This window comes from Martes martes, assembly GCF_963455335.1.
Source record: "Martes martes genome assembly, chromosome: 9".
Classification (NCBI taxonomy): Eukaryota; Metazoa; Chordata; class Mammalia; order Carnivora; family Mustelidae; genus Martes; species Martes martes.
Window position 1 is genome coordinate 17986468 of NC_137896.1, and position 211309 is coordinate 18197776.

Consider the following 211309-nt stretch of genomic DNA (forward strand, 5'->3'; position numbering starts at 1 on the left):
AGGAAACGAAGGTGAAACTGATCTGTGCCTCTGCATGACTAAGGGTTGTCATGTTTTCTGCCAGGATGAAAGATCAGACATTGGCCATGAAAGGCAAAGGCAGTGTCGCAGGGGAAGGTGGGTGGGTGGCAGGGGACAGGCATGCCTCGGGTCTGTGAAGCCACTGCAAGGACTTCAGAGCTGTTACTCCCCAAGTCACACTCTAGAAAGATACTTGTTCGGTAAATGAACATGTTCTGATTAAAATAAAAATGGTCAGTACCAACAAGCCAAGCCAAGCCTGTCCTGTGATGACAGACCAGCATGGAACCTCTTTCTTCACAGATTAAAGCTCTCTCCTGGCCACAAGAACCTGGAGTGGGAAAACATAGCTCGGGGAAGTCCAGGTTAACTCCCACCCACCACCTTGTCTGTGAGAAAAGGACCATCCTGAGTAGGCCAGAGCAGCTCTAAAAGCAAGCCAGGGGGCCACCAAGAGCCTGAGCAGTAGGAGCCCTGATACTGATTGTCGAACCTTCTCAGTGGGCAAGAAATATTCTAAACTGATCCCAGTTCTCCAAGTGGGTGGTTCTCGGTAGGACCTACAGTGAACCAGGACTGGCCCCCAATCTGTGAGCTTGGGAACTGTTAGGTCTTTGTGGTCTGATTTGTCAGACAGCAAAGGGATGCTTGGAATCTCTAACTCTTCATCAGCCTTGGACTTGGCTTAAAAATCTTGGTATCTCCACACTTTGTGTGGTATGTGAATTACCACACCGGGGTATGCTAATGTCCATTTTAAGAAACAACTAATTATACTTACTTGCATCTTTTCAGTGACAGATCTGTTCAGGCTCCCTGGGCTGACTTTTTATGCCCGTCACCACCTATCCACCAGGCAGGCAACCGTACACCGGCACAGACCACGGGGAAGGAAAGGCCATGGCTGTTTCAGCCAGGTCTGGGCACAGAGACTGGGTTGCAAGCCAAAGAGGTTTCTCACCCAAGGTCTGAGCGCTGCGTTGTTTTGAAAAGAGAGGCTTCTGTGGGCTGGGAGGGGACTTGGGTTGCTTCCCACTCACCACCACAGCTGGCAGGCCCCAGAAAGCTGGGCTAGCCCACAGGTGGGCTAGTGGCCACACTTGACTCCGACATACCGTCTGCAGTCAAGCAGGAGGAGAGGTTGGCCTCACCCCACCTCCTAGCCCAGAGGAGGGGAGATCTGCTTGACCTGGAAGTTGCCGAAAACCTCCCCCCACCTCCACTGCCAAATAACCACCCAGCAAATGGTCCACAGGTAACCAGTCTCCAGACAAGTGGCTCTCCTGAGCTCCCCCGGAGGAGCCCGCACAGGCAGCCGGGGATGGCTTAGCCGGCAGTCAGATCTCAAGGCGCCAACATGGCCAGCAAGTGGCTGAGCCTGAGCCCAGAGGTAGGCGGCGGGCTTGCGTGTGCTGGCTGTGCCGTGGGGCGCCTCTGTGCCCACAGGCCGGGACCCCAGCCTCTGTCCTTCAGTGGGGCTGCTTTCCCAACCTTTTCCATCTCCTTTCTGGGACCTTTGCACCAGCTAGACAGAAGCAGCCAGAGGCAAAGCAGCTGCCCCCACACCTACCCAAAGAGCAGGCAACGCCTTAACCCTCTTTCATTCCTAAGGAAAGCACACTCGGTCTCTTTGCCTTCAAACCAACCAACCACCTGACCATCTGGATAGTCTTTGCTATTTCTTCTCCTCCCATCCCTACCTACCCAATTCCTAATAGCCTTATCGTCTGCAGTCCAGTTGTCCCCACAGGACATGGCAGGTCACAGCCAGCCTGTCTCCTCCCCTCTCCCGGGCTCTGCCCCAAGGATACCTCCACAGGTGAGGAGCAGGAGTAAGGAATTAAGCAACTAGCCTACTGAGAAGAAAAATACTGTTGTTTTTTAGGTCCTTTTAAAGCTTTTCCAGTAAAACAAGATTTTTGTTAATATTTAAATTATAAACCAAATGCTGGCAACCATATATAGATGTCTGCTATGGGCAAGATTGGGATATCATACTTGCAGAGACAACTTCAGAATTAGTTTAAATAAACCAATACGTTTTCTCAGAAATTAGTATAATTTCCTTCGGGTTATAATCCATGATATGGAAAGTTTAATAGAATGTTAAATAATTTACCTTCTACCCTAAAAGTAAGCTATAGAAAATGGAATCACTATTAGGATCGAATAATAACAAGGCTTTAACGGCTCAGTGGTTTTTCTTAAGAGTATATAAATATATAAATCTTGAAAAGATAACACTGTTAGTTGAGCTGTAAAATCCATAAAAATAACAGTTCTGCCACAGTGCACAGACATGTTCGTTCATTTGGCTCCCCAACCCTCCAAGCAGCTTTCCGGTTAGAAGCGGAAGACCTAGAAAACCATAGACCTACGTGAAATAATGAAGATAGTGAGAAACGGGTGTGCAAAAAATAACCTTTAAAATTCCATCTCCAGCATCACAGATGCCCAGTAACAGGACTTTCAACTGGTTTAGTGAACACCCAGGTCTGTCTCAGCATCCTTGTGCTGTGCTGGTTGCAGGCTCCGATCCCAAGTCTGCTGCTGCAACGGGGAGAGTGGTCTTCAGTCTGAACTAGGATTGGGGGGGGGGGTCCCCCTCGGTGGCCCGCTGAAGGGGCCCTGAAGGAGGCAGGTCCGTGTGTGCAGGAGTTTCCTGAATGTACTGGGCAAGATCCCCGCCACTTCCTCCTCCATCCTGGCACCCGTGTCCAACCAAGGCCTCCAGTCAGTCTTACCATCAGACCTTCCGCTTGTCGGTGGCACCTGTCCGTGGCCTCTGCGTGTGAGGCACGCCCTCACCGACCACGTGGCAGGAGTGGCTGCGCGGCTCAGCCAGCACATCCACAAATCCTGGCCCCCAGGGAGCAGGTCTGCGTACTCCAGGTTCGCCTCCAGACCATCCACCTTGGACGGCCCTGGCTTCCGGCAGCAGGCAGACGTGTGGCCCGCGGTGCCGCAGGCCGACCAGGTCCTCCTCCTCCTCCTGAGGTCCTGAGGTGCTGCTATTCCTCCTCCAGGCGGCGCCCTGGGGCTCTGCCTCCTCACTCAGGCCCTTCACACAGTGGCCCGAAGGGTAAGCCTCCACGGCCCAAGGCAGCCCGGGCCACCCACTGCTGCTATTTCTAACACGATCCCCTGTATCTTACGGGCTGGGTAGTGTCCCCCGCCGCGGGCAGCGCGCCCTTGTGCTGTGTCCTCTTCCTCGAGCAGGCAGAGCCCCTCTGCGGGCAGGTCCTGTGCTCCTCCGCCCTGGCTCGGGGCCAACCACCCCCACCCCTGCCCAGCTGCGGTTTTAAAGCTCCAGGACAATGTAAACTTGGGTTTGTTTCCCTGGCCCAGCGAGGCTGCTGCTCTCTCAGGAAGGTCCGGGGTTCCTCAGAGCCTCCCGTGCCGCGGGCTGAGGCAGCCTCTCTCCAAGGGGCTACAGCCATGGTCCTGGCCCCACAGATGGAAGGCTCCGTCTCCAGAAGTCAGGACCAGATGTGTGTGCTTAATTAATTCGAGACACAGTACAGTTTTTGCCTTCACCCAGAGCTGAGGGCATGGAGGCCCCAAACGGTAATACATATCGTTAATGGCTTGGTTTTGTCTAGCAGTCACTGCTGGAATCCAGGCTCCAGGCCTTGGGGCCAGGATGGCCACCACGACAGGCCACTTCCCAAGAACCCAGCTCACGGCACTCCATGAGGCACGCGGCACCTGCTGCTCTCAACGAGGCTGGCGCACAACTAGAGGCGGTTGTCTCCGTTGACCCGAGTCCTTCGGGGGGCCCTGGACAGAAGGAGGGAGTGTCCTTACCGACAGTGGGGCCTCGCAGCCCCGTGGAACAGCCCAAGCCAAGGAAAGCCAGACAAGGAAAACCTCTACCCAGGAGCAAGAGAAGGACCCAGAAGGGGCCGCAAGTCTTCCTTCCCATCTCTCTGGTACGCTACCCATCCTTCATCCCCTCACCTCCGTTCCCGACTGTCAAAATGGTCTGCCAGATGCTCCTGGGAGATACGAAAGTCCTCAAACGGCTGCTGATAGCGGGCTTCAAAGGAACCTTCCCGGGCCCGGCCGTGGAACAGCTGGCCCGAGGCATCGGAGCCCCGCTCCCGCAGAGACATCCCGAAGGGACTGAGGTCCCCGTTCTCCTGCTTCAACAGGGAATGCACGTGGGGTCAGTGGCTCCCTGGGGCCTCGTGAGGATGCAGCCCGCCGGCCCCCCAGCCACGCTGCGGTTACCTTGGCAGGGAAAACCTCGATCTTGACGAGCAGGGAGGCCAGCTCCAGGTCCTCGCTGTAGTTGTTCTTCAAAGGCACGGCTCTGTACCCTGGAGGAGGAAGGCCTGGCCCTCAGCCTGGGAGGGAGCCCGGCAGCGGGCCTGCCCCCCGCACTCCTCACACCCCGAGGTAGGTCCCAGGTACTGTCCTACGAAGGGTCCTCACCTGTCTTCAGGCCCTTCACCGGGAAGGTAGCCTGAGCTAGGAAGTTCTGGTCACTGAACATGTCTTCCTCATACACCACAAAGCGCAGAAAGGCGAATTCCGGGTTACTGATCTGGAAGTGGAAGGGCTTGGCAGGCCACACAGGGTTCAGTCCATTGTCCACTGCGGAAGTCAGGGCAAAAGGCCTCAGGCCACCGGCTCGAGAGGACAGAGCTGCTAGCGTGGAGGGGCCTTCAGGGCATGGCGAATGGGGAAGGCAGACCTACCCACGAACTCTGTCTTCTGCTTGACGCTGTCATACTCCGCTCCAGCCACCTCAATCTCCACAAAAGGACACACGATGCCTCGGCCGTTCTTTGGCAGGTGCCGGGCCCCCAGCACCTGGAAGGCAGACCAAGATGTGCCGGGGACTGTCCTTTCTGCTCCTCCCCAGGCCTCACTCTGCAGTGGAGGCAGTGCGCCCTCTGCTGGGCCCCAAGGAGGCGGCCCGCTAAATGTCTCCCAGCATCAAGGCCGAAAGAGTGGTGGCGCCAGAAATCTTTGCTTTAGCCGAGGCTTTCAATGGAGTTTCTGCATCTACCTTATTAAATCCACGTCTGTTCTAACACGGACATCTCTTAAAGGACTCCCCCACAGGGAAAGAAAACAGAAATCTCTTCTCAGGGGCGGAGCACATCCTTCCTATGCTCTCCCCAGCCCTCCTTCCAGACTGCTCAGCCCCACCCACCCCGAAGCCGGCAGGTGGCACCAGCTCGGTGGCTCAGGGCCAGGTCTCCAACAGAGCTGGGGGCAGGGGTCACTCTCACTCAACCCCATTCTCGCTGGCCCCTGCGGGTGGCTCACCACTGGCACTAGCTCCCTGTCCTGCCGGGCGGCGGCTACCCATGGCTGGGCCTCACTAGACAGCCTGGCTCTTCAGGGCTGAGAACCGGCCCCAGTGAGCCCACCTGCCTTGGGCCTTTATCACTCTGGGCCCAGCCCCACAGTGGAGGCTGCCGGTTGCCTCCCACCTCAGAGGGTGGTCAAGCCTTCCTCAAGCTCAGAAACCATCCCATGCCCCCCTCCCCACCCCAGTCAAGAGCCCCAGCAGAGTGACCCCCGCCACCCTGAAGGCCCTAGGCGAGCAGCACGCACCTCAATGCAGACAGCATATGGCTCCAGGCCCCGGAGGCTGCTCTTGTCGAAGGGATCGAAGGCCTCATCCCGCATGGTACTCGGCTGCAGCACGTAGCCGCAGCGGCCGCCGGCCATGAAGAGGGCCTGGTTCATCTGCATCGGCTTGTCTGGAAGAGCCAGGTTACAGCGGACTCCCGCCCAACAGCCCACAGGGCCCCTCCCCACCCCACAGGGCAGGGCCTCACCTGGGGTCTGGAAGTTGAGGGCCACGAGCTGACTGCCACAGATCCACATGGGCAAGGGGTCGTAATTGGAGGAGTCCAGCCGCTGGCCCTTGGGGTAGATGCGGGAGAGCTGCAGCCGGTTGTACTGGAGGAATTTCTTGCCTTTGGCCTTGTTCACGTATTTCTCAGCCTTGGTTTCCGGAAAGGACGACATGTCCCGGTAGCAGGCACGTTCTGTGCCAATCTCTGGGCCAAACAGGGAGAATGCTGACAGAGCCCACCCACCTAAGCAGCTCCCCCAACCCCCATATAAAGGGACGGAATGCTCCTCCCACTTCCTCCTGCCAGCGAGGGCACCCAAACCCATCCCGCTGGGGCCTCGGCCCTTACTCTCTTCGTCGAAGGGAACAGGCCGACAGTAGACAACCAGCTCGGAGAGCTCCAGGGCGATCTTCTTCCTGCGCTCCATCATCTTCCCCTCTGTGAGCTGGTGACACACACAGCCTGCAGCCCCCGCCCAGCAGAAGGGTGCACCCACAGCACAGGTGTTCTCCAAGCCCTTCCCTGTCCCCTGCCTCTTTTAGACCCCACTGGACAGTAAACAAGGGCCCTCTGTCCTCAAGCCCCACCTCAGAACCCATCCTTCCTCTTCTCTGCCTTAAAGGGCACACCTGCCCTCCGAGACTCTCAGAAGGTGGGATCCTCACCACCACCCATGCCTCCGGACAGCTCAGGGTCCTGGGGCAGGCTGTGCTCTCCAGCGATGCTGCGTAAGCCTCAGGTACCCCGCCTCCCTTAAGGCAAAAAGGTAGCCTCCTCTGACTTCCATGGGGATGCAGGCCTCTGGCTCAGTCTCTGGTGCCCAGAGGATACTCCCCCTACCTCCCATTTGTAAGAACCTCACCACATCAGCTCCCCCAACCCCAGTGCAGCCACCTATGCAACACGGCCACTCGCAAATGCGCGTTATCCTGTCCTCACCTACCCCCCCATCCAGAGGCCCACTTTCTTCCATCAGGGGCTCCTACATTCATAGTCTTACTTCCTCTTTCAGCCCAGACCCCAGAATCCATCCCCCTAACCAGCATGTCTGCCAGTAAAATCTCAGCACCCTCCATTCACTGTGGGACTCAGGGGTCCCCGTTCTCCAAAGCAGCCACAGACCTGTGGCCTTCTAGCCTTCTCTCCTACACCAACCACTGGGGGAACGGCCATCCCCTTAACCCTGACCAATACTTTTCTCTCCATCGCCCCAGGCTCAGAAGAGGCCTCCTCCTCCCCGCTGGCTCCTCCAGCAGTCAGCATGCGAGCCTGCCATGGCTCCGGCCCCGTGGAGACGCACTCCCTTTGCCACCCCACTGCCCACGGCCCCCCAACCCTGGCCACCACACTGCCACGGTTCCTTGTCATTGCACTAGGGCCGTCTGCTGCTGCCAAAACCAAGGGGCACTCTCAGGTTCTTATCGTGCCTGTTGGTACCTCCACAGCCCCCAAGACATCGGACTCCACCCACCCCGGCCGGCTGCATCTAGCTTCTCCTGCCTGCCCCTCCTGGCTGCTCCCCCTGCCAGCGAAGCCCTCTCCCCATATCCCACCGCCCATTCTTCCTGCCTCCAGCCCAGGACCTCTCTGGCCTCCGCGCTAGCTTGTGCAAGTGCCCACCAGGCAGACCCAAGGAGTGTCCTACAGCCATCTCCAGCTCCGCACTGACAGCCGCAGGGCTGGCTCCGTGTGTCTCCCACGGCTCCAGGCCTAGAGCAGGGCCCGATGCCACAGGCCTCACCCCCCAAGAGGCTCGCAGGCTGCCAACGCACCCCCTGCACCCCCCCAGACGCGCCTCACCCTGGCATCTGCCGTCTGGGCCACTTCTCGGATCTTCTTCACCCAGTCCTGCAGCTCCTCCTGCGAGTCGGCAGCGACATCCAAGGACCAGTGCGCCACCGAAGCCATGCTGATGGAGAAGACGAAGAGCCGGTTGTTCTTGCCTTCAGGACGGATGGCTGGGAGAGCGAGAGAACAGAGCTGGCAAGATGTTTCTGTGTCCCCCGCACCACAGCCCAGGCACTGGGCTCCCTAGGCTCTGAGTCCCCTCACCACCTGTCCTCCTCCCCAGACACCATGAGGCGGATAAGGCTGCTGGGCCAGGCTCGTGTGACAGCAGAGGACGTCAGGGATCTGAGCAAAGTCCCTGCCGGTAGAGGTGGGCTGGGGCTCAAACCCCAGTATGTTCCCCCTGGGTCCCCTGCCCCACCCCAGCACCCTGCCTGTGAGGAGAGTGGAGGTCCACGAGCTGTCTGCGTCTCCCATAGTGCCTGGCTCCGGCGAGCACGCAGGGCTCAAAGCTGGAGGTGAAGACAGGAGCCCAGGGCATCAAGGGAGACTCCAAGCACAGGGAGAGCTCAGAGGGAGGGAGGCCTCTGGCTTCTTCCCTTGGCATGTGCCAACAACCACAAAGGAGAGCCTGACCCTAAGAAACGGTGGGCTAGAAAATGGGATAGGGGCTCACCAATCTGACAAGCCGGCACATCCAAGACCCCCCGGAGCAAGTCCCCCAGGGGGCTGTTCTCGTCCAAGTGCTGTGGAAAGCAAAGCCCACAGGTGCGTCAGCACGTCCGCTGTACACATGCATGGATGGGGGGGTCCTGTGTGCATGCAACAAGCACACCCATGACAACACAAAAAGCACGTGTGTCCTGGAAACTGCGGCCCCTCAGGGGTGTGAGTGGACTGCAAGTGACAGTGGCTGTTGTCACTGTGTGTGACTGGCGTGTCCCCTCAGCATGGCTCTGCACTCACCTCCCTCTCGGGCTCTAGGGCTGCCGGGCTGACCATCTCCTCCACATAGTTCGACGGGAACCACAGCTGCTTCTTCCCCCCGTAGTCCCCCCGCCACCTGTGGGAGCAACATGGCACGGACCTCAGCAACCACCCCCGACTTCCACAGGAGGGGAACCCTTGCCAAGGCCCCCCATGGGAGCCAGCTACAGCCAACCTGCAGGCACGTGTGCCCCACCCCCCACCCCCGGCCCCTCGGCTGTGGCTCTGGGCACCAGGCTCACCAGCCGCCGTCCTGCTTCTCCACGTTCTGGATGATGGCATTCTTCGTGAACGTCAGCTCATCCTCCCTCTGGGCCTTGTAGTCAAAGAGGGCCTTGACGGCGCACTGCAGGGGGGCAGCGGTGAGAGCAGGCAGTCCTCACCCACCTCCTGACCCGGAGCCACCTGCCCAGCTCCAGTCCTCACCACTGGACCTACAGGAGACTCCAGGACAGATGTGACGGAGGACAGTCCCAGGGCCTCTGCCACGGAGACTCCTGAAGTCCAGGTGGACCCCTGCAAGCCCCACAACCTGGACCCCAGGGAGAACCTTCCATCTGTGCCCGGGAATCAGGGCTGGCAGGCTAGGAGGAGAGTGTGTGTGGGTGCCTCGAGTGCCTCTCCTGGGACCTGAAAGCCTATGGGCATGGCTGGGACCCCATCAATCCTCATCTGGAAAATAGAAGAAAAGAACCTCCTTCCCAGGCTCCCTGGCTGCTGAAGGAAGGGGCTGAGAAACAGGGCACAACTCCTTTACCCCTTAGAGAAAAAAGCAGAAAGAGGAAGATCCTCCCTGACAGAGCTTCATGAGGTGAGGGACTGAGGAGCAAAGAAAAAGTTTTCTGGCCAGTGTGGCCTGCCCCTGCCCTGCTGCCACCCAGGAAGAAACGGGAGTTACCCTGGGGAACAATATGGAAGGGTCAGTACGGAACCCCAGGGACAAGGTCTGGGAGGGGGTCAGCCCAGGGAGAGCTGTGGTCATACACAAACCACACATCTCACAACCTCTCAGGCCTCGGAAAACCACAAGCACCACTTCTCCGCAACGACCACAGATGGGCCCCTGAGCACAGAAATGCAAGCCCTCAGCCGCTGGGGACCCCCCACCTCTGCGCTTCCTGTGCCAGAGGCCTGATGCTGTACCTTGAAGGTTGGCATAGGATTCGCCTCCACGTAGAAGCCAGGGTTGCGTCCCTCGTACAGGGCTCCATAGTCAGGCTCCTGCAAACGGGACCGAATGGGATAGGTTAACACCCAGAGAGAACAGTGGTTACCGGCTGCCCCAGGCCGCTCGATCAGTGCAGCAGGCCCACGTGTCCTGCTGCACAAGGCCAAGTCTGCCCCTTCCCTGGCGTCGGGTCCACCAGCATCTCAGACCTCAATGGGTGTGCCCTGGCCCTCCCTACTCTCTACTTTCTTACCCTTGAAACCCTCCCCATGATTCTGAAACCTCCCTGTTCCTGAAGGCCCAAATTGCTGCTGAGCTGTCTGCAGCGGGCCCCGCAGGTGCCATGCACTCAACTTTCTAGCCCAGTGGCTCCCTCCCTCCCTCCTGGTGTCCCCTCCCCAGTCCCGCCAATCTACCAGTCCAGCCCCAGGCCCCAGTGGGTGCAGCCCCTTCCCTGGACATCCGTGCCCACTGATGACAAGTCTCAAGGGGATCTCCTGTCCTAGATGCCTTCCTTCTGTCCAACGCCATGGTTCCAGTACTGAGCCCTTCCTGGCCCCTATGCCATCTCTGTAGCCTTCTACCTCACTCGTCTTACCCCCGTGCCTCTTCCCTCCACAGCCGCCCTTCTGTAGTCTACTCTCCCCTCTGCCCTGGCGACAGTCTAGTCCAAGCCCAGCCAGCGACGCCTCAGGCCTTGGGCCTACTGCTCCCTGTGTGAGCTCCAGGACCTCCTCACCCCAGAACTCAGCTCGCAGCCCCTAAACTCTTCCCCTAACACATGCCCTTCCTGGCAGACACACCCTCGCAGATGACACACCCCCCAGGACACTGTCCTGGCACCTATGCCATGGCCCCCAGCTGAGCAGAGGGACTTGTCCGGGAGCTCCCACAGCCAGACTGTCCCATGAGCTCCCAGCAGCTAGCCCAGGGTCCCTGCCTGCCACGATGTCCCCAGACCCAGGCCCTCACAGCAGTGCCGATCTTCTCCAGTGCCTCCTCATTGATGGGGTAGCGCAATTTCATTTTGCGGTAGAGTGGATGCTTCTCGTAGTAGCTGATCAGGTCCACAAGGCTGTCAAACTCTGAGTTGCCCAGCATCACTGTCTGGCCTTCCTGCTGGACACGGCAATGCTTGATCTTGCCCTCGGCCCTGAACAGAGCGGTCACATGGGGTCAGGGAAGCCCAGATCTGGGTGTGGCCCCACACCACCTAGAGCACCCAGGCCACGCCCCTCACCGGAAGGAGATGGCGTAGGAGTTGGGTTCGTTCCGTTTTCTCACCAGGAAGGCCCCGTCCCGGGGGACACGCATCAGCATGTGCTCGGCCTGAGCTCTGGTCAGGCTGGCATGGTACCACCTGAGGACAGGCCCGAGTCAATCCCTGGCCTCCCCGACTCTGGTCCCCCCACCAGCCCTCAGCCACCAGCCCCTCCCTCACTCTTTGCTCTCGTGGGCATTGGTCTGCGGGACAGGCTCTGAGAGGCGCATCTCAAATTCATTGCAGCGCAGGGGCACCTGCTGGTAGTGCGTGATGAGGTCATAGAGTGAGTCAAAGACCAAGTTGTCTGTCAAGAAGAACTTGGGGGCCCCAGCGTCCTGGCGGGAGTGGATCCGGCAGTGCTGGACTTTCCCGTTCCTCCTGCGGGAAGACAGGGAGGCGGTGAGAAGCAGGTGTGGCCCAGAACGCCATGCTCCAGCCCAAGCGAGGCGCCCGAGGTGCTCAGGAGCTGGACAGACCCGCAGGGGGGCTTCAAAGCACCCAGAAGAGTATGCGTGTGCATGCATGTGAGGAGACCTGTAACAGAGACCAACACCAGACAGCGGCGGTCTCGGCGGGGGAGGGCACAACAGAGTGCAGCACACACGCTGGGACTGGGTTACCAGAAGGAGAGGGTATAGTCGCCCACGAAGGTCTCGCTCTCTCGCACAAGGAAAGAGCCGTCAGGGGCCCCGGTCTCGATGCAGTACTCAGTGAGTAGGCGCTCGGCAATGTGCCGTCCATCCCGTCCTGCCCCAAGCTTCCCGTGGAACCACTTCTCACTGGAGTGCAGCTCTGTGCTGCCACTGGCCTGCAGGGGGAGGGCAACGGCAAAGACACTCGGTGACTCTGACCCCGGCCCGGCCCCCAGCCCTGGGCTGGCCCCTCACCTCCTTGGGCTCCTCCTCATCCTCATTGCCCTGGTCACTGCTGGTCTCCTCGGAGTAGTAGATTTTGCTGCTGGTCAGAACGAAGTAGTGCGGGTACCACTCCTGGGAGAGAGCGAAGTGGGGCCCATGAATGGAGGCCTCCTCCCACCAGGCCCCCGTGCTCAGCCCAGCCCGGCCCTCACGTGGTTCACGGGGTCTTCCAGGTAGAGGATGCCGTTCTTGATGGAGTTGCTGATGTCGTTCTCGGAGTACATCACCGACGTAGGCACCTCTTCATAGGCGCTGCCCTCTGCCAGCTTCTTGTGCTGTGGGAGCAGGCAGGACATGCAGCGCCAGCCCAGTCCGAGCCCCCACCTCCTCACCCAGGCTGAGACCGCCAGCTAGAGCCACGGCCTGGGAGAGGCGCGCGGAAGGGTAGGGCGCCCCCACCGCTACCTTGATGAGGATCTTCCTCTTGAGCTGGTTGGGTGAGGGGAGCCCGTCTGCAGCGATGTCCACGGGCTTGGTAAGAAGTGTGTCCCCAAGCACCTTCTTGAAGTACTGTGCCATGTTTCTCTGCTGGGCAATGCTGCAGTGGTCCTCAATGGACAGGATGACTGGGTACCTGCAGGGTAGGGGACCAGTGCAGTGACAGAGACCTTACAATTCTGAGGGGTCAACACCCAGTCCAAACAGCTGCTCAGAAAAGGTGTTAGGAAGCAAGGCCCTGGGGGCCATGTCTAGAGGGCAGCTAGCCAGAGAAGAACTTCGTTCCTCCCTAGCCGCTGGAAGGAAGCACGTGGTGAGGACGCGTAGAGCTTTAGTTTGTGTCACAGGCTAGAGAAGAACCCATGAAGATGGGAGCCGAGGATGCAGGAGACAGGCAGGGGCTTGGGAAGGATGGCTCAAGCAAGTGGCAAAAAAGGAGGGGAGGCCAAGAAGGACAAAGATAAAAAACGGGGAGTGGGGACAGAGCACTGGAGGGGACCCTTTGTCATAGGAGAGAGCTGGAGCCAAGCTGACCCCCACCCCCACTCACTCTGAGGCCACGAAGGCGTGCTCCTTGATGGTGTGTAGGACGTCTGAGAACTTAATCTTGGTGGTAAGGGTGTGTCCATGGTAAATGACTGGCATCCCATCTGGGCCATCCCAGCAGTCCACTGCGCAGGAACACGACCACGGTCAAGAGGGTAGGTCCCCCCAACCTACTCCTCCACCCCGGCCCCCACGCACACTCAATGCAGCGACAGCCCATTCGGAGGCAGCGGGCGTAGGCTTCCAGGGAGGACTCGCTGGAGAACTGGTCCCCCGTCAGGTAACTGCACAGGGAAGGAAAGGCAAGGGTGGTTGGGTGAGTGCCTCCCTCCGAAGCCCGGGCTGGGGGGGTGCGGGGGGGGGCGGTGCCGACGGAGCCACTCACGTGTTGTGGGAGGAGGAGATCCAATAGTGGGAGAGAGGGTTGTTCATGGTGTCCGGGCACACGGCATCCAGCTGCGAGTTCCACACACTGTTCTCTTTGGAGAACAGGAAGGTGACAAACTGTCCAGGAACAGGAGGGAAAGACAAGAGTGAGCCACTACCCCAGACCACTGGCTTGGCTGTGGTGGGAAGGAGAGGACGCTCAGTGTCTGTCACTGAGGTGGACAAGGTGGACAGCGGAGAGGAACAAAGTGGCAGTCCTAAGGAGAATCTGGCTCCTGGGACCCAGGTGGGGTTCCAGTCAGTGCCCCTCATTCTGATGTATGGGGTGTGAGAGGTAGGGCTCACCTCGTCCAGGAAGAAGTATGGCTCTTCAATTTCCCGCAAGGGGTCTCGAAGGAAGCTGAGCATGAACTCCTGCACCTGAAGCCGGTCAACAGCCCACAGCTCCTGGTGGGATGGGGGGGTACATGAGAGGCTACCAGCGACGAGCCCAGCCCCCCGCAGCCAGGAACCCTGGCCCAGCCCAACCCAGCCGTACCCCCTGGTACTCGAGGAGGAACTGCTGGAACTCAGGAAGGGATACTCGACAGAGCTCTGGCCGCTCCCCTGCCCTGTGGGAGAGAAGGGAAGCACCTGGCAGCCAGGTGGCTGGGGCAGCCCACAGACAATGAGGGCCCCCTGGAAAGCAGAGCCCAGCTCCCAGCCAGCACAGATGACCAAAAGGGTACAGCATGGCTCACCCCTTCCACTGCCTCCCACCTGTACCAGGAGTCGCCAGGGGAGAGAGGAAGGAGGCCCCGGGGAGAACCCCACCGCCCCACTGCAAACCAAACCTCAGGGCACTGGCTTCCAAGAAGGGGAGGTCCATCTGCAGGAGACAGAAGCTGGTCAGAGCGAGAGCCCCTGGGAGGCCACACGGGAAAAGGGCTTTCAGGAAGAAAGGCTGGGGCAACAGACAGGGGTGGGTGGGCCTCAAGAGGAGAAGAGCTGGAAAAATGGCACCCGAAAGCCCTCCAGCAGGGCGGCAGGGCTGAGGCAAGCAGGGCTGGGGCCGGGGTGGGAGAGCAGGGGCAGGGGCCACGGGAGGGCAGGTGGCTCATGCACCGTCTTCTGGGCGCTGTACATGAGGCTGCGGTACAGCTGAGCAAACTGCCCGTAGGTGATGTCACTGCTGCGCTGCTCCAGGTCCTACGTGGCACAGGGCGGGACTCCGGTCAGGCCTACGGCCAGGGGCTCCCAGGCTCCCTCACTGCCAGCGGATGGCCCAGGATGTGCTTACCGTCAGACGCTCTCGGAGGAAGCGCATGTTGGGGACCCGGTAGTTGACCTGGGACAGCATGTTCTTCAGGTCCTTGGCTGATATACTGAGGAAACAGGAACATTCCCAGTGGCCTCACCCAACCTCTCATGACCTCTGACTTGTCGGCTGAGTCCATCTGGGACTCAGTCCATCTGGGCTGTACAGCTAAGCACTACTCCTGGCACCTGGAGTCCTGAGGGGGCTAAATCAGAACCCTTGGGGTGACCAAAGGAAGTCCCCTCCTTTCTCTAGGGCTCAGTTTCCTCATCTGGGCAAAGAAAAAGGCCATGATTCTGGCAAGAAAGGAGTGAACAGGCTCAGTGAAGTGGGTCAGGCATGGGGGAGGGGAGCCAATCTTTAGGTCTCAGTGGTCAAGCCTATACCTCTGGCCCCCCAGCAATCCTAGGGGCTGTTGGCTCACCCAGACACAGGAGGCAGCCTTCCCCTGTGAGCCTCCAGGCCCCACACAGCTCACTCACATACTCCCTGGGGGCAGCTCCACAGGGAGTCCTGACCCGCTACCCTGGAATGCTGGGAGTTTGTGTCTCAGTACCCAGCACGGGGTAGGGGTTGGAGGGGGGTGGTAGCCAGAGGGGATCCTGCTTGACAAAATATCACTGCTGGCAACTGGGCACTCCCCCGGAGTCTGACAGGGAAGTGTCCCTGCCCTCGAGGGGTGCCCTGCCCAGGATGTGGGACTAAGGGACACTGCCTGGCAAAAGGATGGAAAAGATGGGGGAAAGGGAAGCCTTCTCTCCTGGAGGCTGGTGTCAGGGAGGGGAGGGTTGGCATCCCTCTTCCTCCTGCCCAAGAGCCTGGCAGACAGCACCAACACTCCCTTCCAGAATTCAGTCTTGTACCACATGGCCCTGGCCGCTACTGGCAAGTATGCTTCAGCAGGTACTGCTTCTGCCCGTGCCAGCTCATCTGACCCCCAGGTGCCCAGAAGCAAGGCGCTCAGGGTCCTTGCTCTCCAGGTTAGGAAATGCTGCATCACCAAACTCTCTCTCAACTCTCTGCCATCAGCACTACAAGCAAGCTATTATCCGTTCCACCAAAACACCTGTCTTGACCCTGCTGACCTCTCTAGCGACCACTCCCTTCTCTGCTCTCCTGCACAGCAGCACCCTGAAGGAACCATCCATGCTCCCTTTCCTTCCCTGAACACCGCTCTCTCTCCTCAAGGTCACCAAAACCTCTGTGCTGTCAAGTCCATACCTGGTGAGGCCTGGCACAGCTCACCACCCCCTCCTCTCCAAGCTTCCAAAACTCCACCCTCCAAGTTTTTCTCTTACCTCACAAGCTGCTCCTTCCCCTGGCTAGCTCCTCCTCACCTCCCTGATCCCCAGTGTCCGAGTGGCCTGGGGTCATGGCCCTCTTCCCTTTGCTTGCTACATTTATCAGGTGATCTCCAGCCTCATGGCTTATGGAAGGAACATCTTTATGTTCCCGTGGTAACATCTCCTGCCCCAACTTCTCCCTTAAACTCATTCTTCCCACGTGCCAATGCAACATCTCTACCTGGACGTCTAAGGGTATCATAAAACTGAATATGGCCCAAATGTATCCCTAAGCTCCCCCAGATATGCTTTTCCCATGGCCTTCCCCATCTTCGTCAATGGCAACTCCACCCTTCCAGATTCTCCAACCAAAAAGCTTAACTGTTACCTTGGACTCCTCTCTTTGTCTTGCACACTAAAATCAATGTTCGGAAGTTTTGCTGGACTCTTACCTTCAAAACACAGTAGAGTCCAAATCTGACCACGTACTACCGCCCTCCACCCCAAGCCACGCCCTCTCATCTCGCATCCAGACGCTGAAGCAGCTCCCTGACCAAGCTGGCCGGCTCTGCCCCACCCTGGACTCTCCAGCCGCAGCCGACAGTCTGGTGCAACTGAAGTCCGGTCACGGGATGCTTCCTTCAAAACCCTCCGTGGTTTTCTAGCTCTTTCACGGCAACAGTCAGAAGTCCTCACCATGAACTGATCTTTGTCCCCCATCTCTCCCTGGCCCCCCTGGCTGTCATACAGTGGCCTCAAAGCTGTGAGCTTCAAGGCATCCCCTCACACACTAAGGCCACCATCGCCTGCTCTGCAGGATGCTCGGAACCAGTCTGCACCAAGGCCCTCAGAGGACTTTCTGCAGGAAGTTACCTGTGCCAAAACTGCTTGCCTGCCCCTCAGCCCTCCTAGACACAGGCCCCCTGAGTCCTCTGGTTCTCCAGATAGCTGCTCAGGGCATGGCTACTGTTCTGGCTGCCACAACCCACCGGCTGGGCTAGAGCCACACCCTGGTACCTACCGATCCTCACGATTCCGATCCACCGAGTAGAACTGCTTCCGCAGCCACCTGGAGGGAGAGGAGCCTAAAGTGAGAGCCACTTCTCCAGCCAGACTAGGTCCAGGGAGGTCAGCAGGCGGTGTCTGCGCACACAAAGGCCTGTGTCCCTGCCGCTGCTCCCTAGAACCTTTTCTCTTACCTCACAAGCTGCTCCTTCCCCTGGCTAGCTCATGGGGAGCTATGCTGGGGGGTGGGGGTGCGGGGTCCTTACCTCTCGATCTGCAGAGGCGTGGCCGCCTGTAGTGTGTCCTCCATCAGCCACGTTAAACCCTTGATCCACATGTTCACTTCATCCTCAGATGTAGCTGCGATCAAGGGGCAGGGAGGTGAGCTGGGGACATGCACTCCACGCTGAGCCTGGAGCCAGTGCCTATCTGCCCCGAACTAGCCCTGACCCCCTCCAGCCCCGTGACGCCTACCTTGCAGGCTCAGGGTCTTCAGGCGGAACTCCATCCCGTACAGGATGACAAAGCAGTGTGACTGGTCTGGTCGGAAAGCAGGGTCCTCTTGGTAGCGATCAAAATCCCGTGACGTCTTCCCTGGGCGAATCTCCTTGATTTCCCGAATGTCAACTAGGAAGGTAAAGAGACCAAGGTCAGGCTGGGGTCTCTGAGTCAGTGTTGAAATGAAGGCAGCCTGGTTTCCTCACTCCCCCTTAGGGAGGGACCACAGAGAGAGACACCTCATCGAGGGGCAGAGCCAAGAGTACTCACAGTCCTACTGGGTGACACAAGAGAGTGAGTCTGAGTCTGAGGACAGACCTCTGCTAGAAGCAGAGCTGTCTGGGGGAGCAGGGAGCCCCAGCCTCTGTACCTTCCCTTGCTGAGAATGTAGGCAGGTCACTCTGACCTGGAGAAAAGCTGGAGTCTAGAGAGAGAACTGGGGAGGGCTGAAGGCTCTTCTGTGAGGACCATTTCCATACACAAACCAAATTGTAAAATCCCAGGGTAGGGGGAGGCAGACCCAAGTGTGTCTCAGGATCCGTGGGAAGAATGAGGGGTCAAGCTCGGAGAACTGACACATCCCTGAATGGCCCACCACCCCAAAGACACCCCCGAGCAAGTCTCAGCAAGAGGCCTGGTCTCCCAAGGCAGCGGCTATCCAAAGGGATGTTTCCCACCCTGGCTGTCCAAGGGCCTGCATGTGCTCCCCTGCCTTCACACAGCACGGATCGGGGAAGCACACAGGACTGAATGGCAGACGACCTGCCTTGGCCACTAACATGGGAGATGACACTGAGTGACTCATTTAACTTCTAGTCTCACTTTTACCAAATATAAAGTCAAGGGCTTGACTAAATTTCTCTAGAAGGCAGGGTGGTAGAGAAGACATGCGTGGACTCTGGGACCAGAATGCCTGAAGCAGAATCCCAGCTCTACCTTCCGTTAGCTGTGTGACCTCAGCACAGTGACTGCTCTGATCCCACTCCTTCATGTGTGAATGCCGGTAAAAGTAACAGTGAGGGTGCTGGTAAGATCCAAAGTCCTAAAAGCCAAAAGTACCCAGCCCCATATATGGCACATGGGAGCTCATTCAATGCAGGTTCCCTCCCTCTGCTCCCTCCCCAAAGTCCACCAAGGGCACAGGTTCTGACCCCAGGCCAGGAGAGGGCCCCGGCAGTGCAGTGCACAGCACGGGGAAGGGCTTACACCAGCCACACATCCACATGATCCCCCCATGCTGGGTGGGATCCTTGATGGGGGAGGGGGGAACGACAGACTTTCCAAGTCAGATAATGAGACAGATTTAGGGAGGAGCTCTTCAAACAGAAGAATCCTGGCTGAGTAACCAGAGAGGACTCTCCCTGAGCACTCCCTTGGCACTGGAGCCCCTTCTAATGCTCTCAACCCAGACTGGCCCGGAAGATCTGGAGCCAGGAGCAGCCCCAGCATGTTGCCAGCTAGTGTCTGTCCCAGAGCCCTCCTAGTCCAAACTGTGCACCACCCAGGCCATATTGTCCCAAAGGGCCCAAATCCCCAGGCTCTCTTCCTACCCCTTCCAAGCCACAGCTGCACCCCATCTGTCCCACCTCAAACAGAGGCACTGCTTCTAGCCCCAACCCCAGCTCTCCACCACAGCATTACTGGTTTTAACTGGACCCTGCTCTCCCTGCTCCCGTGCGACTTCATCAAACCCTCAGGCCTGGTCCTCTCACTGAAAAAGCCCTGCCTTCCCTGCCAGCAGCCCTGCCCCCACCCTCCTCACCAATGAGCCCCTCTTCTTAAGTTTTCAGAATCCTTCTAACACTGTTCTGATTCCTCCTGCTCACTACGGAGAACGTGTTCCTTCTGTGGCCTTTTCAAGACCCTTCCTGATGAGGCTCAGTGATCTACATTCCCAGCTTCTTCCCTCACATCTTCTCTGCTCCATCTAAACTAACTGGAGGGGCACCTGGGTGGCTCAGTGGGTTGAGCCTCTGCTTTCGGCTCAGGTCATGATCCCAGGGTCCTGGGATCGAGCCCCACACCGGGCTCTTTGCTCAGCGGGGAGACTGCTTCCCCCTCTCTCTCTGTCTGCCTCTCTGCCTACTTGTGATCTCTCTGTGTCAAATAAATAAATAAAACCTTTAAAATAAATAAATAAATAAATAAACTAAGCCGGACCAAGAGCAAGAACAGTCAGTGCTTCCTGTCCCCCCCATTTCATCCCGGCCCCTAGGGTGGACTGTCTACCTCCCAGGCTCCATTCTCTCCCACCAAAGACCCAACTCAGAAGCAGCCTCCTGCGGTAATCATGCCCTTGACTCATGACACCACGTGAGACTCGTCATCTCCGCCCAGGCCAGGCAGAGCCCATGTAATACTTGCTGGAGGACTGAAGGAGCAAACGAGAAAAGGAGGCACACAGGTGGGGGGAGGGGCCACAAAAGGGCAGTGGCGTTTTTAAAATGAGTTACACTCAGGTAGAAACGGGGAGGGTCGGGGGAACTGACTCACAAAAACCTAGCCTGAGAAGATAGTTTCCAAGGATGGAAGGAGGAGCTGAACAGGGGAAATGCCCAGATCAGAAACTGCAGAATAACCACAAACCCTGCCCTTGAAAACAGAAACCCGTATGCTTTTCCGGTGCAGAGCTGCTGTCATCCCCTCCCACACCTCTCACACAGGCACACCACCTCACAAACATAAATGCATGTAGGCCAGGGTCTGAGTGCTCAGCTGCCCGCCCATCGTGAGAAGCAGCCCATGACGTGGCTACTGCTTGGCAGGCAGCTGGAGGGTCAGTTCAAAGCCTGAGGCCGGACACATGTAGCCCCCCGCCCCCCCCCCCACCACACCACCAGCAAGACCCAGGAGAACCTCTGGCCTGCCCTGTACTCCTGGGCACATTCCCACGGAGACAAGGCTGGAGGCTGACTGGGCTCCTGCCCAACACAGGAACCACACAGACACAGAGCAGCTCCAGGCCAGGCGTCCAAGCTTCCCAAGCTCTGGCTTGGCCACACCTGGTCCCTTGTACCCCACACCGCCATAAGGAAGTGCCAGCCTTGTGCTGATGCCCTCCAAGTGCATCAAGCCAACAGGAGGCTGAAAGGACAGGACCCCAGGGTGAGATGCCCTACCACGTTCTTAGAAATCATTTCCTATGCCACCTCCCAACCCCACTTCCCATCCTCCTTGCCCGGGAGGCAAACACAGAAGGGTCCTTTTTTCTGAGAGAGCCAGGGCTGATCCCCCAGGGACTGCCATCAGGGGAGGAGACTCCCTGGGACAGGCATGGCCTCTGCCCTAGCTGGGGGGAGGGGGAGGCCGAGCCACCCCAGCTGTCTGGGTCAGAACTGCAGTGGGACAGGAAGGGCAGGGACAGACACCCTTGTAGGACCTGGGAGCTTCAGGAGGAGAGGAGAACTGCTTAGAAGAGCAGGAGACTAGCACCCCGTTCCCAGAGACCCATGACCCAGCACCCATCCCCCACTCAGACCATGGGAAAACAACATTCAAGGAACACTGGGGAAAAGAAAAGCCAGGGTACTGAGAGTTCCTTGCTAGGCTGGAGACACACAAGTGGGACAGGGGAACTCTCTGAGGGAAAGGCCAGGGTCCCATAGCCAGGGGGCCAGGCCAGCCTCCTGTGTAGCAGAAGAGTGCAGGCCTTCACCTATGACAAAGGTCCATCTTCAAGCTCGCTCCAACCTGAGAGGGCCTGGGGTTCCAGCAGCACGACCTGGCCAACTTAGCCCATCCAGAAGCATGGTATGTTCATTCCTCCAAGGACCGGGTCCCCAAGGCCCATGCTTCAGGAATGGCATGTGTACCACCACACCAAACACGGCTGTAGTAGACAGTGACAAGATAAGGTGCCTGGGCATTTAATCACTCACATACTCTCATGAAGATACAGAAACCACCAGTCCTCCTCGAGAGGCTTTGGGGTAATGAGGGACTACCCATGCTGGGTCAGGGACGGCATCACAGGCCAGCTCTGAGAGCTGAGGACTTTCTGATGGCCAGATTGCCTGGTGCCCTGGGCAGAAGTCTGGGGGTTCTAATGGCAACCTGCGCTCTCTTGCTCCTTCAGGAAGCCTGCCCTGACCATCCCCCTTCCTAAAGGCTGCCCATGCCTAGCAGAGGAGAACCACACAGGTCTTAAACCCTAGCTGTGCAGTCCTAGGCAGGCCCTCACTCTTTCGGCCTCTGTTTCCCCATTAGTACAGTAAGGTCCTTGTCAGGAACCAATGATCCCACTGATATATGAAGGAGACTGACCCCTGGCCTGTGTGCCTAGTGCATCAGCTCGAGGCCCAAAGAAGCCAGCAGCAGGGGAGAGAACTGGAGCCAACTGCCAGGGCTTTGCTGGGGTTGGGCCCAAACCTAGGAGAGGTAAAGCTAGGCCATAGCTGTCTCGGCCCAAGGGAAAGAATCCAAGCAGCCATTTCCCTGGCTCAAAAAGGGGTCTTGCAGGGATGGGGCACCATGAAGGCGTGGGGCTTCTGAGGCCAGAGCTCAGATCAGTGCCTGCAGCTGTGCTCTAAGCCAGAGGCGGCTTCCTGAGCCTACAGCACCCAACCTGCACACTCACCAGGAGTTGGCGGCATGTGCACCCCACCACCTCACACAGGATGCGTATCAGAACGGGAGACCAACAGACTGAAGTCACCAAGATCAATTCTCAAATCCTGTTTCCAAGCATATAGATGGGCCTCGCTGGCAGGTGAGGGAAAAGCGAAGGTTTTCATTAGGGGTGGGACAGCCATTTACCATTCACATGTGAACAGCCAACTACATAAAAACATTCACATGCGAGAGTCAAGCCTGGCCTGCCTTGACCACCCCCAACCCTGGACTGGTTTCTGTTTTGACTTTTATGCAGAAGAAAACACGCGCGTTGCCTGGTGGCAGCGGCCGGCCCTAAGCATTGAGGCAGAATGCCACAAGACTGAATCTGCAAAACCAGAGCCTGCAGGACCAGGCAAGGAAACCCTCCCTTGTCTCCTGTCTTGGCACAGGGACAGATTCCTTGCCAGAGACCATGAGACTAGAGATCAGCACTTACTCAAAGCAGAGTGCCCGGGTCAGTCAGGCCTGGAAAGCAACTGCCTTCAGGGTGTATGAGCAGTGGTGGCTGCTTTCCCTTTAAGAGCCTCAGTTTCCTTATCTGAGTCACACAACTCATCCCAAGCATTTTGGGAGGCCGGGAGCTGGACAGCAGCAAAAAGTAGTGTTGCTGCTCACAGGGCCAGATCAGAAGTTGCCTTTGCAGGAAAGTAGGTCCCCAAGCCAGGGACAACACCTACTCCCCTGGGTGAGGAGAGGGTGCCATGAAAGGGACAAGCTCAATGACAGGCAGCCAGCCTACAGTCTGGGAAGGGACTGAAGTCCTGACCCTAGAGAACTTGTCTGTGCAAGGTCCTTCTGAGGGTAGGGCTGCTTCTGGTCTTAGAATCCTGCCCCACACCCGCTCCCAGACATCAAGCTGAGCCACAAGTGCCCCACCAGTCATCCCCCTGCCCAGTGCATCCATTAGGACAGCCGCGGCAGGGAGGTCACGAGACCATGACCTGAGCCTTTAAGGCAGAGGCTTTAACCCACTGAGCCACCCAGGTGCCCCTGAACTATTTTTCATAAGAAGAGCATTCTTCCTCGGGTCATGATCTCGGAGTCCTGGGATCAAGCCCCACATTGGGCTCTCTGCTCAGCGGGGAACCTGCTTCCCCCTCTGCCTCTCTGCCTACTTGTGATCTGTCTGTCGAATGAATAAATAAAATCTTAAAAAAAAAATAAAAGAAGAGCATTCTTCCTTTTACAAAGTACATAAACTAACTGATGTAAACTGTAGAAGTTACACAAAGAGAAATACATGCACCTACATTTGCAACTTTAAAAAATTTCAACTCATGGTAAACATGAAGAGTTTTGTTTTATAATCTAGAGAGCTTGAAAGAGGTAAGTGAATGTTACCTGGCCTGCACAGGTCCTTCCCCTCTGGAGGTTTTCATTACCCCAAACTCATGGGATGTGAACCCCCAGATCCCCTCCAGGACCGGCTGTCCAGCCCTGCAAGGGCTCTGGGGGAAGGTGGGGGGAAGCCCAGCCTTCCTCAGAAGGCCAAGTCCAAGCAAGGCTATGAGCTGCAAGGACCCCAGGACATCAGCTCTCAGCCCATGCCCCTCCCTCCAAGCCTCTGCACGTGCCAGGCTGGTGGCGTAGCCAGTGCTCCACACTGTTGTCACATTCTAGTACTTCCAGGGATCTAGGTCACTGGCCTGTGAGCTAGCTCCTGAAGGAAGAAGCTACGTTCAACTCTTCTATCCATTCCCTAAATTCAGGTCCTAGGAAGGCCTCCAAATGTATACAGAGTGCTAAAGAGCAGGAATGAACACACAAGTTAGATTCCAGAGTTCAATATCTAACAAAGATAGCAAAGGCCACAGATGCTCAAAGATGGTATCAGGGATGGCTTCCTGGAAGAGGTGCTGCAGTCGACAAAGGCTGAGGAGCTACAACAAATATGCAAATACAGAAGTTGGTGAGGTTTACTAAGGGGACAGAAAAAAGAAGGACCAGTTATGGCTGCAGCATGGGGGTGGGGGCATGGCCTCTGGGGGTCGGGGCAATCTGGGAACACTGGGAAGTCCCTGCACAAAGGTTCCTGCAGCTGGTGAGAACCATGGGAAGTTAATGGAACTTTGAGGAGTAGAAAAGGCAGGGCTCCCTGAGCACCCTGCCCTGCTTGGCTCTAAGCCAAGGCCACCAGGACATTCAGAAAGCGAGTCCCAGGGATCAAGAGAGGTGTGCAAATCTTCCCCCAAATGGGGCACTTGGCTCATTTGGTAGAGCATGTGACTCCTGATTTGGGGGTTATGAGTTTGAGCCCCATGTTGGGTATAGGGATTACTTAAAAATAAAATCTTACTAAAAAACAAAAACAAAAACCCCCCCAAAACCCCACAAACTTCCCCCCAAATGCTCTCTCATTATAACCCGCTCCAAGCACAGTGTGGAATAAATGGGCCATTCCCGGCTGCCCCCACCCCTCAAGTCAGCCCCCTTTCATCACCCTCCAAAGACTACACACCCAGGGCAAGGGAGCACGAATGGAGCTGAGCCTTCTCCCTCAAAGGATGCCGACACAGAGAAAGGAAGCCACAAGGGAAACGCTCTGTGGCCAATTCCTGGCCCTTTCCCCCTGCCACCCTTACACAGGTTCCTGCACGATGCCCCAAGGGTAGAGTAGGCACTGCACCCAAGAGCCCCCTTCAGAGGGAGCCAAAGACAAAGGGGCTCTGCCCCCAGAGTAGCTGTACCGACTAGAAAACACAGCTTTTAAAAAGAGTCGTCAGACCTCTGAAGGGAAAGATGGAGGTGACCCAAGGAGAGGAAAGGACAGAACCTGGGCACAAGTGGGAAAAGAACCTAACACAGCTGGAATGAGGGGCACTGGACCGGCCAGCGGTTTCCATGCTGCGCAAGGGCTCTGGAAGGAGTGAGAGACCCCTCCTCCCCCGCCTTCCATTCCCCTCTCTATTCTGAGACTATGAACTCCCCCCTCCTATCCTCCAACAGAAGCCATCAGAAGCAGCTCCCAGATCTCACCAGAGAGGAAGTCAAAAGCAGAGGGGTGGGGAGCTATCTACCTCCATTTTATAGACGAGGTTGGAGGCTGGGAGACCTGGGGTCAGAGGGCCATGCAACAAAGAAAAGGTGAGAATGGGGCTTTTCTCCTTCCCATGCCTGTGTAGCAGCAGGGGAGAGAGGCCACAGCCCCTTCCCAGGGTCCTGGCTGAATCCTGGGAGTCCAGGGTGTACCAGGGCAGAGCTCAGCATCCGCTTCTGGCTGGGGTTTCATCAGTCACTGCTCCCTGAACACCTGACCGAGAAGAGCACCCAGGCCTGACTGGGCATCTGGCCCTCTCCCACCTTGATAAACAGGAAAAGGCCATTCAGACAGCTGCATGGAGGTCTGCGGGGTCCTCCTACACAGGACCTTGAACCCGTATGTACTAACTGCTTCAGGTTACAGCTGTAAAGGATTGTTGCCAGCACATGAATCATCTAGATTCTAGATGACTCTCCTCTTTGGAGCAATGAGAAAATGGAGGCTCCAGAGGGTTTTGTCAGGATCACACAGTTGTTCATGGCAGAACTGGGACCCTCTGCATGGCCCCAGAGCCTTCAAACCACCCAGGCAGGCAGTCCTCCTGCCTAGGACACTAGACTAACCCCACCCATTTCAGAGGTAGGAAGAGCATGCTCAGGCCCCAAAGGAAGGAAGGGAAAGAGGCCCCACCCAAAGAACTCAAAGCTGGGAGAGAGCTGAGCAGTTGCCCCTTACCGCTAGTTCATTCATTCCATCATCTAATCAAACACGTTTAAGTCACCTATCTCCTCAGTGTCGGGCCCTGGGTTGAGTCCTGGGTAAACAGAGATCAATAAGGCACTTGAGTTCCTGCCCTTCAGAAAAGCCCCGGGCTGGTGGAGGAAACAGATGGGGAAGCAGATAACCATGAGGTCGTGCAAAGGTGGAACAACAGGGAGATGTCTGTGGTGCTGGGAGCACAGAGAAAGTGAGCAGTGCTCCTTGGGATTTCTCAGACTGCTCTGCAGAAGGCAGGTCTGGAGGGTCATGTCAGGCAGAGGGGATCGTGGAAGCCAAGGCACCAATGGAGCAGTTTTATTGTTGGCGGGGGAGGCATTCAGTTTCACAGTAGAGGGGTAAGGACGCTGGGCCCACAGCGGGCCTTTCCCACAACGGTGCATTATGGACAAGGGCTTGCCCCAACTCTGCTGCCCAGGCCAAAATAACTCCTCAGGTAGTTCACGGGTCAGCCCCCAGGGCATAGGTCCTTTGCACTCTGCCTCCACTGAAGGCTAATGCTGTCCAAGTTTTTTCTAGATGTCTTGTGTCTGCCCCTCCCCCACCCCAATATATTCAGGCTCCCTGGAGAACAAGAACACGGAGTGTAAGTCACTTTTCCATCCTCCTCTTTCCCAACCTTCAGAGCAATAAACATGGTTGACCATGCCCTCCCTCCTGCTTGAAGCTCTGCCCTTGGCTTCTCCCTCATGACTTCTGGTTTCCTCCTCCTTCTTGGGCTTCAGGCCTATCCACATTACACATTGGCTTTTGTCAAGGCCGAGGCCAAGGTCCTCTCTTCCCCTAATGCTCCACCTCCTCTCAGTCAGTCATCGATGCCACAGATTCCATGGCCTCCTCTTACAGACAACGCAGTCCCCACCTCTAAGCTTCACGTCCTTTGGTCCAATTGCCTACTTGCCACCTCCACCTGCTCGCCTCAAAAACACCTCAAAGTCAACCCCTCAAACCAAACACATTCCCTCAAACACACTCTTCAACACGTCTTTCACCAAAACCCAGGTCTCTTGCCACACCTCTTGGGTCAGCTAACAGCATCACCTCCCAACAGGTACAGAAACTAGAAACTTTAAAACCATCCTTAACACCTCTCTCTCACCATCCCTAACCTAATCCTTGGACAAGCCCTAATACTGGCTTTATTTGTCACAACCATATTTACTGAGCACTTAAATGAGTGGGAACCCTACGAGCATTTTAAGGGTATCTGACAATCTTCTCAATGGAATACGAGCTCCTTGAGGCCATGGACCATACCTGTCAGTTTTAAGGCCCCAGGGCTAGCAGGAAATGGAATGCATTAGAAGACAGGAAAATCTGCCCCCCTCCAAGGAAAACAGTAGGAACCTCTGGCTAGAGATCTAAGGGATGGGCTGAATTGGGAAGTCAGGTGGAGAGAGACAGCAGAGGCCTCCTATACAGAGCTCCTTATGGAGCCCCATGCCTCACCTGGCTCCCCACCTCTTTGGTTTCCATGTTACCCCCACCACACATCCTGCTCATTCTTGGAGGCATGGGGTGGGAAGAAGGTGTGGGGCCAGCCCTTAAACCACCAGCAGAGTCAACACTGACCAGGAGGTTGGAGACATGCTAAGCAATGAAGAAGCCATGAAGGCAAGATCTGTTGGCCCAGACACCCTCTTTTGTGCACCCCACTAGGCCTCTCGCGTTCTAGAACTGCAGAGCTCAGCCACTCCTCAGCATCTGGCCATACTCCCTCTGGGTCACACCAACCCATGCCAAGACACTTTCCTTGTCCTCCTTTTGCTTCCTGGGGAGGCAAGGCCCTGATGCATGATCTAGCCTCTGATCCCACTCCAAGGTCATCAGGAACTCACTGACTCCCCCAGAAACTCATCTAGGATTCTTGGAGGTCGCCTCCCCTGTCAAGAGGAATGCCTGCCTTGGGACTTCCCACTCCTGATTTTAATTTCCTATTTCTATACTCTTAAGACAACTTCTGGCCTCACCTCCCCTAAAAGGCTTCTTGCTGCCTCTCCCTCCAGCCTGTAGAGCTTCACCCTTCCAGTGTGGGCCAATTCTCAGGTCAGGGACCAGGACATCCTTGTGGAAATGGTCCAGGCACCAGGCATCCCACTGTCATTAGAAGGGATGTTCTCTGTATTTCACTGCTAGCCTCAAGAGGCCCTGGGTAAAATCCTTGACAAAGTGACATATGCTACCCTTTTTAACCTCCTCGGTGGGTATGCTAAGAGTTCCCAAGAAAGGCCACAGGCACATTATACTCAATTCCTACTTCAGGTAGAGTGACTAGGGTAGAAGAGGAGAGCTACCTCCCAACAGAGGAGGGCCATCAGGTGGAATGGGGTGGAGGGGAGAGGGGTCTGCAGAGCCCCTGCACCCACCCCATCACTGCCCAACCTCCCAGCTGACCTTCTGCCCCCAAGTAGGCTAAAGGCCTTTGGGACCTGTGGCCCACTCCTCTCCTTCCCAGGGTTAGTCACTCTATGAACTCAGCCCGTACTCTTGGGGACTGAGACTGATGTCATTCAGTCCCGCGGGGTGAGAATTCACCCACCACACACCCACAGCTTCACAGCCAGAGGTCCAGTGTGGTCAGTGCCCTACTCCCCCCACAGACAAGGCCAAGCCAAGGACACTGTGACCTGGGGGCACCCCTTAAAGAACTACTTCCCTCAGGACATTTCAGCTCAGCCATATCCCCAGGTGTCCAAGAAAACAGGAAGCCAACCCCAAAGTGAACGGCCCACCCTTATTGAGTTAGAATTAGATCTCACACAAACAAGTGGTCAGACTTGCTGTGGCCCAGCCCCTCACCAGTCTAGTCAGTGTTCACTGCCAAGGCTTGGAGCTTCCGTCAGACCACCCACTCCTCACTGTGCCCACGCCTTGCTCCCAGGCACCTCACAGCCTTTGTAAAGATTCTCTAACCAATGCTGGCTTCCCAGCCAGCAGGGGGAGGAACTCCATAAGGGCAGGATGGGCTGCAACAGAGAGAAAGCTGATTGTGTCTGGACCCTTGGGTTCAGCCTACGGTACTTCAGGCACAACTGTCTCCTGCTGGCTCTGGGCTTTCATGCTTTTCTGCATGTTCTAGATTGCAAGCTTCCCAGGATGGAAGATCGAGCCACCTCCTTTTCTTGCTTGCTAACCCAGCCTCCTCTGTGCCAGGCATGGGCACAGAAAAGGAGATGCCAGTCTTCTGCAGGAGAAAGTCCCGCCCATTTATTCTGCATCCTGAGTCCTGCTGAAGCCAGGGCCACCCGCCAACACCGGGAAGGGCCCGGAAGGAAGCAGCAGAGCCTATACACAAAGCCTACATGTGGCTATAAAAAGGAGCCCTCCCTGCTTCCCCCAGGATGGGCCCGGTTCCTAGGAGGTGATGAGTGGGGGAGAGAGCTAGTACTTGTGCCTGGGCACACAGCCACCATAGCCTCTCCAAGGCTAGCCAAGCACCACCTCAAAAGAAACCAGTGTTACAAGGAGAGGAGGGAGAATGTTAAGAGCTGAGTGAGGACAGCAAGCAGAGCCTCTCAAGCCCCATCTCCTGGGACCACAGACTCCCTGAAAGCAACAAACTCTCTGTCCCCAGTGCCTCTTCCCCCAAACCAAGTATTCACAGAAGACCCCTCTCCCACACTTCTCTCCCCGAGGGCTCCCTGTGGAGGTACCAGCATATCCAGCCAAAGAACTCTGGAAGCAGCAATGAGGAGGCAATGAGAGGCTTTACCTCGGGGGTGACAGCAAGAAAGCCACTGTAGCAACAGACAAGGCTTATGGGCAGCTCAAGGAGGGGCTCAGCAGGAGAGGACAATGAAGCAGGGGCACGGACAGCATACTTCAAGTGCTAACACAAAGGTACCTGTTGCAGAGCACAGCCACGCGGGCAGCAGTCCATGTGCCACCACAGCAGAGCCAGCCGCACCACTGCCCACACCAAGCCGCGGAAAAGAATCCCGCCCCCCAGCCTCTGTCGTCCAAAGCCCTCTCCAACCTAGTCTGCCCAGCGTTCCTGCACCAGGAGGCCGACCCAGAGCTACTGAGGCCATTCTCCAGAAACAAGTGGAGTGGCTTGTCATGGTCACACACGTGTAGCAGAAGTGAAAAATGAGCCTCAGCTGTTGTCTGCAACTGAGCGATATGGATCGTTCATTGTCAGAGCACCCTCACCTCTCCCGACTGCCAGACCAGCCTCCGGTTTGTTTCTTCCACAGCACACCCCAGGCCCTGTAATTATTTTTTCTGTCCGGTTGCTGGTGTCCTTTCTGGCTATACCTATCTTAACCTTTACATTTTTACCAGACTCCATGGTGCCTGGCATGTCGGCAAATGCTGGAGTCCAAAGCCAAGGTAGGACAGTGGGGTCCTGCTTGTTCGGTGTGCCACAAAAGGTCCAAGAAGGTTGGGGTTTGGGGGCTTTTCCTTGTTGTTTTAAGGAGAAAAAAAGTAGCTATGGTGATAAAGCACACCAGGGCAGAGACCTACTACCACTGGAACAAGCCAGAGCTTGCAGTTCTCACATCCAGCTTAGCAGACCTAACATACAGCAGCATACCCACAGCAAACACGGGCAAATGCAGGAACACACTGGATGAATGCATGCACCTGAGCTTGTCATCAGGGGTCCTGGAGAGGCCCTTTGCGGGGCACCTGGAGCACAGAGCCAGGTCCCCACCTCCCTGAGCAGAGGCTCAGGTGTTGTTGTTATCATGAGCCCATCACAACAGGTCAGAGCAGGGCTCTTCTGTCCCCCTATCTCAGATCACCTGCTATCTTCACCCCCAGCAAAAGTGTGGGAAAGCATCTTGATGGGGTTGCCACAGGAAGATGAAGGCAGCAGATAATCTAAATGGAGGGTCGAGGTCCAATTTGTCCATGGACAGAAGCCTGGGCTGGTCAAACAGCACATCTGGCCAGAGGGCAGAGTGGAGATCAGATCACTCTGTCCATTAAAAAAACAAAAACAAAAACAAAAACAAACAAACAAACCCACACTGGTTCTACAGAACAATCTATCTTCTTGTCATTTTCTCAAGAGTAGAAAAATAACTGAATATTGTAGTGGGAATCAGAGATCCTAGGCTCTGATCCTGGCATTGCCATGAACTTGCTGTGTGACCTTACCCTTGGGGCCTTGGTTTCTCATCTCTAAGAGAGGGCTAACCATTCTTACCCTCCCTCAGTTCACGGAGCCGTGGCGGCACTCAAACAATACAGTGGATGAGAATATGCTCCATGAACTCTACTGCACTAGGACAAATACCAATTTTCCTCATGCCCCAGTCCTCTGTGTACAGACTCAGGGAGGGAACAAAGAAGCGAAGCAGGAAACAGACTTCTAGCCCAGGCTGTCAGAGCAGCCACCAGTGGCCACACTTGGGGGAAAGAGCTGGAGCTCTGTAGTTAGCTAAGGTGAAAGCAAACGAATACTTATTAAGTGCCCACAAGTGCCAAATGCTATGCAGAGCATTTTCACATAAAATCTCTTACTCTCATACACAACCTCACTTGACCATTTTAATATACAGCTCTGTGAGGAAGAAATTCCTCTTATAGCTGAAAATCAGTTTCAGGTAAGTTAAGATTACTTGTCCAAAGTCACGGGAAGAGCTGAGACTCAAACCCAAATCTGATTCTAATCACAAATGTTCAGTCATATGGAGCCCAATTATCAACGGCCACTCGAAGCCATTCATCATTACCTTGGCTCTGCCTACTCTGGTCATCTGTTACCATGTTGCTCTCAGCTCCTTCCAGGGAAGCACAGGCCCCACGCCTCTCTGAACAAAGCACTCTGCATGGAGCACCAGCACAGTCCCCTCCTCCTACCCCCACCTCCATTTCCCCCACAACTTTCCTCAAAGCCCCCTGACTTCTCCAGCTCTATGGGAATAGAGGGGGGGGAAGTCTCCTACCCCCTAGTATCAGGCCTTTGTGATATTAGGCCTCACTTCCTCGGTCTCACTTATCCAACTCTGACCTCTTTGAAGCCTTATCAGAGGAAAGAGTACAGAATGGGAAGAGATGCCATGAGTTAATGAAGACTGACAGGAATGGTGACAGAAGACGCAGAGACGGGCCCTATCATACTGAGGGGGTAGCATTAAAGCACTTCCTAGAAGAGAGGGGTCTCCAATCAGTGTGCTCAGACAGCATTCACTGGGGCAAGACTCATAGAAATAGGCCAGTATGACACCACAGCAGCTGCTTTCAGCCAGCTGCTCGGTCACCTTGTAAAAGTCGGCAGCAGGAGAGAGCCCCGACAACAGCGGGGCTGCTGAGAGCCTGGAGCAAGAGAATGGGTGGGCCTCCTCATCTCCTAGTCAAAGGGCTTGGTGGCCAGGCTCCAGCCCCTCAACAGGACAGGTCCATGGGCTCCCTTCTGCTACTGGGTCCTCCCGGGGAACTTAATCCTCCTCCTCATCGTCAGAGACCCCGCCTCACCGCACTCCATATGAACCACTCTATGAAGATCTTCCTCAAACCTCCACAAAACCCTTATGAGACAAATGCAGTTTGTTACTATATCCCCCTTCTGTAAACAAAGAGCCTAGAGGGAAAGGCACACACTCAAGGTCACAGAGCAAGTAAGTGGCACAACCGAGGCAGTCTGAGTTCCCAACCCAAATACTAACCTACTGTGCTCCACCGGCTCACCCCTCCAGACCCAGCCCCGACCCTCCACAGCCGCTGCGTCCTGCCGGCCTCTAGAGGAAGTCTTGCCCCTGCTCATTAGTTCTCTCCTGCAAACTGCAGTAGCTTTATTGGTTTCCCTCAACCTCTCTGAGGTAAAATGCAAGACAGCCCCACTTCAGCCACGGAGCAAAAAACCCAAGAGCATGGCACCCTGAGGCCCTCCCTAAACTGCTCCCAACCAGCCCCAGCCTTATCTCTACCACACTAAATACACACCTGAGCCCTGCACAGGGATGTCCTGTGCTTAGCCTGGGCACAGGTAACTTCTTCAGTCAGTCAAGCACTGCTCACAGGTCACTCCCCCTTCCCCCACCCCAAAGCCCGCCCTGGCTCTCTCCCGCAAGCCCAGCTCACTAAGCAGAGCTTGCTACTCTGCACTCACAGAGACCTCAGGATAGACCTTTATTATGGTACACAGCACACACGGTTATAATCAAACGCTCCCAATTCTGTCTTTTCCAAGAATGTGGGAGTTCCTCAGTGGCACAGTCCATGTCTTAGTCACCCTTAGTGCCTAGCACTGGGCAAACAGGAGGTGTTCAAACAGTATTTATTGAATAAATGCCCCTCATTCCACAAGGCTACACAAAACAAGGTTAGTGGCCAAGATCTCTGGCCACTGACTCAAGACTATGCATCTATGTGTGTGTACACACAGACACATGTATATACACACACGCACACACAGTGTCTTGAACCCAAATTGGACTAAGTCTAAAGCCACAAATCTCCAGTTACTGTGGTCAATTACCAACCACTGCTCACAGCCATTCCTTATCCCTGGCTCTGCCTAGAATCTTTGTCACCTGTTACTACACTGTTCTCAAAGACACCCCCCCCCAAACAAGGAGGCATGCTTCCCTGAACAAAGCAGTCTATAACGTGCACAAGAACCCAGCCCTCCTCCAACAGTACCCCCCTCCTTCTCCTAGGACTCTCCTCAGCTGTAGGTATGTATGGAGGGAGGGCAATGTTGGGAGTGCTCAGCTTCTCCAGTCATCTGTGAAACAGGTCCCTTTCCTAGGTTCACAGGAAATAGAGCCCCAGCTGGACAGGGGCGCCTGGCAGAGCTGGTTTGGAAACCTACACATCAGGGCAAGCGTCGGGTGTTGAGGAAACACTAAGAGGTCTGACTTCCCCTGGAAAAACTATAGTCAGACAGGAAACACATAGGCAGGGATGGCTAGCTCTGGAGATCCGGACACGTGTTCTTGCTCCTTTCCCACTGGGAGTAATCAACCAGTACAAAGAAAACCCCCATGACACCCGGCCTGCCTACCTCAGACACCTCGGGCCCAGTTGGAGGAGCAAGCCTCATGGACTGTCTCCTCACCAGCCTGACAGCCACAGAGGTCAAGCCCCAGACAACTGGTCCCAATATCACCTCCTCTATGAGCCTGACTGCCTTGTCTGAGCGGTTTGCTCTCTTCTGCCACCACTCCTTCCCCACCCCATCAAAGGTACAACTAGGAATTATCACTGTCTGTTTCCCTGAGGGCAAGGACCTCTTTTCATTCACCACCTAAGAAGGCCTGGCATCTAGAAGAGTGGAGAAGAATCCAAGTGGAAAGCGTTAGGCTCCAAAAGTCCCCAGAGATGAGCATGACTGTCATTCAGAGCCCTCTGTGGAGCTTCCACAGAGGCCATGATGCCCACAATGATCCTTGACTGAACCCCAGAAAGGTATCAGAAGGACAAGTGTGGAGCCAGAACCTAGAGGGGCTGAGGATCTGTAATGCAGGGCTACACACAAAAATTTCTCCTTAGAGGAGCAGCAGAGACCAGTGGGTATGGGGCCTGGGGCAGCACAACCCTGAGGCTGAGAGTCCTTTCGGGATGGCCAGCCAGTCAGTGCCTGGAGAGCTGGGTCCAGGTGAGACTGTCACATAGTAGCACTATCACCCCATGGCACAATTCACTCCCCATATTTCCATTTCCTCATCTATAAAATGGGGTGGGACTCCAGACATGGCCCCATCCCCCCCAAGGGCCCTTGTGAAGATTAGCCAAGAAAATATGATGAAAAGTTTTTGTAGCACTCAGCAGGAAGTCTGTAATTGCTTTGTATTCATTTATGTCAGTATCTGCAACATAAAAAGCCAAACATCAACCTGGTTCCTGTCGCATCACCATGACAACTAGTACCAAAGCACTTTCCCACCCCTCTTTTGAGCCAAACTATCACCCTAGAAATGAGCACGTGGCAGCCCCATTTCACAAGTAGCAAAGTGAGAAGGCACGGAGTTAGGTCAGAATGAGGTCTGTTGCATGGGTGCTATGCATTTTCATTGAACCACAGTATCCCTCCTTCAGGTCCAGACACCTTGGGGGTAGCAGAAGTGCCTCTCTCCTTGGCCAGGCTACAAGCACTACATGGAACCCTGGCAGAGTCAGCAGGAAAAGGCCAGATGGCAGCGGACACAGCTGGCTGGCTACCCACCTTCTTCAGAGCCTGCAGAGGGTGCTGCAGGGACCAGCACTCATGAGCAAGGTACACCAAAAACGGGCAGAAGTCGAGCAGCTTTAGCGGGAGGCTCCATTTACAAGGTGTGAACTCTATACAAGCATCTACTAGCATTTTTACTCAGACTCCTTCAATCTGGGCCTCCGAAATCAAAGGGCCAAGACTCTGACATTCTTTGCCTATACTCCCAGATGATGAGATCCCTGAATCTGTACTTCTCTAGCTGACCTACCACTGGCGGCTGGGACCATCAGGTCCTCTGCATTCCTGTCACCATCTCCTGAAGACCTGACACACCATGGACTAGACTCTTCCCTCTCCACACCCCCCTCCTGTTCAGGCCCCAACTTACAAATAAGATAGCCACACCCAGGAGTCAGATGAGCAAATCTCCATAGATTTACTCCATAAATTTTACTCTGTCATGTACTGTTCTATATATGATAGGTGGGTGGGTGAGGAGATGGGTTGAAGCAAAACAAAACCATTTCCTCCCTTTTTCTGGGTAGTGATCTAAGTGAAATGTGAACTTGGTTCCCATCCTCCTCCCTTCCTATACCCTCAGGCTCTCCGAGAGCCACACACACTCTCTCTCTCTCTCTACATTCACAGTCCAGGATGGAGAAGTCATAGTCTATTATTTCTATTGTTATTAAAAACAGCTTAGGTTTATTAAATGCTTACAACGTATCAGGCAGTGTGCTAGAGGTTTTACAACAATTCTCATTTAGTCTCCAGAGCAACCATATATAGTGTATGTATTACTACTCCTGCTTTACAGATAAAGAAACTAAGCTCAGAAAAAAATAAGTAACTGGCTAGATATGTAACTGGCCCACAACTAATATATGGGCTTCAAATCCAGGCTTGCCTTCAACCACAGTACTGCCCTTACTGCCTGCTGATCCCATGCATGGTTTGAAGTGTAACCTGTTAGTTATCCAGGAAATTTCTAGCAGGGAACCTCTGGCCAGTGCCACCAACTGAGCAGAGCACAGGGAGCACCATAAAACCAAGGAAGGGACTGTGCCTGGAGTCTAGATGCCTGGGTGATGTCCCCAGGACTATCTGGTTCCCTGTGGTGTCTGTCCTTCCACAGCTTTGGAATCCAGGCTCTCAAATCACTAAAATGTTCTCTCCATAGCTGACAGGGCTATTGGAGGCACAGAGGAAGGCAGCTGCCATTTCTAAGTTCAGCAGTGGTATCAGATCTGGAGTTTGTAGTTGAGGATGGCTGCCTCACCACAAGACTTTCCTTCCTCCCAATCTCCTCAACTCATCTACACACATGTACACCATACCCAAGGAGGTCTGTAGGACCCTCCCCTTGGGGGGGGTGTCACTTCCTGATGCCCCTCCTCCACAAGGACCTGGTTCTGACCCTGGCTCTAACACCTGTCTTCTAGGGGAGTCCTTGCAGGAAGCAACCCACAACTTAGGGTTGCAGACACACTACCTTTCACACCTAATGTGGAGGAATGGAGGGCAGAGCTGGGTGCCCACCCAGCCACAGCACAAGCATGCACTAAGTGGCATAACACTTTAAGATCTGGGGTTTTTCAAAATCCCCCAACTCCCTCCTCCCAACTGAGACCTGTCCCAAAGCAGCCAAGCTCAGGCCTGAGAAGGCAAAGAGGCATGAAACCAAAAGTAGCTACTCCCGGCTCCCTGCAGCCATGGAACACAGAGCGCAGGACATAAAGGGCTAGACGGGGACCCCAAACTGACTGCACACTCTTGAAAAAAGTACCTGACTCTAAGGCACTGAAGCTGGCTCTTCTGGGCCAAGCTCTTGGGAATGTGCTTCCAAGGGCAAGGGGAGCCTGGCCCCTTCACCAAGAGTCCCTGTTCTGGCTCTGAGTGTCTGCCCACCCACGCAGACCTCTAAAATTCAGCTTCAAGACAAAAGCAGCGGGAAGAAGCCACTGCCTTTTCTCGGGCTTTTCCAAACCAAACAGGACCACCTTCCACTCACTCCCCAAGAGACAGATGAGTAGGCTGGCTCTGATCCAAAACCAACCCTACCCCAACATCTAAGTTCTACTCAGGGAACCCAAAGGTTCCTTTACAAATGGAAACCAACCCGGGGGGCCCAGAAAGTTTCACGATGGGAAAAAAGGTGATCACGGGCGGTGACCGTCTGGGCCGGCCCCTGATTCTGGGGCTGGGTGGGTTGACCTGCCTGGGCTTCCCTGGCCTCCGTCAACACCACTCCCAGGGCAGGGGAGACCCGATGCCCGCCCCGCCGGTCTCCAACCGGCTAGGATTTTTAGGCCTCTGGGCAAAGCTCCTGGAACGCTCCCCCGCTCCCAGGCTGGGGGAGGGGGTGTCCTGTCAGGTGACTGAGGACCCGGATGCCCCCCGCCCCCGGTGACCACCGGGGCAGAGGCGGGGGCGGGGCCGGAGGCTGCGGGGGAGGGCCCGAAAGTTCACCCAAGTCACTCCAGCAGCGGCCGGGGCGCACGGGAACCCGGCGCGGAGTCCCGCGGCCCCCGCGCGCAGCGGGCCCGGGGAAGAGGGCGCACTTACTGGCCCCCTCGATCTTGTCGGCGCCACGGCTCCACGTGATCTGCCGCGTTTCCAGCTTGACCTGGAAGGTCTTCCGCTCCGGCCGCTGCGACTTCTTGGAGTAGAACAAAGTCATGACGGTGCCCACCTCGAGGCTGCGGCAGAGGTGCAGCACCTCGGCGTCCGAGGGCGCGCCGGGCCCGCAGCCATTGGCGCAGGGGGACGCGGCGCCCGCCATGGCTTCTGCACTGGGGGTGGAGGTGGAGGAGAAGGTGGCAGCAGGCGGCGGCTCCGCGGCGCAGGCCCGGCCGGCGAGAGCAAGCGGCGGCGGCTGAGGCGGCCGGCGAGCGGGCCGGCGGCGGCTCCTGCGGGCGGAGACGGGGCGGGGCCTGAGCGGGGGGCGGGGCGGCTCTGCAAGCCCCGCCCCGGCCCGCGCGCCGGGAACAAAGGCGCCCGCGCGCCCGTGGAGAGGACCCCCGCCCGCCGCGCCTGCGCCCCGCGACCCCCGGACAGGCCCCGGGCGGGGGCGCGGGGCGCAATGGCGGCGGGAGCGCGCGCGCCGCTCGCGGTCAACGAGCCCGTCCCTCCGTCCCGTAAGCTTCAGCTCACGCTGCCCCGGCTGGCCCCGTCACGCGCGGCAGCCCCGCGCCGGCCCGTCAGTCAGTCGCACACGCACAGGCGGCCGCTCAGCCCACTGTCCCGCACAGGCCCCGCCGCAGCCGTTTCCTCAACCCCGCTCCCCGCGCGGCGTCCGGGAGAAGAGGCGAGTGTGCAGAGCGCCCCCAGGCCCGCCGGTCAAACCCGGTTACCTGGGCGGGCTGCCCGGCGGAGGGAGCCAGCCAGGCCAGGCCGGGCCGCCTCACACCCGCGGCGGCGGCAGCGGCGGCGGCGGCGGCGGCAGCGGCGGGTCCTCTGCGCGCCCTCCTCGGGAGGGGCGGGGGCGGAGCAGCCTGCGGATTGGCCGGCGGGCTCTGATGGACAGCAAGCCTGTCCCGCCCCTCCCTTTTGGCCGCGCAGGGCTGGCCCTCAGGCCGCTCCTGCGACGGCCGGACCCAAGTCTGTCCTGCCCCGGTGGCCAGTGTGACCTTCGACGGACCCGCCATTCGGAGAAGCCCCCAGACCTGAGCCTCCCCTGGAGGGCCTTTAGACCTGTGGCCCCCGGTGGCCTCCATCTCTGCTTCTCATCAGCCACTGCCCGCCCCACCTCACGCTCCGCCTCCACGCGCCCCTCTTGCAAACGCTTTCCGGAGCTTTGGTTTTCGTGGCCTAAGTCCCCGTGTTTTTCTCCTGCCTCTCAGGCCGCTGCCTTTGGGTCCCAGAAGTTTTTCTTCCTCTGGGCTGGGTCCTGAGCCAGTTCCTAAGGCGACTTTCCCATGGCTTCGTCCGTAGCACCAAATCTGTATTCCCTGCTTCCCGCTGCTCCACGCCCCCATTTAACACGAGCCTCTCCCCTCCCTCCTCAGACCGCTCTTCCCACAGTCCTCCCTTTCTCGGAACGTGGCATTAAGTCTTCTAAGGCGCCTGGGCCAAGACCCTCGGAGGTATCCTTGATTCCCCTCCACCACCCAGCAATCTAGCAAGGCCTTTTAGCTCTGCCGTTGGCTACCTCCACTCCACCCACAAGCCTGACGTCCATCTTTTCTCATCCAGACTATTTATTCTCCCTGATCTTAACAGCATCTATTCTTTATGCTTTAATCTTTAAAAAGAAATTAAATCGTGATCCCCTACCTTCGGCCTCAAACCCTCCATGACTTCCCACCGCACTTAAAATCCACAGGCCCTCCTGTCCCAGCTGGTCCTGTATGCTCGGGCCCCTTTCTCTCTCTCCCACTTTGTCTCTCACCACCTCCCCTTCACTCTCCATGCTGCAGCCACAAGGCCTTTTAGTGGTTATTTGAATAATTCATACTCTGTCTTCCTGAAGCCATTCCCTAGACTTGCACCTGAAGCGTAGCCGCCCCCATCACAGACAAACTGAAGACACCCGTGGTCACAGGGGAGCTGGTCTGACAGATGTTGAGTCAGGCAAAGCAGGACAGCTTGAGAGCCCAGAGGCCCGGCAGATCACCCAGCTGATGCCAGAGAAAGATCCAGGTTTCAGCAATTCGTGAGTATACGCATGTGTGCTTAGACCCCTTACCCAGCTGGGTGGTGACTCGTGTCCAGGGCTGCCTCTGACTTTGTCTTGCTGCAGTGGTAACGTGTGGGGTTGTATTTGGAGTCCCTCAAGTGTGGCCCCTAGGAAGCTGAGCCTTTTGTTGGCTTCAACCACCTGGGGGAGGTGGAGTGATCCGAGCTGGACTGCCACCTAGTGCCCACCCTTTAAAGTGGGAGGGAGGGCACTAAAGCCGACCCAGTGCCTGGCCTAGCACAACAAGGCTTACAGGTGTGGTCCCACCTGATCCTCATAATTACCATCTAATGAGGGATTATTGTCCCCAGTTTACTGATGAGGAACCTGAGATTCAGATAATTTCTGCAGCTTGCCCCAAGACCACATAAGTAACAAGTGGGAATTTGAACCCAGTCTGTCTTGAGTCCATGCATTTTTTTTTGCTTCACAAGAGAGTCTTAAATAGGTCCTGGTGGTCAGCAGTCATCGGGCACAGAGGCTAGCTCGCTAGTCAGTACCAGTGAGGGGAGACCCCGGGCATGGCTGGCTCTAGGCACAGGGAATGCTTGTAGAGTATGGCTTGGACTGTCCCTGAGCTGCCCTGTGCTGGGCCATAGTGTCCTGGGTTGGAAGAAAGAGAAATCCAGCACTAACCATCCAGGAATTCAGGCATTAAACAGATAAACAGTGTTATGTAGGGATGGTTGTGATGGCAGGTAGGGAGGAAGAACACAGAGGGCTACGAGATAAAACATGAGGGACACCTATTTTAGCTCTCTCAGTAGAAAAGAAGGCCTCCCTAGAACTCAGCAGAGGTCTACAGGATGTGAGTAGCTGGTCAGGTGAATTGTTAGAGGTGGGCTGGACGAAGGTACCTTCCAGGCAGAGGTAACAACATGTACAAAGGCCAGAGAGAGCTTAATGAGTGTAGGAATGAAAAGGCTGGAGTTATACTAAGTGAGGGGGAGCACAGCAGATGATGAAGCCAGGGATAGGTGGGGACAGAATGGAGCCACTCTTGGCTTATCTGTTCTCGTCCATTTGTCCTTGACATCCCCTCCTAAGTGCTATAGTCCTCGTCGAGCTTCTTGTGTTGACTTGGGTAGCTGTGATACACTTTTAAAATCTCTTTCTCCATTTTCTGAGAGCTTCCTAGCACTCAAACCATGCTTTCTTGCTTTTGCCTCCAGGGCCAGGCAGGCCCCCAGGGGCTCCAGAAATCTCTGTCAACAGGAGCTCATGTTTTCATTCTGGTGCCAGGCCCTTCATCAGAAAAAAGGCCCCGTTTCCTTCTGGGATTTCTGAGCTAGCTTCTCAGGCCTCAGGTGCCTCCCTCCACCAAAAGAGATTCAGGAAAAGCAGGCCATGCAGAGGGGTGTGGCTGGTTTGGGCTTCCCCCAGCTCAGCATATATATGGGTACGTGGGTGTTCCTGGCAATGCGTGCAGCTGTGCTGGCTTGGAGGGAGCAGCCCAGAACCCACACAAGACACACGCCCTGACATCACCCAGGCTAGCCCTGCTTGGGCCTATTTCTGTCAGCACTCGTGCTTCAACATGCCCCAGCCCACACCTGGGTGTGCCTGTGTTCTGGGTAAGGGTCCCAGCTCAGATGCCGCTTTGGCCTCATAGGGCCTGACCTCCTAGGTGTTTATTTATCGAACACTTAGAACAGCACTCGGCATATAGTAAGTCCTATATAACTGCTTTACCCACATTGGCTCATTTACTTATGAAAGCATTCTAAGTTCTCTTATTATTCCCAACCTATAGATGAAAAAACTGAGGCACAGAGAGATTGAGAGACGTGTTTATGGACACACAGCTGAGAGATGGCAGAGGTGGGATTCAAACCCAGGCAGCCTGGCTCCAGTGTCAATGCTAACGTTGCCTCCTGTGTAGGTATGAACTATTTCGCTGTGTGTTCTCACCCCCTTCCATAATACCCCTACCTGATGTGTTTTCTATTTTTAGTTACAGCTCTTCCTTGCCTTATAATGGGGTTACATCCCAATAAACCCGTCATAATTTGAAAATACGGTAAGTTGAAAAGCACTTACTGTGCCTAGCCTACCTTAAATGTACTCAGAACACTAACATTAGCCTCTGGTTGGATAAAAGTCACCTAACACAAAGCCTGTTCTATAATAAGGTGTTGAATGTCTCATGAAATTTCCTGAACACTGTAGTAAAAGTGAAAAACAGAGTTGTTGTATGGGTGCAGGGTGGTTGTAAGCGTAGGGGTTATTTACCTTCTTGATTACACAGCTGACTGGGAGTCATGGCTGCTGCCCAGCATCGCAAGAGAGGCTCATGCTGCATATGGCTAGCCGGGAAAAGATCAAAATCCAAAGTACAGTTTCTACTGAGTGCATATCACTTTTGCACGATCATTAAGCTGAAAAATTGTGAGTCAAACTGTCATAAATCGGGGACCATCTGTATTTGGTTAAATGTCACAGATTAGGCTCTTTGGAAGCAGACTCTGGGTGGCAGAGGCTAGCATGCAGAACCTTTGATAGAGAGGGCTCTTGGGATCAACACTGTGAGAGAGAGGAGGAAAGAGGAGGGAGCACAGGGAGAAGTTAAGCTGTGGCACAGGCCTGGTGACAGCCTCAGCCAACGTCCAGGGATCTCTTTTGTCTAGTGCTGACTTGAAATGGCTGGGCCTTCATAGTCCCGCTTCAGTCAGCCCTGGGAAGAGCGCAGCCTCAGTCACATGGCTGTCTGGAACCGAGATGATCTTTGAGGGCTGACGGGTCTCCCAACAGTGGGGGCAACAAGCGCTTCCTTAAAGGAGAATCTCAGTGGCACATGGCTGTGCCCACCTCAAATATATTCCTTTCCAGTCCTTTAGAAACGTTTAGAGCATTTAATCCAAAGAACAAAAATATTGCACTGTAGAATTGGAATAGGCTATATAAGGAGGAGGAATAGAATATAGTTCGTATGGGTTAACACGACTGCTGTTACTGAGAATCAGATGTAACTGAGCTTCCTGGTAGCCAAAGCAAAACCTTTTTATTCTGTTAACTGATTCCCCGGGGGAGAAACATTTTCCTGTAGTGAAATTATAAAAGAAGTTTCTCATATGGACACTTATTTGATTGAGATAGTGGAGAATGTTCCCAACAGATATGCAGTTTTCATTGATTCCTTGTAATGACCTTGCATAAATATAGAAGGGATAATATAAAAGTGTAGCTCAATGAAGCCCCTTCCACAATTGAAAGTAGGCAGTTATAGACTTACAGTCTTGTTTCCTCACATGAAACTTTATCCTTTTTCTTTAAAGCTGTTCTTTAAAATTTCTGCTTGGTAGTTTCTTATTTTAGGTGTCTGACCAGCTCATCTCTGAGTTTGAGCCTGCTAACCTGTACCTCTGTATACAGCTGGTACTTAATACTCACCTCAGTGCACCTTGAGCTCCATCCCACAACCTGCAGTTCAGATTCTTGACCTCTGGCCCCAATATCTATCTATGGCTCCTACTTAGTTGTTGGATCTCATGTTTCTTGTTCTTCTTCTTCTTCTTTTTTTTTTTTTTTTTAAGATTTCACTTATTTATTTGAAAGAGAGAGAGAAAGAGAGAGTGAGCATGAGCATGGGGAGGGGCAGAGGGAGAGGGAGAAGCAGGCTTTCTGCTGAGCAGGGAGCCCGATGTGGGGCTCGATCCCAGGACCCTGGGATCATGACCTGAGCTGAAGGTAGCCGCTTAACCAACTGAGCCACCCCAGGCACCCCTTTCTCTTCCTTTCTTCCAACAAACTCTCCTGATGCTCCTCTATAGTGGTAACAGTGGAGATGAATCAGACCAAGCTCTCACTCCACTTGTGGGTAAAGAAATGCCAACAGAAATTCGTCAACAGATGACAACTGGCTGTGATAAGGGTCCCTGGAGCATTGAGAAGAGACATGTGTTGGTAGCTGTTGAGGGTAGAGCTAAGCGAGAGAGAATGTATATGCCTAGAGATATGGAAACTCCCACCCGGTATAAGGTGATCACTCGTTTTTGCAGTAAGGGCACTCCAGATGTTTTGTGGCTTCTTTGCAACTAAAATAGAAACATTCTTAGAGACACATGATTCAAATGGCCAGTATGACAGCTTATTTAGTTACGTGAACATATTCTAAATCACATATTTAAAGCAGCATATTAATTTATGAATATGTATTTTTCCCACTCTCACCTTTGCAGTAATAAACTTATGGTCAAACTCTCTACAAATCTTTGATTTCTGTGTAGTTATCCCCAGGAGAACTACTTTGAGTCATCTAATATAAATTTCTGAAAGCACATCACCTTCAGTGCTTTCTAAGTTGTTTTGAGAGTACTTTTGAAAAATCAGCTTGATTGAGGAATAACTTACATACATACAAAAAATAAAAGTGGACCCCTTTTTAAGTGTAAAGTTTGGTGAGCTTTGATGAATGTAATACCCTTGTGTAACCTCCATGCAATCAAGGTACAGAACACTTCCATCACCCTGAAGTTTCTCGGTGCCCCTTTATAGTCAGTCTCCCCTGCTCTCCCGTCCAGCAATCACTAACATACTTTCTGTCACTACAGAGTAGTTTTTGCCTATTCTAGAATTTCACATAAAATGGAACCAAGGAGTATGTAACTGTGGTCCTCGTTCAGCATGTTTTTGAGACTCCTCCGTGTTGTTGAAGAGAGAATACTTACCGAGTCAGTATCTGATGCCAAATTTTAATCTAAGCAGAATGACCTTCTGTGTAATGTTAAAACAGCTTTCTTTTCATTTCTCCCATAGTTATATATTAATGATCTGCATAATAACTACTTACTGTATTGCGCTAAAAATTTTATGGAGAATTTCAAATATATATAAGTGTAAACAGGATAGTATAGTGAACTTCCTCGTACCCATCGGCCAGCTTCAATTTTGAGCTGATGGCCACTCTGGCTTCATGTCAGACTCCACCAACACCTTCCATATTTTGACACAATACTTAAGTCTGTAGTAAGTGTGTTTTTCTGAAACTGTTAAAATATACACACATACACACACACACGTGTGTGTGTGTGTGTGTATCTATATGTAGCTTGCAAGCCTTAAAAAAAAAATCAATGTTGTTTTGCTATTAAAGTGACCTTTAAGAGATTTGTTTATATGTAATACTTGGGATTGTGAGAAATAATTACTAAGTCTGTGGTAAATTTCTTTGCCTCCTTGTTTACACATTTTGTCAGGGGACTACTTATAATCGTCCAAAACTAGCTTGAGAGGTCATTTCAGGGTAATGTCTTTTCTCCAAAAAGTGCTTTTTGGTTCAAAACAAGTTGAGAGAGTATCCCATTATATGAGGGATTTTGTAAAGACCAAAATATAAGTAAACTCTTTCCTGAGTAAAAAAAAAAAAAAAAAAAAAAAAAAAATTTATAAAGCTTTTTGTGGGAGAAATACCTGTATTTGGTGTATGTGGCATTTAGGAGGTGATTTCAGAGTTGCTAATTTACTGGATGTGGAAGTAAGAGAAAGAAAGGAGTGAAGGCTGGTGGTGGCCCTAGACTCTGGTTGAGGGGCAGAGTGGACGGTGGTGGCCTCTCTCTGAGATGTGAAACAGCCCAGTGGCCATGGAGTAGTTGGTACTGAGCTCAGTTCCAGAGATTGGAGATTGAGTAGCTTGGGGACCTCCCTTCCAGCTCCAGCATGGGTCTGGAGCTCAGGAAAGCGGTCTAGGCTGGAGATGGGAGGTCTGGGAGTTGTTGCCCTCCATGCAAATGAAATCCACTAGGCCCATTTCTTCTGCTGAGGAGGAGAGAGCCACAGCAGCCAGGACCCGAGAGGGGAGATGACCAAGATGAAGCAGCCTGAGACAGGAGTAGAACCAGGAGAGGATGCCATCGTGGAAGCTAGAGAGAAGTGCTCTTGTTTTCCATAGAGCTGTTAAATGGAAGAGCGGTTAAGTGTCCAGTGCCACAAAGAAGATACACAATGCAGAGCCCATTTATGGGTTTGGTCACTCATTCGTTGGCGACTGTGGTCAGAGTGGAGGGTGGATTCGGGGTCAAGGTGGGACAGAAGCTGGTTGCAGTGGGTGGAGGAATGACCCGGCAGAGTGGATGACTCACTCCAGGCACTTGTATGTGAAGTGGGAGACAGAGGGTGGTGGCTGGAAACAGCTGGGAGTAGCAAGACTTTTTTTTTTTTTTTTCATTTTTTTACTGTGACGTAGGCCCAAGGTGGACTTGACAAGAGACTGGACAAGAGCTGCTGAGCAGATGCAGGGGGTAAGGAAAAGAGGAGCCAAGCAAGCACGAAGGTACTTGGCATGCGGAAGCCATCCCACTTTGCCCAGAGCTGGACTCGAGCATCACAGAAGAGCCTGTTAGGAGGGAGTTTTTCAGACTCTGCACATCAGGCTTCTGCTTCTGGACAAGGCTGGAAGTGTGAGGAAGGAAGCAACCTACTGGAGGAATAAGCGAGGGGGTGGGTCTTCTCCCAACTCCGGACTCAAGCATTTTTCAGGGCCTGTCCCACCTGGCCCTCATCTACATGTCCAACCTCTTCCCTCATCCCCACTGGCCAGGTCAGCTTCCATCCTCTGGTTTGCTCTGCCAAGCTTGCTACCACCAAGGGTGCCCTTGACAATTGTTCTTGACCAGGATCTAGTTGCTGTGCACCTGCCCTCAGAGGACTTGTAGGACAATCCCTACTGGGAAAGGTAGGCACGAGTTTATCCTCATCAGTAAAATTTTATGCGTGCAAGGCCTCCTGTCCCTAATTTCTAGTTCTGGACCAAGGTTTGTCCCCTGATTGTGGACAGTCCTGCTCAAGTCCCAAACCCAGGTCCAAATTCTTATCGCCCACCCCTCAACCATGAAGTGTATCAATTATTTCAAGAGCCTCTGTGTTGCCATTCTTTATGTTCAGTGGTTTAGCTACCTCAACACCACAGAATTTACAAAACTTGGCTGTAATCAGCTCCAAAGCATTGGTGGCCACATAACCTCCTTTTTTCCCTGGCGTGAATGCTCCCTCCCTCACTGGCCAGTGAAATGCAGACTGCCAAGAAGGATCTTCCAGAGTTCTCTTCAGTGGGCCAACACCAGCCCAGCCCTTGGTCCCAGGGAGTTGAGACTGTCAAGGAGATGGCTCTCCTCCCAGAATATACCTGGTACATGCTAACAAGCCAGAGGGCGTAGGGCTAAGTGACGAATTCCGACCGCTGGCCTTCCTGCTCCCTGCTGTTTGGCCAGGATTAATTCATCCTTCTTCCTGAACCATTTTTATAGGGACCCTACCAACATGGGGACAGGAGCTCTGGAGAGTAATTAACCAATCAACACAGGGAGTCTACATTTGGGCCTCTGGGATCCACTGAGTACTGGATTGAAACTGGCTTGGTACCCTTAATTCCTGCCATCCTGACTGCAAGCTTAACCACATAAGCAAACCCAGACAAGGTCTGTGATGCTTGTGGCCAGCACACACAGAAAGCAGCAGGTCTGCCTCCCAAATACATTCATTACATCGTCGTCAATACACATTACCTACCCTAGGCTCCAAACAGTTGTTGTACCCCACCCGTTCTTATAGATTTTCTATACCATCTCTCATTTTCTGGGCTTGCTTTTATTGAAGGATGTGGACTTGGGCTCCCCTCCCCACATCCACAGGACAGGACAGGTGCAGCCCCTTCCAGGCCCAGCCTAGCCCCAGCTCCCGGGGAGGGAGGGAGCCACTCTTACTGAGCTGAGCAGTGAGACCACATCCCACATGGAGTCCCAGTCCTGTAGCCCCACCCAGTCAAGCCGGGTACCTGGGTAACAAAGAGGCAGACACTAGGTTTCCGTTAAGTTGTAGGAATTTATTTTAAATAACCTACAGTTGATTAAAAGGGAATTCATGATAAAAATAGAAGATACTTGAGGAAAGATGTGGGAAATGGACTCTGCACACACACTAAACTAACAATGCCTCTAAAACTAATGATTATAGCAAAAAATGTCTTCACATTAAAATTCTGCTTTTTATGTTTTTTTCCCCCATTTTTTACACAATTACAAAAGAAAAAAATAAAAGCCCTAAATTCTTGATTATTTTTCCTTTTTTGGACCAAATACTCATTTTCCTCTAAATTATTGACTTGTGGAACTTTTTACACAATAAAATCTTTCAAGTGAAAGACTGGGTTTAAAATGAAAAAGATGGGTATCTGAAGGGTACAGAGAATGCTCAGAACAAAGGATGATGGGAAAATGGTTTCAGTCACTGATTATTTCATTATCCTTAGACTCACTCAACCCCCTCATCCCTCCCCAACCCCAATCTACACGATCTTTAAGATCAAGAAAAAGGTTTAAATATTTTAAAATAATTAAAAAGAAATAAAAATTCACATTTAAAAAGGAACACTCAAGTCAGGAAATATTTTCCCATCATGCTTTTCTGTGAACAGGTGTCTGAACCAAAACACTGCCGATGTCACGACTGCTTCAAGTTTAATGAAAATTGATTCCCATGACAATAGATAGTGACAATTCTCACTAACAGGTGCGCTGGGTTTTTGTTCTACTTAATTTTAAATTCCTGAAATGGGGGAAAGGGGAGGGAGTTTAGGAATTCATTTCTATTAAAATATAGAAGTTATTGCAAAACCCTAACTGTAAAAACGCACCAATATAATCGGACTTCGTATACAGTAGCTAAGAGAATCCAAATGCTTCAGTGAAACAGTGAATTTGCCTGGCGGAACTCTGACAAATTCCCATCCACTTGCTCTCTTGAAAATAAAAACAAAATTCAAAACAAATCATACAGCTAGAATTTTGATATCTGAAATATTTTTAAATAAGTTGTCCATAGGACAACTGGCTCAGCTCTCCCTTATAATATCTCCAGGTTTATCTTTTCTCAAAGATGTTGGTTTGTTAAGACTTGCTGCCTCTCTCCCTCAGGTGTGAGGGTAAGCAAGGCTCACAGTTTATCCATCTTCCCCAAACCACGCTGTTCCTTTTCACAGAACTCTGCCCCTCAAGACTGGCTAGAACTCGTAGTCCTCATCAGCCATGTCGATAGCCCAAGCAAACTTCTCCCGCTGGGTTTTGTTGTAAATTTTCTCAATTGGGACCCCCCACTTCTTGCACCTGCACACAAAGGAGAAAGAGAGGGATTAGTGTCTCAGTGAGCAACAGCCCAGACCCAGGGTAGGGGTTTGAATATACCTCCTTCTTCATGCCCATCTGGTGAGAATGAATTCTAAGAAGTGTGCCGGACATGTTCTAAGAGCATCATGAACTCATTTAAATCATGACAGTGACCTCTACGGTAGATGCTACTTGCTACTACAGATGTACTAATCAAAAAGGTACATAGGAAAAAACTAAGAAAGGGCGCCTGGGTGGCTCAGTCGGTTAAATAGCTGCCATCGGCTCAGGTCATGATCTCAGGGTCCCGGGATCGAGTCCCGCATCGGGCTCCTTGCTCAGCAGGGAGTCTGCTTCTCCCTCTCCCTGCTGCTCCCCCTGCTTGTACTCTCTGTCAAAGAAAGAAAGAGAGAAAAAGAGAGAGAGAAAGAGAGAGAGACAGAGAGAGAGAAGGAGAAAGAAAAGAGAGAGAGAAAGAAAAAAAGAAAAGAAAAAAACCGAGAGAGATAATTCAGTAATTTGCTTACATTCTCATCCAGCTAGAGAGCATGGAGCTGTAAACTGAACCCAAGCTGTCTGGCTTGAGTCCATGCTCTTAACCACTGCACATACTGTCCCTCAAGCTAACCGAACCTCTAATATCCAACAGGGCAAAAAGAGCAAAAAGGGTGCAACAGCTGGGTGGAACCCCTGGCCCAGAGGAGCACAGAGATGGATTCTTCCACCTAAGCTTAGAACAATTCAATAAGCATCTTTAAAAAAATAAAAGCCAGTTATTCTGGATGTCATTTTATGACTGTGTGGGACAAGAAGGGACACAAATAATAGAGAATTTATCTGCCTTTGTTATAAGCTTCCTCTAACTCTTTCTGTAGGTTGCTGAGATCTATATTCTTTTTTTTCTGCTGTTCCTTTCTGCCTTCACTTGTAAAAAAAAAATTTTATTGAAAAGTTTTGTTCAAGTGTAGACAGACTGGCTCTTTTATAGTTTTCCTTTAATAAAGACTAAGAATTCCCATTCTTGTCCTAAAGTTCCATAAAGGTAGGGGCTGCAACTGCCTTTAAATACAGACATAAATACATTCCAAGGCAGTATAGCAATATTATTGACCACTTAGGGCCATTAGGATGTTCCAGTGTATTTGTAGTATGCACAGTCGAAAGGCAGGGGTTTCCCAAAGTACTTAAAGTGTGAAGTGCAGGAATGGCATGTGAAGGCCTACAGTGCTCTTGAAACCCCCAACCCCCCCTTCCTCTCCCTCCACCACCCCAATACCCTTTTCAAGCCAGCAGCAGGAACTCAGGAAGGGCTCAGTACTTACCAAGCCACTGTGATCCTCGGATCCAGATAATTGAGTTTGGAGGTTCCCAAAGCAATTTGTTTATTCTCTTCTCGGTCTGTGGCCTGAACTTCAAGCTTCATTAACTGCTCCTCCAGTCTCTGCACAGCCTTCTTCTTTGACTCTACCACCCTGAAAGAATGGAAGTCATTCAACAATGACCAGGCCTAGCCTCTGGAGAAGACCACTACAACCCTACCCTGCCATTCAGGGGCAGCAAAAGCAGGAAAGCTGTAAATACAGAGATTTCCAAAAGATACCACTCAGAAACCCTAGAAAGGCTGGGGCCCTGGGGGCCCGATACTGTCCCCACCTTTCTCTTGACCAAGCCCCAGCTCTGCACAATACCAGGTACATACTTCTTGGTCTTTGCATCCTTCAGGACCTTGGCATCAGCCTTAGCACTTTTCAAGTCTCTCCGGGCATCTGCTAACTGTTCCTTCTTGGCATCAATCTAGGTAAGGAAGAACATGAAGGTTTAAGAAAATCAGCCCAAAAAGAAAAAAGACAGGTTCCACCAGAGATGAAACCTAAAAGTTGTCTCCACTAGGTAGGCAGACTGTCAATGGTGTGCCAGGTAAAAACCCCCAGCAGTGATTTCTTGAGGCACAGAGTATATGTACAGTGACTGCTGAATTCAACTGCTTTTTAGCCATTTATGTTCTTCACTGACCTTTCAAGAAGTGAAGTGAAGAAGTAAGTATAGGCAGTGACCTAGGCCCTCCTTAATCCAGAAACTCAGGTTAAGGAACATGCCAAGACTGGGAATGTGCTAATCTTTCCGTCCTAGGACACTTTGGCTTTAGACACCTGGGAGGACAACATCCTGTGCTAGGATGTAGCCTCCATTCTAAGAATACTACAGGAGATAACTCTTTTTGAAGCGGAAACAGGATCCTCGCACCTGCTGAACCCAGCTCATTCCTCAGATTCTGCCAGTATTCTGGTAAGGAGCTGCAAGCTTCTCAAGAAAAAAGGATGCACTGAAGGGAATACCCAAGGGACTTGTAAGTAGCAACTGAAATACCCAGGAAGCAAATAGCTCAGCCAGTCTGTTCAAACCTATACATGGCATGGCTTGGCTTTGGCATTCTGTTTTTAAAAGAAGAGCCGAGATGGCAAGGAAACTGTAGTTATCACTCAAAAACAGAGGTCTGAAAACATTTTTAGCTATGGAGCACTTTCTATAACGGAAGAAAACAAGGACAATTCCAGTCTTTCTTGCTTATAGAACCCTTGAAATACCTCTGGAAAACCCAAGTTCTCGGTTCCTTCTTAAGGACAGCAGTAGACAACACCACAAAACCAGAGCCCGAACTACTCAGCTCATGCTGCTGGGGGCAGACCCTCAGACGTGCTATTGCCTTGCTAACCTGCGAGGTCAAGGGAACCTCTGAAGAGTAAATAAATACTTGCCTGATTCAACACACATTGGGCTGTTACTCTCAGCCTAGAATTGTCTGTTAGGTATACACAGACAGCCTAAGACTAGAAACAGAGGCCACCATTGTGAGAGAATCATTAAATGCATTTTACTATAAATGGCTTACTTCCAACATCTATGTTGTCCAAAGTCAAGCTTAAGGAACTGATTCTGTACACAAAAGCATCACAGACACCACTAGCCAGATTCTTCTCAGGCTAGAAATGTAACAAACCACAATCTTTTAACCATTTCTGTGGATGCTAAATTGGCAGGCTGTTTCAAATTCTCTCAAAGCATCAAAGACTCCATTGATTCACTTGGCAAACAGGGGCGTGTGTTTGCTTTGTGGGCACATAGGAGAGGGTTCCTGGGCTTGGAGGGCTCGTCTGGCAGGCAGCCTGGGCTGCCCAAACAGTGGTTCCAGAGTAAGATCGACAAAATAACTCCTCATGCTCTAGGGAGGGGTAGCCTGAATTGGGTAAACAGCACCTGAATATTCATGCTTTAAATTTCTGGGCTTGGAATAATAACGCGGGGAGAGTAAATGATACCAGATGATCATTTAACAGAGTGGCAGCAAATGGGAGCTGCTAGGAAGGGTGGTCTATAGGGTTCCTGGCCTGCCAACCACATGGTCGAAGGCTCTGAGAGGTCTAGGGATGTAAATTCATTTACTCTGCACATATGCATCCCTTCAGGAAAACCAGATGGCTCCTGTAGCATCAACTGCAGGTTGTGGATATTTTCTGATCCAGATGTACTACTATTGGGTATTTATCTTAGAAGAAATTTCAGTAGAAGGAAAATATGGCGGACCTGGAAATGTGTATGTAGCCTCACTGTATAGTAGCCATTTTTAACTCCATTTGTCCTTGTACAGAATTCTGTGAACGTGGACAGAAAAGAATTACATCTCTAAGTTCACTAACCTCTATCTGAAATTCACCATTTCTTCTTCAATTATCAGTGTGGGCAACAAACCACAGTAACACCAGTAATACCTAGGACTTCACCACCAACATATGTACGGTTATCTCCCTGTCACTGTAACTGCGGCAGAAACCTTGAAGTATCATTTACACATTCATTACTACGCTTGAAATTTAAAGTCATTATCAGACCCACCTTAAGATCTTACTTAATAAGGAAGCACATCACAGACATTGAAATTTATTTGGTAAGTTTATTTCAAGATAATTGGTCCTTTGTAACCCTGTGTGTCTGCTCTAGAGTGAAATATTGCAAATTCTATTGCGAGTTAGTGCACTAGAATAGGTTAGTTATGTAGCCATTGCTAACACAGAAATGCCAACCACCCAAATGTTTAGTGCCTTGTGGCTTACAAGCACAGTACCAGGCAGAATCATAGGGAGGAGAGGCACACGAAGGAGGAACAGCATCTACTTGTTTGCATGTCAGTCTCTCCCTCTAGGGCAGCAAGTATGGCACAAAGCCAGTATTCAACAGATGTTTGATGATGAGCTACATAAAAATATGATTCATGTGGAATGTGTAAAAATAAAAATAGTTGTGCTAGGATAAGGGGGCAATTAAAGACCACTGTTTCATCATCTTTTCAATTTGAAACAATCTAATTTGGAAATAGTTGTTTTTCTGGGCCACGGCAAGGAAGTGTAAAGACTCTCTGTATATCCGTTACCTTCATTTATAGTAAGGACAATAATCAAAGGTACATCAAACTTAGGTTTTCAAAACAGGAAGTGGCCATTGCAGGATTTGTTTGCAGAATGGAGACTTCCTAAACTGGGTACCTGATACTCAGTATCTTGTAATTCCTAGTTTATTTCCATTTGTTTATCCTTGGCATGGACCTCTTTCAGAACAGACCTAGAACTGGCCTCATATCCCAGCCCAGAAGGCCTCCTGTTTGCAGACTATCTATCCTATCTATCCACAACAGATGGGGTTCCCGTAATTTTGCTACCCCTCCATCCAGATCTGTAGTACCTTAGACTGCAAGTTCATCATAGATTTCTCAAAAGTTTTGGGTGGTGCCCTCTGATGGTTACAAAGAATTGCAACAGCTCGGTTGGCACGGTTGTACGACAGGATCTTTGCTGGGATGTTCTCATCGGCTGTGAAGAAAGAAACAGGAGGGTAAAAGAGTCAGTATGCATACACGAGAACACACAACATGCTTCCCCAGCTCTTCTTCCTCATGACTTTGCCAGCCCTCATCTCACTCTCCTGATCAAGTTCTCCCAAGACACAAAGTCAAAACCCAAGAGTCAAGAGTCATCTTCCATTTGTCTCAAAGGCTGCCTCCCCCACCTAACCACCCAATGTAGCCTGAAGAAAACGTGGACAGAAAAGGGACAGAAATTGGGACAGAAAAGGTCTGTAGAGGATGGTAAGACAAAAGGATCACAAACTTTACATTTTAAAACCACAAAGCAGTTACCTATTTTACAAAGAAAACTTAAAAGCATGAGGAATATTTTTACTTAATGTCACATGGCATCCTTTCTCCCACCCTAAAATACCAGCCCTCAAAGTATCTTTGGATTTTCCAACTCATATTCTAAGGCCATTTGACATACTTAGAGAAGACAGGGGAATTTAGCAGTGACTGGGCTCTAGGAAAGAAAGCTTATGGATCTTGGTTGTGTCTTCTGCACCTAGTTTTTAGGAGAATACTGCCTGCTATCTTAAGGGGGAAAATGACAGTAAGCTCAGGGGAAGGATGTGCTATTTTACTTTTTAAAATTTTTTTAAAAAGCTTTTATTTATTTGACAGAGATCACAAGTAGGCAGAAAGGCAGGCAGAGAGAGGGGGGGGGAAGCAGGCTCCCCGCTAAGCAAAGAGCCCAATACGGGGCTCAATCCCAGGACCCTAAGACCCTGACCTGAGCCGAAGGCAGAGGCTTATTAACCCAGTGAGCCACCCAGGCACCCCATGGATGTGCTATTTTATTTTATTTATTTATTTTTAAGATTTTATGTATTTATTTGACAGTCAGAGATCACAAGTAGGCAGAGAGGCAGTCGGGGGGAGGGGGTGCAGGCTCCCTGCTGAACAGAGTGCCCGATGCGGAGCTCAATCCCAGGACCCTGGGATCATGACCTGAGCTGAAGGCAGAAGCTTTAACCCACTGAGCCACCCAGGCGCCCCGGATGTGCTATTTTAAAAAAATAGCCATGATAACCTCATTCTCTCCAATTTAATCAAACATCACAGCACCCTGTGAGTTTTCAAATAACATACATATAAAATATCAAATGCAGGCATTTTCAGAGCAGACAGAAAGCACCTGTCAGCATTCCATGAGAATTAATCTTGAAGCTGGGGTAGGAAGGGGAAAACTGCACTGATTTTATGTTTATACAACTAAGCCTTGGCTCGCTATTACAGCTATAGAAGGAAAAGTTTCTAGTCATAAAGTTAAGGAGAAAAAGCAGAATGGATCTAGGACTTAGCTGAGCAAGGGCAACAGACCTACCAGGAAGGGTGCAGGCCCATCTGGCCAAGCAGTACTTACGAGCTGTGAGTTCTTTTAGCTGCTGCTGTAGTGTGATGGAGGCATTGTATGTACGGAATACCTTGGCTGTCAAGCCCTCCATGAGATCCTGAAGATGCTTATTTAGAATACCAGTCTGGAGGAGACAAAGCACGAAGAGGATATTGGGATTTACACAAAAGCCATACCACTCTGCCCCTTCTGGCAAGCTCTAGGACATTTATGCCAGTGTAATCTCAATTTTGCTAAGTTTATGGCCCTGCCAGTGGGAAGTCATGAGAGAGAGAGAAAGAGAATTCCAAAATATAGGTTTGCATGATACCTCCCTATGAAGTATTTTAATCTTAAGCAGGCCAATAAAGCAAAGTTATCCTTCCCTATTAAGATTTTCCCTGATAAGATATCAGAGATAGACCTTCAGTCTCCACCAGAGATGGCTGAACATCCAGCCAAGAGAAGACTGCAAGAGCCAGAAGAGAATAGAAGGCAGGGTTTGTCCACCTATCTCAGGGCTTTGCTCATGGATTCACTGTGTGCCTACAGGAGGAAGAGTGTATAGGATGCCACAGGACAGACTGAAGGTAGAGTCCATGTCACCCCCAGGCAAACCTCTCCTTTAGGAGCTTGTAATGAGGTTCTGGCTGGGCCCCTCCTTTAACCCACTGCACTCTGTCCACTCACATTGAGTCTATCAAAAAGATCATCCTCAGGCTGTTTGTTCTCCATAAATAGCTGTAAGTTCTTAAAAACCTAAAAGAAATAAGTAGGACCTGTTATTTAAAAAGCCTTTACTTTGGAAATAATTGCAAGCTCACAAAAACTTGGAAAATAAAAAAGCCCAAGGCACACCCACATCCTTTACCAGATTCACCAACCATTAACGTTTTACACATCATTCACCATTTGCACAGTACATGTTTGCCTCACTTCTCTCTACATGTGTGTGTATACACCTAACTATTTGTCTCAAACCATTTATGGGTACTTGTAGTATATATAGCCCTTTACCCCTCAACAGCTCCACGTATTTCCTAAAAATTTCTAAGGCTAGAGATACTCCCTTACATGGGCACAGTATATATCAGCTTCATCAATTTACATGCATATACACTTTAATCTACTGTTTGTATTCCAATTCCTCTACCTCCCCAGGATGGAACCCAATCTAAGGTGAGGTATTACATTTAGTTGTCACGTCTCTTCAACCTTGTTTAGTATGGCCACTGCCACAGCCAGCAGAGCCTAATGACTGATTAAACATCAGACTGTTAAAGGGCTGGATTATAGAGGCCCAGCAACCTGCTGGTCTCTGGTTCAAGTCCAATACTCGGGGGAAAACATGGAGCTGCAGCGCCCTCTTTGGCCCTGGGCTCAGAGATTTGGGGACTAAAGGGCTACTGTTCTGCTCAGTCAAGAGGTGGGGAGGGGTTGAAGTAAAGCTACAAACATGACAGATGTGCAACCTGACCAGGGGGTACTGAAACGTGGCTGCATCATTACAATAAGGTGAGTTAAATCTTAAACTGAAGTTTGCCATGAGGGCCAACTCTCTACAGCATGCTCTGTTGAATATTACTATAGAATATGGCCCCCCATCCCCAGGAAGGTATAGCACAGGGGGGTAGTGAGGGAGAGGAACTAAAAAGAGGTACCACAGACACCCACCAACACCTCTCCCCTCTCAAACCATTTTCCTAGTGGCCAGTGAAGAGCATACAAAAAGCACTCAATAAATGCTTCCTGAATGAATGAATGGAAGGAAAAAAAGGCCAGAGAGCAAAGGCCACAGTAACTTACTCGTTTCTCAACAGGGACTTTGTTGTAATATCTGATTGAATCCTTTCCAAGGAAGTCAAACTCTACCACGTATTCCTGACCATCCAACTCTGGGTGCAGATTGATATGCTCCACACGAAGCGAGCAGCAACCCACAGTGTCCGCTGTTTCTCCTTCCTCCTTCTCATTGCCTGCTCTCAGAGCAAGCTGTCCAGGGTGAGAGGGAAAAATTAGAACAAATGAAAAAACTTGTATCTCTTGGGTCTCTAGGAAACCCAAATCAGAAGTCTCCTAGCTGTCTTTGGAGAAAGAGCAACAGTCTGCAAGGCATGGGAATTCTGGATTCTACACTGTTGCTTCTTCCTCTATAAGAAGAAATATGGAGATACATAGTGATATTATTCTTTCTCAGAAAATCAAGTTTCTCTTTACTCTGTTCTCTCCAATGGGGATGGAGGAAAGGAAGGTTTTTTTGTTTTGTTTTTTTGTTTTGTTTTGTTTTAAATAAAGCAGCACATGAAGGAGTATTCCTATTCTGGGTAATCAAACTCAAGAGTCTCTTTGTGCTCGGCAGAGCAAAACTGGGAAAAAACCCAAATCTTCAAAAAAGGTACTGACAAACTGATCTCCACTACAGAATGGTCCTTCAAACTGTAGTTGTGATACATTAATGCATTGTTTAACCAATTTTAAGGGTTATAACCATCCTTTATAAAAAAACAATAAACAGAATTTAAAATGTTAGAATTCACCACTCATAGAAAGGCTAAACATTGTTTTGTGCAACTTTTGTTTCAGTTACACACAAATACAAATATATTTATGTGTGTTGGGTCATAATGTAAAGAACAGAATTTTTTTGGTGGCTTATAGTCAAAAAGAGTTTGAAAATGTCTAACACAAGGCCTGGACGAGTGAACAACCCCCGCATCTTTGACAAGCTGAACATATCAGGTAATTGGACAGGAGGACGCTCACCTTGTCGATGAAGTACAGAGCTACAGCTCTCTGCCGGACTTTCATCTCTTTGGACTTCCAGTCTTCTCGATACTGGTTCCGGATCTTGTCCACACACTTCTTTAGTCGCCGAGCAGTCTCATATTTCTGCCAGTCTTTCTCACCCTGCAAAGACCCAACCCCAAATGTGGATTGCTTAGGGATGACAGAGGAAAAATAGACTTTGACTATCCAAGTTCAGAGCTCTGAACCAAAGAGAAGGAACCTGAGCTGAAGCAAGGCAGAAAAAGAAAGTACTGAAGAGAAACTGTAGAGCATCTAACCTGCTGAGAACTCAGGCTGTCCCATTTCACTGTCAAGCCCAGCTGGCTCCTAACTGCTAGGAAAGCTTCTAGCTTTCATTCTGTAAAATGTTTATGTTCTTGGGAAAAGCCCCCATGGCATGTCCCAAAAACTGACTTCTGTCAATACAAAGGGTAGAAACATCCCCATTCCCACATCAGTATCACCACTCTGCTGCAGAGTCTGAGACCCAACAGCAGTTTGCTGCTAGGACTGAATTTCATTAAATCCAACACAACCATTTAGTCTGATGGACTGTCAAGGAAAGCTGAACCGAAGATGACAACACGTAATTACTAAGGAACACAAAGACTTTCAGGAACCGTGGTAATTATTCACCATTTTCTAACTTTTGCATTTAAGTATTCTTGATTAGACTGAGTGGAAGTTTTTTTTTTTAAACATTAGTGTTTTTGGTACAAGGTTTAAAAATTGACTCTAATGCCGATGAAGTGTTTTTAGAAGGGTGTGAAAAGACTGAATCTAATCAACAGTGACAGAAGATTATTTCTGCTACCATGTTGAATGGAAACATTCATAAGCAAGGACTGATAATGTCAAGTGTGAAAGATAAGAAAGGAAAATAAACAAAAAACCCCAAAAACTTGGGGTGCTTGGGTGGTACAGTTGTTAAGCATATGCCTTTGGCTTGGGTCATGATCCCAGCGTCCTAGGACTGAGCCCTACATGGGGCTCCCTGCTCAGCAGGGAGTCTGCTTCTCCCTCTCCCACTCCTCCTGCTTGTGTTCCCTCTCTTGCTGTGTCTCGCTCTGTCAAATAAATAAATACAATATTCAAAAACCAAAAACAGAGCAAAAAACCAAAACATTAAATCCCAAGAGGGGCAGAGAGTATTCTAAGGCCTGAAACAGATTATATGACATGAATAGAGGGATGGAATTTAAGAACCCAAGAATCTCAGGTCTTAATATCCCTAACCACAACAAGAAAAAGGGGTAGTGATTTCTAATGACAAATGCCTAGTTCCCACCTGACATGGGACATGTGGTTCTTGAAGCGTAAGAACTGTGGTCAAGGTATCTAGCCTTCTGGGCATGCAGAAAAGTGGGCTATGTGACAGCAAAAAATATCTTCTACTTCTAGCTCTAACAACACTCAGAAATGCAAGCTTACCCAGGTGTGCTAAGGATTCATCAGCACTCTCCCACAACTGTGTGTGGCCAAGTCGTATGTACTTGTTTGGCTACAAAACAAGAGGTTCAGTAACTACTTGTTGTGAGTGGGCGATTTAGCAGTTGGTGATACAACATCTAAGAAGAAATATCTAACTTCTATTTCCTGACAATGGAAAGCTGAAAATTTCTCACTGATTTTTCTAAGTACGTACTGACATTTAAGAGGGTGAAGAAAAAGGTGTGATACCAGCTGTCCTCATGTGTAAGTCAATAATAAATTTCCATGACAATCATGTCTCTCTCTCTCTCTCTCTCTCACACACACACACACACACACAAGTAGACAAGAACTAATCTTTAATAGTACAGTCTTCAGCTCAGGAGTGGGCTCTTGGCCATCACTCTAAAGCACACAGGGCTACCAAAACCTGACTCAAAGTCTTCTAAGTCCTGTAGGTTCACATTTGCACAATTCCTTAGTCATGCCACTGGAACAAGTTTTAGGAAAACCCAACAAGTAAGTCATTCACAGAGGATACCACAAGACCAACTTTTCTTTATAGGCTGGCTGGGCTCTTGACACAAGGATCCAGGATTCTCTCAAATAAGGACACAGAGAAGAGGGTAGGGGCAGAAGCCACCTCATCTAGGTCTAGGGGAAGTCTGGCCTCCAGGAAGCATACCTATCCCTGCTGCCTTCACAGTTTCTCGAAACAGAATCCAGACAGTTAAATGCACCTGAACAAGTTTTCTTAGACTACTAGATATAAATACCCATTCCGGTCTTCCAGACAAGGCTGTCATCAAAACCATCTCAGTAATAACAAGGAGACTACTATGGGGGGACTGCCTTTAAGCCCCCCTGCCATCCTCCCCTAGCCAGTCAAACTTCTGTTTGGATAAGAATCTAATTTGATTTAGTTATACAGGACATTCTCTGGGTGATTTTTTTTTTTTCTTTCAACTGGTAGGCTTATCATATTTTCTGTTTCCAATGTAACTGCTTACTCATTAAGCACAGTGGGTAAATGCAGTGAGGATCTGGATTCAGGATACAAAGTGGGAGATGAGCTAAATCCCATTCTCTAACCCTCTCTCAGAGATTTGTCTTGGGGAATGACGACATTTGCCAATATTCTTAAGTCGCTCTTATTTTCTTTTATTAAGACTTTTTTTTTTTTTTAAAGTAATCTCTACACCTAATGCTGGGCTCGAACTTACAACCCTGAGATCAAGTCACATGCTCCACTGACTGGAGTCAGTCAGCTGCCCCTTAAGTGGTTCTTTTCACGTAGTTGGTGATCCCTATGAGTTTGCCATTCTGTAGAACACCAAAGAAGGGTGACTGGCATTCTGAACTCCAAACATCTATCACTTAAACAAAAGACTCAACAAACTGGCCGTATATATTAATACCATGTTCAAAGAGAAAATCCAACCAGCTTTTCATACATGCCCATTTAAAAAAAGTTTGTCTTTTTATTGCTGATATACAGAGGTATTTAAATTCTTTTCCAGATATAAGCAGATCATTTTATTCCACTATTCCATTCTGAATAAATCTTTTAAGAAAAGATTACGTCATACAGATTTAAGTGTATAGTTTGATCAGTTTTGACAATTTATAACCCATGTAACCCACACCCCATCAAGACAGAGTATTTTCTATCATTCGATAAGTTCCCTCATGCCCCTTCCCAGTTAATCACCAACTAAACAACCACTGGTCCTTTAATCTGATTTCTACCACCATGGATTGGTTTTGCCTAATTTAGAGTATTATATAAATGGAATCATACAGTACAAACTCGTGTGTCTGGGCTTCTCAACATGTTTTTAGATTCATCCATGTTGGGGTGCCTGGGTGGCTCAGTTAGTTGGGTGTCCGACTCTTGATGTAGGCTCAGGTCATGATCTCATGGTTGTTGAGACTGAGCCCTATGTCAGGCTCCATACTCAGTGCAGAGTCTGCTTGAGATTCTTGCTCTCCCTCACCCACTGCCCCTCCCTCAGCACACTCTCAAATAAAATCTTAAAAAAAAAAAAAAAAAGTCATCCATGTTGTTGCATTTATCAATATTCAATGCTTTCAACTGCTGGTATATATGGTGTAATCTGTAACTAACCCTAAAGTCTCTGACAAGACCATGTGTTTTTTCTGTTGATGGACCCCTATAATGTCCCAGTTTGAGACATGCACAAATACAGTACTGCTATAAGCATTCTTGTACATGTCTTTTTGTGGGCCTAAATTTTCAATTTGATTTGGGGCAAAAATACCTAGAACTGGAATTAGTATCTCATTGTGGTTTAATTCTGCATTCCACTGATAATTTATGATATTGAGAACTCCTTCACGTGCTTAATTTATTGGCCATTCCTTTATCTTGTAAATATCTATTCAAATCTTTTGCTTTTTTATAAGGGATACTTGTCTTTTATTATTGAGTTACAGAATTCTTTGTGTATTCTGGATATAAATTTTCTGTCAAATATATATGCTGCCAATATTCTATCCCAGTCTGTGTTTAACAGTGTCCTCTGTTAAACCCATTTTTAATTTTAATGAAGTCCACTCTGTCAAAATTTTTTTTATCATTAGTGTTTATTTTGTGTCCTAGAAAATCTACACCAAGGTCTTAAAATGTTCTACCCATGACATCATCTAGAAGTTCTAGTATTTTACTTCTTATACTTTAGAATTTTACAAAAGGAGTCAGTTAGGATTTTTAAAAAATAAGCATATCTCTTATTTTCTCTAATAAAACACCAAAATCAAGAGCTTCCTAAGCATATAAAGTTTTATAAGGACATTTTCCTCATTCTAGCCCTTCAACACCCCGATGGTTAACAAAAGGTTGTAGGTATATACATCTCGGAAACCTCACAGAATTATAAGCTCTAAAGAGAGAAAAGGCAGAAATGGGTATTTTGCCCTAAGAATATTTTAATAGGATTGAATGCAGTATAATATCAACAACTGATTCTGAAGTTTGGTGTACTTCATTTGAAGAAAAAAATGACAAATTTTGTTTGTAAATTTAAGACTGGTTGAAGATCCTCACTTTTACTAAGGATTACTTTACAGGTTATTATAAGACTAGGTAATGTTTCCAACCTTGGCAGTGGGTTGGACTGAGTACCTTTAACAAGCAGTCCTTTTGTAACCTCTAGATCTATGGTTTATCTGGAATCAGAGAGCTTTGCTGAAACTACTGGTTTCAAGAGGCTGACTCTGCCATTTTCCTGCAATTTCAGATTCTGTGGGTACCAGCACAGAGTGGAAAAGGAAGGGAATGGAAATACCTGCAAGATGTCTGAACAAAGCAGAACAATTCAGGATGAGCACAGAAAAATGTGAATGAGCTCATTCAGGATAGTCTTCATCTGGAGCACACGTTCCTATGGCTCTCAAAAGTCCTGATCCTGGGGCGCCTGGGTGGCTCAGTGGGTTAAAGCCTCTGCTTTCGGCTCAGGTCATGATCCCAGGGTCCTGGGATCGAGCCCCACACGGGGCTCTCTGCTCAGCGGGAAGCCTGTCTCCCCCTCTCTCTCTGCCTGCCTCTCTGCCTACTTGTGATCTCTGTCTGTCAAATAAATAAATAAAATCTTAAAAAAAAAAAAAAAAAAAGTCCTGATCCTTTCAATGATCTATGAGGCTATTTGTACTATAACCCCAGCTCCAACTGCAAGTAGACCAATCCACGTTGCCAAAAAGGGGGATATTAAAGGGACACACTTCAGCTGTGCTTTTTTTTTTTTTTAAAAACCCCTGACTACCCAATTTTTTTAAGTTGTCAAAAATCTCTAAGTCACATCATGCTTGAGTTAAATTTCTTAATGGAGGAAAGATGGGGTGCAAGGGTACAATAACATTACATGGGGGAAGTGAGTAAGTAAAATATAGACAGAAAAGCAAGCAAAGAATCTTAGAACAGGAGAAGTCTCTGGAGGCTGAGCGGAAAGGTACAGAACAAAGCCCCATGACGGTTGTCTCCCATGTTTTGGACCTAAAGTTCACCGGGAAGTAAAGCCACCAATTACTACCCTTTACTCTCTACAAGAAAAACTTATCTTTGTAGACTTTTGGGTCAGATCAGGCAAGTGAAATCATGCTTTAACCCTTAAGTTGTTCCAAACATATAGCAATGAAAGTGCTCCAAGCAAGATGGGGAGAGCTAAAGTCAGGGTGCCTGTGTCAGCTTGGGCTGAGCTGAGCTAGAAGACTCCTAGGAGAAGGAGCAGAGAAGTGGAGAGCAAAGAGTAAAACGGAATGATACATGGACAAAAGCTACCTCCCAGTCAAAAGTTTGCAGGTTAAAATACATTAGTTATCTCGCTCATAGTCTAAATATCTATACAAATATATCCACATTGAGATACAGAATAATAAAGATACACTTAAAAAAAAAAAGACTTTATTTATTGATTTGACAGAGAGATCACAAGTAGGTAGAGAGGCAGGCAGAGAGAGAGTGAAGCAGGCTCCCTGCTGAGCAGAGAGCCCTACGTGGGCCTCGATCCCAGGATCCTGATCTGACCTGAGGATCATGACCTGAGCTGAAGGCAGAGGCTTAACCCACTGAGCTACCCAGGTGCCCAAAGATACACTCTTTATTGGAGAAAAGATACATTTTGAGGATGAAATGAATTTTTCAGTGAAACAAAGGGAATTTGGTACCTACAGATCCTCACTAAACAGTGAACAGTGTTATTTCAGTAAGAAAAGTAACAGAAATTAACCAAATATCTCATTCTGACAACTGCTAACTTGGAGAGAGGATTAGGGTTTTAAGGATGACTGTGGGTTTAAAATAAAAAGTAACACTTTAAGCAAAAGAAGTATGAGATAGAGACACCTGGGTGGCTCAGTTGGTTGAGCATCCAATTCCTGATTTCAGCTCAGGTCATGATGTCAGATTCCTGAGACTGGGCCCTTTGTCAGGCTCTTTGCTCAGTGAGGAGACTCCTTGAGATTTTTCTCTCTCTCTCTTCCTCTGCCCATCTTCCCACCTATCTCTTTCCCTCCCTTTAAAAAAAAAAAAAGTATGAGGTATAAGTACTAGAAATGATTTATAGGTAACTTACTCGTCTATGTGGAAAATCCAAAAGACAGGGACACTTCTAGAATAAGAGTTCAGCAATGTTGTCAGATACAAAATATTAAAATATTAAATAATCAACAGCATAATATTTTAAAATATTAAAAAATCAACAGCATTACCACAGCATTACCACTCTAGTAGTAACAGAAATGTAGTAGAAAAAAAGTCACATTCAATATAAACCTAAAAACAATTAAGGGTTCTAAGAAAAAAAGGTTTTAAGAATATGTAAAACTGGGGTGCCTGGGCGACTCAGTGGGTTAAAGCCTCTGCCTTCGGCTCAGGTCATGATTCCGGGGTCCTGGAATTCAGCCCCACATCGGGCTCTCTGCTCAGCAGGGAGTCGGCTTCCCCCTCTCTCTCTCTGCCTGCCTCTCTGCCTGCTTGTGATCTGTCAAATAAATAAAATCTTAAAAAAAAAATATCTAACGAAGAATCCTTAAGGCAAATTTTCATCCATATATGTAAGGAAGATGTATTTATTCCAGCACCTGTTTATAACAAAATATTATATACAACCCTAAATGTCTTTTTTTTTTTTAAAGATTTTATTTATTTGACAGAGAGACAGTGAGAGAGGGAATACAAGCAGAGAGAGTGCGAGAGGGAGAAGGAGGCTTCCCGTGGAGCAGGGAACCCAAATGTGGGACTTCATCCCAGGACCCTGGGATCATGACCTGAGCTGAAGACAGAGGCTTAACGACTAAGCCACCCAGGCACCCCCCAACCCTAAATGTCTCTTGAAAAGAGTTATTTTTTATAAAATAGAACATCATCTAGCAAATAAAATGGATAAATTAGAAGTATATGTCAAGGTAAAAATACCAAAACCAAAGCCAAGTGAAGTAAGTAAGCTACAGAATGATCTCAGTAACATACCTAATTTAAAATTATACCTTGTAAAAACAATGGTACATATTGTTTACCCACAGAGAAATATATTGTAAAAATACAAAAATATATACAAGAATGAAAACATTAAGTTGGTTATAGTAATCTCCAGAGAAGGAGGTAAACAGTACACAGGGGACTTCAGCTCTGTTTATCAGAATGTTCTTACAAAACGAAGTAATTGAATAAATAGGACATGATGTTAAAGTTTGACACAGCCAGATGGTTGGCATGGGCTTTCACCGTACTGTTATCTATTCTTGTATATTTGAAATATTTCATAAAAAATAAAACCCCTAATGCTTCCAGCTCCCTATTTTTATTGAGAGAATGCTTCTCCTGCTGGCAGTGCATTTAAAGACTATTCAAAGCGCTGTCAAATCCCGACCTCTAAAGTTCTTACTGCTCTGCTGAGTGGGAAACAGCCAACAACTACTGGTAAAAGCTGAAGAAATCACATCTCTTTTTCTCTTAGCAGGAAGTATGACTTCCCAAGCCTTTAACCATCTTCACTGACTCTTGGATCCCAACTGAACCGAGCAGGTTCTCTGTCTTGGGTATAAAATTCTAGGCAGGGCTACATGTGGATGACTTCTAGACTCAATACCATAACCATCATTCGGAAACCTGCACAAATCCCTACAGTATATGGTGGTGATCTAGATATTGTCAGAAATAAACTGGTGGCTCTCAGCCCTGGAGGTCCTCCAACTAGTCTATCAACAACAAAGATGTCAAACTTTGGAGGCTGTCCTACAGTCAGGCTGAATCCCAGGTTTAAGAGGATGCAGTATACATGTATTTGGAATCTGTTCACCTCTCTCCACTCACACCGGCATCATCCTGTCCAAGCCATCACCATTCATTGCCTGGAGGATGACAGCAGCATCCTATTGGTATCCCTACTTCTGGTATGTGTCCAAGCCAATCTCCACAGAGTTTTAAAACTCAGAATGATCAGTTATGTCACAGGTTTCTAAAACACAAACCTGGTATTGTTGCCCTTATTAGAACCCAGTACCTTCCTACTGGATTTAGGATAATATAAACAACAATTTTAAGGAACAGTCTGAAGACCTGGCCTGCATCCCCCTCTAAACCTCTTCCTCATGTCCCTTTCTTGTTCACTGTACCTCAACTAGCCTGCCCTTCTTTCAGTCCAAGACCACCAAACTCATTCTCACCTCAGGGATTTCAAAAGGCTATTTTCTTTGGAACACCCATTCTCCTCTCCTTTCCATGCATAAATCCTATTCGTCTTGTAAGTCTTATCTTAAATGTTTTTTCCTCAGAAAGGCCTTCCTTGAACCCAAGGCCAAATCAGATGCCCTGGTATACTCTCAGATGGTACCCTGCACTTTTCCTTTGCATCAATTACAAGAGTCTATGTTTACTGGTATGACTGCATATGAAGTCTGTGAATTCTGCTTAAGTGGGGTTATGTTTAAGACACTCCTCTGTTAAAGCCCTGCAACAGTTCGCCACCAGATGCAGAATATGGGCCAGTCTCTTTAGCAAGACGCTTAAGGCTGGCCACAATTTGGCAATAGGGTATCACACGAAGGCATAAGGAGGCTAAAGATCTAAGTCAGCGTTACTAACTACTGGATTGTGGGCAAGTTTTCTGGCTTCCCAGAGACCAAATTTTTCTGTAAAACAGTGGCAACAGTACATGTGATATGGTTGCTAAGATAATCTAATGTCAACTTATGTGAAAACACTTAAAAGTAATCTAATATCCATTACTTTGGGGTTTTTTTGTGTGTAAAATACACGTAAAAGTTACCATTAGTGACATTTATTGCACATTCACAGTGCTGTGCAAACATCACCACTTGCTACTTCTTTTTGTTACTTCTTTTTACACTTCTCCCTCTCTGTCCATAATGACACAATGCTGTTTGGAATACCTCTCTTTTTAAGACCTAACTGTAATCTAATTCCCTTCACAAATTTATTCCTGGTCTGTAAGCACTGGAAATAATTGTTATTTACCTAAAAACACTTAATGCTTACCTTTCTTCTAATGCACTTGAATTCTTACCCAATTTGCCCATTAGCCTACGAGTTCCTTGAGAGCTAAAACCATTGTTCATTACCTTTGTTTATTTCTGAAGAAGAGAACATTTCTTTAGATGATTTCTGTTTGTAAAGGTTTTCTTTCTGATTCTATACTTTAAACCAGAAAAAGTGACATTTCTGAATGAATGGCAGAAAATACAGAGATGGTCTTTTTCATACTGGAACAAAGAACTCTAAGAGCGTTGTAGTGTCAACAAGACAGCCTTTTGAGGTACGGCTTTCACGTCTAAAGAGATGTTTAATAACCTATAAACCATGATTAAGCAGGTCTTTACATCCCAGTCTCCTGCATGTTAACAGTCATAGCCTACAAAGAACTAGCTTGTTGGCTCTTTTCTTTTGAACTCATTTCTCTTTTAGGTTGCTATGCACATTTCCATAGTACATCGGAAGTAAGAAGTTCATGGGACTCTCCTAAGCAGGATATGCCTAGCAGGCTAATAAGAATGTGACTGCCCTTGCAAGACAGCCTTCCCCTTTCAATAATAGTATTAACAAATAACAACACATGGGTATACAATGGTTTACAATATGCTTTCACATACATGATCCCATTTAGTCCTAGAACCTACCCAGATGAAACCCTAGGAAGCCAGAAATATGTTAAGACTCTAGATCTAACAACTTCTTTCTGGATTCAGAGCAATCATGTTCCCTTCCTCAGAGCCAAGAAAGGTGAGGAAGAAAGCCACAGAAGCCAATTTACATTTACTGCATTCTTTTCTTTAAAAAAAAAAAAAAAAAGGAATTTATTTCAGAGGGAGAGGGTCCCAAGCAGATTCCACGCAGAGCTGGACACAGGGCTCCACCAGGACCCCGAGAACACAAACCAAGCTGAAACCAAGAGCTGGACACTCAACTGTGCCACCCAGGTGCCCCACATTTATTGTACTCTTTATTACATTTCAACCACCAGCCAGTAAGCAACATGAAGGCAGGGACTGCATCTGTTTTGTTCACCGACACAATTCCTAACATCATGCATTCACTGTGCAAGGCACATACTAGAATCTCAGTAAATATTTGTGAATTAATAAATGAATCAGATTATAATATGATGCAGAAAATGGGTATTTTTTAGGAAGGTCACCAGGTAATGCTAAGCACAAAGATACCTGCCTTATTTTGTGGAGAGTTTGCAATTTGTCACAGTGATTCTGGAGACCAAGAACACTACATTTCAACAAAAAAGATCAGCCCCACTAACTGGTGTAGCTCCTAGCTACCCCTTACCTTGATTCGTGAACTGGGGTTTAACATGATGTATTTAATGGAACCTTGAATGTTCTCTGTCCAGGAGACCAGCCAGGTAACCTTGTTATCATGTCGGACCTCTTTCCATTTATGTCCTGTAGGAGGAGAAGGAACCTTGGCATCTCTGTGGAAATAACAAAGCGGGAGGGATGTGAAATGAGGAGAAGCAAGGGACAGTCTGACCTTTCGTAACCTAAAGTGGACAATTCTGCTGAGCATCTACTTCCGTGTTTCCTCCGCATCACCAGTCAGTAACTGCGAAGTACTTGGAGATCCGTACGTGGAGATACCATTTTGTTCCCAACAGTTCTGTGTAGCCTGGGAAAAAATCCCAGCAAAGTATTCCCAAGAACAAAGGACCCCCTCACCTTGATTTCTGGCCCAAACAATGAACTGCACTCACTTGCTACAATTGATGATGATATCTTCTGGCATGATCCGTCTCTTCAGCATGCCCATCTTGGGGTGGTTGCCACGGCCACGGAAAAGCCCAGGAGGTTCTATCTTGAAGTTGGCAATCCTCTCTCTGTGGTTATCCATAATACAGAAGCCATATTCTTTCAGTAATTTTTCATTCTCCTCTTTGATTTTCTGGAACACAGCAAGGAAGTAATCAAAATGGGCTCAAATTGCTGTTCCCTATTCATATTTTATCTCTTATTCGAGAATAGTTTGAGGTAGAGAACGTCTAAAAATCACTAACAAATAAATGCAAACATGGGTGCCTGGCTGACTCATCGGAAGAGCATATATGACTCTTTATCCCAGGGTCATGAGTTTGAGCCCCACACTGGGTGCAGAGATTAAACAAAAATTTTTTTAAAACAATTTTTAAAAAGTGATATGAATGCAAATAAGGATAAACTCTAATATAGTTTTCAAACTTTTAAGTACAGTAAAATTCCCCCAAATATCTACCTTTGAGGACTGATTCCAACTACAGATTCAGAAGAGATTTCTTTTTTAAATTTTTTTTTTAAGATTTTATTTATTTAACAAAGAAAGACACAGTGAGAGAGGGAACACAAGCAGCGGGAGCAGGAGAGGGAGAAGCAGGCTCCCCACCAGGCAGGGACCCCGACGCTGGGTTCAATTCCAGGACCCTGGGGTCATGACCTGAGCAGAAGGCAGATGCCTAACGACTGAGCTACCCAGGCGCCCCTAAAACTGATTCTCTTATTTTTTTTTTTTTTAATATTTTATTTATTTATTTGACAGACAGAGATCACAAGCAGGCAGAGAGGCAGGCAGAGAGAGAGGAGGAAGCAGGCACCCTGCTGAGCAGAGAGCCCGATGCGGGGCTCGATCCCAGGACCCTGAGATCATGACCTGAGCTGAAAGCAGAGGCTTTAACCCACTGAGCCACCCAGGCGCCCCCTGATTCTCTTATTTTAAAGGATTTGTGTGTGAGAACATGTTACCTAGGTATTTTTAAATATAACTTTAAAAGCTAACATCATTTTGTTGAACAGTGTCAAAATGGCAGATCGGGAAGAGTCTATGATAGATATACCTCATAAAGAACATTTCCATGTTTTCTAATAGGTTCCAGACACATTTAGTTGAACAGCATTTCAGAAGGTTTTTCAGGCTCACACTTACCTGTCACAGATTTTTTCCTAGGTATATGGGGACATACATTGTATACTTTACGATCCTTGCTCCAAAAAAGGAGTGTGAGAGTGGAACATGGAGCCTCTGAACCCTCTGCTGACTCTATCTTCATATTATACTTAGAAATTCAACTTACTAAGTCCTGCTGCCTTGTGGGTGGGAACAGATTCAGAACTTGCTGGCAGCAGGTGTCCTTGGCCAGGGCTCTGACAAGGTGATACTTGTGAAACCTCCCTATCTTTGGATCGCTATTTGCAAGAACAAAGCTCCAAAGCAGTTTTAAGTTTTAAAACACCCCTGAAGTAAAGAATAAACCAAGTTTCACTAATCTGGAATACTGAGAAGACTAAACAGACTGAAAAGTCTGAAGCAATTATCATTCTTACAGTAATTCATAGTTTTTAAACTAAAGGTCAAATAGGCACTATCAAACAATGAATTAGATAATAAATGCAAATGCCTATGGGTGCCTGGGTGGCTCAATGGGTTAAAGCCTCTGCCTTAGACTCAGGTCATGATCTCAGGGTCCTGGATGGAGCCCCACATCAGGCTCTCTGCTCGGCAGGGAGCCTGCTTCCCTCTGTCTCTGCCTGCCTCTCTGTGTGCTTGTGATCTCTCTGTCAAATAAATAAATAAAATCTTTAAAGAAAAAATAAAAAAAAAATACAAATGCCTACACTGTATAAATGTGCAAGTCCCTTAAAATACTGAAACCATAAAGTTTTGAAATTCCTTAAAATCGGTAATTTCTGGACCTCCAGCTTGGGAAGAAATGGCAGACAAGACAAAGAAACTCTAGCCTGGATTTCTCTAGATCAAGGGTTGGCAAACCTTTCCTCAACAGAAAAAGAAAACCTTTCTCAACAGAAAAATGTGAAGGCTATACAGTCTCTTTTTGAAACTACTCAACTCTGCCACTGTCACATGAAAGCAGCCATAGATCATATGTAAACAAGCAGATGTGGTCGTGTTCCAATAAAACTTTTTAATAAAAATAGGCAGCCTATACAGTTTGCCTACAGGTACTCTAGAAAAGATCCTTCTGGGATGGAGATGGATGAGCATGGCTAGATTCCAGGGTAAAACAGATCAAGAACAGGAAGGTACACAGGCAGTATTACTGTAGCTGTCTTAAAACCCTAAAATTCAGGAGTCACTGTGCAGGTCTGCCCATCCTTAAATACAGTATTACTGGAGTTAACTGAGTGGATTTTAGGTCACAAAAGCACCAGGTTCTTACATTGAGCCATTAAATAAAGTGCCTATTATTCACAACTTTCAGTCTATGTAAAACCCTTAAGAAAATTTAAACATTTATTAGGCTAAGCGTCCTAAAGCTTTAGTAAAGAGCCATCTGAAATTACTAAAGTCATATCTGTATTTTAAGAACCAAGAAGAAAATTAGATGAACTAAACATTATTCCAAAGTTCTCCAGAGGTTTAAGAAATTCTGTAGTACCAGTTTCTCTTCCTTGCTCATCTGTTTCCGAGCTTCTGACTGGGCTTTGAAATACTGGCTCATCTGGGTAAAATCACATTTGCTTAGGTTGGTGATAATATTCTTCTCTTCATTAGTCATTTCCTAGTCAAAAAAAAAAAAAAAAGGTGGGGAAGACAGAAGCAGAAGGTAAATACACCATTTACCCCATAGGTTTCTTTGTGATTACAGCAAAGCACCATTTTTTTCAGCTGAAAGTATCTAGAGAGGTAGTCTAATTTCATGAGTTTTGAAAAAAAGAAACATAACCTTATTACTTTGTTCTATTCTATTAAACAGAAAGATGCTGTACGTGATTTTTCCCTTGAAGAAGGTTACAGAACTCTTATGTAATTTCTTGGGCTCCTTATACCCTGCTATGTCTGCAAGCATATGTATCCCAGTTGGAGAAACATGAATACATATCATTTGCTTTAGTAACGAGAGAAATATTTCCAAACTCATTCTCTCTTAGAAACATTATCCCTGCTCTACTCACTTATTAAATGTTATTTCCAGAGCTATTCAGAAGGTAAGCTTCAGCTCAGCCCCTGTCCACATAATCCAAATTGAGAATGAGATTGTTTAAAATCACCTAGACAGATGTAGGAAATGTGATATCAAGAGCAGAAAGTACCAAAAAGAAGTAAGAAAAAATCAAAAGGGAATGGAACATCACATTAACATTTTTCTTTGCAATAGCAGAGGACAGGCAGTCCTGCAGAGATAAACTTTCTTTTGAGGTTTTTTTGTTTGGCCTAATAAACTCCCTCCTACAGCCATATGAGTATGAGAGGAAAGAAATATTAAGTATTCTTGTTGGATAGAAACCCTATATAATGAATGAATAGGGAAAAAAGAAAATATTTAAATACAATAGAATTCATAAAGCTCAAATTTTATACCACACAATTTTCTGTAAAGTTACAGTTATGTAGTACTTAATATTTCTACAAGGTGCTAGGATATTAATACATGGGCTACAATACCTTTCTCCAGTCTTTAAAGAAATTTTTCCTAAATATTTCCTTAGTAGTATATTCATGGTCGAGCATTTTTGCAAAGAAGGTAGCTACTTCTTCTGCTTTGGGGCTCAGCTTCATGACTTTACCTAGAGGAAAAAGCAGTTCCAAAACTTGAGGTGTATAATTCATGTTTTATGTATAAATACTGAACTCTGAAGAAGTCTTCTAACTGATGGTTTACCTTCCCAAGGTATACAAAGGTCTGGTGACACATGGTAACAACAACAACAACGACAATACACTGATTTATATCTAGTTGTATAAATTCTCCTTCTCTTTAGCAGATATTTACCTGGGTCATTCTCTGGAGACTATGCCAGTAAACTGTTCCCAGGTGCCTGCTCAGGACAGGGATGAGCTGGGGGAGGCCCAGCCACTCTTCCTTTTCCTTTCAGCAAGCAGGGTCCTTTACACCTCTTCAATGGTTTTTAAAAATCAAATCCTCAGAGGGACTCCTGCCACTGCTAAGCTAAGCAGCCTCTGTTCAAGAAGGGGAGGAAGGGATAGGGCAGGGAGTGGAAGAAAGGAATTGTGGGGAAAAGAAATAGGCATCTTTCTTCTTTAAAGTTAGGTGGGTGGAATATGAATAAAATAATATATATCCATAGCAGGCAAGCCCAGATATCCCACATAAGAAAATCTAAGTAAGACCTTCCTCTAAAACTTTTGTATTCAAAGTGTGGTTCACAGACCAGCAGCACTGGCATCACGTGGGAGTTCTGTTAGAAATGCGAGACTCTGGAGCACCTGAGTACTGCATTTGATTCTGTTTCAGCTCAGGTGGTGATCTCAGGGTCATGAGATCGAGTCCTGCCTTGGGCTCCACGCTCAGTGGGAAGTCTGCTTAAGACTTGCCACTGCCCCTCCCCACCATGCTCTCAGTCTCTCAAATAAATAAATAAACAAATAAATCTTAAAAAATAAAAAAAGGAAAAAAGAAATGCAGACTCTTAGGCCCCACCCCAGATCTACAGATTCAGCAAGTGCATTTTAAGAGAACTCCAGGTGGCCCGGGTGCATAGTAGAGTTTGAGATGATCGCTCTGGAACATAGGAACTATGAGGTTGCCTCTTTCAGGGAAGTAAGACTTATTCAGAGCATAATGGATGACTGGGGTTCTTAGTAGTGTGGACGTGTTAGTAAAAGCTGTTCTAAAGGAATCCTGATGTTACACAATAAAAACTGCTAACTTGTAAAATAAATCTGGAGACCTAGGGGTTTTGTGTATACCTAATAAGTAATAAAGCAATAAAGGAAAGTACTTGGGGAGTTTAATCTACTTTTCAAATACAGTATTTTTAACAAATACTCTTAGGGCCAATTTCCATTTTTTTTCTTGACTCTCCAACTTTGCAACACCATATGGAACTAATCCATGGCACAATAATTTGTTCCTAAAATGAGGTTAAACACCATTCCACTGCCTATTACATAGGTACTAATAATTCACCAAGGGTTTTCACTTTCATTATAGAAAACTAAAACTTAACCAGAAATCCATTCATTTCCAAACTCAGAAGACACCTCATTTCATGATGGTTGGGAAGGTATCATCCCTAATTGCAGGGATGAAAGGAACTGTGGCACAAAACTGAAACTGTCAGGACAGACAAGAACCTGCTTGAAATCCGTAACCCAAATGGCCAACAGGTGGCGCCACTTTCCCCTTTCAAACCACCCCACAAGCTCCTGTCTTTCCAAGAAGACACTTGCAGGAGGGATAGGGTTATTAGCTTTCAAGGGCTTCCTGCACTTCTTTGGATCTCCTCAACTCAGGTCTGGACTAAAGTTGCCAGTAAAGTTGTAAAATGCTTCTAATATAAAGGAAAACATTTAAATGACTAAAAATAAATGAAATAAAAGGCAAGAAAGAATTTAACTGTTCTTGGGTCTGTTTTGCATAAACTGGTATCCACACATATTTGAAAAACAAAAAAATGGGAGACTCTTTGGGCAATTTTACTGAATTCTATACCGACAGAGGAAGAAACTTTGATGCCAGTTTTAGATGAGCCTTCAAAAGAGGAAATGACAGCTCCCCCAGCAGCAGAGTGGTGGGAGGATGACTTGAAGGTTCCTGGCAGTTGGAGCACTTTGTGGAAAAGGCTGAGCTCCAGGAAGAAGAAACTGCTGAGTCAGAGCTGAAAACTGGAGGTTCTCAGCAAAGGCAAGTCACTGCTTCAGCCAGCCTATGCCCTACCTCCCTGGCAGGTCCAAAGGAGTCTGAGAACTCTCTTCCCTAGAGAATAGGCAGGACTACAGTATTGATTCGGAGTAATAATTCTAATACAACATCCTGACTTACTACAGGGTGGAAGTTTACACAATCAAAGGGAAGAAATCCCAGCCAGAAATCCAAATGAGAAAATGATACAGCTGGAGTTCCTATAATGGAGGACTGGGCAGGAATGGAGGAAGGGACCATAGTGACCAGTGATGCCTGGTTCAGGCCTTGGCTTCTCATCTTGAAAAGAGAAACCCGGGGACACCTGGGTGGCTCAGTTGGTTAGGTGTCCGACTCTTGGTTTCAGCCCAGATCCTGGTCTCAGAGTCATGAGAATTGAGCCTTGCATCAGGCTCTGCAGTCAGTGTGAAGTCTGCCAGGGACTCTTTGCCCCTTCCCTCTTCTCTCACTCTAAAACAAATAAAAATCTTAAAAAAAAAAACAAAAAAACAAAAAACAGAGAAAGGGGGAGAGAGAGAGAGAACCCAGAGACTACAGAATCTAGCTTTCTTTCAACTCACTCTGAATCTCAAAGTGGGGCTTTACTAGTTGAGCTTTCTAAAGCTCTTGGTAAGACCAGACTTGAGCTACAGAATACACCGACTTTAAGGATTGTCTTCTTCAAGGTTCCAGGCTCTTTTTCCTCATCGGAGTTTGGCTGTGGTGTCATATTTGAGCATCTCCAGGAATGACCAACTATAAGAGCTAATAGATTTCCGTCCTGTGTGCTCTGGTAAACATTAGTCAGAATGTTTATCTGATGTAAGCATTTGTCACTGAGGACACATGATCAGGGATTAGTCAATATTGTCCACTGCTGGGTCTTAATGTCTAACACAGGGACACTGAATAAACTGTGTTTTAAAAAATGAATTCCAGCTTGGCAAGTCTGACATGTCCTCTTGCAAGACCCAGCCTTCCAGTATAAACTACTACCTTTATCTGTAAGTTATCTGTGGCCCTAAGGTCCCTGCTAGTGGAAGAGATGCACCAGAACTCTCAACTGTTCACCACTGATGCCTCTCAGCAGTTTTCCTGCCCAGTATTTCTCAAAGTTTGGTTAGCAGACCACTTGGTTTAAAAGCACCCAATACTATTATTCTACATCTATTAAATGAGCCCAGATCCACCTGGTGAATCTTAAGCACATAGGGGTTGGAGGGAAAAATGTTCTAGCCCTTTCTGGATAGAACTCTTGGAATGAGAGAAGTCAGTTGAGCATTCCCATCTGCATAGTGCTACACTGCAAACAGAAGGAGTGTCAAAGACAGACTCTTCCCCCCCCCCCCCCAAAGACAGACTCTTAAATTCTTCTACTCAAGGACAGAAATACAAATGGTAGTTAATGGACAATTCTGAGTGTTCTAAGAGAACCAGGCAGGGCACTTCTTCACAGCAGCCCATAAAATCTGACTGCACATAAAGACACAGTGTTGCGCTACATATATAGTTAATGACAGACACTTACCAGCCCTACCTAGAGGCCGATGGCTAATTAACCTTCAACCAAATACTAGTACTATTCGGTCATCATGAAGAGCTTGTCAGCTTACACTGTATCACTAAAGTAAAATACTACCATACAAGTAAGGCTTTTCTAATAAGTCTTACAAAGAGTAGCTCCTCACAAATGAAGTTCAGATAAAAACATTTAACTTTGGGGATCAAGTGCTGTGACCTATGTAGATGGACATTTTGGGGACCATGTAGTTGAGACATTAACAGCCTCTTTCTCAAGGCACTTCTTCATCACCAAATGGGCCTTTAGGATTTAAATAAGACCCTTCCCCCAAACCACACAAGGACAATAAAACAAAATGAAATAAATAAAAAGGATTATATATAGCACAAGGTCCTTCTCATTTTCTATTCCTAAATAGAAGCAGACTCTTTTCTTGGCCAAGAATTAGACAACCTTCGAACTCACCATCATAGTAAAACTTGACACTCTCTGGAAGAGGCTCATATGGTGGAGCAAATACAGGGCCTTTATGTTCCAGGAATTTCCACTTGATTCCTTCAGGGTAGCGCTCTTCTTCCCACCTTTAAACGACAGAGCATAACCTCATTTAGTGATCACCTAATACAGAAATTATCACCTAAAAAATGCCCAAATAATTAATCTGCTCAACTGATTGATGCTCGAGGATAACCTTGGGCCCCACAGTCAAGGCCTGGATCAAAATAACCATTATTCTTCACTTTGAAAAAGCCAACACTCACAATAAATACAGTGAAATACTCAGGTGAACACAGGAAAACACAGTTCAACAGTTCATTTTTAAGACTGAGTACAAGGGATCCCCACTCAAGGAGCTTGGCAACAACTGGAGGATATGGAAATGCAAACAGTTGTTTTACCACAGTGGTACACACAGCAGAGGTATTATTTAGCTATTGATACACAGAAAAAGGCCTCCTGGGAAGGAGGTGGCAGGTGAAGGCAGAGGGAAAAACACCTCTGTAAGAAAGTACATAATACAACAGAAGACTGGGAAATAATAGTTTGGTTGGGGTATACTGAGGTCAAGGTATTTATGGGTTAGCTAGAGCTGTGTAGGAGACCCTGATAAGTGAATGTAAAGTTTAGTGGAAACAGCTTTTAAAAAACCTTTTTACTAAAAAACTAAAAAATAAGACAAAATAAAAAGCCTTTTTACTTTAAAAATGGTTAGACATACAGAAAAACAAACATAAAAAGAATACCATATACCCATCATTTATATTCAACAACTGTTAATATTATGCTAAGTTTCCTATTTTCTGCTGAACCATTTTCAGCAATATACTTTGCAGATATGACACCTCACCTCTATATAGTTCAGCAAACATCTCCATAAAAATAAGTCTGTCACAAAACCACAATACTATTATCACATCTAACAAAATTAGCATCTAATACCTAGACCATACTAAAAACTTCCCAATTATATTCAAAATGTGTCTTTTTAGAAAAGATTTTATTTATTTATTTGTCAGAGAGAGAGAAAGCGCGCATGCACGTCCGTGCACAAGCAGGCACAGTAGCAAGCAGAGGTGGAGAGAGAAGCAGGCTCCCCGCTGAGCAAGGAGCCCTATCCAGGACTCGATCCCAGGACCCTGGATCATGACCTGAGCCGAAGGCAGCGGCTTAACTGACTGAGCCACCCAGGCATCCCCAAAATGTGTTTTATAGGCCAGGATGCAATTAAGGATCATGCACTGCAATTGGTTGATGTCTCCAAGTCTGTCCTTTTTTGAAATTAGACATAGCTTCTCACCATCACCACCATTTTGTTTGAGTCAGTCAGCTGTCTTAACAGATGGAATATTTTAAAACTTCACAGATTCTGGGGGTGTCTGGGTGGCTCAGTGGGCTACAGCCTCTGCCTTCGGCTCAGGTCATGATCCCAGGGTCCTGGGATCGAGCCCTACATTGGGTTCTCTGCTTAGCACGGAGCCTGCTTCCTCCTCTTTCTCTGTCTGCCTCTCTGCCTACTTGTGATCTCTTATATAAATTCTTTAAAATAAATAAATTATTAAATTCTTTAATAAATAAATTCTTTAAAAACAAACAAAAAACTTCACAGATTTTAATCTTCACTATTTCTACTTTAAAATTAAAAGCCCTAAAGTTCTACAGAATCCTTGTAAAGGCTAATTATGCATATTCTATTACTTCTCATCATCTTTTAACTCCAGTATTTTTTTCTAGCTCCAATGTTTTAAACAAAGTTTAGAAACATTAAATAAAAATTATACATATCAAACTGCTATAATAAGAGCATCACTATAAAATCAAAGTCAACACAGACGGTCAAATGATTTTTGACAAGGGTGCCAAGACCATTCAATGGAGCAAGGAAATCTCTTCAACAAATGGTGTTGGGAAAACTAGATGAATGAAGAAGAAACTGGCAGAAGAATGAAGTTGGCTCCTTACCTTATACTATATAAAAAAAATAAACTCAAAATGGATCAGAGACCCACACACAAAGGTTAAAACTATAAAACTCTTAAAAGAAAACACAGAGCAAAAGCTTCATGACTTTGCATTCAGCAGTGATTTCTTAGATAAGACACCAAAAGCACAGGCAACAAAAGATCAATTGGACTACAAAGTTAAAAACTGTACATCAAAGGACACAAGAGTGATGAGGCAACCCACAAATGAGAGAAAAGATTTGCAAAGCATATATCTGATAAAGGATTGACATCTAGAATAAAGAATAAAACTCAGCCACAAAACCACCACCAAGCCAATTTGAAAAACTGGCAAAGGACTCGAATACATTTCTCCAAAGATATACAAATGGCCAGTTAGCATCTGAAAAAAAATGTTCAACATCGCCAATTATTAGGAAATATAAATCAAAGCTAGGAGATACCACTCACACCTATTAGGATGACTATAATAAAAACAAGGACAAACCAGGAAATAAAAATTGTTGACGACAATGTGGAGGAATAAGAACCTTTATGCACCTCTAGTGAGAATGCAAACCATTCAGCCACTGTGGAAATCAGTACACAATTGTGTACTGTGAACGACTGCTCGAAAGTGCAACACAGAACTACCATATGATCTAGCAATTTCACTCCTAGGAATACAACCAAACAACTGAAAGCAGGTATTAAATACTTGTTCTCCAATGTTCACAGTAGCACTATTCACAATTGCCAAAAGGTTGAAACAACCTAAGTGTCCATCAGTAGATGAACAGATAAACAAAATGTGGTCTCTCCATACAATGAAATATTAATCAGCCTTAGAAAAGGAGGAAATTCTGACACAAGCCACAACATGGATGAACCTGGAAGACATTTTCGTAAGTGAAATATAAGCCAGTCACAAAAGGCCACATATTGTGTATTTCCACTTACATGAGGTACATAAAGTAATAAAATTCACAGACACAAAAAGCAGCAGGATAGTGACCAGGGTCCAGGGGAAAGGGGGAATGAGAGAGTGTTTCAGTTTTATAGGATGAAGAGAATTCTGAAGATGGATGGTAGTGGTAAGGGTTACACAACAATGCGAATGTACTTAATACACTTTACACACTTAAAGATGGCTAATATGGTAAATTTTATGTTTTTGTTTTACAACGATTAGAAATAATTTTTAAAAATCTCCAAGTCAAGATTTAACAAAATCTTAAACCTAGAAGGAGCACTATTCTCAGTAACCAACCTGCCACTCTACACATGAAACTGGCAGATCTCCCAACTAGACACTGGCATAGAAAGGCCTGAGTGCAGGGACCCGCTCACCCAAATCTCAGAGTCTATTACTCTCCAAATAAGAGAAAATTCACATGTATGTATAAATGATGTATGCAGGTATGTATATATGATGTATGCAGGCATGTATGTGCTCCAGGAAGTCTACATGAAGCAGTCACTGAGTAACTGTGAGAAGATGCTGAGAACCCTGACTTCCCTTATACTAGGACTTGGTTCCATTCTTCTCATCAACTCCAGGGGTTTTTAATTAAGACTCCAGACTTTTTATAATTCTTCCTCATTCCAACATGTTCATCCCGAGGACCCACAGTAACTTACCATTTAAGCAAAATAACCGATTCAGTCACTCATTCAACACTAAACCTCAGTTTAAACAAAGTATCCATCAGGAGGCTAATACCACTGGACCAACAATTATTACTACACAAATAAAAACAGCAGGCCTGTACCATCGGCTCACCAACAAAATTAAGAAAAACAAGCACTTAGACATCAAAATGACTCCTCTACGACAGGCTTATGAATTCAAGGCAGTTATACATTTGACAGTAAAACAGACTTGAAAAGGGGAAGGTGGAATCAAGGACAGTTTCTCTGGCTTGAGAAGAGGATCAATCCATATCCCATAAATATCTTATCACTATAAGTGACTATGTTTGCGAGTCCTGGTCTTTCAACACTAATTCCTTACATTATAACCTTAACTCCTTATAGCATTTTGCCTTTGCTGAAAAAAACTGAAACCTCTATTTAAAAGTCACCTAACACCAGCAAGGAATTCCCCAATTTCTAGGTCTTTTTTGTGAAGAACAAATATGGGACTTCTAACAGGTCAGCCCTGATAAAGTATATTTAACTCATGGCACACCTACAATGGGTAACCCTTAAATACAGGGGGATCTCAGTTAATTAAATTTTCCCACAAGCCTGAGGATATCAGCACCACTTATAACATTGTCTCTATGGGGAAAATGTGATACAATAAAGAAACCCAGAGGGGATCTGAACCATTTTCCCTTCTTCACAATTACCAAAGAGGAGATAAAGATCAAAGTTTTGCTGGTTTCTTTTTGGCAACATTAACAAATCTGCAGACTTTGGAGGAAAGCAAAAAGTCTGCATGTTTGCCAAACTGATGAAGTATGTCTTTCAGTGGGAGAGCAAGAGGAATAATGAAAAAAAGCCGGCATCTGCTCAGTGGCAGTCACTGAGAACTGGACCACTGACTTCAGAGTACAGCAGGCAGCCTACCATGATGGGAAGAAAGGGCAAGCTATCAGCTAAGAGGCTGATAATTTTTGTTTTCTACTTACAAAAACTTACAGTGTGCCATCAAGCAATGTGCTTAAGGAAAGCACAAAATTTAACAATCAGACTTAAGGATGGCATGCACTGGAGGCTGTAGAAAAGACTGCTTACCCCCAAACCAATCATCTTTAGTTGAAGACTAACCAATCCCACTTAAACCAAAATAAAATAAAAATCAAAGGTTAAGGTCTCTCAGAATTAATTTGTGGCAACACTGATAAGGATTTCAACCACAGAAGCAAAATTAGGTTATTAGGCCCTTTCAGGGTATCTAATTCCATACAGGGCAAGACCAGGATAAGAGTGTATCTGCTACAGAATCCAAGGAGAGCCAAGGCTCCAAAGGAAGGAGGAAGACAGTAGGGAGATAGTGATGATAAGGAAATGATCTTGTTCATTCAATGAACACTTACTGAACACCCACAATAGAACTCTGACAGACATAAAAGACTAATGATTTACTAACCCACCATTCTCGTAACTCCTAATAACCCTAATTTACACAATTGTTTCATTTTCTCTTAGGGTGGGCAGGTGGCTCAGTCAGTTAAGCATCTTGATTTTGGCTTAAGGTCAGGATCTCAGGGTCATGAGATGGAGCCCCATGACAGGCTCCTTGCTGGGCATGGAACCTGCTTAAGATTCTCTCTCGCCTTCTGGTTTTGCTCTTCCCCTCTTTATTTCTCAAAAAAAGGGGGGCGCCTGGGTGGCTCAGTGGGTTAAAACCTCTGCCTTTGGCTCAGGTCAAGATCCCAGGGTCCTGGGATCGAGCCCCACATTGGGCTCTCTGCTCAGCGGGAGCATGCTTCCTCCTCTCTCTCTGCCTGCCTCTGTCTACTTGTGATCTGTCAAATAAATAAATAAAATCTTAAAAAAAAAAAAAAAAAGGTCGGGGGGGGGTATTTCATTTTATCATCAAAAACTGTTTTAGGAGTGCCTGTGTGGCTCAGTTGGTTGAGCATGTGACTTCTTGATTTCAGTTTAGGTCATGATCTCAGGGTTGTGAGATCAGGCCTTGTCTCAGGCTCTGCTCAGTGGGGGCCTGCTTGAGATTCTCTCTCTCCCTCCCCACTGGCTCTCTCTTCTACAAATAAAAAATTTTTTAAAAATAAAAATGTTTTTAAAGATTTTATTTATTTGAGAGAGAGAGACCGACCATGAGAGAGGAGAAGGTCAGAGGGAGAAGCAGACTCCCCGAGGAGCCAGGAGCCTGATGTGGGACTCGATCCCAGGACTTCTGGGATCATGACCTGAGCCAAAGGCAGCGGCTTAACCAACTGAGCCACCCAGGCACCCTAAAAATTGTTTTTATTAAAGGTGAATATTCGGGATGCCTGGGTGGCTCAGTTGGTTAAGTGGCTGCCTTTGGCTCAGTCATGATCCCAGCATCCTGTGATCGAGTCTTGCATTGGGCTCCTTGCTCCACAGGGAGCCTGCTTCTCCCTCTGCCTCTCCTTGCCACTCTGCCTGCCTGTACTCTGTCTCTCTGACAAATAAATAAATAAAATCTTAAAAAAATAATAATAAAGGTGAATATCTATCTCTGAGAAACTCTGATTAGTTCCAAAAAGAAAAATGAGAGGGAAAAAAAGAATTTAAAAAACCACATATATCCTTTTGTTTCTTGGTTCTGGCTTTGGAAAGGCCCAGAATTCCTTTGCTCTGTGATTTTCCTTTTCCACACTTTCATTTTAACCACATATGTGTTCACACCAACAATGCCAATTACACAGCTGTGTGGGCATTTCTGCCACTATAGCTCTGCTGCTCTCTGACACCTCCCTGGTCACTGATCTCTCCCTTTTCCTTAGGCGTGCTATACTAGGGAGATTACTATTCTAAATTGCAAGAGTCATAGAGTAAACACATACAAATGGGTCTGGAATGCTACGTAACAAACTATGAAAAGTGGTTACCTCAAAGCTGAAAAAGGAAAAATGGGAATCAGGGAAAGAAATTATTTTTTTCTAACTTACACATCTCTGGATCATTTGACTCTTTTCAACACAACTACAAATCATGTATAATTGGTACAGTAGTTAAATCATATAAAGTTTTAAGAAGTACCAGTATTAAAAATACTTAATTTCACAATTCCAAACATCAAAATTTGTTAAATAAAAAATAAAATTTCCCACCTAAACACACATCTCAAAAGTAACCTGCTATTGCTATTCTCCTCTAAAAAAGACTGAATCTTTACTCCCAGTGAGGACACCTGTTTTCTCAGACACAATCCTAGATATTCTGATATTCATTAATGTTTCCTAATTTGAGAGACATTACACAAAAAGATTCATCATTCATCATTTTCTTGGAATTTTTCTTTCCCATATTTTAAGATGTTTACTGATCACTTTTCTAAGACTGTTCCCTTCATTTTTAAAAGACCTTTTTCACATTAAGAATCTTAGCCCTGGGGCGCCTGGGTGGCTCAGTGGGTTGAAGCCTCTGCCTTCAGCTCAGGTCACGATCCTAGGGTCCTGGGATTGAGCCCCACGTCAGGCTCTCTGCTCAGCGGGGGGCCTGCTTCCTCCTCTCTCTCTCTGCCTGCCTCTCTGCCTACTTGTGATCTTTGTCAAATAAATAAATGAAATCTTTAAAAAAAAAAAAAAAGAATCTTAGCCCTTTGTAGTGCAAATATTTCCCCTTTTAATGGCATGAGTTTGTTTGCCATATACAACATTTAAATTTTTTTATTTTTTATGACATTTTAATTTTGATTTACCAATGTTGTACACCTTTTCCTTATGGCTCTGGTCGTATGTCCTTCCTCAAAACATCTTCATTACTCTACAATTTAAAAATATTTATCGAGATCTTCTTGTGGAGGCTTTTTTTAATGAATAGGTAGTTTCCTGAACATGATTTATAAAATAATCCATCTTTTCCCTATCATTTTAAAAATTTTGTCCCTCCCACTTTATTTTTTTATTAACATATAATGTATTATTTGCTTCAGGGGTCCAGGTCGATGAATTAGCAGTCTTACACAATTCATAGCACTCACCACAGCACATGCCCTCCGCCCCTTCCCTCCCACCCCCAAGCAACCCTCAGTGTGTTTCCTGAGATTAAGAGTCTCTTATGGTTTGTCTCTCTCCCTGGTCCCATCTTGTTTCATTCTCTCCCTCCCTACCCACCTAGACCCCCTGCCCTGCCTCTCAAATTCCTCATATCAGAACAATCATATGAAAATTGTCTTTCTCTGAATGACTTATTTTGCTTAGCAAACTACCATCTAGTTCCATCCACATCGTTGCAAATGGCAGGATTGGGGGGTGGAGTTTGTTGGCTGCCTAGTATTCCATCACACACACACCCCACCCCTTCTTTATCCATTCATCCGTTGATGGACATCTAGGTTCTTTCCATAGTTTGGCTACTGTTGTCTCTATCATTTTAAATGCAACTTTCTTCTTATGCCAAATCCCTACACATGGTCTACTTTCATAGTTCATTCTGTTCAACAGGGTAGAACCTAGTTTTTAGATTCAATAGGCTGAAAGCTAGTTAGCCTTCTCACTAGGATCTGGAAAACTTATTTCAGAATGTTGATATTCTGGAGAGTTTTTTTAAGTACTTCCCTCCTCCTCCAAACATCAGGCTATTAAATTTTAATAACACTCTTGCTTAATTAGGCTGTGGAATCCGAGAGCTGACATTGTAACCCAGTGCTGCGATGTTACCATTTCCACTTCTGCTCCTCTTCTTTCTTCGGCTTCTTTTTCTTGCTATCTGGTTCAGCAACTTTTTTATCTTTATCTTTCTCTTTATTCTTGGGTTTTTTCAATTTACCATCCTACAAAGAAACATGGTAAGAAAGCACTTAAGTAAGCACCAACCACATTTTAAAAGCAGTTTTGAAGAACCATTAGGAAGTAAAACTGGAATCACAGAATATTAAAACTGGAGTTCTTAAAATCTAATGCTCTCAAATTTAATAGAGTGAAAATTTATTGGTCTCTTTCTCTAGGGCAGTATTTCCCCAAACTCCCTGACAAATGATTACCTGAGAAAGTAGTTAAAAACACTCATTTTGCATGGCAAGAGCCTGGGAAATTATATATATTTTTTACACTCAGAGGAATGTTTGGGAAAGCGCTGCTACGGAGAGTCATCCCAGTGTATTAACCCCATCTGTTTTCAAATTCTACTCATCTTCAAACATCTTCAAAATCCTCTTCAAACACCATCCAATAATGGGAATAGGAGACATTGTATTTAAATAATATGTAATCTGAAAGGAAATTCCTGATTGAATCTGAGAGGGGCTGTGGGAGAACGCCTCCTTATCACTGTTGCTTGCATACACAAAGTCAGGAAGCAGTAAACAAGTGTTGAGGAGTTCTAAAATAATAACCAGTTCCTATGACAGTATTTCTCTATGGCTCTTCTTTGAACTATGACCCCACATGAGCTGTCACTGAGGCACAAATATAAACAAATATAATTTGGTAACAACAGGAAATAAGTCTCAAAACACAAACATCCAGACAAAAATGTACAATTTGACAAATGGGGTCCGGCTCCACAGGATCTAAACTCTTTAAAAGAATATTTTCCTTTGTCTTAACTATCTAAGATCTTTATTCAACAAGTTTTATATAGCTATGAAAAGCAGTTTTGAGTCACCTTAAAATCAACTACAGAATGGCAGAGCCTGAAAGACCTTTACAGACCATTTGACTTGACATACCCAGTTATAATCAAGGAAAACTCTGGAATGGAAGTTTGTTCACCTGTTCAAGGTCATGCTACTGACCATGATGAGAGCCCAGGTTTACCAGAAAAATCACAGCGTGCCTCATGGGAACGACTGGAATATAAAAACATTCTAGGACTACATGATAGGATAGCAATCAAGATAAACTTCGGATTTTAAAGCAAATGATCTTTAAGACAGAAGGAAGGGAAAGACCACAAACACTAGACATATTTTAAAATAGGAATAGAGAATTACAGTATGTAAGTATTTTGGGGAGAAGTACTAGAGGATCATATTAATTCAGATAATGCTTACTATTTTGCCTGAAACACAGCACAGGAAAGGGAAATGATTTTCAGTTAAAGACATTCTCTGAACAGCTTCTGAACAGGCATACAGATGGTCCCATCAGGAAACTACTGGCTACATTGTATGTTTTCAAGCCTCAAAACGGGATAATCAGTCACTGAGAAACTTCAGAACAATTCCCAGAAATGAAAAAAACCACAGCCAATGAGTGAGTTTTCAGGACTGTTCCTGCCATCTGGGGTCCCAGCCATAAGAAGACTGTGTATTTATTCTAAGTCTTTCAGCCTGCATTTTTTCCCCCTGCAGGGAGAAGGCTACTGAAAAGATTAAAAAAAAAAAAAAAAAAAAAAGCCAAGTGTCCTTTTTTCCAAATGGTTTAAAATAGTTATTACTAACTCCTTCCAAATTCACAGAAAGATTATTATTCAACAACTCAACAAAGGCCTAAAGGCAATATAGAAAGCATGGAAAACTAAAATTTTACATTTCTTCACCAACTAGTCTATACTGATCATCTACATAAAAGTGGAGTGACTGCCATAATCCCTCAACATTTTACTCTTCACTCCTTGAGTTGGTGCTCATAAACCTGATGGCCAAAAACCGACCTGTTGTTAGAAAAACCACAGTTCTCTAAACCTAGCACCTGATCATCTCTCTATGGCTCACCTACTCATTAATATTTTTTTTAAGATTTTATTTATTTAATAGAGTGAGAAAGCACAAGCAGGGGGAGCAGCAGAGAGAGAAGGAGAAGCAGGCTCCCTGCTCAGCAGGGAGCCCAACATAGGGCTTGATCACAGGACCCTGGGGTCATCATAACCTGAGCCGAAGGCAGACACTCAACTGACTGAGCCACCCAGGTGCCCCTTTGTTAATATTCTTTTTTTTTTTTTTAAGATTTTATTTATTTGACAGACAGAGATCACAAGTAGGCAGAGAGGCAGGCAGAGAGAGAGGAGAAAGCAGGTTCTCCACGGAGCAGAGAGCCCGATGCGGGGCTCGATCCCAGGACCCTGGGATCATGACCTGAGCCAAAGGCAGAGGCTTTTTTTTTTTTTTTTTTTAAATTTTATTTATTTGCTTGGCAGAGAGATCACAAGTAGGCAGAGAGTCAGGCAGAGAGAGAGGGGGAAGCAGGCTCTCTGCTCAGCAGGGATGCTGAGGCAGATGCGGGGCTCGATCCCAGGACCCTGAGATCATGACCCGAGCCAAAGGCAGCGGCTTAATCCACTGAGCCACCCAGGCACCCTGAAGGCAGAGGCTTTAACCCACTGAGCCACCCAGGCGCCCCCTTTGTTAATATTCTTAATGTGATTCCATTAAAGGCCCTTCTTAATTCCTGTGGCTTTAAAGAACCAGCAAAGTCACACAGGAGACAGAATAACATGGTGGTTAGTGCACTGGTTCTGGAATCAGACTGCATGGGATCAAATCCTGACTTAACTACTTAGTAGTTGTGTGACTTCAGGCAAATGATCTCAGCCTCTATACCTCAGTTTCTGCATCTGTAAAATGCAGAGAGTAGCTAGTAGCAATATTTACCTCGTAATGGCTATTGTAAAGATTAAACTGAAATGATTCATATAAAGCATTAATAGTGTTTGGCTCATGGTAAGCATCTATTACATTTTATTTTTATTTTTATTATCATTCTTACTACTACAATAGATTACACTCTTAAAACTCACTGCTCCCTACTATCACTATCCTTTTACTGCTCATACTTCCATAAGCTACTGACTTAATACTTGTGAATCCGTTCTGCCCATGACCGTGGCTAACCACAAATGCAGTGTAAGAGCTAAGAACTCACTCAACCCCTTCTCTTAGGAGAGTGTAAGATTAAGACTCCTGTGAACTTCTGACATCCCTCTCTTGAATTACTTGCTAACAACTCTTTAGTACAAGAAACAAGAAGTGTCAAAAGGAACCATATTAACGTATTTTTAAATTGGCCACAAGCCTAAGTAATTAAGTTGAGCTGAGATTTTAAGGAAGGTGATAAGGCAGGAGAAGGAGGGAGGAAGAGCATGTGTGTTCCAGACAGGGAACAGCATGTGCTACATCAAGCTCTGAAGCACAAAAGAATCCAGTGTGGAAAAGAAACAAAGGAGGCCAGTGTGGCTGGAACCAGCTAAATTAGAGAAGAGGCAAAAAAGATGAAGGCAGGCACCAGATGCAGGGGTCAGATTGGGAGGACTGTGGTAAAGAGCTTGGGTTTCATCATATGTCCAAGGGGCACCCAATTAAAGGCCTTTCAACACACAGAGTTACCCAAAGTGAGTGATGAGCAAGGTTAGATATGAGAGTGCTAAAAAACAATCTTAAGGAAAACTCTTTGAGATCGAAAGCCAAAGTATGATTTAACACTCTCTCTGCATGTATGAAGATAGTGCAGTTTCTCCAAAAATATCAGCTGGCAGCAGCACTATGGGTAGACACCTTGAAAGGCTAAGAGAGATCTTAAAACTCACAGTACCACGGCCACCATTACACATATATGAGTTTTTCTCAGTGTTTCCTCTACCACAGACCAATACATTCCCTAAAATTCATCTGCCTTCAAAAGTTGTTTTATGGAAAACTCCCTACTCCAAACCCAAGCCTCCAAGGGCCACAGTCTCTTTTACTAACCTCTTCTTCCTCCAGTTTTCGTTTCTTCTCCTTCTTGGTATCTTCTGTTTTAATTTTCTTAGGTTTATAATCAGCACTACAAAGGGGAACATGAATATGCAATTAACACAACTTTGACATAGTAGTTCTCACCAACAGCATCAGGACCTCCAAACTCCTCTTGGAGGCTTTCAATGCAGGTATTAACTATTCTTAGCTGGACATTCTACAGTCAGAACAGGAATGAAGAAAGAAGGTCTGACCAAGGACCAACAGTTACAGTCCTACACAAAACAAAACAATTTATACTCCACATAGGCTTGAAAGAGAAGGGAGTGGAGGGCTACCTATGGAAACAGACACCAAATGCCCAGGGCAACAATGGCTACCACAAGGCAGTATCTGGCTGGAAAGGAGAGGAAAGAAATACTATATACATTCTAAAGGAATACAAATGAGTTCACCAAGTATTTCTCTCCTCCCTTTCTGTCCACTTTGTATCACAAATCCTCTGTAGATTCCTGAAGCATAATAAGCTATAAAAGACTGAACATAAGGAATAGAACTTAACCTCACAGAATCTAAGAAAGAGGTACACATAAGCCTCAAATAACTGTTTTAAGAGCAATTTTATTAACTCTATACACTGAAACATCACTTAGAATTCACTGACAGGTACAGATCCTAGGGAAAATTGCTTTAACAGTGAAAAATTATCTGTGGCAGGTAATAATAAATTAAAGGCAACTTAAATAATTTAAATATTCTTTATCAATTCTGTATTATTTGAAATTCACATACTAAACAAGCACTACCTTTTTAATATGAAAAAATAATAAAAATATGCATTTTCCATAGATACACTACTTATTTGCTTAGCAAATCCTGCATCTCATAATTCAAAGATAAATAAGTTGCCTAGTCCATTAATCACAAATTCCAAATGACTAAAGTCAATTAACAGTTTTTCTGTGACTGGAGAGACCTATATCACATTTCTCCTTTAAACAAATCCTTTTTTTTTTTTTTTTTAAATTATTTATTTGACAGAGAGAGAGATCACAAGCAGGCAGAGCAGCAGGCAGAGAGAGAGGGGGAAGCAGGCTCCCCGCCCAGCAGAGAGCCTGATGCGGGGCTCAATCCCAGGACCCTGAGATCATGACCTGAGCAGAAGGCAGAGGCTTAACCCACTGAGCCACCCAGGCGCCCCTAAACAAATCCTTTTTGTTTTCAAAAAATAAAGAATAAGAAAATACTCACTCATCCTCTTCTCGAGGTCTCTTTAATGGCTTTATATCCTCTTTAGGAGGAGCAAAATAGCCATCATCTTCAGGTTCATCTTTAATCCGTGGTGGACTAAAGAAAAAAAAAACAAACTAGTAAGTCTGAGAATGTCTACATTATGCTAAATAATCAGTAGGAAGGAATCATCTCACTGAAAAGTAGCTAATATAAGGATTAATAACATGCATTTGTGTATGTTGTAAAGGTTTCCTGTAAGCACTTCTTTTCACTTAGTATCTCACTACAACCCTGTGAAGTAGATAGCACTGTCCTCACTTTACAGATGAACAGGCAATATCAAGTTCTGGGATCAGAATCTAAGTCAGTATTCTTTTCTATTGCATCTTAGCTGCCTTTACCAGCATGACCCAAACCACAACAGAAACAAACTTAAATTGTTCCCTCACCTTGCAGGAGGGATCTACTATGTATCTAAATCCTGCAATGATCCAAACTGATTATTCTAGTACTCCAAAAGCTGAATATAGCTTTTACAAGGAAGGGAATAAAATTTTATTTCCCAAACTTGAACCTTAAAGTTCTAATGGAAACTAATCTTAGTTACATGGGAAAATAACTAAGCTGACATTACAACAAAAGGGCATGTGCTAAATGAGAGAAGAGGCTATGAACAAACTAAAGCCATTCCAAACCAAATCTAGTCATTGTTCAACTTCCTCCCTTGGTTTACTTACTTTATACACAGAAGAGTGCCTTGTCCTATTTTTGTTAAGACTTTTTGCCTTCTGAATGTAAAAAGATGATTCTGTTAGACAACTATTTTGAACCAGAAAGAGGAAGGAACAATTTGGGGGAGGGGGGAGGACAAAAACAAAAATCTATGGGGCCAGCAATCACCACAGCCTTGAGATGTTCCCTGGCCCAACACATCTAGGCAGAACCTCACTGTTGATGGCCAGAAGCATATATGAAGCTAAATAACTCAGTACAGAGACCACCACCCAACAAACCATCCATCTCTAAGGGGTCCAAGGGATAAACATCCAGATTCAGCTGCCAAGGTCAAGATATTCGTGGGGTTTCAATGCTACCACCCCGCAAACTCCCCAAGCACACTGGATCCCTCTGCTTGACAGAATCTGAATGTTTAAAGAGATTATCTTTTCTTCCTTATTTCTGCACATTCCTCAAATGCCAATCTCTATAGCTGCTTCCCCTCACCATGGAAATCACTAACAGAGTCAAGAGTCATTTCCAAACACTGCACCAGAAGAAGAGAAAACTGCTACTGACCCAAGTAGTTAAGTAAATGCCAGATCCTAGTACTGTCATGGGTGAAGTTAACAACATGTGGGAAGGGTTACTAGGCCTGAAGCGAGAACTTCTAAAAACTATTTATCAGAAAACTGTGCTCCACCCAGTAAAGCATCTGGATTGTCTACAAAGACAAACATGCAAGCTAGCAAGTAGTCCACCAAGGTGAACACAGAGACCACGGCCTGGAAGACAGTGTTCCTGATCTTCTAACATGGGAAGTATGAAACTGAATCTTGAACTACACACCAAGTCCAGAGAGTCTAGTCACACCTGAGTGTTAGTTTATAAAATTCCTAGGTGGTCTTTGGCAGAAAATAGCCACCCTCTACTCACTTTATCTAAGAAATCAGAACACCTAGGGTAGTTTTCAGTTCTAATGCTTCTTGAATTGTATTATTCCACATTCCTAGAACAGTTACAAAACATGCCTGAAGAGGGCACCTACTTCTCCCAGTCAAGGGACTCAGAGTAGATGGCAGAATTTTCAATAATGTTCCCAGATGAAACTGAAAGGTCAGAGTTTCAAGGAAGCAAACTCCCCAACACTTTGTTCTAGTCAATATGCAAACCCTTCCAACAACTCCTAGAAAATCCATTCTGTCATTCAATGGAGCAAGTAAGAATATATGACCATAAACTTCTTATTTTTTGAAGCTAGAGATATTTTTTTTTTAGGGAGTGGAGGCAGATGAGGAAAACAATCAAAATGGCAAAAACAGTACAGAAAAACCAACCTCAGATTGTATGCATTTTCCTCTTCTTGAAAAGAAATAATATATTTCTACTCAACTCTACACCTATCCTTAAAATTACTCCTATACATACCTGCTTATGGTAAAGTTTAATTTACAAATCAGGCACAGCAAGAGATTAATAATAAAAACAGAACAATTATAATACACTATAATAAAATTCATGAGAACATGATCTCTTTCTCACTCAAAGTATCTTATTATACTGTACTAATCCTTCTTGTGATGATATATAATAAATGCCTATGTCGTAAGATGAAGTGAGGCGAATGACACATGCAATGTGGCATAGCATTAGGGTACTAATGACCTTCTGATGATGTCAGAATGAGGATCACCTACTTCCTGACAGTGGCTGACCATTGCTAAATGAAACCAAAGAAAGCAAAACTGTGGATTAAGGTCGGGGGCAAAGGGTGGAGGAGGACTACTGTATTACTAAGGAGGAATTCAGAGTAGGGTTTTTCAGGAAACTCCATAATTACTACTGACTGAATATGATGTTTCCTTTGGTGGAGATGAAAATGTTCTGAAATTAAGATAGTGTGGTAGGGGGAGGTTGTACAACCTTGTGAATTCACTAAAAACCAATAAACTGTATACTTTTAGAGGGTGAAATTTCTGGTATGTAAATTGTATCTGAATTTTTAGAAATTTCTTCCTGTTAATCTTCTCCACTCAAAACAGCCTTCCGGAAAATGTGGTCAATTTCACTAAATGACACTTCAGAGAGCTCAAATTAGCTTACACCAAGTCCTCTCACTGTCAATCTCCTTGGAAACCTAGAGGTGGCCAGCTCAGTACATTTTAGGTAAGTTCAGACAACACTACAACATGAAGAGCTGGCCAAGAGAGCAGCCAAGGTACCAGAAAAGTCTTACCTAGAGAAGCCATTTTCTTTCTCCTTTTTTATTTTTGCATCCCCAGAGGCTCTAACCTGAAAATAATAGTAACTGATTAGTACCTTGAAGAGACTAAATTTGAAAAAGCCTCTTTCTTATTTGAGAACATTTGGCCTCAATTCTTGAAGCATCTTGGATTGCAGACTCACTCTTATTATTAGCAAAACTGAACAGGTGAAGCAAAGGTCTTGACATTTTCCCAAGACTGTTTTTTTATAGTTCAGGGTGAATTACCCAATTTACTGAGAAATGTTTCCCCTCAAAATGGCAGCGGTCCCCCTTCCTCAATAAATATACTCTTTCTCAAGGATTTGCCCTTGGCAGTGCAGAGAAAATAAAAAACAGAACAAAACAAAATGCAAGTCTGTTTCCTGCCTTCTCTGATTTAGGCAAAGTATATTCACATTCCCCCTCCTTTTCCAGACACACTTGATCTTTCAAAAATCTTCAGACATACAAAAGGATACACACACATATGTATGCACACATGCGCACACACAAATATGGTATCTCTGGAAGAATTAAAAAAAAAAAAAAAGTATAGTAGCTGCCTCCAGAAAGAGAAAGATAAAGGACAATGAGCAAGGGGTGAAAGAAAGGTGTAATTCTTTTTTCTTTTCTTTTTTTAACTCACAACCCTGAGATCAAGACCTGCGCTGAGATCAAGACCTGCACTGAGATCAAGAGTCAGATGCTTACCCGAGCCACCCACGTGCCCCAAGAAAGGTGTCATTTTCATTACATTCCCTATTTCATATTGCCCGAATTTTCCAAGTACCAAAACTACTTTTTTCCAAACAGAAACTAAAATACAAACATTTTATTTTTTTTACTTAAAATTAAAAATTTTTTTAAGTTTTTTTATTGGGGCTCCTGGGTGGCTCACTTGGTTAAGCCTCTGCTTTCGGCTCAGATCAGGATCTCAGAGTCCTGGGATCGAGCCCCGCATCGGGTTCTCTGCTCAGCAAGGAGCCTGCTCCCCCCACCCCCGCACCTACCTCTCTACCTACTTATGATCGCTTGCTCTCTGTCAAATAAATAAAAATAAAATCTTAAAAAAAAAAAAAAAGTTTTTTTTATTTATGTAAGCAATCTCCACACCCAACAGGGGGCTCAAACTCATGACCCTAGATCAAGAATCACACAGGCCTGGGACGCCTGGGTGGCTCAGTCAGTTAAGGCGCTGCCTTCAGCTCGGGTCATGATCTCAGGGTCCTGGGATCGAGTCCCGCATCAGACTCCTTGCTCAGTGGGGAGCCTGCTTCTCTCTCTGCCTCTGCCTGCCACTTTGCCTGCTTGTGCTCTCTGTCTCTCTCTGACAAATAAATAAAATCTTAAAAAAAAAAAAAAAATCACACAAGTTCTTCTGACTGAGCCAGCCAGGTGCCCCAAAACAATTTTTTTAAAAAGTCTATACACTATAACCCTTATTTGCAGCCAGATGAGCCTAGAGATTCTGAGAAGCTTATGCTAGTTATGATGGAACCAAAAGCCACAAAAGCATCACTGTTTTCACTCAGGAAGGACCACATTCAACAGAAGACAACATGGCCCTAGACCTTCTCCCAAAACCAGAATTTTCCCCATGAAAGAACACAGGCATTTCCAGAAACCCTACATTCTTAATTTATTCGTTTGCCATTTAAAGTAAGATAATGATGTGGATCGATCTGGTCCTGTGAAATTCAGTGGTAAAGGGCTTTGGTTTTCGTTGTTTAAGACTGAGACTGATGCTTAAATCTCCTGACAAGAGACTTTTCATTCAAAGGCCGTGGGATCTTACTGTGCAGTGAAGGTACTTTCATTACCTGCTTTTAAAGATAAAGAAAATGAAAAGTACAACCCCCAGCTCTTCCTTCCCCACTGGAAAGTTCTGTACCTTTTCCTCCTTTCGTTTTTCCTTGTCTCTGTCTTTGTGTTTGTCTTTATGCTTTTCTGAACTTCCATCTTTGTGTTTGGTTTTCTCCTTCTCTTTGTGTTTCTTTTCAGAATCTTTATGTTCACTGTAAAAAAAAAAAAAAGAAAGAAAGAAAAAAAAAAAGGAAAGAAAAGAAAAGAAAAAAAAGACACACAGGATTAGCCCAGAGTAGGGACCACAAGGGTTTATTTCACAAGATCAACTCACAAGATAGCCTGAGATAACATGAAACCATGGAAACTTATGATGCCTTAAATAAACAGTCCTGACAGAAAGTTCAAGTAGACGCTCTTGGCAACTGGACTTTCTCTTGTTGGATGTTTTTATTTTTTCGAAGGAGCAAAGGAACCAAATAGAGAAATGTAGTCATTCTAAACATATCAGGACTTTTTTTTTTTAAGTGACTGAGAATGTACAGCAAGCCTGCTGTTTCTACAACATTCTACGAGCAAAAACTACGACAGATGAGTGCTCCAAACTGAGCATTCAAATCTGATGTGAGAAGGTAAAAACAATTCACCAAAAAAGAGAAAAAAAGGAAAAAAAAAAAAAAGAAAAGAAAAGCATTTGGTGGCTCTGTGCAGTGAACAGCCCCAAAACACAGTAGATGCTTGCTGCTAGCTTTAACTAGGAAAAGCTAGTCACTTCTACATGGGGCTTAAAAACCCTGCTTGGTCCTTCCTTCACAGTAAGAAAAGATCTAGCTAAAAACAAAGACATGTCCTGCACTAAACATTTAAAAGCCTCTCTTTTAAAGGGGTTTGTGGACATACTGGTAAGCACTGTAAAGACACTGCTCCTCTAGAGAATGAAATATGACATAGAGAGCAAGAGCCATTGAAAGGGTTCATACCCTAGGATCTAGCTCCTGGAAATTTCTCTTTGGAAAATAACATTATAAATGATGTTCGACGTTTTCCATAACAAACCAATGAAAACCAACAAGAAAGAAGATACAACTGTGGTAAGGAACAAAAGGGGGAACCTGTGATGTATCAAATTACACAGCTCTTACACTGTAGTTTGTGAGTCCTATGAATATAGATAGACAATGTTTATGGCCACACATGGAGAACAGGAATATCTCAAGGGACTGCACCTATATAAAAACACTGCATGAGGCAATAAGCAACACTTACAAACTATGATTTAGGGTGGCAGAACACTGGAGGACTGTTTTCTTCTGTGCACTGGGCAGGCAGTTTAGGAACCCTGTTTACTGCACCAACCGATATAATCCAGAAGTTAACAAAAGGGACTTGAATTCAAGTACTATGAACTGGGGAGCCCACCCCAGACGCAGGACAGCTGGCAGCAACCCCAGCTGACAGAGACAGGCCTATAGTAAGCACTGGTTCCTGCCTTTCCCACCACCAGAGACTGAATTTCCCATCTGTCACATTTAGCCTTTAGCCCAGAAAAAGTAGGTATTACCAGCAATGAGCTCATAAGACTCTGTCTATCCCATGGAGTTTGTTCTAAAGAGATTTCGCCAGAACACTTGGGTACATCGAAGGCCAAAAAGGGAGAATAAAATGATGGCAACCAGTTAGGTGAGAGCCACAGAACCTAGATCAGAAAAGCATCTTGTGACACACATCTTTGCACGCAAAGAGCCTCAACTCAAAATCGGCATTTGGGTAATAAATAACCAGAAGCAGGAAGACATCCCTTCGAATGGGCTAACAATAATGTATAATAATAATAACGTATGTGAAAACACCAAGCACAATGCTTTCTTATTAAAGTGGGAGTTTTTCTTACTTTTTGTGTGGAGAGGTGTGTATCCATAAGTACTGTGGATATAATTGTTACAAATTGTGTAGATGAACATTAATTCCTCTTACAATTAATGTTTAAAAAGCTCTAAAACTACAGTGCTTGTACAATGGAATAGGAAGCTCACACACTTTGCTGGTAATAGGATTTCATACATGTAAGCTATGATCTCATATGTGTAAACTCCTGAAGAATCCATTGCAATCTTGGTAACTTTGCTGTTTCACCAGCCACTCTGAAGCTGAAGAGCTTAATAAGAACTGGAAGTAGAGTGCTAACAAGTTGGGAGCCATTTCTGTACAAAGTACAGGATTTTTTGGTAAAACATTGCATTTCGGTAAAAACAGACTACAAGAACGCACAGAGTGGAGAGTGACATGGTGGGAAACTTGGTGACCATGTCGCTTCCATGTACACTGGAACTAGGCATAGCCCTCATGAGTTAAAAGTCTGCTCATGGAAAAACTTGTTGCTTCACTGTGTGGCACATCTAAATAACAACCTGATGACAGCAACACAGAGGGAGGAGTACATAAACAAGAGAAAGTGGTCATTGTTTTCTTTCCATCTGACAAGTTCCTGGATCTTCCTAAACCTGTAGTCCTGTTTCTTCTAGTCCCCTTGTCCTCCTTGCTTGGAGCTTTCACATACATTATTCCATTCAATCCTCACAACACTCCTGTGAGGAAGACTTTATTGTCCCCTTAGACTGATTTAGAAACAGTGGTTCAGGGGCGCCTGGGTGGCTCAGTGGGTTAGGGCCTCTGCCTTTGGCTCAGGTAATGATCCCGGGGACCTGGGACTGGGCCCCGCATTGGGCTCTCTGCTCAGTGGGGGGCCTGCTTCCCCCACGCCCCCGCCTGCCTCTCTGCCTACTTGTGATCTGTCAAATAAATAAATAAAATATTTAAAAAAAAAAAAAAGAAACTGTGGTTCAAGGTCTAATTCAAAGTTATAATGTTAGAAAGAAGGTTAGTTGAGATTTGGATTTAACTCGGTACTTCCACCTCTTAAGTTCAGAGTACTTTCTGCTAAATCAGTATCATCACATGTCCGTGAAATTGATACCTACCACTTAAAGTAGACTGGTGTTAGAGACAAATGCATGGCCAGTGTGAGACTTGATATATAAGGTCAAAACTTTATTTTACCATTTAGAAACTTTCTAGAATAGAGATCTTGGATATCTGAAGTGATAAAACCTTTGGGATAGCTGCTCCTTATTTTGTCTTCCCATGAAACTATACATAGTTGATTCAGGAATCTAAGTTTAGGAATGCTCGCTCTTCCTCTATGTTCTACCTTCCCCCACTCTCTTTCTCAATGAAAGCAATTCCTAGGGACAATTCGTAGAAAGAACATTAGTCTGCTTCACTAGCAACTGGCTTTCTGGCCTTCCGGGGCACCCACCTGTAAGTGTATACACGGCTCTCCAGTTCTCAGTTTTGCTGTTCATTATCACACCGAACAGAGATTGGGAGAAGTCAGCAAACGACAAACCTATGAGACGGTACCCAGGCCACCCCCAGGAAAATGCAAAAAGTCAATGATACTTCCTCTGCCTACTAACCAGAGAGAAATCTATTCAGGAAATTCAAAGTTCCTGCTAGAGTAGTAACCTTTTTATAGGTCATAATTAATCAAAGACCAGAATGAGATGGAACTATCAACGTGTCTTTCCAAAGGAAACCACTCTCCTCTATTCCCAACTGTTTAGATATAAGAGAGCAGGTATGAATTCTAAATACTAAGTGAGCTCAGACAATTCAAGACTGAGGACATCTTGCGGCACAAGGCATCCCATTATAGACTTAAAAATTTGGGTTTATGGAGTCCTGAACATGGTACTAACACGTCTACTTGTCAAATACGTTCCTGTCCCTGCCTCCAGAAACAGATCACAGAGTACTGCGAGTCCTACCCCCTCATCCATAATTCCCACTGTGGCAGGAGGGCTGGCAAAGAGCAAGAACCAGCATCAGTCTTTCCTAGGAAATCTACCTGAAGTAAGTAGCAAATGCATTTGGGGGACAAAGTCCTGTGATAGCGAAGCATGTCTAAGGCTGTGCACCACTGGAAGGTTAGAGGCAGGATTTGGCCAGTGGTAGAAAATAAAGCCAACCTGGGATCAGTTAGACTGACTAATCATCATTCAGGATTTCCTAACACGTATCTCTTTTTCCAAAAGGCTTAAAACTAGTTTTGACTTTCATGGTGGCTTAAAGAACACCTTATCGTTTCCACTGATAATGAGTTGACAGAAAGTCTGACCAATGTAGAAGAGGAGTTAGCATGTTGACTGTTTTAAGAGATGTTACTCTCTTCCTTATATTGATCCTGCTACTTTTCCATACATAATAGACACAGTATGTCAAAGTCATAAAGTAAGCTTCAGTACAAATGAAGGCTACAATACTGGCCAGTTCAGAGGCAGTGCAGAGATCACTGAAGCACTAGAAAAACTTCAGTGGGGCGACAGGAGACAATAAACCAAAAGAAAGGCTTACTACTGACCACAGTAAGAAACCCAAATATCTGAAAAAAAAAGTACATTTTGGGGTGCCTGGATGGCTCAGTTGGTTAAGCCTCTGCCTTCAGCTCAGGTTATGATCTCAGAGTCCTGGGATCAAGCCCAGCATCACGCTCCCTGGGCTCTGCGGGGAATTGGCTTCTCCCTCTCCCCTCCTCTACTCTCTCACTCATGCTCAAATAAAATCTTAAAATAAAAAAAAAGAAGAAATACATTTTAAGAATAAGTGTAGTCTGGGATACAATGAAGGCCAAAATACACATAGTAGCTAGCATTCCTAGAACCTCTGTAATGGTCACATTTTTGGATGAAATATAAATTTCACTGGTAGAACTCGGGGAGAGAAAATACCAATTGTTGGCCAGGTTCAGAAGCTGACTCCTTGGCTCAAGACTCATGTCTCTCTGGGAATAAGATCCACCACACTAGCAAAACCTGGACAAGGAAAAGTCAATGCCAAAGAGAACAAATGGAAAGATTCAAAGCCACATCTTCAGAGTGTTCATGCTTGTCTTATGTTTCAATTAGCTAAATTCCACTAAGGAAAAATGTAACCTACACTATTTTTAAAATGATAGGTTTAGTGAAACCTCTGGTCTGTAACTTCTGCTGAGGTTGAGCAAACAAAAAAGGCTGATCAGGGTTCCTGTAAAACACTGAGACAGAAGTGTAGAAGTAGGGAGATGGCAGTAGGAAGCTAGGAGGAAAAAGTATTTTCCCTTTGGCCCAGGAAGGCACCTGCTACCCCTCTAGGGGAACAACAACAACATACCTGTGTCTCATTCTGGGAAGCTACGAGTTTTGGCTGTGGGAAACCATTTATATCTATTTAAGAAAACAAAAAAAGTCTGTCCTCTATCACCAATAAAAATATTTAACAGATATCTGAAGAGGATTAAGGGCCACACACTCTTCTAAACAGTTTAAATCCCCATGACAAAACTCTTAGTACTCAATTTTACAGATGTAGAAACTGAGATAGAAAGGTTAAGTAACTCATCCAAGGAAACACCTCTAATGAGAGGTAACAAGGATTTAAACTCAGGCAACCCAGTTCCAGAATCATGCACTTGACCATTCTGTTACATGACTTCTCAACAAAACAAAAAAGAAACACTGCCAGAGAGATAGGAGATGGCTTCCTATCTTCTGAGAAAAAGACTTAGCCACTAACTCCTAAGAGAATAAACACATCCTGCTACAGGCCCACTCCTAAGGGCAGCAGAGCCCAGCGGGGTGCAAACCCATGGAATCACAGGGAATTCCTATGGAAGAGCCTCAAGAGCTTCCAGGCTATGGAGGGAGGAGATATTCACAGCCCTTTCAAGGAAACCAGGCAGTTACGGCTTAAGTAACATTTTGCTAAATTAAAAATTCTAGGGGAGGTGAACCATGAGAGACTATGGACTCTGAAAAACAACCTGAGGGTTTTGAAGGGGCGGGGTGGGAGGGTGGGGGAACCAGGTGGTGGGTATTAGGGAGGGCACAGATTGCATGGAGCACTGGGTGTGGTGAAAAAACAATGAATACTGTTACGCTGAAAATAAATTAAAAAAAAAAAATAGAGCTACCCTATGACCCTGCAATTGCGCTACTGGGTAGTTCCCCCAAAGATACAGATGTAGTGAAAAGAAGGGCCATCTGTACCCCAATGTTCATAGCAGCAATGGCCACAATTGCCAAACTGTGGAAAGAGCCAAGATGCCCTTCAACAGATGAATGGTAAAGAAGATATGATGCATATATACAATGGAATATTACTCAGCCATCAGAAAGGATGAATACCCAACTTTTGTATCAACATGGACGGGACTGGAGGAGATTATGCTGAGTGAAATAAGTCAAGGAGAGAAAGTCAATTATCATATGGTTTTACTTACATGTGGAGCATAAGGAATAACATGGAGGGCATTAGGAGTTGGAGAGGAGAAGTGAGTTGAGGGAAATTGGAGGGGGAGATGAACCATGAGAGACTGTGGACTCTGAGAAACAAACTGATGGTTTTGGAGGGGAGTGGGGTGAAGAGTGGGTGAGCCTGGTGGTACGTATTAAGGAGGGCACATATTGCATGGAGCACTGCACTGGGTGTGGTGCATAAACAATGTATCTTGGAACACTGAAAAATAAAATAAAATTTTTTAAAAAAGAAAAAAAAAAATTCTAGGTAAATTCTAAAGTTGTCTCTGGGAAGCAGCAGTCAGTTCCTGAAAGGCTCTAAGAAATGAAGATTTCCTAATGCACATCATCAATTACAAGTTACTAAATAAAATCACAAGAATTATGAAAACTTTGAGTGGAATGGAATTTTAGAAATTATTTATAGACCCCTCATGCATTTGGTGGCTAAGTCTTCTATCTCCCTTTCTCAATTATTTTTTTAAAGATTTTATTTATTTGAGAGAAAGAGACTGAGAAAGAGCATGAGAGAAGAGAAGGTCTGAGGGAGAAGCAGACTCCTCTCGGAGCTGGGAGCCCGATGTGGGACTTGATCCTGGGACTCCAGGATCATAACCTGAGCTGAAGGCAGTGGCTTAAGCAACTGAGCCATCTAGGCACCCTCCCTTTCTCAATTATTTTCAATGGCTTCTTGCTCCCTTCAGATTCAAGTCCCAACTTTGTGAAATAACACTTAATAGTTCTGCCTCAAGCTGCTTTTTTGGGCCCTATTTTCTATCCCACCTTCTGTTAACCCGGGTTCCACCTAACTGGATTCTTCCCAGAACAAAGTAGATTACGGAGTGTCCATGTTTTTGTAATGGTTTCCCACTGTCTGGATGCCATCTTTCTAGCCATCACCTTCCCTTGTCAAGATCTTTTTAAAACACATATATATATATATATATATATATATATATATATATATATATTTGACAGGGAGAGATCACAAGTAGGCAGAGGCAGGCAGAGAGAGGGGGAAGCAGGCTTACCACTGAGCAGAAAGCCTGATGCGGGGCTCTATCCCAGGACCCTGAGATCATGACCTGAGCTAAAGGCAGAGGGCCCAAACCCACTGAGCCACCCAGCACCACCCCCCCACCGCCTTGTCAAGATCTTAACTATTTTTCAGTGGCTAGCTCAAATACCCTTTCTACCATGAACTTAAAAAACAAAAAATTATAGTTCATTATAATACAGCTAGATATCATTGAAAACTAGGGCTCCAAACTGGATGTTATCAATAATTAACTACTAAATTAGATTCCAAGATTACCAAAATTATCTGGATGATACTCTACCAGGATTTATGGTAATCACCACCACACCATCATGTCAATTATTTAGTATGTTACTGTTTCCAAAGAGCTTTCATCTGCAGAATTCCATTGAATTCTCCCCAACAAACTTAAAAGCTTGACCAGACCAATACCGCTATCAACACTTGACCAAAAACGGAAAACAAAACCCAGAAGTTAAAACAGCTTCAATTAGGACACACAACTAGTAAAATGTAGGACACCATTAGTAAATGATAGAACCTGGCCTCTCGACTTCTATTTTTGTGTGCCTTTCACTGTATCATACTGGGTCCCCCGTGAATGGTGATGGTACTTCAGTTTCCTTCTTTCTTAACCACCAAACTTCTCTACCTACTCAGGTTAACTGTCCACTTCTCCCCCCAGACACGTTGATATAGGGATATGCAGATAAATGAAGGGCTTTGGCAAACAGTTCACTGATTAGGGAGCAAAAATGTCTTTTAAATTTGATTCTGTTAAGAAAAACTTCCCCTGAGAACTGGTTGCTTAATTCCAGTGCCTAGGATCTTACATTCTCTCAATTCTAATTCAGGTAGAATTTGGAGCTCAGGGAAAGCAGAAACCAAAAGCATCCTTATCCTCAGATGTTTCTCACATTTACTGTACAGATTAGCACTGCCAACATGGCTGGAAAAGCACTTCCCTTACTATTTCACAGCAGTGCTTTTCTGTCTTCCCTGGCTTTCCACACATTTGTCACTCCAGCCTGAGTGCCAGGCTTACAATTGGCAAGAGACACACAGTCAAAAACTAGCAGGAGGGGTGGGGGTGGGGGGACCTAGCAGGAAGAACCTTTTCACATATGAAGTCCTTTATTTCTAAAACCATCCCCCCCCACAACTGCTTTTAATAATGTTGTTTATATAAGGTCTAGTATTGAAGATAATTTATGACTAAAGATGCAACTTTCAACAAAAGTATCTGGTGTGATCCTACAAGCAGCGATTCTTAAGCATCTAGAAAGAATATTCCTTTTGTTTCTTTTGGGAGGATTTATATATTTTTTAAAGGGACCTGAAGTGCTAAATGTTAATGCTACCAGAAAGAAGCAACATCAGAGACAAATAATAGAAGAAATTATTTTTATTTAACTTTGGCATAAACTCTTCCTGCAATATTATAGGCCAAAAAGGCAATAGCTGGAGATGGGGTTTTCGCAGGGTCATAACTTAATGACATTAATACCTTTATTGACAAAATCTTCAGGGACTTGGGGCCCAAAGAGAAAGAGGCAGTGCCTGAAAGGATCCGGCGCTTTAAAATGTGAGATGCCAACTACGTGCATATGAGAAGGAGGTGCTTGTATTTACACAGTCTAGCTACACAACAGACCCTCCTTAGGAAAGATCTTTTTCTTTTACTGAAAGGAATAATGCAGTGGAGAAAAAAAAAACACAGAGGCCCTGGTCACTCATCCTCGCTCTGCTAATACACCATCATGTGACTTTGGGCATGTCACCTCAGACTCCTGACCACACACAGAGATAAGATGGAATGATCTTTTAATAACCTCTCCCTTATTTTGTACCTTAAGAACAATATAGGAGAAAGTATATGAATAAGATGGGATCTCTTGAGGGATCTGGGTCCTAAATGAGAAATGATTGATGCTAATATCTAGCAGAAGAGGAAAGACACAAACACATTAGTATAAAACCTGTTTTCTTGTAATAGCAACAAAATCATGCCAAATTTATTAGCAAATACTGGAATAAAATGGATTTAATAAAATGGAATAAAATGAAGCTTTTTTTTTTTTTAAAGATTTTATTTGAGAGAGAGGGAGAGGGTGTTCATGAGTGTGGGGAGAAGCAGAGGGAGATGCAGAAGCAGACTCCCTCTGAGCAGGGAGCCGGGCACAGTGCTTAATTCTGGTACTCTGGCATCACACCCTGAGTCAATGGCAGATGCTTAACTGACTGAGCTAACCAGGTGCCCCTAAAATTAAGCATTTTTGAAGAGAACACGTTAAACCTTAAAAATTCTGGGCTCCTCAGAGGTGATCTAAACAATCACCCAAGTTTCTTTAATCTGCTACAGAAGGAAAATGAAGAAGCCCAAAACTACTAGAAAGATCAGAAGTCACCTAAAAAAGGAACACAGTGTACAGGATTGTACTGAAATATAGATATGTAACCAATACACTAGCTTTGTTGCAAAGAGGTAGTGTGTCAGCAGAGATCAAAACAGGAAGTATTTAAAAGTCTGTTTACGACGCATCATCTGGTTAAACTGTCTTAAACTTACATGTGAATTAAGATTCAGGGCTAGACTTAGTTATGTGTAAACAGCAACCCAGGCCAGGTTTTTCCAATGCCTCTTTGCAAACAGACTATTATTTCTTAAGTATCTTGATTAGAAATGAAGAAATATTAAAAGGCACAAAATTGTGTTAGAACAAATTCCTCAATCTGCCTATGCCATCATTTTAGGGAAGTATGCTTGATAGGTACAAAATACCACCTCCTCCTATTTGTGAAACAGTTCAAAGTTAAAGAGCTTTTGTATTTCCTGACACCCCTAGATCCCCCCTGAAGCATGTATTAATATGCGGGACCTGAAAAGGTAAGTTGAGAAAGGTCAGGTAACCTAATCAAAGTCATGTGGACCCTAAGCTGAGCACCAGGATGAGGCTTTCTTCTAGACAAAGGTGATTAAACTACAATGGACTTTCCAAGAAAAATGACACCAAAACCATATCCTTTTTTTCTTTTTAAAGATTTTATTTATTTGTCAGAGAGAGAGAGAGAGAGAGAGTGAGAGCACAGGCACACACACACACAAGCAGGCAGAGTGGCAGGCAGAGGCGGAGAAAGAAGCAGGCTCCCTGCCGAGCAAGGAGCCTGATGTGGGACTTGATCCCAGGACTCTGGGATCATGACTTGAGCCAAAGGCAGCGGCTTAACCGACTGAGCCACCCAGGCGTCCCATATAGTCTTTATTTTTTAAAAAAGGAGATTTTGGTAAAGCAGAGAGGGCCAAACTGATGTACCAAAGCCTTTTATGCCACTTCTACTTAATCTTTTCTCCCACAATGATAAATTTTGGTTGGTGAAATCAGATGTGGCAGAGAAAAAGGGATCAATCTTTAAAAGTTGATGTTTTAAATATTAACCTGTATCTTTTAAAAGTTTTTTTGGGATGGATTCATGGTAACACAGAAATCAGCATTTCTTTATATTAGCATTTTCCTCAGGTGATGAAGTTCTTCATTGTCAAAGGGTGCCTCATTTTTTTGGTACTTCACATCAGCCAGCACAGGATAAACATAGCAGACAGAATAAAAATACTTGTTTGACATGATCCAACAATTCCACTCCAAAGTATTTATCCAAAGAATCGAAAGCAGGGACTCAAATACTTGTACACCCATGTTCACAGCAGCGTTATTCATGATAGTCAAAAGATGGAAACAACCTACGCATCCGTCAACACGGGAAGATATTTTTAACTGAGGTGTAGACACACAATGGGAGTATTATTCAGCCATAAAAGAGGAATGGAATCCTGATATGAGACAATTATGGATAAACCTTGAAAATGTTAGATTAAGGGAAATAAGCCAGACACAAAAAGGATAAATATTTTGTGATTCCACTTATATGAGGTACTAGGATAGATAAATTCATAGAGACAGAAGATAGACTAGAAGGTGCCAAGGGATGGGGGCGTGAGAAGAGAACGGGAAGGTATCATTTAATGGGTTCGGAGACTATTTGGGATGATGAAAAATTTCTGGAAATGGACACTGGTGATGGTTGTACAATACTGTGAATATACTTAAAAGTCATTTCAAAATGGCAAAACAAAACAACAAAACAACAAAACCCCTGGCAAAACACGTTATACATATTTTACCAAAAAGTAAAAACTTGTTTGAAAAATGAGATGGCCAAGGGGAACAATCCTGTAGAAGACTAAGACTATGTGAAAAGAAGAGAGAAGATGGTAACTGATGTACCCATCGGTCATGCACTCACTGATTTAATACATATAGATGAGTTAAGTGCCAGCTATCTGCCAGATACTATACTAAGCCTTGAGAATGTAAAACGAATGAAACAGACATCAACTCTGCTCTCAGAGACCTTAAAAGTCTAATGAGGAATATAGAGAAGTAAAGAGACAATCACAACACCAATGCAACTTGGCAATTACTATGATAAGAACATATTCAAGGTACCAGAGAACACACAGAAGTGGCACTCCATATGAAGGGGTGGGCTGAAAGGATGCCTGAAAGAAGAGCAGTCTAAGCTTCAACAAAAAGGATAGTAAGTGGGCAACACAGTACCCCAGAACCAGCATGTTTAAAGGCCTACAGGTGTCAGAAACATGTGTTTGAGGAACTGAGAAGTTCCACCAGACTGGATATGGAACATGAGAGAAGGGGCAAATGGCAAGAGAGGTAGCAGAGACAGCCAAAGACAGAGAACTGCTATATGCACCGGAAGGAGGCGATGAGAAAGGCGGCCAGAAAGGTGGAAAAGGACAGAGGCATGAAAGGCAAGGGAAGTGGTCTTAAAGGAGGGCTGGACTCAGAATATGGAGTATGTAGGCAAATGTGCCATGTGCCAAAGATCTGTATTCTGCTGTTGTTGCATGGAATACTCTATCAATTTCAACCAAATCAAGTTAGTTGGTGATGTTCAAGTCTTCTACCTCGTAATGATTTTCTCTCTTATACTATCAACTGAGAAAGAGGCAGTATTATTTGACTATAAATATAAGTGGTCTATTTCTCTTTGTAGTTCTGTCAGTTTTTACTTCATGTATTTTAAGGCTCTGATATTTGTATATAAACCTGCATAATTGTTATGTCCTTCCAACTGGTTCTTTTTTATCTTTATGAAATGAACTTCTTTATTCTTGGCAATATTCGTTGCTCTCAAATCTACTTTGGTCGATATCAATATGGGCTAAACAACTATAAACGGGAGAGGGTACATGGGAACTGAGACTGAAATCATCAACTACTGGCATTAAATTCACCAGAGTAACGAAAATGGAAACTAGATGATCAAGTGGTAAGAAATGAGTGAGCGGTGAGGGAAAAAAGACCACAGGAGTGGTAGATGATACATAATGTCCCCACTAGAGAAAATCTGGTTATTTTAATGATTCACAAAGACTTATTCATAAAAAGAATTCATTAGAAATATCTTAAAGTTTTTAATGGTCCATTAAAAAAAACCAGACTTAGAAAGCAATTCTCACTTTTTTTAACTTGTCTGGAGACAGTAAGCCGAGCTAATAAAGCAGTTCCAAAAGACTCAAGGCTGGACACACTTGTTCCAATGCACAGCGGTCTTTACATTCCTGCCCCCCGCTTTTTTTTTAAGATTTTATTTATTTATTTGACTGACAGAGATCACAAGTAGGCAGAGAGGCAGGCAGAGAGGGGGAAGCAGGTTCCCTGCTGGGCAGAGAGCCCGATGCGGGGCTCGATCCCAGGACCCCGAGATCATGACCTAAGCCAAAGGCAGAGGCTTAACCCACTGAGCCACCCAGGCACCCCTACATTCCCTTTTAACAAAACTTAGGCCACTCTGGGAGTATCAGATAGCATTCTCCCCAACTGCCTTTAACTCAAAATGGAAGCGTAAGTCCTTATTTTCAACAAGCGGACACATATGCAAAGATACCCTAAGTCTTTGGGTTTAACCACTTGTTTCCTACACCCCAAAACGGGAGCAAAACAAAAAGAAAACATCTTTCTGAGGCTTGAATCCAAAGGCACCATTACTGAGTTACATTTATATTGGTGGTCACTGGCTTGTATGAGAACTAAATGCTTGATAATCTGATGAAACTAAGAATGCTCTCTTCAGGAAAATCTCATATACCCAACCTTTTGCATATGATTTTAGGGACTCACATACCACAGAAGCCAAGGTAAGAATTTTTGATTTATACCCGTTAAAGTACAGAAAGAATAAAAATATATATACATAATGCCGATCCAGTCACCTTTTATCAAGGCAGGTTCTCTGGATATCATGCGTTACAATCAATCCATAGCTTACTTATTTTTTGGTGAGGGGGAGGGGCAGAGAGAGGAGAGTGAGAATCTTAAGCAGGCTCCATGCCCAGCACAGAGCCCAATGCAGGGCTCGAACACACAATCCTGAGATCATGACCTGAGCCAAAATCAAGTGTCAGACCATCAACCAAATGAGCCACCCAGGTGCCCCCCAAATTTTATCTTTTTAAAAAATGTTATTTATTTATTTGAGAGACAGAGAGCAAGAGAGTGAGTGAGCATGAGTAGGGAGAGAAGGAGAGGGAGAGGGAAAAGCAGATTCCCCTCTGGGCAGGGAGCCTGATGCTGGGCTTGATCCCAGGACCCCAAGATCATGATCTGAGCCAAAGGTAGATGCTTAACCAACTGAGCCACTCAGGTGCCTCCCCCTCCAATTTTATTTTTAATGAACTATATATTGAAAGAAAATGGTACATCTTGATCCAAACAATAGCACCCCCAGTAAGGCATGAATTATCAAGGTTATACTCTTCAGCAACTCTGGAATCAAATATAGTCTCTGTTTACTCCCCTATCCATGTGACTTACCTGTGGCTCAAGTTAAGGCCTATTCCAGGTGAGCCAAGCCAGCCACCCCACTGCCAAATGATGAGGGACTTGCTGGTTTAACCCTTACCTGTTGCTATGTTTGGACTTTTCTCGGTCCTTCTCCTTATCTTTCTTGTGCTCTTTGTGCCGGTGTTCTCGATCTTTGTGTTTATCTTTGTGTTTATGAGAATCTGCAACCATAAAAGATGAGTCAGTTAAGAAGAGCCATAAGCTATCTCCTCCTCACATACCTTGACAAGCTGGTCAAGAAGCACAATGACAGGATTCAAATGACAAAGTAGTCATAACAGCACATTCCACTGGAAGGAAAGATTTCACAAAGCCACACAGACAAGGCATCCCATTACCCTGCCTCTAAAACCAAGGCAAGTGTTAACGAACATGAAGGGGAAAGGGGAATTAATTCTACTGTAAAAAGAAGCAACTGTTTGGCATTCTTCTCCCAGATCTGGTACTATTGAGACTAAATCATAAATGATACAAAAGGATAAATCTTGAACACTGACTCTCAGATCAAATGGTTATTATGTAATTTCTGGAAAATCCAAGCCTCGAGATACTTTTTTAAGAGAGATGTTTTAAAACCAACTATGATAAAGTATAATTTCTATGCAGTAAAATATATACATTTCAAAGATACATCATCCAAGAAAGTTTCCCTTATGCCCATCCCCAGTCAATCCCAATCTTTCATCCCCACTCAAAGCAACCAATAATTTACTAGCACTATGGATTAGATGATATCTAAAGTTTTATATAAATGAAATCATACAGGATTTACTCTTACGTCTGCCTTCTTAACATGCTCTTTTTGACATTCATCTATGTTGCTGGACATAATAGTAGTTGGTTAAGATTTTACAGCTAAGTGGAATTCCACTGTTATGAATACACTGCAATTTATACTTATCCATTCACTTGCTGAAATACAATTGAGTCGTTTCCAGGCATAGGTTATTACGAATAAATCTGCTATAAACATTCATATACAAGTCTTTGTGTAGACATGTTTTCATTTCTTTTGGGTACATACTTAATAATGAAATCACTGGGTCATTTGGTAAGCGTAACTTTAACTTTATACCAAACTGCCAAACTGTTTTCGAAAGTGGTTTTACTATTATACATTCCAATCAAAATGCATTGGAGTTCCAATTGCTATAAATTCTCTAACACTCAGTATTACCAATCTTCAATTTTAGCCATTCTAGCAGGTATGTAGTGGTATCTCAATGTTGTTTTAATCTAGTTTCCTAATTAAATAATGGACATCTTTTCATTTGCTTACTGGCCACTCATGTATCTTCTTTGATACGTGAATTTTTTGATATATGAATCTTTCACTCATTTTAAAAATATTTGTCTTATGATTGAGTTGTGTAAGAGTTCTTTATACAAAAAAAAATTCTTTATACGCTATAGATTACAATTTTTTTGTTAGATATATGTATTGTGAATTTTTTTCACAGAACACATTGTGAGTTTTACAGACGTAAAAGACAGGGTTCATTCTTTAATTTACAAAGATGTCCAGTTGTAGCACCGTTTTTTGAAAAGATGACCCTTTTCCCCCAGTGAATTGCTTTGGCTTATTTACTGAAAATGAAGTGGCCATATAATCCAAGTCTATTTCTGGACTCTATTCTATCCTTACACAAACACACACTATTTTGATTCCTATAGTTTCACAGTTAATTTTTTTTTTTTTCACAGCAAGTTTTGAAATCAGGTTATAAAAGTACTTAAGTCTTACTCTTTTTCAAAACTGTTGTGGCTATTCTATGTCTTCTGCATTTCAAAGAAGTTTTAGTTTCAGTTTGCCAATTTCCAAAAAGGAGAAGAAGAAGAAAAGCCAGCTGGGAAGTTTGTGTTCATAGAACAATTTGGAGAAAAATGACATCAAAACATTTTTGTGTCTTTTGATCCATGAACATGGTATCTCTCTCCATGTATCTATGTTAGTGACTCTCAAATTTTTTTGTGTTTAAGAATTATCCCAAGAGTCTATTAAAAATGTGGCTCACTGAGGTCAGGTCACCCCAATGTTGAATATGAATCAATTGGAAGTTTATGTACCCAACACATGTATGATAGGTTTTAAAATCTAATAGTCCAACAGATTCTTTGGTATTTCTCTGTTCAAGGGGTATGGCCTAATTTTCTGCTCCTTGAGTACATGTTAGACTTAGAAACTCATTCCTAAAAAAACAGGATAAGATGGAAATGTCAGTAGGTGACTTCTGCCACCAGGTCATTAAGGCACTGACTCTCCTTGAGCTGGGGGAAGCCAGGTGCCATATTGTTAGGACACTCAAACAGCCCTAGGGAGAGGCCCATGTGGCGAGAAACTGCCACATGAGTAAACGGTCTTGGAAGTAGGTCCTCCAGTTTCAGGTAAGTCTTCAGACAACTGCAATCTCATGACAGACCCTGAGCCAAAATCACCCAGCGAAGCTGCTCCTGGATCCCTGGCTCACAGAAACTATATGAGAAAACAAGTGTTTGTTGTTTTAAGCTGTAAACTATGAAGTAACATGTTTTGTATAAAAATAGGTAACTAATGAAAATGTACAGGCAATGTATATGCTCATCCAATTCCTGGCTCACAGCAAAAAAGTCACATTTGATATAATCCACTAAGCATTTATTCTGTGCCAGGCCATAAGGAAACAAAAATTTGATGACCATGTCTCTAGGTATAATAAATTCTCATCCCACAGAAATGGGAAAAATAAAATCATATGGTGTCAAAAAAAAAAAGCAGGATTTAAACCCAATCTTCCATGTAGCATACAGAACCCTCTAACTTGTCTCAAGTCTACAATTCTAAAATGCTGAGTCAATCCAATACACAAAGGTGGTAACCCCTATTCACTTGACAGTAGTAAAAACCCACACAAATGCAAGCTGGTGCAGCCGCTCTGGAAAACAGCATGGAGGTTCCTCAAAAAGTGGAAAATAGAGCTACCCTACAACTCAGCAGTCGCACTACTGGATATTTACCCTAAAGATACAAATGTAGTGGGGCGCCTGGGTGGCTCAGTGGCTTAAAGCCTCTGCCTTCAGCTCAGGTCATGTTCCCAGGGTCCTGGGATCCAGCCTCGCATGGGCTCTCTGCTCAGCAGGGAGCCTGCTTGTGATCTCTGTCTGTCAAATAAATAAATAAAATCTTTAACAACAACAAAAGAGATACAAATGTAGTGATCTGAAGGGGCATGTGCACCCGAATGTTTATAGCAGCAGTGTCCACAATAGCCAAACTATGGAAAGAACCTAGATGTCCATCAACAGATGAATGGGTAAAGAAGATGTGGTTTGTACGTACGTACGTGTGTACACACACACTCACACACACACACACACACACACACACACACACACACAGGAATACTATGCAGCCATCAAAAGAAATGAAATCTTGCCATTTGCAACGACTTGGATGGAACTAGAGGGTATTATACTGAGCGGAAATAAGTCAATCAGAGAAAGACAATTATCATATGATCTCCCTGATATGAGGAATTTGAGAGGCAGACTGGTGGGAATTGAGGGGTATGGAAGGAAAAAATGAAACAAGATGGGATCGGGAGGGAGACAAACCATAAGAGACTTTTAATCTTACCAAAAAACCTGAGGGTTGCTGAGGGGAGGGGGGTGTGGAGAGGGTGAGTTATAGACACTAGGGACAGTATGTGCTATGGTGAGTGCTGTGAAGTGTGTAAGCCTGATGATTCACAGACCTGTACCCCTGGGGCAAATAATACATTATATGTTAATAAAAATTATTAATATAAAAACATTTTTTAAAAAAACCCACATGACAACTGACCCCAAACTAAGGACTTAACCATAATAACAACAAAACATGCCACCAGCTCTACAACCTGGAATGAAATATGTGTTATTTGAATTTGTTTATAGGTCATATTTAACAAATAAGGAAGAGAACATCAGGATCTGCTATTATGGCCCTTGAGTATGGCAGGGACATAGTATCTTTTTTAAAAAATTGCTTTGTGCATTATTCAACAAACACATAAACAAACAATATGAAAACGACTAGAAGACAGATACCCAAATGTTAAAAGTAGTTATCTGTCAGTGGTAAATTTATGAGTAACCTGAGATTGTGTGTATACTCTGCCTTGTCTCCCAACATTTCCCCCATGATGAATCACTTTTATAATAAAAAATAAGTTATTTTTAAAAAATTAACCAAGATTTATCAAAGATTTGGCAAATACCCATGTACATGAGGAAAAGGTAGTTTAATTCACTAAAAAGCACTAAATTTAAAGAAAAAGGAAATTAAGTAAAAGATGAACTGAAAGTAATTCCATGTAGATTTCAGATAACTAGCCTGCCAATAACATTATCTTTTATTTTTTTAAACATTATCTTTTTAAGGGCACAAAACTTCAAAACTGATTTTAGAGGTAGGTCCCCAAGTCTTTTAAAGCAATTGCTAATGTAAAAACTCAAAACCAGAAGAATTATCAGGTAAGAAACTTAAGGCTGTAGCTAAATAATTCCAGTGATACAAAAAAGACCAAAGATCTGAGTCCCAAGTACCCTTAATTTCAAAAGTTAGTATATGTCTGTCATATGCTCAAACTGTGCTATGTGTGGTGTGATAGGTACCAAAAAGTTTAACATATGACAATTCCAAATATCTGAATGGCCATAGTACAGCTCCACACGGCAGGGTGGGTCCTCTAAGAAGAAATGATAAGAAAAACAATATGGGGCGCCTACAGAACACCAATAATGTATAAACAAACAAAAATTACCAACTGACAGAGAAATGTAGAGATGATCTACACTAGGGTAAACTGATAGAGAAATAACCTCTACAGATGCGTACTGAAGTACTTCCAGGTGAATGATGTCTGGAATTTACTTTAAAACACCCTCAGGCTGGGGCCCCTGAGTGGCTCAGTCGTTATGCATCTGTCTTCTGCTCAGGTCATGATCCCAGTCCTGGGACTGAGCCCCGCAACCTCCCTACTCGGTGAGCCTGCTTCTCCCTCACCCTCTCCCTCTGCCTGCTGCTCCCCCTGCTGTCGCTCGCTCTCGCACTCTCTCTGTCAAATAAATAAATAAAATCTTTAAAATACAGTTGCCAAACTGTGGAAAGAACCAAGATGCCCTTCAACAGATGAATGGATAAGGAAGATGTGGTCCATATACACGATGGAGTATTATGCCTCCATCAGAAAGGATGAATACCCAACTTTTGTAGCAACATGGATGGGACTGGAAGAGATTATGCTGAGTGAAATAAGTCAAGCAGAGAGAGTCAGGTATCATATGGTTTCAGTTATTTGTGGAGCATAAGAAATAACACGGAGGACATGGGGAGATGGAGAGGAGAAGGGACTTGGGGGAAATTGGAGGGGGAGATGAACCATGAGAGACTATGGACTCTGAGAAACAATCTGAGGGTTTGAAGGGGCAGGGGAGTGGGAAGTTGGGTGAGTCTGTTGATGGGTATTACGGAGGGCACGTATTGCATGGTGCACTGGGTGTGGTGCATAAACAATGAATTCTGGTACACTGAAAAGAAATTTAAAAAGTAAAAAATTTAAAATAAAATAAAATACCCTCAGGCCAAAAAAAAAAAATCTGGGGGTACAAGGAAAGATAAGACTACAAAAAGTTGACAGTTACAGAACTGGGGGTACAAGACACACGGGGAGTTTATTATATACTACTCTCTCTCTACTGCTGTTCATGTTTGAAACTTTTAATAACAAAAAGCTAAACACTATCTTTAAGCTTCTTCCCTTCCAGTTCCTATTTTTTCTTATTACATAAGGATTCAACAAGACGACGACTAGCTTAGCCCAAGAGAGCATTTGTGTTCAGGAGCAGTAAGAGAAAGGTAAAGTTTGACAGATAACATTAACCCAAGAGGAAGGGTGTCCTACTCTAAGGATGACAGGGAGCCACTACACAAGCAGAAAGGGAAGAAAATAAAACCCATACTTAAGGAAAATTAATTGAAGGACAATGTGGGTAGAAGGGTAAAAGCAAAATAATGAGCTAGCGGTTTTTTAAGCAGTCTACCAGGAACTCCATAAACTGGCTGTGGATAATAAATAAATTCAGAGGAAGAATCAAAGAAGTTTCAAAATCTTTGGGTCCAAGTGATTAGCAGAAAAAGGTGCTTTCGCAGACACAGGAAAGCTGTGCAGAACAAAGACAGGGAGGGGAGGAAGAAGGGACTAAAGAAATGATGAAGCTAACCGAAGTCATATATTGTATTTTAGGCAACAGCAGAACAACTGACTAAAGATGCTGGTCAGAAAAGAAGCCAGTAAGTGAGAGAGGGAAGCCAATAAGAGCAAACTTATCTATATCCCTCATGGTAGAAATATTTAGACAGTAGACTAATGGCCTTAAAGATTACTTCAAGTAAGTATGTACCTTTTCCCCTGAACTGGAACTCATCTAAGAATAGACTGTTAAAATGTTTTGGACAAAGGATCTTGGCCATTTCAAGCATCTGTTAATGCAAAAAGAACTGTGTTGAACTTGGGTAGATTAGAAATGGAAGATGCAAACCACTGCATATAAAATCACCAGAAAACCTCATTCGTTGTGAATTCAGGTCACCTAATAACCTGACAACAACTGTTCCAAATGCATGCATTAAAGACTCTGAGATGGAGACATGGGAGAACACCCCTGAAATAAGGCAGCCCTGAGAAAACAGAAGACATGTAACAACTAATTCCTTTCACTCTAACTTAACGGAAGTTACTCCATAAGGATATATGGAATCAACATCTTTTGTTATTATTATCAAGGCATTCTTTTAGGTTAATAAAGATTCTAAGTAAAGAGACTTTCAAATAACAAGAGAGGAAAGTATCTGTGTTCTCTCAGGACATATTCTCAGGAAAAACTGCTGGCTAGCATAACATAAGGACTTCATGGTTAATGTGCAAAAGAAAAGGAATCTCTTATTACTTCTTATAAGAATATAAGAATTATATTCTTAGGGCTAATTCAGTTTACAACTACTTTTAGTATCTTCTTAAATCCAAAATGCCCTGCTAAAGACTCATCAGATGTGAACTCAACCCTCACAGAGCTGACAATCCAGTAAGGTAATTAAGATATGAAGGCAAAGAGCCATGGCCCAAGGCACTCAAGAGAAATGGGGGCACTAATTTATGTGCTAGGACCATGCTAGAGTACTTAGAAATGCTGTTTTAGTCAACATTCTTACTACTCTTATAAGGAAATATCACCATTTCACAAAAGACAATAGTAATAGCTATCTCCTACTAAGTGCGTACTCTGTCTGAGGTAGTAATGGGTCATCTCTGGTTTCCAAAACTCTGGGCGGTGCCAATTTCAAATCTGAGGCACATTTCTGCCTCTTTTAACACCTTGAAAAAGTTCATCTAGTTCATATAACCCCTGTGGAGAGGGACTTTAGCAGTGTCTAACAAAACGAACAAACACAATCTCTTTTCATGACCCACCAATCCATACGTAGGAATTCAGTGTGAAGATACACTTCCAAGGCAGAAAATTTATGCTGCTCCATGCATATGTGAAGGCAGAGAAAAATTAAGTCAACAGAGAATAAACCTTTCTAAATTTGAGACTTGCTGAAAATGTATTAAAATTCCTTTCCTAACCCCAAAATCTCGAATGTCAAATGATTAACATTAAAGTAATGGTTTTCATTGCATCACAATGCTCCTATATTCAGAAACTACACACATTTTTTATAATGGTAACAGATATTCCCCCACTGTCTTCACATGAAACATACGGGTGCTAGGACCTCCATTTCTTACACGTATTTCTTACATTTCTTTCTATTTTTCTGCCTTCCTGCTATTTTTCCAAAAGGATAGTAAAGCAGTTACTTTTTAAAAGAGTCTTAAGAGTAAAAATAACTGAATCTAAGCTTAATACCTTTTGTAAAGTAAAAAGTAAAACGAGGGGAAACAGCCCAATTCCACCAGAGAATAAGAAGAAATAAAGAGCCTGGGTCCAAGAGGGCAGTGAGGAGTGAACACAGGCTCCCTGAAGGAGGTAGTGTTTAAGCTAAAACTTACCAAAGGCAAAAGAGTTAGCAAAGTAGGGGAGGGCGTTCTTGGCAGATGAGCAATTAAAGTCAACTGTCTTATTATTTATTGTTTGATTTTTTTGCTGAAAAACTCATCTTCTCATGATTGAGCAGAATTAAGTGAGATACACTTTCTGCCAGGTAGGAAATGGTAGACTTGATTCTTGCAAGGGACATATTAAAAAACAAGATCCTGGTGCACGTGGGTGGCTCAGTCAACCGAATGTCTGCCTTTGGCTCAGATCATGATCTCGGGGTCCTGGGATGGAGCCCCATGTCAGGCTCCCTGCTGGGCGGGGAGCCTGATTCTCCCTCTCCTTGTTGCTTCCCCTGCTTGTGCTCTCTCTTTCTCTCAAATAAATAAATCTAAGAAGAAGAAAAAAAAATCCTAGCATTATATTTAATTTGCCTCTCTAAAGCCATGTGTCCCAAAAGCAGTTTCTTAAAAAGATATAGATGGGACTCCTACTTCTTGTGGCTTTAGAGTCTTAATCTCAATTTATATAGAAGGGAAACAAAACACCTAGGAATAAGAAACTCCAGTATCAAATAAATCCAGCAAAACTGAATCCAACTGTTACCAAGTCCCTGAAAGCTGACCTAATCCCAGACTCACAATGAAGCTGCAGGTTTGGTAACATGTACAGAGTTAGCTCCAAGTAGCCAAATCAGTGTCAAACCAGGCATAAGATGAAGAGTTCATTCCCCACTACAGAAACCAGATACACACACACACACACACAGTATGAAAAAAGAAACCCAAACACTTTGTTAAATATGCTCAAGAATGGGGGCGCCTAGGTGGCTCAGTCAGTTATGCAGCTCCTTTTGGCTCGGATTGTGATCCTGGGGTCCTGGGATCGAGCCCCACACTGGGTTCCCTGCTCGACTGGGAGTCTGCTTCTGCTTTTCCCTCTCCCCTGCTCACGCTCTCTCGCATGGATGCTCTAATAAATAAAATCTTTAAAAATTAAAAATTAAAAATTATGTTCAAGAATGATGCAGTTAGCACAAAATATCATGGCTAAACCCTAACGCCAATTACAGACATTACAAAGTAGCAGAGAATGCTGGAAAAGACTTCTGAAGGACGCCGAAGGAAGTTTCACTCTGGCTCAACAGAGCAAAAAATACCTGACTCGAATCTTTGTTCACTTACTGTATGATACTGGGTTAGAAGTCACTTAACTATTGGATCTATAAGGCAACAGTGCAGGTCAGTGATTCAGAGCTTCAAATCTCTGTTCATCAACTTAGATACCTGTGACCTCAGTAAGCTCACCTCTCTTACAGATGAAGAAACCTGGACTCAGAATATTTAAGTGACCTTAAAGAATTTTCTTTCAAAACGCAGTCAAAATCCTTGTGTATGGTTGTAATGGAATTCCTGGCTAATCTCCACAAAATTACAAACTGTCAATAAAGTACAACTATTATTGAGCCCTCTTCATGACTAATTTACATAAAACTGTATCAAGCCTACCCAATAACTCCAAATAACTCAGAGTTCAGGTTCTATACATGCACTTAAGACAGCAACCAAGCCAATTCCCCTTGCCCAACAAGCCAGTGATGGATAAAAGGCTATCTGATTTTCTTACCTGTCCACAGATACAGGAAAGAAAAGCACTTACGAGTAAGTGAAACTGGCCTGCTCTACAATCCTACACCCAGAAGCCTAAAAAACCTACCTACAAGTTTTAAGGGATGCACTGATAACACCAGTTAACACCATCCCCATAGAAATATTTGCTTAAGGTTAGCTGCAATCAAGGTGGCTAACAGTACTGCCAAGCTTATTCTACTCAGGGTCTCTAATGCAACTGCTATTTACCCCGGCATGAACATTTACACTTTGAGAATAGGCTACGGAACTGGCAAAGATTACTGATCATTTTATCAATTATTCCACGATCTTAAAGCATTTTGGCACTCCATCACTCTCCTAAACTATTAGAGTAATCAGATCAGGGCAGAAGAGAAGAATCCTCTGCTTCTGTGTAAACAAAAGTAGAGATTTTTCTGATATAAAAGAAGAGCTCTGTGCCATGTTTTGAGCCAGACGTCATTTACAGTGACCTCTGATGACAAGTTTTAAGACTTGAAACAGCTGTATGATATGATGGGCTCCTCCTCCAAAGATAATCAAGTTTATGAAGGATGGGGGTGAGGAACAGTTATCCACTAAAAGCTGCCGGTCTTCCCCAAGGAGGCAACTTTGTCAAAGATAACCTCTGCTCATCTCTGACATATCAATATACAACCACTGCATTAGGAATGTGGGCATGGGAATCATCTGGGTAAAAGCCCTGGGTGAAGAAATTAATTTTCTGAAGAAGATATTCACCACCTGCTGCTCATTTATTAAATCATGTATACTGGGATAAATCCTTGCATCTTCTCCTTGCTCCCTGACTTTCAAACCCATGGATACCAAATCCCCAGAAGCTGGAGTCTGAACAGAATCAACACTTAATACTCTATACCCAGGGCACTTGGGTGGCTCAATTGTTGGGCGACTCAGGTCGTGATCCCGGGGTCCTGGGTTTGAGCCCCGCATCAGGCTCCCTGCTCAGTGGGAGGGCTGCTGTTCCCTCTCTTGCAGTGTCTGTCTCTGTCAAGTAAATAAAATCTTAAAAAAAAAAAATACTCTATACTCAGTAGGTTCTAACACTTTAAGACTGTTTTTGTCTAGGACAGATAACAAGCTGGTTTTGGTGATAAAAACTGGCATCTGGGAGTGTGGTCATTATCAGGGCTGTGTCAATCTCCCCAGGAACTCAATGCCAAACTAAAAGCAGTTAGGAAGGCTCAAAGTCCGTAAGTGGAAAAGAAATTGATTGAGGGATGCAAGAATTCTACCCTTCCCTCTCCCCTACCACAGGTGTCTAAATTTGGACTTTACCAAATGTGACTGGTTTCAATCTAGGAAACTGTGATCCATTCTAATGGTGGCCAATTTCAATCTGCAGCCCATAGAATAGTCCTTATCACTATTTTACAGCGATTCTCAATAACCATATTTCCAAAATTCCAGGTCATAGTTAATAGCCTTTCAAAGCAAGCAGGACAGATGGTATTCTGGCTAAAAGTTCAAAGAGCTCTGGAATTTAAAAGAAAACTGCTGGGAGGATTCAGCTCTAAAGAAAATCCAGAATGAGGGAAGGGACTAGTAACATTTCTAATTTTTGAAGTCAAAATTATCATTTGTTCTCCCCAGATGTGTTATATATAAATAAGACCTCTTGTCACAGACTCATTTATTACTGTAACTAATGGGGTTCTCCCATTAGGGACCTAGTATTCTCAAGCTGATAAAACAAAAACCAACTCCAGCTGAGAAGATGGCAGATGGAAGTGTATCTTTTCTTACCTCCTTAAGGCAGTTGGGATTCACAGTATTCATTCATTTGCATATATATCCAATGTCAACTCTGTGTTGACATTGGATATATAAGCAAACAATACCAAGTCTCTGTCCTCATAAAGTTCCATAAAGGGCATGATAACCACCCTAACTCCACCCAACACCAGTAGCTGTTAAATGAGTAACTGTGGAAAGGGAGGAGGTAAAAGGGTCTCCCTAACAGCCCAAGTTTCCCTGGACTCGACTCTGTGAAGTTCCAGTGGCAGACTTTAATGCTGCAGCTGGAGAAGACCTTCACAATAAGTTGAGGCCAAGGAAAAGAAAGGGTAAACTTTAATCAAATGAAACTTGCCAATTATTCTGCAAATTGCTTGAGTCTTTCTCCTCAATTCGATACTTGGTAAAAACTTCATTATCAGAAACTTAGAAGTACACTGCATTAGAAAAACATAGAGTTGCTCAAAGACAGAAGCCCGGGATTTTCAAATTTTTTTTTTATCAACTTTGCAACGCCACTTCAAATTTCTAAAAACGCTCACATTTTTCCAAAGTGTCTACAAGTTCAGGAGAGACAGTACAAATTGACTTAAAAACCCTTACTAGAACTTACTGTGGTTCTTAAACATCAGCAACTCTGTGAAAGGAGCGACCAGACATTGTCTTTAAGGACCTTGTCATGAAAGACACAAATGAAGCAGCCAGCTGGTTTGCTTTAGGTCTTAGTCCCACACACAAAAAAAGGGTTAAATGGTCAGAGGGTTTTCTCTTCCAGTCAGTCTACTTCCGCATTTAAATTTCTTGGACTTCTTTTATGCTTTTACAACACTACAATTACCTTAATCTGTCTTTTCAGCCTCTTCCTGTCTATGCACCCTATGTTAACTTACTTTACAACCTTCTCTTCCATCCTGCTCCTTCCATTATGCTCCTTAAATTCAAGTTCATCTTCCTCTGGTTCTCATTCCCAGGGACTAATTAATTACATTAAAATTTTTAAAAAGAACTCAGATTTCAGCGATGGGACCCCCAAATGGTCTTCAAAAAAATATATGTTACCTAATTAAATATAAGGTCTTCTGAGCTGGAGTTTGTAGACACAATTAGGGTCCAGAACAGGCTGTTCACTGTTATATTATCATCCCAGAACTAAACAACATATTTTAAGCCAATTCCTTAAAGCAATTGAGTCTTTTATGCAGAGTTCTGATGGGGAACTTGGTTATTAATTTATTTCTCTGATCTAGTCTGTTTTTTCCAATCTGTAAGATGACCTCTATTGACACCTACACTTCTCGTCAAAAGAATCCTACGACCTTAGAAATTGTTTACTCAGGGACACCTGGGTGGCTCAGGTGATTAAGCATCTGGCTCTTGGTTTCAGCTCAGGTCATGATCTCAACATCATGGGAGCCAGCCCTCCACCAGGCTCCACCCTCAGCACAGAGACAGCTTCAGCTTCTCTCGCCCTCGCCTTCCCCCCTCTGCCCCTCTCCCTGCTCACAATCTCGCTTTCATTCTTACAAAAATTAAAATAAAATCTTTTTTAAAATTTTGTTTTAGGGAGCACCTGGGTGGCTCAGTGGGTTAAAGCCTCTGCCTTCGGCTCAGGTCACGATCCCAGGGTCCTGGGATCGAGCCCCGCATCGGGCTCTCTGCTCAACAGGGAGCCTGCTTCCACCTCTCTCTCTCTGCCTGCCTCTCTGCCTACTTGTGATCTGTCTGTCAAATAAATAAATAAAATCTTAAAAAAAAAATTTGTTTTAGGGGCGCCCGGGTGGCTCAGGTGCCCCTAATCAACCAATCAGGCGCTCCTAATCAATCAACCCCAAATCAAACAACTCTTGATTTCGGATAGGGTTATGATCTTGGGGTCCTAAGATCAAGCCCTGTTTTGAGCCCTGCCTCAGGTTCTGGGCTCAGTGGGGAGTCTTCCTCTCCCTTCCCTTCCCCCAACCAAATAAAATCTGTAGGAAAAAAAAACCAACTTGTTTTAATTCAAAGTTAAAACAGATTAAGGTAAAAAGAAAAAATTTAAATCCTTGATACTAGTGGTTCTTAAACTTCCCTGACACCTGGGGCTTAGATCATCCCTAGATATGTATATTTTAACTTTCCAGGTGAGACTTAGATCATCCCTAGATATGTGTATTTTAACTCTCCAGGTGACCATAATCTACACTGTCCAGAATCGTATTTTGAAAAACTCCACCTTGTTGTTTCTTGATCCTCTGAGCAATAATTAATACCAAATACCAGCCACCTGCAATAATGGACATGCTATTGATTTTATTTCCAGTTTCTATTTCAACTGGGTCTCCATTCCTTTAAAAGGCAGGCACAAGGTGCTGAGTCAGTCCCTGGTGACTTTATATATTTATTTATTTCATACAGCTGAGAATGTTGAGTCTCTACAATTGAGGAAGTAAAGAGGTTGTTTTCACCTGCTCTCTCACAGCCTGTTTGAGAGGAAGAAGGAAGAACTATGTAAGAGGTAACATAGTTTAAGGAGTAGGGTAGTCAAGTTCTTTCAAATATAAATTTTCTTTGTTGTTTGCACATCCAGTGGGCAGAGCCATGCTTAGAGACAGGTAACCTGAGTCCAGCCAGTAGGACTCTGTTGGGAAAATGAATAAGAAAAAAATGGATTAAAGACTCAATGAAACTGCAAACTTAAGAGTAAACTTTTGGCATTTTTCTTATACAGATTCCTTTGGGAGCTACAGGCTACCAAGTAATATGAAGAGAGTCTTGTGAGCTTCCTGTGACAGATACAAGCGCCACTCAGTCAGGTAAGCACCTGGCACTACTCACCAATCCAAGGGTTAACAACATTTTTCTGTAAAGGGACAGGTAGTAAGTAGTTCCGGCTTTACAGCCCATTCGATTTCTGTAGCAGGTACTCAACGGCCACTGTAGCAGAAAAGCAGCCACAGATTATATTTAAAGGAATGAGCATGGCTACACTGCAGTAAAATTTTAATTATGGACACTGAAATTTGAATTTCATGCAATTTTCCTGTGTCATGAAATAACTTTTTTTTTTTAAGATTTTATTTATTTATTTGACAGAGAGAGGTCACAAGTAGGCAGAGAGATGGGGTGGGGAGGCAGGCTCCCCGCTGAGCAGAGAGCTGGATGAGGGGCTCGATCCCAAGACCCTGAGATCATGACCTGAGCCAAAGGCAGAGGCTTTAACCCACTGAGCCACCCAGGAACCCTGAAATAACCTCCTTTTAAAACCAAGGTATAACTGACATACATTAGTTTCTGGTGTATTTAATAACATTCTTTTTGAAACTATCCCCAATGTACCCTGTGAAGACAAGTGCCATTCTCAAGCTCAGTGTGTTAGTGAAGAATATTACCCCTGCTTTACCTGTTCCTATGGCTCCTCTCTCATTCCAAAGCTTTCTCCTAAACGATATTCACACTAAGTCCAGCTCCCACCATTTTCCTTCCTTCAAAGAGCCCACGAATGGTCATTAATCAACATAATTTAAAAGTAGTTAAAATTTACTCCTAATCTGTCTAACTAGATAAAGTAAATCACATGAATGATAACTTTGAAGGGGAGGCCAATGCAGAGCCCACTGCTATTTCAGCTTCTTAATTAGCAAGCTAGCTAATTTGTTATTTATCCCCCTTGAGGTGGGAACAACGTTGTACTTGTTCACATACTGCTAAACAACGCTGATGAAATTCCTTCATAAACAAGCAGACTTCAGAGATCCTTCTAAAACAAGAGGGTGGGAGGGTCTAGTTAATCCCTGGTTAACAAGAAGATCCTTTTTCTTGAGTACTCAGATAAAAGGAGGTTTTACTGATTTCAGGAATAACTGGCTCCAAGTACAAGTTGAACTGCTAAAAAATAAATTACTCTGGGATCTTTTTTACACAGGCAGTCAGACTTTCCTTAATAGGGAAAGGATTACACATTAGTTTAAATTTCAACAGAGGGGCGCCTGGGTGGCTCAGTCAGTTAAGCGCCTGCCTTCGGCTCAGGTCATGATCCCAGAGTCCTGGAACTGAGTTCCACCATCAGGCTACCTACTCTGCAGGGAGTCTGCTTCTCCCTTTGCCTGCCGCTCCCCCTGCTTGTATCCTCTCTTTCTGACAAATAAATAAATAAAATCTTTAAAAATAAATAAATAAATAAATTTCAGCGGAGCCTACTAGTCAATGATATTAGTCTGGTAAAGATCCACTGTAAATGAAGGTGAGTGCTCTGACAGCCTTTAGTCTAATACTATATGGGTAGCTCTGCTATAGCCCACAATTCCCAGGAGGCAACTGAGTCACCCAGGTTTGCCTTTACCTTGCCCTATGTCACCTTTAAGAACTAAGGATGTTGCATCAGATAGGCCTAGATTAGTCTTCCAGGTCTGTGGTTTTCATACAAACTACACAGCCTTGGGTCTCAGTTTCTTCAAAAGTAAAGTGGAAATAGTAAATGTTCAAATATCTGCTATTTGTTCATTCCTAAATCTTTTTTTAAGATTTTATTTATTTACTTATTTGACAGAGAGAGAGATCACAAGTAGGCAGAGAGGCAGGCAAAGAGAGAGGGGAAGCAGGCTCCCCAATGAGCAGAGAGCCCAATGCAGGGCTTGATCCCAGGACCCTGAGACCATGACCCAAGCCGAAGGCAAAGGCTTAACCCACCGAGCCACCCAGGTGCCCCTTATTTTATCCCTAGTCCACTGCCTCTTACCACCTCTAAAATAAATGACCATAATTTGAAGCTAAAGCTAGAGGAAAATGGATCTGTTCCTGGCCTTTAAACAATTCACCCAAGTTGTTCTCTGAGACTTCACATGTCCATTATGTCAGTGGTCCTCATAGTAGCCAAGACTACAGTCCCATTTTAGGCCATTAGACGAATACTGTCTAGCTAACTGTGGACCACAGTACTTATAAGTGAGATGCAGTCAACATTCACTATGAGCATGCAAATATGCAAATGAGAGGAGGACCCCAAGTAAGTTGTAGAAACTGAGTTCTGATCTGCTCTTACTGTAAGCAACACTTTGAGATGAGTTAACCTCTCGGGTGTTATTTGTCTACCTATACAATTTTTTTTTTAAAGATTTTATTTATTTATTTGACAGAGAGAGAGAGATCCAGGTCTGTGGTTTTCATACAAACTACAGAGCCCTGAGTCTCAGTTTCTTCAAAAGTGGAAATAGTAAATGTTCAAATATCTGCTATTTGTTTATTCCTAAATCTTTTTTTTTTAAGATTTTATTTATTTATTTGACAGAGAGAGAGAGATCACAAGTAGGCAGAGAGGCAGGCAGAGAGATAGGGGGAAGCAGGCTTCCCGCTGAGCAGAGACCCCGAGGCGGGGCTCGATCCTATGACCCTGAGGTCATGACCTGAGCTGAAGGCAGAGGCCTAACCCACTGAGCCACCCAGGCACCCCACAATTTTTTTTTTAAGTAAACTCTACCCCCAACGTGGGGTTCAAACTTACAACCCCAGTATCAAGAGTCACATTCTCTACTGACTGCGCCAGCCAGGTGCCACTTCCTATACAATTTCAGATTTTCTACCACTTACAGTCAGATATTCACTTATTATTGACTACTATTTAACAAATACAAATTAATATCTTGTTATGGCAACACGCTAAAAATTTGCAATTTCAAATGAAGACAAATTCCAATCATTTTAAAGGATAAAAATCCATAAAGGTGTATTTAAATATAAGCTAATCTGTTTTGTCAACTACAAAATAGACATGATTTATCTCATAGAGCTGCTGAGATGAAATGAGAATTTATTCAAGCCCAAGGACCTTAAATGCTCACCTCTGTGCAATACTAAAGTGGTCAAGTAAAATGGAAAACTGTCAAAACTTCCACCTGCTCTTAAAAAGACCACTGTGCCTACCAGTTGTAAGTCCTCTTAGCAAGATAAGGCAATGAAGAATATACAGGACTATACAGAAGGAAGACTATTATTCAGACTCACCAAATTCACACCTCTTTTGGATTTTTTTTTAAGTTCTGAGTACCCCAACCACACATATTCCAAGCAAAATATAAACCTAAATCTCTGCTCTTATCTAAATTTAATCTAGAGCTATGCTGTCCAATTATACATGTAGCTACTTTAAGTAAAATAAAAATTTTAAGTTCTTTGGTCACACTAGCCACATTTCAAGGGCTCAATACTCTCATCTGGCTGGTAGCTACCACACAGGACAGCACAGATACAGAACATTTTCATCATGAGAGAAGGTTCTACCAGGACAGCATAGACTGAAAAGCTTGGATCCAGGTCAACATCTTCCTTTCACTGGTAGGGAGGGCATGAGGCACTATGTTATATGATTCATTCTGGTCACAACTGGCAAACCGAGGAGTAAGACTTCCCTTGTCCTGACTCTCCACCCCACCACCAACTCCCCTGCTGGAGGCCAGTCAAGGACCTTTTCCCTACATGGCAAGGCACTATGCTGTGTAATTCCTTAAGGCCGGCCAAAAGTTTTCCTGGCTAAAATGGCAATCTCAAAAGCAGGCCACTTTTGCAGTGAGTCCCTGGAGAATCAGAGCCTCAATGAGTGCTTCCCAGAGAACATTTCAACTAAGGTATTAGTCCACTGAGGCAGAAGTCAAACCTAAATAGCGCAATTATTTTAAGCATCCAAAGTATGGCAAACAGGGGCGCCTGGGTGGCTCAGTCAGTTAAGCAACTGTTTTCTGCTCAGGTCATGATCTCAGGGTCCTGGGATCGAGCCCCGAATCAGGCTCCCTGCTCAGCAGGGAGCATGCTTCTCTCTCTCCTCCCCAGTTGCTCATGCACTCTATCTCTGTCTCTTGCTCTCTCTCAAATAAAATCTTAAAAAAGAAAAAAACAAGTATGGCAAACAAATCGCATTCAACGAACTCAATTTATTCTCTAAATACAAGACAAAGTTAGAATGTTTTACTCCTGCCTCTCAGAGTAATTAACCTGTTACCAAGACCCTTAAAATGGACATTTACAATTCGTATACTCTTCAACAGTGAGTCATGTTTTCAGAAGGACATCCCTGAGCGAAAATGCTACTTCTTTCCCAGGAGGCAGAACTTAAAAGGAAAAAAGGACTTGTCTAACCTGAAAATGTACCTTCTCAGGCCAGCTCAATTAGGACAGGCCCATTCCTGCAGGCTTGTCCTCCTTTGCTTCTATTAAGTGAGCCCTTAATACCTGGGAAATAGTGAAAGTGACTACAAACCTCCTGTCTATGCTACACAGACATCCACAGCTCAACCTAAGCCGCCCTTGTTTTCAACAGAGCCTGGGCCTCAAAATGCCCCCAAGTCTACACCTTGTTTGGCCAGATAGGAGTCAAGGATGTTGATGCACTGTCTCATGCATCCTATTACCAATTCAACTAAAGGGCCCTCTTTGCCTAGAGTTATCACTACTGATGGTACTTGAAACACACAGGCCATTTTTGGGGCAACTAGCTGGAGAAAGACTAAGCCTGAACACATATATGTTCTTCAGAAGCCTTTCTCGTCCTATTCATGTAACAGGCTCCTTTTTATGCTCCAATTATGAATTACTCCAACTTCAAAACTGTAAGAAAGAATAAGTAATTGAACAAGAACTGAGGTCTAGCCATGGGCCTTGTAAACAAAACACAACACAACAAAACAAGCAATAACTGCTTGAGATGTTGAATTACTACAAAACTAGTTCTAAGTTTCATATGTATGTCAGGACCAAAGAATTGACCAGAAGCTTATTTTGATCAATTTATCTTATTTTTGTCAATTATTTGATGTTAGGGATATAGCAGTACCAGATACTATTAGGTGCTCTTTTATAGCACTCTGAGATAGCTATTATCCCTCTACTTTTATAGATGAGAAACTAGGATCAGAGTTGTAACTTGCTTAGGGCCACCAGCTAACCAAATTTATCTAGCTCTGAAGTCTCTATTTCAATGGTAAGCAAGTGGACTTTTTGTCCACGTTCTTTCATTCCTACTAAAAATGTGAGGTTCAAAAAAAAAAAATTAAAACTAAAAAAATAACATAAAAATGTGACGCTCAACAGGAAAAGGTGAACTTCAGAACTTACTTTATTCCACTGGTTCTGAAACGTTAGTGTGCATCACATCACCTGGCTGACTTGTTAAAACATCACTAAGACCCCATTCAGAGTTTGGGCCTGTAAGTCTGGATGAGCTCAAGAATTTGCATTTCCAACAAGTTCTCAGACAATGCTAATCAGGAAAACACGTAAAAACTACTGTTCCATTCAAATCCTCCCATGTCAATCAGTGCCATCAGTAGCTAAAGACCCCTAATTTAATCTCTAAAGGTAGTGACCTCCATAGATAAGATCTTCAGCATGCCACTAAACTGTGCCAATAACTCCACTTACCTGCTAATGCTCTGCCTTAGCCATTCTAGGGATATCAGTACTAAAACAACCTCTTGCTCTTTGTGCTCTGCTTAGTCACACAATCCTAAAAGATGACATCAGGATCAAATAATGGCTTGTTAAACATGAAGGAGGAGAAAGGATTAGGAGTCTGATGAGATACATAGTAAAACAGCTGCAAAAGCAGTTAACTATCTCTACTATTTAGGTAAATACTCACTGAAAGGTAGAAGATATTGAGGATAAATATCAAGCTTCTATAAACATATACTGAAAAACACTGTTCTGGTCCTTCAAAAACAAAAAACAAAACCAACCATAAACTGAATAGCTTAACCAACAGAGTACCTTAACCAAACAAAGCAAAACACACATCTTTCAAGTAAGATAGTGAAGTCCAGATGGCTCAATTTCTCCAGAGATAATTTGTGGTCAGCTGTATTAATCAGAATCAGCCAGGATTGTTAAATAAATATTTAAAAACGCAGATTTCTGGGGCAGCTGGGTGGCTCAGTCAGTTGAGTGTCTTGACTCTTCTGACTTTGGCTTTGGGTCATGATATGAGATCAAGCTCCTCCACACCTAGCATGAAACCTGCTTAAGATTCTGCCCCCTCTGGCCATCCCCATACCTGAGTGCTCTCACTCTTTAAAAAAAAAAAAAATCTCAGGGGCGCCTGGGTGGCTCAGTGGTTTAAAGCCTCTGCCTTCGGCTCAGGTCATGATCCCAGGGTCCTGGATCGAGCCCTGCATCAGGCTCTCTGCTCAGCAGGGAGCCTGCTTCCTCCTCTCTCTCTCCACCTGCCTCTTTGCCTACTTGTGATCTCTATCTGTCAAATAAATAAAATCTTAAAAAAAAAAAAAAAACTCAGCCTGTGCCACTAAGGAATCAACTTAAGAGTCCTAGGATAGGTCTTTTTACCAAGTGCTCCCAGGTGATTCTTAAGCATATTAGCTTGCAAACAATAGTGTAGGGACTCCTGACTGGCTGTTGGTGAAGTGTGTTACTCTTCATCTCAGGGTTGTGAGTTCGAGCCCCACACTCGGTGTTGACGATTACTTAAAAATAAAATCTTAAAAAGAAAAAGAAAACTTAGGATAGAGCTCTCACTTTTTCTCACTTGATTTTCAACCAGCTAATGAGCCAGAAGAGAGAGAGGTTCCCATCTCATAATTTAAACATTTGTTGAAAGCATCTATACTATCCATACAGGATGAGATAGTGTTCTTTTACAATTCATACATAGTAAATAAGCAAAACATGTAAATTTCTCCAGTCCAGAATGAAAAATTGGAAGAAGAGGACAAGAGAAGCTCAAAGCCAGAGAAAAGTGGTTGCTTCTGACTTGGGATTAAGTGGTGATTGCAGACAGATTTCAGGAAAATGGAAGGGGAATATCCATAACTATGCCTTCAATGTGGAAATAGGCTCTGAGCTGTTGCTAATCCTAAAAGAGTTTACAATACTTAGTGCCTTCCTAAATAAATCGTAAAATGGAGAAGTGCCAGGCATACTTATGCAAACTGTACCAAATTCTAAAGACTAAGAGATACTCCAGAGTAAAAAGGAATACTTGAACAGAACAAAACAGGACTGCAGACTTGTGGGAGAAGAATACACACTGAACTTTATTCCTGGAAGATAGAGCTGCTGCAGAGGACTTTTTTTTTTTTTTTAAGATTTTTATTTATTTATTTGACAGAGAGAGACACAGTGAGAGAGGGAATACAAGCGGGGGAGAGGGAGAAGCAGGCTTCTCTCTGAGCAGGGAGCCCGACTGGGGAGGGGGCGCTCCCAGGGATCATGACCCAAGCCGAATGCAGACGCTTAACAACTGAGCCACCCAAGCGCCCCCAGAAGGACCTTTTTTTAAATTTTAATCAAGTTTTCAGTAAGTGTACTTAACAAAATTATCTTCTCTTTTGTACAATAATGCCTACTGACATGCATCTTTACATATGTGCCATCAGTATGGATCCTGCTTAATATTCTGGTAGTCTTTTTTTTTTTTAATTTAAAAAAAACTTTTTAAAGACTTTTATTTATTTATTTGACAGAGAGATCACAAGTAGGCAGAGAGGCAGGCAGAGAGAGAGGGGGAAGCAGGCTCCCCGCTGAGCAAAGAGCCCGATGCAGGGCTCGATCCCAGGACCCTGAGATCATGACCTGAGCTGAAGGCAGAGGCTTAACCCACTGAGCCACCCAGGCACCCCAATATTCTGGTAGTCTTATACCAACATTTCTACTGTTTTCAGTCACTTATGGATCCAACTGAATCATACTGAACTGTAACTTTATTGCCCTAAAAACTTGAGCTCAATACAAACACTATCTGACATAAATTCCACAGATTAGCTCCAGTCCTAAAGAAGTTCTATAGTATTTTCAGGAAAGAGGAAAAATTTTGGCTTCTTGTTTGCCCACCTAGAATCCAATTTTCTACAGAGCAAACAAGCATACTTCTGCTAATAGACAACTTTCCCGACATTCTGAGATTAGGAAGGTGTGAACATTTGTAAAGGACTATAAAGTTCTGCTGAAGTTCCTATTTTTATATCACACTGCATTCAAGGGAGAAGGGAGGTGATTTGATTTTTAAAGGGGAAAAAAGTAGTAATTATGGTCAGACCACCACCAGCTGAACATGCACAGAGGGCACTAACCCAGAGACCTCTCAGAGCTGGGGCTGGGGGAGAGGGGGTGGGGGCGTCTGGCCTTAGAGACCTTTCTGCCTGAAAGTCGCGTTAACAAGCCAGCAGTTTCAAAGACTAGACAACACATGTTCTTCGTCCCTGCTTTTGTTTTCTTTCCTGGTTAACTGGAACCATGAAAAATTATGAAATAGATCCTGAGGTGTGATCAATTCCCTGAGAGATTCTTGTTTCCTTATTTCTGATGTTAAACAGCAAGAACTAGTGACACTGCATTCATTCTTGTGAAAACGCACTGATTATAATAAGGCATGTTCAGTCTAACATTAGTCTCGATTACTTTTCCATATTCAAATCATTGTAAGTAATACCTCTACATACTCTGAACCTTTCTCTGAGGAGTTTAACAGCTTTCCTATCAAGACGCTTTCATGGACTGGAAGCCGTAACAATACTAATATATTTAAACTGCTCCACAAAATTAGTTTCCCAGGACTTTAAGTACTGAGTCTAATCTCTAAAATTTTAGTTCTACAAATTTATGACGATGGTGATTTTATACCCTATTTCAGGCAATTCAGTTCAAGGATTTAAACCATTTCAAGCAAATACCTGAATTAGCTATTGTCACATGATTTCTCAAACAGAATGTGAGCATTTCTAGTCACTGACAAATCTACCTATTCAGGAAAACCTGGAAACTACTTTCCTAAATCTTATGTAATACTGCTGATACAGAAAGATACGGGCAATACACAGTACTTTAAAAATTCTATTCCAGGTGAAATAACTTAATGAGCTTAAAGGTATCCTAAAAGAATTTTTTTCCCTAGAACAGTTAAGAATTTGGACATCTTTGGAATTAAAATAAGGTCCTAGGCTTCCAATTTTTGCAAGGAGGGAACAACAACAACAAAAAAAACCAAACAAGCAAAAACCTTTTAGATTGGCAATGAATGGAGACATCACTCTTTCACTGATGTAAAGTATTAACTGCCAGAAAGAACCTACCATCTCTATTCAACCTGGTATGTCAGGAGCCTCTGTACTGAGGCCCAATGAAAAATATGGAATATCAACAGAGGAAGTGAGTTATAGACCTACAAGTACTAACTTCAAAATGTTCTGGGAACCATATGGACTTGTCTTATTGATCTATATCTAGTCGTTACTGGTATTTACTTTCTCAATGTTTGAATGAATAAATATGGCAGCTTAAATTTTCCATTTGCAATTAAACATGAAATTTTTTACTTTCCTGAGTAGATCTATAAATATTACACCATCCCAAGCGCAAACGGGGAAAAGTTACGGCTGCCAAAGACTCTTAAACTGTAATTTAACTGTGAAAAACAAAGTGGTTTGTACACAGTCACAAAGTCTTACCCATCTTGAGCCTCCCCTGTCTGGATCCGCAGCAACAGATATCATATTCAAAGCTCCCTAGTGACCCTCTCCCTTGGGTAAAATCTCACAATACACAAATTCAAAAATTAAAGTTGTTCCCTTTGTACAAAAGACTAAAAAAGCAGGGCACCTGGATGGCTCAGTCAGTTAAGCATCTTTCTTCAGCTCAGGTATGATCCCAGGGTCCTAGGATCGAGCCTGTGTCGGGTTCCTTGCTGAGCAGGGAGCCTGTTTCTCCCTCTCCCTCTGCTCCCCCTGCATGTGCTGTCAAATGAATAAATTTCAAAAAAAAAAAAAAAACCTTAAAAAAAAAACTAAAAAAACAATCTCTGAAAAAGGTTTTTGGTGTTTTTTTTTTTAAGGATTGGCAAGGAACTCAAAATTCTGTACTAAGCTCCACCTTTCCAACAGTGATCCTCACATGCTCTTTAATCCTAAATCTTGTGAGTTAAGTATTAGACCTAGTTTACAGGTAAAGAACTAAGGCTTGGAGATTAACTTCTCACTACTGAGCAGAAGCACAAGAACTCAAATTCAAATCCCCTTGACTCAGTATCTGTCCCTTCCACTCTATCATGGTTGATTTGGCTGGGACACACACACGGACAGGGACACACACACACCCCAACACAAAAACACACACGCATGTGACCATTCACATTCTGAATCAGAGAAAAAAGATGAGAAAGAGGCCTAAGTTCTGAAGACTTTAAATCCAATTTTGGACATTCTCACACAATGAGGGCAATATAGCCATGCAGTATTAAATAATCACTTTCCTGCAAGATATTTTTCTCCGTATACTTTACAAACCATATATTCCTGAGATGTTTATCTTTTGAAAACTTTACCTTTGAAGACTCTTTAAAATTAGACCCAATTTTGTAACTTCTCTCCTATGAAATTATTTTCACTAGCCCACCTTTAAGTGAATACTGTGTTTAAAGTTTGCTCCTGTTATGATGCTGCTATGATAATCCTTTTGATCAATGGTGTATCTAAGATCCACCCACTTAATCTAATGGACATTAGTAAACATATCCCACAAATGATTTTGGCTTATTTTTCTTTTAAGTAGCACTCACCATTAGCTAGACTTATGAGCCATTACTGAAATTTCTGCTTACCAAATTTTTTCATGAAATCTCCCAAATGCCTATACTCATGTGTAATTACTAACACGGAGTTTCCCATTTAAATTCTTATTCCTAAGCTTTATTATTTAAGGCATTCTTGTTGCCAAGAATAACTATTTCACAGGAAGTTGAGTTGGTCCCTTTAAGCAATATATAAATAAATGAAAAATTAAGGTAACTCTCAGATGCTTTGAGTCTTCACAGTTTAAAAATGTTTTGGAGGATGGGGTGCCTGGGTGGCTCAGTGGGTTAAGGCCTCTGCCTTTGGCTCGGGTCATGGTCCCGGGGTCCTGGGATCGAGCCACGAATCGGGCTCTCTGCTCAGCGGGGACCTGCTTTCTCCTCTCTCTCTGCCTGCCTCTCTGCCTACTTGTGATCTCTCTCTGTCAAATAAATACATAAAATCTTTGAAAAGAAAAAAAAAATGTTTTGGAGGGGGGCAATGGGTGGCTCAGTGGGTTAAAGCCTCTGCCTTCAGCTCAGGTCATAATCCCAGGGTCCTGCAACTGAGCCCTGCGTCAGGCTCTCTGCTCAACAGGGAGCCTGCTCCCCCCCACCCCTCTGCCTGCCTCTCTTCCTACTTGTGATCTCTGTCAAATAAATAAATAAATAAAATCTTTTAAAAAATGTTTTGGAGGGAAAAAATAAACATGTTTTAGGGGGAGAAGAAAATAGTGGCCTTTAAAAAAAATATGGTGACAGAAGACATACTGAGTTCTGTCGTTTAAATAAAAAATTACAAATAATGAACTTGGCATTTCACTTACTAAATGCATCTAATAAAGACAAAGTTCTGGGTACCTTTTTTAAAATTGAGATGTAATTCACATATAAGTTCTGGGTATCTTTAAGAGAAAATCCATAGTTCTATTAAAAGGCTGAGAAATTAGCCACAGCAATGTAGCTTCTTCATTTCTAAGCCCATCCCCTCTGAAAAAGAAGCTCTTTCAGCAATGACAATCTTGCCTTATTCTTATTCTCAGAAAAATAAGAACCAGGTACACATTTGGCTCCTACTTAGCCTAAACCTAGATACAGATAACACCACCTTTCCTTTTACAGTGGTTGTTTAATAATCAGAAGAGATCCGTGTATGGTTGTGAAGTTTATGGAGGTAAAGACTCAACCAACTCTAGTTACATGCTACTGTTCACTATGTAACTGTCAGAAGATTTAAAACGTTATCAGGGAACTAGTGAAGGAAGGAGCGACCAACATCAGTACCTGAATCCTAACATTCAAAATAAAGATCCATTTCAGAATAGAAGCTGTCTGACCGAAGTTTAAATTTTAAAATGTGGGCAAAGAGGCTCTCTATAGGGGCACCTGGGTGGCTCAATGGGTTAAGCCTCTGCCTTTGGCTCGGGTCATGGTCATAGGGTCCTGGGATGGAGCCCGCATCGGGCTCTCTGCTCTTTGGGGAGCCTGCTTCCTCCTCTCTCTCTGCCTGCCTCTCTGCCTACTTGTGATGTCAAATAAAGACAATCTTTAAAAAAAAAAAAAAAAAAGAGGCTCTCTATATACTTAATTAAATTTCAATAGTTTGTGAAGCATAGAAATATCATCCTCATCTATACATGACAAAACAAGCTTTAGCAGCCAGGGTTAAGTTTATACTAAGAATAGGGACTTATTTAGATTTTTCTACCAATTTTCTACTTACCACAGCTGCTCAAGATCATTATCTTCCCACAGCCTCCCTCTTCATCACTTTTACCCTTTAATATCAATCTGGTTCCAGCCTTAACTCCAAAGCATCTCTTTTAAGACCTAGCTCCCCAGATGCCAGGGGTCTTAACTATCTCTACCAGCACATAATTAAGGGCAGGCTGTGACATCTCTCACTAGAAGCTTACCAATTACAGTCTGGGATTTCTGGAATCTAGACCAGGCAGTATGCTACCAAAAAGGGGAGCTGAGAAGGTGTAAATGGCAAAGTTTTCCTTTCTTGGTCTCAGGTTCGCCCATAAACCTATGCAATCTGTACTATTCCCATTAAATTTAGATTTAATGAATACAAAAATGTGATGTCTACTAAGCTCTCAAAATTTGTTCCTTTCCTCCCACTTCCCCTTCTACTCTGTAGCAAGAGATCAGGTAACAGAGTACAAATGAAGAGGCTACCTTATAGGAGTTGGATAAAGTAAGAGGTCTTAGCCAATGAGATCCCCTAATTTACCGATCCTGAAACCTGCTAGGTTTACGTCTTCTGCCCAACTGGTATTCTGTTTATAAACCTTTATCTATCTGGGCATTCATATACAGCAACAAGATTAAAATATGGACTTTTAAGAAGTGGCAAAAGAGTACATTTCTAGTGTACTCTATCGTAGGACTAACCTTCACTTAAAACATCTGGGGTGGGGGGTGGATAAACTCCAAATAGCTAAGGATATCTCCTCCAAGAAAAGATCCCAGGCATCTATCTTTGCTAGATTGTGCTAAGAAAAAATACAAAGAGTACTGAGTCCAAGAGTTGGCAGATTTTTGTTCTTAAAACATAGGAAAATGTCAGAATACCCAGGGATCTATGAAACTTGTTCTCAACAAGAAAGACCAAGAGAATTAAAGACCCCATAATGCTGACTGCTTTAACACCTTTTGTTGGAGCCTACCTAAGTGTATCTCAGGAATGCTAATGAACGGGAGTTCTCTGGGTCCTTAAGTCTACAGAAACAAAGTTAACTTCAAAAACTCAGAGGGGAGTTAACAGCCTGGTAGAGATACATCCTTACCCTATATCTAATGGAGAGGGCATGAGGGAGATGTAAATAAAAATATCTACTATAAATTTCAGGAAAATTCTCAATAACAGTACACAAAGGTAAAGGCAGCAGGGAGATAACTGAATAGATATAAAAACTTAAGTCAACAAACTGAAAATGAATACCATCCAAAAAAGAAATTTAAAACTTCAAAAGTTGTCTTTCTCCCTTAGCTTCTTTCTCTACTAAAATTTAGAGACTAAATAAATGACAGATAAAGGTAGATAAATAGGGTTCTAGCTTGATGGTATTACAAACTATAAAGATATACTTGAGATAATCAGTAAAATCACTTCTCTCCCAGTATGAAAAATACTTAAGACTCTTGAACATACAGAATAAAAATCACATTAAACAATATCCATTTGCAACAATTTCAGCAAACCATCATTTCCTATAGCCCTACCAAAAATACCATTAATATCTAACATATTTTACAAGCTTTTTCCCACATAATAACAAAGCCTAGGCTACCAAGATACCAGCCCTCCCTCCCCCAAATCTTTATCCCCCTCTACAGTACCCAGGCATTGGTGCTATCAACTCAGAGCATACAACACACACGAAGATAGGCAGGTTGTCGAAGATAGGCAGGTTGTCAGGGGAAGGCCAGGGGCTGGTGAAATGCTAATTATTCCTTGCCTCGTTAGATTTCCTACATCATTAACTGGCCTGGAGCCACAGAAAGGAAGGCTGTATCTCAAAATTCATTTACAAGGCATGGAAATACAGAGAAAAGACTTGTTCCAACTCTTACTACTCAAAGTTCAAACACAATCTGAAAACTTCCTTTTAAACACAATACCTCATTCACTTCTTAAAGGCCAGTTAGGAACTTCTCCCATCCCAACCTTTTTACCTTAAGAAGCCATATTCTCAACAGTTTGCCCAAATGCCCTTATTATGCAAAGTTAATGTTCAAAATAATTAAGGAGATTATCTAAACCACAGGACACAGAAAAATCATTCAACTGACTCTCCCCCATACAAATGCAATGAACTGACTATATTTTAACATTCTTTCAAAAGGGTTTTTTTTTTTTTAATCTCAGGGTCCCACATCAAATAGTCATTTAAAGCATTTCCATAGCCTCATTCAAAAGTAAACAATTACATTTTAATCCATTTTTCCAAATAAAGCCAGAACTTTACTGGAGTTCAACATAGTTTCACATGGCAAGTATGAAACCCCTCATAAAAACATACTTCTGTGGTAAGAACTTTGGGTTTCAAGAAAATTAGTTTTATTTTGCACTGCAAGTACAGCAAAATTTTGTTAAAGACCCATAACATATATATGCATTCATACCCAACTAATATGAAATAACACACAATTTCATTATAATCCAAAGGCTCCTAAAATGAAACCTATCCATAAAGTACAAAAGAATCGCTTCCCATACCCTTACTAGTAGAGAATAACTGTTACTATAATTAATATACACACAAACCTTTCTCAAACATTTAGATTTAAAAGGCTGACAGTTTTTGCAACCGTCCCCCATGCTGAAAAGAAACAATCAAAAAATCCCAATGGCCTAATTTTGGAATATAAGATTTAAGACATACTAAGAATCCCTGGCTCTTGTATATTGTATGAATGGATATCAATTTACTAAGAACCAGAACAAATTAATGAATCACTCTTTCAAACTCTCACAATTCCTCATTTTTATGCTGATGTTTATTAAAGAAAAAAGCCAGACAATTCTTTCTTTCTTTCTTTCTTTCTTTTTTTTTTTTTTTGCTGCTATTGGTTAAAATGAGATTTGGGGACTGACTCTGGATTTCTACTTTCCATTTTATCTACTTACCAAAGAAAAGTATGAGCTGGAGATATCAATATCACCTAGTTTCCACCTTTCAAACTATGAGGTATTTCTGTTTCTTTAATAACTCCTGGATATTCTAGTTTTACCAGAAACATCAGAATCTAAAATTTGTTTGAGAGCTCTGATATGCTAGTAATCTAAAAATCACATGTTGACAAGCAACTTTGTTTCATGTCTAAGTGTAGTATAAAGAGTCCACAGCAGTCACTAATCTGAAAAGGTGCCCCAAGGAGTTTGGTTGTAGAAGGAAAGAAAACACCAGAGCCCAATGTTTTAAGTGTTTCTGGATTGGGCAGGAAGATGTGCCAGATTTCATTTGAAGGTACCATCAGTTTGCAGTTTTAAAAATGTGATGGGAATTTCCAGATAGCCACATCATCAATCTTCCCACCTCAATCTGCAACTAACGCACAGAAATACAACTATTTGTTATCATCAGAAACAATTTATATTTAATTCCTCCATACAATCTGAATCCATTAAGTTAACCAGAATCAAAACAACAGGATGTCAAACTATGATCCCATATAACATTACTTAGACTAACTAGTCACTAATTTAATTAAGCCTTATACTTTGCTCATCCCTGGGAGGGAGGAACCCACAAATCCACAGAAGAGAGGTAAAAACTTTAAGTCCTTGAAACAGAAGAAGGATCACTAAACCCCAATATGACGTTACCATTATCAACCCCACAGATAGCTCGGCAGTCTGCACAGCACTGTAATAATGACTCAGCCCCACTATGGTTAGTGCTACCAACACTTAGAAAGGAAAGAGGTAGGTAAAAGATTAGGTACAGTTTCTGCTCCTGAAACTCCGAGCTCACCATCAATACTTTAAATACAAACGCACTACACAAGTACAGACTTTTCCTAGCAGTTGAGTATGGTCAGGATGTTCTAAATTCCAAACGAAGAGCAACAGTTTTAATTGCTGTAAAGAATGAGCTCCAGGGGTGCCTGGGTGGCTCAGTGGGTTAAGCCTCTGCCTTCGGCTCAGGTCATGATCTCAGGGTCCTGGGATCGAGCCCCGCATCGGGCTCTCTGTTCAGCAGAGGCCTGCTTCCCCCTCTCTCTCTGCCTGCCTCTCTGCCTACTTGTGATCTCTGTCAAATAAATTTAAAAAAAAAAAAAAATAAAATGAGCTCCAAAGCGCAAAAAGTCTTTTAGATCTTAAGGGATGAGGGCAGGCAGAATGAGGGATGTTTGTATATTTGAACTTGCACAGTTAATCTGTAAGTTGGGTTAAGTCCACTTAAGATCATGCTTAAGCAAACTCTTCTTAATACAAAGATCAATAATGACATGTCTGAGTATCATTAAACACTGATTTTTATTTTTTAAAAACTGTCTTTCATAGTTACATATATCAATCACTGGTTATCAGGGTATTAGTTAATAGAGCAAGCACATAGTTACTAACACTACATCTTTCTTCTAGACAATATTTGCAAAGATCATTACTCCAGTGTCAGACACTTAGGATGGTGGAGAGGCAGTTAAAAGTGCTTTTTCTCTTGAAGGAGTAGCTTTAGTTTAAAAGTAAGCAAATAACAAACAAATCCTTCCCTCTCATATTTATCAACTTTGTAAGAAAGTAGAGATGTGCAGCTTTTAATTTTTAATTAATTAATTAATTAATTAATTTTAATTAATTAATTTTAATTTTCTCATACTGCAATCATTCATATATATATATATATATATATATATATATATATGGCATACTGGCTAAGCTTGGGAGCTTTGGAATGCCAGACTCACCGGCCTGTGAGCAAGCTAATAAAATACCTAAGCTTCAGTTTCCTCATCTATAAAATAGAGTTAATAGTACTTAACTCATAGGGTCCTTCGAGGATTAAATCAAATTAGGCGACCCATGGAAAGACCGGGAGATTGCGCCAAGCAGACACTAAGTATTCAATAAATATTAACAATTACTGCAATTACAAATGATCACATTCTAAAAGTCAATATATTCAGTTTACTTCGGTTTCTATAAAAATGGCGTCAAAGATCAATAATTTACCCAGCCTACAATCACATACTCAATAATTCCTTTGCATAATTTAAGTGAGAACCATGGAGATTAACTTTCTGAAGAGAAAGGACTAAACTTTTTTTCCTTACTAAATACACGACCGACTCAGCTGAATCTTGAAGTCAAAAGAACACTTTTCCTGGGTTAAGCTCCTACCTTTCTCCAAGAGAGGTCAAAAGGACTCTTTACATCCTCATTTGCCACATCCTTTCTTTGCTCCCACGTCCCAAAGAAACATTACTTTTTGCAGTTTTCTCAACTGCAGGGGACTCATCACCCTTTTAAAATCCTGACAGGTTAGCTAAACATAGTTAAGAAATACTCCAACTCCTGACACTCAGCACCTAGTCTTGCACAACACTCACCTCAGAAGTCACCTCCTCTGAGAAATTTCCCCACCTGCAGACAAAATTAAGTCCCCTAGTTTCTCAAAGCATTTTGGGTGTACATACACCTCAGCACCTACCTTATAATTAACTAATTTATGTCTCTCCCAATAGACTAGATTGAGGGTGAGAAGCATTGTGACCAAAGGTTCAGCTCTAGCACTACACACAGTTTGGCACATATTAGGTGCACAAGAAATGTTACACTTTAACCACAATTCTTCCTAATAGAGTCACATCTCTTGTTAGATGTCCCACTACAAATCTGAACACAGGGCTGCTCTCAGTAGAGCAGGCTAACACGATGGACTGCTGATTACAACATCAGAAAACCTACTCATCAGCTTCTCCCATTGGAGAGGTTCCCGGAACCCGAATTCAATTGAGCAGGATTATGTACCATCAGAATCAGTGGGAATTCCCAGCACACTACAGAGGATACCTTCTCCTTCAAAAAGACTGTTGAAAAGCCCACAGGGTGGGCTTTTTATTGGGGGAATCTTCACTGAATAACTGAAGTGGAAATACTCAAAGAATAAATGCCTTAATTTGGCTGAAAAGGGGTCAAAAACGTAAAGATCTGGGAAAAGCAAGCTAGCTCTTGATTCCTGAAAAACAGCGGCTTCTAAAAAAGAACAGGAAACGGGTGGGTGCTGGGACTGTTTCAATAAATAAAATCTTTTTTTCTTCCCCACAGCCCAAAAGAAAAGGCCAATACACCAGGTCCAGATGAGAGGCTCAACAACCTTTCCTCCTGACAAGTACACTAAGCCGCGGTTTAAAAACAAAAAACAAAAAACAAAAAACAAAAACAAAACAGTGCATTAGGAACCTCAGCCACCATGAAAAGTTCTAGTCAGGAATACTTTTTTTTTTTTTTTTTAAATCCATATGCCCGAGTCAAACATTTACATTGTAGGGCTCACAGAGAACTTGCAAACTTTCTGAAGGGAGGTACTACTACTACCTTTGCAAAGAACACAACTTGGGAAAAACAACCTCAAAATATGATAAACTCCACAAAGGGTGGCTTTAGTTTTAAAGCCATAATTCCCATGATAAACATCTTACACCCCCCCCCACCCCCCACAAATCAACAGTTGCCGAGGGGTATCTTTCATTCTGGAAAACAGAAAAGGAAACAAACAAGAAGCAGAAAGGGAATAACCCCCAAAATAAAGTTCTCCTTGGAAAAAATAGTAACAATCCCGTCTCCCACCCTTCCCTCTCTGGTGAGGTCTGTGATTTATACGGCTTTGCTCTGCAGAAAGCTCTTTCTGGGCAGCTCAAGGAAGGAGCCGAGGGAGGGAGAGAAAGAGACACAGGCACAGAAAGGAGAGGAGAGAGAAAAAGAAAATGGCGCAGAGACTAAGTCCCGACTGTCGACAAGGCGACTTTCCCGGGAGGAATCCGGGCCGGGAAAGGCTGCCCGAAGCCCGGCGGCGGGCGACGCCGGGTCTCCGTTGCCCCCTCTTGGGATGGCCGCGATCTGGGGGGGCTGGGGTGCCCGGAAAGGGGGTCCAGAGGCGGCCCGATGGGAACAATGGGGCCGGTGAGCGAGGAGCCGGGACTTAGTCTCTGGGACGCCATGTCTGTCCTCTGCCCGGCTCCGGCCGGGCGCGGGGTAGGCGGCCGGCAGCTGGGGGACCCGGGGTCGGGGCGGGGGGCACACTCACCATTCAATCGGAAATCCGCTTCAATCTGGAGAGAGAAAACGAGGGAATATGAACAAACAGGCTCCTTTCACCCCGCGGGAGGCGAGCGCGCGGGGCCGGGGGCCTAGCCCACCCTGAGCCCCGGGGATAAGGGGGCCCCGGGAACGGCCGTAAGGGGCAACCACCCACGCAGTGTGTAACTTCGCGGCTTTCGCCCGAGGCCTAGGGCGCTCAGCTCCGCCGGCCGGCCGCCTCTGGCTGGGGGTTCCGGCCTGTCAAAGCGGCCGGGCCGGGGCTGGGGCCTGCGCCGGGGGTCGCGGAGGGCCGGGGCGGGGCTGGGGCGCCGGGAGGACTCGGCCGAGCCGTACCTGGGAATCGTTGTGGAGATGGTCCCCACTCATGTCGGCCGGAGCTGCGAGCGCGGCAGGCGGCGAGGGGCCCCGAGGAGGCGCAGACGGTCGGGACCGGCCTGTACGGGCGGACGGGGGCTCCCGGAGGCTCCCGGAAGCTTCCGGAGGCGCGGGTAAGCGGCGGCGGCTGCGGGCCTGAGACTCCCGGAACGGCTGAGAGGGCGACAGCGGCGGCGACGCTGACTGACTGCCGGGCGGGCGGCGAGAGCGGACCCCAGCAGTTGTGTAACAGCCTAAGTTCGCATTTCGGCTCACTGCGCCTGCGCGGCCGCTTTTAAACGAGACGTCGGCGACGTCAGGGACTCGCGGAAAGAGGCCGAGGGTTGCGGGGCCCGCCCACCTCGAGCTTCCAAAGGGGGACCGACTTTGCATCGCAAGCCCCGCCCCCAGTCCATGCGAGCCGCTGTGATTTGCATAAGGAGCCGACTCCTCCCACGTCCGCCCACCCAGAGCAACCTTGCCTTCCTCTCCCGGCGCCTTTTCTCGGAACTCGTACTCCTCTGCCAGGCAGTGCGCAGGCGCAGCCGGGACACCGCCCCCGGACCCCGGCCGGCAGCGCGGCCACGTGGTGGGCCTTTAAAGGCCGCGGCGGGACTGCGGCAGCCCCGGGCTGAGCTGCTGTCCCGCTTTTGCATCTCTTTGCAGCTGAAAATACCTTGGCCGCAGGAACCCCAGACCTTTCACCAGCTCCTTTTCGCTCGCTAAACGGACCCTTAGGCCTCCGTGAGGCAGGAGCTCCCTCCTAGTCTTTGTCCAGGCCTTCCAACATTCTGGATGGTTTCTCTCCACTTCTTAAAATTTATTTTAATTTTTTAACCAACCAAAGGTCTGGTTTAGCTCCAGTTTTCAGCCAGGTACATGTAGTCCTGGGTCACGGGAGTGCTGACTTCATTCGCTCATTCCACAAACATTGAGCATCTACGGTGAGCCAGGAATTGTGCTGAAAAAGGGGGTGATACAAAAAGGCCAAATGGAATGGGACCTCAGGGTAAACAGAACCTGGCATGGTCCATGGCTGTATCCTTAGCATGCTATGGGGCAGAAGTGAGATGAGTAGGACAAAGAACTGCCCTTTATAGAGCTCCTACTGTGTTCTCTGCTCTGAATCTACAGGGTAGCTCTGTGGGGCTATTTTATTACACTATGTCAGAGATAAGTGACCTACAACCTCCTGTCTGACATCTACAAGTGGATACCTCACAAGCTTCTCCAGGGCTGAATTCCCCATCTTCCTCCACCCAGCTAGAAAAGCTCCACCCTGGACATCTTCCTCCTTCCTTTCTCATTAGTCCAGCTGATCGCATCTCTTAAACCCATCTACCTCTTCTGCCCACACATCTGTCAAAATCTGCATTATCTCTTGCTTGGATTATCATAATATATACTCCTAACAAGGGTCCCTGTTTCGGCTGTGGCGTTCTCACAAGCTGCTAGCCAACAGTAGCCAAAGTGAACTTTTCTTTTTCTTTTCTCTTTTTTCCATAGTGAACTTTTCAACTTGCAGATCTAACTTATCCCCTTCCCACATACTTCCCATCACGCTGGTATAAAGCTCAGAATTCTTAAAGTAGCCACCAGGGGCCTACTATATAACCTGCTTCATTCAAGTGTGACCTTTGCGAATTTTGCCAAATCTATTAACCACTTCCACTATTATACTTAATATTTTAATTGATCCCCCTCTTTACTTAGCTTCCTCCTAAATAATATCTATGAAATAATAATGTCTATGAAATTGTTCACAGATAAATACAAAAAGTGTCCATCCATGGACCGTTGAAATCGTCTCTTATCACATCTAGTGGTGAGCACTCTGGGGTTAATTCTTGTGAATGCTTCAAAGTTCAACTTTAATATCACTTTCTCAAAGTGATCCCCTCTCCCATATTCTCTGACTCTGTCTTTCCTTACCCAGATCAAGTGCCCCTCCTAGAGTGTCTTTTTCTTTGTAATACTTATCACAATTGTTATTAAGTTACTTGAGGGGGTAATGAGTGATTTTATGTCTATCTCCCCTACTGAACCAAGGTTTCTCTGGGTTGATGCTTCATCTCCAGCACCCAGCAACAGATTCTACAGAAGAGACATGCCATCAGTCTGAATGAAAGCAGGGTAATACAGTGGTCAGGAGCACATACATGGAAGTCAAGCCAGTCTAGTTGTGAATTCTGCTCTGCTGTTTATTAGCTGTATAACCTCAGGCAGGTTGATTAACTTCTCTGAGCCCCAGTTTCCTTCTCTGGACAATGATGAAAATGGTGGAATTTTATTTGACTATCCAAAAAAAAAAAAAAAGTTTCTCAAGAACACACAGCTAGTAGGTACTGAATTTTGGATTTAAACTCAGGTTTCCCTGACTCCAAAGCTTTGTTCTTTCTCTCAAGCAATCTGCCAGAACCAGTTTCACCTTGCTAATGGTGTCTTTAGGTAGACTTCCCACCTCAGGATCAATCCTAGGCCGATGGGTGAGGCATTTTGATTCTATCTGTTGCAGTTAGGCCAAGAGAATTCAAGAACTGCCTTAGGGAATAACAGGGCCTCCTAGGACTGCTTTACTGCCAGTCCCCAAAGCCCAGGGAGAATCTGCATTTAATTTCCAGGTCCCTCCAAGGGAGATCTGGGTAGGCATAGAAACAGATCACAGACTCCAAAATGGCATAGCAAGTGTGGTCCCATGCCCAAACCTGGAGGTGTACAGGCATCTTATCATAGGTTGAATTTCTCTGCCAGCATGCATGGCTGGCAGTACACAGAGGTTGATTGGCTTACCCAAGCTCACATGGCCACTCTGATCCTTAACACCTCATACCAGTGTCCCCTAGCACTTGAGAAAATTATAGATAGTACATAGACAAATACTTTTACTTTAATTGTTATATGTATATTTCCATGTGTATGAGATAAAAATATTTAGCCACACATCAGATCCATGATTTTAAGGATATAACTGTTAAGAATGAGACTTTTAGGGGCACCTGGGTGGCTCAGTGGGTTAAAGCCTCTGCCTTCGGCTCAGGTCATGATTCCAGGGTCCTGGGATCGAGCCCCGCATCGGGCTCTCTGCTCAGCGGGGAGCCTGCTTCCTCCTCTCTCTCTGCCTGCCTCTCTGCCTACTTGTGATCTCTGTCTGTCAAATAAATAGAAATACAATCTTTAAAAAAAAAAAAAAAGAATGAGACTTTTAAAAAGTTGGTTAATTGGGACACTTGGGTGGCTCAGTTGATTAAGCATCTGCCTTCAGCTCAGATCATGGTCCCAGGGTCCGGGGATCGAGTCCTGAATCGGGCTCCTTGCTTAGCAAGGAGGCTGCTTCTCCCTCTGCCTCTGCCTACTGCTCCCCCTACTTTGCGTGTGCTCTCTCTCTCTCTCTCTGGCAAATAAATAAATAAAATCTTTTTAAAAAATTGGTTTATTGAGGGGTGCCTGGGTGGTTCATTTGGCTAAGCATCTGCCTTCAGCTTGGATCATGATCCTGGAGCCTGGAGATCAAGCACCACATCAAGCCCTACATCAGACTCCCTGCTCAGTGGAAAGTCTGCTTCTCCTTCTGCCTCTCACCCCATTTGCGCGCTCTCTCTCTCTTGCTCTTGCTCTCTCTCTCTCAAATAAAAAAATAAATAAAATCTTCTAAAAATAAAAAAAAAATTAAAAGTTGGTTGATTGATTTAAATAAAAATATCAAATAATATTACAGAGGGAACGTATAAGACAAACTCCAGGAAGGTCATAGACAAATAAATGAGGCTTGGGAAAACTCTCTTTAAATCAAGGCTGCTCACTCATTGACCGTCCCGGCCCCTATAAAAATAACTAGCAGATGACAACTGATGTTGTAGGCCTGTTTCCAAAGTATGCACTCTGAAAGGTGGATGATTTATAGATATTCCAGTAAAAGAAGGGCTCCATACACACACATATTGTTATGATTTAAAGCAAAACAGGTCTTTTCCCATAGGACTTCTCAGATTTGTGAACACGCTAATACATAAGTGAATCTTAAAGAGAAGGACATAGTGTGCCACATCTCCAAAACGTACGTGCGCTCAGAAGCCCTTGTTTCCACACTATCTTTTGAGATGGGGCTCTTTGGAAGGACCAGACCTCATGCCACCTGCTCTAGGTTGTCACCCAAGAGCCAGCCTGCATTCATTTGCCTCTGAGTCTGTTAGGATTGTTCTTATCACCTTGGCCCAACTCTTGGGTTCCAGAGCTGAACACCGAGAAGGTTGTCTGAACAAGCTCTGCTTTTCAGGGAACTGTCCCTTCTGTATGTTGTACACATATGTACAAATACGCTGCTGTCCCTCCGGCTACAGTTGTTTGGGCCAGGCCGACTCAAGATGAGTCGCTCGGATCAACTTCCTTGAGACTTTGGAGCTGGGAAGGAGAGAGTGGTTTGGTTTCAGTTCTGTGGATGGATCTACAGTATGTACACTGGGGAGCTGCCCTGGTGGGCCAGAGAAAACTGGGGAAGGGGGAGAGAAGGAGGAGGAGGAGAAGAGAAGGCCTTGATGGAGTTCAGAGCTTTGGTTCCTACTATCTCCTCAGGCCTTATTTCACTCCTGTTCCTGTACCTTTAAGTGAATTCCCCCTTTTACTCAATTAAACTCCAATGGGTTGCTTGAGACCAGGAGCTCTGGGTAATACTCAGTCCTAATCTACACCTGACTCCTAGGTACTCTTCAAGGCCCGTCACCCTTTGGCCCCAGCTCTGGGCCACTGATATTAGGGCACCTGGATGCCCTTCCCAGCATTTTGACCTTGGATGCTGGCACAGTCTCAACTCTGCCAATTCTTGGGCAGCTGTAGCTTCTGGAACTCCTCCCCACTTGTAGCACCTTGTCTAAGGACCTGCTGCCCTTTTGAGGTTTGGACACCCCAGAAAGGAGACTCAGATTAGCTATTTCAGTAACAACCGGAAACATCCTCTGGCCACTGTAATTAAACAGCAAAGTTGACATTTGTGGAATAAAAAGAAAAGAACAGGAGAAGTGGCAACCCTTGAGCCATGAAATGATAGGACAGCAACAAGAATGTAGGAGCCTGGCCATGTGGCTCAGGGCAAGGGGGAGAGCCCACTTTCACGGACTTCCTTTTATCTTCCTGCCAGAAGACATCCATTCTGTGATGAGGACATTTATGCATTCAACCAATATTGAGGAATGACGAATGAGGAATGAAGGAGTGGGGACTAGGTGGTAGATAGGAACTCGCTACACCCTGAGAATATAGATATTAGTAAGACCTAATCCTCATTTTGGAGGACTTCCTGGTCTGATAATGAGACAGACATATTCCCCAACTGTTACCATAAGATACAAGAAAGAACAGGGAAGAAGGGGCCAGCCACCAGCTGCTGTCATGGGGACAATATGAGGAAAGGTCTCCAGCTGGACACCATTCCTGAAAGACAAGAAGGGGTTGGCCTGTGGAATAGAAGAGAAGGTTTTGCAGCAAGAATAAGCCGTGAGGAGGTAGAGAGAGAGAGGCATGAGAGTAGCTGTGGTCAGAAGGAAGCAAAGGGTACAGGTGAAACACACGTGGGGAGGAGGCTGGGAAGGTGGTGAGGCCTCTCCCAGTGACTGTGGAGCCATTTCAGGGTGAGTGGATGTGAGAATGACCAGGGGCAGCAGAGTGGGGACCGTCTGGCAGAGCTGGCCCTAGAGACAAGCAAGTTAGTCAGGAGGCCCGTGGAGCCCATAGCAAGTGTTTCAGAAGCATCGTTTACCATGGCGGGTCACTGGGAAAGACTGTCAAGATGTGGACTGTCACAAGGGGACAGCCCAAGGAGAAGTTGTGTCGGTGGCTCTATCCGACGTTCCCTCTCACAGGGTGTGCCTGTTGGGATGTCCTGTGCCTGCTCAGGTCCAGCTGCCTCCAACCCGAGAACAGCAGGTGTAGAGAGGCAAAGAGGCAGAAACCGGGTCTCCAGGAGATACTAGAAAATTCTGGGAGTGAGAGAAACTCCAAGCTGACCCAGCATGACTCTCTAATAAAAAAATGAAACAAAAGTGGTGGGCTGGCTTAATAATCAGCAGGTGACAGCTTAGCCCAAATCAGGTGTTTTTTTATTTGCTTTTTTTTAAGGTTTTATGTATTTATTTTATTTTATGTATTTATTTGACAGAGAGAGACACAGCGAGAGAGGGAACCCAAGCAGAGGGAGTGAGAGAGGGAGAAGCAGGCTTCTGCCTGAGCAGGGAGCCGGAGTGGGGCTCGATCCCAGGACCCTGGAATCATGACCTGAGCCAGAGGCAGATGTTTAATGACTGAGCCACCCAGGGGCCCCATGGTTTGTTTTTTCTTAAGATTTATTTGTTTATGAGTGAGAGAGTGAGTGAGTGTGCATGGGGTGGGTGCAGAGGGAGAGGAGGAGAAAGAGAGTCTTGATCGACTCCCCACTGAGCACAGAGCCCAATGCAGGTTCAATCCCACGACTGACCCTGAGATCATGACCTGAGCTGAAATCAAGAGTGGGATGTTTAACCAACTGAGCCACCCAAGCGTCCCCCCAAATCAAATTTGCTTTCTGTCTTATTTCCCATCCCTTAAATACTGTTGATCTGACTTCCATTCTAATCAGAGACTTCCTACTTTCAAAACAGAATACCCTTATTCTCCTCTACCTCCTTGCAGCACTCAGTGATGTGGATGGGCACATTCTTCGGGCCCATTCCATTTGGCTCCAATGACCACGAACTCTCTTGGTTTTCCTCCTACCTCTGCAAATGCCATTCTCTGCCCTCTTCCTCATCTCCCAGCACTTTGCAAACATCCCCAAGGCTTCTGCCATCAATCTCTTCCCTCTCTACCCTCCTCCTGGAAGTTTTACAGACTCCATATGACTTCTGTAGATAGCCTCTCAAATGGGAGTCTCTCGTCTTGACTTCTGTTTGGAGCTACAGAAAACTCTACCCATCTGCCTATTTTATATGTCTGCTTATAGGCCCCCCCAGTCCCATGCCCTTGAGTTCAACTCTTCCCTGAACTTACCTTTCCCTTCTATGGACACTGCTTGGTGAAATAGCTCCACCTGCTTCCAGTTGTATAGGCTCAAAGCCTGGGAACCTCTTGAGTTGATCCTGTCCTCCACGTCCTATTAATGCTACAACCTCTGAGAGTTGGCCAAGACCTGTAATTATTTGTTTCTCACTCTCTAGGATTCTCTTGGCAACTTCCCCTTCATTGGATTTCTCTCTCTCTCTCTCTCTCTCTTTCACACAGACACACACTCCAACTACAAGCCAGGTACTCTGCCTAGTGCTAGGGAGTTAGCTATGAACTAGACAGATGTGGTCCCAGCCCTCAAGGGCCTGGTAAGTGGGACAGACAAGAGGACAAGTAATTGCCATCTACTGTGACAAGTGCACTGGGGATAAAACAGTATGTTTGCTGTGGGAGCCCTTTAGAGCTGTCATCCCAGAATTGAGGAGACAGGCAAGGCTTCTCAGTGGAGATGACATCTAAAGGGAGGCCTGAAGGTGGGACCAGAAGGTGGCCAGGTGAAGGTTAGGGAGTCTAAAGAAGGCAAGTGGAGATGAGCACCGGAGGTTGAGGAACATCAGATGAGCAAAGACTTGGAAATTGGGCAGAGTATGGTTCACTGGGGGAGGTTTTAGCAATTCAGGATGGCTGAGGGGCAGAGTAGGGCAGGGCAGTGAGAGATGTGACTGGTGGGTTAAGCAAGGCCTAACTCATGCAGGGTGTTTTGTGTTGGTTAAGGAGTTTGGAATTTATCCCGAGAGAGATAGGGAACCACTGATGAGTTTTGGGCAATAGAGGTTCATAGTCAATATGCATTTTTAGGAACTATTACCTACAATATTAAGAAATGGATTTGAAGTAGTCAAGATTAGAGACTTATCAAGCCACGAGGAAGAAGGTTGATATTGCCATCCAGGCAAAAATGATAGTGAGAATGGTTCTGATCCGAAAAACCATGAAGACAAAGAGAAGTGTATGCATTTGAGGGGTAGTCAGGACAGATGGCTGATGTATCAACAATTGACTATACATGTAAGAGAAAGGGAGAAGGGCAGATCAAGGATATGGATGAAGATGTCATTCACAAAGACAGGGAACACTTGGGGGTGACCTGGTGCGGGGGAAAGATGATGAGTTCAGCTCTGTACATTAACTCTGAGGTTAGCCAAGTCAAGATGTCTAGTAGATATATATATATCTATATATATATACACACATGCACACACACACACATATATATGTGGATATATGGGTTTGGAGTTCAGGGGAATGTCAGCATAGGGGTGGTACCTGAGGTCATCAGACTAGATGAGATCATCTGGAAGGGCCTGGAAGGAAAGCCTTATTTTAGAGAGGGGCCTGAGTTAGGAAATGAATAGCAGGTGAGGAAGTAGAGCTTAGCAAGTTTAGACAAGTTGTTCAACAGATTTAGCTATAAACAGGAGGAGGAACATAATGCAGGAATTAGAATAACCTGGGGTTAAGAAGGGTTTTGTTTTTTTATTTGTTTGTTTATTTGTTGGTTTGAGAGAGCGCAGGGGGAGGAATGGGGTGAGGGTGGGGGGGGAGGGAACCAGAGAAACAGAGAATTTCAAGACAACTTCGCATTGAGCCAGAGCCTGACATGGGGCTGAATCTCAGGCTCCTGAGATCATGACCTGAGCTGAAACCAAGAGTTGGACGCTTAACTGAATGAGCAACACAGGCATCCCTGTCTGTCTGTTTTATGATGGGCAAGACACACTCATATCTAACAAAAGGGTCTGTTGATTTCTAGTTCAGGGTCTTTTGAATCATCCCAACCCCTTTGATAAAATACTAGCACAATTGAACTGATAGGCCTCCTTACCTTTCTGGGTGAGATAAGGAGGTAGGTCCCTTTGGAGGGACCTGCTTCAAACCTCACCTCCAATATTCTGGAGACTTTCCCACCAGAACTCACTCGAGGATTGACTCAGAGAACTTGTTTCTCAGGAGGGCTCACCCAGGCCCCTGGGGATCGTCTCCTCCCAAAGTCCAGTTGTGCAGGCTCTGTCTCTGTCTTTCCAGGACTCCACTGCAGGTGCTAAGGAAGTGGTCTGCCAGATACCAGCCCTGGTGATGAGCTAGAGAAATAGACCCACAGTTCAGGGGATGGACGTTCCTCCTCGGATACTCCGATGATGCTGTCAAGTTCTTTTTTTTTTTTTTTAAGATTTTATTTATTTATTTGACAGACAGAGATCACAGGTAGAGAGGCAGGTAGAGCGAGAGAGGAATAAGCAAGCTCCCCGCTCAGCAGGGAGCCTGATGCAGGGCTGGATCCCAGGACCCTGGGATCATGACCTGAGCCAAAAGCAGAGGCCCCAACCCACTGAACCACCCAGGCACCCCGATGCTGTCAAGTTCTACTAACATTTCCTGATGCCTGTTTGGTGCTGGGCCCTGGTGGTGCTGTGATGGACTGTAGGAACCACAGTCCAGAAGACAAGATGTGTAAGTAAAGCATCAATCATGAGACAGTGCTCTGAGAGCTTTATGAGGTGGCCCTTGGGGCTGGGAAGCCAGGCAAATTCTTGTGCAGGAGCCTGGCCTCAAAGGTTTGATGGCAGAAAGTGGAAAACTCGAAATGCCTCTACCATCCCTGACCCTGACTCTCCTATTATTTTGGGAGAAATGGCAACACAATCTATTTCCAAATTGATTTTTTTTTCCTCTGCACACTTTTTCATTTTTGGTGAGCATTGTGTCTTCAGACCTAGGAGACAGAACGTTGGGAAAATAGTTGCACAAAACCTTTCAGAATGCCCAAGTCTAGCCTTGGAACCCCCACATTAAGAGCAGGTGAGGCCACCCTTGCTGGCAGTTGGAAGGCCCCTGAGCTCAATGCTCACACTTCTTCCTTCCCTTCATTCACTGCCTCACCCACTCCTGGGGCTTTAAATAGCAATTATATACAGAGAAGTCTTAAGTTCATATCCGTTATCAGGACCTTTCCTGCAGGATCCCACCCCACCCCACCCTGGCCACCTTGGACTTGTATATCCAGCAACATACGCAGCCCCGCTGTTTGGATTTCCAATGGGCTTTGTAAACACCTACCTCAAACCAAACTTCTGTCTTTCTTCCCAAACCTGCCCATACCTGGGTCTCCCCCATCACAGTTAATGGTTCAGGCCAAGCCTTCAGAGTCATCCTCGACTTCCTCTTGCCCACATACCCCCATCTCCGATCTGTTAGCCAATTGAGTGGATACTGCCTTCTGATATCCAGATACTCCACATCTCTCCTCGTTCCCTCTGCCAAGCCTTCACCATCTCCACTGGTTTAGGTCAGGAGCCTTCTAACTGGTATCCTTGTCTCCATATCGTCTTTCCATGGGACATCCTCAGCACAAGTGATCCTCTTAAAATGTGAGAGCCTGTCTCTGCACAGCTCAAACCTCTCCAGTGGCTCTCATCTTAGTCTAGGTAGACTCCAGAGAAACTTATGTTGGCCCCCAAGCCCCCCCCCCATGCCCCTTTCCCTGACCCCTTGATGTCATCCGGTAGTGCCCTTCACCTTGACCGCCTCTCTCCAGCCACACTGGCCTGTTTACAGTGCCTATCACTTACAGCTCACCCTCCCATCTCAGTACCTTTGCATTTGAGGATCTGTTTGCAACATCTTTCCCTCAGACATCTCTTTCAGATCCTTACTAAAATATCTCCTTTCCAGCGAGACTTTTTCCGACTACTGTTTAAAATCGCAAACCCTTCCCCTCATCACTTCTGACCTTTAATCTCTACTTTATTTGCCACCAAGACACTCGTCACCCTTTAACCTACCAAATATTTTACTTATTTGTTTACTGTTTCTTTTCTTCCTTCTAGAATATAATCTTGACGAAGGCAGGGATTTTTGTTGGCTTAGTTTGGTGCTAAATCTCTAGCATCCACAGTAGCGCCTGGCATACATAGGGTACCCAATCAATATTTGTTGAATCAGTTAATTAATCCTGGCTGCAATGAGTTCCTGGCGTGTGTCAAACAGGGACCTGGAATGTGCCACGAAATTCTTTGTAGTGAGCAACACCATTGTCATTTTGCAGATAAGAAGACAGAAGCTTGGAGAAGTATGAGTGTCCTGCCTCTCTGTTCCCATAGCAACCTGTGCTTGTCCCCAGTACCTCTCATTCCGCATTGTCATGGGCCATTTCCCCAGGCAGATGTAAGACTTTTGAGGTCAAGGACCATCTCTTAATGATTTTCACATCTCCAGCACCTAGTAGAGCTCTGGGCACATAGTAGATGTTCAAGAAATATTTATTGCATGCATGAATGAAATCAGGACACAAACCACCAACTGTTAGATGGCAAGGTCTCTGTTCACCCTGACTCTACCCTGGATTGTCCCTAAGAGAGCTACAGAACAGCTAAGTTCCCTTCCCGTGGCAGAGTGCCTGCCTTGTACATCCTTAACCACAGAACTGGAAATATTTCAGGTGGAGAACACTGTACATGGGCTGATCGTTTTTCCTCATCACACCAAGCAAATAGAAAGTATTTCTCAACTCAATCCCTCTGCAGTTCCCCACATGTGCAGTCAGGGTCTCTTGGTTCCACCTCCTACACCCCACATCTGTAGTCTGCCCCACTATTTCCCCCAACTTCAGCTGCTGGGGTGGGCTATCTGCCCATTCATCCACTCAGCTGGCCTTCAGCCAATAGCCTCTGCAAATCTTCTCCAGGACATGTGGATAACTGAGCCAACTGCCTACCCCACTCCCACCCCACTGTGAGTTCAATAGGTTCTCTGAGTCTCTCCTTTGCTTCTTTCTAGATTCTTCTCCATCACCCAAACCCACAGCTTAGCTTCATGGAAATGGGTTGTCCATCCATGGAGGATTGTGGGCCTCTTCCCCCACCTGCTTTGCTTTCTCTAGATCAGTAATTCTTAAACAACTGTGGGGGAGGGGTCATAGACCCCTTTAAGAACCTGATGTGGGTTATGGGCCCTCTCCCTCCAAAAAAACACATACACTCCTAAATGCAGCATTTTGTATAGGTGTTCCAGTGCACCCCAATTAAGAACTCCTCCTCTAGACGGTCTCTCTTGTCCTTGTCCCCTCCACTCTAGGTTTCTGGTTGTCATTGGCTTCCGAATCAATCTAACTAGTCTCTTTTCAGAAGCAGAAACTTCTCCCTACCATATTATTACCAATGCCGTTATTGTTATTAACAGCCGCTACAAGATTTGAACATTTTTCACGCATCACCTGATTTCACCCTCTCAACAACCCCAAGAGGAAGGAACTATTATTGTTCCATCTTTACAGATGAGAGAACTGCTGGTCACGTGGTTTGCCAACCCCACAGAGCTCTAAGTCCATGGTTTCTTTTCTCTGCCCCGTGGTGTGTAGCCCGTTTGTTATGAACTACTGTTTGCTTTGACCTTCCCATCTCTACCGTGTGAAGCCTGCCTCCACCCCCGACCCCACTGTGCCTTGCATGTTATTGTTAACTACTGTGTGTGTGTGTGTGTGTGTGTGTTTAACCTCCCCATCTTTACCTCCTGAAATGCGCCTTTTTTAAACACCTCCCTTAGCCCTCTGAAGCTCCCTCTCTCTCCCCCATCCACGGCTTCAACTGACCACAGGTGGCTTCTTTGCAGTTGCTTGAGCACATGTGAGCCATGAAAAAGGTTTCGTTTCCCCTCCCACTCTCAGCCCAGCTGTGCCAGCCTCTGTGATCCTTGCTGGCCCTCAATTGGGCACCATAGCCACTCTGGCAGAAGGCCTTGGAAATTTTGGGACTGCCACACCTGAAATCCAGGTAAGAGGAAGGGAGAGGACGTGGATTGATCACGACTTTGTAGCAGGCCCATGTTTGGCATGGGGACATAGAACCTATAAAGGCCCCAGCTTCCAGATCCTGCCGGGGATCCTACTGATGGACACCTGGAGGCTCTAAGATGATTGGTCGCAATCCATCTGCTGCCTGCCTCTGGATGATTAAGGGTCTCTCTGCAGCGTGGCTAGCATCCAGCTGCCAGCTGGGCCAGCAAAAGTGCTCCTTAGACCCGACCCGAGAAACACCTGGCTGTTGATGAACATCTTCCTCCTCAGCTCAAATCTCAGACCAGCCGGATAATTTTAGTTGTGTTAATCATAGTCCCATTTTTGTTCTTAGTGTGATAAAGTTGTATATCATCACAAAAGCAATTTCTAAAACTGTTTATCGAAGGCCAGTGTACATACAGAAAAGCACAACTATCAAAACTCTGCAGCTTGATGAATTTCACCGACTGAACCTCTGTGTAACCTGCACCTAATCAAGCAGCTGAGCTGGCCAGCACCGCGCACCCCCCTAGCGCTTCCTTCAGGGTGCCATTACCCCAAGGTAACCACTATCCTGATGACTTCTAACAGCACACATTTGTCTTGCCTGGTTTTGTCCACAAAAGCAATTGTATTATTTATTTCTTGGATTTTATTTATTGATTTGAGAGTGAGAGTGTGCATGAGTTGGGGAGTTGGGCAGTGGAAAGAGAGAATCTCAGGCCGACTCCACACTGGGCCAGACATGGGGCTTGAGCTCACAACCCTGAAATCGTGACCTCAGCAGGAATCAAGAGTTGGACACTTAACCGACTGAGCCACCCAGTTGCCCCACACAAAAGCACTTTTAAAGATTTTATTTATTTATTTGACAGACAGAGATCACAAGTAGGCAGAGAGGTAGGCAGAGAGAGAGAGAGGGGGTAGCAGGCTCACTGCTGAGCAGAGAGCCCCATGTGGGGCTCGATCCCAGAACCCTGAGATCATGACCCGAGCTGAGGGCAGAGGCTTTAACCCACTGAGCCACCCAGGTGACCCCAAAAGCACTTTTATTTTTTTATTTTTATTTTTTTTAAAAGATTTTATTTATTTATTTGTCAGAGAGATAGAGTACAGGCAGGCAGAGGCAGAGGGAGAAGCAGGCCCCCCGCGGAACAAGAAGCCCGATGTGGGACTCGATTCCAGGATGCTGGGATCATGACCTGAGCCGAAGGCAGCCGCTTAACCGACTGGGCCACCCAGGCGCCCCCAAAAAACACTTTTAAAAGAAAGGGACTGGCAGGGGCGCTTGGGTGGCTTAGTGGGTTAAGCCTCTGCCTTTGGCTCAGGTCATGGTCTCAGGATCCTGGGATCGAGCCCTGCATCAGGCTCTCTGCTCAGAGAGGAGCCTGCTTCCCCCTCTCTCTGCCGGCCTCTCTGCCTACTTGTGATCTCTCTCTCTCTCTCTCTCTCTCTGTTAAATAAATAAATAAAATCTTAAAAAAAAGAAAGGGACTGGGGCGCTTGGGTGGCTCAGTCATTAAGCATTTGCCTTTGGCTCAGGTCATGATCTCAGGGTCCTGGGATGGAGCCCCACGTCGGATTCCCTGCTCAGTAGGAAGCCTGCTTCTCCTTTCCCACTCCCCCTGCTCTTGTTCCTTCTCTCTCTTTCTCTCTCTCTCTCTCTCACTGTCAAATAAATAAATAAATAAATGATCTATAAAAGCAAACAAACAAACGAATGAATGAAATGGGCCATCCTCTTGGTCACTCTCCAGGCATACATTCCAATTGGTTGAGGACCGATGGATTCAGACAAGATGTTGACTGTATACGAAATGGATCAAGAATGTTACGAACTGAGGAGGGCCTGGGTGGCTCCATCGCTTAAGCACCTGACTCTTGATTCCAGCTCAGGGCTTGATCTCAGCGTCGTGAGATGGAGCCCCTGTGTTGGATTCTGCACCCAGTGGGGAGTTTGCTTGGGATTCTCCCTCTCGCTCTGCCCCTCCCTGCCTAAAGAAATCAATCAATCAATCTTAAAAAACAACAACAACAACAACGAATCTTCTGAATTGAACCAAGGGACTCCAAAGGGCTTTAGCTATAAACTGACCCTCTACAGGGGTTCCAAATCTCAGTATGTTCTTTTTTATTTTTCTTTAAAGATTTTTATTTATTTACTTGAGAGAGAGACAGAGCATGAACAGGGGGAGGGCCAGAGGTCAAGGCAGACTCTCCACTGAGCCTGATGTGGGGCTCAATCCCAGGACCCTGGGGATCATGACCTGACCCAAAGGCAGATGCTTAATGACTGAGCCACTCAGGGGCCCCTCCAAGTGTGTTCTCCACAAAGGGCCCTGCATATGTCTGCATGCACATCTGATCATTTCCTCTGTAGTTCAAGTTCTCATGCCCACTGTGTCTTTTTCTTTTTTTCTGTTTAGTTCTGAAAGAGGGAAATTAGAGACTCTAGAAAACACTCTGTCCTCTAGAACTCCAGCCTTGATCACTCCTAGTGGTGGAGAAATCATGATTCCAAAAGACTAACTATTACATTTTCCAGGCAGATCAGACAAGTTAGTTTCAAACTGTTTAAACACACACACACACACACACACACACACACACACACACACACACATCCCTGGAAAACTTTCTTGTTTGAGGTCAAATACACTGCAGTTTTTGCTCATGGATTCTAGCTCTGCTTTCTGTAGCCTCCCAGAATTAATCAATTCAGTAATCAGGTTTTGGGTGCTTTCTCTGTGCCAGGCTCAGGGGCACAAGAGGTGGGCTCCCAGCACCCCGAGTTCTTTCTGTGGGGATCCTGGGATTTACTGAGTCAGGGCTGTGGCTTAACTAGCATTTACCAAGGAACGTTCTAGTGGATGCTAATCCCCAGAAATACTTTATGAAAATGGAGCTCTGAGCGCAAATGAGTTGGGTAAATGCTACATGCTCTCTGATCTGTTTCTAGCATCACTTCTTACTTTAGCTCAGATAAGACTCTGGGAGGTCCCGGCGAATAAAAACCCCGTTTCACTTGGTCGGTGTCTTCAAGACTTACGTGACTTAGAATCCTTTTTCTATAGAATGCCTATGACTATTTCTGAGGATCAGTGTCCCCCAGAATAGGACACAGGCCAGGGAGCTCTAAGCCTCCTCCAAGACTGCCCTGTCCAACCTGGCAGCCTCCAGCATGTGGGGATACCAAGCACTTGGAGCTTGGCTACCCAAACTGACATGTGCTGGGAGTGTCCAATATACACCAGATTTCAATGTCCTCGTACAAAAAAGAAAATAAAAACATCAATAACTTTATATTGAGTATACGGGGAAATGAGACTGGTTTTGAAATATCAGATTGAAATGTATTATTAAAATTAATTCAATCTGTTTCTTTTTCCTTTTGAAAATGTGACTATTGGAAACGGCATCGTTATCCATGCAGTGTGCATTGTATTTCCGCTGGAGAGTGCTGCGGGTCAGGAAGGTTTCCTGGGCCTACCCAGGGGCACATGTGGGGGAGGGGCTGGTAGCGTCATGGAGGAAGTACAGGGGAACTGTGGGAATTCATTGAAGGGGCAGCTCATGAAACTTAGGGGTGGGGGGTGGTCAGGAAGTGGTGACTAAGCCGAGACCTGAAAGATGAGAGGGAGTTAGCCCCGGGGAAGGCAGCAAAAATAGCATGTGCCAAGAGCTTGACGTGAAAGAGGAACTGTGGGTATTCCAGGATGCCTGAGGCATGGGGGCAGAGGCTAGGGAGGAACCCAACATGAGACCAGAGAGGGCAGCAAGGGCCAAGATTTGGGGGGCCTGGGAAGCTGTAGTAAGGGGTTTCTTTAGAGGACACTGAGAAGCCACTGAAAGGTTTTCGGTTGGGTGAAACTAGGAAGATTTGCATTTTAACAAGATCCCCCTAATGTTAGGAGGGGACATAGATGGGTGTAGGGACAGACTGGAGGCAGAATGGCTGATTCTGAAGCTACTGCAGTTATCTAGGAGGGAGAGGAAAAGGGTCTGGATTATGCCACAAACCCTGAAATTGCAGAAACCCAGTGTCTGGGAGATAGAGTCAGAGTGGGGACCACTGGCCCAGGCTGCTACCTGTTGGGACCAGGGGAGAGGGTGGAGTCAAGGTTGATACCCTAGTTTCTGAGTTGTGAAGCTGGGATGGGAACACAGAATTCTGTGAGTCAGTTGAGTTTGGGAAGTTTGGGATGTCCAAGGCAAAGTGGATATCCAGGGCTGAGCTCAGAGGAGAGTTCCATGGTGAACATCTCCCCTGTGAGCCTCAGGTTTCTTGTCTGCAGAGTGAGGAAGGGATGCACTTCCCAGAGAGGGTGTAGCCTGTCCAATGTGCCTGGCATTGCATGTTCCTGACTCGCAGGAAGTGGTCAGAGAGGGCTGATTCTTTGTTTCAGAGAGTCTATCGTGCCCATTTCCTATAAGATCAAGTCCACCAAGATCTTCACCCCTCCCGTTTGGTCCTCCAGTGTCCACCAAGATCTTTGCCCCTCCCATTTGGTCCTCCAGTACCCACAGGCCCACACCTGTGTTTATGAAGTTTCCCACGCAGTGATGGAGAGATGTTGCTGGAAAAAGCTGTGGGCAGGGGGAGTGAAGGTGTCTCTCCCTCCCTGGGTGGCCCTAGAGTTGAAAGGGAGTGAGCAGTCAGTAGTGTGAAATGAAGACTGTGCTGCCTCCTGGCCCCGGCCCTGCCCAGCAAACCAATAAACCTTGCTCTGTGCTAAGCCTCAGTCTCTTCATGCATTCAAGGAGAGGCCTGTCGGCTGAACCCTCCCCTGGTTTTGTCCCTGCCTTCTTGCTCCCCGAAAGCCTCTTTCCTTCTCTTGACCCACAGAATATATCACTTCCTTGAAGACTTGGCTCGCTGTGGGCCTCCTGGCGGCTCCTTCCTGGAGCAAAGGGCCAAAATCCTGACAAGATTAAGAAGAGGCTTTGGGACTGGGCCAGGCTGGGAAAACAGGAAGGATGACGACAAAACCCCCTCCTTATGGGGCTTGTTTATTCCAGTTTTTCCTCAGCTAAGTTTTCTGGACACACAGTAACCCTTGACTTTTCATCCAGTGCCCAGCCTCTGGCCCCACAGCACCCATGCACCCATTGGTCATGGGGCTCACGGGACGGGCTTGTTCCCATGTTCACTTGGCCAACTGCACAAAACTCCTGGAAAGCAGGAAGGACACAGGTTTATCTTAGCTGAGTGCCTACCACGTTCCACAAGAGGAACTGTCCTCTCACACAAGGCTCTCCAGCTCCCCAGGGGAAGCAATGTTCATCCCATTTCCAGGCATGGAAACTGAGGCTCAGGGAGGTGACCCAAGTCACCAGCGTGTTGGCGTTGGATCCAGAAATGGGGAAAGGTGGAAGGAGGTAGGCCATCCTAGTAATTAAGAGCGTATCTTTTGGGGCACCTGGCTGGCTCAGTCGGAGGAGGATGGTTTCTTGATTTTGGGGTCATGAGTCGGAGACCTACATTGGCTGTAGAGATTACACAATAAATAAACTTTAAAATTTAAAATTAGGGTGCCTGGGTGGCTCAGTGGGTTAAAGCCTCTGCCTTCGGTTCAAGTCATGATCTCAGGGTCCTGGGATCGAGTCCTGCATCGGGCTTTCTGCTCAGCGGGGAGCCTGCCTCTCTGCCTACTTGTGATCTCTGTCTGTCAAATAAACAAATAAAATCTTAAAAAAAAATAAAATGTAAAATTAAATAAAGAATAAAAAAAGAGAGCATATGTTTTGGGGGCTGAGTGAACCCTGATTGGTTTGGATTCTGACTGCCACCTCCTGCCCATGGAATTTGGGCAGGTTCCTAGTGAGAGGCTGTGTGGGGTAGTGGTTTGGAGCACAGGCTCTGGAATCAAATGTCAGTTCCACCATCTGCTTGTTATATGACCTTGGGCGAGTTCCTTTGCCTCTCTGCACTTTACTTTCCACAGCTGTAAAACAGGTTAATAATAGCTCCTACCACATTGACTTATTGCTCGGATTAAGTGTGCTAATCCATGTGGAACACTTAGCACAGTGCCTGGCCCCTGGGCCAGCTCTGTCTGTGGCAGCTACGGTAGGCATGGCCACAGAGCTTGCTGACTCTGGCTGTCACCTGTTCCCCAGGCTGTCACCAGTCACCCTGGGGGCTCACTCAGCCCTCCACGTGTGGTAGGCACCCATGGGCTTCCCAATAGGAGGAGGGATTGGGAATTGACTCAGTGTTTCTGAAAACAGGCTTCTGACAATGTGTGGGATTAGGATTCTGAAGGATTCTGAAGGAAGATCGTTTTTAGGAGTTTCCCAACCAACCAGCAAGTGATGGCTTTTTGCACGCCAGTGTGTACTTAAAATACTTCCAGACTCTTTTCTTCACCCTCTCTGATTACAGAAGAAACTTATTCTCACTGTGACCTGTCCAAATGTTACATGAAGATATAAGGCAGAAGAGTTGAAAGTCCTAAGGAATCCTGCTTCAAAAGAGGTGCCTTCCAGACTTTTCCTATAGCCACACCTAGTTTTTGAGCTCCGCTGGGGGGCCCACTCCGTGTTAGACGCTACAGGGCCCCCGCAGAATGGAGATGACTGTCTGTACCTTAGGGGCGGGCACAGTTGGGGCGGGACACAGAATTTCACGGAACACTTAATCAGCAATTAACGCCACCATTGTACCGATGACTCATTCTCTCAGCACGCATTTACCATTCGGGGCTCTGGGACCCGGAAATGACGAATCAAGGTCCTCCTTGGCTTCAGAGAGAGAATTGAGATTGAATCAGCAAGGCCCTCTGGTGTATTTGCCCCTTCATTATGTGCCTGTCAAGCAAGACTCAGTGAGAGGACAGAACGGGTAATATGGCTGACCCCACCCCACCCCGAGAAGAGCACCTCCCTCTGTATGGGGAACTGAGCCCAAGGAGCCAGCCAGGCTGGGCTTACCACAGGTAGTTTCTGTGACCTTGGGCAAATCACTTCCCTTCTCTAGCCTCAGGTTCCTCCCTGAGTGAGGAGAATCTTCTGCCTTGGAAGGTACAGTTCCTCATTCATTCATTCATTCATTCAGTTGTTCATTCATATATACACACTCTTGTTTTCTAGGAGTGTGAGGGGATTACTCAGTAGACATGGCCATCTAGGGAGATAAAGAGTTGGGTCCCACGTAGATTGTGTTATTCAGCAAATATTTACTTCCTCCAGCCCTCTTCAGTGTGGGAAGAATATACTTCCGCACTCTGTTGATATTGGACTTAGCCACATGACTTATTTTAGCTAACGGAGTATGTGTGGAAGAGGCTAGCCCCGAAACACGGAGGATTTCCATTCACTCATCTTGAGCAGCTGTTGTTGGCCCCGAGAAACAGGAGCCCCAGGCAGTGGGGTCTCCTCCAGTCCAGACTCAGAGTGAGAAGACACGTGAAGGAGCCTGGAGCCCAGCCCAGCTCAGCTTGGGGAGCCCTGATGAACCCCGGCTGACCCACAGACCCCTGGGTGAGAAATGAATGTTTCTCAGAAAGCAGTGAGTCTCGGGGCACCTGGGTGGCTCAGTGGGTTAAGCCTCTGCCTTCGGCTCAGGTCATGATCTCAGGGTCCTGGGATCGAGTCCTGCATCGGGCTCTCTGCTCAGCAGGGAGCCGGCTTCCCCCTCTCTCTCTGCCTGCCTCTCTGCCTACTTGTGATCTCTCTCTCTGTCAAATAAATAAAGAAAATCTTAAAAAAAATAAAAAAGAAAGCATGGAGTCTCTGGTAGTTGTTTTTGGTGGAGCACTGTTGCAGCAAAACCTACAACGATGTGGATCTCTAGCCCACTCATTACTCTGACTTGAGCTCCGCTCTGAGGCAGGATTCTCTGTTCAGGTGATCCTTGACCTGAGGTAGGGATGTTAAGAAGGAGCTAAGTGTAAAGCATCTCAGGGGAAGTGTCCCAGGCAGCGGGGACAGCAACACGATGGTCGTGAGGCTGGAGGAAACTTGGCTTCTTCAGGAATAGAATTAAGACCAGTTGGCTGGATTGATTGGTAAGGAAGAGGAAAGAGGTCTGAGCTCTAGACCCATATGTTCAATGCGCCACTTCCCATTTCTACTTGGACATCTAGCAGACACTTGGAACTCAAAACAGCAGCTCCGAAGCTGAGCTTGTGGTCTTCTCCCGAACCCGTCCTTCCTTTTTCATTTCCCTATCTCAGCGAGCTACACTACTCCCTTCCTACCCAGTCACCCAAGCTGGAAAGCAGGACCTTGTCCCTAACTCCTCCTTCTCCCTGACAACAACATTAACCATTTCCCCAGCTTCCCTGCCCCCATTCTTAGCCCTCCACATAGCAGCCAGTGGTCTTATTTATTTTAAACGTTTTGTGATTTTTTCTAATTGTCTTTTTTTTTTTTTTTAGATTTTATTTATTTATTTGAGAGTGAGAGAGAGAGAGAGAACGAGCATGAGCAGGGGGGAGCAGCAGAGGGAGAGGGAGAAGCAGGCTTCCAGCTGAGCATGGACCCCTACCTGGAACTTGATTCCAGGATCCTGGGATCGCGACCCAGGTCAAAGGCAGACGCTTAACTGACTAAGCCATCCAGGTGCCCGCCAGTGGTCTTATTTAAAAGTAAACCATCTCTTAGGGTGCCTGGGTAGCTCAGTTGGTTAAGCGTCTGCCTTGGCTCAGGTCATGATCTTGGCGGGGTCCTGGGATAGAGTCCTGCATCGGGCTCCTAGCTCAGCAGGGAGCCTGCTTTTCCCTCTGTCTGCTGCTCCCCCCTTTTCATGCGCTCGTTCTCTCTCTCTGGCATATAAATAAATAAAATCTTAAAAAAATATATAAAAACAAATCATCTCTCAATAAGTGAATGGATAAACAAACTGTGGCCCAGGCGTATGATAAAATAATACTCAGTAATAAAAAAGGAGTGAGTTATGGGGCACCTGGGGGATCTGTTGGTTAAATGTCTGACTCCTGATCTTAGCTCCGGTCTTGATGTCATGATTCAGGTCATGAGTTCGAACTCCGCCTTGGAACCTACTTAAAAAAAAAAAAGAAGAAGAATGAGTAAAATTCTGGAAATAGATGGTAGTGGGGACACCTGGGTGGCCCAGCCTTTGGCTCAGGTCATGATCTCGGCGTCCTGGGATCCAGCCCCACTTCTTGGGCTCCCTGCTCAGCGGGGAGTTGGCTTCTCCCTCTGCCTCTGCCCCTCCCCCCTGCACCTGTTCTCTCTCGCTCACACACACACACACACACACACACACACACACACGCTCTCTCTCAAATAATCAAATAAAATCTTTTAAAAAAAGAGAACTAGATGGTGGCGATGGTTGCACAACAGGGTGAATGTACTTAATTTCACTGAATGGTACACTTTAGAAATGGTTAAAATGGTAAACTTTATGTTATGTATATTTTACCCCCCCCGCAAAAAAATAAGATACCAAACCGTAAAAAAACGTGGGAAAATCTTAAGTGTGTATTGCTAAGCGAAAGAATACAGTCTGAAGAGATTACATACTACCTGATTCTAGTTCTATGACATTCGGGAAAAGGTGAGACTGTAGGGACAGTGAAGAGAGCGGTTGGGAGGGGCGGACAGGGGTGGATAGATCAAGCGCAGGGTATTCTTAGGGCAGTGAAACTGTTCTGTATGATACCATAACACTGAACTCGTGTTGTGCATTTGTCAAAACTCAATGAACTAGACAATGAGAAGAGTGAACCTGAATGACGCCATGGACTTGAGTCAATCAAAAACCCCACAAAAACAAACACATCAAGTTTCGTGACTCCTCTGTTTAGACTTTCCAAGGCTTGCCTCTCCAGTCTGGTCTAGAAGGTTTGTCCCTCCTTCCCCCCAGCTCATTCCCAGTCATTCCTTAGAGCTCCGTTTAACTGCCTGAGAAGCGTCCCTTCACCCCCCAAAGCAGAGCAGTCCCCCTCACTTGACCAGCCCTGCAGATTCTGCTCTTCAACCCGGCAGCATTTACAGATTTTAAGGGAGAGAGTTCACTGTATTTATTTGAGTATTGGCTGTCTCGTAAGCCCCACGAAGGCAGAGATCTTGTCCGTCTTCACCACCCCCTTATCTCTAGTACTTGACTTAGTGCCTTGTCCGTAATAGAGCTCATCAAATGTGTGGCTGGACACAGTTTCAAATAAAAAGGTCAAATATGATTCCATTTATATGAAATATCCAGAATAGGTAAATCCATGGAGACAGAAAGCGGACAGGCTCTTGCCAGTGGCTGGGGTAAAGAAGGAAATGAGGGACTGCCTAATAGGGATGGGGTGTCCTTTGCGGGAGATGAAAATGTTTTGGAAATTGATAGAGATGGTGGTTGTACAACATTGTGAGTATACTACATGCTGCCGAACTGTATTTCATAGTATGTACATATTTAAGATTTTATTTATTTATTTATTTATTTATAGAGTGTGCCATTGATTGATTGATTGATTGAGTGTGCCAGTGGCAGGAGGGGCAGAGGAAGAGAGAGAATCTCAAGTACGCTTCCTGCTGGGTTCTGAGCAGATGCAGGGTTTGGTCTCACCACCCGGAGATGGTGAGATGCTCAACCAACAAGCCATCCAGGAGTTCTTGAACCATAGATTTTTTTTTTTTTTTTGAACCATAGATTGTTAAAAGGTTCATTTTATCTTGGGTGAACTCAATTAAGAAAATAGTTTGTAGTATTAATGAGGGTCTTTCTTCCTTTCTTCTTTCTTTCTTTCTTTCTTTCTTTTTTTTTTTTTTTTTTTTTGGTACAAAGTCTCTTACTCCTTTATCTTTCTCAGGTTCAGAAGAGTACCTTTGGCCTTGGAGGTAGTTTCGACAGAAGAAATGCAGAAAAAATAAAAATAAATCAATGCTCCTTTTTTTTTTTTCCCTTAAAACTTTTGATTTTAGGGGCGCCTGGGTGGTTTGGTCAGTTGAGTTCTGCTGTCAGCTCAGGTCATGATCCTGGAGTCCTGGGATTGAGCCCCGTGTCAAGCTCCCTGCTCAGCAGGAGAGTCTGCTTGGCCCTCTGCCCCTCCCCCACTTGTATACTCTCTCTCTCTCAAATAAATAAATTTTTTAAAAAATTTCTTTTTATTTTAGAAAATTTTATTTTATTAAATAAATTTTATTTTATTATAAAATTTTATTATAGAAAATTTTAAGTATATACAACAGTAGGAAAAAAGAATATAATAAACCTCCAGGTACCCATCACCCAGCTGCAACAGTTAACAACCCATGAATTAACCCATGAATTAACCCATGAATAAACCCTTCTACCCCTCTCCTCTCTTGGGTTATTTGGATGCAAGTATCAGACATCATATCATTTCATCTGTAAACATTTCCTTATGCCTCTCTAAAAGACAAGAACTTTAGGGGCACCTGGGTGGCTCAATGAGTTGAGCCTCTACCTTTGGCTCAGGTCCTGGGATCGAACCCTGCATCGGGCTCTCTGCTTAGCGGGAAGCCTGCTTCCCCAACACTCTCTGCCTGCCTCTCTGCCTACTTGTGATCTCTCTCTCTCTCTGTCAAATAAATAAATAAAATCTTAAAAAAAAAAGGCAAAAACTTTAAACATGTAAGCACAAAACCATTATCACCTAAAAAATCAACAACAAATTCTTAATATTATCAAACATCCAGTCAGTGTCGAAATATACCCAACTGTTGCCTAAGTTGAAAACATACGAGACATTGCAACATACATTGCATTGCTTGGTATCTCTTAAGTCTCTTTTCAATCTATAGGTTTTCCCTTCCTCCCTCTCTTTTTAAAGTGGAATGTGTGGGAGTGAAATAGACAGGACTTGGAGAGATTCTCCCTTTGTCTTCAATTTATTTATTGAAGAAATGAGCTATTTGTTCTGTGGAGTTTCCCACATTCTGGTTTTTGCTAATTGCATCCCTGTGGTATCAGTTAACAGACTCCCTAACTCCTTTATTTCACGTGACTAGCCTTTGACAGGGTCAGGTCAAATTTTTTTTTCTTTTTTAAGCAAAAAATCTTCACTGGTGACATTGTATACCTCTATCAGGAGAACCATCGCATATTTGTCTTTCCGTGAAATTTCTAGTGATTGATGAGCATGGACCAAGGTCCATTGTTTTACCAAACATTGCAAAATACAAAATACAAAATTCTAATCCCTAAAATTTTGTTTTCATTTATTAGCAGAAACACCTTTATCAGAGAAATTTTCTCTAACCAATTATTTGGTTACAACGAGATTCAGTGCATATAGGAAAAAATGCTTGATTCTTTCTCTTAATTATCAATTTTCAAATGATGAGTTTGACATAAATTTTCAAATAATGAGTTAACATGTTCAAAGGAAATCCAATGAGGTTTTCTTTTTCCTTTCCTTTTTTTTTTTTGAGTATCAGTATTAATTTATGGATATTAAACCTGCTTGATCTTACCCCATATTTTTCCTCAAATTGTCTCATCTTTGGCCAGTGAGAGCCTTTTCAAATTGGGTTCTGAATCCTTTTGACATGACCCTGTAGCTTGCTTGCTTTCTGATATTCCAGGTTCACCGTGTACATGTCTTTTTTTTCCCCCAAAGATTTTATTTATTTATTTGAGACAGAGAGTGTGAGAGGGGAGAAGGTCAGAGGGAGAAGCAGACTCCCCATGGAGCTGGGAGCCCGTTGTGGTACTTGATCCTGGGACTCCAGGATCACGACCTGAGCCGAAGGCAGTCACTTAACCAACTGAGCCACCTGGGCGCCTACCTTGTACATTTCTTTACCCCAGACCTCAGGTCAGCCATTTCTCCAAAGAGCCCTGGTTCTTTTATGGGAAACAGTATTTTGATCCTGCACACTTTTTTCTCCAGGGTTGATTACAGTTACTGTATTTGTAATTGTTTCTAGGCCTTTTCAGTGGCTACATTTTTTATTTTTATTTATTTATTTTTTAAAGATTTTATTTATTTGAGAGAGACAGAGATAGCAGCAGAGATAGTGAGAGAGAAAGCACAAGTGGGGAGGAGATGGAGAAGCAGACTTCCCACTGACAGGCAGGGAGCCTGATAAGGGGCTTGATCCCAGGACCCTCTGATCATGACCTGAGCTAAAGGCAGAGGCTTAACCGACCTATCCACTCAGGCATCTGGCTACAGCTATAGTGAATTCACACTGAAATTTTCCTTTTCAATCTAGATTACAATTGTTTACTAAATTTCTTCCATTTTATATTTGTATTTATTTCCTTGCAGGCTATGAGTTTTGGTTTCTAATGGCAATAGCATTAGATTTATTTGCTTAAACTCTGATGTATAAAATAACAGTTTTTATTAACAACATGATAGCAAAACATTTTAAGAATAAAAACCTTTTTTTTTTTTTTTTTGGCTGTTCTTTGTGTCCTCTGAGGGTATCCCAATGGGAATAGACAATCAAATTACTGTGTATCAAGTTATTTGAAATAATTCTTCTCTAAGTTCTTATACTATGAATTTAACTCATAGTGTGATACATCTATTTCATTTTGCTTTTAAGTTTTCAGGATTACTTTATTTAAAATTCAAGTTGGTTTTGATAATTATGTAGAACATTTTTACTATTCCACGACGAAGTCGTCAAAATAAGGTATATTCAAGGAAGTATAGCTTCTATACTTGTTCCCTTCCCTCTAGTCTCTTCCTCTCCCACTGGTAGTCATTTTGTATATTTTTTTAAAGAATTATTTATTTATTTTGAGGGAGAGAGAGGAACGGGGTGGAGGAGGGGTGGAGACAGAGGGGGAGAGAGAGTCCCAAGCAGATGCCACGCTAAGCATGGAACCCAATGTGGGGCTCGATCCCATGACCTTGAGATCATGACCTGAGCCAAAACCAAGAGTTGGATGCTTAACTGACTGTGCCGACCAGGCTTCTCTTGTAATCATTAAAAAATTTTTTTTCTTTAATGAAAAAATATATTTCTATCTTCCCTTTCTTACATAATTTGTAGCATATCATACACTTCGTTTTTTATTTAAGATTTTATTTATTTATTTGACAGGCAGAGATCACGAGTAGGCAGAGAGGCAGGCAGAGAGAGAAGAGGAAGCAGGCTTGCCGCTGAGCAGGGACCCCGGTGTGGGGCTCGATCCTAGGACCCTGAGATCATGACCTGAGCCAAAGGCAGGTGCTTAACCCACTGAGCCACCCAGGTGCCCCTCGTACACTTATTTAATTACAATGTATTCTGAAGTTCACTCTATGACAGTGTATAGAGATAACTCTCATTCTTTTTTACAGCCACAAAGTATTTAGTTGTGAATGCACTATGATTTATTTGCCTGCTCCCTGGTTGATGGTTGATGAGCATGTTGGTAATTCCTAACCATTTGTTATTACAAAGAGTGCTATAACAAAAGTTCTTGTGCATAGCTGCTCTGAGGCTTTTGCTAGCCTATTTTTGGGATCAATTCCCAGAAGTAGTGTTGTTGGGTACGTGTAACCAGAATATTAGTTTTAAAGTCCTAGACTGAGAATACTTTGTGCACGAACTTTTCTACACTACCTGTCTATGCCTCATTTTCTCACCTGCAAAATGAGAATGATAACAGTATTTATTTTGAGATTGCTGGGAAGATACTTTGTAGTGCTTAGAATGTGCCGGGTACATAGGAGGTGTTCAGTCACCCTTAACAAGGGATAGGAAGTACCAAAGTGTGTGGGGAGGTGGGAACAGTTGGGTTAGATGCTGGGATGCCTTTGGAGAAGGGATTCTGTACCTGCCTCTCCTGCCCCAGCAACAGTGGTAGGGATAACAGAACCCGGAGATGAAGTCTGGAGATTAAAGAAGGGTTTGAATGAATACAACATGGGCTGATGGCTGGATGCCAGTGTGGACAGGGGTCTTGCAGGCTCCAAGTTTCCCCACCCCACCCCCACCCCGGGCTTGGGTGCCACCTACATATTCTGTCCTGTTCTAAGACTGAGATGTACTCTAAGAGAAAGGAAGAGAGAAAGGAGGGAGGAAGTCCTCACTTGAGTGCATTTAAACCGAACAGTTACTTGGGATAGGCATTACCTTCAATTATAGAAAAATATTTTATATATATTGTTTTTGTTCATGGCCTGTGAAATTCAAACCCGTTACAATACAGTTATTGATGAAGAGCTTGAGGCACAGAGAAAGAGTTGAATGTGAGAAGGAAATCAGGGGGAAGGAGAAAAGATGGCTTTGCTTATCTTACACCAGGTCCACAGCTATGCTGGCCAGTACAGTAGCTACTGGTTTGTGTGGCTAGTGGCTATCATGCTGGAGAGCCTAGCTGTAGGTCATTTCCATCATTGCAGGAAGTTCATCATTGGACAGTGCTGAGTTAGTCTAACCCTGCGGAGCACCATGTGCAAATGTGATTGGCCAGTGGTGGGACAGTTGAATAAAGATCCTAGTGCTAGAGGCCCTGTGCTAGTACCCCCACCTCTGGTGCCCAAACGGGTCATCTAAAGGTCCAGGGTAGCTGACTGCATCCACGCGGCCATCCAAGGCTGTGTCTCAGGCTCTCCCTGTGTCTCAGGCTGTGTCTCCCCACCTCCTTCCTCTTCTAGGGAGCATCTACCTACAACTCCAGCTCCTTCTCCCCTTCCCTCCAGCCCATTTCCCCTAAAGTCATCTTTGCCTCATTCCCCAGGTCTCCTCCCCAGGATCCCAGCGGGCCCCAAGCCAGCTGGTCCGTTTGCCCTTTATCATCTGCCAAGGCTGGATTCGAGTGGCTTAGAGGCTGCCGGGAGGTGGAGGCGGCCAGGGCACCCCCAGCTGGCTTGTTCTTAATCTCTATTAGCTCATATTTCCTGTTCCTGTAGCCTGGTCCCTGGGCCTATCAAGGGGTGGTACAGAAGCCTGTCTCTTCCCTCCCCCACCGTGTTTACTTTTGAAAAAGGGGAAGTGGAAGTGCCCTAGGGTCCGTGAGCTAGGCTGACAGCACTATTCTCCTGCAGCCCGCAGCCCTGAAACCTCCAGCTCTCAGATCTATTCAGGGGCTCATAGCCACCCCACTCACAGACCTGTCAGAGACTTCCTCCAGAATCACAGACTTGGGGTGCTTGGTACCGTAGACCAGAGGAAGCCCCCCCATTCTGTTCTGCTTGGTTCCATAGGAAACCATTGGAACCATTTCCATTCAACAAATATTGATCGAGGTCAGACCCTGAGAACACCAGGGTCTATTAGACAGATGAGGCTGTTACTCTTTGGACATGAGTCTTAGTGGGAAAGAAACAAACAAGAGAAGAAGGGGGTGGTTTGAGCTGAGGAACTGGTTGGCAGGTGGATGGTGAAACTAGGAGTTCTTCTGGGCGTGAGGGCACTGTGCATTCTGGGCTGGTTACTGCATTTAGAGAGACCAGGAAAGCAGAGAGGAGGTGCGAGTATCCTGTGAGCTCTGTGATAATAGGACCGTGGCCCATTTGCTCTCCTCGAATCCTCAATGCCTGGCCCAGAGCAGGAGCTCAATAATAGGGAATGAAGGAGTGAATGAATGAATGAATGAAATAATATTAACTGAGGTAGGGGACAAAGCTGGGGGCTTCTGATCTGCCCTTGCCTCTGTGGTCCCCTCTACGGCTGCCCACTGTTTCATAGGACCTGGACGCCAGGCCCCGACGGGCCCGCTCCCCTCAACTTGGATTCATTCCTTGGTGTCTCCCAGTCATTCTCTGCACTGTGGCCTCCAACCTCGCCCAGATCAGGGTCATGCACAGGTTCAAGGTTTTCTCATTTAGCAATTTGTGGAGTGGAGACATCCAGTGGTCAGACCCTGCAATGGCAGCGGTCAAGCGGGAGACGGAGTGAGGAGTTCTGTTAGGATGAGCCGTGCGTGATTCAGCCACAGATGAGCATTGACCCTGCGTCCACCCTAAACCTTACCGCAGCTGAGCCTAGATATCAGCCCTAACCTTGGTCACAGCCTGAAGCTGTGTCCCCCCAAAACAGCGCCCCGATCTTAAATTTGTGCTACAATGACCTGATACCACTTTAAAAAATACTCTAATTGAAGGGTAACATACATTGAGAAAAGTGCCCGTATCATAAGAATTTTCACAAACTAAGCCCATCCATGTATCAAATACTCACTCAGCCTCCGAGTGGCTCTCACACTCCCTTCTGTCACTACTCGCCAGGGTTACCCACTCTCCTGACTTCCAGCTGTGTATCTTAGTTTTGTCAGCTTTTACACTTCTGTGTACTTGAAACCACACAGTATACACTTTAAAAAAAAAAGATTTTATTTATTTATTTGACAGAGAGAGTGAGAGACACAAGCAGGCAGAGCAGTAGAGGGAGAGGGAGAAGCAGGCTCCACACTGAGCAGGGAGCCCGATGTGGGGCTCGATCCCAGGACCCTGGGATCATGACCCGAGCCGAAGGCGGTCTCTTAACCAACTGAACCACCCAGGTGCCCCAGTATACACTTTTTGGTGTCTGGTTTCTTTTGCTCAACATTATGTTGGTGACATGCATCCATATTTCCATGTGTGTTTGTTGAAAGTTCAAACACATCCACGTCTAGCGTTTTCCAAGCCCACAGAGAGCCCACAGAGAATGAAGTCAAGAGGATTGAACCTAAGTCTCATCAAGCCTCTGGTTCCAGCTGCCAACTTGCAGGAAGCACTGAAGCAAAAATTCATATATCTCCCAAACTCATTAAGGACCACCTCCATGACTTAACTGTGCGTTCTTAGCATCCCTTACCTGAAAAGGTGTTTTGTAGCACTTCACCTCAGATGAATGACCAGGAAATACTGTTTTTACTAAATGGGGCTTCAGCTTTCTGCTGTGGACCTTCATCAAGAAGAGTTATAAGAAACAGCTCTAGGAAACCGATTGTTGCATTTATAGTCAGGATCCTGCTGAGGACAGAGTTCATTTTGTCCACAGTGGCCTCTCCACAAGAACTCCAGAATAACGTTCTTCCCCATTTTAGTAAGAGGAATAGACATTTTTTCCTTGTTGGCAGGGGGTGGTGGGGGGTGACTTTGCTTTTAGCTAACAGGCTTAATGAGTCATGTGATGGATCTTGTTTCTCCTTTCACAATGGTTGCTAGGAAGCTCACAGTCAGATTTGTGGCCCATACCTTCTAAGTGCCTGGGACTCTAAGCTGTGTTGTCTGCACTAACCTCACCCCTGGTTGCTCTTAGTTTTCCTTTTCCCGTTTCCCTTTCGTCCCTTTTTCTTCACTTTCCTATTTTTTACCTTCTTACTCTTGAATTGCCGGTTCTTAAGGGACATGGTGAAGACTGCTTTTGAGAATTAAATGCAGGGGTCAGCCCAGCCTGTTTGGAGCAGAGTACAAGGCTTCCAGGTGGAAACATGACAGTTTCCAGGCACAACATTTGATTATAACTTGGGTCTCCGTCCCTAGAGGGGGCCTCCATCCCCCAGTATGGCCTTCTCTCCACATTCCTGACCAGTGATTAATAGACTCGGTTCTGATCTTGGTATTTGACCAATTGTCCCCTTCAGACTGTGAAGGCTGACCTTCTTATGTATGTGTCTCTTGCAAGCAAAGGCAACAATCAACCTGTCACTTGAACAAGAGGAGATTGATGACTTGCGACTAAAAGAACTGTTTTTTTTTTACAGGAGGGATACTTGATTGGTTCCCAGCTGTGGTGGCCTTCACAGCCCGGGGGCTGGAGGGTCTCCTGAGCACCTCTGCCTCATTGCTCCTTCACTGTCTCTGTGACTTGGAGTCCTGAGTCAGAGCCAGCAAGTCAGATGAAGTGGGACATGGATCAAGGACCTCAGGTTCTCCAGCACTTTCTTTGTTTGGGTCTGGTTTGTATTTTTTGCAGAGCTGGCAAGCAGCCTCTCAGAATGGTCACCATGCCATCCCTTCTTTGGGCCATCTCAGTGGGTAAAGAATTGATGTTTCTAATCACAAGTGAGCAAAGAGGTGCAGCAAAGTCTTTTATAGCCTGCACATCCCCCAGCAGGTGAAAACGGATACGGGATTCACTGCCCTTTACTCTCGCCTCTTGGCTGGTGTCACCGGTGAACGCTGGGACCACAGGAGTGAGTACAACGTGTTGTCCAAACTCTAGAGAGATCCAAATAGAGGATTCACCCCCTCCCCCTTTTTAAATCTTCTGATGGGACATTTTGCCAACATTTCTTTGAACTGAGATGCTGGGCTTTTTTCCTGGTTTCCAAGTACCCCCTCTATAGAGCAGAGAACAAGGACTTCAAAGCACCCTAGGAGTTTATAACACTAGGCTCCTGTGCTAAACAGAATAATGTCCCCCCCCCAACCCCGGATGTCCCCATCCTGATCCTCAGAACCCGTGGATATGTCACCTCACAATGCAAAAAGACTTTTGTGATTAAGTGAAGGATTTTTGAGATGGGAATCGTATCCTGGATTACCCCGGTGGGCCCAATGTCATTTCGAGGTTCTGATAAGAGAGAGACAGGGTCAAAGTTGGAGAAGGGGATGTGAAGGCAGGAATCTGAACCACGTGTTGTGATTGCAGTCTTAGAGATGGACGAGGGCCATGAGCCACGGAGTGGGGGCAGCCGCTAGAAGCAGGAACAGATTCTCCCTTTCAGCTTCCAGAAGGAACGCAGTTCTGCTGACACCTTGATTTGAGCTCAGGTCTGACTTGCAGAACTCTAAGATCCTATGTATTGTTTAAGTCGATACGGAAAACTAATAGGACCCCAAACACACCCATGCATGTTCTTGTATGTGTGTGCACACGCGTGTGCACATGGGTCCATGTGTGTGCACAGGCACATGTACACAGTCAACCTCTGAAATATGTCTTGTGGACTTTCCTCCTCTGGTCAAGTATATTCAGTCTTATGAAGAGAAGAGGTGCCCTGGGGTTGGGGTGGGTCTGGCAGAACCCATCCAGGCACACTCTAAGGAGAGGGGGTCAGAGCCAATGGGCTTCGGTTAACCCTGGAGCTGCTGGTCTGGGCAGCTCTGATGGAATGGATTTGGCCATCCCATCGAGCTTCGTCTTCTGGCTCCGATTTGGTGGGTGGAGGGCTGCTCATGGGAAAAACATATGCTGGGATTTCCTGTCCCTGCTGCTCACTGCACTTTCCAAACAGGCCCCCCGGGGCCACATCAGCCCTGTGTTCTGACTGTAATGACAAACGCTTATGGAGAACTCGCTATGTGCCAGCAGTTTGTGTGGGGTCAGCTCATGGGATTCTCACCAGAACCCTGAGAGCTGGCTAGGCTCAACCCTGGGCTGTCATTGTGCACCTCAGAGCAGCCAGAGGGTCCCGGGCTTTGATCCCTCAGTCGTGGCTTGCCGCTGAAAGGGCCCTGGGTGCCGGCACGAATGCTCTAGGCCAGGAGTGTGTTCAGTTCCATCTCTCTTTCCTGATTTCTCCAGTCCCTGTTCCTGAAAGTTGCCTCAAGTCCTTCCGGAACAATGTGGGCGTAAATAGACGGTTGATTTAAAAATCTATCCCCTTTCTGGCCACAAACTTAATCTTAGCTTCATACTAAACCAGCTCTCTCTGCCTCCTGACCCTTAACCCTGGCCCCATACTGACTGCAAATCCCATACTGGCTGTATCCTAAACTTAAACCAACACCTCTCATTTTATGGGAATAATTTACTGAAGACTTAGGATGTGCCAGATACTAGTCTAAGGGATTCACATTCATTAACCAATTCAATCTTCCCAATGACCCTCGGGGTAGGCCTTAGCAGAACTCCCATTTCGTAGTGAAAGATGATATATTTTAAAAAACATTAGTTGAGGCTTGGATTCTGTGTGAAATAAATAAAAAAGGATATGTCAAATTAATTCATTCATTCACTCATTCATTCATTCAACAAACACGTTTTATACTCCTGCTTTCTTTCTAAACTTTTGAGGGAGGGTATGGGCAGACGGAGGGAGAGAGACTCTCACGCAGACCCCACACTCAGTATGGAGCCGGACCTCACAGCCCTGAGATCATGACCTGAGAAGCCAAGAGTCCGTTGCTTAACTGACCGAGCCACCCAGGTGCCCCTGTGCTCCTGCTTTCTGTGACAGCAAGTGCTAAATGCCTGGGATACCAGAAGTCCCCCCAGGTAAGGGCAGGGCTCCAGCCTGCAGAGTCGAAGGCCGTTTCTTCTTCTCCTTCCCCATCCCCTTCCCCCGGCCCCTCCTCACTGGTGCCCCTCCCCAGGTGAGGTATCAAGGAGAGGTCAAGTTGACCTCTTAGTTTCAGGCCAGGGTCTTTCCCAGACCCTCCCTTTGCTCCACGGGCCAGAACAGCCTGGGAGGGGTTGAGAAACAGAAGTGAAACTTCATCAGAGGGCCAGATGCCGTGCATTTCCCCGTTCAGAGACTGAAGCCAGAGGGAGAGGGCCCTGCACAAGGGAGGGGCCCTGAGGCACACTGAGCGTATACCCCGAGAGGTGCCAAGACCAGCATTGTTCCCATACCTACCCCCACCCTTGCTGGCTCCCTTGGAGGACCGACAACTCAGCTGTTTGCAATCAACTCAGCAGGGGTCTGCAACTGTCTGTCCAAGTACAGGTGAAACTGGCTGGGGTTTGGAACGCAGCTGGGAAGCTTGGCAACTCTGTGGTCTTTGGCAACCCTCTTTTCTCTCTGAGTTTTCCCTTTGTCATCGATCAAAAGAGAATAGTGAGACCTTCTAGGGCTGTTCATTCAGTCATTTCAGTCTCTTTTTTTTTAAGGTTTTATTTATTTATTCGCGAGAGACAGAGACAGAGAGAGGGAGAGGCAGAGGCAGAGAGAGAAGCAGGCTCCCAGGGAGCCTGATGCAGGCCTTGATCCCAGAACCCTGGAATCATGACCTGAGCCCAAGACAGATGCTTAGGTGACTGAACCACCCAGGAGCCCCACCCCTTTTTAAAAATCCTTTCTTGTAAAGTAAACATGGGCGCAGAAAATCACACAGAACAAATGCATTGTTTAACGAGATATCTCGTGGCAAATGTCTTTGTAACTGCGACCGAAGTTAATAAATAGAAATTTGCAAGCATCCCCTTTCCCAACTCTTCCAGGTGCCCCTTCCCCATCTGAGCCCTTTTATGAACCCCCACACCCTAGATTCTATTGTTTAAACTTGGCCATTTGAAAAAGACAACTGAGGGCGCCTGAGTGGCTCAGTCCACCGAGTATCCAATTCTTGGTTTCAGCTCAGGTCATGATCTCGGGGTTATGGGAGTGTCCCCACATTGGGCTCCTTGCTCAGTGGGGGAGTGGAGGGGGGGCCTGCTTGAGATTCTCTCCCTCTGCCCCTCCCCACTCACGTGCACACGTGTGTGAGCGGTCGCTCTCAAATAAATAAATAAATAAATAAATCTCTTAAAAAAAGAAGAAAAGAAAATGATACATCTTTAAGGTCTCTATTAATCCACAGGTCACCCTCTACCTTTTTTTTCCCCCTTCCTTCCTCCCCCCCTTTCCCTTACAAGCTATTTGCTGAAGGACGTCCATCTGACTTTCCCACAGCCTCGATTTTTTTTACTTTGTCCTCACCGTGCAGTTCACCTCCATCCTCCGTGCTTCCTGCGAGTTGGCGGCTGGGTCCAGAGGCTTGATCAGACTCACGTTCAATCCCTTTGGCTGCATTGTCAGTGCCCTTGCGTTCTTCCATCGGATGGCACACAATGTTGGGGGGGGTCCCTCTCCCCGTTTTGGCAGGTGTGGATGCTTATTATCAGTTAGTTCATTCATTCATGGAGGGTTGCAAGTGGCAACATTCCAGTCTTCTCCTTTCTTTTTCATCTATCTGTTGGAAAGGGACTGTTGGAAAGGAGACACTTCCCCTCATTTACTCTTTGTTACTCCATGTACGGTTCAGAGAGGACACAAGGCAGGGCACGTGCTGCATTCTTTCCCTTTATTTACCAGTTTCCAAGAGAACGAATTGGTTCTTTATCATCCTTTAAAGGAGACCAGTTGATTTCTTTTCAATATCATTATGAATTCTAGGACTTAAACACACTTGATGGTTATAATCAACCGCAAGTGTTGTTCTTTTTGAAGCTCAAATGTTCCCATTCTATTGTACGGTGCCAGTGAGAGCCTCTTCAAGTTGGCTCTTGAGTCCTTCCAAAATAACCCTATCGTCTCTGAGAGCTGCCTTACTTCCTGCACGATAGGAAGTACCAGACTCGTCTTGTACATTTCCTGCTCCAGACCTGGAAGGAGGGTTTTCTCCAAGAAGGCCTTTTATTGTTATTTTTAAAATGGAAAATGATATTTTATAACCACTCTCTGGATGTTAGAGATGCACACTGCTCATGGTTTCGTTATGAAGAAATATATTTTATCACATACACCCTTCAGCCACAAACCAAGAGGACAGCACCCTGTGATAATTCGAGCTCACATTTAGGATTGGTACTGAATGTCTTTTGCATTACACTTCTCCTTTCTTCCATCCTGAGAATTGGGCTCACAGGGGTGTAGGGGATAATAGAATTAGAGTATCTCATAATTACTTATTTGCTTTATCCTATATTACACACACAATAGTCTGAAAATTACAAAAGTAATATCACCATGAACATAATAATTACTGGGACCAATTAAAAACATTTTTTCTTTGTCTATGCTTTCTGCATTATTTTTTTTAAATTTACTTATTTATTTTAGAAAGAGAGAGAGCAGGGGAAGGGGCAGAGGGAGAGAATGATCAAGCAGGTGTCCTGCTGAGCATGGAGACTGATCCCAGGACTCTGAGATCATGACCTGAGCTGAAGGCAGCTGATTAACCAACTGAGCCTTCTGGGTGGCAGTTGACTCTTGATTTTGGCTTGGGTCATGATCTCAGGGTCATGGTCTCGGGGTTGTGAGATTGAGCCCCACATCGAGCCCGGAGCCCCACATGGAGCCCCGCAGTGGGAAGTCTACATTCCCTCTGCCCCTCCCATCGCTTGTGCGCACGCTCTCTCTCTCTCTCTCTCCTCTTTCAAATAAATAAAATCTGAAAAAAAAAAGAGAGAAAATGTGAACAATATAGTGAGTCTGTAACAATTTGCCTGAGTCTATTATACTTATAAGTCAATTTTGATGGACATAAAATAATTGACTTACATTTTCCCGTTTCGAGTATCTTAAATACATTATTTCATTTTCTCCCGGCATAAAGCCTTACTCTTGAAAAACCTGATAATAATCTAATTTATTTTCCTTATCAGTCAGTTATTAACAGTAGTATTTTTGCCCAGACGACCGAAGGATCTTTATCTCTTTCCTCAAAGAACAGTAATTTTATTAAAATGTCTTGAATATGTCTGATTATTTTGGGTTGGCATTTTCAGGTATGCGGTATGTCCTTCCAATACGTAATTTCAATTTTTAAACCTTTTGGGAGGTTTTCTTGAATTATAGTTTTTAGTATTTGTTCTGTTCTCTTGCTTCGATTTTCTTTTCAGGGACTCATTATTTGTGTGTTGGAACTTCTTTGCCTGATATCAATATTTGTCCCTTTCTCTCAAGTATTTTAAAGTGTCTCTTTTTTTCATTTCTCATTGATTCGAAGTATACCCCCATTTCACCTTGTAAATGGCATTATCTTTTTTTTTTAAAGATTTTATTTATTTATTTGACAGAGAGATCACAAGTAGGCAGAGAGGCAGGCAGAGAGGAGGAAGCAGGCTCCCTGCTGAGCAGAGAGTCCTATGCGGGGCTCGATCCCAGGACCCTGGGATCATGACCTGAGCCGAAGGCAGAGGCTTTAACCCACTGAGCCACCCAAGCGCCCCGTAAACGGCATTATCTTAAGGTTGAGTAAGTTTGCCCTTGTGTTCTACTTTAGACTTAGTTTCTAGAAAGATTTATTTCCTTGTATTTCTAATTCTTCCTTGACTTTTGCCACTTTATAAGGTCTTTTTTTTTCCCTAATTCCGTTTTATGCTGTTTTTTCATCTCTTGCATAATTAAAAAATGCCTTTAGATCATTTTGAAATAGAAGGTTATGGTTTTGATATGTCCCCAAGCAATGTGTTACTGGAATGCATTTAGTCTTTGCGGAGATACCATTTGGCTCCTGACTCTTCTTTGGCTTCAACTCACTTTGTATGGGATCCGACTTCAAGGCTCTTCTGTTATTCGCTCTCATGTGAAATTCCTCTTCCTAAACCTGAAGATGTTCAGGTCAGCATTTCTTTTTTTTTTTTTTTAAAGATTTTATTTATTTATTGGACAGACAGAGATCACAAGTAGGCAGAGAGGCAGGCAGAGAGAGAGGAGAAAGCAGGCTCTCCACGGAGCCGAGAGCCTGATGCGGGGCTCGATCCCAGGACCCTGGGATCATGACCTGAGCCGAAGACAGAGGCTTTAACCCAGGGAGCCATCCAGGCGCCCCCAGGTCAGCATTTCTAACCTCATGAGCTCCCTCTCTTCTTTTTACATGGCGTACACAGACATGGTGGCTGGTGTTTTGATGTTTCTGGCTCAATCTCCTTCTACCACTTTTATCTGGATTTTCTTCCTGCCCCTTGATGGTCTTGATTGATCTTCCTCCATTCTGATCCCACTCCAAGTGATTTGCCCTCAATAGGGGACCCTGTCCTGGAAGGGAACCCAAGTGGGTCAGCTTTTAGGGCCAAAGAGCTCCAGTCCCTCAGTCCCTCCAGGGGACTCTTGACCTCACCTACTATGGGACAGGGCAAGACCCCTTGCAGTCCTGGTTGCTTTTCTCAGATTGCCTTTTCACGCTCCTCTTGGGCTCATCAGATATCCCCTCGATTCCCTCTGCTGGCCAGCAGATGGAGTGCCAAAGGCTAGAGGCCAACCCTGGAGCGTCCCTCCTTCCCCGGGGGACTCCTGACAACACGCAGGTTGTGTTATGATAACACTGGAAGTTGTGCTCCCCCACTCAACTTTTGGTGTTCATGGAGACACCTTTGCCAACTAATTTTGGAGCCCATGTTGTCTGTGGGTTTTGTTTTTCCTAATTTGCCCTGCTTCTTTCTTTCTTTAAGTAGGCTCCACACCCAACGTGGGGCTTGAACTCACAGCGCTGAGACCAAGAACGGCATGCTCTACTGACTGAGTCAGCCAGACACCCTTGCATGCTTATTACCTTTTTTTAAAAAAAAGATTTTATTTATTTATTTGATAGAGATCACAAGTGGGCAGAGAGAGAGGGGGAAGCAGGCTCCCTGCCGAGCAGAGAGCCCGATGAGGGGCTCGATCCCAAAACCCTGGGATCGTGACCTGAGCCGAAGGCAGAGGCTTAACCCACTGAGCCACCCAGGCGCCCCGCCTGCTTATTTTTATGTGGGAATTTGGAGAGATTAAAAAATGATGCTGGCATTGTTCCTATCTCCCCAGTCAGTTCATTATTTTTAATGTCAGATTGTGTGCCAGGCCACAGGGAAGACAAGACGAAATAAATGTGTATAAAAGTAGGTACGGTACCTGGCTCTCTTAAGTGCCCTGTAGAATAGCTGCCCCACTCTTCTGCTGTCCTGTGACCATGACATATAAGGTAGTGCAGGCCCTCAGACGGGCGGTCTGAGGATGGGTGGCTCTCTGGGCTTTGTGCCCTTGCTCTACCTTGCTGGGACTCCTCTGGCCCTTTCCTCCTAGAATGGGTTTTGGAGAAAAGAACAGAAAGACCTCTCCACCTGCCACCCCCAAACCCCGTAAGAGGGACTGAGAAGTCTGCTGTGGGTTTGCTACGCCACCTGCTGGCCATTTGTTTAATTGCAGAGAAAAGCCGCTTTGAATTCAGCGGTGGGAGCGTCATGCCCAACCCCCAACCCTAGCCAACAAGGGAGGTTAATCCTTTCCTCCCCTAAATGAAAAGGAAGTATTTATGTTAACATAATGACAATAAAGGGAAATAAAATGAAAGTTTTTGCACATGTTCCCACTGCCTAGACAAACATGACTTAAAAAAAAATCACTCCATAAATGAAAGTGGGAGTTTATTCTATGGGCTGGGCTCATGTGTCCTGCCCTTCTGGTTCCTGAAAAGGGGTCCAGAGACCCTGTGTGGTTACACAGAAAGACACCAAGGGGAGAAGAAGCTCAGCTTCTGCGGCCTGAAAGCCTTGGGTTTGAGCCCCACTTTGCCAGTCAAGAGCTGGGAGGGGTAGGTAAGTTAATTCACTTGTGTTTTTGAATCTGTGTGTGCTGGGTGTGGCTACACCCTTTGTCCCCCCCCCCCCCCCGACATGTCCATGTCCTAATCTCTGGGACCCATGAATATGTTATCTCTCATGGAAAAAAGAACTTTGCAGATGTGCTTAAGGATACAGATCTTGAGATTGGGATATGATCCTAAATGATCCTGGTGGGCCCAATCTCATTGCACCAGTCCTTGAAAGCAAAGACCCTTACCTGGCTTCAGTCAGGGCCATGGGATGTTGCTGGAGGAAAGGGGTCAGGAGCCAAGGCATGTGAGCACCCCCTAGAGGCTGGAAGCGGCAAGGAAATGGGCTCTTCCTGGAGCTTCCAGAAGGAATCCAGCCATGCCAACGCCTGGATTTCAGCCCCTGGGACCTGGTTGGACTCCTGACCTCCAGGACTGTTAAGACAAATCCATTGTGTTGTTTTAGCTGTTAAGTTCGTGGTAATTTGGGAATGAACACCCTGTAACGTAGGGGGTAGTTACGACACCCACTCAGAAGGCTGGTAGGGAGAATGAGATGAGATCATGGTGGAAGTATGGGATCTCTTCTGGGAAGATATCTGTTCATTCTTTTCCTTATCCCACTGTTACTTTCTGAGCACCTACTATGCACAAGGCACTGTGCTCGGTGCAGGGCTTATGGGGGTGAACACGGCACCTTCTTTCATGGAGCGCCCCGGTGAGGAGGGCATAGGACAGTAAAAGATCACACAGCATACGTGGCATGGAATTAGAATCACCAGGCACGTGAAAGGATTATGCAGGCAGCTGTGAGTGTGGAGCTGGGAACCTGCCCGACTTCAGACTTTGACCTTGGACTTTTGGCCAGGTTCTCCAGCTTGTGGCTGGTCCTTCCTCAACTTTCCATACAGGCTGGTCTGCCCAACTGGGGAAGGGCGTGCCAAGAGCTGGAAGTGAGGCCAGAGACAGTGTCCCAAAGGCCATCAGATGAATCTGTGCTAGTTCAGAGATCGAGAGCCTCTTGTAGGGTCCTGCTGTGCTGGTGCATAGCATGTAGGAGTCTGAGGCCAATGAGATCAGGGCTGCTGGAAATAGTGTGCAGAGAAGGCAGGCCTTGGGATGTGGTCACGGACCACTGACCTCTAGGCTTCCGTCTGCCTCCCTAGGGCTGGACTGCCAGGTCCCATGCTGGACACAGGGAAGACCACCACTGTTTGTGGGAGTGAAGTTGAGCCAGGTTCGAGGGACAGGGACAGGTTCTTAGGGCCCCAGATGAAGGAACAAACTCTGGGGCAGGGAGTAGGGATCCTTTTTGGTCTCTGGAAGTCCTCTCTCTGCTTCACACTGGCGTGAACTTCTTCATGTTGCCTCCTGGGTTTTCTTGGGCTGTCTTTTAGCCCCTGTCCAAAGTGATGGGACAGAACAGGTTCCTTTGGAACAGACTTTCAGGGACCCAGGAGATTCTCTGTGCGCCAGCTGACAGCAGTGTCTTATCCAGATAAACGGTTTTGGTGATGGGGCCAGGGGGACCCAGAATGAATGATCCAGCTGAGACAGGCAGTGGAACCACAAGGCATGATCTGGATGCAGATCTGAGAGTCCTAATGGACCCCCAGCCTGGGAGAGACCCAGGGCAGGAACTGTGCTTCCACCTGGTGGCAGATTTTGAAACTGCTTCTGGATCATATGCCCTGGCCCCTGGGGTGTGACTTTCTGTTCAGCCTTGCTCTACTGAGCTGAGTAGACAGTAGAGAGTAGACAGTAGACAGAGTAGAGAGTAGAGAGCCCAGTACATGAATCTGGTAGAGAAGGTGGTAAGGCCTAACCACAGAATCTCTTTTACCCTTCACTAGTCTAATATTGCCCAGGTTTCACCACAGCTCTGAGAATCAGGGGCCATTGCAGAAAAGGGGATGGCACCCCTCGTCCCTGGACCCCCAACGCCTTTCTTCCCACCACCATGGTCTCAAAGTCTCCCTCACACCTGACACTCTAGAAACCTCCAATATGGAGTTTATGCATGCACCTGGAGCCATGCATAAGGGACATCATACATGATGGGGATCAACAGGAAATGCGGTGCTGCTTAACTCAGGTTTTCCCATGTACCTGCTGACAGATTGGGCACTGTGCAAATGGTTGAATGGCAGCATGAGCCCTCCTCCCAGGCACCACCCATCTCTAGGTATTACACCATGGGCAGGCCACACGGTAGAGCCAAGGTAGGGGCCGGGGGTGGTGGTGAGGGGGTAGAGGTGGGTCGGGGAGGGGGAATGTTACCACACCCTAAAAAACTGAAAGCCACAGTACTCAGCTGAAATCCTGAACTCAAGCTTGGAATGGTTGGCCTGTTTATGAAACAAGTGACTTAAAAAAAATGAACTGAAACCCATTAAGTGTGTCTCCAAGCAGTTGTCTGTCTCAGACAAATTATAGAAGAGAAGGGAAGAGAGAACGAGGTTTATAGAAATGTGGGAAACATCTTGGCCAATGTTTTCCAGAACCTTAACTTGGCTTCAGCCAGGGTAAATGAAGTAGTAAATGAATTTGTTTTCATATAAATTTTTCATTAATAGAAACTTGCTTTCTCCTCACTCCCACCAAAATGATGTTGCAATGTCTTTGAAAGAATACGGTCACGTACTTCAGGGGAGCTCAAACATGCGTGCACTTTGAGACGTCTGCACTTGGAGGATGTTGGCTATTTGTAGTAGTAAAAATTTGGAAACTACTCAAGTGTCATGAGCGGAACGTGGATAAAAACACTGCGAGCATGTGGTCGAGGTCAGTGGTATGACAGCCTCCTTAGTTTAAGCAAATAGGTCTATGTATTGACATGCAAACATCTGGGGAGGGATAAGGAGTTACAAAGTTGCACAAGCATATATTCAGTATATTAGTTGTGGGTTGATATATGTGTAGCAAAAAGTGAACACGTGGGTGTGTGACACATTGGTTTGCCCACGAGAAAAATGAATACCTCTCTGTCTGGGTAAGGCCTGGTCATCTTCCAGATCTTAGCTCCATACCTCGATTATCCAGGGAAGACCCCCCCACCCCAGACTCCCCAGGCCAGATAGGCATCCGGATGTGTGGTCTCAGAACCCATACCTATCCCTCACATCTTTTGTCACTGCGGTGTATTTATTTGTGTGATCATCTGATTAACATTCATCTTCCCCACAAAGTTCATTCAGGCAGGGACCCTGGCCGCCTTCCTCACCATGGCATCCCTGGTACTTAGCCCAGCACCAAGGGCATAGAGAGCCCCTGAGAAATGAGTTTGTGATTTCTCTTCCCCAGTGAGGCTATAAACTTCACGAGACCTGGGTGCGGGGAATGGGGAGTGTCTGTTGTCCTTCTCACTGAGTCTCTTGAAGCTTAGCAATCGGGAGGGACGGCTGTACATGTAAGGCTCAAATCCTGGCTCGGCCACTTGCTAGCTGTGTGGCTTTGGGCAAGGAGATTTGTGTCTCTGGGTCTCAGTGTTTTCATCTGTAAAAAGGATAACAATCCCTTCTTCTGAGTGTTGTCAGAAGTCAATGATATGAAAACAATTCATTGAAGTGAGGGCGGCAGGGTGGGAGGGTCTGGGGGTCCCTGAAATGCTCTGTCCTTCGGGGCCTGCTGGGCCATCCCTCATGCTACCACCAGGTGGCGCTGTGATCATTCGCAAAGGTGCCGCTCAGTCCATTAGCTCTCCCAGCTTCTAAGGGGTCTCCAGCCTCCCTCCCATGGGGAATCCTGTTTCTAGATTTCCAAGTGGCCATCCAGCCTTTGCTGTAACCTCTCAGTGCTGATGAGCTCACCATCCCCAGGCTAGAGACCCTGACAGGGTGGGTCTCTGAAAGTCCCTGTCCTCTGGGTGGGGACTGCCAGACCTGAGAGGACTGGGGATCCCAGAGGCAAAGCAGTGGACAGATCGGGGTGGGGACTTGGGTGAAACCAACCAGATGTGGGGTGGGGAGGATGCAAAATTGAAGGAGGGGCTCACTCTCAGGCTTGTGCACGTGTGGCATCTGATCACCATGGGTGGCCTCATAAGGACAGCTCGGGGTGTGCCGTGGGCCAGCCCAGAGCCTTAGGTGCTGCCCGCTGTCCACTCATTCACGGTGGCAGAGAGCGCTCAGGAGAGGCCAGGCTGCAGTGACTCATGTGCTTCTCTGAAGAGCCTTAGCTGATAAGAACTATTATTATTGTCATTTTCAGGTAAGAAGATCAACACAGAGATGCATTAAATGTGCACATAGAACATGGCCAGGCTGGGATCTGAGTCTTGGCTGTTTGGCCTAGAGCCTCCCCTGCTGTGTAACCTGTCACCCCTCCCTCCTGTGAGAGCCCCCATCCATCCGTCATGTATTTATGGGTCAGTCTTTCTGTCCTACACCCTGCCAGTGGGAGCTGGTGGGGAACGATGCCAGATCCCGCGCCTGTGGACTTTACAGGCTGTCAAGTTGAGTCCCTTGTTTCTAGGACATCCCTCAACCTTGGAGAATGGGTACGAGAGCCCTGGCTTCATACCCATTTTTTGGGTTTTGGGGAGGAGGATGTGATTCGAACCTACGAGAGCCATGGCTGGGCACACAGGGAAGGGGGGTGTCCCCATGTGAAGCTCACTCCAACACATGCCGTCCTGATCCCTGGAGCCGGGGTGGGGGGCTGTGAGGGGAGCAGACTGGCTGTCAAGGGGCCAGTGGGAGAAGCAGCAATTCCGACCTTGAGGCTCCTGGCCTTGAATCTTGGCTTTGGCACCGTAACTGTCCCAGACGCAGGATTTCAGGCACACCTTTCTGAGTTTTTCCTTTGTAAAACAGGAATGACGAATACCATCCTTGTGGTGTCCTTGTGGTTGTTATATGAAGTAACAGAGTTGAGCTTTTGGCACAGGCGAGGGGGCTCTGTAAAAATCTCATTTCCTGTCCTCAAGAGGAATCAGAAGTCCACACAAACCCCGGGATCAGCACATCTGGACTGTTGGCATCTTGCCTTCTCCCAAGGAAGGCGTGGGCCCGGGAGACTTCTTCTTTTGCTTCCTCTCTTTGTTCCTTGAGAAAGAGGGGCATGCTTCCCAACTGCCGTGTGGGGGGCTCCGTGCTGGGTGTCCCGGGGCCCCGTGGAGGGTTATGTCTAGTCTCTGGTCACCCGGGGCACTTTGAGAGTCAGCTGGTGGCGGGGGAGGGGGAGTGGCTGGGGCTTCCTCTCTGTACCCTGAGACCTCCTCAGAAACCGGAGGGCTGGCGGGGAGAGACGGGCCGAGTGGCTGCCAAAGCCTGGGAAGCCGTGTTTGACTCAGCCTCCTCCAGGGTCTAGGGGTGTCCTGGCTCCCCTCCATCTCCTCCCCCTTGCTCCCCTCCCCTGCTGCTCTGGGTGCCTCTGCTGCTCCTGTCCAGAGACGAGGAGAGGGGGCCGAGCTGGGCCCTGCCCTGGGCTCTTGGGACTGGGTGAGGTGAGCAGTGTGTGGTACCCAGGGACCCGAGTGTGGGCAGTTGGACCCTGATCAGGGGCTGCTCAGGACTCTGACCTAGCAGGTGATGTCACGCCTCTCCCCTTCCACTAACTCCCCCCCCCCCCCCCCAGGTCATAGTGCCTGGAGCCTCCTATCTCGGTTGGCCCATGTTTACGCCTCTCCACCGGATGTTTCCATGCACATTACCACCGACACCGTAGTCACAGCTGTCCCTCTGTTTCGGGGAAACTGAGTCTCAGCAGCAAGGTGAGACGTGACCCAACCAAGGTCTTGCAGCAAGGAGATGTCCAAGTCCAGCAGAGATTCTGGCCTCGCTCTGCCTGCCCCTCCCCCTTTCTCTACTCCCCCCTTTCTTGTCCCCTCCCCCCCACCTGCTCCTCCAGCACTTAATTTTAATGGCCCTTTGATTGCACGCTTCTTTTCGAGGAGAGACTAATCATTATTAATGAATTTGGGCTGCTCCGGTGTAAATGAGCCAATGAGGCTGGGAGTAGGTAGCGGGAGGAACAAGGGGGCAGGCAGTGGGTATCTCCCTTGGGGCCAGAGAACCCAACAAAGTAACTTCTCTTAAGCTCTTTGCTTCTCTTCCCAGTTAAACCAGACCCTTGGCTGGAAAGGGTGCTGGAGTCTTAATGTCTGTCTCCCCCCTCTGCCTGCTGGTGGCCTTTATACCGGAGTCGGGGGGGCTCACTGAAGACCCTGAGGTCCCAGCCAGACCAGTCTGGGCTCCCCACCATCCAGCAGCCCCCCTCTCCACTGTAGTGGGTCTCTCCCTCTCATCCCACAACACGGGGCTGTTTTCTTGGCTGCAACAGATTTTGGGAAGGCTCGCATGGTTTGGGATTTGTTTTCCAAAATTGGAAGGAGGGAAATAATCCTGGTGGGGAAGCAAAACAAACCAAAACAAAAACAATGAGTAACAAAACCCCAGCCTCTCTTCGGATCCTTTAGTCCTGAGGCCTCTCCTGGCTCTGCGTGGACTTCCTGGAGTACGATGGCCTTTGGCATGGGTCCTCAGGGTCACACGGAGCTGGACCGGCCCCCACTATCCTGGTGGGCTCTTCAGCCAGCCCCCAAACTCTCTGAGCCTTGGATTCCTTAGCCGTGTGCCAAATGGGGATTACACTGTACCCCTGGGCTTGGGAGGCAGTCGCTGAGATGGGGGAGACAGATGCATTTTGCAAATGAGGTCTCATGATGATAATTTTATCATAGGCAAGAGACAGACATGCTCACCCACACGCCCCCACATCCCTAATGGGGCCTCCCTCCGAAGGTGCTCCTCGCTTCTTGAGACGGCGTGATTACTCAGTGGGCTCTGTGTAATTATTTAATCAAGCCCGATCAAGTCCTCAGCTTGGAGCTGGGTGGCTGACCAGAGCCCGTCCTCCCCGCCTCCCCCAGGCGGTGCAATCAGTTAGAGCCGCTGAGAGGGAGCCAGACCTCAGGCTTCTTTTGTGAAACCGCTGGGGGTGTGGGAGGGAGGGGCCCGGGTCACCTTGGGGCTTGCTGGCTGAAGAGGGCCAGGGGGCTTGTGGAACCCCTTATTTCACTTTGAGGACCAGAGAGGACGGGCAGCCCAGGATGTCCCACAGCACCTCAGCCAGACCTGACTTCTGGGGTCCCCTCCCAACCCCCGTTTGTTCCTTCCTTCATTTGTTCATTCGTTCCTTCCTCCTTTCCTCTCCTGTCATTAGCAAACATGCAGATAAAACACGTCAGGTGACCATGCCCCACAATCCTCCCCACTCCCCAGAGGCAACCCCAGCTCCCCATCTAGAAACTTGTCATCCAGACTTCTCTCTATGCCCCCAGAAACTTACCTAATTCCTCTAGAAGTACTAGGTTAGGTGTTTGCTTTTATTCACATAAACATTCCTTATGCCATCTAGAACAGCGGTTCTCCCTTGGCGCTGACCTTACCCCCAGGGGACCTCTGGCAGTGCCCAGAGACATTTTGTTGTCATCATGACGTATAAGGCAGCAGCTCCTGGCATCTGGGGCAGCAGCTCCTGGCATCTGGGGTGGAGGCTGGTGCCACCTGACATCCTGCAGCACAGAGGACAGCCCCAAATGTCAGTAGCCACGTGGTTGAGCAACCCTGTTCTAGAATGTTCCTCAACTTGCTTTTCTCCTTAAAGCAATGTATCATGTGCATCTTGGCAGGTTAGTAGACCTCTCTTCCTCACTCTTTCTTCTTCAGCAAAGTCTGATGGCATCACTGTCCACTTGCCGAATTTTGTCTTGACAGCTTTCAGAGTGCTTCTGATGTTTTTGGATGAGTGGAACACCCTGACTCACACAGCGTGTGTGAGTGGAGTGGTTCCTTCTTTGGACGCTGGCTTTGCCAAAGTGCTTGTTCGTTGGTTGACTTCCAAGTACTCACCCGAAACTTCTGCACGCCGGGTGGTGTTTTAGGCATGGCTTACACTTACTTCAATTTTATTTTTATTTTCAATTTTAATACTTTACTGTGTTCTTCACAAAGGCTGTGCCGACTTAGCTTCTGACTTTTCCCACCGGAAACCCAAAGTTTCAGGAAAGATAATAATTAAAAAAGTCTGGAGTTAGAGCTGTTCTTTCCCCAAGAGGATAAAAGGAACCTGACCTTCTCAGGGTGCGTGGGAGCCTAGCCAGGACTGCCTCATGACTACCCACCCCTGCTGTGGACCCTCTTGGAACAGCCATTCATTTTTTTTTTTCTAAGATTTAATTTATTTCTTTGTCAGAGAGAGAGAGAGTTAGAGAGAGAGAGAGAGAGCACACACAAGCAGGCAGAGTGTCTGGCAGAGGCAGCGAGAGAAGCAGGCTCCCCGCCGAGCAAGGAGCACGATGCGGGACTCGATCCCAGGACCCTGGGATCATGACCTAGCCGAAGGCAGTGGCTTAACCAACTGAGCCACCCAGGCGTCCCTGAAACAGCCATTCAGACTCACCCCACCTGCTCTTTGGGGTGGGGAAATCCACAGGCTTCTTCCCTGGGGAAGTCCACGGGCAGGACATGGCTCCCCATTTTACAGATAAGACCTGGCGAGGTTGAATGGTTTGCTCACGGCTCTGGGAGATCTCAGGCTCCCGGAGATCCCAGGGGGAGGCCCTCAGGACCCAGGGATACATTAAGGGTGGAGAGGAGGTGGGTAGAGTGAGGCTGGCCATGGTTATGGACCCTCCAATTTCTTTATCTTTTTAAAAGATTTTATTTATTTATCTATTAGAGAGAGAATGAGCTGGGGGAGGAGCAGAGGGAGAGGGACAAGCAGACTCCCCCTGCCTGCAGAGCCCAACATAGGGCCCCATCCCATGACCCTGAGATCATGACCTGAGCTGAAACCAAGAGTCGGTGCCCAACCTACTGAGCCACCCAGGCACCCCTGGGCCCTGGGATTTCTTGCAGGTCTAGTTGGCTGCACACCTTACCGGCTCCCTCAGGGCCCTGGGGACAGGACTGCCAGCTTTGGCAGGACATCCACACAATATTTGGGACATTCTTGCCCTAAACAATTATTCATCATTTTTCCGAGATTCCGACTTGTGTTTTACCTGGGGCAGCAAGCAAGAGGGGAACGGGGACCCCCCCTGGCAGTGCCCCATTAGCCTGGGATCTCCTCTTTGGGCAGCTGGTTTTTCATCCCTTCTCTCCCTGAACCATGGATACCCTCCAGATCCTGCCTTAAGGCTCTCTTTCCCTCCAGAGAGCCAGGAGGAAGATGGGGAAGCAGATCTGCTTGCTGTACTGTCTTCTCCAGGGACAAGGCGTAAATGGCTGGGACCGGGCAGCCCTTCCGTCTCTCCCCAGTCCCTTTCTTCTCCTCCCCCTTCTCTCCGAGCCTTGACACCTGCATTTGAGAGCCCTGTCTTGCTTGTGCGTGAGTGGCAAGGCTGGCGACGGAGGGCGGTGGGCACGTCCCAGGCAGTACCTATGGCTCCACTGACCTCACCTCCCCATGGCGTCCATACTGACAGCCAGCGGCCAGTGCAAGTGTAATTAGTTAATAAATCACCCCGAGTGATAAATAGAATGATAGATGCAGGTTTCACTTGATCACTTTTTTATTAAGGAGAAATAAATCAGCACCACATTGTTGCTATAAACCTTTCAAACTGGTCAGATCCTGGCTGGTAGAAGCTGATTAACATGGCCACATGGAGGGACCATTTATAGCTGATCATTGAGATCAATCAATCCCTGTCATTTTCCCTCCTTGGAGGAGGTGACAGAAGCCAGATGCTGTGCCATCATTCACTGTCCCCCAGCGTCCTGCTGCATGGCGGTGGGGGAGAGTCTGTGCTTTGGGGCCAGACAGCCCAGATTCAAATTCCAGTTGTGCCACTCACCAGGTGTGTGAACCTGGAGGACTGTGGCACTGTCTCTGAGTTTCGGCATCCTCTTCCCTGACAGGAGGTGGGCAGCAATAATTATAGTTAGAATAGTCGGTATGGGTAGTTGTTCTGGGACTCTGAAAGAGCCGTGGGTCTTCCTTCGTGGTCTTAGGACCCAAAGAGCTTCTGCTGATACGGTCTATATCTATCAATATTTACTGTATTAGTCATTAAAACAGAAAGTTAAAAAAATGTTCATTTATAATAACAATAACCAACCTATTACATGTCAGTGTAAATCACATTTTCGACAGAAGATATCTCTATTTTCCCAAACAAGGAAAATGTGAGAAAAGTGGCATTGTTTTATGTTTTTGCAAATTTAAAGAATTTCCAGCTTACCAGGAGATGGCTAATTTCTCCTATCTCCTTCTGCATTCGATCTGTTATGGTAAGTTATTTTGGTTCAAACATAGGAAGGATGCCTCTCTCAACTATGCAGCTGAAAAAGGGAAGGTATGTTAGTAACCTTTTCAGGGGATTATGGCTTCCTCACTTAAGTAGCCTTTGGAAGTTCCCACCATACACTTGTGAGTGAAGGAAAGTAAAAAGACAAAGTATTATTAGGAAACTAGGCTTGACCTTGTGGACCCCTTGAAAGGGTCCAGGAACCCTGAGGGGTTCCCTGACCCACACTTTGAGAACCACTGGAATAAGGACAGATGGAGAAAGGGTTGGATGCAGGGGTGGTAGTCCTGCCCCTGGCCACCATCGCAGCTGATCTCGGACCATCTGCTTTCCTCTCCCACAGCCCACCTATCTTCTGTGGAGGTGGTCCTGGAGGTCTTCCACGGTCCCCCAGTGTCACTGTCTGCTTTCTCCCTTGCTCTAACTCTGAGCAGGTGATCCATTAGGACTGCATTCATGGACTTCCTTGCCATCCACTTGCTGAGTGGATTCAAGCAATGAGAAGTTCTGGCTGGAGATTGGACAGTGGGAGGGAGAGGAGTCTGGGTCATTTATTTCTCCAGTGTCTTCCCTACCATGGTGGTGATGGGAGCCACGGCTGCTGCCACTTCCCTTTCCTCCTTCCTATCCCAGTAACTGCTCCCCTTCTCTTGTCCCTCGGCTCTCCCCACTGTTGCCATCCTTGGGGCATGGCGCTATCCTGGCTGGTTTTCCAGTACACGCCCCTCAATTACCATCTGTTTCCTGCGGGATACCAACTAATGCACAGTGTTCTGGGAAAACTTTCTTTTCTGGGAAAAAAACTGAAGAAAATGCATAGAATGAGGACGAGGATAACCCCACCCCATCCAAGTAGCTGGGGTTTCTAGTTTATGAATCACCTTCCCCCATGTCATTTCACGAGCTCCTGAATAGTACCTCTGGGAAGTCAGGCTGTGAAGGCTCCAACCTCAGAAAGGACAGATCTGGGTAAGGCCACATGGTGGGGAAAATGGTCCAGGACAGCCTGGTGACCTAGAGAAATTCCAGGAATTGTGTGGGTCTGGTGGAGGAGCTGTGTTTGCCCCTTATCCCTCCAGCCCTGCCTGTCCTGGTCCTGAAGCCCCCCATCCGAGCCCCTCGCCATATCTCCCACAATTGCCTCCTTCCAGCGGGCTGCTTCTTAGCTCGGGGCTCCACCTTCAGCTCTGCCCCTTGCACGTCCCAGAAGAACCTGAAGTTCCCTGCTCTTCACCAAACCTCATCCCTTTTCATGATTTCATGCTTTTGCTCATGTTCTCTTTTGTCTGGTGGGCTTCTCCAACCTGCTTTCCCTGGACAAACATGGGATCATTTTTTTTTTTCTTTTCCAGAAAGTCTTCTCTGACAGCAGCTCTTTTTATTTTCCTACAGAACTCAGTCCTCCCTTCCAGGTGTTTCCATTGGGTGTGTCAGCACCACACTGTGTTACGGCAACTGTGTCCAACTCCCTCCCCTACCAAGTGTGTGTATCAGTTAGTTCCTACTGCATAACAAACCATCCTAAAACTTAGTGGCTTAAAACAACAACCATATATCTAACTCATAATTCTGTGGGTCAGCTGATGGTTGGCTGATCCTGGCTAGGTTTGGCGGACAGTTCTCCTCCTTTCAATGGGGGCCCCTTCCATGTCACCTGATTGTTGGCTCATCTAGAATGGCCTTGGTTGGGATGGCTCATTTTTGTTCCCTGTGGTCTCTCCTCCTCCAGCAGGCGACACTGAACTTGTTTTAATGGTGGCTGAACAGGGTTCTAAGAGAATAGGAAGAAGCATGCAAGGCTGCTTGAGATCGACTCTGGATTGGCACAGTGTCACTTCCAGCACATTTTGTTGGGCAAAGCATGTCCCAAGGCCAGCCTGGTTTCAAGGAGTGGAGAAATGGACTTCATCCTTTGTTGGGAGGAGCTATGAAGTCACACAAAGAGTGAGGGATATGGATATAAGGAGGGGAAATTGGGACCACATTTTCAATAAATCTAACACGACTTTGGTTATCCATACAATGTTTGCTCTCAGTACTTAAATGATTTCTACATGATACAGAGAAGCAACATCAGTGTATGAAATTCATGTTGTGTATTATTATTATATACTAGCATCTTAGGTGTAATAATTAAAGTAAATATCTTTTATAAGAACATGAACAAAACAAAAAATTGGGGCCACATTTACAACAAATGAGAAATAATGCTTTTAAGATTCTAGTGCACATACTGGGTATTTACCCTAAAGATACAAATGTAGTGATCTGAAGGGGCACGTGCACCTGAATGTTTATAGCAGCAATGTCCACAATAGCCAAACTATGGAAAGAACCTAGATGTCCATCAACAGATGAATGGATAAAGAAGATGTGGTATATATACACAATGGAATACTATGCAGCCATCAAAAGAAATGAAATCTTGCCATTTGTGATGACGTGGATGGAACTAGAAGGTATTATGCTTAGCGAAATAAGTCAATCAGAGAAAGACAACTATCATATGATCTCCCTGATATGAGGAAGTCGAGAAGCAACATGGGGGGCTTGGGGGGTAAGAAAAGAGTAAATTAAACAAGATGGGATTGGGAGGGAGACAAACCATAAGAGACTCTTAATCTCACAAAACAAACTGAGGGTTGCCTGGGGGAGGAGGGTAGGGAGAGGGTGGTTGGGTTATGCACATTGGGGAGGGTATGTGCTATGGTGAGTGCTGTGAAGTGTGTAAACCTGGAGATTCACAGAACTATACCCCTGGGGCTAATAATACATTATATGTTAATAAAAAAAAGCAAAAAAAAAAAAAGATTCCAGTGCGCATGGGTAATTTTTATTGTCCAAATTCTTGACCATGGCCTACAAGGCTCTACATGGACTGGTCCTGCCAGCTTCTTTATCTTTAGTTTGCACCCCATGTTCCAACCACATTGGTCTTTTGTTCAGCACCTTGCCTTTAAAAATGCTTCCTTCAGTCACAGGGCCTTTGCACATCCTGCTTTTCTATGCTAAGACTACTCTTTAGGGTTTCCATGAACTACTATCTCCCCTTTCTTCACATTTCAGCTCAACCTCTTCCCATCTTTCCTGATTAAGTCAAATCCTTCTGTTAATAGGTTTTCAGGATACTCTATTCTGCTTCTTACTGTTGCAATTTTTAAATTTGTACTTATTTAGCAAACACTTACATGGAGCTTCCCAGGCACTTTCCCAGTGTATTATAAATATTAAATCATCTCATCCTTAATACCACGATATGGTAAGTCCTGGCATGAGCTTCATTGTATACATGGGGAAACTGAGGCACCAAGAGGTTGAGTGACTTAGTCATGCTCCCCCAACTTGGACGTGCTGAAGCAGGGATGTAGACTCAGGAAGTCTGGCTCCACTACCTCCCCACCCCCCACCACACTATTCTGTGACTATTTTGATGTGACTCTGTTTCTCCAGGCACAGTGTAGATCCCGTGAAGGCCAAGACCACATGCATCTGGTCATTATTTTGCCGCTTCAGGCTCTAGGACGGGGTCTGGCACACAGGTGATGCTCAAGAAATATTTGTGGAAGGAAAAGAACGGAGACACGAGTTGCTTTAAGCCACTGATGAGCAGAACTGGTGAACGGCAGGGTTGTGCTGCTTCTGCCACTGATCTGTCCTTTGAGGGGTCCTCGCCATCCCCGTGGACCCTCCCACAGCTTCCACTTTGCAGAACTCCCAGATCCAAGGAATCTCTTTTTCCGCAGTGGCCCTGAGGACCTCTCCCCTGTGCTGATCCCCCCCCACCCCCGGCTTTGCAGCCACCCCCAGATGAACGACCCTGCGAAGAGTGCAGTTTTCTCTCCCTCTTGCCCTAACTTTGATTTGATCAGGCCAAATCTGAAATGATGTGTGAAAGTAATGATATTTTGTAATTAAATCTCTGGTGACGGCCACTGCAATTTGTGCTACATGCATTGTTCATAAGGAAAAAACGCATCAATTCATTTTCTGACTGGCTACCCCAGGGACTGGCAATTAGGAGCGGCTCGTCTCTCGTTGCCTCGCATATTAAAGAGCTACTGAAACGCAAAGAGAATTTGGGAGGGTTTTTTTTTTCTCTCTCTCCCTCTCAACCTTCTAATAATGTTAGCTTAATTAGGGAGGCTCAGTGATAAAGGGAAAGTTTTGGATGATTTGAGCATATTTGCAGTGGAAGGAAAAGAAAGAGTGGATGAAAAAAGGTGAAGGTGTCCAGCAGAGGCCGAGAGAGAGAGGATTGGGAACGTTCCATCCTGAAGGGCTTGATTTTGTTGGAGCAGGGCTGGCTGGCTGGGGCTAAGGACAAGGGCTTTCTAAGCCAAGTGCTTGTTCCCCTCACCTTCTGGTTGGACCTTTTCTCTTTGCATTCCAGTTTTGGCAATCAGGAGTCAGACTCTATCTTTTTCATTTGTGTTCATTCCTCTCCACTGCCAGGAGGTTTCTTTTTCTAACCCGGTTACAGCTGTCGGCATGTGCTCTGGACCAAGGTAGGGAAAGACTTCTTTTTTCACTTTTAAAATAACTTTTTAGAAGAGTTTGAAGCTCACAGAAAAACTGAGCGGGACATGCAGACTTCCCACATCCCCTGTTAAAAGGAAGCCTGTCTCAACATGAACATCCCTCCCCAGAGTGGTACGTTTGTTACAACCGGTAAACCCACCTGGATATGTCATCGACATCCAAAGTCCATAGCTGACATCAGGGTTCACTCTCATGGTGCATGTTCTATGGGTTTGGACAAATGTGGCATGCATGCGTCCATCATTATAGTATTATACAGAATAGTTTCACTGCCCGAAAAATCTCCTGTACTCCCACTATCCCCCCCTCCCTCCCCTGAGCCCCCAGACAACCACAGATATTTTTACTGTCTCCATGATTTGCCTTTTCCAGTGGGAATCATACCATATGTAGTCCTTTCGGATGGGCTACTTTCACTTTTCCAGACCTATCTCAGAGCCCAGGAAAGCCATTACCCCTGATACCCCACCTGCCATGTGTCTGAGCCTTTGGTTCAGTCTGTGCAGGCCCCAGGGACTGTTTGATGGTGTGAGCAGAGAGAGGGGTGTGAGAGAGAGCCAGAAATCATGGCAGGGGTGGGGGGAGAAGGGTGGGTCTGGTGGAGGAGGGGTAGGGACTGGGGAGAAGGGGCAGCTAGGACCCTGAGATCAAAGGGAAAACGGGCAAAACCAAATGCTGAAGTAGGGTCAGTCAACATTATTTGTGCTTCTAGGGTCTACCAGACAAGGTGCTGATCTAGGTGGTATCATAGATCACTTTTCAGTTGGCCCTTGGGAGAACCCTTCTGCCCAGGGTGAGATGATTAATACAGCCCATTTTACAGAAGAAGAAACCGAAGGTCTGAGAGGTCAGGCACCCTGGCCAAACCTTACAGTGAGCAGAGGCCATGCCGGGTCTGAGCCTGGGTTTGTCTGATCCCAGGCCAGCCCAGAACTTGATGGGAAGATGGGAATGTTTGGTATCTGTGCTGCCCAGGGTGGTAGTGGCTTGGTCTGTTTGAGGCTGCTATCACCAAATCCCATGATCGGGGTGGCTTACAATCAATAGAAACTGATTTCTCACAGTCCTGGAGGCTGGGAGGTCCAAGATCAAGGGGCTGGCCTTACGTGATGAGGGCCTGCTTCTTGGTCCATAGATGGCTGTCCTCTCCCTGCGTCCCCATGTGGCAGAAAGGACTAGGGAGCGTGCTGAGGGCTCATTAATAAAACCACTAATTCCGTTCATGGGGGCTCCACCGTTATGACCCAATCACTTCCCAAAAACCAACACATTGAGAATAAGTTTCCACCTGTGAATTTTATGGGGCAGACACAAGCACTGCGTCTCTGACAGGTAGTCACTGGCCACACGTGGCTCCCGAGCACTTGAAATGTGGCTAGTGTAGGGCGCGTGATATGATGAGCCCTGGGTGTTATATTCAACTAATGAATCATCGAACTTTACGTCAAAAACTAATGATGTACAATACCTTAGCTAATTGAATTTAAACAAAAAAATAAAATAAAAAAAAGAAGTGTGGCTACTGTGACCGAGGGACTGAATTTTAATTGTATTTAATTTTAATTAATTAAAATTTAAATAGCCACATATGATTACTGGCTAGGATATTGGACAGCACAGCTCCAGACCCTTGAAGATCTCAGTGCAGCCCCTCGGGTGCCCCCGGCTCACTGGTCTACCAGCACGCTGAATACAAACGTGGTGACTGAATTTTCTTCTTACATGTTGTCTCCCCAGGAGCAGCTCTGCCTCCCCACTGTGTCATGGAAGAAATATTCCACCAAAAGTTGTGGGATAAACATCTATTTGTGCCAAGGGCTTAACCCTGGGTGATTTCGTGAGTCTTCTCAACAACCCTGAGTGGTGGGTCCATGATTTGTCCCATTTTATGGTAAAGAAAAGAAAGGCTCAGCATTTTATTTTTTTAGATTTTATTTATTTACTTGACAGAGAGACATCGGGAGAGGGAACATAAGCAGGGGGAGTGGGAGAGGGAGGAGCGGGCTCCCTAGGGAGCCCGATGCGGGGCTCTATCCCAGGACTCTGGGATCATGACCTGAGCCGAAGGCAGACGCTCAGTGACTGAGCCACCCAGGCACTCCAGCAACTGACTTCTTCTAAGTGACACAGCTGGTAAATGTCTGGGTCAGATTTGCAGCCCAGGTATCTCTGTCCCCAAAGCCCATACTTTCTCCCGTGCAACGTGTTCAGAGGCCAGCTTGGGGTGGATCTCCATTAGAACTCTAACCTGACGACCCCAAAGAGGCCGTTCCTATCCTCTGTCTTAGAAGACATGGATTCAAGTGCAAGTAGATGAACTTGGAAGGTGAAGACAGTACAGGGAGTGAGAAGTGAGATAGACGGGGAAAATAGCCAAGAAAGGGAAGACCATCGCAGCCGATGAAATTGTAGGAAGCTGCATAGCATACCACAGATTTACCCACTCAAGGGACGAGGGAGCCAGGGTATTTATCAATCTGCTCTCACTGTTCCTTGGTTGAGAGCTACCCTGGGTGGGGGGTGGGTGGTCCCTCTGTCCTGCCCGAGAGGTGGCCAAAGTGGACGCAATGGCCAGAGAAAGTCCTCAGGCAAAGAAGTGGCAGTTGGCAGTGAAAACAGTATTGTGGAAGTCTGTGTCACTTGCAAAGATCCTGGGGTCACTGCGTCTCAGTAGCCCCGGTTCATCAGAAGGTAAGCTGGTGCTTCTCGGGGTCGAAGGTCTCTATTGCCCTTAGGGAACAGAGTTGCCTTATAAGGAGTTTAGCCATTAACAAAGCAGATGGGTGCTTTGCTGGTGATCTTTGAAAATGGGAATCTATTTGCAATTCAGAAAGGAGGGGGTGCTAGGGATCTTTGCATATGTATTAAGGAGGTGTTTTCTAAGAATCTTAATGGTGTAAATAAGGTTTAGGTGCATCTTTAAACCTACTTTGTGAGCATTCCCAAGGTCTTTAGAAATGCTTGTCAGCATATAAACAACTCGCGGATTACAAATGAGTCTTCTATTTCACTAAAGCATGCCCTCTAATCACTGATCAGGGGCAGCCCTTAGCTTAGTTTGAGTAACTGCAAGCACTTGAAAAAAAAAAAGTGGGTTTTTGTGTATATTCAATAGTACAGATTTGGTTCTAAAGCCAGCACGACCTTTGCATTCTGAATTTGAGTTGGGGCACAGCCCTTCTGACCAGATCATCCTGCCTCTTAAATTGTTCAGATCTAGTTCCCCCCTAGGTTTTAATGGAGTCAGTAGCTGTAGTTCAGGATTGTTAGACATTTCATCCTGGGTTCTTACTTCTTGCTGCCCTCTATCTGGAAAATAGCATTTATTGAGCATCTATTATATGCTGGGCTCTCAGTCTCTCTTAGTTTGTTTCATCCTGGTTTCAATCTTGCGAGGGGGGTATTTGCGGTGCTGTTTTGCATTGCACCCCCCCATCCCATCTCCAGCCTGGGGAAGTGGGCAGGAAGATTTCAGGGAATGTCTATGGGGTGAAGTGTGCTAGTTGTTTGGGTGTCAGCCCATTGGTTCTCAACTCCGGATGCATAGGAGAGTCACCTGGACGGCTTAAACAAACAAGAAAGCCCACAAAACTGATGCCCAGCTTGCACCCAGACCAATGAAGTCAGCGTGTCTGGAAGTGGAGTCTGAGGCAGGGATTTCAAAGCTGAGAACCACAACCTCAGAGAGCGCCTAGCCTCTTTTTCTGAGCTGGGTCCTAACACTGATGTGGGGGAATGGACCCACAGAGGACTGGAGGACCTGGGGTGAAACCTTGGCTCTGCTACGTATTAGTCATGATATCGGACAAGGTATCTTGTCACTGGGAATCCTAGTTTTGAGCCGATGATAATATTCATCATCATAATTAACAATAAGGCTTGACTTGCAGGGCTGTCCCGAGGACCCGCTGGGATGCTCAGGCACCCGAGAGGCCTGAACGCCGATGGCCCTCTCATTACGTGTCATCGCACCAACCTCCTCCAGTCTTGGTTGAGGTGGCCCAGCCCTTACCCTCCAGGGAAGCCTGTGGCTGAGCCTGGGTCCTCACTCTGGCCACCACTTTGGAAGCCACCCCCACTGCCGGTGCCCAAACCGTGCTCATCCGTGCCCATCCTCTTCTGAGGAGGATGGTATCCACATTTCAAAACAGTTTAATTATTCTGCGGCTGCCTGGCTATTAGCTGCGACAAGAGAGCTCAGGGCTATTTTTCAGCATTAATTTTCCATTTGAAATGAATTCCTTTTGGTTACACTTTTTAAATGTTTCTTTTAATTAGACGCAATTACTTCAGAAGAATTGCTTTTATTCCTCAGCCTGAGATCCCAGTGATAAAGTCGCTATCTGGCCCCACCGAACGGCCGGGACGGCTCATTTAGTCGCCGCACTAAAGTATATTGAACTAGGAAATTATACAGCGAATCAACTATTAATTCCTTTTATGATCGCTCACTCTAACATCTTGAATGAGATCTTCAGGGGGAAATTTAGCCACAATAGAGATCATTGTTCTCCACCTCCAGCCGCCGGCCCAGTGCGAGGGGGGCTGGCAGCTGGGGGGCTGCCCTGGCATGGGGCCTGATGTGTGTGGGGGGCAGGTTGGCACCAAGTCTTCTGGCTTTCCTGAGGTTCGGGGGCTAGGGGACGGTGTGGGGCCAGCGCAGCCTTGGCAGGGTTGGAGGGGGTGCCCCTGGGCCCCACGCATGGGGAGAGGGGCTGTGGCTACCCGGAGGGACAATAGAGACAAGTGCTCCGGTGGAAGGGTCCATATTTTGAGGATTCCTTGGCTTGTTCAGTGTTCCTGGAGGGAGTCTGGGAGTCGGTAGGTGGCACTCTTCCCTCTGTGTTGGTAACTCGGCTGGGGCGGATGGAAGGCCCTGGAAGAGCTTTTGCAGCCAGAGTCAGAAGATCCCTTTCTTTAGAGGCTTTGAGGCTGACCTGCTCTTAACAGATGGGGAAACTGAATCACAGAGGGGTACACATAGTCACATGCAGACCAAGGCTGAACCAGGTTTCTTGTTCCCTGGCCAGGTATCTGAATTTGGCCCCTGGGCTTTTCTTGGGGTGGCAAGCTTCCCTTCCAGTCCTGGTTGTTGGCTGATGGCTTCTCCTGGGGGGCTTGGTGGTGGTGAAGGCTCCGGCTCTATTCACCTAGGGCTAGTCTGCCACCTGTGTACCCAGAGATGCTGTACTCCCAGTCTGTCCGATGAGGTAGGCAGGAGCACAGGGTGTCTTTCTGCCCTTGGAAACCACAGGGCTGCAGGGGCTTGGAGTTGGGGGAGTGGAGGAGGGCCCGGATGCTGGCAGTGACCACAGGGCAGTCATCTCCGTCTCCATAAACTGTACTGGACACCAGCTCTGAGCTAGGCACTGGGGTGGTGGTTGGAGGGATGGGACAAAAGAAATATAGCCCCTGACCTCAGGAAGACGTTCACCCCAAATCACAACATGAAAATGTGTGGCATTTCTCTTGGAGGAGCTGGGCTTTGAGGGATGGCTAGGAGTTTGCCGGGGAAAGGGCATTCTGGGTAGAAGGTAGCGCAAGCTCAAGGGCATGGAGGTGTGAAAGCAAAAGGTTGGGTGTGCGGGGGGGCAGGGGAGCATCAGGAAGTCTGCATGTGACTGCCCACCTAGGCCTTGTGTGCCATGCTGGGGAGACTGGACCTTATCCCGGGGGCAGTGGGGAGCCATGGAAGATTTCCAGCAAGGAGGAGACATGGTCAGATTTGTGAGCTTTTTTTTTTTTTTTTTTAAGATTTTATTCATTTATTTGACAGAGAGAGAGAGATCACAAGCAGGCAAAGAGTCAGGTAGAAAGTGAGAGGGGGAAGCAGGCTCCTTGCTGAGCAGAGAGCCCAATGTGGGGCTCGATCCCAGGACCCCAAGATCATGACCTGAGCCGAAGGCAGAGACTTAACCCACTGAGCCACTCAGGTGCCCCCAGATTTGTGATCCTGACAGACTATGCTGGCTGCTCTGTGGCAGATGTATCTGAGGATTTGAGAGAACAGGCTAGGAGGAGGCCTGCTGGGAGGCTGTCCCCACGGCAAGCATGGCATGCATGAGGACAGGACCCGGGGATGTGGCAAGGCAGGTGCGGCTGAGGTTTCGAGGAGGGCTACCTTGTGACTTCTGCGGACCCTAGACACTTCTGCCTTTGTGGGCCCCTCCCCCAAAAATATATTTTAGGGGGTTCTAAAAAGCTTGTTTCTGAAGTCAAATGCTTTTCCCCTGAGCTATTGCCCCCAAAAGCTTGTTTCTGATGAGAGAAAAAAAAGTGAAACATTTTTGTCTCCTCTAAAAGTCTTTTTTCCTGATTTTAATTTTTTTTTTTTTAATATTTTATTTATTTATTTGACAGACAGAGATCACAAGTAGGCAGAGAGGCAGGCAGAGAGGGAGAGAGGAGGAAGCAGGCTCCCCGCCAAGCAGGGAGCCCGACGCGGAGCTCGATCCCAGGACCCTGAGATCATGACCTGAGCCGAAGGCAGAGGCTTTAAACCACTGAGCCACCCAGGCGCCCCCCTGATTTTAATTTTAAGAAATAATTTTTTATTTTCATTTTTTGTTTTTTTTAAGAAATAATTTTAAAAAAAATTTTATTTATTTGAGAGAGAGAGAGCATGAGTAGGGGGGAGGGGCAGAGGGACAAGCAGACTCTCCCCTGAGCGGGGAGCCTGATGTGGGACTCGATCTCAGGACCCCGGGATCATGACCTGAGTCAACGTCAGATGCTTAACCAATGGAGCCACCAGGCACCCAATTTTTTCCGATTTTAAAAGAAATTTAAAAACACAGTGTAGATGTACAACGGAATACTGTTCAGCCTTAAAAAAGAAGGAGATCCTGCTGTATGACAACATGATGACTCTCGGGGACATTATGCTAAGTGACACAAGCCAGTCACAGGAAGACAAATATTGCATGATTCTATTTATAAGAGATATCTAAAATAGTCAAATTCATGGACTCAAAGAACAGAATGGTGGTTGCCAGGGGCTGGGGGAGGGAGCAATGAGGAATTACTATTCATTACTATTCAATGGGCATAAAGTTTCAGTTAAGCACACCTTAAGTTTATACAGTGTTATGTATCAAATATATTTCTTTTTTTTTTTAAAGATTTTATTTATTTATTTGACAGACAGAGATCACAAGTAGGCAGAGAGGCAGGCAGAGAGCGGGGGGGAAGCAGGCCCCCTGCGGAGCAGAGAGCCCGATGTGGGGCTCGATCCCAGGACCCTGAGACCATGACCTGAACCGAAGGCAGAGGCTTTAATCCACTGAGCCACCCAGGCGCCCCATCAAATATATTTCAATAAAGGTTTCAGTTCAGACGAATAAGCTCTAGAGAGCCCCTGTACAACATTGTACCTATTGTCAATAATGTAAACATAAAAATTTGTTGAGGGTAGATCTCATGTTAGTGTTGTTACCACAGTAAAATAAGATGGAGAGAAATTAAAACACTTTTTGGCCCCTAAAATATCGATGCTCCTGAGCCTAGTGGAGAAGTTGGTGCTGATTTTGAGGAAGAACAGATCTTGTGCTTTGTGGGCCAGGGAGGGTGTGAGAGCCTGCTTCTCCCCTTCCTCTTTCAGCCCCTCCCTACCTCCTGGTGTCCTGGAGGATAATACTAATGACAACGATGACCACTTACTGAGCAGTATGTTCAAAGCACGTTATGTGCCGTATTTTTATCACCCACCATAGTTCTTTGAGGTTGGGATGAATGTTCTTCCCATTTGGTAGATGAGGAAATCAAGGCCAACAAAACAGGGGGTAGGGAGAGCTGTCAAGGGGATGGGAGACATGGAGGGGAAGGAAGATGAACCAGTTCTTTGTGGGCCAGGTCACAGCAGGCAGGAGCTGCTGGAAAACAGCTGGAGACCTCCTTAAGCACCTTCCAGGGTGATCTCATCAGCTCATCCTTTGGGCCTCTCTGCCCCTGCTCTTGCAGTGACCACTGTCTGGGTCAGGCCGGCAGCCCTAGGTGCTGTGGGGTGGTCCTGCCCGCTCAGGCGGCCCAGAACACTCCCCCAACACGTTCCAGCCTCCTCGGCCCAGGAACGACAGAGGAAACCAGGGATTGGAATCTCAGTGTTCAACTGTCCCCCACTCCTCCAGGATCGGCCTGGGCTTTATTTCTATCTGAGGAAGAGGTGGGTGCCTGGTGTGGAATTCTGGCTCCAGAATCATCCCAGCAAAATCTCCCTGGAGTTTATATGGCGGGGAGGAGGGTGGTCAGCAGGAGTCACGGTCATTGATTAGACTAGTTTCCTTTCTGTCTCCAAGTATCCTGCAACAGGTTGAAGGCTTGTCTCCCACCGGGTCACTTGTTGACACCTAAATCCCCAAGGGTGAGGGTATTTGGAGATGGGGCCTCTGGGGGGGAAATTTGGTCATAAGGGTTGAGCCCTTATCAATAGGGTCAGTGCTCTTATAAGGTAATGAAGAGATCAGAGTTCCCTTGCTCTCCGCCACGTGCGGGTTTGATGAGAAGTTGGCCATCTATAACCCGGGAAGAGGGCCCTCCCCAAGAACCGGCCCGTGCTGGCATCCTGATCTCAGACTTCAGCCTCCATCACTGTGAGCATTTTCAGCCACCCCGGTGTGTGGCATTCTGTTGTAGCAGTCTGAACTAAGACATACCCCTTCCGCGAGGTGGCGAAACACTGGTCCTGGCCAGGATCTCCTGCCTCATGGCGGAGCCACGGGCCATTTCTCAGAGCCCCAAAGTCAGGCCTGTGGCTGGCTGAAGGGAAACAGCAGCTCCTTGCCTAGCATGGTGGGGCAAGCCAAGCGTGATGTCATGAGGGCAACCATTTCCTGGGACACCGGACAGTCCTGGGCAAACGGGGATGACTTGTCACCCTAGGCTGTCGGTGTGTGATTGGAGCACAGACACATTGATAATTTCTCCTGCTAGAGACACCAGCAGGTTATCACCTTGTCTTGGAATAATCTTCATCCTGTAGCACTTTCCCGGGGAGCCAAGTTGACTGGTTTAGCCGCTTGGGATGGCTGGGTTGATTGGCTGATTAAAACACCTTCAGATATGAGTCAGAGGCTTCCAAAGGAACTGAGTTCCACAGTTTTCACAAAGGAAAAATGCATGACATGGTAGGGCAGTTACTCATCAAATGATTTTAAGCAGTTCAAAACCTGAAGGTTTTAAAAAATTCTTATTTTTTTAATGAATGCTAGCTTTAGAAAGCAAATATCTGGGTAGGAAAAAGGGATGAATGTTAAGATTTTTTAAAAAAATTATTTATTTATTTATTTGATAGACAGAGATCACAATTAGGCAGAGAGTGAGGGAAGCAGGTTCCCTGCTGAGCAGAGAGCCCAATGTGGGGCTCGATCCCAGGACCCTGAGATCATAACCTGAGCTGAAGGCAGAGGCTCAACCCACTGAGCCACCCAGACCCCCCAAGATTTTTTAAAAGATTTTATTTATATATTTTGAAACAGAGAGGGCTCGTAAAAGCAGGGGGGAGGAGCAGAGGGAGAGGGAGAAACAGACTCCCGGCTGAGCAAGAACCACCCCCCCAACCACGTGGGGCTTGATCCTAGGACCCTCAGATCATGACCTGAGCCGAAGGCACGTACTTAACCGACTGAGCCACCCAGGTGTCCCGTGAGATGTTAAAATACTATGATCAGAGGAGAACAGTAAAATGGAGATAGCATCCACAGCTACCCAGGTGTGTGATGTGCCTGCAATGTTATTGTTTAGAAAAGGTAGGGAGAGGCGGGGCACACAGCCCCACCCACCCGGGTTTGCCACTTCACAGGTGGGCAAAAATCCCCGACCTCTTTGTGTGTTAGCTTCGTCATCTATCAAATAGATGTAACAGGTACTGGTTGTTCTGAGGATCAAACAAGATCAGTCATGTGCAGTTCCTGGCACCTAGGAAGTCTTGAGGCATGGAAGCTAAATTAATTAACTTATGTTTTGTTTTCTTAGGTAAGCTCTGTGCCCGACGTGGGGCTTGAACTCACAACTCTGAGATCAAGAGCTACGTGCTCTATTTGTTAATGAATAAAACAACAGAAATGGTCAGAGTGAGTCGGGTCCTGAAGAGTTCAAATGGTCAAAGGACACACTTTCTCTGAGCCAGTGGTTTGCATATTGGAGAGTTTGCTGGCCTCGCCCGGGGTCACCAACCTCCTGTCAGTTCAAATAGGAACCTGCGTGATGGGGAGCTGTGAGCTTTCACACGCTTCTACCCCTAGAAGGGGGCAGCCGGAGGCTGTTTTATTCTTCGGCGTGGGAGAAAGAAGACGACTTCAATTAAAACTGAGTTTGTGAACGGCAGACCTTTAAGGACAGAGGGAAGGACACACCCACTTGAATTATTTTAAACCTCTCTCTAATTTAGTGGTTCTCGTACCGGGTTCCCCGGCCAGCCACATCAGCAACGCCTCCTGAGAAACTAACATTTGTGGAGCCTGGTGACCGGTGCCTTCACAGGCACCCCTGACCCACACCCCGCCGCAGCGTCCGACTCTGGAGTGCGCGGAAGTCTGAGAAGGAGAGTCTGGGAGGGTCTCAATGCTGTGTCCCGCTTTACATGCAGAAGTCCCTCGTGTCGGCTCATCTCACTAAAACAGAGGATTATAAAAAGCATGGCGGGCTGGTCATACTGCCAAAGCCCTTGGGGAAGGCTTCGCAGGTGCGGTTTCAGTCCCATCTGCCCAGTAGTATCACCTGGGGGAGGAAAACCCCGACTGCTGCCCAGGCTCGACTCTCAGATTCTGCATGAATGTGTCCCAGGTGAGGCCTGAGTGTCACACTTTCGCAGGCTACCCTGGTGACTCCGGTGGACTGGGAACCACCGCTCTGGGTAAACGTGGATCTGTTGAACGCCTGTCTGTCCCCAGGGACTGGAAGCTATACAGTGGCAGAGCCTGGAAATATTTGTTGCATCCAAGATGATCGTCCAGAAGCTCTTGTAGGTCAGCCTTAGAGGGGGTGCTGGTGGGGGAGGGGGGGTGACTGGAACCTGCTGGCTTGCCTTGGACCCCATACTGAAGGATTTGGCCTCTCTGATGGAAGGAAAGGCACTTAGCGGGAGGGGGAGGCTGAAGCATGTGCATAGAGAATCCATCAGCCCAGGCCGATAAACACAAGTGAAGGGAGAAGAGGACAATGCTGGAGGGGCCTTGAATGTCAGGTTAGGGAGTTTGGGCTTCTGCCTCTGGTTACGTTTTCTGGAATCTGTTATTTCTGTTGTCTCCCCTCTTCCCTCTTGGAGCTTGGCTTCAGGGTAGAGAAGGCTTTCGGGGTCGTTTCTCCTACTGGTGCCTGCCCCGTTGTCCGCCGAAGCTGGGGCAGATATGAAACCCAAGCTCCAGCTGGACTCCTGGGAGCATATGGGCCTCGGAAATCATAAGAGGAAACCATCTTCTTCATTAATTGATTAATGTAATTAAAGAAAGATCAGTACATCGATGCCGACCACATTAGAGTTAATTTGTACAGGCAATTAGCTGCGCTCCCTCCTTCATGGTAATTGCTGCAGACGTGCTTGTGCCCTGGGGGGCGTTAGTGGGTGCTTGGTTCAAGCCTGGCCCTGGTGAACCTTGTTCTGGGGGTCTTGAAGCTCAAAAGGAGTGCTTGATTCCCCCGACGTGGGTTAGAGACAAGCTCTGTGACCTTGGGAGACGTCTCCTGACTTCTCTGACCCTCAGTTTTCTTGTCTGTCCAATGGGAATAATTACACTGATCTCATGGGGGGGCAGTGAGCATTCAATATGGATATATATGTTCCACGTCCTGGGGGATTAGACCTTCCCTTTCCTTCCAGTGTCCTTCCAAGGGCAGCTCCTTTTTCAGGCCTGGTGGCCAGCCCTGGACGCTGCTGCTGTAGCCCGGATGCTTCTGTAAGGCCTCTGGGGACTGGGTCTGGTTCTTGTCCCCCTTCCTCCCATCCCGACCGCATCCCCATCCTCACTTGCACTCTAGGTCATCTATGAGGACTTCTGCTTCTCCCCCTCCCCCCGATCCCTTCACTCCCAGGGAAGCTCTAATAGCCTCTCTCCAGCCTGAACCTCTCCTCACTCAACCAGATCCAAGGATCCAGCTGCCTGTGGACTGTCTCTGCCCAATGCCACAGCCCCAAAGCTGACTCCCCCGTTTGTCCTGTCCCAACACCCCAAATAGATTCCATTTCTAGGCTCCCGATTTCTATCATCCTCCCCGCCTTGGCTGTGAATCCACCAGGTCCCACAGAAGCCACTGGGTGCTTCTTTCTCAGCTCATCGACCCACTGGCCCTGCAGAAAGTTCCACCTAATGTGACTTCCGCCCCGCTCCTCCACTCCGCCCCATCTACCCTTTTCTGCCTTGTCCACATGGGTTCCTGTCTTGGGCTATTCTCTCCTCCCGGCTCCCATCCCCCACACCTTGGCTCACGGTTCTTTCCGCACGGAGTAGCTTTTCTCTGTTCTCAGACTGTGACCTCCCCTTTAAATTATGGACTTATCACACGCAGACGACTTCTTTACGTTTCCACTGGCACGTCAACTTGAACATGTCAGAACCTGAGTTCTTGACCTTTTTCTCTCCCACCTGCCCGCAGCGGCTTCCCCAGCACTCCCCCAACCATCTTCTTCCTTGAGTACTCCCATGTCGGGACATGGCAACCCCACCCTCCAGTGGCTGAAGCCAGAGACTTGGGGGTCACACCTGACATTTGTCTTCCCCTCACCTGCCACATCCAATCAGTAAGTCCTGATAATTTTTTTTTATAGCTTTATCATGGTATAATTGACATACAAGAAATGGAGTGCATTTAAAGTGTACAATTTGAAAAGTTTTCACATATTTATACACCTGGAAACCACCACCACGTTCGAGACCATGAACATACCCATCGCTCTCAAAAGTTTTCTCGTGCTCCTTTGAAATACTCCCTCCCCCACCCCCGTCTCTCTCCTCCCGTCCCCAGTCAACCACAATCTGCCTTCTGTCGCTACAGATTAGCTTGCTTTTCCTAGAATTTTATATAAATGGAAATATACAGTATGCATTCTTTTTTTCTTCTTTCTCTCAGCACAATTATTTTGAGACCCATCCATGTTGTTGTGTGTATCCATGGTTCATTCCTTCTTATTTTTGAACAGTATTCTGTTGTATAAATATGTTATAATCTGTTTATCCATTCACCTGTCGATGGACATTTAGATTATTTCCAGTTTTTGGCTGTTACAACTAATGTCTCCATCCACCTTCCTGTACAAGTGTTTGCGTGGGCATATGCTTTCATTTCTTTTGGGGAAATATGCAGGAGGGAAATGTCTGGATTACTTATTGGCATAGGTTTAACTTTT

The 211309-nt window shown here is 46.0% G+C and overlaps 2 protein-coding genes and 1 long non-coding RNA gene across 4 annotated transcripts; 1 reads left to right on the top strand and 2 right to left on the bottom strand.

Annotated features, from left to right (window-relative positions):
* Positions 1-1876: 1876 nt before the first annotated feature.
* Positions 1877-38319, bottom strand: PLCG1 (phospholipase C gamma 1). 2 transcript variants are annotated; one of them, XM_080812891.1, is made up of 33 exons: positions 38249-38319; positions 37461-37804; positions 17395-17547; positions 17187-17280; positions 16937-16984; positions 14615-14699; positions 14440-14523; positions 14169-14203; positions 13874-13946; positions 13681-13782; positions 13334-13452; positions 13147-13232; positions 12953-13073; positions 12370-12538; positions 12117-12239; positions 11935-12036; positions 11668-11855; positions 11225-11425; positions 11024-11143; positions 10756-10936; positions 9759-9836; positions 8858-8961; positions 8595-8691; positions 8305-8374; positions 7641-7798; positions 6189-6285; positions 5820-6044; positions 5593-5741; positions 4725-4839; positions 4459-4620; positions 4255-4343; positions 3982-4163; positions 1877-3801 (listed from the first exon to the last, which is right to left on the bottom strand). In XM_080812891.1, the coding sequence occupies exons 2-33, from the start codon at positions 37675-37677 to the stop codon at positions 3759-3761; spliced, it is 3870 nt and encodes a 1289-aa protein (XP_080669017.1). In that variant the 5' UTR covers positions 37678-37804; positions 38249-38319; the 3' UTR covers positions 1877-3758. The 2 variants fall into 2 exon arrangements, with proteins under 2 accessions (XP_080669017.1, XP_080669016.1); XM_080812890.1 differs by having other exon boundaries at positions 1884-3801; positions 3982-4166.
* A 123-nt stretch (positions 38320-38442) lies between these two features.
* LOC308348671 lies at positions 38443-46419 on the top strand. The gene is made up of 4 exons (XR_013967374.1): positions 38443-39549; positions 41327-41455; positions 41528-41593; positions 45755-46419. It is a non-coding gene; the product is annotated as an uncharacterized lncRNA (long non-coding RNA).
* Positions 46420-47371: 952 nt separating this feature from the next.
* Positions 47372-143609, bottom strand: TOP1 (DNA topoisomerase I). Its single transcript, XM_080812892.1, has 21 exons — positions 143340-143609; positions 142993-143017; positions 109323-109425; positions 95059-95182; positions 93159-93214; positions 90224-90319; positions 88985-89060; positions 85020-85132; positions 76724-76839; positions 72537-72658; positions 71530-71652; positions 68860-69047; positions 68436-68580; positions 57668-57811; positions 56711-56896; positions 55595-55663; positions 54935-55049; positions 53403-53530; positions 50368-50462; positions 49991-50140; positions 47372-48668 (listed from the first exon to the last, which is right to left on the bottom strand). Exons 1-21 carry the CDS (start codon positions 143370-143372, stop codon positions 48566-48568), a joined length of 2310 nt encoding a protein of 769 aa, XP_080669018.1. The 5' UTR covers positions 143373-143609; the 3' UTR covers positions 47372-48565.
* Between the last annotated feature and the right edge of the window lie 67700 nt (positions 143610-211309).

Coding starts and splice junctions, on each gene's coding strand:
- TOP1 (XM_080812892.1), bottom strand. CDS start 143,372: ATGAGTGGGGACCATCTCCACAACGATTCCCAG. Junction 57,812..68,435: donor ACCCCAGTTCACGAATCAAG/GTAAGGGGTAGC, acceptor GGGTCTTTGCAG/GGTGAGAAAGACTGGCAGAA. Junction 55,664..56,710: donor AAGTCCCTGTTGAGAAACGA/GTAAGTTACTGT, acceptor TATTTCTTTTAG/GTTTTTAAGAACTTACAGCT.
- PLCG1 (XM_080812890.1), bottom strand. CDS start 37,677: ATGGCGGGCGCCGCGTCCCCCTGCGCCAATGGCTGCGGGCCCGGCGCG. Junction 17,548..37,460: donor CGACAAGATCGAGGGGGCCA/GTAAGTGCGCCC, acceptor TTACCTTCCTAG/TTGACATTCGGGAAATCAAG. Junction 11,856..11,934: donor ATGAGGAGGAGCCCAAGGAG/GTGAGGGGCCAG, acceptor CTCCCCCTGCAG/GCCAGTGGCAGCACAGAGCT.